The sequence below is a fragment of the Lepidochelys kempii genome, chromosome 15 (genome assembly GCF_965140285.1).
Source record: "Lepidochelys kempii isolate rLepKem1 chromosome 15, rLepKem1.hap1, whole genome shotgun sequence".
Classification (NCBI taxonomy): Eukaryota; Metazoa; Chordata; order Testudines; family Cheloniidae; genus Lepidochelys; species Lepidochelys kempii.
This window is the reverse complement of record NC_136394.1, coordinates 29,275,527-29,480,788: the sequence shown is the minus strand read 5'-3', so window position 1 is coordinate 29,480,788 and position 205,262 is coordinate 29,275,527. Positions and strand designations below refer to the sequence as shown.

Below are 205,262 nucleotides of genomic sequence, written 5' to 3'. Positions count from 1 at the left end.
AGAAAGGGACACAGTCATGTTGGATGGGAAAAATATAAAATCACATTTGTCCCTGAAAACTGGGAGTCCCCTAGTCACTAGCGCCATCCAAGATCACTAGAACTGAAAGACGTTAGCAGAAAAATTATTTCCCTCTAGGTTTTTTTAAGCTTGTTCATTTTGTGTACTTGATAGAACCTTGTGCAAAGTCAATTTTCCCTGCAATGTCGGTTTCCTCTTGGCTGAAAAGATCCATATAAACATCAGAGGAAGAGATCGTAACTTAAAAGAAAAATCCTCTGTCACGGGACAATGGTCTCCCACTGCTGTCTAATGTCAAAGACTCTATTACGCTGAGTGTTGGGGCAAAGCTGATGTGGTTTATTTTTAAAACAGGACACACCGATCCTGTAAAAATATTCTGTGACAGCCAATGACTGGTGCCTGGTCCACCGTGCTGCTGACAAGTTAGCACACTAGGAAGGAACACAGTGTCTAGTGGACATTACAGGGATGGGCTCAGAGCTCTCTAGTCCAGCAGGACAATTTATAGTAATTACCTATTAACAAGATCTGCCCTGCAAGTTAGCATTGTTATTACTGTTAACTATCTGTACTGTGGTAGCACCTGGATGCCCCAGGTGAGATTAGAGCCCATTGTGCTGAGCACTGTACAAACACATGGAGAGAGATGGTCCCTGCCCCGAAAAGTTCACAAACCAAAAAGACAATACAGACAAAGGGTGGGAAAGAAACCAAGGGCCCAGAGAGATGAAGTGACTTGCCCAGGGTCATATAGCAGGTCAGTGGCAGCTATGGAAAAAGAAGTTGAACTCTACGTTAGGCCCAAATCCACTGGACCTTGCTGTTGCTCATCCTCGCAATTTTGCATTCACAGATGAGAAGGCAACAGACAAGGGTTAATCCTGGAAATACTTATTTCAATAGGACAGCAAGGCTCCACACAGACGTCACCACACGAAAGGACTAAAATCTGTATATTAAAGTGCTTATTGGCAGGTTATTCTGTTATGGAGTTTCTGGTAACATCCTCTGCAGCATTTGGTGTTGCCCCTGGAGGAGGAGACCAGACTCCGGACTAGATGAACTACTGCTCTGATCTGGGAAGGCTACTCCTATGTTTCTATCAAACCAGGAGGTTTTCTGTAAAGGGTAATCAAACTAAAATGGAAAAATCCAGACACAAAACAAGGGCCCTGCCAATCTCTGAAGGTTGCTGCCCCAGACCAGGATCACTTTCACATACGATGTATGCAGACGACAGAATAAGGAATCCTTGGATTTGCACCTCAAGACTAAGTAGTACATTTCCTTATCTGTGTTAGGTAGCAAAAAGACCATACCCCACAAAATACACCAGAACCCAGCTAGCTGATAGTACGGTCTCCCACAGTCTCTTCAGTTCTCCTCCTAAGCCTGCCTGGCTTGGTTTCCTGCCTGTGCTGAACGGATACCCCTCTCTTCCCATGCAAACATGCTCCTCTCTGCCTGCTGACACTAAATCCAAAAGAAAGACACATGGCACACAAGTGGCACAAAGAAAACCTCATGCCCTTATTTTATGTAAGCTTCATTCTTCATGTCCCATTCCCTTTCCCCTGCTTTTTTATCCCTGCCCCCCGCTTTTCCCATGCCCAACTAAGGGCCCAACCCCATGAGGTGCCAAGCACCCTCCAGCCCCATGGACGTCACTAAGGGAGGCAGGAGTTCAGCTCCTCCCACGATGGAGCTGTCTTGAGGCAGGGGTATCATCTCCAAAGTGTCAGGCCCACCAGGGGTGCTGCTGAAAAAGCAACAATTCCCTTGTTGCTTTACTTTTCAAAACTGAGCAGAAACAAACAGGAGTGAGGTCTGGGAGAAACGCAGGCCCTGCTCCTATCAACACATGGGCATGTGCTCAACTCTACTCTGAGAGCTCTGAAGTGTAGGATTCCACAGGGCACCATCCTGCCAGCCCTCCCATTCAACGTGTGTATGGGGCGGGTAGGAGGCCTGGGCTGCAGTGTTGTCAGTAGGCTCATGACTCCCAGCTGTCTGTCTTTACCCCATCTGCAGGGGCACTAGAACAATTTTGACAGTGAAAGCCACAACAAAACTGTAACCCTACATGTGACGGGAGCCACGCATTCAGTTGCTATTATTACTTTAAGCCACAGGTGCTGCCGCATCCCTAGCGCCCCTGCTTGTCTGACTTGGACAACGCAGTTCAGCACCTCAGCAAGCATCTACTTGAGACTGGGGGATGGATGAGGGCAAGCTGGCTGAAGCTTAACTCAGACAAAACGGAGTTAATGGTGGTGGGCTAGGGGAAGCAGCCAGAGAAGATGGCAGAGGTAATCTCAGTCCTTTAGACTGAGGGAGCATGTCCATCATGAGTTACTAGGGTTCACAACTTCGGAGTGATTTTAGACCCTGACTTGCTGTTTGATGGCCATATCACAGCAGGAATCCAACCAGCTTTTTACCACCTGGCTAGGAGGTTGTGACCTTTCCTTTTGGATACTGACCTTGCCACTGTCACCCATGCCTTTGTTACCTCAAAATTAGACTACGGCAATGCACTCTACATGGGGCTAAGCAGCATCAGAATCATTTGGACACGAAGTCAGTACAGTCTGCTCCTGTTGAGACACCACTGCATGTGTCACCAGTGCTCCTGGATCAGCACTGGCTGCCCATCCATCTTCAGATGGACTTTAAGGTGTTGTTTATGACCTATAGAGCCCTAAATGGCCTGGACAAACCTACCTGAGCAACCACCCCTCTCCCCAGGCCAGGCTGCGATAGCTATGGTCTGCAGCGTTGCTAGAGCCATATTGGTCCCGAGATACTAGAGACACAAGGTGGGCGAGATAATATCTTTTATTGGACCAGCTTCTGTTGGTGAGAGAGATAACCTTTCGACAGAACTCTTTTTCAGGGCTGGGAAAGGTACTCAAGAGTGCCACAGCTAACTACAAAGTGGAACAAATTGTTTTGCATAAGTAGTTAACACATGTAATAAGGGAACACTCACAGCTGTGGTTAGCAGGGACACTTGAGCTGGATCTCTCTCGCTCCAAAAGAGAAGGAGAAGTAGATTGCCAGCTACCCTACAAGGGCTCCAGGAGTCTGGAACTTCTCCCCCATTTGGTCCAATGTAGCCCAAATTTGGTGACCTTCTGCGCATGCTGGCTAAAGCCACCTGTTTGGTTGGTTTTTGGAGAGGGCAGCAGGCATGCTGTTCCCAACAATGAAGGGGTAGAAAGGCATTTCTATACATCAGTGGTTCCCGAACTTGTTCCGCCATTTGTGCACGGAAAGCCCCTGACGGGCTGGGCCGGTTTGTTTACCTGCCGCGTCTGCAGGTTCGGCCGATCGCAGCTCCCACTGGCTGCAGTTTGCTGCTCCAGGCCAGTGGGAGCTGCTGGAAACGGTGTGGGCCGAGGGACATACTGGCCACCGCTTCCAGCAGCTTCCATTGGCCTGGAGCAGTGAAACGCGGCCAGTGGGAGCTGCGATCAGCCGAACCTGCAGATGCGGCAGGTAAACAAACCGGCCCGGCCCGCCAGGGGCTTTCCCTGCACAAGCAGCGGAACAAGTTTGGGAATCACTGCTATACATGATTGTCTAGCTGAGTTTTTGTTGAAATCATTATTTTAATGGTGCTGAGATATTACTGGATTATTGATGATGTCTTATGGCACTTAGAGCCTTGGATTCTTTTTATCTAAAGCTAAATAAATAAATTCCATGAGTAGTCTCACTATTTCAGTAGCAACAGTAAGCATGTACACAAGCATTTGCAGGATCTGGACCTTAAGGGGCAGAAAACAAATGCACCCATTGTAACAGCTAGAAGACCATTACAATCAACAGCTGAAAAAACATACCAATGCAACATTTAGGATGTCACTTTAAAAGTAAGCAGTTTTTATATTCAGACCTGGGCTTTCAAAACTCTACATAGCATTTAAAACATTCAGTATTTGATCTTTAAACAGCTTTTGTAAGAGTTCAGAGTAACATAATCCATTTAAATAAGGTCAGGTTTCAGAGTAGCAGCCGTGTTAGTCTGTATGCGCAAAAAGAAAAGGAGGACTTGTGGCACCTTAGAGACTAACCAATTTATTTGAGCATAAGCTTTCATGAGCTACAGCATCCGATGAAGTAAGCTGTAGCTCACAAAACCTTGTGCTCAAATAAATTTGTTAGTCTCCAATGTGCCACAAGCCCTCCTTTTCTTTTTAAATAAGGTCGTAATTTATACTGCTCAGTTTAGATCCAAGTAAGGAACATCCAGCCCCATTATCAGTTCTTCTTCATGACCATAGGATTCCAAGAAGCCAGATACAACCCACACTGGCAAACAATCACATTATCTCCCTGCACAGATCTGCTTCTATTTCCACATAAGCCATATTAATTTTTAAATAGCAATATTAGTTCCATTACAATTAAGCCACTTACCATCCTATCTGGTCTCTGGATCTTCACACATGCCCTTTGTTTCATGACTGCCAGACTCTGCTTTCAGCATTACACAGTTCTTGAAGACTAAATATTTATTGTACCTTGTCAGGCTACTGAACTAGAGGTTGAGCATCGGAGACTGTATTTGGCAGTGGAGACTGTGATGAACATAAATTTTAGATTATAACCAATCCCGGCTGTACAAAAGAAGCTTATTAGCATTTAACCAACTGAAGAGAGTTAATAATCCTCTGGTAAGAATGACAGACAGTGCAGCAATATATATACTTAGGCACTTGCTATGCTTCCTAACACAAAGCTTACCTTAACGGATTCCCAATTTTCCATGGTTTGTTTGAAATTCAAAGCCAGGCTAGATATCTAAGTATCTCCAGAACTAGAATGATCTGAAAACATGCAACAGAAAACCCAAACTACTTTCGTAATGCATGGCCCACACCGAACAGCCCATCTGACCAAAGCCATATGCACATAGAGGATTATTTTGGTAACTTTCCCATGGCTGCTGGTATTTCCAATCATCAGAGGCCTTATGGGGTTAAAGACACCAAATGTCACCTGCGTTCTTTGCATGGTTTCACATTTCATACAGTTTCCCTAAATTAAATTGCTCATCTTACTTGCGACATTGATATTAAATAAAATCCCTTCAGTCGTTCTGCTTGAGAAACTTTTACCGAAACCACGTTTAAAAAAAAAAAAAAAGGCCAACAACGACTCCACATCAAGCATGTGGAGAGCAGCTACAAGTTATTCTGTCGCATACCAAAATGGGATTAGATTTATATGGGACAAAGGTCACCCAGTGATGCAAAATGAACAACTGCTTAATGCTGTGTGCTCAGCACAAACATTTTTTGTGTCAGCCTGCTCTAAAATTATATAAACAAATAAGGGGAGATTGATCCATTGTGGAAAGTTTTAATTAAAAACACACACACAAAAGTCCTGAAAATAAGTAAAACTGGCACTGTGCATAAAATCATTTGTAGCTAACCTATGGCAGAGTACAGCAGAATTAAAAGCTGAAGATATCTAATTCTTTTAATGATTAACATTTAATTAAAATTATAAGACCAAGACCTATGTTTGGTCTTATTTTTGTGTGTGCATATGGGTCTATTTACTATTGTTCCAGGAGAAGTCAGATCAGGTCATGAACTGATTTCAATTTGGATTCTGCATCGAGCCATCTAGAGTTATTGGTAGGTGTAGCATATTAAAAAGACAACATACGTGTAAAAGGTCCACTTCCAGTAAACAAAAGGAGTTTCTTTTGCATGGCTATTAACCCAAGATTTTTCTGCCTTCATTTACTCAGAGCGCTAACACTGTCCAATCCAAAAGCTCCCACCTCATTTTTTTTGTTTTATAGATTAATTGACTTCACATTAAAAAAATTATTTGATCAAAGCCCATAGTTCTGTGGGAGAAATTAGTTGGTTACTAATCATGCAAGGCTTCTACACAAATATATATACTACAATTTATAAAGCTGAAGTAGGTTTCTTATTCTTGGTATCAGCCCCTTATTTGTGGTTCCCAGTTCCTTACTCAAAGTCCAAAATTATTTAAAAATGCATTAATGTAGGATTAAATTTTTAGAAAAGGTCACCAAATTAATGATTGAATGTGATAAAAATTATAATTACAGATTACTTAATTATTTATTAAATAACCAAATAAGGAGCTGGGTTTTGACTGGCTGTTTGTGAGAAAATGAGTTTTGAATGACCCCAAGCGACACATCCTTGTGACTGACAGACTGTTCTGAAGGTGCCAGGACATGCCACTCCCCCACCCGAATCTTCATTCTTGAGCAATATGCTGCCACATGTCACACCCCCATCCCAATCGGGCAAAGGAGGAGGGTTTTGACTGACCTACTGACTGGGACAAAAGGAGTCTCAGGTCACCCTAAGTGACATGTCTCCACAACCAGTGAATAAGTCTTTCCCTGAACTAAAGCTGTGCTCCTGTGCAATCGCCTGCCAAATAGCACACCCCCACCCCACTTCCATTCTGAATAAGGAACCAGAGTTTGACAGTAGGACCATTCTGACCTAGCTGAGGCATGGAACTCCCTGACTTGAAACATTTTCTTTGTGAAAAACTGTGGTCCTTGTCACAAGTCCTTCTCACCCTCCAGATGCACAGACATCCTTTAGCGGGGCAAAAGGAGAGGTTCAGAGGATGAAGCTGTGCATCCTATGCTTGCAGGGAGAGGGACTTAGCAAGTGTTGCGTTGTTCCATCTGTTTATTCTCCACAGAATGTTGTGTGCACCCCCGGCTTTGGGCCCCTGAACTGACCAGCTGAGTCAGGTTTGTTTGTGTCTCAAAGAGAGCTTTGTTGCTGGGACCCTTCGAACAGAACCAGTGTTTGAAGTCTCTAAGTGGTTATTCCCTCCCTGTTTCCAAGGAAGGAAGCTGAGCAGTGAGGCTTGTATACAAGCCAATTGCCAGGTCAACAGGAGTGGCAGACAGGCTGTTCCTGTTGTAGGTATGGCTCTGCACCAGAGGTAGCAGATATGGATGATGAAAGAACAAACTGCTGCGACCTGCTTTGAATGTACTATGTTCTCCTTTCTGCTGGAAGACAGAATAGATTTCTAGTATAGAAAATGCAAGCTGGGAACCTTCCTGGAGGAGAAGACGTGGTCTGGAAGCATGAGTTGCCACATTGTGCAGCAGCCAAGAAAACAAAGACTTGGACAACCAGATTTGGAAATCATGGTCACAGACACCACAAGGGAAGGGATCATCAATAAGGGAATTAGTGAGAGTACAAACTAAAGAAGTGGACAGGTGATTTGAGACCAAGAAGGGAGAGAGCCAGGAGACATTCAACTCAACTAGAAGTATCACAGAATCATAGAATGTCAGGCTGGAAAGGACTACTGCATCCACTTCTGGTGTCCACATTTTAAAAAAGGATGTTGAAAAATTGGAGAGAGCACAGAAAAGAGTCACAGAAATGGTTCGAGGGCTGGAGGAAATGCTTTATAGTGACAGATTTACAGAGGTCAATCTGCGTAGCTTATCAAAAAGAAGATTTGATTAAAGTGTGTAAGTACCTTCATGTGGACAAAGAGCAGGCACCAAAGGGCTTTTCATCTAGCAGAGAAAGGCAGAACAAGAACCAATGGCTGGAAGCTGAAGCCAGACAAAGTCAAGTTAGAAATTAGGCACAAATCTTTAACAGTGAGGGTGATTAACCATTGTAACAGACTACCAAGGGGAGTGATGAATTCTTCGTCTCTTGAGGTCTCCAAATCAAGTGGATGCCATTCTAGAAGAACAATGCGGAGTCTGGTGGCACCTTAAAGACTAACAGATTTACTTGGGCATAAGCTTTCGTGGGTAAAAAAACCCCACAAAAAGTGAAGAAGTGGGTTTTTTTACCTACGAAAGCTTATGCCCAAATAATTCTGTTAGTCTTTAAGGTGCCACCGGACTCCTTGTTGTTTTTGTGGATACAGACTAACTTGGCTACCCCTCTGATACTTGGCATTATAGAAGACATATTTTAGTCAAACAGAAGCTGTTTTGAGCCCAGCAACAAGGGTAACGACTGGATGAAATTTGCTGGTAACATACAGGAAGTCAGACTAGATGGTCCCCTCTGGCCTGAAAATCTCTCAGTCTATGAAACCCCATTACTGGTCCTTTTGCACACACAACTTTGTCGAAGTTTTCCTCTCCACTTGGAAGTTTAGTGCAGTAGCTGGTTGTGTACAGACCATAAAAGCCTCCTTATGGAGAAGCAGACAGCACCACATTATGCAGCAATTCTACGCAGAAATTTATGAAGAAACTTCCCTTCTATGCAAAACAGGGTCTCAGCATGCAAATCCTTCGGAATGCTTAAATATAGGGGTCACCGGTGATCAGCACCAACAACTGCTCAGGTAAATTTTTTTTATTATATTAAATGACTTCTTTGCTTATTTTATAATTTCATAGTCAAAGTAAACAAGTGCAATGGATTGCATCAACTGAGTACATGTCATTTCATTAATCGTGATCCCTGCATCTTTCTGTGCATCACAGGAAATAAACTGAAAGAAAACAAGATGCATTTTGGTGGAATCCTCTTAAAGTAATGACCTGCCTCTTTTAACCACCACTCACTGACTATTCAGACAAAAATGACATGCCCCCAACCCCCAAAAAATCCTTCATCTGTCCTCTCTGTAGCTCTTTTACATGCAACTTGAATAAATCATTAATATTTAAAATAATGTTTTAAATATTGCTTAGTTCAACAGAAGTCATCAAAATTATTTGCATAAACAACAGAGTTTATTAAAGCAAAGCTGTTGTCATTATAGGTACAAAGTTGTTGAGATAACATACAACACCAGGAAGCATTTTGTATGTTTCCACATGCTTAATCAAATTTAAGGCTGGCATTTCTACGATGGAATTAAAAAGGAAAGGTGGTGATATTCTAGCCACCAAAAAGAGTTATCCAAATTCTGTTAAAGTGCACTAAGACACATCGGTGTTGTACAAATCTCAGAGCAATACTAAAGACACTAGCAGGTTCAGTAATTGTAGTATATAAGAATATGGTAGTATTCATTTAAGTAGTTTGTGAGCACTCTTGTGGTACTCCGTTTTCTATGTTTTAGAAGCCATCAGAAACCACTCAGAGCAGCAGTGTGCATTCAACTAGGCCTTGTATTTTTGCATAGAGTTAGTAAACATGATTATTGGGGAGTCAATGGTGCCCAAGCAGTGTCCCCCTTATTATTTTTGTTACATAATGAGCACAAGACACAACACTGACCATAAGCCATGTGTTTATATCTGTCACACAATTAAACACGGTTCTATCAGTTTAGCCAGTTTTCCTGTCCTTAACTCATGTAACAACAAACCAAAAGTTCCCATAGACTTCATTTCTAACCACCATACAATTTCTGTGAAAACATTACAACTGCATTTGCATCAAATTTGCCAAATACTGCTTTTGTTGATTTTTTTACATGCATATTGCATACTGCATTTTTCTTGTTAGTTAAGACGCAAAATAAAAATTGGGGTAATACATTTGTCAGACCAGAAATAAAAGTTCACCTCTGGGAGTGGCATATCCCCAGCTCTTCATAACAAAATAATGGTCGTAGTGATGTGTCACTTGGGTTAACCTGAAGCTTTTTTGTCACATACAATCTGTCAAAACCCAGTTCCTTATTCAAGTCCTGTGTACAAAATGGAAGTGGGGTGGGCACATCATAGCTCACTCCACACTGTTCAAGAACAAAGCTTTGGGTCAGCAAGTGAATGTCCCAGTGTTATGCTGATCCTACTACTATACAAGCTCCTTCACAACAATCTGACAGACATGGGGACACCTCACTTGGGGTGACCTGAGACACATTTTGGCACATACAGTCAGTCAAAACCCAGCTCCTTATTCAAGTCTTGTGTAAAATATAGAAGAAAGGTGGAGGCATGCTGCTCAAGAACGAAGCTTCAGGTGAACAAGTGCCATGTCCTTGCTCCTTCAGAAAAGTCTGTCGGTCACAGGGACACATTACTTCAGGTGACCCAAAACGTAGTTTGTCATTTACAGCCAATCAAAAGCCAGCTCCTTACTGGATTTTTAATCAATAAATAATTAATTAATTACAAACTGAATTTTTATCTGATTCAATCTTATTAATTTGATGAAATTGCTAAAAATTTAATCTTACACTGATGTATTTGTAAATTTTAATTTGTAATTTTGGCCTTTGAATAAGGGGCTGAACCATGGATAAGGAGCCAACTTCAGCTTCTTGTGCAATTTTTCACTGCACTTTTGGGATTCCAAACTCTCCCTCTAGTGGTTAATTTACTATGGTACCTGACAGCTGTTGCTTTCTTTTGGGACAGAAATAGCCTGCTGTCTGGAAAGAAAAGTTTGTAACACACAGCAGGGAGGTCTAATCTTCTTGGGAGCTGAATTTCCATTAATGTTTCTCTGTTTATCTCAGGATGTGATAAGGAGAAATAAATCCTCACAACGTCATTACCTTTCTAAGCAAGGAAAATAAACTGTAGCTAATCAAAGGCTTTTAACAAGGTACGAAGGACAAAATCTTGTTTTAGATCACAGAGGAGAGAGAGTCCGAAGGTATCATCCTAATCCTTGTTTAAGCCACATTATCAAAACCACAAGTCCCTGAAGAGAGGCCCAGGATTAGAGGAGCAGGACTGTGATGCAAACTAGGCCGGAGATACATTTTCAGAGCTGGAAGGGAGTACAAGCCACTGCTCCTAGGACTCTCACCACTCAGTTCACCCACCCTTCTACCAAAAAAAAAAAAAAAAAAAAAGAATAAATCAAGCTTGGTATGTCAGTGGGGAAGTTAAACAATAAACGCTCTTCCATAACCCCTAAGCGAGGAGTGACAGATCACAGTGCAAGTAACAGGCAAGAAAACCCTGAAGTTATCTTGTTCAAAGACCCGTGGCCAGGGCGGAGAGGTTCCTGCTGCCTTGCTTTCCTCTCACAAAATCAGTGCCTCACCGCTCTCTGAACTCCCCCCTTTTGTCGCGCTGCGCACTTAGGGGTTAACTCTGGACAGCCTGGCTCACAAGCCCACCGGTGACAGCGGGTTGCATATTAATCCAGCCTTGCCCCAGAAAGCCCACGGTGAAGGGAGCTCCCTGGCCTCTAGCTTCGTGCCTCCCCCGGGTGCGGTGCATTGCCCTCCCCGCGCCGGGGTCCCTCGGGGGGCTTTGGAAATAAAACTGAAACACCAGACACGTCCAGCAGCAGCAGCCACCAACCCGCCTGGTTCTCCCTGGGGCTCACCCCGCGCTGGCCATGGGGCAGGTCCCGGTTTCAAAGGAAAGGGGGAGTACGGGGGGGGGGGGGGGGGCTGGAACAGTGTGGGTAGTGGGGGGGCGGGGAGCCCCCGAGATGTAAACCCTGCATGTGATGGAAACCGCGTCAGGCCGAGGTGGGGGGGGGGGCAGCAGCAGCTCTGGGGGAGCAGCTCTGAGAAGCAGGGGGCTTGGCAGGTCCCTGGCCAACGACCGCTCGGCGGACCCCCCTCAGGCCGCGCAGGGAGGCCTTGGGCCTGGCTCACCTGCCCGGGGAAGGCGCCTGCGGCGGCGGCGGCGGCTGCGTGCCGGGGCCAGACCCGCCCCCCCGGGGTGAGGGTAGCACGGGGCGGGGGTGTAGCGGCAGCCCGCGCCCCACCCTGCCCGCGGGGCCTGGGGAGGACGCGCCGCCCGGGGGGACCCCGCAGCGGGGGCAGCGCCCCGCGCCTGGGAGGAGGCCAGGCCGCACCTCACAAGCGGCCGGCTGCCATGGCAACCGAGGCCGGGCTCCCGTGGGGGGGGGGAGCTCGGGGCTCAGCCCGCGGCTCTTGCCCGGCGGCGCCCCGGGCAGCAAAGCGGCTCCGCTCGGGCCTGGCCCGGGGCGCGGTTTTGTTTGCGGCCGGTCCCCGCGGCCGTGCGCGGAGTTCGCGTTTGCAAAGGCCCAGCGCGGAAAGGCCCGGGGCTGTGAGCGTGCCTACGGCCCCCTCGCACCTCCGGGAGATGCGGCCCCGCGTGTGCCCCGTGCGGCTCCCTGCCGGCGCTTGCCGCGTCTCCGTGAGGCCAGCACGGCGCTGGGGAGTTCAGGCACAACGGCTACCCCGGAGGTGTGAAAACAAGTCTAGACACTCGGATCCAAGTCTGTTTGCATTTCGTTTTGAGCCCAGATCACTCCGATACGCTCGGGGCTTTCCTCCTAAGGTCTCAGAGCTCTTTATAAAAGGAAAGGCAAACCTAGAGCATTGCAAGGCTACGTCTATGTTTGACACGCTAGCCCGTTTGCAGAGTAACCAGCTCCATGCCTCCTCCAAGCCTGGAGCTGCTGGAAATTCCAACCACAGTAAGAGTATATAAAACACTGGAAATAGTTCCACTGGAATTGTACAAATGCCCCTACACCAGACTTAAGGCCAGGGGGCCACGTTGTGTAGTCTAATATTCTCCAGTAGGGGCCCTAGGGAATGTTGCCTAGGGACTGCTGAATGGACTAAGAGAATGGCCTAATTATTGAAGGATACTATCGAGGCCCATTTTGGTGAAAGGTGTAAACCTTGCACATGTAAAGCGTTCTGCAGAAGGAAACAAGTGATAATGGTCTTTGACTAACAGCCGTGTTAGTCTGTATTCCCAAAAAGAAAAGGAGGACTTGTGGCACCCTAGAGACTAACCAATTTATTTGAGCATAAGCTTTCCTGAGCTACAGCTCACTGCATCCAATGTAGCTCACGAAAGCTTATGCTCAAATAAATTGGTTAGTCTCTAAGGTGCCACAAGTACTCTTTTTCTTTTTGATAATGGTCTGTACTTCAGCTGCTATGGAGGTAACCAATATTGGTAATGGGTATATTTCATACAGGTGTTTGGTTTTTGTTTTTAATTTACAGGATGCCAGCTGAGGAAACACTCTCAGAAAGTGATATGTTCTATTTGACTCTTAGAGTAGAAGGAAGATTTAGATAAGGTGAGCTACTAGGTTTTATTTTCATTTGAATTACAGAGTTTAGAAGTACAAAGGAATATTTTGAGGGGAAAAAACAGGTCTGTGAAAACTGAAAGTAGGATGGAGAAGTAGGAGTAAGAGTTCAAGTTCAAAGATTACTATGTTTAATATGAATTTTTTTTGGAAAACAGTGTGCTGTAAACCGTTTTCCAAAAAAAATTCATATTAAAACATAGTAATCTTTGAGAAAACATTTATGATAAGAGGAACTTAACACGGGGGACGCTAAGTAAATGATTCCAGCACAATAGCATAAAGAAAGTAGAATTTTTATTTAAAAAACAACACCCTGGTTAAACAATATCTATAGAAAACATAGAATCTTTTCTTTTGTACTAGTGTTACCTACTGGGACAAAGATTCAGAAATGGCTTCTCCATACATAGGTACTAGTGTAAAATGTACTAGTATAGTACAAAATAAGGATGCAGTTTCACAGAGGGGATACACTAAACTTTTTCTCTACTCAGTGACAGTTAATAGAAAAGAATCAATTAATTCAGAGCTAGATCTGAAATCCTAGAATGTCATCAAGGCCCCACCTTGCTCCCACTGACATCAGGGGGAGTTCTGTCACCAACTTTGTGGGAGCAGAGTGAGGTCTTCAATTTCTATTGGAGCCAGCCATCACGGTGGCAAACAGATCCTTTTCTCCCTGAACATTTTGCTCACTGTCACTTCCATACTGCAGTTTGCAACATACTGAAAATAAAAAAATAAAAGGCAATAATCCACTTTGAAGTAGTTGACCCAACTCCTGTAGATCTTACTCAGGCAAAACTTCTATTGTTTTCAATGGGAATCTCAACTGAGCAAATATTGCTGGATCAGTATGGCATGAGAAATAGGTTTGCACAATCTAACCAGATGCCAAACAGGGACTATGAACAAGATTGCTCCCCCTTGTGATGTGCTAAAGAACATGTATCTTTTCAGAAGAAGGAACTCCGTAACTTTAGAGATGCTAGGCACCTCCAACTTCAGACCAGCTCTGAATGAAAGCAAAACTGTAATTACTGGTGGAAGAAAGGTACACACTGGAGGAGAGGAGGTTCAAAAAAGTGAAATAAAGACAATTCTGTTCATTCATGACTATGAAATGCACAGAACCAATTCTACATCTGAGGTGTCCTGATTTTACTGTACATTCAAACATGTTGAAGAGTGACATGAAATGTTCTAATACCATCCTGAAGGATCACCTTGAAGTTCAGCTGTCATCAGCAGGTACATATGCAGGTGACAAAAGACACGTAACTAAATAACATGAGAATACGTCTTCTGGAAGTCAGGCTGTTGTGGTAGTTAGAAGGAGGTGTTATATGCCCAATGGAACTTTATGGTGAGTTTAATACGATCAAAGTACTTTGCATATGAAAGAGAGAAACATCACTAATATTGGTCACAACTTCCCCAATTGTCTGGGATATTAGCCCTGAAATCCTCAGGGAGTTCAAAGGCATGTTCAGTAACACACACATCTAGTCCAGCTGCCTGATAGAAAACAATTGATACCTGGAAAATTAAACTGGGTTAAACAGATCTTTAGCAGAACAAACAGTAACTAGCTTTTTTGCTGTAAGAGTATAAAGGTGCTTCCATTTTCCCCCCCATGTTTAAATCTAGATTTTATGTTTGGGTAAATACAGGGGAGAAAATAGCAAATAAGATGTGTTTCACTAACCATAAAAGGGTGCTCACAAAAACTGAATTTCGTATAAGTTTAACTCAATATGAGAATTCCCTATATAGTTCCATTTGAGCAAAGAACAGACATGGTTTTTGGTTTGAGAACAGGCTAAACAGATTTTAGCTTAAAATTTTTTGACAACCTAGAAGTTTCATTATTCTTTACATCAAACTCTAGTTTTCCCCTTTAACATATACAGTATGTAAAAAAGAAAGATACTTAAAAGGTAGCACTTCTGCAAAGTAGGCCATTTTGTTTTTCAGTTAGACCAAGTGTAAAGAATAATTCTCATGCCAGCCCAATTTTTCAAGAATGGGATGATCCTTGATAGAAGGGCTATTTCAGGTTACACTCCCCGGTTCATGTTTGTAGCTCAGAGTGCTTTCCAGTCAATGGGATTCTTGCCAGACTTCTTCAGCAGTTCATTGGTTTTAGAGAAATGCCGACAACCGAAGAACCCTCTGTGCACAGAGAGAGGCGAGGGATGGACAGTCTGTAGAATATGGTGACGTTTCTGGAAGAAGTTAGAGATAAGAATGAGAAATTTTGCAGGTTTTCAGATCCTAGATGGAGGTTGCTCATCTGTGCTATTATCAAATACAGAAATGAAATTGCAAGTATCTTTTCATTATTCGAGTTAAAAACAAGAGCACATAGGTTTGCTATGAAGCCCAGGCTTTCTGCACTCAATAAATGGCTGCATTTCTAACAAACAGCAACAAAGAGTGTAAGATGTTCTGGGAAGTTTCCTAGGAGAGATGAACTACACATCGTAATGTTGAGGCTCTTCACACAACAGTATCTTAACTTCTTCCACACTGATTGTTCTTGTTCCTAGAGGATAAGCATTGTTGGAACAAAAAGAGGTGACAGAAGTGGACACGCACAGTGGACAGTGAACTTGAGACCCTTAACTGTCTACTTGCCTTTTTAGTTTAATAGTAGGCAGCAGCAACCAGTTTTTCCACTTATGACCAAAAGCCCCCTGTGGATGGCATCCTACCAAAATGTCCCAAGTGAAGCAAGAAGCAATAGGACTTCTAGAAAGATGGAATAATTAAACCATACCCTATCAATAGAGCTGCCTTTCTTCTGTGCATACGCTCCCCACAACATGAAGACAAGTCCATCCAAATGATTGTTTAGCCAGGACACCACTGCATCAGTGAATTGTTCCCAGCCTTTGTCCTTGTGTGAATTAGGTTGGTGTGCTCGGACTGTGAGGACAGCATTGAGCAAAAGTACTCCTAATCACAAACAAGACATGAACATATCAGTGTGGACAGAGAATACATGAATTAGTTTACAAAGTAGTAAGCTCTCTTCCAGTCTTTTGCTGGATCTGCAATGGTAAAAAAAATCATTTAATCTTTTGTTCACGGGAAACTATCAATAAGAGATACCAGTACAAAGTTTTCAAACAATCCATTTGTCGAAGCAGGGAGAAAATAAGTCACTAAGAAACCCATTTAAGAAACAGACCCATTTAGGGGCTAAATATAGTTCCTGTAAGTTAATAGTGCTTTAATGGAGTTTTCCTTTAAAATTACAGCATGCCCGCATAAACAGATTTACCACTATAATGCTGAGTCAGTAGCATTAAATCATAGGACTGGAAGGGACCTCGAGAGGTCATCTAGTCCAGTCCTCTGCACTCATGGCAGGACTAAGTATTATCTAGACCAGCCCTGGCAGGTGTTGGTCCAATCTGCTCTTAAAAATCCCCAATGATGGAGATTCCACCACCTCCCTCGGCAACTACACAGCAGCCAAGCCCAATTAAAAAAAAACAAAAAACCAAAAACTGAAATTAAATAAATAAATAAAAAGGATGCTATTTCACTCACTCCTCAAAGCTATTCGCCAGGCAAATAGAATTTTGCCAGAGTTATTACAGAGAATATACCCCAAGAAAAATTTTAAACTCTTATCTTTGTTAAAAAGGCCAGCACATTGCACATGTGCTTTGTCGGGAGAACATGAAGACAATTATTTGGTGTAAGGCCAAGGCTGACATGGTTAAGCACACGCTCACTTTTTACATGCTTCGACTCAGTATTATTTACCCGCTTTACGAACATTAAAAGGCTGGGGTTTTTAAATGGCTCCTTTTAATAAATCTCAGCCAAGTAGTTTGGAAAGTACCAATAGATCAGGGGTGGGCAAACTACGACCCGTGGGACCCTCCTGCCCAGCCCCTGAGCTCCTGGCCTGGGAGGCTGGCCCCCGACCCTTCCCCTGTTGTTCCCCCTCCCCACACAGCCTCAGCTCACTGCTCTGCCGGCACAATGCTCCGGGCGGCAAAGCAGTGAGCTCCTGGGGCAGTGCAGCTGCAGAGCCCGGCCTGACCTGGTGCAGCTGCAACGCCAGCCGCCGGTGCTCTAGGCAGCGTGGTAAGGGGGCAGGGTTTGGATAGAAGGCAAGGGAGTTGAATGGGAGCAGGGGTCCTGGAGGGGGACAGTTAAGAGGGGGGGGGGGGTTGGATGGGGCGGCAGGGGGCAATGAGGGACAGGGGTTCCGGTGGCAGTCAGGGGACAGGGACTGGGGGGGTGGATGGGGCAGCAGGGGGCAGTCAGGAGCAGGGGTTCTGGGGGCAGTCAGGGGACAGGGAGGGGTGGATAAAGCAGGGGTCCCAGAGGGTCCACCAGGGAACAGGAAGGTTTAGATGGGGTAGGAGTCCTGTGGGGGGCCATCATGGGGGTGGATAGGGGGTGGGGACCAGGCCACGCCCCCCTCCTCTAACAGGCCCTCCATACAACTTCCAAAACCCGATGCAGCCCTGAGGACAAAAAGTTTGCCCCGCCCCTGAACTCGATTAGCATTGCTACTACAACCTACTCACTGAGGAGGAAGATCCCCACTTAGGCCACGTCTACACTTAAAAGCTTACAGCGGCACAGCTGTGCTGATAGAGCTGTGTTGCTGTAAGAGCACTCAGAGCCGCGTTATGCTGACAGGAGAGAGCTCTCCCTTCGAAATAATGAAACCAGCTCAACGAGCGACGGTAGCTATGTCAACAGCAGAGCATCTCCCGCAGACAGAACCCTGTGCACAAGAGCGCTTATGCCAGCACTACTTATGCTGCTCCGAGGGGTGGTTTTTTACACCCCTGAGCGACAAAAGTTTTGCCAACGTAAGTGCTAGTACAGACACAGTCTAAATGAAGAGCCCAGGAAGGATGAACGGATTGATTACCTTGCTTGGCCCACCCAGTTAGATCTCCATGACCGGGATGGGTGAAATCTTCTATGTCTGCAGACAGCTCTTTGAAAATATTTTCTAAACTGCAAACAAAAATAATGGAAGCGATTTTTAGAATATTTCTGTGAAATTATCAAACAGACAAGTTAATGATTGTGTATATTACAATTGAAACTTTTACCAAGAACTAAAAAACTGAACTCCCATTTAGGAAAGTTATACTCATCTGATGTGTATGACAGGTCCTTTTCTTCACCTCTCCCTTTAATTTATACCAAGTCCCTGATCCTGCTAACTTTTATGCAAATGCTTACTGAAGGCAATGGGACCACACTTCTGCTTAAAGGTAAGCATCTGTTTAAAGATTTGCAGGATGGAGGCCTGAGTAAATAACTGGATCTGGTAAAAAACTGGATCGGCATGGAAACCCAATTTCATAGGTTTGGAGCCCAAATCTGTGGAATACATCACCACCTTGGAGGAGCCAGAAGTCTATCTAGAATTCATCCATTTATTTTTGCAGTAATTCTTTCCCAGAAAGCTCTGGGTGCGGTGGTACGTGCCTGTAATCCCAGCTACTTGGGAGGCTGAGACTGGCAGATCGCTCAGAGGTTCTGGGCTGTGGTGCACTATGCCAATTGGGTGTCTGGTGCCACAGACAGCCTGTTTAGCGGGTGGCTGAAGGACTGGCTAGAACAACACGAATGATGTGTTGTGATTAGCGCTCTCTCTGTGAGGACTGATGGACCCATTGATCAAGGTGATCTTTCCCACAAAGCATACACCTTAAAATTCAATACAAGTCACTCTTCTGATACCTTTCTGCTCCCCAACAAGTAAAAATACTGGGTCATATGTTATAAAGTTAATTTTTCAGCAAATCACAAAACAATTACCTCAAAGGTAGTCAGAAAGGCAAAGTCACAAACAGCTGTATGTTTTTAGATAACCTACCTAGTAAACAGTGGCAGATTTTTAAACAGATAAAGCATAACCATACCTAGGTGGAGGTGGAACAGGTCTCTGGACGCTAAAGCAGAGTCCATGAGCTTGACTGGGTCCATGATAAGGATCTTGTCCCAAGATGACAACCTTTACCTGAACACAGACACAAATTAGTACTGATATGCCAGCAATATTTCTTAATATTTAGTACTTAATATATTGCTACAAAGCAAAAATTTGTAGATCAGAGCCAAGCTGCATCTGAAAGAAAGCAGTGCAGAAACGGGGAAGGCCTGGGGAAAAGCGGCCAAGAAAACAGCTAAAGTTTTTAAGAATATTATGTTGTAGTTATGGATGGAAATAACCAATGTATAAATCCGTATTTCAGTATCTAGATGAGAAAACAGGGGCAAAGTATACAAACGCTACAGGAGACAAAGCAGGGTTCACATCCTAAAGCACATCCTAAACCTTCCAGGGAGAAAACCATGAAGAGTGGAACACATGCGTGGCAGCCTGGAGCCTGACTGCAAATGCAGCTTTCATCCTATTATCAAAAACAACAAAAGGCGGCAAATCCCGACTCTCTCCCCGGCACTGCAGGGGTCGCCCCAGGGACACTTACCTCTCGGATGTCGCACATCTGCGTCCAGGTGAAGACTTGCTGCGGCGGTGGGTAGACGGTGTGACGTTTTCGCTCGTCTGCTACAAATGCCGTTAGCTAGAGGAAGCAGGGGTGGTGCGCGGTCAGTACAGGCAAGGGAGAGCGGCGGGCACCGGCCACCTACAGAGGAGCTGCCGCAGCAAGACGCTCCTCCCCCGGGCAAAGCCTCCCGCGCTCACCTGGGAGAAGTAGGGCTTAGTGAACTCCCCCGCCAGCGGCCGCCTCCAGCCCTCTCCGAACCCCGCGGGGACGCTCCGCGAAGCGAGTCTCTGCAGAGCCGCCTCCTTGTTCCTGCGGATCCGCTCCAGCTGCTCGGGGCTCAGCGGAGGGGAGCAGGGCGAGGCCTTCCCCGATTCATCTTCCACCGGCTTCTGCTTTTTGGCGAAGTTGGCCTGGCGGTCGCGACACAAGAGACTGCTGCAGGGGAGGCGCAGCACGCGGCGGCCCTGCCCCGCGCGGAGAAACCAGGTGCAGGCCCGCCCCATAGTGGAGGGAGGGGCGCGCCGGGCCGGGAGGGCGCAGCTCGCTCCCAGCCACCCCGGGGTACCGCAGGCGAGCTACTGTGGCCGGAGCGTCCGGGCTCGGGCGCAGTGGAGGCCGCTTGGGGCCCCCAGCCTAGGCGGGGCTAAGTCACAGCTGCTCCCTGCGCCGCGCAAACACGTGGCTGCTTCGCGGGAAAACAGCGCGTGTTTCCCCCATGGGAGCGCCCTTCCTATTGGACGTTCAGTCACAGAAAGCGCTCCTGGCACTCTAGCCGCGCCCTCCCGTTCCTCATTGGGCGCTGGCAGGGCCACCGCTCCCCTTATTGGCCCCTTGCTATGAAGGCCCGCCGACTGACCTCCCCGCGTTATCAACCCCGCCCAGTCACACTCCTCCGATTGGACACGGAGAATAGAAAACAGCTCCCTACCGGCCAGTGACTACCGAAGTCCCGCCCAGTTGTCTGGCCCCACCCCTCTCCCAGCTCTGCGCTCCCATTGGACCGTGGGTCACGGAGAGCCCTCCTATTGGTCAATCCCCCAAAGCGGCGCCGCTTTGATCGGCGGGACTTTTAAATGAATTGTGCTCCGGGCTCGCCGCCTCGCCTGCCCGGATTGCCCCCGGGTCCCGCCCGGCCCCTCGGTACCTCAGCGTCCCCGCCCTGCTCCGGGGAGCGCTCCCGCTTCCTCGGCGGCGGCGGCGCCGCGCGGAAGAACGAGTGCAGCGTCTTCTGGCCGATCATGCCGGCGGCGGGTGGGCTCCGCGGGTCCGGCCACACACGGGACCCGGCGGCGGTCCGGCCAGCCGAAGACAGGCGGCCTCTTCCCCACACGGGAGCCGGCAGTGGCAGTGGCAGGCGGCTGCCTGGCTGAAGGACTGCCCGAAATTGGCGCCAAGCGAGTGCGCATGCGCGGGGAGGGGGGCATGGGCGTAGCACGTGCAGGAGAGGGACCCTAGACGCAGTCAGCGCGTGCGCATTAGGGCAGTCTCCTCCCCCGCCCCTCAGAGCCCTCACGCGCGTGGGTAGAATCCTAGAATCTCAGGGTTGGAAGGGACCTCAGGAGGTCATCTCGTCCAACCCCCTGCTCAAAGCAGGACCAATCCCCAATTTTTGCCCCAGATCCCCAAATGGCCCCCTCAAGGATTGAACTCACAACCCTGGGTTTAGCAGGCCAATGCTCCAACCACTGAGCTATCAGGCTTTGGTTTTCATTCCCAGTTCCCGTGTGGATCTAACCCCCCTGCCCACGCTCAGTGACTCACCCCGCCCACCTTTGGGTCTGTCCTGCTCCCCCCTGCTGTGTGTATCCCACCTGCCCCCCACACTCCCCTCTGGCACTCCCATGCATCCCCCTCCCCCTGTTCTCCTGAGGGGTTCACCCCCGCTTCACTCTAATCCAGGTGCTGTGTGGCCTGCAGGCAGATGGGGTGGAAGCAGCAGTGAGGGGGGCAATGACAGAGCATCGGGGAGAGGCGGGCTGCACGGCCCGTAGAGTGCCCAGCCCCATGGGGCCCTGACCCTGACAGCTCTTTGGGTGCTGCTGTGATAGAAACGGAAGAACTGGGCCTGAATAAAGCAGGGGGATGACACCAGGAGGGGACACGAGCCTCAACTCCAAAGGTACTGCCCAAGTAGTGGAGAAGCTAGTTCTGCCCGTTGAAAGCTTTGGCTGTGCTTGTGTGGTTTGTCGTCCCAAGAAGGCAGAGCGAACATGCACACTTCTCCCCTCTGTTCTTGCAGTCAGCCTTTGTCCATTCCCAGCCTGCCCTGATCTTGTTTTCAAACTCAGAAATTGGCACTTTGAGGCTGGCCACCACATCTCTCTGGAGCTTCAGTGCAGTGCAACACAGGTGGGTTTTGATGGATCAGAACAAGGGCTATTTGGCAAGCAAAATAAAATAACTGAACTCTTACATGACAGGTTCCTCAGAGCTCTTTACAAATGCTAAGTAACTCATCCTATCATCCTGTCAGAGGAAGCTGAAAAAAATCAACAGGGACTTGTGTGCATTACAATTAAAGTTAATTATTATTGTTTATATGACTGCACCTGGTTAGTAACCTCAACACATTAGGGCCTCATTGTGCTAAGTATTATACAGATGCTGACCCTGCTAACCCTGAGTTTACACTCTAAATAGAGGAAAGTGACTTACCCAAGGTCATCCAGCAAGTCAGTGGCAGAGCCAAGACTAGGACCTACATCTTCTGAGTCCCAGCCTATCTCCTTATGCAGTAAACCAGGCTGCCTCTTAAGTTGTGCCAACGACACTAGGGGTCCAGAACACCATGGCCCTGTCAGTACAACTGTGAATAGCACTTGCACCTCAGTTTCATTCCATGCATGCCCCTCTTCTGCCCTGTCTCCGTCCCCTTTGCATTTAACTGATCCCCTCCTAAGTACACCTACGCCATAAATAAATAAATAAATAACATAAATTTAAATATGGTACTAACATGGCATTTGCCACAACCCATCATTCACTCCGCTGGTGTGTTCTACCCCTGTTCCCACCCTGGATCTATCTGGTCTGTTTAGATTGTTAGGTCTTTGGCATAGAGACTGTTTACTATTCTGTGTTTGTACAGCACCTGACTATGGGCCCCATTCTTGATTGGCCGTCAGGCACAACTTTAATAAAAATGATTAATAATATAACTGATGTGGGATAAATCCCTCATTTGGTCATTTTGTTAGCAAAGGAGTGAACACACACGTGACATGGATCCTGGAATGCATGCATGAAATGCAGCCTTAAATTTTCTAGGCCAGAACACTAGGAGCTGTGCTATAATGAGTGTTTACTAAGCTATACACATTACAATAAAAGTAGGTTTCAGAGTAGCAGCCGTGTTAGTCTGTATTCGCAAAAAGAACAGGAGGACTTGTGGCACCTTAGAGACGAACCAATTTATTTGAGCAGGAGCTTTCGTGAGCTACAGCTACAGCTCACTTCATCGGATGCATACTGTGGATGCATCTGATGCAGTGAGCTGTAGCTCACAAAAGCTCATGCTCAAATAAACTGATTAGTCTCTAAGGTGCCACAAGTCCTCCTGTTCTTTTTACAATAAAAGTGACATTGAGTTTTGTAAAGCCTTATATGAAGCCCTCAAAGCCATACAAAATAAATAACATTGTTCGGCCCAGTCACCTGTTAAACAGGGCTGTGTACACTTATGATGCATATATATGACATCTTCATCATCTGGACCCATGGAAAAGAAGCCCTTGAGGAATTCCACCATGATTTCAACAATTTCCATCCCACCACCAACCTCAGCCTGGTCCAGTCCACACAAGAGATCCACTTCCTGGACACTACAGTGCTAATAAACAATGGCCACATAAACACCACCCTATACCGTAAACCTACTGACCGCTATTCCTACCTGCATGCCTCCAGCTTTCACCCTGACCACACCACACGATCCATCGTCTACAGCCAAGCTCTGCGATACAACCGCATTTGCTCCAACCCCTCAGACAGAGACAAACACCTACAAGATCTCTGTCAAGCTTTCTTACAACTACAATACCCACCTGCAGAAGTAAAGAAACAGATTGATAGAGCCAGAAGAGTTCCCAGAAGTTACCTACTACAGGACAGGCCTAACAAAGAAAATAACAGAACGCCACTAGCCGTCACCTTCAGCCCCCAACTAAAACCCCTCCAACGCATTATTAAGGATCTACAACCTATCCTAAAGGATGACCCAACACTCTCACAAGTCTTGGGAGACAGGCCAGTCCTTGCCTACAGACAGCCCCGCAACCTGAAGCAAATACTCACCAACAACCACATACCACACAACAGAACCACTAACCCAGGAACTTATCCTTGCAACAAAGCCCATTGCCAATTGTGCCCACATATCTATTCAGGGGACACCATCACAGGGCCTAATAACATCAGCCACACCATCAGAGGCTCGTTCACCTGCACATCCACCAATGTGATCTATGCCATCATGTGCCAGCAATGCCCCTCTGCCATGTACATTGGTCAAACTGGACAGTCTCTACGTAAAAGAATAAATGGACACAAATCAGATGTCAAGAATTATAACATTCATAAACCAGTCGGAGAACACTTCAATCTCTCTGGTCACGCAATCACAGACATGAAGGTCGCTATCTTAAAACAAAAAAACTTCAAATCCAGACTCCAGCGAGAAACTGCTGAATTGGAATTCATTTGCAAATTGGATACTATTAATTTAGGCTTAAATAGAGACTGGGAGTGGCTAAGTCATTATGCAAGGTAGCCTGTTTCCTCTTGTTTTTTCCTACCCCCCCCCCCAGATGTTCTGGTTTAACTTGGATTTAAACCTGGAGAATGGTCAGTTTAGATGAGCTATTACCAGCAGGAGAGTGAGTTTGTGTGTGTATGGGGGTGGGGGGGATGTGAGAAAACCTTGATCTATGCAGGAAATAGCCCGACTTGATTATGTAAAGAGTTGTCACTTTGGATGGGCTAGCACCAGCAGGAGAGTGAATTTGTGTGGGGGGGTGGAGGGTGAGAAAACCTGGATTTGTGCTGGAAATGGCCCACCTGTTGATCACTTTAGATAAGCTATTACCAGCAGGACAGTGGGGTGGGAGGAGGTATTGTTTCATGATTTCTGTGTGTATATAAAGTCTGCTGCAGTTTCCACGGTAAACATCTGATGAAGTGAGCTGTAGCTCACGAAAGCTCATGCTCAAATAAATTGGTTAGTCTCTAAGGTGCCACAAGTACTCCTTTTCTTTTTGCGAATACAGACTAACACGGCTGTTCCTCTGAAACCGGTCATAAATAATGTGGTGGATTCAGTAAGCAGGCAGATAGTGGTTTCTAATCATTTATAAATGATTCTAAGAAGATCCAGTAGGTGGTGCCAGGGGACCTTGCTGCAAGCCTTGCAGAGCACAACAAGCGCTTGGCTGGGAGAGCTGAGCAAGGGTGGAACGTTTGGCTCGCTGTCTCAGACAGGAAGTAGTGGGAGGGAAGTAGGTATTGCTGCTGGAAATGAGGCCTGCCAGAGCTGTCTCTGTAGCCTAGATGCCTTTAGCGAGCTGACTGCCCGGCCAGTTTCAGTGGAGTCCTCGGTAATGATCTGTCTGACCCTAGGAGCATTGCCCAGACTGAGGATTACCCTGGAATAACTGAGTGCAGTGGAGCTGGCCCTCCATTCCGCAGAGGTACAGCGATCCCCCCTCTCAGTTAGGATTCACATTAAGGTATTTTTAAGTCTCTGTTACTTGGGAGCAAGGATTTTACATGTGTGTTTCAACGAAGCATTTAAAATTTCCCAGGACACTGTAGTTCCACGCAGCCCAGAATCTAACAGAGTGAAATCCCATCAGGCCCTTTAGTTGCAGGCTGATGGCTGTTTCTTAGGGGCAGCTAGGAATGGATAAATTCTTGGTCAAAAGGCCTTCCCCAGGCAAGAACAAACAAGAGCCCTTAGAGATGAAGGGAGGAGAGCTGGACTGTATGAGAGATGGGGGAGAGAAGAAAAGGCCCCGGTCAGAAATGCCAGGTGCAGATGAGTTCTTGGTGCATTCTCCATGGAAGCAAATCCGGGCTGAGGGTCTGAACTGCGATTACAAGATCCTGTTCGGCAAAACTGAGGCTGACAAGATTTTCCAGGAGCTGGAAAAGGAAGTGGAATATTTTGAAGGTAAACAGACTAACGGACCTAATGTCTCTTCCATCTCTAATTGCCATGACAAATTCTGCCTTATGACTTCAGTGCAGGATTGGATAGGTGGGAGGAAGTTTTTACGCATAAGGCCCAAGCCTGCATGCAGTCTGCACACTCAGACTCTTACTTCTAAGTGGATTCCCATTGGCTTTAGTGGGATTAAAGATCCCAATGGGTAGATGTGTTTGCATGATCAGGTAAGTGGCAAACGTAGGCTCTGATCCTTCAAATATACATATGCTTAACATTAAGCACATAAATGCAGCGAGCTCACTCACATTCTTAAGTTTATGCGTGATCAAGGCCACAACATGAAACATACAAAACACATGAAAGGTGAAAGGATTCAAGTTTTTAGCTCTGTTATTTTACAGTTATTCCCTCTCATTCAACAACAGGGAGTGACGTGGGAGAAGCTCAGACCACTGTGCTATTTCCATCCCTCATAAGGAGTCTCATACATGTAGATCTCTAGTCTTAGTCAGCTTCCCGTCATTTTCCTGGACAGCAACATTTAAAAATTGAGAGGTTTTTAAGCTAAGATGTGCAGTACCACTTAGTTGCATTGTCATTCTAAGTCACACTCAGAGCAGCTGCACAGCAAGGAATATGTTGTACTCTGCTCTGCAGAGGGAATGATTGATAGTTGCACTTGACCTAACTCTAAACTTTAAAAAAAACACTGCTACTTAGCTATCTAAAAGGAGGGCAAATTGGTCTTGACTTTCTCAAACTCTTATTCAAACAGGTGATCTTACCAAAGTGCAAGTGTTTGGCAAATGGCACAACATCCCAAGGAAGCAGGTGACATATGGAGATCCTGAGTTAACATACACTTACTCAGGTGTTACCTTTTCTCCTAAGCTATGGATCCCAGTTCTCAACCGTATCAGAGAGCGCATCACCCTGGCCACTGGACACACTTTTAATTTTGTTCTTATTAACAGGTAACATTTGATTTCTGATGGCAGTAAGCATCTCTCTGTTCAAGCAACAGTTTGATTGTAGGACATTTTACTAATCAGGTATCATTAAGCAGTTATTCGCCACTTCATTTTACCCTCGAAAAGGAATTTGTGGATATGCAACTTCCAATTTAGCGTTAACTAGCTAATAGAGTACTTGAAAGCATTCAAAAAGCTAAGCTCTTTCTTTAGTGTCTGCATTGTAGTATCTAAATGGAGATAGTTCTGTTACAGCTGCATGATTAAACACCAGGGACCCAATCCTATGTTCCTTGCACACCTGTTGAGACAAGGAGTAGGCTCAGCCGAGTGGCATCCCAGTGACCGCAAACCAAGCAAAGAATTGGTGTTTGAACTGGGTCATTTTCGAGGAGGAAAGAGAGAAGTGAGGGAGGGAACCTCTCTCCAAGATATGCGCTTGCCTGGAACACACTGTAGCACATTTTCAATGTGTTCTGCAGAAGCATAACCAAGTCACGGGAAACTCTCTTCCATTCAAGCCCTGCACAGAATGCAGATTTGTCTGTGAGGCTAAGGCAGTTACGTTTCAAGGGAGCCCCTCAGTCTTTCCCATCCAAATAACCAACTCGCAAGTGTGTGGGTCAGTTTTGTGTGGTAGAAAAGCATCCAGGAGGGTGAGAATGCTAGACTCATTTGTGACTAAATTAAGATTTGAACTGTGGTTTCCAGGAACAGTCTCCATGTGTGGGAATAAAAAATAAATATGCTGAAGTAAAGCAGTGTCTTGGCATACGCTTGTACAGTTGATGGAAGAACTAATTTAATCTTCCCCCTCACAGATATAAAGATGGCTGTGATCACATAGGCGAACATCGAGATGATGAGAGAGAATTGGTTCCACAGAGTCCCATCGCGTCAGTGTCCTTTGGAGCCTGCAGAGACTTTTTCTTCAGGCATGGTGCTTCCCGTGGGAAAAACGCCTCATGCCACATTGAGCCAATCAAGCTGCAGCTGGCCCATGGCAGTTTACTAATGATGAACTACCCCACCAACGTGCACTGGTATCATAGCCTGCCCCCCCGCAAGAAGGTGCTCGCCCCAAGAATCAACCTGACATTTCGGAAAGTGATGGCTTTAGCAAAAAAATGAAGTTATTTAACAACCTGACGTCTAGCTTTAAATAGCCCCTTTTACCTCTGAAAATGAGAACTTTCTTTCCATGTCATAAATCAATTTCTCTTTCAAACACTGCCTTTTCCTTTGCATATATAGCAAGAGATAGGAACCTTGCTGTGGTGCAAGCTTTGTCACATGAGTGTATTTAAATTAGGAAAGCAAACAGGGGGAATAACATGCAGTTGTTTAGCTACAAATATGGCAACCACTTGATCTTGGATGTCAAGATTATATTCCTACAGCCAAGTACTACTGTAGACTGATAGTATATTTTTCAAATGCTATTCTCCTTGGTTCAGAAGGGAGGTTTATTTTTAAGCCCATGGTAGTCCTATCAGTGAGTATGCCTTGTTTTTTGTTTTTAAGTCTCAAGTGTGTACAGCTGCCTACTAAATACTAATGTACTATAGAATGTAATAATTCCCAGTAAGTCTGAAATGTATGGGAGCGCATGACTGCTCTACAACTGAGTCATGTATATTTTTTAAATAAAAATAAAAGATTCTTCTACAAGAAGGGAATGCTGATTGTTTAAATGACAAACTTCCCCTTTACAATTTGATTGTAACTGGTGCAGGTTTGGAAACAGGACTGCACAGTTCTGGAGCTTCTGAAGATATATACCAACAAACCAACAAGAACTGTTACTTATCTTACAGTAACTATGGTTCTTGGAGATGTATTGTCCAGATGGATTCCACTTTTGTTGCGTATGTGCCTGAGATAGAATTCTTTTAACCAGCAGTGTCCCCTGGGATTGCACCTACTCCATAGATAACCTCACACACCGACCTCCCGAGGGCAGAAAGGGATAAGCAGGCCTTCCTCAGTTCCTTTGCCAATACAAATCCAGGAGGTATAAGACATCATCATGAAGCCCTGCACATCAGTGGCAGTAGTCATTGAATATGCTGCCATATTAGATGGGTCTAGAGCTGCCTGCAGAGATGTTTGGCCCACTAACTACCCCTCAGACAGTAGGGGACTGCTGAGGAAGCTTCTCTATGAATTGTGACACCTTGTCCCAGTTCAGATAGTTGTATTTTGAGAGCAGTGCCTGATAACTGGAAATTTGCTTCTGGAGACTAACTGAGGAGTTAGAATAAATCAAGCTTCGTAGGATTCTTGTTCCTACATCGTGTCTTTGGATGCCCCTGTTGCTTAGATCTTTCATCTATCGCCGCCACCACCACTAGTGATCCAGGGGCGGGGGTGGGGTGATATTGTAAACATATTCTAATCTCAGAGGGTAACTGATAGCACTTGTCAGCTCTTTTGGAAGTAGATGCCACTGATGCTAGGATCTGTCACAACTCCTTAGCTGGTTCTAACAAGTAATGTACATGACAAACCTACCAGGCATGAAGGAGTGCAGGAGGCCTAGTAATGTGTGACTTTTCTTGTACAACCTCCACTAGAATCTCTGAATTATCTGCCATGCATTTTGGAAGGCCTTGAAGTTAGCTGGCTGGCTAGGAGTAGGAGTGACTGCCTCATCTGGTGAGGAGGAAGAAATTTCTGTTGGAAACAGCTGATCTTTCACCTCCTGATGCTATTCTTCCTCACTGCTCTCTTCTTGTTGTAGGATGTGGGTTTGCACCAGCTAACCCTGTTGAGTAGATCTCTCTTGTCTTGGAGGGAGATTAATTCTAGAGGGGGTAGTAGAAGGTGATCCTAGGTTACATATGCTAGGGAGCCCAAAATGGCCAAGATTGCATGCTGTTATAATACAAGGCTGGACACCACATGGGTGGAAACCATAAGGAATGTTCTCTATGAGATCCCGGAGTCCTGTGCTTATTAGGGTGACCTATGACTTTCTATCAGACCAGTGATGCTCAAAAGTGTGAAACTGAGGTGCAGAGGAAGACCATCTTCCTTACTATGTGAAGGAGAGAAAGAAAATGAATATTCTTCCTCATGCAGGGGAGCTACCCTGTTAGGTATCATAGGATCCTCCTGCAACGCAGACTTAACAGGTGAGTTTATAGGTACTGTGGTAGATTAGAAGTTGGTACCAAGACAGAAGCACCTCTGTTGGCTGATGAGGATAGTAGGGGTGAGTCTCGTTGCTTGGTTACCATAAGATCACTCGGTACTGAGAGTGTCTTCAGAGCCAAGTAAATCTGTACTGGAAACATCTGCACCATGGAGTCTGGTGTCAAAATCATGGGCACCAAGGTTATCCATACTGAGGATTTGGTAGCTGGGAAAGTGCAGACCAGAGTTTCAAGTGGCATCTCTAGTACCTGGTGTTCAGCTAGTTCTGAGGTGTCAGAAGGACCTGGTCTGGGCTGTGAACTGCCTTTTGGCTGAAGGCATGAGCTGATTCAAAACCATGGTGGGTTTTGTCTTACTGCGTACGAGGGTGGGTGACCCTTGCCTGTGGTCGTCCTTGGAGCAATGCTTCTTCCCACCCGTTTCAGACAACGGCTGGGTGAAGGAATGCTTGTCTGCTCTGCCATACCCAGTAGCAGAGGGGTACTGTCTCTTCGACAAAGAATGTGCCTGGGAACTCAACAGGGCACTTAGAATCATAGAATCATAGAATATCAGGGTTGGAAGGGACCCCAGAAGGTCATCTAGTCCAACCCCCTGCTCGAAGCAGGACCAATTCCCAGTTAAATCATCCCAGCCAGGGCTTTGTCAAGCCTGACCTTAAAAACCTCTAAGGAAGGAGATTCTACCACCTCCCTAGGTAACGCATTCCAGTGTTTCACCACCCTCTTAGTGAAAAAGTTTTTCCTAATATCCAATCTAAACCTCCCCCACTGCAACTTGATAAGTAGGGGCATAGCGAGCAGATCGAGGGACGTGATCGTTCCCCTCTATTCGACATTGGTGAGGCCTCATCTGGAGTACTGTGTGCAGTTTTGGGCCCCACACTTCAAGAAGGATGTGGATAAATTGGAGAGAGTCCAGCGAAGGGCAACAAAAATGATTAGGGGTCTGGAACACATGAGTTATGAGGAGAGGCTGAGGGAGCTGGGATTGTTTAGCCTGCAGAAGAGAAGAATGAGGGGGGATTTGATAGCTGCTTTCAACTACCTGAAAGGGGGTTCCAAAGAGGATGGCTCTAGACTGTTCTCAATGGTAGCTTCTCAAAAGAGACAGAGGCAGCTTAAGAGGATTTTTAGGTCCAGGCTCTGAAGAGGCCCTCATTGAGCAGTCTAAAAGGAAGAGCTAGGAGGCTTCCCTGGGTTTGTTATACTCTTGGGAAAAGAGCGGCAGACTGAACCTTTATCAGGGCTATATACCCGAGACAGAATAGTCTTCAAGAATGTCAATCATTGAGCTGTACAGCAGCTTCACAAGAGGGACAAGTTTTAAATCCTGAGGATTTAGTCTCAGCCACAGTAGCTATGTACCATGGTAGCCCCTAAACATATAGATGTACTGCCAAAAGGTGTAACAAAAACAACTATTAACTACACTAACTAATGAATTATACTAACCTAACAACCATTGCTTAGTGTGCAGAGTATGTGGATACTACAGGGGTTCTGTTCCACTGCCGTGGGCGGTAAGGAACTGGTTGGGCCCTATATGCCCTCAGGTTGTAGCTGCAGGCATGTCCCCAAGAGACAATGCTGGCCAAAAGAATCCAAACTCATGGTTAGGGGCTCCATACACACAAACACTCCAAGAACTGGTTGCCTATGCATGTGTGCTGGTGTAGCCCTCACGTTGATATTTTACTATGTGTATACAAGATTTGTTACACTAACTAAAAACTCGTACTTTGGGTACTACAGACTTGTCAGTGTCTTGTGTTCAACCACGGAACAGAGCAAATCAGGAGCTCACACTGGCCGGTATTGCAGGCCACTGCATTAGAAAAGGAAAAGACATCGCTGCTGCCTCTCACTAGTCTTTTGTTTCAATCCATCACCACCTGTATCCAGATACCTTTTCTAATAAGTTGGTTCTTTTATTGCTACTGTACAGGACAGGTACAAAAACTCCCATAAGGCAATAGGAAGTTCGAAGACAGCAGTGTTGGAAATGAAGTGCAGTGGTTTGGACTCTTAACATCATACCTTTTATTAACATTTGCATTAAAACAAGAATAATTCAATTAAAGAGCTGTTTTCTTAGTTCTACCAGAGTAAGCAGAGGTCAGTTTTCTATATGGTTAATGTGTCATAACATTCCTTTATTCCATTCATAAGCACCTTTTCAACAACTCTAGCCTTTGAGAAATTAAAATACTGTTATTGGCTGGCAGAGACTAGCCCCACAATCCTACAAGCTGAGCCATTTGGGTGTACCCCTCCCCCTGAACAGAGACATATTGCTTTCAAAAGGTATCTGCCCAGGAGGCTCAGCTGGCCAGACTGCGTCCAGGGTCTGACTGTGAGGGGTGCCAACCATCTGCAAGTCTCTAAAGCCAATGTAAGTTGTGGTTTCTCAGCATCCTGACCAAGATGCTGACACTTCTCCACAACCAGTGCTAAGAAAAGAACTCCTGTTCCTTTCTTGCAATGAAGATAAGAGATTCTGCCCAACACTCATTCCTATTGCCCAAATGAAACTTCCAGTTCAGTGGAAGTATGGCAAACTAGTAGCTTAGTGATGTGTGACAGCGAGGAGCCTTTCACTCACCCCAAACTGGCACAGAGAAATGTTGCTAGTGAAGAGCAGGTGTATACAAAAGGAAGTTTTCAGAAAACATTACACATACACACCCAACTTGCAGCAGTGTGTGGCTTCACACAATCATATTGAGGCTGCTGAGTCCTAAAGCCTACAGTCCTCCCAGTGGGTAGTATCTGACACACCACACATTACTGCATAATAAAGTGACTTGTTCAAATACTATCAATGAGCAGACACTCCCACAAAATCAAAGGAGTTACAATTTCAAAGCAGACCCTGTTGAGCCTCGCTATGGCAGCATATACACTGTCAGATGGAAATGTTTTGAAGGTCAGAGGTACAACTGGCAGGATTTCTGTAGACAGATGCTTTGCATGCGTTTCTTGCCCCGCTGACAACCAGCACTGCTTTGCAAAGCCCATAGTGCTCACTTCTATCTATCTGCAATAGAGAAGCATCAGCCTCAGGTATTCTTTTTTTGCTTTTGTGGGTCACACGCTGAGGTTAGGTCTTATTTCAATAGTCACAAAGTTCATTGGTATTACATATTTTTTTAAATAGTAATAAAATTAGTAAGGTAAAAAAAGTGCTTCTAACACAGAAGCCAAGATTTCTTTGGACCGGATAGGTCAATGGATTTATACAGACTTCTCTGGGTTATGAGCATTATTCTGAGTAGAGATTATGATCCCCACTCTGGAATGACTTCAGTTAAGTGTTATATACATTCATAGCCTCTGATCTTGTGGCTGTTTTTCTCAGTCTTCTATTAAAAAGCTCCGAATGCATATGAACAACATTGGGCTGTTGAATTATATGGATCCAAAATATACAAAATTACAGTAAAAAACTTTTTGGAAAAAAAAGCTACTTTAGAGAGGCAGTAGATATTGTCTGAAAAGTCAGTCAATGTTTTACACTGAAAACATCTAGTCTGACTTCCTCCCTCACACGCACACACCCAAAGTACATAAATAGAAAAGAACTCCCATGTCTGTCCATTTTATCCCCATTAATTTAAAAACAGCCAAAAGGATTTCTTGCCTCTGTCCCCATCTCTCTTTTTTTTTTTTACACACCAAAGAGCACAGAGCAGCAATATACGGTTAATATCAAACTCTTTAAAAACAGCAATATCTAATGCAGTGATACCAACCTGTTCAGGCTACTGTACTATTTTACTGGACTAAGTGCCAACCACTGCCCATGCAATTGTGTGTATTCTATCCCACCATGACACATGTTGCTTTAAATCCCAGGCTCACAATCACAACCGGTTCAAGCGCCATTGCAGATCAGAAGGCATTCATTAGGAGGGATGATAGGGAATGGCAGTGTTCACCATTAAGATAAGAAAGGTGAGTTTAGAGTACCAATCAGTCACCTTTAAGATTAGCACTGAGAAGCACAGTCTACCTGATGCTCTAAAGCAACAGTATCGAATTGTTTTACAGAGACAGAAGACATTACCATAGTGATTGCTAGCAGACACTGCTCTCTCTTCACATCTTTTAACAGTATGAGGATATGGAACAACAAATCAGTGTCTCAGTTCTAATTGATCAACAATTTGAGTATTTCCCTGAAACAGAAAACTGCAGTTTGGATTGACATAAGTACTTCTATGATGTACAAAGAAATGAAATATTAGGGGAAAAAGATACAAATAGGAAAGGGTTTTTTTGGATCAAGCATGTTTGGTAGAGACAACTTGTTTAGTTGCTTAGCTGGGGTTATGACAAGAAATGTGATTCAGTTAATAGTTCTTCATATCACTTTGATATCAATGTTTACCAGAATGTAGACAATGGTAATGTAACCATTTAAATAATCTCAAGGCACTTCATTTTTTAAATCATTGCCTTTGATAACAGTAATTTCTCATCAATCACTTCTCGGGCTCCCCTGCTAAGAAATATCTTAAGGAGACACTAAGCAGCTCCACCTGAAAACATGCATACAGGTCAGAATAAAAAGATGTGGCCCTGGAAAGTCCTTGTTTTAAATTCCATGTTTCAAATCTGTGGTGCAGAGAGAATATTATCTGAACAGCAAATATGCTTCTCTAATGCAGACACACTCTGGAGTGCCCAGCACCAGCAGACCAACTTTGGGCAGCGTCGTTTTGGTATCAGACACTAGCTCCCTGCAGTAGCCAGGCTCCATTGCCAGGCAGGTGTGGACTATCGAAGGGCATCCAGTGGGCTATTTGCACAACAGTCAGGAGGTGCAATGTACACCTCACAAGAGCAGTTTTCTCACGTTTTATCCTTCTCCAGAGGTCCAAGTTATTCTTCAGCCCTGAACTCCTGAGTTTGGTGCTGCACTCTTGAGGGAACACGCTCATAAAAGAGCAGGTAAGCACTAGACGAAAGCACTTCTTGCAAACTAGCTTTGCGCACAGTGTCATCTGAAATCCACAACCACTGGTTACTAACAGAGAGTGCGGACTTGGCAGAAGGCGGAGAGCGGCGATATGTCACAAAGTGTCCAGAATGCATGTCCCCATGATGAACTACAACAGCCATCAGACGGTAGAGGTACACTGGGGAACTGAAGGGCAAATGAGACAAAGGAAGAGGTCAGCGGCACTTGTGTATCAAACACGTACCTGGAGAATCACCAGTCACTTTAATTTTCAGTAGCAAGTTCATTTTAAAGCATGTTTTTCATTCCATGGACCCCCTTCATAAGAGATGCACTCTCACACCAACACATTCCCTCATAACAGCCGAGGCCTTCACTGTGATTGTCAAAATGCTTCACTCTTCTCCATCCGGGAGAACAGAACTGCTGCTTTGAGGACTAACGAAAACAGTCTCTGGAACGTCTTCTAGAGAGGGCCACTGCATACTGTGCAGCACACTGGCTCTGAATTTTGCAGGGAGGCCTCCCACCTGTTTCCTTTAGTGTGTGACTGCTAAGTTCTGCAGCAGTGTCAATGGTAAAAGTTATCCCAGGACATGTGATTTTAACAGAAAAAACATAAAACTACACGACACTATCCCTATATAATAATGGAAGCCTCTCAAGTACTTGCTCCATGCACCTGTTTTTCTAACCTATGAATCTCACCATACCCTTCCTGAAACAAGTCATGGGTGCAAGCAAAGGCAAGGAATACCTTAAGTCAGTATATACCCCAGGGAAAAGATACATGATTACAGATAAGAACAGACGTTATAGGAGCTATATATCAGCCACATGGGAAAAGTGAATATTCTCAGAAACTAGGAGAGCTCTGGGAAAAATATTTAACAGGACGAATATTAGGCCTGATCATCACAAGAGCAGGGTGCCCACAGCTCTAACAGAAGCTGCAGGGAGCAGCAAGCACACAGCTCCTCTGAAAAACAGGCTCCTTAAATACAAGATTTTTTTTTTTTTTTAAGTCTACACGAAATGACAAACACTTATTTGTTCTCAAAAGTCAAGAGAAAAGAAAAGGGAGATATCAGGGAAGAGGCAGCAGTTAAAAGATGACGGCTCTGCAGTAAGAAGCTTGCTGCACTCGCGATTTTTTCTCCATCAGAGCAAAAGCAACCAGAGAAAGGAGATTTTGAACTCTTCACTTATAATTCACACAACTCCTTTTACTAGCTGGGGACACAGGGAGCAGAGTAGAACTGCCAAATCACCCAAACAGAAAGGGGTAGAAATCCCTTGCTAACGAGGAGGACACTTGCAGTAGCTGGGATAAATGGTAAATTATGTGACTACCAAATCACAGTAAAGATGGAATAAAGGAAATTATTAACCTACATCAGTTTTAAGCACAGGTAGAAATTATGAAATAACTTCAAAAGTCTGTCTTACCTGCAGTCTGGAACTACTGCAAGTGGGAAAGTTATCGGGGACGTTAATAATGAAGAAGAGCAGGCACCATTCATAAAGAATGATTTAGTGCTACATGTCTGCTCCAGATCTGCCAGAGAAATGATACATTCAGTGATTTAACTGATCTGCAGCTTAACTATTAATATTACAAATAGCCCTGTGCTCTCTATGGCACCTTTCATTAGAGAATTTGAAAGCACTTTACCATTAATTAATTAAACCTCACGATTCCCTAATGAGGAAGGGGAACATTATATCCAAGGACACTGTTAACAGCTCATAGTACAATTGGCTGCAAGAGACCTGCTCTTTTTGGGTTATTTGAAGTAGTAGTTAGCCTTCGATTCAAGACTTGGGACCAGCAGCAACAAGGGAATTAAGCTCTAATGATGTGATACAATATAGTCATAGAAATTTGAGCAAACTGTTTCCAGTTTGTGACTATTTTCTTTATTTCTTTAAGCAAAAAGTTGTGGCATTATCAAGCAAGGGCACAGTCTGCATGCCTAACGCCTCCTCAATGGCTGTTCCTGCCAACAAAAGACTTCTTTAGAGCTGAATTCTGACTTTAACGGGCACCCTGCACACTGAAGGCTGACTGGATCCAGGGCCATTTTTCAAATGCACAGTTTTTGACACAGGATCCTATAAACTTTCCTATGTGAACAGGCCCCATGAACTCTATGGGGTTCCTCACATGAACAACGGTTTGTAGGATCAGGCCCCTTTCATTAAACACTGTATAATTTACACCTTGAACTGCCCTGCAATTTCAACATTAGTTTTGACACAGGGTCTGATTGTGACCACATTATATGAAAGCTCCAGGGTCTGCACTCCCCCTGCAATACAGTCATAGTTGGAGCTCCCTTGGTTTAAAAGTGGTGGTCTACGAACAAGACATTCTCTGTGAGGACCTATCGACTTTGGAACTCACTCATCCTTTGGGGCTAAAGCAGCACAGTTCTCCACAGCCCACCTATACTCCAAGTATTTTGGAATGGGAGTAAACAGTAAATTTGTAAGAATTGTATTTTAAATATATGTCAAGGGGCCAAAGCCTGCTGGGAAAGGGGATCTTTCTAGGTTTTAGTAAAATCAAAATAAATATATTTTTTCTTATACACTGATAAACTACCTGATATTTTTTATTTTCAGATCAAATACCTGAGGCTTTTACTGCTGACCCATCCTTTGTTTCAGACGACATCCATGGATTGCCTTTCTGGTTTAGATCATGCTGGCTTGATTTATGGACAGGGAGGTGGTATTTGTAGATGTCCATGATCAGGAACTCGTTGAACTGCACATGTTCATGACGTTTCAGAGGCATACCTTGGTCTGACCAGCTCAGCCTTTGCAGATGGATACATAGACACTGAGGGAGCTTCAAGCACATTCCACAGAAATATGTCAACAGACATATTAAAAATAAGAAGGAACGACTGCTTGATTTAAAACTATATTCTTGGAACTAGAATTAAAGTCCAAGAGAGTAAATGGTGAAGTGGATTACTAAACTGGTTTCTCATCTGCTACTATATCTGTATGTAAGCTCATTAGAAGTAATACCTATAATACAAAGTATAAAGCCTGACAGTCAGAAGAGAGGTTTCTAATAACACTATCATAATTTATTAGATAGGATGACGGACAAAATTAACAGGGTTTGCTACATGTGGGAAAAGTCAATAAAAACACATGCATGTTTAAACTTGTCCAGCGCAGACCAAAGATTCTGATCAATATAATCCCTTGAGGACAGAGGATCCGGGTCCCTTGCAGTTAGTGCATTCTACTGTACCCAGAGCTAAGTTTTCACGTGCAATGTTTCTGTGCCTGGTCACAGCAAAACGAGCAAGCGCCGTGGAAAACAGAATCAAACAGTTACATTGTTTTACATCCAAAATGCAGCACAGGGTTTTACTGCCTCTTTCAATTAGGTTATTAGTATTACCGTCGTGCCTAGGGGCTCTAGTAGTAGATCCAGACCCAATTTGCTGTGGGCTGCACAAACACAGAACAATCTAAGTTGTTTCAGCTGTTTATTACCATGTTCGCCCACCCAATCACCGGGACGCAGAATGGGGCTTATTTATTTATTTTAAGAACATGCAATTGCTTAGGGAAGGCAAAGTGTTTAACAAAATATACATAGGAATTATTTCATTCACCACTGAAATACAGAATCACATATTTTTATTGCTGAATCTCAAGGGACATATAAGCCACAACTCAGCAATACATATGTTTACACACACTGTAGAATTAAGGTGAGATTATTCATGTGTTTAATGTTAAGCATAGGCTTAAGTGCTTTGCTGAGTCAAGGTGTTATGGCATACAAAACTGCCAAATGAGCTCACATTTAAGCGCAAAATAGAATATGAATGGGCTCCAAGCTCAATGCCAAGAAGTGGGTATCAAAATAACAGACTGAAGAGATAAGTCACTGGATTGTTTTAGAAGACACTTCTGTAAAGGCTTTAAAAAATAAATTTGCCAGATCAATTTGTCTCACCTTCCCTAGCTTTAATTGTTTAACAAACGTTGTTCTCTGGTTTTCTGTGGTTTGCCCATTCAGTGTCTCTTCTGCCTGAATCTGAAATCAAAGGAAACACAATTACAGCCATTTAATTATCCATAATATTAAATTACACAAACCAATATTGGGGGTGTGCATATGCCGAAAAATAGTAGTTTCTGATCTAGGGCTATGCTCAGGTTTAAACAGTTTGTTTTGATTTAACCATTTGCCAGCTATTTGTAACTTCAGAAGTGCAGAACTATACCAGTGCATGAGAATTAAGAAGTGAAACTAAATAGAAACATTTATAGAAAGTGCCCATGAACACAGAAGTTCTGGGTTAAAGTCTAACCTTTAGCCATTCTCTGTCTGATCTTAGACACGTTACTCTTGCTCCCTGTGCTACAGTCATGTTACAAGTATTTGTAAAACAATGTTTAAAGATCAGAAAAAAAACATCCCACCCAGGATATTATAAAATTTAATAGTTGGCAATCTCTGAGTATTCCAGGATCTGTAAAGTGCTTTACAAACTACTAATAATTTAAGACTCCTAACAGCCTGTGAGGTAGTATCCACACTTCAGAGGTGACGAAACTGAGGGAGTAGTGCAAGGAGTAGAACCTAGGAGTCCTGACTCTGAGTCACTTGATCTAGAAACTGAGCTGGAAGAGTATATAAATTAAAATTACATACTTTAGTGCAATTGTCACATACAACATCCTTTACTGATTCAGAAGAGATGAAATGGTGGAGGCAGTGGTCCAGTGTCATAGGACGACCCTGAGTGCGAGAAAAAATAACTTTGCACTGATTTTATGATGTACACAATTAAATTCTGTTAAAGGATTTTAGTCATCTATTTAATAGGAATTAATACATTCTGAGCTAAATCCTGGCTCCTCCACAAAGCTAGAGTAGAAGGGCTTTGAGCAGAGAACATACACAAGGTTGGTGGGGGAAATGGAAGCCTCCTCCTTCCTCCCAGTTTATCCTTATAGTCTATGTGCAGGAGTAGTAGCCATAGGATCGTAAGACTAGAAGAGACCTCAAGAGGTCATTTAGTCCAGTCCCCTGCACTAAGGCAGGATTAAGTATTATCTAGACCATCCCTGACAGGTTTGTCTAACCTGTTCTTAAAAACCTCCAGTGACAGAGATTCCATTACCTCCCTCGGTAATTTGTTCCATAACACTTCCTGTGTCACCTTCTTAGCGGGGTTTTGAACCAGTGGATCCCTGGCCCTCTTACAATACTTCCCTCCACAATTACACAGTGCCCCATGAAACACCTTCTGCAGCCCGACCCTTTGCCCAGCAGGAATGTGGCCTTCTGGCTGTATTTTACGTCTCATGCATTAATTGCTTTCTTGCTATTTTTAGCTGTCTTTTCGATGGCAAAAATCTATACTGCTGGTGAGCTGGGGTCATCTTCTACTTGGGTATACAAGTAGGAAACTAGCACAGACAAAGTGTCAAAAGCCTGGTTCTGTTCTCCCCTAGGCATTGGCACAAAACTCCTATGAATGCAAATGGCTGTTCCATGAACACACTAAGGGGATAATGGACCTCTTGTCTGGAGACACAAACTTGTAGCACACAGTATATAAGGGGCCCAAACTTTGCAATACCAAGGACCACACAAATTTTGAATACAAGTGGACTATTGGTAATCTAATAATAACTTTGCACACAACAATAATATTTGTCCAGACTTGTATCTCCTTTAGAGCAGTGTTTCTCGATGACCGGTATGTGGACCAGTACTGGTCCCTGAGATCTATGAGACACAGTTTAGAAAGGCAGCAAGCTGGTCCCTTGTATCAAAAAGGTTGAGAAACACTGCTTTAGAGATTAACAGAAATGGCTTCTTCCTTGAAATTACCAGCTCTAACAGCCTACAGTTTGGCAGCTTTGTCCTCACTCTACTCATAGGGAGAAAGCAAGCAGAGGCACATTCTAGGACTTTGCAGGAAACACACAGCCCTCGGTTGCACTTTGGTATCTCTAGATATGCAGACAGGGCCAAATTTATCACTGGTGTAGGCAGACAACTCCATTGGTATCAGTGAAGTTACACTTGGTTACCTCAGCTAGAAATTTGCCCCACTACGTTCAGAGTAAGATACTGAATCAGAAAAATCTACTAAAACAACAACAAAAATTAATAAAATTTAATAAAATTAATTCTAAATTATTGATTTACAATTTCACCCCATCATCTTAAATTCAGACATAGGACTAGAGTCTAGAATAAAGCTTTGACTATAAGGCAGCGTGTAATACAGAATGGATCATGCTTCAGCAGAAAGCACATACCCACATGGCTGCTGGAATACTCAGCGAAAGACTGTCAAATGTATCACACCTCACAGGACTCTGAAAGAAAACATTTCACATGTCCACAGGGTTACAATCCACCTTCAGCCTAATGAAAACAGGCCCAAGCACTCTCTACTTCTATGGACCTAAGTGGTAGTTAAGGGTACTAACACCTCACAGGACTGGACTCTAACTAGATATAATCTGATCTGGATTTGTATTTCTACAGCAAATACAGCAAAATTAGTTACAAACAATTCAAAGATCGGGTAAAAATATCTTCTGGTTAGATCAGTGGAGGGCAGGTTCATTTTTTTCTGCAAAGAAAGAGTTTTGGAAATTGTTTTGTAAATATTTGAGTAGAATTTTTCAATGGCAGCAGAAGATATTCTGTAAGCATTAGGTACTGTTTCCTCTGTCCAGCACAGAAGTCAACACTCCCGGCTCAATCCCACATTTACTGCACAAGAATCAACAGGAACACTGGCTGTTTGAAGACTGAATGATCAAGTCTTAAAATGCTACCTGTGCTACCGGATGTCTCTTATAACACAAATGTGTCTGCAACGGAAGGGCAAATACTAAAAGCAATATTTAAGTTACAATCACCACACTTATAAAACAAAGCATGGTCACAATTTTGTTTTTTTCATTATTATTACATATTTGTACGCACCAATGCTGTCCTAGGCACTTTACAGACAAATACGAAAACAAAGTCCTTGCCCTGGTGTGGTTACAATGTAAGTCCCCAATCCTGCAAATTTTCAGGATTGCACAAAATAAAACAAAAGATGGTAGTTGTCACTAAAGAATCCACTAGAATGTACTTTGATTAAGCTTTCCTTTTTTATTTATAATTATATTAATTTTATTAATTTTAATATTATTATTTATTTTATTTATAATTAATATCAAACACACAAATTCTTGTACCTGGTGTTTGCAGTGTTTGCAAAGCATGTTACTTGTCAACCTTCCATGAAAAGGATGTTGAGACTTCCAGTGACTTGACATGGGGTGAAGTGACCCTGAATACAAAGTTGTAACTGTCTTTAATATTTAGTACTTCCATGTTCATCATGATCATTATAATACCTGGATTTTTTATTTCTTTGGGGTTGGTTTTTTTACAGCTGTTAAAACCCAGGTTTTTTAAAAACACTTTACTTTCGGTTTACAAATCTTTAATTAACGTTGTCTTTGGAGACACTTAAAGATGCATTCCAGGTCACTAGAAACAGATCAAATAATTGTTGTCATAACCATACAGCTAAGGGTAGCCTAGAATTCCTCTTACCTGTAAGGGGTTAAGAAGCTCAAATAACCTGTTTCAGAGTAGCAGCCGTGTTAGTCTGTATCCGCAAAAAGAAAAGGAGTACTTGTGGCACCTTAGAGACTAACAAATTTATTTGAGAATAAGCTTCGTGAGCTACAGCTCACTTCATTGGATGCATTCCCGATGAAGTGAGCTGTAGCTCACGAAACCTTATGGTCAAATAAATTTGTTAGTCTCTAAGGTGCCACAAGTACTCCTTCAAATAACCTGGTTGGCACCTGACCAAAAGGACCAATGGGGAAAGAAAATACTTTCAAATCTTGGGGTGGGAGGAGAGGCTTTGTTTTTGGTGTGTTCTCTTGGGAAGCAGAGAAGCATCTATTCAGAAAACTTCTTCTCCTATAAACCATCCTAAAAGTCTCTCATATTACAAATTGTAAGTAAAAGCCAGGCAAGGCGTGTTAGATGATCTTTTGTTCTGCTTGTTAATTTTTCCTTTGCTGGAAGGAGGTTTATTCCTGTTTTTTGTAACTTTGAAATTAAGCCTAGAGGAAGTTCTGCTGTGTTTTTGAATCTTTTGTTACTCTGTAAAGTTATTTTCCATCCTGATTTTACAGAGGTGATTTTTACCTTTTTTTAAAATAAAATCCTTCTTTTAAGAACCTGACTGATTTCTCTATTGTCCTAAGACCCAGGGGTTTCGGTCTGTGATCCCTTTGTAACCAATTGGTTAGGATATTATTCTCAAGTCTCGCCAGGAAAGGGGGTGTAAGGGCTTGGGGGGATATTTTGGGGGAACAGGAACTCTAAGTGGTCCTTTTCCTGTTTCTTTGTTAAATCACTTGGTGGTGGCAGCCTACCGTCCAAGGGCAAAGAATTTGTGCCTTGGGGAAGTTTTAACCTAAGCTGGTAGAAATAAGCTTAGGGGTTCCTTCATGCGGGTCCCCATATCTGTACCCTAGAGTTCAGAGTGGGGAGGGAACCCTGACAATAGTAATATTACTTCAATAAGTAAAACAACTACTGTTGCCATGTCTATAAGCAAATGGAAACATTTAACATTTTTTCAAGGGAGAAAATGTTACCTCTTGTCCTGCAGCTTATTTGCTTTTGGGTTATTTCTGGCTGCTACAGAGGAGGAAAAAATATTGTATTAAATCTCACCTTACAAAATCTTAAATATGCTCTCATTTTAGTCTAACAATTGTACCTTTAAAAAATAATATTCAGGGACAACCAATGAAACTGAAAAGCAATTAATTTAAAATGGATAAAAGAAGTGTTTCTTATATAATGCACCATGAACACTGGAACTTGTAGCAACAAGATACTGAGAGCTTACAACTGCTTACAACAATTGCTAAAAGCTGAACAGATGGAATAAAATTGCTAATTGTGGAAGATTAGGAAGAAACTTCTCCTCTGAGTAGTTTATTCCATAATTGTCCATTATAGTTTCTTGTATCTCCCTCTAAAGCACTTGGTGTATTGACAACTATTAGAGATAGGATATCTGATTAGATGGACTAATGGTCTTGGCCATTATGGCAATTCCTATTGTCCATCCATACAGTATACTGAGATTCTCAAATGGATGGTGCTGTGGGCCCAATCCCATGTGATGCTGAGTGCCCTCAACTCCCACAGCTCTTTGCATGACTGGGTCAATATAAATGCAAAGTACTAAAATTAATATATTGCTTTGAAAAGTTTTTTTTTTCAATTTGCTAGCTTTATTAATTCATTTTTATCCAAAGATGGAAGAACAGCATTGCATATTTAGTATCTAAACAGGCTCTATCACTTTAAAGGAAAAGGAAATAACATTTTTATACAGTTTTACCTGTAATGAATGCACATCAAACAAGTGTGTGATCCGGGGCTGACGATCTCGCTCATCTTCCAATGAAGATGTAAGGACATGGAATAGTTCATGAGCATCCTATTAAAGGGTGATATACAACTTAGAGGGAAATCAAACAAGACAGCATCAACAAACATACCAAGAATGTGTGTGCACATAGGAATCTGTAATGGCAAAATGGGGTGTTAATTTTTCCTTTAAGAAGAAATGATTACACTTTTAGGACCCAGTTAATTTAATAATAACCACTTAGGCTGAGAGGAGATATGATTGCTCTCTCTAAATACATTTGGGAGTAAACACAAGAGAGGAAGAAGAGATATTTAAGCAAAAGGACAATGCTGGCACAAGAACAAATGAGTACAAATTGGCCATGAATACATTCAAGCAGGAAATGAGAAGGTTTTCTAACCATTTGAGGAGTAAGGTTCTAGAACAGCCTCCCAATACGAGTAGTGGGAGCAAACAACCTTGCTTATTTTAAGATGGAGCTTTATAAATTTATCAACAGGATTATATGATGGTGTTCCCTGCAATAACAAGGGACTGGACTTGATCATCCACGAGGACCCTTCCAGTCCTATATCCCTATGCATGTGCTACAATTTTGCTAACAATCTTTTCTGCAAAGCTAGGCCCACAACAGTGTACAAAATATTTTTTAAATGTATTTGTGGCATATAACACTGAAAGAATACCGAAGAGTACACACGCAAAAAATATACTCACAATAATGACCCAAAAGCCTGCTTTCCACTGAGGTCAGTGGTGAAATTGACTAACTTCAATGAGAGCAAAATTGAACTCTTACATCATTTGTTTTGGATATGAAGTATAAAATATACAACGATATTTATAGAAGAGCAACTGAACCTATTTACTGACCCCAACCAACTTCACACACTTAGGAGCAGAAAATATTTTTCAAATACAATAGATTCTACTTATTCTCCTCAGTTTCCAGGAAAAAGTTGCCTTTATCCGGCAGTTGCTAACAAGGAGAAGGCAGGTTTGCGAGGCTGCAGCGAGAAAAGGAAATGCTGGGATGTGCCTTCCCTGGCTGCACCCCTGCAAACCAGCAGGATGATGGAGTTTCTATTGGGAGCTGGGGGCTCATATCCCTCTCTGTGCTCTCTGGGGGTCAGAGCTTAGCATGTGCCAGCACATCCTTCCCTGGATGCAGCCCCCGAGCAGGGTACAGCCTGGAGAGTGCAGGGAGAGGTGCCATGCAGCTCTGGCATGTGGGCTGCAGCCTCCCTACCCACTACTGCCCCGTCCACAGCCTCTTACCTTCTGTGCCATCCCTGTGCGGCAGCATGTTTGTTGGCCTGCAACCCCAGAAGGAAGCATTGGGATGGGCTGAGCACCAGCCACAGGCAGGTTTGTAGGGCTGCAGCCAGGGTAGGCAATCCTTAGCACTTCCTTCCCTGGCTGCATCCTTGCAAATCTGCTGACAGCTGGGACCTTTCTTCCAAGAATCAAAGGAATGGTGTTACTAAGCAGCATGCTGTTGCCAATATCTGCATCCTGTGAACATTAAAGTCAATGTAATGGGATTGGTTCCTGGCAAAATGCTACTATTAACCGGAAGTTGTCAATACACATGTTGCTATTAAGTAGAATCTACTGTATTGGGTGTCTCTGCACAACTTGCAGACATATGCACTGTGTACAAGATCTAGAAGCCCCGTTGGTTATGTGTAACTAAATCTGGGAGCCTTAAGAAAACAGAGGGAACTTCCTTAGAAACAGAAACCAGGTTATTTTATCATGGCCCTGTTGAAGTCAATGGCAAAACTTGCATTGACTTTAATGGGGCCAGGATTTTACCCCCTGGAATCTTGTCACTCACTACTGGCAGCATCATACCAAACACTGACAGTTGAAAGGCATTAGAGTCTGAATCAGGCGTCTCTAAAACAAACTGAAGATGTCATGTATTAATCACATTGCTGCTTACTTTTAGTTACTAAAGACAACTTTTCACCATGCTGAAGAGGATTCAGATTTGATACTCAGATCTATAAATACCATATATTACATAAGGCACCTATCATCACAGTATCTAACATATACTATAATCTAGTTTGAAATTTGTAATCACCTGCTCTTCAAATGACGAGATCTGCCACCTGTACAGCCTTAACACTTCTAACAAACAGCTTGCATCCAGGACATCATCTTCTGTGACCTCTTGGCAGGATAAAGCTGGAGGTATTAAATTCGAAATGATAAATGGAGCCACTAAGATTGGTTAGATCACAAAACCTGGATACAGTGGGCCTAATTTCTTTTCACTTACAACAGTGGAATGATTTAACACATGCTTAAGTACAAGGAGCTGCCCCAGCCACTGATCCACAGCTGCGCAGTTATTTCTTAGTTATGTCTGAGAGGAATGATTTGCAGAATGCCTTTTTTTCCCTTCCTCAACAACTGTAAATGATTGTAAATCCTTGTTCTCCAGTTATATTTATTTTAAAACCTCGCCCTCTGCTCTCTCCTTCAGATTCCATAACAACAATGCAGGTGGGGGCAGGGAAAGGGGCAAGACCCTGGCACCTCATTCAACTTTACAACAACTTTGAATGGAAAAATCCTTTTTCAAGGAAAGAGGAGAGTAGAGGGGACTTGGAAAATGAAATATTACTTATTGTGGAGCTAATCCTTCCTTCAGAAGTAGAGGTTTGCGAGATTCCTTGGTGGGACTTAGGAAGGAACTAATAACCTGAGGACAGGGTGGATAAAAATCAATTATTTATTTTTTTAAATCAAAAAAATCAATCAGATTTTTTTGATAAAATGCTTTTTGAGGAAAAAACCTATCTAAAAGGTAGTTTTAATTAAAATACATTCCAGCTCAAAGATATCTCATCATGGAATAGGGATTATAAATTCTAATTCTATAGTATGAGACAATATATTCATGTAATGTCAAAGAAAAATTTTGTAAATGAGTTCCAATAGTTCATGGATTAGGAACCCAATTTTATGGGGTTCCAGGGGCTTCTGTATAGATTATTTAGGTTAATCTTTCTATCTACCCAATGGGACTCAGTGCTCAGCCTAGAAGATACCCTCATAGATGCTTAGTTTTGCAGTTCTCAGACTGTGGATTTGTGTCCCCAGAGATAACAGGCTTGTTAACAGCAACAATGTTTTAAAATAAATAAATAAATATATAGAGGTGAGACATAACAGACCTCAACCTTATTGTCCCTCTGCAGATTTGTGTACACACAATCCCTTACCTCTCTCTAAAAGTGCAAAGTTTCAAAAAGTTCAATGAATAGAAGACTACTGCGGGAGGAATAGATCTGGACAAGGAGAAGAAGTCTGGAGATAAATGTGAGAAGGGAGGGACAGGCAATAGAAAAAAAGTGAAACTGTTTGAGCAGCATATTCCAGAAGTCTTGAGGTCTTTCTGAGTGTAGCCTTCATTGATTTGAGATCTACCATATCATTCTCTCACTAGAAGGGAAAACCTATAATGGCAGCAGGCAGTAAAAGAGACCCAGTTTGGGAATATTTTAATGAAGTTCCTCTACCTGCGAAGAATATGTATTACGGTTATAATAAACAACAAGAACGCACTTTTATGTAGAAATCCATGACTAAATCGAGTCTTCCTGATTTAAATCACCCTACCTCAGGGAGCTGCATTGACTCAATAGTAATGAAAATCTGGGCAAATAAAAAAATCTGAGCTTTCAACAGAGTTAATGGACCCCAAGATACAGTCATTTCTTTGTACATAGAGAACACCATCAAGTCAGCTAATTAAATTTGCCTATTAAATCCCACAATCTTCATTAAAGTATAAGAAATTTAGTTTTCTGATCTTTTTATCCAACATCACATATGCTCTTTCATGTATTTATCTGAGAAATTTCCTTCTCTCTAGGAAATGTTTACATTAAATTATAGTAAATGAAAGTACTTTCTGATTGAATTCTGAGCATGACAACTGTTGTGAGACACCTCTGTGATATTAAAAATTAAAGATTTCTTACTTTCTGCACCGTGCAAATTAGTTTCTTAAAAACAGTAACATATTAGGTTTTATCAATTATTTTCTTGTTAATGTAACCTAATCCCTTAAAAGTTTAACAACATGATACCTTTCAGGAGGCACAGCAAAGTAAGGGACAAATATTGGTGCTCCGATGATTCATTCTGATCAGTCTTGTATTGGGCTGTAAAGTCCTCCAGCCACTTGATGAAAGATGGACAAGCAGATAAGCCTTGCAGCAAAGAGTTCATGAAACAGGTGTTTCCTAAGTTGAGAAGGCCAGGCACAAGCCCTGGAAATATGCATTAACAATTTACATTCTAGAGTCTAGGACAGTTTTTTTTAATGGAAAGTGACATGGTGCATGTGATCTTTTATTTGGTATTTACAACTGTTATTTAAGAAATCAGAAGACACTCAAACATACAATAGTGTTATGGTCTCTAAGAATCATGCCATTGTAAAAAAAAAATTTAAACTTTCTCTGAAAAATGTTCTTGACTGAATTTTAGAAAGCAGTACTTTAACACTATCAAGCATGGATTACTGTAGGATTATCTGAAAATTACCATATAAATTGGAATTAACAACTGTAATGTATTTAATTTTCAATTTGTGACTTGTTATACTATCTGCAAGGTCAAAGGCCCTGATCCTGGGGTCCTGCCTCATGACTGCGGCTCCTAAGTGTTAAAATAATACATAAAATAATTAGTAATAATAAATAATAAAAATAATAATAATCCTGCTAACATTTACATATGTGCTTAATTTTTTACACATGTGAATAGCTTGTATGAGACTATTCAGATGTGTGAAGTTAAACACATTCATAAGTGTTTCCAGGATGGGGGCCTAAACTATGTGCCTTTGCACACCTCATCTCAATTTAGTGAGATCTCCTTCCCTATGAGATTAGTATTGTATTAGGGATGCTCTCCAGTTCTCAAAGATCTGTGTAAAATATTTCTTTACTCTAGCTATTTGTAGTATGAATATTTACTTTCCAAAGCAGAAGACATTAACTTATCCTGTGCTTATGTTCAATCAAAAGGTGTTTATTTTGTGTATTTGTTTAAATTTTATTGAATTTCCGTAGGTAATACAAACATATTACAAAACACAAACAAAGCATGCCTAATATGTATCATCATAATTTTTAAAATTTTAAACTTACATAGAAAATAAAAATCTTTTATTGATACAGACTAATTCAGATAGGAGGCAACATGATCCACTGACCAAAATTTAAATTTTGCTATATAACAAAAGGTTTTACAAAATATGATTAAAAGAAAAGGAAAAACATTTCTAACATCCAAAGTCTCAGCTCAAAAGAAATTTAAACCCACAATAAAATGAAAAATTTACTATTCTCTCCTCCTTTCTAGAGAATATTATGAGAATTTATTAATCATTAGCACACATTTTTCTGTTACTGGATATGGATAATTTTGATCAATTTAGAACTTTCCCCACCTTTCCTGCGTTTCTTTCTTTCTGTGATGGGACCCCAGAGAACATATATGCCTGCTGCCAGAGCAGCAGCAATTCCACCAACAACACCCCAGTTCTTCATTACTTTATGCCTAAAAAAGTAAGGGGGAAAGTCTGCTTGCTGTCTTCTACTGGAAAATCAGTAACAACATTAACACATCATGTAGGAATTATAGGCAAGGACACGGTAATACACAGAACACTGTTATTTTTCTCCGGTACAATCCTATTTTTGTGTGTTTTTACCCCCAGTCATGTCTTTGGTAATTGTTACACCATCAGTACATCTCTCCTGTAATCAAAGGATCCAAAGTTTGCAAATCAGAGGACTAGCTTTCAGCACAAGTTGCTAATATATGGTCCCTCTGAGATGGGGTGCTGCGCTCAATCCAGTCGCCCTTAGGCTGGCAGTATTACAGACACAAGTGCCTGCTGTTCCCTGGGGGAGGATCTCTCTATCTACACGCTTCAGAGTAGCAGCCGTGTTAGTCTGTATACCTAAGAAAAGGAGGACTTGTGGCGCCTTAAAGACTAACCAATTTATTTGAGCAGAAGCTTTCGTGATCACTGCATCGGATCCGATGAAGCGCGCTGTAGCTCACGAAAGCTTACGCCCAAATAAACCGGGTAGTCTCTAAGGCGCCACAAGTCCTCCTGTTCTTTCTACAGGCACGGTAACACACAAGAAATAAATCCTGGCTCACGGCTGAATGAAACCGGCCACAGGACAAGTCAGTAAACTGAAGTTCAGAATAACGCCAGGCAGTCGGAGTCCACGTGCCAACACCGCCCCCTCCTCGGCTCTGAGGTAAATTATTTTCTGGATGTGTAACAACGGAAAGTGAAACGGGGGGCGGGCGGGGGCAAAGATCTTCAGTGAATTCACAACCCAGGAAGGGTTTCAAAATACGAAGTCCCCGCTGGCCGGCCGCCTTCCCGCTGGGGCGAACCGCACGTGTATCGACCCCCCGGCGCCGCGACATGCCCCGGGCGGGCGCCGCGACCCGAGCGTGCCCCCGGGCAGCAGTGAAACCCCCGCGCACGCTGCCGCCCGGGGCGGCGCTCCGGCCTCTCGGGCAGGGCGGGACGCCCGCTGCGGTCACCCCCCTGGGGCGAGGAGGCTGCAGCCGGTGGCCTGGCTGGGCCCCGTCACTCAACGGCCTCCCTGCGAGCCGGCGCCAAGCTGCCCCCTCCCGGGGTGTCAGATACGGACCCGGCCCACCTGGGTGCTCCGGCCTCCGCCGCGCCGCGCCGGCCTCCATGGAGGGGCCCCACACGCTGCCCCCCTCAGGGCCTACTCTCCCCTTCGCACCCGCCCCCACTCTCCTCCTACCCAACCCCATGTTTCCTTCTCGCCCCTCCCCCCTCGGAGGCGGCGGCGGCTGTAGCGGCCCTCCCCCGCACCCGGTTCCCGCCGTTCCTGACCTGACCGCGCCTCCGGCCCGCAGGAGCCGCCTGACCGCTCTGCCCGTCTCCCCGGCCAGCATGCCCCGAGCCCTTCCTGCTGCCGCCGGCCGGAACCAAAGACACCGAGAGGCGCGGGGTCCAGGGGGCGGAAGATGGAGCGGACCGGAAGCGGCCGGGTCGGACCTTGTTAGCGCGCGGATCCCCTAGCAACGGGCTCCTGGGGAGCGGCTGGTTGCTACGGCCTGGAGACTGGCGGCAGGATTCCTCCCCTTCCCGCCACCCCAGCTGCGCTCGGCGGGGCCGGGTCGATCTGGCCGGGCAGCTCAGCAGAGCAACCAGCTGCCCTCGATGTGTTGCCACTGAGCCAGTGGGAGGTTTGCTCCTGGGGTCAGCTCCTTGTGCGACAATCCCAGCTGGCCCTAAACGAAGAGCGAAGTTTGGCGCTGGGTGCAGAAGAGCTGGAAAGCACAACCCCTGACGCCCCAGCCCGGGAGGCCACGAAGGAGCCAGTAGTCCCTGTTGTTGTAATGGAAATCTCACCATTTTTCAGTTACTCACACCATTTTAGGGGCCCCCGAATCATGCTTTTTGAACGCTTGGGGTTACTTCCAACAACACCGCAGCCGCCACTCACAACATCATTTTGCAGCATCGCGAAATGTCGCCAGAAAAGGTTTCTGCCTTGCCACAAAGTGTCACCAGGAAATGTCACTGTGGTGCCTCAGCGTCTTGCCCCGAAATATCTCGGGGGCACTGCAAATGTCTCTGCATTGCCACAAAGAGTTCTGCGGCCACCTCTCCTCTCGGACAGCGGCAAGACTGTGGTGGCGCTGGCGTGGCCCTGCTTGTGTTCCCCAAGCTGGTGGGTGGATTTCGCTCTGAATAAATTTCAGAGCCAACTGACTTAATTTACAAGTTAACAGGTGAGTTTTCTAGCTGCCATTGCTGCAAGCGACTCAACTGGGATCTAAAGACAAGCTGAGTTCTATCTGTCTCATGCATCTCTGCTCGTAGTAAAGATGTTGCAGTTGGAAATTAGCTGTCCATGTTGATTAATGGCCTCCAGAATAGAGGCTCCAGCTCATTCTCCTATAATTGGATTGGCTCCGAAGAGCTGACAAGAGGAAAAATTAAAAGTCAGATCTGCTCACCTTCCTCTTATGAGTAGTCCCACTGATTTTAAGAGTGCGTGCCGTTAACTTGAACAGTTACTCATGTGAGTAAAGTGAACATGATTTGGCTTTTGGTTTTATCGATAATGTAAGTGGATGTGACAAAATATAGGCCAATTTAATGAGTAAATGTTTTTTTAAACTAAATCTTGAAAAACAGACTGTAATATTAATAGAATACTTTGGAACAGTTAAAAATCACAGATTATAAAGATGAACAGAAGGGCTTTCACTTGTTCACAGACTTCTGTGTTTGTCTTGCAAGTCAGGGATGTCAGATGTCTAAAGCAGGGCAGGAGTTACTTTCCTTAGGCTGCTTTAGGGGTACATGATGTTTATCATCCACTCTAGCAAAGGTAAAATAGAACTCTGGGCTTAACAAGTCAGCCAGATAGAAACTGATACGGAACACTTTTCTTTCAATAAATATTTATGAATAATTTTGAAATCTTCACGTGTATTCAGTTTAAAGTTGCCAATTTTGGTTGGATGTATTCCTGGAGATTTCATCACATGATATAGTATTTAATTAAAGATTAATCTTTAATTCCTGGAGACTGCAGGACAATCCTGGAGGGTTGGCAACCCTAATTCAGTTAGGCCCAAATCCTCTCTGCTGTGCAAAGCCAGAATAAACAGGCATGCATGGCACAGCAGCCATTGGAGAGAAGATAGAGGAAGAATCCTCCCAGACTGTGGAAAGGCAGTGGATCTGTTCAGGAAATGCTACTGAGACTTTTGAGAGCACCTCAAGATGGCAGCTGCCACTCATTATTAGGGGCCTTGGCAGTTAACAGTCATTTTCATTTTCAACTAATTACTAAATTGATTCTAAGGGCTTTTGTTAGCCAAATGTCTGGCATATTAGATGTCTTTCAGACCAAGCTCCTATTTGCCTGAGATCATTCAGTGCATGGCAGAATGACAGGGGAGCAGCTGTTAGAGAGAAGGAGAGCAGCTGGAAGGGTAGGGGGAATAGACAGCAGGGGGTTGATAGAACCAGGGGAGCATTAGAGAGAAGATGAGAAAGAAATTTTAAAAAAGAAACAAACCTAGGCCTGGCAACTGTAGGATGCACATTGAATGTATCATTCTCATAAATGTCTAATGCCTATTAAATGCTTAGTGCAGGAGGAGAGGGACAGTGTATGGCAGTGCTTCTCAAGCTATCTGATGTGGGGGACCGGCAATTTTTTTTTCCAGTGTGCGCGCAGACCGGCAGCCGATGGCTCGCGGACCGCCATCGGTCCGCGGACCACCACTTTGAGTAGCACTGGTGTCGGGAACCTTATATTGCTATTTTAGACCTTTAATTAGTGCATAAATTGTCTTATCCAGAGGCACCTGGCTTAGTAAAGGAGTAGGGTAGTCACTGTATTGTTTAAAAAAAAAGTTCTCTCTGCTACAGAATGACCTTTTTCAAATAGGACATTAATTTAAAATGCCATTTACTACCAAGATTTTGGAAGAAGCTGTAGCTACATACAGTTGCTGTGATCTCATCTTGTCAGAGACAATTTTGTGGATAAATTTCACTCTGGGATTAGGTCAGTCTGCCCTGCTGAGCCAATTCTGGTTAAGGGCTGTAATGACGGCTTTCCCTTAGCAGTTTCAGTTCAATAACTCCCCTCATTGTAGTGGATTTATCTGCAGCATTTTATTCTGTGGAACATAGCAGCCTTCTTGGATCATTTAATGAATTGAACTGTGTTTGCCTTAACCTGGATTTTCCGAAGAGAAGACACAAATCTTCTTGAAATTTATGATTAAATTTTGTCGGGTGGTCAATCCTGTCTGCTGAAGACTCTTTAACTCTGTATGTTCTGTCTTGAACTATTATCTTCTTTTATTAAAATAAATGTATTGCCTTAAAAAACATTGAGAATCTTTCTATTCCAGGGTTATGGACCTCTTTCATCTCTCTGTGCTGAATCAGTCACTGCCTCTGAATGTTTCCAGTATTCAAGTGACATGACAGGGGTGTGTGGAGGGATGCTGGTTTATTTTAATAGTCCCTCAGAATAATTCCTTGCTCCTCCTTTGTTGGCCATTATTTTTTCATCTTGTCTCTATAGCCAGGACTTAAGAACCAGTTGGCTTGTCAAGAATTACTGCCAACTCTACTTTCTTAATATGAGAAAGCAGCAAATCTAAAATCTTAGCCAGTGATCAAGAATTAATCAGTACTGGGTTAAACTATTAGCCAGCAAACACTAACAGGAAATATTGTCTGGCTCTAGCAATATCTTTTGTTGCTGATTCCTTTGTTCTTTTGGCCTTTGTCTTATGAGTCTTTAAGGGAAGCACTGCAGCACATTCCCTACCAGATGGCCAACAACAATGCTGGCCAGCACAGAGATTGGGGAGAACCACTGGTTCCACCTACTCTTTGTTCCTCCTTTCCTCTTAGGGGAGCTGTTACTAATTAGGGAGCAGTCCCTGCACTCCGTTCAGCACAGGGACTGCAATTCTACCTGGCCCTTGTATGGACTGCACAAGGAGAGAGGAAGCTCCTCACTCCTACTTGCCAGTGCACACCCACATAGGAGTTAGCTGGAATCTAGCCCATAGTGTGGGTGGTTGGGTGGGCACAGATGAACCAACTATTGTGAACTAGGATGTATCTTTCAAAACTCTAGGAGAGGTCTCTGCTGGAGTACTGTGTCCATTTTTGGGAGCCACTTTTTAGCAAAGATGTGGACAAATTGGAGTGAGTCTAGAGGAGAGTAACAAATATAAAAGGTTTAGAAAACCTATGAGAAAAAGTTAAAAAAACGGCATGTTTAGTCTTGAGAAAAAAAAGACTGAGGGAGGACATAACTATTTTCAAATATATTAAGAGCTGTTATAAAGAGGACTATGATCAGTTATTCTCCATGTCCACTTTAGGGAAATCAAGAAGTAATAGGCTTAATTTGAAGAAGGGGAGATTTAAGTTAGATATTAGGAAATATTTTCTAACTATGAGGGTAGTTAAGCTCTGGAATAGGCTTCCAAGGGAGGTTGTGGAATCCCCATCATTGTAGGTTTTTAAGAACAGGTTGGACAAACACCTGTCAGGGATAGTGTAGGTTTACTTGGTCTTGCTTCAGGGTGAGGGGCTGTACTTGATGACCTCTCAAGGCCGCTTTCAGTCCTACATTTTTGAGATTCTGTCTCTTGCCGTGACCTTTTTATGCCATAAAGGAGACAGAGTGGCCCCTAGGGAATTTCCATAGCACAACAGTGGTGTAGGGCTCATGTAAGTAGCCTTATGACATGCTCCTGTGCAGCTGTTAGCATAGGATCATGCCAGGGGCAAGAGGAGAAGTGCCTAGAATACTCTGTGCTCTGGCTATTCTAGGCTATGGAAAAGCCCATAGATAGCTATGCAAGCCTGCCTCAAATTACAGTGGCTCCTGGGCTTGCTTTACCTAATGCTAGGGGTGGCATCAGACCTTGGAGCTGCCCAGAATTATGGAGATGGGTTTAAAGTCACCTTCACACTTTTTCCACCTAGGCTCTGACTCCTGTGCTGCATCTTGTCGGACATGCAGGCTAGAATCTAGCCCATTGTTTCCCGTGGAGGAGAGGGGAAGTCCCAAATTGTTTCAGTGCACAGTATGCAAATTTGCCAATTCTGGTTATAGGGAAACCCCTCAAGTTATTTTGTAGGAATAAGTGACTTCACAGTAACAAAGTCCCGCGGTGAATTAGGGAGCAACTGTGTCATCCCTAGAGAAGATGGGAAATGTATCTCCTGCTATATAACTCCTGGCAGCCCTTCTGTATCAGCAATGCACTTGTTAAAGTATGTGCATGGTTGGAGGGACTGGCTGGCCAAAGAGCAGCAGTTAGGGGGCAGCTGCTACCCATAGGATTCTCTCACCACAGCCACAGCTGTTCCTTGCAGTATTAGCACCCCGCCCCTGGCTTTCACCGCACTTGAAACATGAAGTTCCAAACAGGCATAGAAGGGGAGTCAGGAGCAACATGGCCACTGAACCAGCCATCCGAGGGGTGGGAGGCTGGTCAGTACACAGAAGGCAGGCATTCAACCTGGATGTTCCTACATATGCAGCGTTGGGGCTGGGATTCTCCATAGATCCTCAGAGTCAGCATTGTTCAGTGATCATGCCCTTGCTTCTTCTGCCTACACAAACCCTGCCAAGGGGAGAAAGCAATACTGTTTCTTCATCATCCTCCTAGAACATTTTTCCTGTAATTTTTTCTGTTGTGTCTTTCTGTGGAAAGGAATAATAGAAATATCCAGTCACACACAGCTAAATTACCCTTTCCATCTATAGGAAAATCCTGTAGAAGGAGAATATCAACAGGAAAAGGTGTGCTAGGTTGATGGTGCATTCTCTCAGATAATGAAGTTACATATTTTGCACAACTTCACTCAAGTACAGGTGCACACACAAGTAAACATTGTGAGACCTCTACAACAGATCACCTTTACTAGGCAATATCTTGCCTTAAGAGACTGCTCCAATGTATCTCCAAACTAAGGGCCTGAGCCTGCAAGCTTCATTCATGTGAACAGCATGCAGTGAGTTCACACACATAAATGTTTGCAATCTCAAGGCCTTAGGGTGGAATTTTAAAAAGTGCCTAAGTGAGTTAGGCACCTAACTGCCATTGATTTTCAGTGAGGGTCAAGCACCCAACTCCCAGGGTCACACAAAATAGGTTTTACTCTATCTACCATCATAAGTATGTGTGTAGGTGTTGTCTGTCATTTATCTAAATTAATTTCATTTTCTGAGAAACCCCCATTAAAGGAAGCAGCTGGACAGCTCAGCCAGTTAATAGCTAGTCATTTTAAGGACCCTCTGCTGCCCCTTTTGAGTAGATTCACCCCAGATAACTTTGAACCTCCTTCTATTTGTGACTCCTCATTAGAATGTTAACTGCATTTTCCTGTAGTGTTTAATATTCCCTGAGACTACATCTTCCTAATAAGCAGATGTTTTCACACTAAATATTGATCACAGGGACTGCACCCTCATAGAATCCGGTAAAATACTAAAGCAAAAATACAGCAGCCACCCTGCTAAAATAATAGTAAGGAATCTGTGAGCTTCTGTGGCCAGAGCAACCTCCTGCCCTGGACTTCCATCAGCAGCAGCTTCTCTCTCTCTTCCCCAGGTCTTCTCTTTCTTTCCCCTCCCTTCCTCCACTCCCTCTTGGCTGCCGCTTTGTTTCAGTGGCTGCTGGTGCAGCTGCTGCTGCTGTAGCGGAGGGAGCTGTCCAGCAGCCAGCACTCCTGAAATCCCAGCCTCTCTCCATTAACCACAATGTAAGAGCAATGAGAACAGCTCTACCAAACCCAGCCTGGCAATGGAGGATGATTTATTCCAGCTAAGACAGCTGCCGTAAGTAGCAGGGGGAGACAGAGACACACAGGGATTTTTTTTTTTAAACAAACTGCAGGATGTGAATCCCAGTGATTTTTTTCAATTGAAACTATTCCTGGGAAATGGCTCAGGCCACAGGAAGCAGGCCATTTTCCTAGTCTGTCTGCCCAGGTTCAGCATCCTTGATCCCTGGATCTGCTGTAGGGAGCTGTTTGCTTTATTAAGTCACTCAATTTTTATTTTTACTTGAACTTCGGGTGGGTGGGTGTGCATGTGGGAGGTGGTTATATAATCTCGGAGGGTGCAAAGCGTTCTAGTGAGAGGAAACATTAGCAATGCATTTGCAATGTGGATTGCATCTGTAAATAACATCGTGCCAAGGTAGGCATCTTCCCTAGCCTTCTACTTCATGCAGCCAACTGATTGCAGATCACAACGTTTCATCAAAGGGTATGTTTGCAGCGAGGGCCACTGGTGTTTGTAAACTGTGTGGTTTGAAGATGCAGACATTGCTGTACAAGGAATGCTTGTGCATGACAAACTCCTTGCTGTTTGTACCTAAATGATAGATCTGTGCGAAGAGCTGATAACAACCTGATTGCTGGCTTTGTCATTTTGAAATGGTTTCACTTCTTCTGAATGTGAGAGGTATCCTTTAATAATTACATTTTCTCCATGCTTTGTTGCCTTGCTGCTTAAAACACATCCATATTTATAAAACATTGACTCATGGAGGCAGAGAATAAAGGATTGAACTGAATTAAAAATAACATTGAGATGATGTAAATTAAATAATTTAGTTAAATGTTTAATCAGTTAGGCTTATACAATGACATGAACTTCAGGCTGTGTTGAAAACCATTTGTTATGGTGCAATTCTGCTTTTCAGAAGAGAAATGATGCATGTTTTCATTAGGCCATCTTTTTTCTATTCTGTTATTTTAATGTACTTAATAATTATCTACAGTGCCTTACAGTGTAGGAATAATTGGATTTATTCAGTATTGTGGGGTCTTGCACAAAAATGCAGCTCTACAAGGTTCTTCATTAGTGAAGAATTTCCGAGGTATGCATCAGTAAACTCATCACTGTGTTTTTCTTCTGTTTCAAATAGTTTCACAAGTTCTTTGTTCAAGAGCTGTGTTTTATTCCTTACAATGAGGTTTGGAGCCAGGTTCTTCAGTCTTTACTCAGGCAAAACTCCCATTGAAGTCAATAGGATTTGTTGATCATTTACAATATGTTTGTACAGCATCTAGCACCATGATGCCCCAAACTGGTCACTCTTTAGGTACTACCTCAATATACTTATTAATAGGTGGGGTTCAAGATGAGGCCCTTTATTAAGAGACAGGTATTCATTAGCACATATTTTGTATGAAACCTAATAATACACTGTAAAATAGTGATATATGTTGTATGAACAATTTTCAGTTATAACCTCAAAGAGAAATTGGGTATGACAGGCCCGATCCAAAGCCCACTGAAGTCAATAGAAGTATGACCATTGACTTCAGAGGACTTGGGGTCATGCCCTGGGAGTGCTGAAATTCTAGCGTGTGGATTTACTATACAGATAATGGTGCTGCTAAAAATAGCAAAAATACAACAGAAAACAAGTCAATTCACATCCCACATAATTAAGTCTGGTGCTCATAAAGCTTTTGTACATAAAATATGAATGGAACATTCATATTAATTGCCTTTTGATAATAAAAATCTTACTGAAGTACAACTTTCAGTATGTATTTGCGAGCATACATGCTTTGTAGATCATATGATGACTAAATATGCATTCTGTTGACAAGCTGACATTGTTATAATGACAATTCTCAAGAGAATGTAAGAAAGTAGTAAATTATTTCATTCATGTTTTAGGTCCAGCAAAGGAAAATTCAAAGCAATTCTGGTTTTACTGAGGTAAAAATACATTTGGGAGAATTTAGAATTAAATTTGCAAATGGAGTTGAGCATAAACCTGAACTGAGAACCTTTTTTATTTCCACTGAATGCAAAAATCCTTTACATATCCCACATCATTAACAGAACATGGGCTAACTCCTAGTTCCACTGAAGTCAATGGGGCTTTTGCCATTAACTTCAACAGGACCAGGATTTGGTCTTATATAATTAGATTTCAAATTTACAAATGCATGTATTTTAAAACAAAAATTGATGAACATCTGTTCTTCCTTTGCTTACCTGCCAAGGCCTAAATCCTTTAGACCAAATGCTCTGTTTGTCCTGTTGCAGCTGTTAGCATTACTAAAGAAGTATAAAGAATGCAAGGAATTAATGCAAGGGATGCATTATTATGCAGTGGATCAAATCCTGGGATACCCTGAGTACCCGAAGAAGACCCAAAACTTCTTAAAATGTTTTGCAAGTCAGTTGTTCAAGGGAGCAATAGCAGTGATATTCCCACACAGGTGGATGCTGGACCTTTCCACTACCCATATGCAGCACAGATTTTAGTGATGAATGACTACAGGTCTTCAAGTGGGGTGTAGTGGGAGAAATAATGCATGTGCCAGGATGGGTCAGCAATATGGTGTGATCTATGTACTGCCTGATTCCACTAAACCAAAACTCTGCACTATAGGGAAACAGCAGGCCACGTTCACTACTCCTCTCCATGGCCTGTATTAGTGGCTGTGGCCTAGTTGCACAGACACTCTGGTGGGATGGAGCTGAGGCTCAGCCCCTGATGTTTTTTTCATGGATCAAAGTCCTTTTACCTGAGCTTTGCTGATTCCCCAGCACTTTGCCCTATTTTAGGTCTAGTGGTGTCATCAGCTTTTGCAGAAGAAATACAGAACTCATGTGTCAGGGTTCCTTCCCCACTCTGAACTCTAGGGTACAGATGTGGGGACCCGCATGAAAGACCCCCTAAGCTTATTTCCACCAGCTTCGGTTAAAACTTCCCCAAGGCACAAAGTCTTTGCACTTGGATTAGGTAAATGCTGCCACCACCAAGTGATTTAACAAACAATCAGGGAAAGGACCACTTGGAGTTCCTATTTCTCCAAAATATCCCCCCAAGCCCTTACACCCCCTTTCCTGGGGAGGCTTGAGAATAAACAAGATGAGCACAAACCAGCCTTGGATTTTTAAGACTCAAAAAACCCAGTCAGATTCTTAAAAAATGGAGCTTTATTAGAAGAATAAAAAAAGATAAGAGAATAACTCTGTAAGATCAGAATGGAAGATAATCTTACAGGCAGCCAGATTCAAAACATAGAGAATCCCTCTAGGCAAAACCTTAAGTTACAAAAAGACACAAAAACAGGAATACACATTTCCTCGAGCACAGCAAATTTCACAAGCCAAAACAAAGAAAACCTAATACATTTTCTAGTTAGATTACTTACTAACTTTACAGGAGTTGGAGGGCTTGCATGCTTGATCTGTTCCCGGCAAACGTATCACACAGACAGACAAAAGCCTTTTCCCCCTCTCCAGATTTGAAAGTATCTTGTCCCCTCATTGGTCATTTTGGATCAGGGGCCAGCCAGGTAACCTGAGCTTCTTAACCCTTTACAGGTAAAAGGACTTTGCCTCTGGCCAGGAGGGATTTTATAGCACTGTATACAGAAAGGTGGTTACCCTTCCCTTTATATTTATGACATCAGGCTTGCCAAGTATAAAGTCTTTCACTTCACCTTTTAAAACTGTCATATGTGCATGTCTGACTGCAGCAGCTGCAGCATGTAAGGATAATTGGTGGGTATTTGATGTTGTTGTCCCTTAAAGAGAAGGAAAATGAAATTAAATAAGATAAAGACCATCACAGCTAATCTTTATTCTAGGCTAAAAATATTAAGTTACTGAAGACCAGAAGAGACACAATCAAGGCTAAGATAGTTTCTCCAAAAAACAAAACAAAAAAAACAAAAAACCCGTATTACACTGAAAACACCGTATTACACAGCAGGATGTGCACGTTTTTTGAACGATGTGCTCGCTGCTCCTTCAGCCTCTCTTCTACTGCTAGGCAGGAGTCGTTTGGCAGTTGGGCAGCAGCACTTTCATTAATGCGGGATTGGGTTCCCCTGTACTCCCTACTCATCGCTTGATACCGTGTGCTTATTCTGCACTTGTGCTGTGCAGGGCCAAACTCTTAATGACTAGAGTTGGGAAGTGATTATTGCACGTTAGATAATAACCTTGTACATTGAAATAAGAAATAAGTGCTGTAGCGTTATGTTTTCTTTCAAAAGACTCAACGAATATCTATTCCCCAGGATAATAAGTCCAAAATAATTTCCAAGAAGGGTGCAAAAAAAGTCTTTTTGATTTCCAGTGGCTTTTGCCTACATGATTATGTAAATAAGGAACTTTAGTAAACGTTTCCTTCCGTTTTTTATAAACAGCATGTAAATCACAAATCTGTAAATCTGGAGATAGCACATTTATTCTTCATTTGCTTTACTACAGTCATGTGTACCTCCATTTTGTTGTATGTTGTGAATATTTATAGTCCTGAGCAAGTCTCCTTTCTGAAAGCAGCTTTATCCCAATGGGATCTATTTCTAAAATAATTGTACATGAATAAAAATGGCCAAATCTTGACTACCTTTCTTTGGGGAAAACTTGAAGAGGCTAAAGTTCAAAATGGCAGGCAATTACAGTAGTTTCTCACTGCTATATTTCTCAGTTGCGAATTTATCTTTTCTGGGGCGGTCTATAGGAATCATCTAAGATTATGGATCAAGAATTCAAAGGTTTTGCTATGCATATAATAACAGCAAAAGAAGCTACCATATATTTACAATGTCAAACTTTCTAGAAATGAAGTATTTGTTTGTATGCAAGAAAAGTAAAATACTGCTTAATATCTGTTAACATGCAGAGACTTTCACTGTGGTTCTTTGCTCTGCTGGCTAGTCTCACAAATGGGGTTACTTTTTAGGGAGCCAGGATGAGAGGAAACAGAGGGACAACTGCATGCAAAACTTTCTGGACCTGTTTCTTTGCTGGTTGTTGGTGTGATCAGAATGCCCAGTAAACCTTTAGGGCAGTGTTGTAGCAGCCTGTACAAGCAGTCTTAATCCCTAGAACTCTCTTAAGCTCTGGGTTGCAATCTTGTCCTGCTGCTGCATCAAGTAGAAGAGGCTCTCTTCCCCCCACAAGTGATACCTGCACAACACAGGGCAGATTTTGTCCCATCAACTCAGCTCAGGGCCAAATACTCAAGTCCTTACTTGGTTTTTACTCATTCCTTACTCAGGCAAATCCCTGGAAGTATGCCAAAGTAAGGAGTGAATAAAGACTGAGTGAAAACCAAGTAAGGACATCTTGATTTGGTAAGTAATGTTTGATGTTTTCAGCCTAACTGTTTACATTGATTATAACCATACTATCCACATAAATTAAGATTAAGAAAATGACTGGCCAATATAAGTGTGCCCTGAATCCTCTGGGGTGCTGAGATCTCATACACTTCAATGGGAGTTGAAGATTCCCCACACCTTGAGGGAGGTAACCAGCCACAAGATTGGACCTCCATTCCATATACATGGTCTAACTTAATAAAATCAAATATATTAAAATATATTAAAATAGTTTGCTCCCTGTCACAATATCAGAAGATGGATCTGCAGAGCAACCAAATTAATAAGCAACCAAATAATAACTTTACATATAGTTGTTCATGTTAACAGCACAGAATTGTAAGTTATTTTTTGCCAGGGATTTTCTTTCTGACTACTTGTCTGTCTGTCTACATGCGTACAGGCACATGGATTAAATAAAGTTGTGTCATTTAGTTTCAAATGCTTTGTCCTTGTTGTAGAAATGGACTGTATTTAATTTTCTGCATTGTTTTCAGAAGACTGATTTGTGTCCCAGAGGACAATTAGAAATCTTGAAATTTGGCAGGTAGCTAAATATTACATAATGAAGCAGGATTCATAAAATAATTCAATATTAGAAAACAACTGGCTATCTGCACTAAATTGACTTTCTTTTTTCTAGATGGTCACTGTGATAGATCTGTGACTACAAATCTGATTGCTTTTACATGCTACTGTCTTAAACTGAGCTTGTGTCTTTAGCATTATGGAATTGTCTAAATATATTTATTCAAATAAATAATCTGAATTAAAGTAGTTGTGTTATCTGTGTGTTTCTGGAACCTCAATATAGTAGGTGAAGTGATGAATGATAATATTTAAAAATGAACCAAGGGATGCTAAATGGCTAGCGAGACTGGTAATGTGACAGCCTTTTACATTTGGTCACTACCTCATGTTCATCCCAAGTCAGTTGTGAAAGTGAATGGATATTGTTACTCTCTGATGGCTGTAAGGTACCCTATGTGAAATAATTTGGTGATTCTCATTTTGGTTCCCAGTAGTCAAGTGTCTGTATTTGCCATCATAATCCTTTCTAACTGGGCCGTGCCTTGCTGGTAATCTCAGCAGCAAGGCTGAGGATTGAATGAGTCCTGAAAATTGAACTTCCTTCTCACTTTCAGAAGGTGGTCCTTCCAGTTCAGGGTTGAGATAAATTTATAGGAGACTGTGGGGATACTTTCCCTTAAGTAAAAAGAAAAGGAGTACTTGTAGCACCTTAGAGACTAACCAATTTATTTGAGCATAAGCTTTCGTGAGCTACAGCTCACTTCATTGGATGCATACTGCATACTAACCAAATAAACTGGTTAGTCTCTAAGGTGCCACAAGTCCTCCTTTTCTTTTTGCGAATACAGACTAACACGGCTGTTACTCTGAAACCTTTCCCTTATGTGACGCATGTTACACCTACTCTGTGAACAGAGCACTTCAGTCTCCAGTGCTGTCAAACTGGCACTTTTCTGCCTGCACTAAATTCATACACTCGTTTTTTTTTTTTTGTCAAAAAGTGATTTTATGCAGTGTTAACTGTATATGCAGCAGCCCTATCCTTTGAGTCAATTGGCATTAAGAAAACTTTGCTGTCAAAAAGATTAAACCTTGTAAATTGTTAATACAAACATTGAATTCAAGGCATCACTAATGGTCTTTAAAGCCTTGAATGATATGCGACTTGGATATCTGATAGCTCACCTCTTGTTTTAAGATAGGCTAGGAAACATCCACTTTCAGAACCTAAATATGAATGCTTAACATTTCAATGGCCAACTATGTGATTTCAATCAGGTGGTTAGATATCCAAATGCTCATCCATTGTAGATGCAAATGGTAGGGAGAAAACAGGAGGTTAGTTTTAAAATTAAGATCTTCCATATCTAGTGGCTGGGCTTAAGATCTTCCGTAAGATCTGCGGTGTAAGCCCATCTAGTGGCTGGGCTTACACCGCAAAGCATGATACAAGACACATTTGTTTTGCTTAGTATTTGGTTAAATGGTTTTGGTTTGTGCTTTAATCTCAAAGGGTCCTGCTACCACAGCAACAGGCACTATAGAAGTTAGTAAAATAATAGTTAATAAAACATAACTAAATGAAGCTTCAGCAAATCATATTACTATCCAAGAAAAGACCCACAGGAGAATTTACTCTCATTTCTATATTCTTAGGGTGGTCAAGTTTCGCCGAACAGGGGAAAGTTCCAGGTCAGATGAAGATGCCATTTCAGGAGAGCATGAAATTCAGATTGAAGGTGTTCGGACAGAGCTAGAGGCTATAGAGCTAGAGGATGGAGCTGCAGTGCCAAAGGAATTTGCCAATCCAACTGATGGTAAGCAGGACTTTGGTTCTCCTCTTAGAAAAGGGATGTGGCTTCTACATTTCACTCAAACTGCAGCCAAGCCTGAGCCTACTGGTTTTAGAGAACTAGAAAACCTGCAGGTCAAAGTGATAAATAACAATATGGATTAATTATGATGCAGCTGATACGTCACCATTTAACTAAACCGTCTTCTGAGGGGGTTGGATTGTTTCCTTGTTTTGATGTTATCAGAACTGGAGCCAAAGCAATTCTCAGATCAAAACACACCTGAATTTAGGGGATGGTCAAAGTATGAATCCAGAACTGGTTCCATATTTTCCAAATCCTTCCTGTCTTCATAGCTTGCCAAACCAAAACTCTGGATCCAAACACTCCAAAATTATGGAATGTTCAAGATCTGGATCTGAATTTGGGATCTTAAACCCATATCTAGATATTGTAGATTATAGGGCAATACAACTGACATACTGATCAGTTCAGATGAGTCAAAAGGTCAAATAAAAGCATATTTAGGATTTATTGCTTGATCCTGATCAGTGGGTTTGGACTGAGCCCTTGCAGCACTATTTCAGGAAGATGGAGGATAGTTAACTTGGTATGTTAATTTTGTAGTATACGTTCAATTACATGATGGTTGAAAGCTGATGGCATCTGACAGTTGTTTGGTAGCCTGCATGACACGAGTTGATGCAGATAGTTGAGTACTTAGTGGAATTTCTCCTAGCTTCTTTGTTTGGGGCATTTCAGCACTGAATACTAAATGTGCACATTTTTCTTTAGGTACTTGATTGTTACCTTTGGATAACACAATATAAATGTGACTAATTTAATTCAAAATGTTCTGTTGACCTAGTATTAACAATCACAGTGTATCTGGATATTTTTTGTTCATCCACTTCTGTTCAGTATTTTTCCTTACCGTTTTCCACCACATCTCTCTCCATATCCATAATGAGAAGAACACACCACCAGTCAGGAACACCATGGCCTCCAGGAGGGGAAAGATGGGAGAATTACCTGTTTGCTACCAAAAAAGCACTTTTACTGCCTTTGTAACCCTCCATCCTCCTTGGAACTGGGTCTTGGGTCACCACATCTTTCCTCTGTTTGAGAGGGCTGGATAACTTCCCTTTAGAACTGATCACTGCTGCTCCTAAATCATCTTGCAGGGCTCACTAGAGCAGTAACACATGGCCTGAGGATGAAGCCTCTGCAGTGTTGCTGGCTCCCACTTGTCCAGGGGGAGAAACTGAGCTGAGCATTCCAGCTTTTGTCTGCTGGGACAATTGCCAGCCAAGGGAGCTTATTTACTTAAGAGGTTGATGTAATTTGAATGCACTGTAGCACTTGGAGTGACTTGTAGACTGATTGCATAGTATGGGCTGTGTTTCTTTTCCCTTTTCTGTTTCTTCTCATTCAGTTATGGTGGAAGAAGTGGGATGGAATTATAATGTGATAATACTTATTATAATAATTATAATACTTCTTTAGAGTATTTTATTTGGGGTTTTCTGGCTCACTGTGCATTTTCTCTGTTGCACAGTTGTGCCTTTCTATTTATTTATTTTACTCTAAGTTTCCCAAAATAATATTCAAACCTGGGTGAATCTCTCCAAAGAGCTCAGTGTACCAGGGAAGGTCTGGACTGCATTAATATGAAGAGAATTTCTGTTTGCGATCCGCCCTAAAGGAAAGCTCAAAAGCATTGAAGAGACATACAACCTACGGCAACACTGTGTCTCTCAGACACATGGATGTGAAACCACATACAGACTTTCTGAAAAATCTCAGCACTGGTTTATTTGGGACCTGACTTCCAGCAGTGTATTACAAGACTAGCTGAAGTTTTACTTTTTCTTCAATGAGGGCATTTTAATGGAGAAGTTGACTTTATATTTACTGATAGTTGGTATTGGTAAAACTTTGAGACTTAAACTGATTTCAACCACTACAAAAATAAAAATGCATTTATACTGACATCTTTTTATTCTAAATTTTAGACAGATGTGGTTTGTAATGTCCAAGATAGTAAACTGGAGATGTTTGATAGTCTTCAGATGAGACATAAAACTGTGGTCCAAAGCATGACCATTTGCAAGATTCAAAACCCTGGGGGCATTTTTAGAAACAGTATCAGTGATTGTCCACGTGTCCTGGCCAAAGTATCAACTCAAACCATTACATTCTACCTTCTTAGATTCCCTCTGTAATTTTAATTGGATAAAATATCCTTCACTTCCTGTCCTCTTGTATAGTATTGCTGTGTGCTGTTAAACAGCTGCTGTGCTTCACTCCAAAGAATGCTGCATTTCAGTGGTGGGTGAAGTGTCCCCGTTAAACTTAGCGTCAAGTCTTCAGCTTTTACAAATCATTGGAGCTCCTCCAAAGTCATTGGGACTACACTGATTTATATAAAAGTGCTGTATAAATGTAAGACATTATATTAATATTTAGAATTATTGTATTTGGGAAAATCCTTGAAGAGAATGAAAGTTTGCCTGAGTAAGAATTGAATAAAAACTAAATAAAGCCCTAAGGATTTAGCCTGTTATTAAATTATTATTATTAATTAGATGTATTATTAGAAGCTCTGTCTTAGAGTATGGCTCTTGTAGGAGGGAAAGGAATGCAGCGCTGAACCAGAATTGTTGATTCTTTTCTAGATACTTTTATGGTGGAAGATGCGGTGGAAGCCATCGGGTTTGGGAAATTCCAGTGGAAGCTCTCTGTTCTTACTGGATTAGCATGGGCAAGTAATTGTTGCCAAGGGCAATGGCATATCAGCCCCTCAAGGAATCCATGTAATACACTAATATCCACATGATGTATTCATGCTCGGGGACAAACACAAACAAACAAACAAAAATGTAACGAACAAGGACTTGAAATGTTAATAACTACCAGAATGAGACCTGGTTAGGCTTTTTCTGTATGTCTTATAAGACAGGGCTGGAAGGAACCATTTGGATCCTGTACTCCAAAACTTTGCTTCAGGTAGGAAGGGTCCCAAATTACACGTACAGTAAATTAATCTCACTTTTCTTTAAAAACAAGCTAGAGATTTTTCCATATTTATCACATTAGGCAAAGTGTTCTATATTCTCTGTGAATTCATCATCAACATGGTTTTCCTGATAGCTGAATATATCCCTGTTGCACATCAGCCCAGTGCTTTTAGGGGTTGGTATCCAGGGCAAATGATTCTGTTTTCTATTCTTTAATTGTCAATATTTTACTTATAAAGAGCTATAATGCCCCTCCTCTGTAATATTTTTTGGCTAAACATGTCTAGATCCTTCATTTTCTAATTATTGTCTATATATAGGATTACAGTCTGCCCTGATGTATATCCCTGTGGGTAACTGAGGTAGATTTTGGCCCACAGATGATTTCTCAAAGTATTTGGACCAAAACCAGCGGTGATTATAAGTTATCGAGGTTATAAGTTATATGGCAATAAGTAGGTCTAACTCAGTCTGCTTTTAGGGGAGTCTAAAGCTAATACAAATCTTGCTAAGTAACCAGAAAAAGGAGTTAAAATAACGTAGACTCCCTGAGACTCACACCACCTTATGCACCACTTCTGAATTTGGCTCTTTGAATCCTACCTACTAAAAATTCTGATATCTCATAGGCTTAACTACTTTAACATAGCAGACCATTCCAAGGCTATGGGGGCAAAGAGAAATGAGTTTTGAAGTGCTCATATCCCAGTGTAAAGCTAATGCTCAGAAAATATAGTGCTTATTTCACTGCACTGTGCAAATCTGCAATACAATATCTGTCTTTCAAACTGCACTGCCATGTTATACCTCCACAGCAGGAATGGCTTCAGCAGGGAGGTGTTAACTTAAAAGAGGAATATAATTGGTTGTTATAATGATACTATTCAGGCAGTCATTATTTTTTCTTTATTGCCCTTCTAGATGGCAGATGCAATGGAAATGATGATTCTAAGTATCCTAGCTCCTCAGCTTCATTGTGAGTGGCGATTACCAAGCTGGCAGGTTGCATTGCTTACATCGGTAGGAAAAATAGCTGACAGCTCCTGTATTCTGTAAGGTTTTTATACTCATTGCTGTTCAGACATTATAGTTTATATCACAATGTAAAATCTGTTCATGGCCTTTGCAAAGGGGAGGAGACTAGACTAGTATGGATCTCTCTGACTTTGGCTCACTGGTGTTGTAGGAGCCTTTCTTTTTAAGAGACAGAATTTGAAAATATGAAACTCAGCCAGAACCGCAGATTTTGCCTTATGTGGGTTTCCCATTAAATGTAATTTCCAGCCAAACTTATAAATTGACCCAGGCTTATCCCAAAAAAACTCAGACGCCCCACCTTGACTCACAGAAAGGGTTTGTAAATTTTGGTCATCTTTTCAGAGGACCTGCTTTCTCACCCTGTTGGGAAAGTCTAAGCTCCTTTGTACATGGAAGGAGTGGGAGCCCTGGGGTAGAGTGGGATTTTCTGTTTGAGCTGGGCTCTCTAATAATCCTGAAAGTAGAGCCCTCAGAGAATGGTGCAACAGTGCTGGAAATGCAGATGGGCTTTAGGGATGAGAAAACCAGAGTGTAGGACATGGATGAGTGTGAATACCTTCTACTTACAATTATTGCTTCTTTGTGGCCTACAGCTTAACTCTCAAATTCCCATAACATTTTTCTCTCCCATGGCCTTTGATGGCATTTTTGAACTATACCGATATTGCACAAATTTGTAAATATGCTAAATACATTTAAATCAAATAGCCAGTGTAAACATCATGCCTTTCACCTAACTGACCTCAAACCAGCCCAGCTAAAGGAGGACCTTAGCCAGTGTTTCAGCATAGCACAGTTTTGATCTCAGTGTGTAAAAGGTCAAAAGGATGGAGTATCATCAAATGTGACATGAAAGCTGGTAAATGTATAACTTTTAGAAATGGACCCTTCCTTGCACCACATATTGCTTGAGGCTGCAGTTCTTTCTTAGATAAAACTCCCATTGACTTCAGTGGGATTTTTGGCCATGTAAAGACTGCAGGATCTCACCCGTGGGTGAAACCTGGTAGTTTTTGTCATTAACTTCAATGGGACAGGATTTTACCCTTATGTTTATTTGTGGAGTATGCTATATTTCCTGTAGTATCACTATTACTGAAGGTACATTTTTTTCTTTAACTTTATAATCTTTTTAATTGACTTCTCTGAAGTTGTAAAATCTAATTATGTCTCCATTCAAGGACGGTTATATAACCTGTGAGACCAAACCTCACACAAATTGCTGGTGAAACTGTCAGAGGTTAGAGAGGAGCTGAGTGAGACATACCTAGTGTCACCAGGCATCCGGAGGAGCTCAAAGCTGCAAGGTGTTGAGCACTCTAGCCTGATTCTGTAAAAAGCTTAAGGCCATGTTTACTTTTAAACATGAGTAGCCCCACTGAAGTCAACAGGACTGCACATGCACGTATGCTTCAGTGCTTTACAGGATCTGAGCCAAAATGCTTAGCATCTTGCAGAATCGAGCCTCAGATGAGTAGGATACCAGCATGCACACTGTAATGTCGGTCGCAGATTATCTCTGTGGACAGGGCCTTAATGACCTTTCATTTATTGGCAACTTACACTAACTAGTCGTTATCTCATAATTCATTATCACTTTGTTTATCAAAAATATATGCGTTGGGTTTTCAGAAATACTCAGCATCAGTCTAACTGGTCCCATTGAAATCAATAGTAAAACTTCCATTGCCATCAGTGGGCGTGGAGTTAGTCCATTGTTGAGTGGTTTTGAAAATCCTACTTTGTATATGTAAATCTCCTTTAATGGAAACTGGACCCACAGCACCTTAACATAACAGTAGTGACAATGAATGTTTGAATTTTCCGGTTTGATGGTAAAGTTGTGCAGCTTTCTCTTCTGAGCTCTTCTCTGGAAATTTATACGTGCTGTTAAGAGGAAGACTATTTCTGATTTTCCACAGGTGGTGTTTGTGGGAATGATGTGCAGCTCTACACTCTGGGGAAACATTTCAGACCAGTATGGCAGAAAAACTGTAAGCCTCCAACTTTTACTGAAATAGGTGCCATTATAACACAGTTACAGTGCACTTCACTTCAGTGCATAACATTGCTGAATTGCATAATCCACATACTTGTACAAGAATCAAGCAGGCCAAAGCCAACCTAATTCCTGCTTCCAGTGAGGGCAACAGGGTTGTAACAGTAAATGAGAGCTGACAAAAAATAAAGAATGAAGTAAATAACTGTCTGACTGTGTTATGAAATGAAGCATGTTTTCTTTAAAGAGAGTCTTTATGATATTCTGGGCTCAGGTTCAGCAATGCATTAAAGCACATGGTAATTGTCCATGTTGCACACAGTATACTTATTTGCTTGTGCAAACTACAGGGATTTTTGCCTAATGAGGGCCACAGGCACGCAACATTTGCACATACAGTTCTGAAGTCTCCTTTAACTATTTTGGGCCTAGCTTTATGAAACCCTTGGCTCCCAGCTTCACAAAACTATTCTCCTAGAGTACTTTCTATGCTTCCTGATTTAGGAGATCTGGGCATTAGTCTATAATTTTCTAATTTGTGTTACAGCATCATCCTTTTTCTGTTGTTTGTTAAATGCAGGGGCTAAAGATCAGTGTGTTCTGGACCCTGTACTATGGGATCCTCAGTGGTTTTGCACCAGTATACAGTTGGATCCTTGTGCTCAGGGGACTGGTGGGCTTTGGGATTGGAGGGGTACCTCAGTCGTAAGTAAATATTCACGTTTCAAAGTATTCTCTTTCCCGTTTTTCTTAACACTGAAATCAATGCTCCTGTGGAATTGTGTATGTCACTCTGTGTAGAGGCCTTCTGAAACTAAGTTCCTCTAAAGGTGTTGACACGAATGTATTAAACTCTAGGAAGGCTTTTGAAATGCACAGTATTTCTGTGAGGAGGAGATTAGACCCCTGATGACTAACACATCCTTCTGAACAAACTGGGTGTCTGAATTTAATATGGTCAGAAGCGTTACATACTTGTAAGTTCTATTGGATTTTCCTGTACTAAACTAAGGCAATTAGTCATTGATGTTCAGTTTGCAGATCTAGAGCAGGTTTCAGAGTAACAGCTGTGTTAGTCTGTATCCGCAAAAAGAAAAGGAGTACTTGTGGCATCTTAGAGATGAGACTTTAAAGCAGTCAGTGAGTTAGATCAGCCGCTTATTTTGGTGCTTTTACACAGAGCAAGTGGAGTGATAATCATTGGAGTTCTGCCTCCTACAAGCAGACAGAGCAGAACAGACTGGATCCTTCTCTGTCCCTTCAAGTGTCTAGGAAGTGGGGTGAAGGCAAAAGGCACTAGCATCCCACTCTTGCAGCAGCAGGGAAGAGAGAACAGATAGTGTGAAACTCTCAAAGAGAAGTAAAAAAACCCAATAGCAATGGCTTGACATTGCATTTCCATGTTTGTATGATAAAATTGAGCCAATAAGTGATGATGCTGAATTGTGACAGTACCAGATCATGACATGAACACTACTAGTTAGAAGTAGGGCCAACCTGGAGCCCCCTTGAACTTTGTGAAACTTTGGATTCCTATCCAAATCTGAGCCTAAACTTTGAGCCTCAGGCCCATCTGTGTAATGGATCCAAACTGGAATTCCAAATCCAAACAGCGTCCAACTTGGAACAGTTTGAATAGCTTCATGGATGAGGCCCATCTCTGGTCAGAACAGAGAATCAGGACATAACTCCATGACTTTGAGGCTCCCCTCACTTTGGAAGAGGCTTTCCAGATTTTCAGGGGGAAGACCCCTGCTGTAGCCTTTTAGTTGTAAATGGAAGGGAATGAGTGTAGCTGTTTACTCTCCCCTTCCCATTTACTGTATTCTCATTAATAATTGATGTGTTGCACCGCGAGAGGTGCTATTTCAGTGCCAGAGGAGCCTGACTTAGATTGATGGCTCATGGATTTGTTTACGAGATGAGTCAATATCCTGCGATGGCTGCAGCTTTTCTAGTGCCATTCCCACAAATCCAAATAAAGGAACCACTGCTCTGAGAGGCTTCTGTAATACTATTAGTATATTTCCATTGCTCTTTAGCCTCCCTCCAGTAAGACTGCTAATGACAGCAGTATGTGTGTAAACTAGGAAAGTCATTAATCTGCCACATGTTTATTAAGTGTGAGCCAGATTCCGCCACACAGCTCCCAATATGCATTACTAGAATGGGGCAGAAGAGCAAAAGAGGCAGAGCATCAGAGTTAATGCTTTGCATGGCAAACACTTATGCAGAGATAAGTCCCAATTAATGCCATTTTGCAGAAGAAGAAAGTAAAGCACATGACTTTCCCAGGGTCACAAAGTGAGCCAGTTACAGAGGTCAGAATAGAACTCAGATCTCGTGAGCCCCTGGCCCGGACTCTAATTCTGAATGGTCTGATTGGCAAATGGAGAAATGTACTCACGGCGGCAGAAAGAGCTGGGGTTTGTTTTTTTTAATAGTCTTAGACAAGCTACAATATTGCATATGAGAGGCAGAATTTCTATAGAGTGATTTAGTCCGTAGAGTCACATGGTTGTATTATTGCATTCTGTAATGCATTTTGGGATAGAGTTTTTATGAAAGATGCTGTTTAAAATAATGCTTTGTACAATTAGAAATTAACATATTACATGTAGGAGCACATTTATCTGCATATGCATGAGCTGTATATAGGAATCAGTGGCCTCCCAAAGAATCTTACTATGAGATACTATGTGACACTGAGTAGGACATAATTATTAGCATTCACAGCATCCCATAGATACAAAAGTAGGAGATGCAGAGCATTCCCCTGAAAAGAACAACCCACACACAACTGTAATCACTGTACTCTATTACATTATATGGGGAATGCTCTGTATTTTATTACACTTGACTCTATTTCCTTCTGTTTTTTAATCACTGATTTAATATTTGATATTTGCAGTGTTATCCACTGATTAACTGAGCTCTGCAAAGTCACTGAGAGCTCAGACCTGCACCTCTGAAATCAGTAGGAGTTTTGCCATTGACTTCAAAGGTGGCAGTATTGGACCCTAAAGGTGTTTCAGCAACAGATACAGGGCCTGGCAAGTCAATGGAATACAAATATGGTAGGAGCAGAGAAATACAAGTCCTAACAGACTGTTTAAAACAGACAGGACAAACCTTTGATTGGCTTCTGCCCCTTGCATTAATCCTCAGGAAACACTCACACAACAACTGTGCAATTCAAATGTATTGCCCTTTGGCACAGTGGGGTACAAAGGCATTGCAGAGAATCAAGTCAATTTTTTGAAATTCCCGCTTAATAAAGGAATGCAAATTATTTTATACGAGCAATAACAATCACAGCCTCAGGGTTTTCATCTCCTGGAGGACTGAAACCTAGCAAAGATGAATGACCAGCAGTGAAATTCTCCTAACCAATTTAATTAAGCCCTGGGGAACTACCTTGCCCAGCAACTGTAGGAGTTATGCATTGAATCCCACTGTGTGAATGCCTGGCCAGACCAGAGCTCTCAGCAAATACACATCAAGGTCTGCTAGATCTAGCAGGTTTGAGTCCGAGGTTACGAAGACACAGAGAGGATCAAATTCTGTCCTCCATTACATTGCTGCAATCCATATTAAAGTAAATGAGATTGTGCTGGTGTAAATGAGAGAAGACTCTCATCCAGTGTCTGTAGTACTGCTGGCTGTGTGGGCTGGGAAGGGTTTTTATGTTGTCACTGTGGTTTGGCAGTTTTAATAGGAAACAAATCAAACGCCTGAATATAGCTCAGTGTGATAACATGACATTTTTCTCAATGTTTATCTTTACAGAGTAACCTTATATGCTGAATTCCTTCCAATGAAAGCTAGAGCAAAATGCATTTTATTAATAGAGGTAAGTGGTGTAGCAAGCTGTACTTGCTCCTTAGACTTGGAGGCCCAAATTCTGCTTTCAGTTGTGTCGATTCAATCCCACTGACCTTAGAAAATTCAAAACCGGCTACAACACATAGATGGCTGAATTCAGCTCTCTATGCCAGCGTCAGAGAGAGCTGAATTTAGCCCATAAAGTGTTAAAATGGAAAAAAGTATAACTGCTTCATGGATGTTTGAAGGCAGCCAGGTGTTACTGTTGAGAGAGCTGTTACTTGATCTGCACTCAGCAGCTTTGAAAGGGCTGTCCCTGTGAAATCTTGTCCTCCCTGAATTCAAATAGCCTTTTAACAAAATTAATCTTCCAATATAATTGCTGCCTAGAATTAGTTTTCGTTGCCTGACCTTCACTAAATAGAGTTCAGTAGATGAGCAACTCTCTTTCATGGTGCTGGTATTCTTTTACCCTCTTCTTGGTCTGGCTAGTTCTGAGCATTCTGGATCCATGTAGTCACCCAGTGGAATCAGAAATTTATCCTAAGCATTGACTAGTTAGTTAACAGGAAAAGGAAATTAGTCCCTGAGGGAACTAAAAATCAAAGGGAAGAAAATATCAGATGGACCTGGTGGCTTTCATGACAGAGTGTCCCAGCTCTGGCCTTACTAATAAGGGTCTCAATTCCTTCCTTTCCTTTGCAGGCAAAACTCCTGTTGGTTTTGATAGTTTTACCTATGTAAGGAGAACAGGACTCTAGATCTCACAGCAGTTTATAAGAATTATACTTAGAGATAGATTATTATTATCCTAAGCTACTTTATTATGTCCGGGTATCAACTGAAGGGGATCTAGAATCATGTCTTAATCATTCACACCATAAGGAAGTTGCAGCTGTTTTGAGGAAACTGTAGGCGATGTGAAGTATATGTGGCCAAAATCTACTGTCAAGTGACATAATTGAGGCAGCCCCTGTAAATTGGAGCAGAATTTGGCCCATCAACCACAAATTAAGTGTTGACTCATTATTTACCTGTCTGCAGTTCTGCTGTAATAAATGAATACAGCACATTGATCTTGCTGAAGGTGAAATTTAACTGTTTGAAACCACCAACATGAGTAGCAGAAAATGTCCCATCATATGAAACCTTTTTTTTTCCTTACTCAAAGTTTTCAGTAACCTGAGTTTTAGAATGGAATATGGATTTACGAAATGCTTGGAACATAGGGAGAGTTATGGACAAAGTCTGAAGACAAAAGGTATACAAATATAGAAAAGCCCTCCCATATATGAAATATGAGGCTATTTTATATAAGAAGCTGCCTCTGATACCAGTTTATTCGTCTACATTTAAACATGGCTTTCCAGAGAACATTGGTAATAAGTTTTCAGAGCTGAGCTCGTGGAACATGAGAGAAAATCCCATTCACAAATGGCAAGATTTCTCTTGGCTTACATCTGTGCACATTTTACATGTCTCATCCCTGATTCACCACCAATCTCTACGGTACAGAGTTTACAACAACAAATGCTGTATCTTGGCAGGGGATTAGACTGGATGACCCTTGCAGTCCCTTCTAACCCTATGATTCTCTGATTGTAGAACTTCCGGTTGAAGAGGGCATTAATAGAGATGGTCCTTCTCCTTTTTAGTTACTGTGCTGTTATCAGTCATGCATCTCAGAATTCTTTTATCCCCCTTTGTGACCATTTCCTTTTTGCTTTTGCAGGTCTTTTGGGCCATTGGGACTGTATTTGAAGTCCTCCTTGCAGTGTTTGTGATGCCCACTCTTGGCTGGCGTTGGCTGCTCATTCTTTCTGCTGTTCCACTCTTGCTGTTCGCCATCTTATGTTTTGTAGGTATTCTTTACTGGAGAGATGTTTGTGCAGCAAATCTAACATTTCACAATAAAAATATAGTTAATATGGAGCCTGATTGAGTGGAATGTGACAGCAATGAGTTTCCTGATGGTATCCTGTTAATAAATCTGAAATTATGATGTAAATGATACTGCTTCAAATCATGCTGTTTCAACAGCTAGTAATAGTAGGCTTCTCAATGAGAGTTGTTCAGATGATGTAATGCTTGTAATCTGATGCCTTACTATAGAACGCTGGTAGTTTGGAGTTCTGTGAAATCAGTCAGAACTGGGATTCTCTCTCTAATTTACTCATGTAGTTTCAGTCAAATTCAGTGGAATCAACCTCTTACTCTTATTAAAATCAGTTATTTTCTGATTCATCTTGGGACCCTTAAATAATTTTACTGCAAGTCACAGCTTCCATCTAATCTGTTGTCAATTAAAAACTCTCAGAGCGCATGGCAATCTCAGCATGATATGCTATTTATATATTACAGGTCAGATTCTTAAACAGATTCACATGTTAGTGACACTTGAACTTGTCTACCCTGTTTGATGAAAGTATATGTGATAGCAACCCATTCCCTTACAAGCTATATATACACTCCTGTCTGAGTAATAATTTGACTGTTTGGCTGCTGTTATTTTTTAGCCATTGTCATTGGTTTTTCAGGAATCTCTCCAGAAAATTACACAGATGTTTTAAAATCTTATGTATTAAAAAAAAACTTTTAAAATGGACAATTTTGAATATCTTTAGACTCCTGCTAACTAATTGACTGTTTTGCCATTCCTGCTGTGAATGTAATACCAAAAAATTCCAAAGATATAGTCAAATCTTTCAAGAATAAAAAGCAACTAATGGAGGAGACCTCTTGTGGAATAGATTTAGGGATGGATGCCTGATGATATGATGAAAGTGATATCTGGAATTTCTTAAAGCCTGTTGCAGAAAGACAAATCTGTAATTCATCAAGGGCTGGTTCTGCAAGCCTTCACATCTCATTGCAGTTAATGGGACTACTCACATCTGCCCCAGTCAGTTTATTGTCCTGTCGTTGACAATATTGTGTCTGATCTGATCTGCTGTGCTTTGCTTTCATAGTGGCTGCCAGAAAGTGCAAGATATGATGTGTTATCTGGAAACCAGGAGAAGGCTATTGCCACTTTGAAGCGGATAGCAGCAGAAAATGGAGCTCCAATGCCTCTGGGAAAATTAATCATTTCCAGACAGGTGAGTACAGGAAACAGACATATTAACAATACTGGATATAAGAGAAACTGTGCTACTTTCACAAGTAATCAGTGTTAAGATTAATTTTCACATCTTTACCAGTAATAAACACTAATGAGAAGTGATCACATATGCTAAATTAATGGGGAATTACACCAAGGGCCTCATTCTGATTTATACTAAAAATGGTGGCAGTGTAAAGGGGCCTTTAAAATGGGCATAAATTACATTTACGCTCACTTTTAGGCTTCTTTATACTGAGACTCAGACCATGAGAATACTGAAGGGCCCAAATCAGAACCCCAGATCTAAACACCTCAGAACTATATGTGGAATTTTGGATCCCAAGTTGAATCTGAATTTTGCAGATATCCCCCATCTCTATAATGAGACAACCCCAAATCCCAGAGCACCCCCAAACTTTGGGGAAGTTCTGCACAGGATGGCTTGCCTCTTTGTCCTTCAGAAATTCTTGGGCCAGCCAAAATTCTCCTGCTGAGAAGTGAAGAAATGCTTTGCTTGCTTTGGAGGTTTGGTTATTAGGGTTGGATTGCAAAATGTTTTTTCTAAACCACAAAACTATGGATCAGATGCTCTCCTGTTCCAAGATCCATCCTGCACAGGAGATGGGGAGGGGGAGGAGAGTCATCAAGGAGTTGCTTACAGCCCCTTGACTCTCAAACTGCCTTGGCCTCAGCCCCAACCTAAATTAGAGCTATCTAGAGGCTGTTCTAATTTACAGCAGCTACTAGCTGTCATCCCTAAGAGATCATACACCACCTGTGAATTGGCATAATAGAGCTGTGTCCCTCTCTACATGCGGACACTCTCTCTTCCTCCCCGTGTGCTAGGGTGGTATGAGCCAGCTCTGATGACTTTACACCAGCTGAGAATTTCTTCTGGCAGGGGAATTCTTAACTTGGCAGCTGCGACCAGATTGTGTCTCCTTTATACTGCTCGTGTGCATGAAGGGACCTGAACAGGGACTGAATATCTGGCCGTAAGCTGTGTAATATATATCAGATGGCCCGACATAAGAGTGGAAGCATGTGATTCCATGCAATCAAGTTTCCTCTGACTCTTTATGACCCGAACTCAATTTTAAATAGAAACCAAATCAAACAGCTGTATTTTTGCTTGTTTCAAAACAGGAAGACCGGGGGAAAATGAGGGACCTTTTCACACCCCAGTTTAGATGGACAACATTGTTGCTTTGGTTTATATGGTAAGAGGAGATATAAACTGTTCAATGCCAGCATGCTTATGTATGTTTTTCAATGAGTGCATTTACAATATCGCTAAAATGGAGAAAATCTCACTCCCCTCAAACCTACATGACACTGTAATTTCTTAAACCACCAAATAACATTCACTCAGGATCCAGTGGCCTATTCATTTTCTGGGTGGAAGTAGGAACCATACTTTAAGAAAGTATTTAATGGAAGTCCTCACTTCCGTTAGGTTCCATTTTGATTCACATTGCTCATTATATTATATGTCTGACCATCTCAGACTTCCTCTCTCATTTCCTTCCTCGCAGGTTTTCCAATGCCTTTTCTTATTATGGGTTAGTTTTATTAACGACAGAGCTCTTTCAAGCAGGGGATGTCTGCAGCAGTGAGTATTAGCTCTTCTCTTCTTTCTAAATATGCCCTGTAGATGAGAAAAAAAAGGTGGGATTCCTTTTATTGGACCAGCTTTTGCTGAAGGCTTGGAAAGGGTCACAATTTCTAGCGCACACTTTAGGAAACCTTGTTAAGAGTTTGTTAATTTTGAACATAAGTCAGCTCCTGTATCATGCTTGCTGCTTGATGCATAGGGGTTCTGTGGTGGCCACAGGAAGGATTCCCCATATCCAAGTTGTGAAATAGCAGTGGAGCCTGCAAAGGAGACAAGTATCTATTCTTGTTGAGTAAAGTGTGATTCCATAAATGTGACTTTCCAGATTTGCCACTCCCAGGCCTAATTAGGTCTGAAATAGAGAAAATTGCCAGTTGCCATAGGGCTTCTGGGTGCTTGAAATGTAAAGAACTGCTGGGGGAAAAGATTTGCATAGAAATTCGGCATCTTTTCTGTTGCTTGTTGTGTTATTGTCAGTGTTTTAACTGTATAAAGAAGATCTTTAAAACTCCTTGAAAATTAGATTCCCCTGGGGAGAGTGTTACTGTGTTCTGAACACACTAAATTAGGGAACACACCCTGGTGGTTGGGAAATTATACAAAGGGGACGGGTATTGCTGTGAGAAGGTATCAATTCAGGGTTTGCCTAGCAGCCTGGGAATAGAATGAGAAATCTAACTTTGGATACTAGAAAAATGTGGGTAGTTATTGGGAGGCAGTGTGGTCTGGTGATTAAAATGCAGGTCTAGGAAACAAGACTACTGGTTCTTTTCCTAGCTCTGTCACTAACTTGCTGTAAGGCATTGGACAAGTCACTTCACCATTTAAGCCTCAGTTTCCCCACTTGTAATTTTGACCTACCTGGCAAAGTAGAGGAGTCTGTACTGGTAGAGCACACCTGCTTGTGCTACAGAGAATCACTCACATCCTGTGCTAGAAGGCGCTATACAAGTATGATGTGTTGTATGCTTTGGGTGAATGTGAGGAAGGTTAAAGACCTTTGGAAAGGGAATACAAAACACTGTAGACAACTGACATTGACCTTGTATTTTAAAAGGAAGGATCATGAGAGAGGGTTTGGCAATAAGAACCAGGAAGAGGAGAGGAGTTTGGGTTAAAGGGGCAAACAGGAGTCCTGGTCTGTGGATCTCAGAATCATAGAACCATATGGTTAGAAGGGACCGCAAGGATGTAGTCTAACCCCCTGCCAAGATCTTGTTTCAAGCAATAGAATAAATAATCATAATACTTTGCTTTTCTGTAGCACCTTCTATCCAAGCTTCTTGAATCTCTTTATGAATCCTAATGAGTTAACCCTCACAACCCTCCTGTGGTGTAGGTAAAATATTATCATCCCCATTTTACAATTGGGATTACTGACATCACTAGCCTGAGGTAACAGAAGCCTGTTCTGATTTAAAAAATAGTGTAAATCATCAGTCTGCAGGTCAGGGTTGCGTCCTACTAGAAGCAAGACTGCTTAGGAACGGTTTGGTTTTGGCTCAGTGTTCCGCATAGTCCGGTAAAGTGCACCTGCTGTGCTGCTGAATTCCAGCCACATCCACTCCACTGGTTTCAGCAGCAAGTTTACAGAATCACAAAAGCACAGCAGGCGTATGGGAGGGTCAGCAGAGAAGAGATTACTTAAAATATCACAAGTGCTTCTTCTTTCTCCTCCCACAGTTTCCAGTAGAAGGAAAGCAGTTAAGGCAAAATGCAGCCTGGCCTGTGAGTATCTGACAGAGGAAGACTACACTGATCTGCTCTGGACCACTTTGTCGGAGTTCCCAGGTAAGTGACCGTATAAGTGCCGATGTATCCCTGAATGGAGGCTTACTGCAGAAGCAGTCTCTGGAAAGTGTCTTGAGAAGCCACAGTGGCCAGTCTGGTTATGGCTCCAAATCCAAACTGCGTGCCATGTATTCTGAGGCAGAGTAACAATTCAATAGGATTTTATCATCCAATTAATTTCTGTTGAAGCAGCAGAATCATATAAACTTTCTTCCAGATGTTGGCTTTCCAGAATTATTTTTAAAGGATCCTGGGTATGGTTACTCAGTGTTGGACCTGCTTCCTTCAACCCCTTCTGTGCACAGCCTTGCACACCATCAGAGCCATGACTTTTAAAGTCACCATTATTTAAATGAGCAGTGTGACGATAGAGTAAGAAAGATAGGTGACATATGGTAGCAATATGAATATTGTTCCATTAGGCTTATAACTATATCCCTAGGTATTAATCGGCTTGAGATGGCATATCACAAGGCAGTGATTCAGCATATTATCACTGCTCTGGATTAAAATCTCAGCTCAGAGAAATCCAGCTCTGGTGTGAGTGCAGTTCCACTGCCTGTGTTATACACGTTTTGTCCATGGAGAACCCCCTTCCCTTGGATCGCCAGTCTGACTCCTTTCCTTGCAACAGGTTCACACAAAAAGGAAATAAATTACAAAGCCAAATAACATTGTGTGGTAATTGCTGGATGCTGCAGCTCAATCTGAACTCATTCCACAGATGTGGGCCAATCAATTTCTCTTCCCATACAGGTGTCCTGGTGACCCTATGGATTATTGATCGGATAGGCCGTAAAAAAACCATGGCGCTGTCCTTTTTTGTCTTCTCGTTTTGTAGTCTTCTGTTATTTCTCTGCGTTGGAAGGTACGCAACACAAAGTGAAAACTAAACCCTGATTCATTTACTCTTCCCTATGGGACAATAGGTTGAAGGTGATGGTTTTAAGAGTCAAGAACTGACCAAGTTAATTTGTGAAAAGATTTCAAAGGAAAGTTAGGCTTTTCTCTACAGAGTGTTTAGAAGAAAAATAAAAGAGGCAGATGGGGGGAAAGCCTGTCTTCTCCAAAGTCCGGTGTTCAGAATATGCCAAAGGGGGTAATAGTTGACATCAAAGTAGGAAATAGCTCTCTGAAAAAAGTTCTAAATCAAGTCTTGTGCAGTGGGTCTCAACTACCGTTACATGTAGTGATGCTGGTATCTCTAGTTTTGCAGTTAGTTATCTAGGTTTCCCCCTTGCCAAATGAATGATGTACCTCTGGGCTGGAATCCACTGCTGTGTACCTGCCTCCCATTCAGTTACTCGTGCCAATTCGCAGCAGAGCTTGGCCTTTAATTGTAAGACTGGGGTTCAGAGCAGTCTAAGCCGTGTTATGGATTAGAATGTGCAATTATAGGGCAAGCGATAGGCACTGACTAGTGAAGTTGAGGTGTTGGTCTGGAAAACTGGTACATTTGACCTAAGAATTTAGAAATTACTGCACTGCTGGAAGGAACCTGTATTTTGGCATTGCAGCCAGTTTGGGCCCACTTTTCCAAAGAGCTCAGGGCTAAATTTTTGACTGCTCAGAACCCACAAATGAGGCCAGATTTTCCAAAGTTCACAGCACCCAGCGTCTTCCATTGTGACACTTATGGCCAGATTTTCACAAGAGCTGAGCACCCACCATTGACTCAGGGCGCTGAGCTCTTTGGAAAATCTGCCTCTGATTATGAGTGTTGGGCCTTCTGGAATATTTTGGCCTTCCTGTCACTTGTGCACAGTTCTTTCTCTACTCTGGGGCTGAGGGTGGGGGGCACAGAAATGGCATCTTAGTTGTTGCTGGACTGTTTTGTGTAGAGAGAGCTCCTAGAACACTTTCAGGCACTGTATAAATAATAATAATAAATCCTAACAATATGAATACATAACCAAGTGTGTCCAATTTCACACCTTTACACAGGAAGCCCACAGCCTGATTCTGATCTCATTTACTCCAATTGTGCTCCAGTTGAGTTATCCCAGTGTCAGACTAATGTAAGGTCAATCATTTAGTGCATATTTTCCTCATCCAAATATCTTTAGGCTGGGACTAGTACATGTAATTTACTTCACTGGTCACTGGCTGTTGATAGTGCTCTGTCGAAATGCAGACTCTTAGAAAAGCCCAGGTGTCTGTAGTGATAACAGATTTTTTTGAACCATCCTTGCATTAAAGGTCCAGAAAAATGGAGGAGGGTCAATAAAAAATAAAATGGATCTAGCTAATAAAATTTAGCATCTTTTTTTAATTGCTACTTGTCTCTAAATTCAAATAAAGACTGAACTGAACAACCCAACCCCTGCTCTCCTTATTCTCACAGAAATGTTCTTACTGTGCTGCTCTTCATCGCAAGGGCTTTCATTTCAGGAGGATTTCAGGCTGCTTATGTTTACACTCCTGAGGTGAGTATGGTCATTTTTGTAACAAAAAGGTTTAATGGGAATGAGGCCCTGGTGGGACAGCTGAATTTTATGATCTTCTCATATTAGGCCTTATACAGGCTACAATTTCTTAAGCCATTATGTTGTCTGAGAGTTATAGACCTGACAGAACTTACATTTAGTATCACTCTTTGATAAAGAGATGTAAGGTAGGAAGAGAGCTGTATCCTAGGGTTAATGTGCTGATGCTTTGTCTACAGGTTTATCCAACAGCTACTCGTGCTCTGGGCCTAGGAACATGCAGTGGAATGGCCAGAGTGGGAGCCTTAATAACTCCATTTATTGCACAGGTAAAAATCCCTCTCTTCCAAACATTTTAGTAGCACAGGAATGCGATGGAGAAAACAGTCTTTCTGTATTAAGGGCCAGTTGATGGCAGTCCTCACCCAAGTATGTTGGAGTGGAGGAAGTACATTGGTGCCTGTCAGAGGGTGAGCTAGCCCTTTAAGGGAGAGCTGGACTCAGCCTCTCCTGTGACTGATTTACCTTTCAATCCAGGGGTCACATGATGGGAGCATGTGAGTAGGAATCAGGCCTGCTGGGGGATATAAGGACAGTCTGAGGTCAGTTGTGGGAGAGTCTCAAAGCAGGTAAAGGGGCTTTGTGAGTGGTTCCATGCAGGTGGCTTGCAGAGTGCAAACCTGCAGGGAGCAGGAGCCAGCTAGGAAAGGCTGGGGTGGGAACAAGCCTCAGCAGGGATAGGACTAAGAACCCTGCACCAAGGGCTGTGCCCTCACAGAAGGCTGCATGGAAGACTTGTGGTGTTTTGAACTTCATGTAAATAAATCAGACTGCTAAAGGGGAGGGTTATTGTGAAAATACCCACAGGGAGAGGTCTGACTAACTGGGGAGGAAGGGAAACTGAGGCAGTGGGGGCACCTGAAGCCAAACGAGGTTAGCCCCTAATGTAGTGCCCTTTTCCCACCATTGCTCCCACACAGTAGAGACCCATACATGACAGTATAGGGTGCCATTAACACTGCTCATAGTGATCAGTATCTCAGGAGGACATAGGCTAGAAGGGTAGGGCCTGGCCATTGCCCCATTATCTCTACACATTGGGAATTGACTGGAGACCTGTGCTTCATCTGAGCTAGATGTCTGCTCTCCCCACCGCATACCAGGAGCACTGTACCTTCTTGAGTCTCCACAGGCATAATGCACTCAAAAACCCACAGTTGGGTGGCCTACCTCTTCCCATGCTATCCCAAGGGATGCGGATTCTGAGAGTGTCACTGAGCCTGAAGTGGATTCCATCTGTAGTAGTAGTCACCACACCACTGAAAGGGGATTATTGCACTGGAGAGGGTGTGTGCAGGGCAACCAAGATGGTAACAGGTCTCCACGTTTTTCTGATCTTTGAACCTTGAGAGAGATGATCCATTTCTCATAAGAACATAGGAACAGCCAGACTGGGTCAGACCAGTGGCCCATCTAGCCCAGTATCCTGTCTTCTGACAGTGACCATTGCCAGATGCTTCAGAGAGAATGAACAGAACAGGGCAATTTCAAGTGATCCATCCCCTGTCATCCAGTCTCAGCGTCTGGCAGTTGAAGGTTTAGGGACACCAAGGGCATGGGGTTGCATCCTTGACTTTCTTGGCTAATAGCCATTGATGTACCTATTTTCCATTAACTTATTTAATTCTTTTATGAACCCAATTATACTTTTGGCCTTCACAACATCCCCCTGGCAAGGAGTTCCACAACTTGACTGTGCGTTGTGTGAAGAAGTACTTCCTTTTGTTGTATTAAACTTGCCACCTATTGATTTCATTGGGAGACCCCTCGTTCTTATGTTATGGGAAGGGATAAACAACACTTCCCTATTCACTTTCTCCGCCCTCTTCATAATTTTATAGACCTCTATTATTTCCCCCTTAGTTGTCTCTTTTCTAAGCTGAACTGGAATATAGGAGACTTTAAAGTGATATAATATTAAAGTCAATAAAGAGGCATTTTTCACACTAGCCAGAGGATCAGGATTAGTGTATACAATCTTAAGAATAAGAAAATCAGAATAAGCAGGGAGCTCAGGCAAGATTTTTTCATTCAAAGGGCAATAACAAAAACAAATGGAATAAGCAGGCACAGAGAATGGTTGAAGTAGGGACTATTGATGAGTTCCAGACACTGACATATATTTCTGTTAGCAATGGATCTGAGCCACGTAGTTCAGAGCTGAACCTTCCCAAAGCAGGTATTGTTCAGATATGGGGTTTTCATTCCAGTCCATCAGGACTTGCTGGAGAAGAAAAAGACTGAAGGACCCATTCAAAAGGGAGGGAGACAGTAAAAATGACACAACTGACAAGTGGGTCAGTACGTGAAGTCTGAGAAGCTATTTTCTGTTCCTTATTTTATTTGCATGGTTGCAAATCACTTTCATGAGACTCCTAAGAGAGAGGGTAGCCTAGTGGTCTGACTACAGGACTGGGAGCCAGGAAGTCCTAGCTCTGACACTGGCCTTGGGCAAGTCAGTTAATTTCTCTGCCATGGTTTCCCTATCTATGAAGTCAGAATAACATTAGCCTATCTCAGATGGGTGATGTGAATCTTAATCCAAGGTATTCTGTGTGTATTTAAGGGATAAGTATTATCTTAAAAAGAAAGAAAAGTATGTAATAGTGGCTTTTAAAAAGTGATGTTTTCCCCTAAAGGAAATTTCTACCCCAGTCTTGTTTTCTTTAGCAATGGATTCAGTTCGTCCTTTCTTACCCTTTCACTGACTTTCCCATAGGTGATGCTGGAATCTTCAGTCTATTTAACTCTGGTGGTTTACAGTGGATGCTGCCTGTTGGCAGCCTTGGCTTCCTGTTTTTTGCCCATTGAAACCAAAGGGCGTGGTCTGCAGGAGTCCAGCCACAGAGAATGGGGACAAGAGATGGTTGGGAGAGGATGCCACAACATGGGAGTCACCAGGTCAAATTCTGGATCACAGGAATGATAGGACATGAGCCCCCCCGCCCCCTTGCAAGGAAGGGTGAAACAAGCAAGAATTGTCTTTTTAAAAACCAAGCGTATAAAGCCGACCGTGCTGTCACTGCCAATGTCATGTGTCAAAAAGCAGGAACTTTTGATTTGGACCTAAGCAAATTGTGTTTTTCCTACTCTTTGCTCACACTCATAAAAATTAACTTGTGTAATGAGAGACATTTGATCAGGATGTCATTTGAAGTTCAGAGAGAAGGGGATTTTTAATAGTCTGTTGTGCTTGCATGGTCAGATACTGAGCTTAAAATGTCCTGTGTCAAGCAAATAGCTAACTGAATGCAATTCAGTATCAGCTGTAATTTTAAAAAAAAACTACTTTTGATGCCTAAACGCAAAAGATTAATATTTACTGTGTACCTGGCATAGCACACGGTGGGTTCCATACACTACAGAATAGGGTTTTTAAATTAGATGCCTGCCTTGCACTTTTTAGTCATCAACAACAACATGTTGTAACAGCAAACCAACCAATGCTTTCCAGTTCCCTTGCCTATAAGTTCTGTTCCTTGGAAATTACCAGGCACTGAGAAGGTTGTTTGGAACGTATCTTGAGTGTTTGCTTTCCTCAAGGCAGAGTAGTTTGAGTCTGTGAAGAGTGCTGTTGGATGTAGAGATGGGACATTATATAAGAAATGTAAATTCTAGCGGTTTGGAACAGAATTTACCTTTTGCCAGAAGCATTGAGCCCTCTGTCTGTTGCATTGGTGAAGACTGCTTCAGCTGTCCTGATGTCTCTGTGTGTGTGGAGATGCATGCTGTGGTTTACTGCATGGGTCCAGATTGTTTCTGTTCAATTTGCGTAAGTACATTCCCATAGTGGTGTAGCCAATGCCTATGACACAAATGTCTTAATCTGAACAGCTGCTTGTAGCACTTTCGATGGAACTGCCTTCATGTGTCTCCCAACAGGAGCAGGTTCTCTGTCAGCTGGGTAGAGCTCTAGGGTAGCTGCCAGTTGTACATGGAATGTAATGGCAAGTTATGAAGGAATGTAACTGGCGTCATATCTTAAATGAGAAGAAGTCCTGGGAAGAGCTATACCAGTGTCATCAGCAGAAGATTGACTCTCCCCTAGCAATTTTGGTGTAGTTGATACAGTTCTTTCTCTCACCACAGGGAGTGGTATAGTTCAGGTGAGGACAACTCAATTCATATGTACTATCTGTGTAGCCTTTTGGTTTGTAAGGAATCTGTCTGAGAATGGGGATTCAGATTTCAAAACTTGATGGATGTAAAGCAAAGAAAGGTGTAACAAAATCAGACAGTTATCATCCATGGGTCTTGGTATTTTTCCAGAAATCCAGCCTATGGAATACACCATCAGATGTAACTGAGAGGTACTTAATTCTAGTCGCTAGGCTGTGGGAAGCCATGTGTTTTCCATAGTATGTCTGGTCAGTCATTTCACAGAAATATAGGGTTGTGCATGCTATGGATTTTGCACAAGACCATATTTAACTACATGGTGGATCAAGCCATTCCCTACAAAGGCCTTTTCTCTGGGGCTGAAATAGTTCACTGAGTATGCCGATGGGTGCAAAATAAGAGAACACGATCTACATGTGATATATGCCATCATGTGCCAGCAATGCCCCTCTGCCATGTACATTGGTCAGACTGGACAGTCTCTACGTAAAAGAATAAATGGACACAAATCAGACGTCAAGAATTATAACATTTATAAACTAGTTGAACACTTCAGTCTCTCTGGTCACTCGATTACAGACCTAAAAGTGGCAATACTTCAACAAAAAAACTTCAAAAATAGACTCCAACGAGAGACTGCTGAATTGAAATTAATTTGCAAACTGGATACAATTAACTTAGGCTTGAATAAAGACTGGGAGTGGATGGATCATTACACAAAGTAAAACTATTTCTCCATGATTCCCCCCCCCCCCCCCACCTCCCACTGTTCCTCAGATGTTCTTGTCAACTGCTGGAAATGGCCCACCTTGATTATCACTACAAAAGGTCCCCCCCACCCCGGCTCTCCTGCTGGTAATAGCTCACCTTAAGTGATCACTCTTGTTACAGTGCGTATGGTAACACCCATTGTTTCATGTTCTCTATGTATATAAATCTCCCCACTGTATTTTCCACTGAATGCATCCGATGAAGTGAGCTGTAGCTCACGAAAGCTTATGCTCAAATAAATTTGTTAGTCTCTAAGGTGCCACAAGTACTCCTAGGCTGTTTAACTTATACCATTATATGAAATTACACATGGGAAATTCCTTAAAGGAATTTGAAGATCTCCAAATTACCAGGAAAGGCCAAGTCAATTGTTGGCATTCTGCCTGGAGGTGTCTTATGGTGCAGGAGGTGTAAGACTGACAAGGGACCCAAAGTCTAAATATTCACCTAGCATTAAATGATGGTGGTTACAATGAAGTACTCCAGAAATAGCTGGCTGATCTGAACAGGTTAATGTTACATTTTCGTATTAATGTTAATATGAAAATGTAATTCACTTCAGAGATATCCAGCTTTATATGTGTTTGATGTCATAGGAGAATGTTGTCCATTTCTAATACTAACACTTTACATTGGTATGAGTATCTCTGCCTGTCTATTAGTTCGGTATTCAGTGTTGACTCTCCAATATGCTAAAAGTTCCAATCAATCTAAAGGAGGGGTTCTCAAACGACCTTGCACCATGACCCCCTTCTGACAACAAAAATTACAACAAGACCCCAGGACGGGGGACCGATGCCTGAGCCCGCCTGAGCCCCAGCACTCCGGGCGGGGTGCCAAGCTGAAGCCCAAGGGCTACATCCCCAGGCAGGGGGCCTGTAACTTGAACCCTGCCACCAAGGGCTGAAGCCCTTGTGCTTTGGCTTTGGCCCTGGGCGGTAGGGCTCGGGATTCAGCCCCAGGCCCCAGCAAATCTAAGTCAGCCCTGGCCACCCCATTAAAATGATGTTACAACCCACTGTGGGGTTCCGACCTACAGTTTGAGAACCGCTGATCTAAAGCGTTCTTAATCAGAAGACAATGGGAGTAGTTCTTTCTTATCTCCTCACCATTCAGATTCTAACTGGATATCCCTCCCTCATGTATTATGCAACTAGAGTGGCTCAGTGCTGCCCTCAAATTCATGTGGCACACCTGCTTGTTTACCTGGGGCTCTCATGGTAATGTACACAAAATATACAGCATGTTTCTGAGGGGAGAAACAAGCCCTGAATGGGTTTAAATTGCATATTGCAACATTCAGATAGCCAGAGTGCAACTCCTATTAGCTTTTGGATTCATGAGCACAGCTGTGTAAGGTGGTCCCTGAACCTTGCAATGAAAACACTATATAGGGCCTAAGCCTGGTCTGTAATTTGGCACCTGTAACCAGTTGCAAGCACAAATGATAGAATTTAGATCGTTACCTGATGGTAAGCATGGTTAGACACCCAACTTCTATCATTTGTGCTTGCAGTGAGTTGCACTGGCAGTTAGTTGGATGCCCAGAATTGGAGACTCTTTTGAAAACTCGATTCATTGTAAGTGTGTTAGAGGAGAGAACATATGCATGAGACCTACAACCTCACAGGACTGCTGTGTTAACAGGCTAGCTAATGAGCCTTTTAGCTTGCTATTGAGCTCCCCCTCTACTTAAAAATCTACTTCTGCCTTTCAAATGGTCATATGCACACACTGCTTTGATTTTTGAGTCAGCATTCAACAGTTTGAAGATATGATATTGCAATGGCCTTCAAAATGTGCATTCAGAGAGTTTTATGTGAAGTGTATGTGTGTGTGTGTATATATATATGTGTGTGTTTATATACACACACTTCCAATAAAATATTTCATTTTAATAGATATTTATAGGCTATGTAAAGGCTTTTAATCCTGTTGAGAAGCTGGTACCTGTTTAACCTATGACATTTACAATATTACAAAAAGCCATTTAGAGGCATTTTTGATTTTCATTTTATATAAATGCTGCATTGAAAAATGTACCTTGCTATAAAAATACCAGGATCAGCCCTGCTGAAGTAACTATAATTCATAGGCCTTCAGTCAAGAGCAGTGGTCCCTACCTGAGGCCTGATGGAAAGCCCATTAAAGTCCATAGGAGTGTTTCCACTGACTCCCATGCCCTTTGAATCAGACTCCAGGTAAAAGGGGACAGGATTGGGCCCTTAAGAGCTGATTCTGTGTCACTGAAGTCAATAGGAGTTTTGCTGCTGACTTGAGTGGGAGCAGGATCTGGCCTTTAAGCAGCTCAAGTGAGTGTCCCTGAATGTTGTTAATAATGGAGGAGGATGTTCCAGCATGTCCATTGAGAAAAGCTGAAGAACATTTCAGTTGATGCACTATAGCCTATAAATAGTCACGTCATATTTTGTTAATATGGCAACATTATTAATGTAGATAATTAAGCTTCCAAAGATTTTGTTTTAAACACTGTTGTGTATTTTTCACTGGGGAAGGAATTAATATAGCTAGTTCATTTTAAAAAATAAAATAAAATGAGATCATTTTGAATTAAACTTAGGAGCAAACAGAATTGTGGGGTTCACAGATACGTTAACTGTCCAATTAATTAATGTGCAGAGCTGTTGTGGGGAACGTAATTCTCCCAGCATGCTCTGACAAGTGATTTAGTATCCCTAAATGCTTGCTGAGAGAACACTGGATGTTATCTTGGGTTTGAATGTACAGTTTCTAAGCTGGATACATTTTAATGTTTAAAAACCTTTGTGTATATTGAGCTTGTTGTACAATATTCTTTTTGTTCCTCTGTTAATAATGCAGCATTGGATAGTTTGAGTCCACACTTGATATTTTATGTTGAATAAATTAATAGTTTTTACAGTAATGATGCTTTTGCTGCCCTAGATGTGTAATCCATTATGGGACCTTGATAACTGCAGGTGTTATGAAGGGTCAGTAGTTTCACAGGATATTTGTGTCCTGATTTTTAGATATCCTAGACATCTGAAACTCCCACTGATTTCAGTTGGATCTGTAGGTTCTAAAAATTAGACCCTTAATTGTGTATTTGTTTTACACTTGAAGGGATACTGTAAGGTGAAAAATTACACATTTTCTTAACTCCTTTATAAATAACCCATAGCTTATGAAAACTGAATGGGCTTTAAAGACTTGATTTACTTTTCATTATTTAAGATCTTTGTTTACTTTTTGAAATGCACATAGCTTGTGCATTAGAATAGACTGTCCGTCTGTAGTAACTTTCTAGTAGATTCCACTCTCATGTCCTCAGTGCTGCATACACTGCAAAGGAATGTTTATTTGTTAAACCTTCCCATTCAGACTGTATTTGATGGAAACATACTGGCTTTAGATTTTGCAAATGATTATTTTTATAAAATTTCAGGCCATATTTGACCTGACAATGTCCCTGTAACCCTCAAATGATTTATTCTCCTTCTGCTGTCCGGTAATTCACGGATGGAATTTCCTTCATATCTGGGTCAAAATGACCAATGGGCTTCAAGCACTCTGTAACCTGAGGTTGTACATTCTTAATGTGCAGCTACAGTAGAAGCCACAACCCATCTGGACGGAGACACCTATCTGCTGGGGTAGGAGTAAGCAATAGCTACAGAATGGGACTGGGTTGTGATAGTAGTGTCTGGGAGTGGACTGGAGGGTTAAGCTTTTGGAGGTTTCTCTGAACTTACTGGACTCTCAGGCCATTTCTGAGGCTCTCTCATCACTTCTTCCAGCGCAAGACCCTCCTTTGTTTCCAGGGAACATATTTATTGACATTTGACCTACTTTTGGCTTTGCTTCATGACAGTGTGTAATTGTTGTGGAGAACTGAGAGGCAAACAGTGCTGACTGGCAGCCCCTGGAGATTGGGATCTTTCGTCTACAGAGCAGGTACAAGGTGGACCACGGCAGTGCAAGCTTCCACCCCGCTTTCCCTGCTTATGTGCCTCAACCCTGAAGTAGGAAGGAAAATCTCCAGTTCTGTTCATCCTGGGAATCTCTGTTGAGACTGTTAGCAGAGCCTAGAGCTTACCTATAGCTTGTATACACTGAAATGAACAAATTATCTCAATTACACAGGGTTCCCAACAGTGCCAGCTGTGATTGTGTTTTTAATGGTCACTTGCCCACTAGCAATGAGATTTAGCCAACTAGGTAATTTCACGTTATACAGTTTCAGAACCTTCTGTTTGTCCAGGCCCTAGAATTGTGGCAATTCATCAAATGTTAGTTACAAATTGATAGAGCTAAAATACTGGAAACATGTAATGAAGATCTGGAGTGTTTCTGTTAAATTAGCACTTCAGACCTTGTCAATCCCATCACTAACAGGAGAAGTATCATGCATGGGCACATTTAGATCTAACCTTTAGCAGGCACAAATATTAGAATCTGGCCTTTAAGCTGTTAGACTGCAAATAGAATCACACACCTAATCAGCTCTGTTAATATTTTTTAATAGCCAACTTAGGAGCACATTTGTCATCTCAAGCAATGAAGAGTAATAGCTCCCATGTGCTTTAAGCTCTGATGAACCCAACATTTATTTAGGGCTATATGATGATTTGTTATTGCAGATTTACACTGATGTAATCTTCTGAAGTCAACTGAGTTGTTACAGAATTACACCAGTCTGAGGAAGAGCAGAATCTGGTCCTTAATATCTCATATTGACACTAAGCGAAATTGAGTAGATGACTATTTCATTTGGTGGTTTCTGTTGAAGTGCCATCACAAATCATTAGGATTCACATTAACCAGTTTCATTTTTTTTTAACTCTCTTGATCTTACCCTTTTGATTGTGATTGACAGTCAGTTGAGTTGGGCACCTAAAGTCCATTTGTGCCTTTGAAAATCTCTCCCCTATGAATTATAGCTCACAACCACCCTGTACTGTACAAAATGGGGCACTTGAGACAAGTAAAATGACTTGTCCAGAGGGATGGAGGGAGTTAGTGTCAGAGCTGAAGTTCCTAGCTCCCAGGCCTATGTTCAGACCTCCTCCCTCTCCAAAGGGAGTGCTCCATCAAAGGCATCTTTTATTACATCCAGCTGCTCTCTACCACCTGGGATGTGTGACTCTGTCATGCATAGGCCTTTAAAAGAGGCAGAGAAAGAGAAAGGAGGCAGAGCTGTAGACACATGCCTTTCAAACGTTCTGGTGCCTCTGCCTTAAAGCAACCAGCCCTGCATTTGTCAAGTGGCACAAGCCTAACCGGCATCCTGAACAAGCTGTGTTGCGTGGGATGGGAGCTGGTGGCTCTCAGATTTTTTACTGTTAAGTTAAAGGAGGTAAACGGTGACCCACGAGACCCTGGTCCACACTGTGAAGATGTATATGAAAAATGAAACCCAATGGGCTAGGCTTGGCAGTATGCAGCCTGACAGCATTACAGTGAGAAGAGCCCCACACCCCTAATGGGGTTACCCATTACCATGGCAACCACTGGGAATAGTCTTGAAGATGGGAAGGGCCCCATATTTGTAGACAAGGCAGCAGACCTGGGTTCTGAGGGGACTTCGTGCTGTGATTCTGAATGCTGGACACAGCCTTCTTGGGGAGTGCTCTCCTTTGAGCACTCTCTGGTCTTTTGAGTTGGGGGCATGTTCTCTTGACCACTAAGAGACCAAAAGGTACCTTTCCTGCTTCTTATGCTTCCTGATCTGGACCCTGACCAGACCAAACTGAGGGAGGAGAGACCAGGCCAGAGCAAGCCAACTCATTGCACAACACCTTGCTGATGACAGCCCTAGTTCCTGCACAGGATATACCCCACCCCAAGGCCTTGTAACTTCCTGGCAGCCCATATGCAATTTGTACAGCAGGTGCAAGCTAACAAGAGTCAGACCTTTTCACAAGCTAATGTTTCCAGCGATGTACCAAGGTGAAAGGAAATGAGAGACTGAAGTGCCAACGTCTATTTTAGATGCAGGTGCAGCTATTCTGCCTATCGTCTCTGCTATATGTAGAATTTGGCAAACACAGCCTGAGTTCCCTTAGGATGTTCCCTTTGGTGCTGTATAAATTATGTGAAAACCCCGTCTTTGGGAACATGTCTAGCAGTAGAATGTGTACAATAGCCAAACGCTTTAGCCCCAACTTCAATGTAAGAAAAACTTCTCTGCCTTCAGCTTGTATCTTAGACCCGCTGCTACTTTCGCAGGAGTTCAAGAGCCTCTTTCTATTAAGGAGCTTTTTTCCCTTGGGCAAGGCTTACAAATCTAACTGTGTGCTGGCTGGCTGAACAGCAAGCTAAGACCTCAACTGACATTGGATCAGCTTCCGGTCCTGTCCAGCAATGCTACACATCTCAGAGATGAACTGCAGGCCAGCGAAGAGTTAACTGAACTCCGTCTGCCCTTTGGAGACCGACCTAGCAGCGTCTGGGTGCTTCACTAGAGACCATTTACAATAACACAGTATTTATGTGTATTTCCATGATGTAGTTATATGAGAACAGAGCAAGGATGAGCCAGCCACCTGGCAAACAATAGCAACAGGGAGTTAATTGGTAACAATCCGAAACCTGTACCCTAGAGACCCGTCTTGGAGCTGCTGAGGGCATCAAACAGCAAACATGCATCACTGAGTTATTTCTTTTTGCCTTTGTCCGTGACGTCTGAGCTACTGGTGCTATTGTAGGACGGGTGATTCCTGCGCACAACCCAGTTTCTCCCCATCCACCCTCCAGTATTGCTGTGGGCTATCACAGATTTGCCATGGAAGAAATGTGGCTGATCATTAGAGTATTTCTGTTAAATCAAAGGTGGGACTGTGGTGGTCGGGCCAGCTTCTTTTCTTCTAGAATCCTTCCGAAGATCCTGGCAGCTTCCATGGCACATCCCCAGTGGATGGTGAGTCCGAAACCACCATGGCCATAGTTGTGTATCACCTAAAAGAGACGGAAATGTGGATGTGGAAAAGCCCTGGCAACTAAACACTTGGGTTCAGATGCCACAGTGTAACCCTGCAAAACAGTGACCTGTCCAAGAGGAGTCAAATCAGCAGTTATAGTTTTGAGGCCAAGAGAGCTTCACAGCAGGAGGACGACAGCACATGACAGGGTCTGGACTGCATCAGTATGCACCAGAATTGGATACTAGGTAAAAGCACATCTCGGTTAGTTGTTTTTCTCTTTCTCCTGTCATCACCTGAAAGTGATTAAGCCCCCAAGTGCTGCAAGCTGGCCCTATGGCCTAGCGCAGGGATGCCTTTGTGTAGCTGAGAGCTACTGTGGCAGCTTGCCAGGAGCCTGGGGGCTGTACCCAATTTACATAAAATGGAGCAGCTTGCAGCTGCCCTTGTTTTTACTCTGGAGAGATGTCCCGCATAGGTGAGAGCCCAGCCTCACCCCAGGGCCTGCATCTACCATAGAGCCCTCATGTCAGAATCACCTTCCTGACTACAACCGCTCTTTAAATCTGGAAGCCTTGGGATGCATAGTGAATTCACTCATTGCAAGTTCCCTCCCTCCCCATGTATTGGGCCAGCATCTGGTTTTGGGCAGGGGAACAACTGATCTTTGAGTGGTTCACAACATGTAGCTCTGGTTTCAGTTTTATTCAGCAATCTCCTGGTTGAAGTCACAATAGCCTTGGCCACAGACAACTGGAGCCTGATCCAAAGCCTACTGAAGACGAGAGAGTCCTATTGAGGGCTCTGGATCAGGTCCTTACCAGCTACCTTCAGTGCAGCTCTTCACCAGTTAGAATCACAACAGCAGCCACGGCACTTACAGTCATGTTCCTGCAAGTACAAACTGTGATACCCAACTTCTTATTTGTGCCTGCCAAGGTAAATTACTTTGTTTCAGCAGGAGAATGACTCAGGGTCAGGATCGATAGCCAAACGTCTGTCTTCTATCAAGATGATGTAGAGAGGATGTGATGATAAAAGAACAGAGAGATCTATAAATTAATTTTAATACTGCACTGCTTTGCGCCATGCTAAGGGTCTCAATTAATATGCTGGTTTCTTTCCAAGAATCCTAACTTGGAATAATCTCCAGCTAAATTGAATATATTTTAATCAAATTTAATTACATTTCACAGTTGCCGTCTCTATTAGAACTTTAATCTCTTCTGCAGAGCTTTACACACATACACACCCAATCAAATCACAGAGTCCTAATACAGACCTACCAACGAAAATTAAAATGAAATCACTGAGGAGTGATTGGGGCATAAACAAAATGGGGCTGCACAGAGGGCCCTAAGAACAGATGGCACATATAAACTTGGATTCCTAGAGCTCCTTTATCACGAGATGCAGATAAGCAGGTACATTTCAAGGGATGTTATCCTGGTGAACTTTTAACACACAGGCCAAATTTTAGAAACTAGAGTGCCCAAAATTAGACACCTAACTCCACATTTAGGCACTTAAAGTGGTATGATTTCAGAGGTGCTAAGTAACTACAACTCTCATTCATTTATTTTTACAATTCTGTGCCACATTTCGAGTAAACTGGGTCCCTGTCCACTCAGCCACTAGATGTGTTTTAAACTGGGAATCACTGGAAGAAATCTGAAGGTGGCCAATAATTCTTACAACAGACGTTTCATGGCATTTAAGTTGGTAATATGGATAATGATCCTTGAGACCCTGAGCAGCTGGGTTAGGGTCAGATTTTTATGACGGGAGACATAAGGTCCACATGCAAAAATGCCACAGGCTTTGAGCTCCAATTTTGTAAAATCAGCCCCTGAGTATACACACCCACTTTCAGCATTAAGGGACTAGATTCAACACAAAAATATAAACAACCCTGCATGTTTTAAAGCGGAGCTGACCTCTGTAGTCTGCATGAAAACAAAGCAATGTGAGTGGAATGTTGATGCTTCATTACCATCATCAGAATGAAAGCTGCTAAATTAGTTTTGCACTAACTGGTTATTCTGTAGAGGAGCTGCATGATTGATCTGACAAAAGATATTGCTTCAAGTGCCATTACTCAGGACTCCAGCGGATTTCTATGTACAGAATACTGTGTACCTCTGATTTTAAAGGTCCATGACGAACTGCCTCCCTCTCCAACCGAACTGTGTCACGCACAGGGCGGAAGCCACTCCATTCATCCACAATCTTTGCCTTCTGGAGATGATAACATGTCACTGGTTTTAGCAGTTAAATGTCAGTAACACAACTGCATTAAACAACCAATTGGAGTGAGGAATTTTGTGGACTCTTGTCCACTGGGAACAGAACTGAATCTTACCTGCTAACTCAGTGCACGTAGTCCAGCCAAGGGCCATCAGACAGGAATAACTTTTGATCAGGACCAGTCTTGGCTACCTGAGAGCCAGTTTCACAGACGCAAAAGGCTCTTGGTTCTGTTACCAATTGTGTGAGCCAGCCAGTGCCCTGAGCTGTTTTTCATGCTGTCCCAAGGTAATTTGGCAGCATTACTGTGAGTCGATGCAAACTGCCACATCTAAACTTCAGACTTTCCTTAACACAGCACCGCAAAGGGGCATGGGGGATTGAAACACAGCCATCATCGTGTAATATCAGAGATGGGCCTTGCATATCAGTTTAAGTCTGTGAAGTGCTTCAGAGCTCTGTGATGAAAGGGGCCTGTAGCAGGGCATATTACCCCTTTAAGGGCCAGACAGGAGCCGATAGCCAAGACAGCCTGGGTCCAATCAAGGAGCAACCTGTCCTGCCTCTGGGGCTGGGCTATATAAACAGGAAAAGGAAGCTGAGCAATTAGAGAGCAGAAGCCATGCAGGCTGCTATGGGTAGCATGTCCCAGATCACTGGGCTGACCAGAGCCTTAAAGTCTTTGGGTTTTGACCATATGTTTGGTTGCTCTGACTCAAGGCTCTGCAGAAAGGGCCTTATGAACAGGGTTAAGCTACTCCCCAGAGCTGATGCTTAAGGGAAAGGAAGAAAGCCTGCATGCCTCCTAGAGCACTAAGAGAACCAAGATCTCCACCTACTAGAGTTGATTTGGAAGCCTTCTTAAAGGGGACATATTTTTTTGTTAGCTTGGTTTTGGCCTCCTGCTTCTCAGATCCTGTACAATCCCATATACGTGTATAATATTATGATATGCCCTCATGCAATATCAGACACTGACCCAGGGTCTCCACAGTACTATGACACTGTACTGATGAGTTTGAAAGTAAGATGGCCAGTACTTTATAAGGGGAGATCACCTGAACAAATCCATTCAGTCCATCCAGTTTGCTGAAGCTGGATCTCTGATAATTTGCATTACTGAGATAACAATTATACTGAGAGGTTCATCTTCAAAACACTTTCCCAGGGGATTCAGCTTAGCCATGGGGGGAAGTTCTCCTTGGCCCATTGTCTAATACTTACATTATCCCCATATGCCACAACACACAAATCAGCTTTCTAAGGCAACAGCTGTTCTATCAGCATTGGACGATATAACGTACCTGGAGACTTGGGAGCAACCTACAGCAATTTTCCCAAATTGTTTTGTGATCCTGGGGGCTGTTCTCTTTGTTCCAGTTTCCCAGCTGAAATGTCCCTCCCAGGGTCACAAGCTTGCTCCTGGAACAAGGGCAGAGGGAAAGGGTTTACAGTGAGGGCTCAGCAGTGGCCTGGTACCACAGACAAGGATGCCATCCATATTACTAGCAACTGCCCTGCTCAGCTTCTACAGCTGGTGCAAGGGAAACCAGACTGTCCACACTAGGACCAGATACTGAGGACGGTTTAACACAAATGGTTAGTCAGACCTAGTTCTCCTCCAGAATCCCTTCGTCAGTATGATAGCACTTAGTCCCAGGTACTCTCAGAAACAGAGGCACTGTTCTTTCGCGACTGTGTAAACTGTGTCCCCTCCCTGGAACCTGCACCTGCCGTTCAGAGCTCCACAGTTTGCAGTTACTCTTAGTTTTTAAACCTTTGCTGTTTCCCTTGGAACCCTGCCTTGTCCCCCAGCTATCATGGCTGAGAGCTGAAATAAACCCACTAGAAGGAATTACATCTGCAGCTGATGATAAGACACCCCTTGGAACACTTTTCTTGGGAGCCACAATTGTTCAAAGTTCATATTTACACAGAGGTTTTATGGCTAATCTTGAAATATTAGAGCAAAAGAAAGGGCCCAGAAATGTAACATTCAGATTACAGCTAAGAAAGCTCTCCTCTCCCAGAGTGGAGCCAGGTCTCTGTTTTCCAGCAGAAGTGGAGACCATGCAACAAGCATGTGTTTGTTTATCCTGAGGCTTAGTTCTCTCCGTGCGTGCAGCTTCCAGACTCATGAAATTAGCTTCCAAATCCACATGAACACTCCGCTTCCGGAGCCACTTAGGAAGTGCAAGTTACATGCACAAAACTAAGATTTTAGATGTATAATGAGGCCAACGCCTGCCAGTCACTGAATTCAGCACCTTGGCTGAGTGGCGACTGCAGGATCAGGCGAAGATTTCAGAACTTCACACTGATGTGGAGACGATGACACAAGCGGGGTTTGTCCCAAGGGCTCATTTCTGCTCCTGCTGGTAGTGAACAGGGAAGCCAGTTACGTAAGCTAAGCAAATCTCTGCCAGTGGTGGAGACCCTTAATCATAGAACAAATGGCCAAAGCTGCAATTTAAATGTTGCGAAGTAGACTGGTGTGGAATGGACGACATTTCTCTCATTGTAGTTGGAATGCAAAATTCTAGGGAAGTCAATTTATTAACCAGTTAAAGGCCCAAACCTGCTCCCACTGAAGTCAGGGGAATGCTGCCAATCCTGCCCTTGATGTTAATGGGTATGTGACTGCTCGAAGCGCTGTACAGAAAACGAGGACCCAGAGCATAAGTGTTGAATGGAGTGTGGAAAAAGAACAGGCTCCACACAAAAGTGCCTGGGCTTCAATGGGAGGTGGGCGTGCTCAGCACCTCTCAGGATCTGGCAGAATTCTGCTGAAGTAAGGACTATGGACGGCAGGGTTTGCCTATTGGCAAAGAGCTGTGCAGGTGCAATGAATGCTTCTTGGTGTCCCCAGCTCCTACCAGCCCAGGAAGCTCCAGAGCCAAACCTGAACCTTGCTAGACCGAGGGGAGTTTAACTGTGAACTTGTGCAAGCAGCCCTCTAAGTCAGTGCAGACACTGGGAATTGCCTTGCTTTTTCCATGCATGCCCACTGCTCTCCTCCCACACACCTAATAAAAGGAACATCAGGCAGGGTACAAATCTAAGCCCTGGTTTAATATTTAAAGTGTTCTTCTCAGAGGCTTGCTCTTGCAGGATTTCTGCATTATAGATGTCAGTGGGGAGCCATTTTAGAGTCTTTGTTCTATAAGCAACGTTGGTAGAAACATTACTGATACCTGATGGATCCCAGGACAGTCTGTTAACTGTTACTTACCCAGGTATAATGTATGGTGAGTTATAGATTCCAGATTCATGATCATGAGTCAGGACAAAATGCTTCACCCAAGGGGCCAGGACCTAAGAGATGAAGAAAACAGAGCAATATAGATCCACAGATATTGGAATTGAACATCTAGGGATTTCTTTGCCCAGGTGGATGGAAAATTGAACAGGCCAAAGAAAGTCAACCCCTGGCCCAGACACACAAAAGGAAGAAATGTTCACTCATCAGTAAACACCAGGAGCAGGGGTCCTGCCACGCAATTTCTTTTGTTACATTTATATTATATTTACGCCACGTCATCAGCATTTCTTATAATGCAGCGTTAAGACAGAGGGGCAGATGGATGGTAGGTAGGTGGGAAGATGAGTACAAGTGCTTCCCACCTCATATTACTGTGTTTTTTCAGAATAATAATAATAATAACTCTTCAAGACTTTGGCCAAGGATTTCACAGCATGTTACATATATGAACAACTGAGCCTTAAATCCACCACCCACACATTACAGTTGGGGAAAGAGGTTTAGGGACCAGCCCTTGGTGGCATTTGAGTCCACAGCAGAACCAGGACTCTTAGTCCTGTGCTTTGGCCACCAGACCACACACATTCATACATCCCATGAGCTGGGCCTCGTGAGTCCAATCATCCAGCAAAAGAAACAAAATCTGGCACCCGCCCCCCCAGTACCATCCTCACCTTTATGATTTGTCCTCGGCCTGGCATTAACCCTGGGTCTGGTTGCAGTTCCCCTGCATGGACCCCGGTACAGTTTATTATAACATCCACGCCCTTGGCAACCATCTAACAAGGGAGAGATGCACAGCCATGAGCAGGACACGCAATCTGGGGAGGCAGAGGAACTCATAGACCCACTTGGGGAGCACCTACCATTGGTTCTGCAGTTCTCTTCCAGGTGGCAAAGCCAAGCCAAGCACCTGAACTGCTACCCTCAGCTAGTAATGAATGCGCTAGTCCATAAAGCAGAGAGGACAAATCCGGCACTCAGATCCTCAGGCACAGCTCTCACTGAAATCCCATGTGTGCACATGAGGTCGGGATCTGTCAAAGCCTCCCCTGAAGGGGAGACCGGGATGGCTATGGTAACTGAATTCCTATCCACAGGTAAAGGGATAAGGAGATTCCAGCACAGCCAGAGCACTCGGCTCATTTGATATTCTCCTGCGTGCTGTGCCAGCCCCTCCTTGCAATGCACATAGCACAGCCCAATGATCGAAGGGAGTAGGGTCTGCCTGAAAGAGGCTCCCGCTCAGGGATAGTTAAGACTGCTTCTCTACCCTGACTGCTGCATTCTAGTGAAGGCAAGTACTTCCCCACAGCATCTTGGAGCGCCTGGCAGATTACACGCCAGATAGAACTGTTGCCTCCCCAACAGCTGTGGGAACCATGGTTGCTGTTAATAAGGCATTCATGCAGTGTGGTGTCTCCCCTGCCCTGCCCCTGCACAAGGCAAATGCTCTTCCTCTCCTCCCGCCACAACTCAGGAGTCTCGGACTTGTCTTTCTAAATGTCCAGCCAGCCCTTCCCCGGCAGATTGTCTCCAATTAAATTCCAGGCCAACCTCCTGGAAGGATTCAATCTTCTTATGAAAAAACTTGACTCCTCTCTGCTGTAACCTGTAAGAACAAAGTTCATTTGTTAATGACAACTAACAGCAACAGAACAATTCAAACCAGCCACCAGGGAAGGGTTATTACTCTTCACGTACTACCATATACCCCAGTCTTTCTCAATGGCTCTTAAATGGTCTCCAGTCATTACCTCATTTCTTTAATGCACTGGGATACCACTAATTGACAATCATACTAATCATGCTAAACCATACAGCATATTCCAGACTTTCACATGTATTGTAAATGGCTCATTCATTACACATTTTAAAACAAACAAAACCCTTTTCTGCAACGATGCACCATTTGCAATCTTGCATTGTTAACTTACTCCATTTTATTTCTTTTCATATACAAAATACAAAGTTAAATCCTAGTAAGGAAAATAGAAAGGAGCATAAACTCTGGCAAATGAAATGTAAAAATATAATTAGGAAGGCCAAAAAAGAATTTGAAGAACAGCTAGCCAAAGACTCAAAAAGTAATAGCAAAAAAATATTTAAGTACATCAGCAGCAGGAAGCCTACTAAACAACTGGACAATCAAGGTGCTAAAGGAGCACTCAAGGATGATAAGGCCATTGCAGGGAAACTAAATGAATTCTTTGCATCCGTCTTCACGGTTGAGGATATGAGGGAGATTCCCAAACCTGAGCCATTCTTTTTAGGTGACGAATCCGAGGAACTGTCCCAGATTGAGGTGTCATTAGAGGAGGTTTTGGAACAAATTGATAAACTAAACAGCAATAAGTATTCACCCAAGAGTTCTGAAGGAACTCAAATGTGAAATTGCAGGACTACTAACTGTCATCTGTAACCTATCATTTAAAGCAGCTTCCGTACCAAATGCCTGGAGGATAGCTAATGTGATGCCAATTTTTAAAAAGGGCTCCAGAGGTGACCCCAGCAATTACAGGCTGGCAAGCCTAACTTCAATACTGGGCAAACTGGTTGAAATGATAGTAAAGAACAAAATTGTCAGACACATAGATGAACATAATTTGTTAGGGAATAGTCAACATGGTTTTTGTAAAGGGAAGTCATGCTTCACCAATCTACTAGACTTCTTTGAGGGGGTCAACAAGCATGTGGACAAGGTGGATCCAGTGGATGTAGTGTATTTAGATTTTCAGAAAGTCTTTGACAAGGACCCTCACCAAAGGCTCTTAAGCAAAGTAAGCTGTCATGGGATAAGAGGGAAGGTTCTCTCATGGATTGGTAACCAGTTAAAAGATAGGAAACAAAAGGTAGGAATAAATGGTCAGTTTTCAGAATGGAGAGAGGTAAATAGTGGTGTCCCTGAGGGGTCTGTACTGAGTCCAGTCCTATTTAACATATTCATAAATGGTCTGGAAAAAGGGGTAAACAGTGAGGTGGCAAAATCTGAAGATGATACAAAAAAGTACTCAAGATAGTTAAGTCCCAGGCAGACTGGGAAGAGCTACAAAAGGAGCTCTCAAAATTGGGTGACTGGGCAACAAAACGGCAGATGAAATTCAATATTGATAAAAGAAAAATAATGCACATTGGGGAAAAATAATCCCAACTATACATATAAAATGATGGGGTCTAAATTAGCTGTTACCACTCAAGATAGTTCTTGGAGTCACTGTGGATCGTTCTCTGAAAACATCCAATCAATGTGCAGTGGCAGTCAAAAAAGCGAACAAGATGTTGGGAATGATTAGAAAAGGGCTAGTTAAAAAGACAGAAAATATCAGATTGCCTCTATATAAGTCCATGGCACGCCCACATCTTGAATACTGCGTATAGATCATAGAATCATAGAATAACAGGGTTGGAAGGGACCTCAGGAGGTCATCTAGTCCAACCCCCTGCTCAAAGCAGGACCAATCCCCAATTAAATCATCCCAGCCAGGGCTTTGTCAAGCCTGACCTTAAAAACTTCTAAGGAAGGAGATTCTACCACCTCCCTAGGTAACGCATTCCAGTGTTTCACCACCCTCCTAGTGAAAATTTTTTTCCTAATATCCAACCTAAACCTCCCCCACTGCAACTTGAGACCATTACTCCTTGTCCTGTCCTCTTCTACCACTGAGAATAGTCTAGAACCATCCTCTCTGGAACCACTTCTCAGGCAGTTGAAAGCAGCTATCAAATCCCCCCTCATTCTTCTCTTCTGCAGACTAAACAATCCCAGTTCCCTCAGCCTCTCCTCATAAGTCATGTGTTCCAGACCCCTAATCATTTTTGTTGCCCTTCGCTGGACTCTCTCCAATTTATCCACATCCTTCTTGTAGTGTGGGGCCCAAAACTGGACACAGTACTCCAGATGAGGCCTCACCAATGTCGAATAGAGGGGGATGATCACATCTCTCGATCTGCTCGCTATGCCCCTACTTATACATCCCAAAATACCATTGGCCTTCTTGGCAACAAGGGCACACTGCTGACTCATATCCAGCTTCTCGTCCACTGTCACCCCTAGGTCCTTTTCCGCAGAACTGCTGCCTAGCCATTCGGTCCCTAGTCTGTAGCGGTGCATTGGGTTCTTCTGTCCTAAGTGCAGGACCCTGCACTTATCCTTGTTGAACCTCATCAGATTTCTTTTGGCCCAATCCTCCAATTTGTCTAGGTCCCTCTGTATCCTATCCCTGCCCTCCAGCGTATCTACCACTCCTCCTAGTTTAGTATCATCTGCAAATTTGCAGAGGGTGCAATCCACACCATCCTCCAGATCATTTATGAAAATATTGAACAAAACCGGCCCCAGGACTGACCCCTGGGGCACTCCACTTGACACCGGCTGCCAAGTAGACATGGAGCCATTGATCACTACCCGTTGAGCCCGACAATCTAGCCAACTTTCTACCCACCTTATAGTGCATTCATCCAGCCCATACTTCTTTAACTTGCTGACAAGAATACTGTGGGAGACCGTGTCAAAAGCTTTGCTAAAGTCAAGAAACAACACATCCACTGCTTTCCCTTCATCCACAGAACCAGTAATCTCATCATAGATTATATCTCATCATAGCTCACTTCATCGGATGCACTCAAATAAATTGGTTAGTCTCTAAGGTGCCACAAGTACTCCTTTTCTTTTTGCGAATACAGACTAACACGGCTGCTACTCTGAAACCTTCCCTTTATATTTATGACACCGCTCTTATGTTCTTATGACCTTTAAGAAAGCTCCATTAAAAGAACATTGTGAAAGCTGCAAAGTTAAGCACTTCAAAGTTAAGAAATGCCAGAATTAAGGTTCCCGATGCAACCTTAATTCAGCCCCCCCAGAAGCTGCATTATGATATAGTCTTTAATTTCATGATCACATACTATTTTCTTAATTTTTTTAAGGAACAAACTGGAAAAAAGAAAAGAAAAAGAAGTTGATCATTTGGACCCTAATATGTATGCATTTTTTAAACATAGGCAAAGCAACATGTTTTTCCCTAATTTCATCCTTAGAAATGGCTGAACTGTTTTTGCTAAAATGTTCCCAAAATATTCAGCCTGAGGCAGACACCCCAGCATGGAAAATTTCATCCCAAACAATTAAAGTCGGGCAAAGTTACAAGCAACTGTAACAAGGTCTTATAATGAACAGTGTCAGCCAACATTAACCATTGGCAGTACTACCATCTAAAATACATCCAGCAACTTCGGGTTAAAGGAGAATCTTGAATAATATTTGGTGTTTTTCCCCCTTTTGTCTGAATGAAAATGGAATTTTCAAAATTATTTATAAGTAGGCTGATGGGTGAACTGAGTAAAGAAAGCTGTTTTTTATTCACCCTTAAATCTACAGATTACTGCACACGTCTGAAAATGGGGGCATAATCCACTCATAGCAGAACAGAAGAAAGATAATAGGCTGGCACTCACCTCTTGGTCAGCCAAGGCAAATAGCTCTTGCCCTCTAAGATTAGTGCTGTGTTAAACCAACCATAGCTGAAACCAGAGGAAGAGAAAAATGGACGTGCAACGTCACGTGATCTCGTCTTATTGGCACAGAATTTGCTTTCACGTCTACTCTTTTTAGGGCATCTCCTGAAATATTTTTAGCAGAGGAAGGAGCTGAAAAACTCCACATGTCCCTCTCCTGTCTTATCTGAGTTGATTCCACCTTCTTATTTATGGAAAAGAGCTACAGCTCCATAATAACTCAATAATGCTTCGCACTTACCTATTAACATCCACTTGAACCCGTTCACAGAATCATAGAATATCAGGGGTGGAAGGGACCTCAGGAGGTATCTAGTGCAACCCTCTGCTCAAAGCAGGACCAACCCCAACTAAATCATGCCAGCCACGGCTCTGTCACTTTAATCCTCATGAAATCCCTGGGAGATAGGTAATATGACTATCCTCGGGGCGGGAAGTGATGCATGGAAAAATTAAGTCACATAGTGGGACAGTAGTAAAGGCAGGAATGGAACCCAGGAGTCCTGGGTCTTGGTCACCTGTTTTTTGCTCTAGATCATGCTGCTTCTCACTGTCTTTATGTCTAGTACACTATACCTATTGTATGGTGCAGTGCATGGGATTCCTGGAGGTGTAGGTATATTTATGCATTGTATAATACCTGTAACCAGGGAAGAGTTCAAGCTCTTTTGGTGTCAGATTCCTAAATCCCAGGACAATGTCCTTCCAAGGTGGATTCTGCAGAGGGGAAAATGTTCCAGGCTCGTTAACGTTATTTAATCACTATAACACATTCCTAGAGTCCATGTAGCTGAACATGGGAAGGATGACATGGGACACCAGCGCATGGCTCAGTCCAGAGGAATGGAGGGCCAGACCCTCTGCTGGTGGAAACTGTCATTGCTCCATTGAAGTCAACAGAGCTACTTCGGTTTACACCAGATGATGGCTAGCCCGGCATTTACATTTACATATCACTGGAGAACCAGCAAGTGCACAGTCCAGACAAACTGGTGACAAGATGAACTGTCAGCTGATCTGGTAAAGCTGTATACACCAGTAAACAAAAACCACAGGTTTGCCCCGCAAGACTTGAGCCATTGACCCTTGGTCCCTTTCGTCTCTATCTGCTTACCGGAACTGGCTGTGTGAAGAGATTGTAGCCAGAAAGTAGGAAGAGTCCCATTTCCTCTGCTTCCAGTGAGTTCAGGTGTCCACACAGGTAATCAAATGTCTCTTTGTTCCAGAGCCTAAAATATAATATCACACAGATTTATCTTTCAGAAGGCATCCTAATAACATACCAGCTTCAGTGCGTGTACCGGCACTCCCTTCCTCCCAGGTCCCTTCGACTGATGGCAGTCTACTCACCTGAGTAGGGGTTGCAGGGCTAGACCATCACACCTTTAATATGGATTTACAGTTCCAGAGTCATCATTAAATCATAGCAGAGGGAGAGAGAAATGAAGAGGCCCAGCCAGGGGGATGGGAGGTGGGGAAGAGATGAACTCCTCTGGGATTGTAAATGAGCAAGGAGGCAGGTGGTGGGAGCTGCAGAGAGGCAAGCTCTCGCCTACGGCTGGTGAGGTTAGGTGAAGGGGCAGGGAAGAGGCTGGTGCTAGCCAAATGCAGGAAGAGAGGCAGGAGGCAGACAAGGTCCCTGAAGGTGGCAGAGGCAAGTCCACAAAAGGCTTTATTAAAACAACTGGCAAGCTGACCCCAACTCCTGGTGGAGTTTAGGAGCCATTGAGTCAGACTGGAGGGCGGGGGAGATGCCTCCTGTATATGGAGCAGCAGCATCCTGCCTGGGCTGGAGTCTGGAGAGCTGGGGCTAGGGGAGGCTATTGGGACTCCAGACAAAGGAAGTTCTGCTCCATCGATGCCCTGACCTCAATTTGAGTAACTAACTGCTGTGGGATTGTCTGTCTGCAACGTGCCCCCTTTCAGAGCTCATGTCTGAGCTCTGGAGCACTTTTGTTCATGAGGCAGAGCGCTGGCGGAAGGTGGGATTTCTATTTTCAGCTCCTCCAGGCAAATTTCTTGCAGGGGACTGCCATCAGTGCAGTGGCAATGATGAGGCACGTGGCCTTGTTTACACTAGGGATCTGCACTGATGCAGCTAAGCTGCGGGCTGAAACCCCAGCGCAAGCAAGGCCTTAGAAACTTTCCGGAGACTGGTTTCACACTTAGTTTGCCAGCCCCTCCCAATCAGTGAAGAGCTGGCAGAATGTAGAGGAGCTAGGTTTCCTTCCAACCGTTGATCAGGTTTGTACCAAGCGTGTCCCACATTGTGTGGGGGCATATCAGATTCTCAACAGCACCGTGCCAGGAGAGAGCACCTGCAGAAGGCAGAGCTGATGATCTTGATTACACAGCAGTGCTTTCGTCAGGGCCACTCAATAGCCATCAAGCTGAATAGCAAGGAGATGAAATGAATGACCCTCCAGGCAGACTGGACCCAACTGATTACGAGATCTGGAAGCGACCCAGAACATATTTGCCTTTAAAAGCATTTCAGCCTGAGCGGACAGTGGTTTGCAAATGATGAGGGGAATTGATTTGGGATGTAATAATTATACAATTGCCATCACTAGGGCACCTGAACACACTGGTCAGTATCACCCACATCCTTGCTTGCCAGGCACTGACAGAACAACATTACAACCGTATGAGAGCCAAAGCCGCCTCTCTTACGTTTCTTGAGCGTTTCTCTTATCGTCCAGGTAGGGCTGCCAGAGCCCTGCTGCTCCATCGCTGGTGGTGAGCGGCGTATACTGGTCAGCGTAGACCTCAATTTCCAGGGGTTGGACAACCGAGTGATACTGATCGTAGATGCACAAGGCTGTGGATAGCCCGATCACCCCCGCCCCGATCACCACTACGTGCATGGCAGCCAGGTCCCTCCTGCAGGGGCAAGACAAATTAAACCAAACCCCTAAGACTGTGCCCAGGAAGGAAATAAAGTCAGAGTGCCGGGGAGCTGCTTGAATGGGCCTGGTGCATCCCCGAGAAGGCCTGCCCCTACAAGGCTGTCCTGAAAGTCCTCTGATGACAATGGGACAGAGCCAGTCTGCAAGGGCAACAGGCCCAGCAGCAAAGGGGCTAAGCCACATCTCAGTGTTTATATTTAACCCCATTTCTCCAACAGTAAAAGCAGCTGCTGACTCACCTCTCTGGCCCAAGGGAGGAGGAGTGCACCACAGACTTGGTAAGGGAGCGTCGTGGAAGCTTTTCCCACTCTTAGCCTTGCAGGACTTGTGTAGACTGGATCGCATCCTCAGCTATCCCCACCCCTAGCTAGGTTGCTACACCAGGCTGATGAGCCCGAGCACATTATTCCTGAGACACTGCCCGGAGTCAACACACTTTGCTTCTCTTTTAAAAGCTATTTGCGACCACCCTGGCCATTGCAATTCTGAAGCAGAATGGGCATTTGGCGAGCTCCTTTACATCTCAATACCCAGGATGCTCGCTCTTCCAGCTCCCATGGCATTGCTGGCTCGGACCTCTGGCAGTAGGCAGAGACTTGGGCACACAGGCATCTCTTTCCTCAGAGGGGAAGAACCGGGGGCTGGTGCTTTCTGGGCCAGCGTGTCGCACTCACCACGTCCCACTTGAAGGCTTCAGCCTGCTTTACAAACCCAGCAATTCCTCCAGCCACTCAAGCTAGCATCTAACAAGAGAACTCTCTGTGCTCTGGAATGGCTCAACCCACCTCCCGCGCCTGTGTTCTCTAAACTCTGCTCCCGCCTGCCAGCACTCTTGGCACCCCAACGGCTGGGCTCTGAATCTTTGTCCTAGCACAGCAGAGTCTTTTGTAGAAAGACACCCTGGAAACGGCCGACATTTACCCAGCAAAACCAACGCCAGAAACAACAAATGGAAGAAAGGTTTTATTGTACTGGCTTTGCAAACTTCCCCACTCAGCTCTGCAAATGTACCTGCAGCCTGATCTGCGTATCCCAACACTGGGGAAGCCCCCAGAGCTACACTGATACCCTGTAGCTCAGAACTACAGCCTCAGAAAGGCAGGATCAAACCAGTCATTCCTAAAATTTGTGCCTCTTCCCCTGTATAAGCCTTGAGCCTCACCCATCCCTTAAAATGCTGCATTGATGACAGCTCAGGGATCAAAGGGTTAAAGTGCATGGCTTTCAATTCACTGTTGACTGGCACAATGTTCCTCTGCTTCTCATGGCCAACATGCAGCTGCAGCTCTTCCCATGGGCTTACCAGAGCAGCTGTTGCTGCTAAATGCATCCTGGCCAACAAACCCCTCTCTGGGGTCCTGTCTGGCTAGCTCCCTTAGCAGCTGCTGCTCCCCAACCTGGTACTAGTGAGCATTCCAGCACAGGTGTGTGAGCAGGTAAGTGCTCAGGTGTGCTTGTGCGGATCTTTGCCTGCACACACACCTGAGAGCTCCGCTTCACCCTTTTGAAGATCGGCCTCATATTTTTAAAATAAATGTTAATTTACTCTGTTACCAACCCACATTCCTAGAACTCCCTTAGCACGCATGGAGAATTAAACTCTTGCATAGAGTCCTGCTCCTTCCATTACTGTGACTAATGATCTGATCAGATAACAGAAATTACAGTCAGAAAAGGCCTATGTGCCCTGCCCAGACCCGTCCCCAGAGCCAGGACAGACTGCCCCGACTGTGCAAATTGAACAGACGGCTTTCTCACCAGTTCTCCAGCTGGTCAATAAACCAAAGACAAACACATTCCCCAGACTAACCTGCAGAGTGACAAGTCCCCAAGAACGTTCCTAGACCCTCCGCACAGAGCCTTCTGCACACAAGCTGTTTATCGCTAAGCACGAACTGTACAGTCTGAAGGTCATTCACCAGCGGCAGAAAGAGCAGCATCAGCAACTCGCTCTTCCTAACAGCTGGGCAGTAGGTCAAAGTCTCCCAGACAAAGTGACACTGGGCAGGGAGATGGCGTTTCACAGTCCTGGTGGACTCACTCTGCCCAGAGAGCATGACTGGGATCTTCCCCAGCGCAGGGCAGAGCTCCACCCTCATTACTGCCATTGAGCTGCCTTGCCTGAAATTAGGGAAGGAAATGGAGTGACAGGGCCTCCCAGGACTCCTGAAAGGGGTGATCACTGCCACTGGTCACCATGGAAATTTTTCGTTCCTCTGACCCCAGAGAAAGGGAGAGGTGACTAGTGGGTAGAAGCAGAGGAATGGGAGTCAGGACTCTTGCGTTCTCTTCCTGGTTCGGCCATAGGCTTCCTGCAAGACCCTGGGTGTGTCATTTACCTTCCATGCCTCAGTTTCCCCTTCTGTAAATGGGAATAACTCTTCCCTGCCTCACACGGGGGCTGTGTTTACAAAGTGTTCTGGGATCCCAGCTGGAACAGGGAATGCCCTGTAGCGGCATCCCAAGCGTTAGTAGCTGAAGGAGCTCTCACACCACTGGGGTCTTTGTGCCTGGCTGTCCCCTGGCAATAGGCTGACAGCCCTGCAGATGGTTTACTCCATCTCCATCCCTCCTATTCATAGCTGTGCCTGGAGCTGGAATAACTCTCCTATGCAGCAGTGACTTCTTTACCTCAGGGAAGCAGCTGGGAGTATTTACTTAGCCATGGACCTCCACTGTGCGGAGCAGACCCCTCCTCCTAACACATCCGCTTCCCATGAAAGAGCCAGGACCCCTCAGCTTCTAGGGCAATGGTTCTCAACCTATTTACCATTGTGGGCTGCATATATGTGGCTCTCCATGTGTTATGTGGGCTGCATCCACACTGCATGGCCCTGATGATGTCACATGGGCCACAGCTGTGTACTGATTGGGCTGCAAGCAGCCCATGGCCTGAGAAACGCTGTTCTAGAGTTTGTGCAGCCTGGAAAGCTACACTCATCTGCATATTCAAATCCATCCTGTTTAACCTCTAGACACCTACAGATATAGTAAAATCTGCCCTAAGCAACCACACAAAGCAACCAAACAAGACAATTGCCTAGTAAGAGTGAGTCCTTATGTAACAGTCAAAGAAAATTGTCCTGGAAATCTTGGGGAGATTTCCAAGTGGCTTCTAACAACAGGAAGTTGCCTATAGGAAAGGGATCAACCCTTAGGGCTGGTGACACATATTTATGGCATTTGTATATTTCTGTGGGTTTATCCTATCCAAAAGGTCATGTGAACAGCCACCAGTAGTAATGTGAGCTGGGCAAACAGCAGAAGCATATTGTGTTTACAGAAGGCCATGCTACAAGCTAATCCCTTGTGTAGCCAGTTTCTAGCAGTCCTGGCGTGAACTCTGGATTACAGCAGATGGGACAATCTTACCTTAGAGTGGCTGTACTGCTATCTATGTTTCCCATGTAATACTTTAAAGAAGGGAAGCTCTGTTGCAGTGAGGCTCATTCCCCAGTGTAATAATACCCCAAAAGGCCTCCACATCTCTTTCTAGAAACTGGTGAGATAGAATCACCAGTTCTCCACGCAGATTTGAAATGGTGCGGAAAAGTGCCTCTTTGACTTCTAGAGCATGTTTCATCTAAGGATCTCAATGCTTTAAAAATGTCAGTTAATTAGCTAACCCTTGTGAGATAGGTTAGCATTAGCACTCCCATTTTATAAATGGGGAAACCCCAAGGCACAGAGATTTGCACCTGAGATCAGACAGTGAGTCAGTAGCAGTGTGGGAATAGAACCCAGGAGCTCTGACTCCTGGTCCCCTGCTCTAAGTGACAGACACACTCTTTCTCAATCCTCCTCTAGCTGGAGAAACCCATAATTTCATCCCCTGCCTCAAAGACAGGTTTCTTTGAGATTGTGTCTCTGTGTAGATACCCATAATGTTGAAGAATGAGGGAAGCATACAGTGCATGGGCAGGATGGTTACAGACCAAATTTTTGGTGAGTATTCCAGGAGCTGTCAGTAGCTTTTTAAAAATAAGTACAGAGGAAACAGAAATGTGGACTGTTCTCCTAAGTAATGAAACTTAACATATGTATATGGACTTCTGGGCCAAGGATTTCACTCTGAGTGGGTGGATGAATTTTTTTTTCTCAACGCAAGGGGCTGATCATTTATTTATTGGCTAATGTACAAAGAAGCCATCTCGCAAAAGTATCTGGGATGCTGTGCACAAACTAAAATGAAATCAAGATTGGCTTGGGGCCCGGAGGAATCCACCTCCAAACAATGTGAACAAAGGAAAGAATCCAAGAAAGGACAGAGGTGATTAAAAGAAAAGGTGCAAGGGGGTCAGAGGCAGCTGGCAGGAACAGAAAGGCCTTGCACTTCGCAAGGAAGGAGGCATGCAGCCATGTGTATATGCTCAGTCAGAGGGAATGACAGAGAGAGAGTCAAACCTCCAAGCTTCTATGTCTTGATCCCCGTGCAGCCATTGATGCTGTTGACGATCAGGTGCTGTTGTTCCTTGTGGGCCCTGGCGCAGCACTGATGGGGCCAGCCGTGCCTGACAAATGTTCCTGTCTACCAAGAGCCTCCATGTGGAGTGACACAGAGGTCCCTGCTGTCTGCCCTTCTCTCCAGCATCCACATGAGACAGCTAGTGGGTACTCCGCGATCTAGAGCATGCTGACAACACAGCTCTATGCACCTCCTCCGTTGTTATACCAATAAAATAAAAACCAGCAGGATCTTATTAAAGGGGAAAAGGCAAAATGCCACATTTATTGTGAATACAGAAAGAATCATAGTAAGCAGTTAGTTATAGCTATAACATTCCATTCAATTTCATATTTATTCACACATTCATTCATACACACACAGGTTCTACAAGGTTGTTATCATAGTTACCAGCCTTAGAGTTGCTCATGCCAAGCCACTGGCCAGGTGGCCTGGACATGAGGAGGGAGCAGGGCCTTGTCAGATGCTCATCGGATGCTCCTGGAAGTTGGTTTGCAGAATCAGACCCCAAAGTTCTCACTTTCTAGAGTCCATTTTTATAGGAATTTCTTCCTATGCCAGTCTATGGGAATTGCTTCATCATACTGTTGCTGAATCAATCAGCAGATACCACATTCCTGACAGCTCTGTGCTGCCAGATGTTATCTTGTTCTTTGGTTCTCCCATCCTTGAGGCTGTTGGGTGGATTCCAGTCTGCCCTCTGGGGGTCCTCTGGTTATTTCCACTTGACGCCTTCTTCAGCCGATGGACACTGGATTCTTAGGCTGGCACCTCCCTGAACATTCAGTTATTATCCACACCAAGCATCCATCCACATACATCCTCTATCTCTATTTTAATCACAATTGTTAATAAAGCGAGATGAATACAACAAAAGGGCGGGGAGTCTCTGGGTGCTGTTTCTGTTGTTACAGAGTATTGCTTTGAGTCTCTCTCTGTGTGAGTAGTTGTTGTTACAAAGAATTGCTTTGAGAACAGACTCTGTCTTAGAATGTACTAACACAATTAGCAGCTTGCACGTTTCACACATGGAGGGAGAGAAACAGTACCAAAAACCAAGAGACCTCTTAATTAGTAATACCCTGGAATTTAAACTATGGGGAATCAAACTCATTTGTGATTTTAATACAGAACTTCTTTAATATGATCCAACACCGTGAGTGCACCCCTGCCATCACCCAGGAGCACCAGTTGGCATATGGATGGATGACAAACATTTGGTACAGGTTTGATCCAGGGAAGTCAGAACTGATGATGGAGGCAGGGAAACACTAGGAGGAACTGAGGACACTCTCCAGCTCCCAATCATCCAGGCAGGACAGAGCCTTGGGGCCATGCTTAGGGTCCTCACTGCGCCTGGACGCATAGCCCACACCAGTGCTGAGGGGTGTTCTCCACCAGCTGCAGCTGCCCGAAGGCAGGGAAGCACCTAGCTGCTGCCTTTGCTCATTGCTTAGGTATCTTAGATATGACATCAGACACACTGATCAGGGCCCTGAGACAAGAAGGCCTGATTTGTATGAACCCCTAAGCTTCAGATGCCTTGGAGAGATCTAGGGGGAGAGGCAGTTGCTCAAGAGCCTAAATTATTAAGGGCTTTCTATACAATCAGTAAAGCCTATTATACTAATTACCCTATTACTTGTCTGCCTCTTGCTTTTGGCACTGCTGACCCCTCACACTTTCTCCTGTCTGGCAATTAGACTTTTTCCTTGCATGGTGCCATGCCTTTGATGCTGTCAAAATGCTTTACAGACAAGATCTGTAAAGGCCCTAGACAAATTAGAGGATTGGGCCAAAAGAAATCTGATAAGGTTCAACAAGGACAAGTGCAGAATCCTGCACTTAGGACGGAAGAATCCCATGCACTGCTACAGACTAGGGGTCAAATGGCTAGGCAGCAGTTCTGCAGAAAAGGACCTAGTGGACGAGAAGCTGGATATGAGTCAACAGTGTGCCCTTGTTGCCAAGAAGGCCAATGGCATTTTGGGATGTATATGTAGGGGCATTGCCAGCAGATCGAGGGACGTGATCGTTCCCCTCTATTCGACATTGGTGAGGCCTCATCTGGAGTTCTGTGTCCAGTTTTGGGCCCCACACTACAAGAAGGATGTGGAAAAATTGGAAAGAGTCCAGCGGAGGGCAACAAAAATGATTAGGGGACTGGAACACATGACTTATGAGGAGAGGCTGAGGGAACTGGGATTGTTTAGTCTGCGGAAGAGAAGAATGAGGGGGGATTTGATAGCTGCTTTCAACTACCTGAAAGGGGGTTCCAGAGAGGATGGATCTAGACTGTTCTCAGTGGTAGCAGATGACAGAATGAGGAGTAATGGTCTCAAGTTGCAGTGGGGGAGGTTTAGGTTGGATATTAGGAAAAACTTTTTCACTAGGAGGGTGGTGAAACACTGGAATGCGTTACCTAGGGAGGTGGTGGAATCTCCTTCCTTAGATATTTTTAAGGTCAGGCTTGACAAATCCCTGTCTGGGATGATTTAGTTGGGGATTGGTCCTGCTTTGAGCAGGGGGTTGGACTAGATGACCTCCTGAGGTCCCTTCCAACCCTGATATTCTATGATTCTATGATCTAACTTGAACAGCAGCTGCACCCGTGGGGGGGGGGGGGGGGTGCGTGTCAGAATTATTACCCCCATTTCACAGATAGGGAGGCAGAGGCTCAGGGAGATGGAATGATCTGCCCCAGGTCACACGGTGAGTCAATAGCAGGGCTGGAAACAGAGACACCCCCTCCAAACTGCTAGACTGCACCCTCCTCCTGCCAGGTTGGGTCTTCAGTCAGGAAGGACTGCGCTGTGTAAAAGAAACCAGCATATGACAGTACTTGGCTAATGGCAGCTCCTGCTGCCACCACTTCTGCTCTGAGAACATGGGAAGCTTCTCCTTGACCGGATTATGTAGCTGTTTAAATATTTCATGCAACATCTTTGTAGCAATGCTCTGTTTGATCAGTTACCTCTGACTGCCCACCTAGCGCTCCAGAGGCAGCTGTGACTCAGGTCTCATTAGGAAAAGGCTAATAGTGACACATGTGAAAGGGAATAATTTTCATGCCTGTCTAACATGGTCAGATGCTTTAAAATACCTTCTGTACACTCGGTCTGTACGGATTGCAGGGTGCAAAATTTGCACACAAGAGTCCATCTCCTACAAAGCAGGGCAGTTCAGGGTCTGCTTGTTTCACTTTTATAAGCATCTGTGATTATTACTGCAGATCTGTATAACTATGACTATTAGCTGTAGGCAGACTGAGCTCTTACAAATTCATCCACTAATAATATAAATAATAACAACAAATAAAAACACCTCTCTCTTGTACAGTGCTTTTCATCCATAGCTCTCAAAGCACTCTACAAAGGAGGTCAGTAGCATTATCCCCATTTTACAGATAGGGAAATTGAGGCACAAAGAGTGGAAGTGACTTTCCCACGGTCGCTCAGCACAACAGCGACAGAGTTGGGAACTAAACACAGGTCTCCTAAGTCCCAGACCAGCACCCTATCCATTAGGACACACTGCCTCCCCATTAGTCTACACTGTTTAGTGAAAACAATGAGGAGTCCTTCCTTGTTGTTTTTGCTGTACAGACTAACATGGCTACCACTCTGAAACTGTTTAGTGAGTGGCTGATGCGAACGTACTTCAGCCTACAGGCTCCATTTGCCAGGGTTGTTATAATTCACTATCCATGCTATGTGCTGGTCGCCTGAGTCACATGGTATGGTTTGTGCTCCATTATTGGATGACTCCATGAAACGTTTCAAGATGGCGGTCAGGTGTTTCCAGAAAGGCACGTTCCCATGAGCATCTGTGACGCTTTCTCATTCCACAAACAAATTGCTCATGCAAATATTCACAGGAAATGAGTAAAAGGGGCCGTGAATACTGTCCAGATACATTCACAGGGCTTACCTGAATGAATGTTTGTGGGTGCTTTGGCACAGTATTTATCCAGCTCTAGCTAGCACCGGGAAGGTTTTCTTCCTGAAAAGGGCCCTCATTTGGAATTAGTGGCTCAAATTCAATCCTGGTTTAACAAAATCCCCTGAATCATAGGGAGTTGCATCTGTATCTATGGGCTCAATCCTGCAGTTCTTACTCAGGCCAAGCTCCTACCGAGGTCAGTGGGTGGGAGTATTGCCTGAATAAGTCCCATGTGTAGATCTTAAGTTGTGCCACTCCATGTTTGCCCTGTCCTTTCCTGAGAGAGAGGCCCCAGCCTCACCCTTTATGCTTATTCTAGAAATTGATTCACTCTTAAAAATAAATAAAACGCATATTGGTCCCACAGGCCTGTAGAACTGACCTGGTCCTGGTGCAGGACAGAAACCGTAACGAGTTACTGCGAGGGACAGAGTGAGAGTCTGGAACTAAAGCCAATGTAAAGGCAGAAAAACAAAGGGAGCGTCTCCAATGTTTACAGTATGCAGCACTGATTGTCAGGAGTGGTGAGGGCTACTCTCAAGAGAGCATAGCTAATATCCTTCCATCTGGACAGGAATTTGGTCCAGCTTAGTGGATTCTGAGAGTGAGGGCTTGTTTGCCAGTCCCTTTATTCTAGAAGGAAGGTCTCTCTGCAGGACACTCCCTGGAGGCCTGGGGCACACACAAAGAGGAGCCCCTTTGCCTTGTCTTTGCTGAGAGTCAGGGGAGCCAGCCCTCCTTTGTTCAGTGCTTCCACACAGTTAAGGGGAGTAGAACTGTTCAAACACTATTAGAGAGGACACATCAGTGAGGTACGTGTCTCCAAGACAGACAGATGTAATAGGCTCCCAGAGGGACTGCGAAACACTCTTTGGTCTAGTGTGATTTTAATAAATGCCCCTGGCCATAATTACTCCAGATGACAATCCTGAGTATTCACATTAGCAACAATGTAGAAGGAGAGATCTAATAAGCCACGCTCCCCTATTCCCCAAGTATCATTATTCTCCTCACTGACATGGAGCATCTTTATAAGACGAGACAGATTATGCCCATAAAATTGTAATTGACTTTTATCTCCTTAAAATTCCTTGGCTCTTTCATTTGTGAACTAACAAGCCTTCAGTGCCTTTGTTCTATACAAACGGAATCACAAGTATCCTCCCCCTCCCTTTCTGCCCCATTTGCTTCTACAATAAACCACAAGAGTGAACCCCTTGTTTGCACCCGTGCAATGGCACTGAAGGAGGTCAATAGAATGGGTAGGATTTGCTCCATTACTTGGGAGATTCTAATAATTCCCTTTGTTTTCACAGTCATGGTTGCATCCGATGAAGTGAGCTGTAGCTCACGAAAGCTTATGCTCAGATAAATTTGTTAGTCTGTAAGGTGCCACAAGTCCTCCTTTTCTTTTTGCGACGTTTCTGACAAGGAGCAGAGATGTAAAATGACCCACATTTCATTCACTGAAGAAATCCCCTGTAATTTATTTTGCAAACAACACCGTTAAAGAAATCAGTATTGCACTTGTCAATGAAAAGGATTCTAAGCAGTACCTGTTTTCTAGCACAGCCTCCAAGGGACAGACAGAAGGTTGCCAAGTGCCCGTCAGCTGAGCTGGATCCTCCCTCACCAGGTGTCACACAGGTCAACAGAACATGAGAAAACGGTTTTGATTTGCACTGAGAACAGTGCACCTGATGCTCCTCTCCTGTGCTCCAGTCACCCTCAGTGGGGATTAACGCCAGTGCAGTCCAGGCAGTCGCCCCAGTGACCAAACCAGACCCAACTCTGCTGCCAAGAGGCCCCCTCCTGTGCAGATATCCCCGCAGCCCTGCCAAGCTTCCTTTGCAGCTTCCCCCGCCCACACATACACCCCTGCCAGAACGCACTGCTCACCTGCTGCTGCCCCCCCTCCACCCCCAGCCTGCCCCCACCTCCCCTGCTGCCCCCTCCCCACCCTCAGCCTGAACCCCAGCCCCCCGCTGCCCCCACCCCTGCCTGCACCCCAGCCCGGTGCTGCCCCTTTCTACGTCCAGCCCCCCACCCTGCCCCCCACCTCCCCTGCTGCCCCCTCCCCACCCTCAGCCTGAACCCCAGCCCCCCGCTGCCCCCACCCCTGCCTGCACCCCAGCCCGGTGCTGCCCCTTTCTACGTCCAGCCCCCCACCTCCCCTGCTGCCCCCTTCCCGCCCTCAGCCTGCACCCCAGCCCCCCGCTGCCCCCTACCCCTGCCTGCACCCCAGCCCCCCGCTGCCCCCACCCCTGCCTGCACCCCAGCCCGGTGCTGCCCCTTTCTACGTCCAGCCCCCCACCCTGCCCCCCACCTCCCCTGCTGCCCCCTCCCCACCCTCAGCCTGAACCCCAGCCCCCCGCTGCCCCCACCCCTGCCTGCACCCCAGCCCGGTGCTGCCCCTTTCTACGTCCAGCCCCCCACCTCCCCTGCTGCCCCCTTCCCGCCCTCAGCCTGCACCCCAGCCCCCCGCTGCCCCCTACCCCTGCCTGCACCCCAGCCCCCCGCTGCCCCCCACCCCTGCCTGCACCCCAGCCCGGTGCTGCCCCTTTCTACGTCCAGCCCCCCACCCTGCCCTCCTGCGCCCCCCCCCGCTCCCAGCCTGCCCCCACCTCCCCTACTGCCCCCTTCCTGCCCCCAGCCTGCCCCCCACCTCCCCTCCTGCGGCCCCCCCACCCCCAGCCTGCCCCCTGCCCCTTACCTGCACCCCAGCCCTGTGCTGCCCCTCCCTACTTCCAGCCCCCCTGCTGCCCCTTACCTGCCCCCCTGCGGCCCCCCCCCCCGCGGCCCCCCCCCGCCCTCTCCCGGCGCCGCAGCCCGCTCGCCCCCCCCGGCCGGAGGCTGCGCAGCAGCAGCGGATGGAGGCGGCCGGAGGCCGGGAGCCGCCGTCGCTGTAGCCGGGCCCCGCGCTCCGCCCCGGCCCGGAGCCGGCAGCCCCGCGCCCCAGCCATGGCCCTGGTCACCCTGCAGCGCTCGCCGACCCCCAGCGCCGCCTCCTCGGCCAGCGCCAGCGAGGTGAGCCGGGGGCGCCGGGCCGGGCCGGGCCGGGCCGAGGGGGAGGCCGCGCCAGGCCCCGGGCGGGGAGCGGGGTCCGGGGTCCGGGCCGCCCCGAGGGCTGCGGGCAAAGGGGGGTGGACCGGTCCTGACCCCCGCCCCCGCTGTACCCCCCGGTGTACCCCCCCCCGTGCCCCCCGCGCCCGCTGTACCCCCCCGTGCCCCCCGCTGTACCCCCAACCCCCCCCGTGCCCCCCGCTGTACCCCCCCGTGCCCCCAACCCCCCCCGTGCCCCCCGCGCCCGCTGTACCCCCACCGTGCCCCCCGCTGTACCCCCCGTACCCCCAACCCCCACCGTGCCCCCCGCGCCCGCTGCACCCCCCACCGTACCCCCAACCCCCGCTGTATCCCACCGTGCCCCCCGCTGTACCCCCGTACCCCCAACCCCCACCGTGCCCCCCGCGCCCGCCGTACCCCCCACCGTGCCCCCCGCTGCACCCCCGTACCCCCAACCCCCGCTGCACCCCCCACCGTGCCCCCCGCGCCCGCTGCACCCCCCACCGTACCCCCAACCCCCGCTGTATCCCACCGTGCCCCCCGCTGTACCCCCGTACCCCCAACCCCCACCGTGCCCCCCGCGCCCGCCGTACCCCCCACCGTGCCCCCCGCTGCACCCCCGTACCCCCAACCCCCGCTGCACCCCCCACCGTGCCCCCCGCGCCCGCTGCACCCCCCACCGTACCCCCAACCCCCGCTGTATCCCACCGTGCCCCCCGCTGTACCCCCGTACCCCCAACCCCCACCGTGCCCCCCGCGCCCGCCGTACCCCCCACCGTGCCCCCCGCTGCACCCCCGTACCCCCAACCCCCGCTGCACCCCCCACCGTGCCCCCTGCGCCCGCTGCACCCCCCACCGTGCCCCCCGCCCCCGCTGTACCCCCATACCCCCTGCCCCCGCTGTACCCCCCACCGTACCCCCAACCCCCGCTGTATCCCACCGTGCCCCCCGCTGTACCCCCGTACCCCCAACCCCCACTGCACCCCCCACCGTGCCCCCCGCGCCCGCTGCACCCCCCACCGTGCCCCCAACCCCCGCTGCACCCCCCACCGTGCCCCCAACCCCCGCTGCACCCCCCGTACCCCCGCTGCACCCCCCCCGTGCCCCCAACCCCCGCTGTACCCCCCACCGTGCCCCCCGCCCCCGGTGTACCCCCCACCGTGCCTCCCGCCCCCGCTGTACCCCCGTACCCCCTGCCCCAAACCCCCGCTGTACCCCCCACCATGCCCCCGACCCCACACCCTGCTGTCCCCCCCACGCCCGCTGTCCCCCCACTCTCCGCAATACACTCACCCCCCGCAAATACTCCCTGCCCCCCACTGTGTCCCCACCCCCTGCCCACCACTGTATTTCCACCGAGCCCCCTGCCCCCACAACACCCCACTATAATTCCTGCCCCCCACTGTACTCCCTGCCCCCCACCCTCTGCAATACACCCACTATGACCCCCGCATTCCACTGTACCCCCTGCCCTCATCATCTCTCTGTCCCCCCTGCCCCCATTATACCCCCACCTCCACCATAACCCCTGCCCCCCACTCCCTGCTATATCCCCACTATGCCCCTTCCCTCACCCCCACTGTGCCCCCTGCCCCTGATATAACCCCACCCCCCACTGTGTCCCTTGTCCCCCCTCTGCTATATCCCCACCTTACCCCCACCCAGCACTATACTGTCTGCCCCCCACACCCTGCTATACCCCCACCATGCCCCCTGCCTTCACAACAGCCTGGTATACCCCCAGTCCCGCACAGCCCCACTGAGCCCCCTGCCCCATACATCTTGCTATATAGCCCTTCCTTTACAGAGCCAATACCCTGCTATATCCCTCTGGCCCATGCCCCTGCTGTACAACTCTGCCCCATTCTGTCCCTTGCCTCTATACATCCCACACCTGCTATACCCTCTCTGCCCTATTCACTCCACTATACCTCCTCTCTCTGCACCAGGCCCCACACCTTAGTATACTTCTCTGCCTTATTACCACCCCCATAGGCCCCCACTTCTGTTATCTCCTCTGCCCTGTTCCTCTTCTCCTGCCCTATACGCTCCTGTGTCCTTCCCCTGCCTTATAAACCCCAAAGACAGGCTCTGTGTTCCCCTACCCTAACTCCTCGCTCTCCTGTGTCCTTCCCTACACCCCCATGCCCTCCCTTTACACAGCATCCCACTTGCCTGGGCCTCCCTCCCATATACTTCCCCCTGTGTCCGTTCTCCTATCAGGTTAACAGTCCTATTTGTCACCTGTCAAATCCCTGTCACTAACCTTCTCCCACTGATGATCTCAGCTGAGTATGGGAGGTGGTGGGGAATGGCTGGTAAAAATCTCATTGACTGTCCCCAGCTCAGGGATGCTCTTTGTTTACTTTGTTCATTCCAAACTGTGGGCCTTGGACTCAGCCTTTAATTCCCTAGTGGCTCTGCCCTCGCTCCAGGTTGTGGGTTTGAGTTTACCAAGCCACAGAGACACGGTTTATTTTCTAACTGTGTTCACTGAAAAATATGGAATGCAGTGTTGTTGTCGCCATGTGGGTCCTAGGATGTTCGAGAGACGAGGTGGGTGAGGTAACATCTTTCATCGGACCAGCTTCTGTTGGTGAGAGAAACGACCTTTCAAGCTACACAGTGGTCTTCTTCCTGTCAGAAGAAGAAGACCAGAAGAAGAGCTCTGTGTAAGCTCAAAAACTTCTCTCACCAATGGAAGATGGTCCAATAAAAGATATTACCTTGCCCGTCTTGTTTCACTGAAAATGTTATGAAATCATGAAGATATTTCTGTTTCCATAAGGGTTTTTAAAATCTTTACTTTGTTTAAAAAAAAGGTATAAAACCTAAATTTTGAACATAAACCATTGATCGTCCTGTGAACCCGTGAAAGAGAGAGACCTGATTCTCATCTCATTTACACAGTTGTAAACCAGGAGTATTCCCACTGAAGTCAGTGGGGTTACACGGGTTTTAATCTAGTGTATATGAGAGATGAATCAAGCTTTTGGTGTGTCTGTCTTGTCTTTGGAGTGTTTCTGCATTATGTCTGTTCAGTATCATGTTCTGTAAGGGTATAAAGCCGTTGGTTTTTTTTTCCAAGGAAATAGGGGTCTCCTTCCATGAGGATTGGCTCATGCCTGCCATTGGATGCAGTACTGGCTCATGCCTGCCAGTGGATGCAGTAGAGTAGTGATTCCCAAACTTGTTCCGCCGCTTGTGCAGGGAAAGCCCCTGGTTGGCCGGGCCGGTTTGTTTACCTGCCGCGTCCACAGGTTTGGCCGATCGCGGCTCCCAGTGGCCGCGGTTCGCTGCTCCAGGCCAATGGGAGCTGCTGGAAGCAGCGGGCAGTACGTCCCTTGGCCCGCACCGCTTCCAGCAGCTCCCATTGGCCTGGAGCAGCGAACCGCAGCCACTGGGAGCCGCGATCGGCCGAACCTGCGGACGTGGCAGGTAAACAAACAGGCCCGGCCTGCCAGGGGCTTTCCCTGTGCAAACAGTGGAATGAGTTTGGGACCCACTGCAATAGAGTGTACTCCAAAGGCAGGGCAATTCCTTTTCAGAAGCACCTTTATGAGCCAGGAATAGAGATGCTTTAAGGGGTACCCAGAGAGGCTGAGGTAGGATATCTCCCCCTACTCTCCGTCCTAATGGTCCCTTCTGATCTAAAAGTCCATGAATATATGAATCACCCCTGGAAATTTAAACATTGATTTTTGTATAATGTTAATAAAAAACAAAGAATTTCTAGCCAAACTGTGTCTGTGTTTTCCCTGATCTGTTACGCTCTTTCTTGTGTGAAGATGGATTTACAGGCTGAGTCTGTAGCAAATATGTATTTAGAGACTTTTTAAAAAGGGAATTATTGACCCAAAAGTTCTTACTATGAAAGAGCTCTTACAGCCTGCTTCTTAACAACACATAAACCAGTATGGATTTATAAAATGGATGCTAATGTTGTCTTCAGGGGAATTGTGATAGTGTCAATATGGCATGCTAGAAACCCTTATGAATTTTTTTCTGAGCAGAAAACCAGTTTGCACAGTCGCTAATTTTTTATAAATTCAAATAGCTCCCTTGCCCTATCAGATCTCCAGCATCTTTTCTGCTGTAGGCAAAGCCCCAGTCCAGCATTGCAAGTTGTACAGGCTCAGCTGTCTGCTTGGGCAGGTCACGGGCAGAATCAGGGCCTAAAGATGGATCTATCCCTCCACGATGCAGATTTCAGGATGCTCTCACCTGAAGAGCCATGGCTTGACATCACTCAGAGTGCCTGGGACAAACTGGGGGATGAGTGGATGGTTGAATGGCACTGCCAGTGATGGGTCCAGTACAAGATAATTATATTTGTATATAACCCAGCAAATACCCAGTCAAGTTGCCAGCCTTGTCAGTTCAGATAAATGTTCTGCCCAAAGAACTAAAGCTAGTTAAGAAGGTTTCTGTCCTCTGTAATATTGAGCCCTTAATTCTTCCTGTTGTGCCTATTTTTGTTTATTTTTTAAAAAGGTCAACTTGAAATCGAGTCAGTTTGAAAAGATGAGTGTAAAGTAGCTTCAAGTTCTGAAGCTCCGTGATGATATCTGTGGTTTCATACATATTTTTACAATCACAATTAAAAAAAAATATTTGTATGTTCCCCCATTGCTGTGTAACAGACCCAGACAAATGGGGGAGCTCACTAGGTCCCCAACACTGCAACTGAATCCAGGCAGGTGGACCCTGTGTCCAATGATTTCAGTGGATTTCTTGAAATCACTGATTTATTTGGGCATAAGCTTCGTGGGTAAAAAACCATTTCTTCAGGTGCATCTGAAGAAGTGGTTGTTTACCCACGAAAGCTTATGCCCAAATAAATCTGTTAGTCTTGAAGGTGCCACGAGGCTCCTTGCTGTTTTTGTGAATGCGGACTAACAGGGCTACCCCCTGATACTTGAAATCACTGGGACTCCACATGGGCCCAGGGGGGGTTCTGCAGGAGTCTGACCTCAGGATAAGGGCTCAACTGATAGTACGCTAAGTGGTGGTAAATGCACAAAGTAAACAAACTATAAAAATAGAGGAAATATATTTTTCTTCAAAGCTCTGTCAGTCACAGTAATCTTGCATTGCTTTTTAATATCTCCTTTCCACTGAATAGATACGTCTAATATACAGATTATGCAAAGCTGTAATAGAACTTGTGTGTCATCATTTTAATGTCCAATAACAAATTAAGAACCATAACTACTAGCTATGAGCAGCAAATTCCTTTACATCATTTAACTCTGACCTTTTGAAGTCTTAATATTAAAAACCCCATCTAACCTTGAAAATGTTATGTTAACCTCTTTTTTTTTAGTTGAGGTCCACAAAAAACATTTCAGAGCATTGTTTGTACATTGTACAGCAGAAAGGGGCTCCAACTGGCCTTTGCACTACTGCAGTAGAACTGTTCATAAAAACCAGTAGGACTCTTACACTTTTTTAAGTTTAAAGGCCAAATTAACTTCTGCTGATTTGTGTAAAAGCTGCATTTGTGTGGAGGCTCACCAGCTGTGTTAGGTTTTACTCGTGCTTGTAATGGCTGGGTTACCTTCTCTTGGTAGGTTAAGGTACTTGCAAAAAAATCAGAAAAACAAATCCATGGCCGTTTAGGAACATGACATTTGTCAGTAGGCTACACGCTTTGAACTGGGGATTGAGCTCAGATCTTCCTGGCCTAAACGCATAGGCACCTCCCAGAGATCAGCAGCATACGGCTTATAAAACCGAGTTGGACAGTTTTGATTGCATCCATCATATTGACACACTACCCCATTCATTGAAGGATTTCTTTGTGCCCCGCTCTTTGCTAACATTCTGATGCTCTATTCAGCTCCTGTTGATTTCAATGGGAGGGCTGTGTGCACATCCCTTGTGATGTCTAGGCATTCCATCCGCCAGCTGATCTGCCCTCCAGCTTGCAGGATTGGTGTTTAATGGTTTTAAACTCTCTGTGAGCCCCTTTGACATCCTGTACCGGGGGAAATGGTGGGAGGGGATATTTTATGTGGCTGTATAGTACTATTTTTCTGTGGACATTGAAAAAAAATCATTGTTTTAAAAAGTGTGAGGAATTTTTGACAATAAGGTAGAAACAGCCAGTGCATAACACATTCTCTATCCCTCTTTTCCCTCCTTAGCTGGAGGTTGGCAGTGATGAAGATCGCAAATTAAACCTGAGGTGAGCAGAACCGTTTAATTCATGCTGTTCTAAACATTGTTTCCAGCACTGTTGAACTTCTGCCATGTGATTTTCTACGCCCTGATCCCACAATGAGCTTTGGACGGGCAGATTCTTGCTCCTGCGCAGACCCCAGGACCTCTAGTGAGCTGAGGCCAGATCACTGACCTCTCTCATTCAGTTATTTTATTTTTGATCTTGGAATTTAACATTTAAAAACTAAAATGAGGTTTAATTTTCTTGTCAGGAAAAAAGTGGAACATTGTTTATAAAATTCATCCACAACGCTTATTAATTATCTTAATGTGTCTTGTCTCTAATAGCTTGGGCTTCTTTTGTGGGGCGGGGAGCCTATACCCTAGTTGGAGGTGGCTGGAGAAATGGTGGAAATAGAGCCATCCTCTGTTCACTTTTGACCGTTTAATGGTCAAGGATTGAATTCATTTCATGTTGGAAATAATAAGTTGCTGTTATGAAGTGAGGAGGGGGAAAAGGAAAGGAACAAAAGAAATAAGTGTGGAGAGGGCTGAGGTAAGTAACCCAGAGGAGATGGGAGCGGGCTTTCATGTGCAGAATCAATTGTTGCCCCACAATCTCCAAACGTAGCTGTCTGAAAGGTAAGGCTTAGAAACTCTGCAGTATCTCAACAGGCTTGTTCTTGCCATTTGCTCTTCTCCTAGGTCCTACTCCCCAGTTTTAATGTCCGTTTAGGCAGTTTATTGGTTTTGTTTTCTGTTTGCCATTTGTCATTGCTTTTTTTATACCTTCAGGCACACTGAGTTCATGGGATATTGCATGATGTGTCTCTGTTACACACTACTGGAAGTTTGATTCCCTTTACACCCTAATACACCAGCGGATTCCAGCAGATGCATAGATATGTTTTGGGGCTGGGATAGAACCTGTTTTAATTTGGAACCTGTATAATTTTCTAATTTTGGCAGTGGGTGGGGTTTTGAGGAATGGACTCTTTTTATTCTGCATAAATTGACGTTAGAAAGCCGAGTCGTCTTCTCTGTAAACAGGTGAGGTAAGCTGCAAGCGGCTGTATTACAGCCTCTGTTGTTTGGCTCAGCAGTGATCTGGCTTGAGTTACAAATCACTCTAACAAGCCTGACTATACAGCAGAGGCACTGTGCATTTGATTTTGCTCAGCAGGACTCTCTGGTTTGTAAGTTCTGATTACAGGTTTTAGTTTTTATTTCTCAGTCCTTATTCTGTAGTGGCAGTGGTGTCTAGAAGTTCAAGGAGAATTAAGTACTCCTGGTTCTACTCCCAGCTCTGCTACTTATTCACTATGTCAGTGGTTCCCAACCAGGGGTCCGGGGCCCCTTAGGGGGCCATGAGCAGGTTTCTGGGGGTCCATCAAAATAAACCAGAGAGCAGGGCTGGCATTAGACTCACTGGAGACCAGAACAGAAAGCCAAAACCCAAGCCTGCCGCCCGGGGCAGAAAGCCGAAGCCTGAGTAACTTAGCTTCGTGGGGCCCCCGGAGGCATGGGGCCCTGGGCAGTTGCCCGGCTTGCTACCCCCTAATGCCAGCCGGGAGGCTTTTAATCTGCTGCATATGCAGAACACCAGTTGTTGTGACACAGGTGGGCCATGGAATTTTTATAGCATGTTGGGGGGGGGGGGGGGGCTCAGAAATTAAAAGGTTGAGAACCCCTGCACTATGTGACTTGGGGCCACATTTAGCACCCCTGAAGTCAATGGAAAGATTGTCATTGATTTACCATGGCCCTGGGCCCATGCCTTAATCTTGCTGTGCTTTTGTTTACCCTTTTGTAAAACAAATAATAATATGTAACCTATTAGGAGGGTCATGAGAACTAATTAGTGTCTATAAAATGTTCCTTTGCTGAAAGCTGCTGCAGAAGTGCAGATTGTTGTTGTTCTTTATAAAGGGGCAAAGTGATGGTGCAATCCATAAGTCCCCGGTCTACGTAGACACAAGGCAGCAGAGTTCTAAGGAAGGTGTGTCAAACGGCGGGTTTCAGCCTGCTTGGTGTATCATCTGGTCGTTATGACAGATATCGATTCTGTAGAATGCCGGATTTCATTTGCAGAAAAGTATCAAGTATCTAACCAATATGGTCACAAAGAACCCTCTGAATGTAGCCTGACGTAATGCTGCCTCAGGGTATGTCTGTGCTGGATCTGGAAGGTTTAAATTAGGTGTTCAGCTGATCACCTGCGTAACTTAAAAATATAGCCATAAAGCCTCTTCATTAGGTTTTGAGCTGAACGAGATGGCGTATCCTTCTCAGAGTCATTTCAGGCTTAGGATCGGTAGAGTTAGAAGGCGTAAATTCCAGCTCCAGGAGTCACCCCTGTGCTAGCTCCGATGGAGCAATTGCACCAAAATAGAAATGTAGCTGTGGTGGGCATGTGGCAGGAGAGGCTAACCGTCCTGGGTATGTACCTAGGGTATTGGACAGCATCGTACTGGGGTCGGCTAGCTCCTCCCACTGCTCGCACTGCCATGGCTACACTTCTGTTTTTACTATGGTAGCTTGATTAGAGCTAGTGTGGGTATGTCTCCTTGAGTTGGAATTTACACCTTCCAGCTGCAGTGTAACCAAACCCTAAGGCAGCCTGAAGCAGCTCTGAGAAGTGTGCACGGTCTCATTAAACTCAGGTTAGCTCTGAAACTTAACGAGAGGAGGCTTTATGGCTAGTTAACATAGGCAAACAGCTGCGCCCATAGTTTGAATGCCCAGCCTCTGGATATATATGCACAAGTCAGGCATTTGGACTCACCAGTGGCCAAATAAACAAAAGGGGAGATTAATACCAGTCTTAAAAGGGGTTTTGCGTAATCTTACTCACTGAGCGATGCTGCGAACAGCAGTAACTTTACGAACTAAGGTCTGATTCCCTGACCACTCAGAGCGTAATGTATGTATATTTGCAGGACTGAGGCCTAATAATTAGTTGCTACCCTTGATCTTTGTCTAACCCTCTTGCTGTGATGAGTGGAAGCTGTGCAAAAGATTGATGGGAATTTATGTGGCACCATGGCCTATGAAATAAAATTTAAAAATGGATTGTAACCATCTGCACAGAAGGAGTTTGTCTCCCCTTTCATAAGGTGCTTTCTGTAGAGTGACTTACTGAGACTCCACCTTGTGCCCATAGGGTGGCAGAGTTGTTCAACTTCATTGTTCTTTTGCTGCAAAAGCAGTCTAAAGCCGGGGTTGTGTTTGCTGCAGGAAATGAAGGCCCTGATTGGTGTGGCAGTGAGATATTTTTGTCTTAACTTTGAGATCCTAGACCGAGAGAGACTGACATGAGAGCAGTTCTCTGTCACGTGTGGTGGGCAGAGGGTTTGGCAGTGCGTGACTTAAAAGACCTCATAGGATCCTAGCAGTCAGAAAAAGGAAGAGCGGTTGGAACATAAAGTCCATCTGTCTGCCAGTGCTGGGTGAATTTCCCTGATACAGGATTTATCAGATATTACACATTTACAGCTTTTTCATAAACTTGCTGAACAGATTTCTCATTCACTGCAGAAAGTCCCAGAATTTTCATTTGTGATAGGACAGTTGGCTCAGTGTGTTCATACCATCAGGTTCCTTCTATAATTGCTGAAGGTTCTCTTCTTCCCCCCACGGCCCCTGTCACAAAGGGCTAGCTGCCGCACCTCTTAACTCCTCTTTGGAATTACAGACAGCCCCATGTATGCAGTGTTGTTGTAGCCGTCTTGGTCCCAGGATATTAGAGAGACAAGGTGGGTGAGGTAATATATTTTATTGAACCAACTTCTGTCACAGCTAAATACAAGATGGAACAGATTGTTTAGCATAGATAGTTAGCACATATTGTAAGGGATCATTCACGGTGGAGAGGCCCATTAACACCTCAGCAGCCATAGGACAAAAAATGGGGAGGTTAGTGGGTTACAGATTGCTGTAATAAAGCATAAATCCAGTGTCTCTGTTCAGTCCATGATTTTTAGTGCCTAGCAGAGTAATGAATTTAAGTTCCCAGCTCGTCTTTTGAAAGTGTTGTGCAGGTTTCCTTTGAGGATGAGGACTGAGAGGTCAGCTGTAGAGTGATCGCTTTGTGAAAGGTGTTCGTTCACCCACAGGGGATAGGTTGTTTTTGTCTTTTATCATTTTCCTGCGTGCGTTCATTTTAGAGTGCAGTGATTGTCTGGTTTCACCCACTTAGTTGTTATTGGGGCATTTAGTGCTCTGGATGAGGTACACCACATGTTGTAATAAGCATGTCTAGGACCCATGGATCTTGGAGGGTGTACGGGGTTGAGGGTTTGATCATTGTAGCAATGGAGATACGCTAGGATACTCACGTTGTCCTGGGTGTATTCCTGTAAGCCATTTTTTGCCACCAGATATGTAAAGACAAGCCCCACTGCAGGCAGAGGAAATTGCTGGCCCTTATATGAATTTGATTCATTGCCTATGATACTTTGGTAAAGTTTCAAATTGCTGTGTGTAATTCTGTCTTTAGGGTTGCCATAGCTGCTGAATGCTTGTTTCTTGTATCTATCCTCGTCACAGTGCATTTGTGGTTTGATTTTTTTCAGAGATGCTGTACACCCACAGGATCCTGAAAAAACTTGTGTGCTCACCTTTAACCACGAGTGATTTCACTGAGTTAATGGGACTACTGAGATGCTTAGAGTTTTTGCATAAGATTTTCCAGGACCAGGCCAGTTGACTTCAATGGCCAAGTAATGTGTGCTCAGCATCTCTGAAAGTCAGGTGGCTTTAGACCCCGATTCCTCTCCGTTACACTGAGGCACCCTCAGTGAAGTTAAGAGTGTTGCACAGGAAGAACCCATCTGTGTTAAGCTGTTCTGGAGGACACGGGTAGTTTTTTCTTTGTACAACTCATCTAACTTCAAAACCAGAATTTACCCTGTTGTGACGTGAGAACTGGGAGAGTTTGTCACTTGGAGAGTCATAAAGCGAATCCTGTAATGTAGAAAATTCATCTAATTACACTTTGCCTGTTCCCTTTTATCATCCATGACAATAGGTTGTCTTGTCCTAAGTCAAGGAGAATGTTTCCCACCTAGCCAGTCCCATTCTGAATATTGGCTATTGCTCAAATACACTCGGCCAATACATCCAGATAAGCACTGTCTTAATTACAAATATTCAGTAAGTTTGTTTATCCAGTCATTCCATAATGCTCACAATTATAGGGTTTTCAGTCACATTCTGAATGTGGTTGAAGAGAGACAATGTGTGGGTGCCTTCAGACACTGATTGCCTGCACAGAGGATGACGTTAGAGCCATGATGCGTTGAGGTCTGTCTGGGGGATACCTATCCAGATCTCTGATCTGGTCTGAAGGTCTCTCTTGAAAGAATTGGTTTTGTTTGACAACATTAACTACAGCTCTAGGAGGTAGCTCCACTCTGCATTGAGTGAGCTAGGGTCATTGTGGGGCACCTCAGCCTTGGAGGAGCCAGAAGGAAACCCCGCTACCCACTAGCACAGTAACGTGGTCATGCGCATGTGCGTTAGACTGCCACAGTTTAACTCACCCCATGCTAAGCGTGCAGCAAACCAAAGGCTGAGAAGGGACCTTGTTGCTCTCTATTAATACATCAGGTGGTAAACACCAGGGAAGGAGACGATCTATTTAAGCTGAAGGACTGTGGTGATACAGGAGCCAATGGGTATAAACTGGCCATGAATGAATTTAGGCTGGAAATGAGCAGAAAGTTCAGAGGAGGGAGGTTTTGGACCAGCCTCCCAATAGGAGGAGTTGGGTGCAAACAACCTAAGTTGTTTTCAGAGGGTGCTTGATAAGGTTTTGAATGGCATTGTGTCCCTGCTGTAGTAGGGACTGGACTTGATGACCCAGGAGGTCCCTTCCAGGCCTAAGTGCACGTGTTCCTGCAGCGTCTAGTCTCATAGCAGTCTCTGCATTGTGTCTTTGCTTCTTCACAGACTGAGGGGTAGGAGCCATGTCTGAAATGGTTACGCAATGCTTCTGCAGCCCCACAACTCCTTTTGAGAGCCATGCGGCTGTTGGAGTCTCCACCGAGCCTGATGGCTACATACAGGAATTGTGTTGGGGCAGCACTGGGCCTGGGAAGTAAAGGTAGACCAAAGACAAGTCTCTCGGTGAAACAGACCTGTAAATGGGCCTGGATCCTCTGCCCGCCTCCCGTTCCAGTTATCCTGAGCACACCTGGGCACCTCTCACTTCTTTACCAAACAGTAAACTGTAGGCGGTGCTTTTATGGAGCGTCCTTGGAAGAAGGGGTAAAGCTGCATGGGTCTCTGCTCTCTTTGTTGTCTGTGTGCCTGATGGAGCTCTGAGGCTAGCCGCTCTACTTTGGTAGAGGCAGAAGATTAGAAAGCTAAAGCAATAACAATGCAAATTAAATTTGTCCACAGCATGGCAGAGGATTCTGACTGGAAGAATGTGCCTTTGGGGGAAGATAGCTCTGAAGTTGTAAACACTGAGAAACTGGTGCTTCTGGGAGCGGGGAGCAGGGCAGGCCAGGAAATATGCTGCTGATTTTGAAAAAGAACATTATATGAAACAATTATGGCCCAGTCCTGCATTTCCGAGCCTGCAGGACTGGGTTCTTAGAGCTTTTTAAAATAACAGTTAAGGAGCAGATCCTTCAAATGGGGTTTGATGTGTAAATAAAGGTTTGCAGGATTGGGCCCTTATCTACCCATGAAGGCTTTGACGAACTCCTGTAGACCTTGTGCTGTTCAGGATGACTTCAGTTGAGTGTGCAATACAGTATCTATACCAGTGAAATGCTACACATTGCTGGCAGTGTGATCCAGTTGATAGAGAACAGGACAGGGACTAGAAAGAGTTCTTTCCTCCCCTATCCCTGCTCTGCTACTGACTCACTCTGTGACCTTGGCCAAGTCACCTAACCTATCCTGAGACTCATTTTACCCATCTGTAAAATGGGAGATAATACTTTGTCATCTTTGTAAAACGCTCTGAGATGCAAAGTGATGTGTATGTGTTAAGAATTATTGCTTTCATTCAATACCTTTCAGCTGTCTCATATATAGGACTTTTTATCACCTCTGAAGCTACCATAAGTTGATCTAGCTTTAAAAATGTAATGAGGAAGTAGCATTGTTTCCCCTGTCTTCGACTTTCAATGATTTACATGGCTGAGTACTCAACTATTCCAGTGGGTTACCTGGTCAGAAATGAACATGCTCTGCTTTAAGAGACCATACTGGTTAATAACTAGCCGAACACTCGCTTTTGTTGTTGTTTAATAAAAGAAAGTTATTTTCTGATGGTAAATTGGTTAGTCTCTAAGGTGCCACAAGTACTCCTTTTCTTTTTGCAAATACAGACTAACACGGCTGTTACTCTGAAACCTATTTTCTGATTGTGGTTTGGAAACCATTGAAGGCATTGGAGTTACACCAGGGTGAATTTGTACCCTTCTGTACTTTGGCTTTGTGTGTCTGATGGAATCTTTGGATTTAGAGAAGTCACCAAACTGCTCTGTAATCGACAGCAGAAAAACTTGCTGCAAGCAAGTTCCTTCCAAGCATATTCTCATGCTTGTGTATAAACAGGGAGGTGATTAAACTAAAATCATATTTAAAAAATTCTTCCCCGTGATACCAATAGTACCTTAAGTAATTGAAACTCAAAGAACTTTAAAAATCCAATTTACTGTTCTCCATTCTGCTACTTGTTTACTTTTTGCACTTCACTTAGCTCTGGTTGTGAAAAAAGACTGCTTCGTTTCAGCTTGTTGTTTTCCCCTGCTAGTCTTGTGCTGTGTTTACGATCCCAGCGCAGCACAGGGATGTTTATATACTTTAGTGAATACACATGTATCTTTAAATATTTTTATAACCCCCGCACACACACACACTCACACACCTTTTTTAATGTAATTGTTTTGTCCAAACTGCCTGACAAACGTCCCTTTAAGTGTATAAGGAATTGTGTACATGCAGTGAGGGAAGAATAGACTAGTTGTATTTTAACAACAGACCAGACTGACTCTGAGCCTTTGGGCTGGGGAGGATGTTGGGGCTTGGGGAAGTCAGAGTGGCTATCTTGAGCATTTATTTGGTAAGACAGTAGCCTCACTGTGTACTTGTCTAGCTACTTCGCTCCACTATTTGTTGCCTTAAAGTGAGTCGGTGGGAGATCCAGAGGCAGAAGTTGAAGAGTGTATTAAATGTTCAAAACAGGATGCTGAATCATATCCTGACAAGGCTGCTGCAGCCTGCCTTAGCGTGCACTGTACAATGGGGAAATGAGTTCTCAGGCCCCTGACCATTTGTAACCGTCTGCCCTGTGGGTGTGGCCTTGGAAAATGGCAAAGTTATAATTAGGGTTTCACATTCCACGCTGTCTGGTGCAGGAACATTTGAAAAAAGTGGAGTAGGAAAAAGCCCCGGCTTAAACAACGGCTGGGAAGGTGGCGTCTCCATCGGTCGCCTGCTCGCAGCTGAGCAACACTGTGTGGTTATACAGACGCGGGCAGAGTCTCAGCAGGAGGCTCCAGGCGGCCACTCCATTGCCAGTCCAGAGACCTGCTATTCAGACATCAGGTGTGGCGTGTGCAGGGAAGGTGATGGGTGGCTTCAGACTCCTCCTACAAGCTCACTTCTTTCACGAAGGCCGTCCCTGCAACAAAAAATACGGTCACCATTTTTTAAAAAAGGTTTTTCTTTTTCTAGGCTTGGTCGGCATGTTTCTCTAACAAATATTGTTCTAAAAACCAGTTGTAAAAAACCTAATACAGGCAGGGCGTCTTCATGGATTTTGTTTCATTTCAATGGAAAGGGCTTTGTGGTTGTTTTTTTCTTTAGACAAGATTTAAAAATCCCTCTGCTGCCTCTGAAGCGGCAAAGCAACAGCACCATGCTAGTGCGAATGAAATGCTAAAAGGAAGCAAACTGCAGCCATTATTTAACCCACGTAAATACAAAAAAGGCACCTCCCTGCTGCTCTCGCACCCCCTCCCCCCAGGTCATTGGAATCAAATCCACACAGACATCCATTACTGTGCTCCCATTCAACACAACTACATCAGTGCAAACGACCTATAATTTGGAGCAGAAAGTACGCCCTGACCCCTCACACTCAAACCCTGTGTCTTCCCCCAGAGTCTTAGCAAATAGTGACAGGTTTCAGAGTTTCCACGGTATGCATCCGATGAAGTGAGCTGTAGCTCACGAAAGCTCATGCTCAAATAAATTGGTTAGTCTCTAAGGTGCCACAAGTACTCCTTTTCTTTTAGCAAATAGTGTTTGCAGCAAGACCAGGGGGTGAACAGATTCTGGCAGTTCATATTGGCTGGCTGGTTCCAGAGGCAGAGAGACCTCGTAGACAATGCCCTTCCTGTAGCTGATTCTCTCTTTTAGGGCTTGATCTTGAAGATGCTGTATGTATTGTTCAGTGGGGTGTGGAGTGCTCGACCCCCTTGTAGGACTGAGGCCACGGTCAGGGGCAACAGTCAAAGCGAGTGTGCTGACCAGCTCTGTGGAACACAGGGAGCGACTGAGTGGTGAATTAAATTAGAGTGGGGATGGATAAAGCTAGACTGGCTTAATGGTAGATAGTGCAGAACTCAGGTGGTGGTGGTAGGAAAGAACTTTCCTTTTGAGTAGGTGATACCGTAAGCCTGGTTGTACCCCTTTACGGGAGCTGGTGGGCAGCTTGAGAAGCTCCAGCTGCGTTGGTTTGGAGGGTTATGAGCAGCCACATTCAGTCGGAAGAAGAACACCCTGTTACGGTTGCTGTTTACTGTCCATCCTACGTTGACAGAACTGCTACAATCACAGCAGCTCCTCTTTGCTTTTTTCCTGTAGAAATCCACATTGTAAAGATCACTAGCAAAGGCACCTGCTATGGGATTAGGGGTCTGTGTGAGTGACAGAAAATAGCCCCGCTCTCGCCAATGGGCAGACGGCTGCAGGGTCTCAGCATCTCCAAAAACGCAGCCAATTTGCCACGATGTTCTAGCCAGATCATTCCTGGAACGCTGCCAGCGTGTGTGTTTGCCTCTCCCCAGTCCAAGTGGCCACTTCCAAAGCAAGCATCCAAGCATTGCCCACTTCCTTTGGGGCTGCTCAGAGCATACCTGGTGTGTGGGCATTTCCCGCTTCCAGCCCACCACAACTTTGTAACAATGCTCTCTTGGTTCTTTCAAGTTGGCGGCCCTTGCTCTGGTCTTAAAAGATAGGTGGTTGGGGGGTGGCCCCAAGATTTCCACCCACCTCCACTACATCATGGGCTGGCTTTGTCACAGGCTATTGTTTTCTTGGGCTTTCCTCGTTACCTAGCATGGGGGCTGTACTCTCCCTGCTGCTGGGAAGGCAGGCAGCCTGGGACGCTTCAGTGCTGCTCTGCAGTGCGCCACTAGGGAAAGTGCTGGCCTGGGCTGATCTAGATGAGAGGGTTTTTGGCTTTTGCTCAGTTACTCTGCCTGGTTTTGCTGGGTTTATTTTGTACACATCTCTGATGTGTCAGATATGCCCTGGCCTCTGCTGCCTTTTTTGGAATCGTTCTAAAACCCATCAGCTCTGCATTTTCTGGGCAGATGCACTGCTGTGTTGCTGGGGTTTTCCATCACTCTCTGCACTGTTGTCTGTCTGTTAGTGGCTGACCACTGCTCATTCCATTTGTGGTCTTGTTTCTTAATCCTGGAAACTATTATTCACCTTCCTGTGCTTGGCCACCCAGCCTCACCTTCCCCTTCTCAGTGGCTATGGGGGCATGAGGTTGGGAGCCGCTGGCAAAGGGCAGGTGACGAATAAAATAGTTTAAAGGTTTAAAATAATGAGTTTGGGAACGGAATGGAGGCAGATTGGTCAGTGTGCTGGCTGCTTGGCTGAGAGAGGAGCAGATTTCGCTCCTGCCTGAGAAGCAGCATTCCTGACCCTCACTCTCTGAGGCACTAATGCACAGCACTGTCTGCTAGGCCAAGCGTTCCAAACTGTTCTCTAGCAGGGAGCAGTGTAACAGAGTTTTTCTCATGGACACCTCCCCTACCATTCCCGGTTGTGTGGTCTCCCTCCCCTCACACAACCCCGCTGCATCTATAGCAATTGTTTACATGGCAAAACACTCGGAAAGCATTGACTGTTTTTTCAGTTCTTTTAATACAGTCTGGAGCTGGAAATAAGGAGGCAAGCCAGCACCATGTGCCTAGCTGGCTCGCTACAGACCACCAGGGCATTGGGGAGCAAAGTCTGCCCTAGGCTACAAAGCTGCCCCACTGTGTCTTTGCTTTGTTTTGTTGAACTTACTGATAGTCCCCTTCCCATAGCTGTTCTGCCACGTTGTAGCCAGGATCTCTTCAGATCAGTCTGGACTGTGATACTGTGCAAGGGACAGCACTGGGGGGTGTTTTGCCCCTGTGTACCTAGCAATATAAGCAGGTGTGTGGCGGTTGAGACAGCTGCAAGAAGCAAAACCATACAGGTCTATTCTGAATTGTTAGGTGGTTAGGAAAGGATGGATGATCTTGTGGCTGAAACCTTGGACACGGGACTCTGGAGTCCCCTTTCCCCATTCTGTGCTCACGCCCATGCTAGAATGCTGGCGCTTTGCAGACGGCCAGACAAGTGAATGCTTTGGTGTTTGTGGTCATAGGGTGAAATGTCATCTTAAGGGTTAATGTATAAAAAAGGAAAAGCACCGCTTGTTTATTATTGTTCAATGAGCACTAATGCAAGCAGAGAGGCTTTTAAAATATCTGACACTGGACTCTGAGGCAGCTGGTGTCACAAATGATGTCATTTTTCAGCGGGAAGCTCAGAAATGGTAATTGCAATTAAAAACATTCGTTCCAAGTCTGTTGCATACTTGCCTGATGCTGTGATGGGCCTCTTGCCTTTTTGAACTGTGTTATTAATGGGATGGGCACAATGCGTAGTTTTTCTTTTCTTGTAAAACAGTCTGTAGTTTTGTTTGGCTTTTCACCCGCCAAAGTACTGGGGATTCTTAGAATTTTCTCTTCTCTAGCCATTTGTAGTCGCTCTGCTAGCTTGTTTTTGTGTCCGTCTTGGAATCCCAAAGGTTTTTCCACCTTCCCTTCCCTGCATTCAGATACAATTCTAGCTTGAGGGGCTTACCAAAGCTGCTCCTTCATTGCCTGGGGGAGCAACCCAGGCTGCCCCTTCCTGCTAGGAGCTGATTGTGCCAGCTTTGCTGAGCTCGCCGCTCCACTGGAAGTAAAAGGGACAGAGCTGGAGCACAGAGCTCTGGCTTGCTGATGAGCCTGGGAGCTGGATTTTTGGAGTCACTTCTCTAATCCCTCTGAGCGTGCTGGCATTGCACCTGGCCCGCAACGCTTTTCCCTGCGAACAATTCAGCGTGAGGTTTTCCTGTCAAGCAGGAGGAGAGTGATGTGTGCCATTGAGGCTGAGAAGGAGGCTAGTCAGGTCTGCCTGCAGGACGGTTATTGTTTATTCCTGACATAGCGCTATAAATGTGCGTTCTGTACAGTACAGGTGAGGGCAGAGACCGTGCCCCAGAGAGCTTACACCCAGCGAGTTAAGACAAGAACAGTGGGAAGGGATGACAAACCCAGGGAGAGGTCTGGAGGAAGGCTGAGAGTGAGGCCAGTAAGACTATGCCACTACCTGTTGACCTCCTGGAAGAAATGTGTTTTGAGGGGTGGAAGCCTGGCAGAGGGCAGCATAAAGGCAAGTATGGGGGGAGGACACAAGTGGGGTGCAGTTTGTTGAGGGGCTGGGAATGTGGAGGAAGTGGAAGGAGGGAAGTTGTGGAGGGTCTTGGAGGCAAGAGTGATGAGCCCTGAATATGGCGCAGAAGGCAATGGGAGACCAGTGAGGGGATATCCCAAGGGGCTGAATGTGCATGGCAGAGCAGTGCCGGATGTATGGCCTTAGACAAGCCAAGGTGTTGCATACTAATATAGGGACATGGTGTCTCCTGGGTTCACTTCCTGGCTCTGTAACTGACTCACTGAATGATCCTGGCTAATTTACTAAATTGCCAGTGTGCCTTGCTTGACTCCTCTATGGAAGGTCTGTGACCCCATCTCCTGGCAGGATTATGGGGCTTAGTTAATATGGGTGAATCCTGTTGTCATCTGAAGGTGAAGGGTGCTGTGTAGCTGCAAGGTATTGTGAGCATCTTAACACACTGGGTCAGCATGAGCTCTGCCAAGGTCACTTGTTTACCAAGGAGTGGAGGGAGGCTGCCTCAAAGAAGAAGGTGATGAAGAACTTCCAGAGAGCTCCAGGTCAGCGGGCAGCACACATGAAAGAGCATTCTCCAGCTATGGAGTCCAGAGGAGAGCCGGGAGGGTAACACCGGAGACTGAGGCAGGTAGGGCAGAAGGAGCAGCTAGGGGAGTATGTTGCCAGGGAGGTCTAGGGAAACCAATCTGGGCAGAATTTGGTGGTGGTGGTTGGGGGGAGGAGCCAGGAAGATGTTCCTGAAATAATACACTATGCAGCTGGTTCATAAGCTTCTTGCCAGCCATTTTAAAAACACAGAGTAAAATTTTCAAAAGTGCCTAAGTCCAATTTTCAGAAGAGGTTGAGGTGCCATAGGGTGTGTTTACACTGCAATTAGACACCCTGACTTGAGCTCACGGGGCTGTTTAATTGCGGTGTAGTCCTTCAAGCTCTGGGACCCTCCAACCTCGCAGGGTCCTAGAGCCTGCTGTCTTGCCCGAGTCTGAACGTCTACTCTACGATATAGTTAAATAGCCCCTTAGCCCCAGCCCCATGAGCCTGAGTCAGCTGGCACAGGCCAGCTGTGGGTGTCTAATTGAAGCGCAGACATACCCTAAGTCTCAGTGGAAGTCAGGCTCCTAAGTGCCTAAGTCATTTCTGAAAATGGGATGTTGGTGCTTTTGAAAATATAACCCCTGTTCCTTTGGGTCCATAATGGACGGGCAGACAGCGTGCATGAGACACACTAATGTGCTCCAAATGGGGGCGCTTTAGCACTGTGGTAAACGTGTGTTTCCTTGCCCTTCCCCCTCCAGTGCTCTGGCATCCACGGTTGAACTTGGGGTGAATATGTGAAGCGTGATGTAGCAATCTCGAGGTACACTGGACTGACTCGAAGCATGTCACTGTAGGTCCATTTATGCTGGGGAATAAGCTTTGGTGGGTTTAATGATTGGTTTCATTTTTCTTTTTCCTTTTTGTTCTGAAAGAGAGTTTGTATCTGGTGCTGTGAATGGCCTACAGTGTCTGAAATGCTTCTTAGCATTCTTGTGCTGTGAATGCAGCCTACGCCTTTCAGCCAAACAATACAGGCTCAGAAACTCCTTTTGTTGCTGGAGTGTTAAAAACATTTAGAGTGAAGATTGCCAGGATTTCTTGCTCACTAGCCCCCTTTTTGACTTGAAATGCACCAGAGGGCTGGAATTTTCTTGCATTATCTGATGTGAGTTGCTGATGGGGGTGCTGGGGAAGCCCTGCTGTTCCCCGCACACACTGGATCTTGGGGTACAGGATTGTCTGTCTCTTGGAAAGAGAACATTTGCTATTGTGGCCAGATTGGTGCATGTAAGAGTGTATTTCCAGTTCCACTTCCTTTTAGTAAGGTGAGGGGGTTCTTTCTGAGGCAGGGCTTCCGTTGGTTTGGAGCACCTCTCACACCTAAGGCCCCTTCATTGTAGTAACCTGTTTTCAGCTTAGGCAGTCTGGGTAGGGCTTGCTTTAGCAATCTCTAGTTCAGCCAAAGAGATGGGAAGAGCTTTACCATCTCAGGAGCGGGTAATGAAATGCACAAAGACAAAATATTTTAAAAATATCCCCTAATTTCAAGTGCCTGATTTGAGACGTACGTTCTGGGGGGGTTTAGAGGTGCTGAGCACCGGCAGCTCCCACTGACTGCAGAGGGAGTGTGGGTGCTCAGTGGCTCTGAAAATCAGGCCTTAGATGTGTCACATTGGGCATCCAAGATATGGCCCACTCTTCAAAATGTAGGTCTGAGTGCTCTGAATGTCCTCTAAAGGGAGCTCTATTGAGAGTGCTTCTGTGTGCTGGAAATAGCCCTTTGTAGTGCACTGTTCACAGCAGGAGGTCAGGTGTGCCCATATTTGGAGAGTGAAAACAAACCATGGTGGATTTTTAGCACCTCTTGCAGTGTCCATATTTCTATAGTAGAATCTCACTTGTGAAGGGTAAAAAACAGATTGAGATTGGTCCCTTGAGCATTTCCTTTTCTTCTGGTCCAAGAAATTTAACCAAGTCTTTTGCATGGCAATGCAGATCATTAGGTACTGGGTTGTTCCATAACACATTGTGTTTAAGCAGAAAATGGGAACTACAGTGCTATCAATTAGCTTTATAAAGGAGACTCCATTGTATTTTATTTGCTGGGGCATGCCAGGCTTTCTGTACTACTGAGACGATAGTATGTGTTACACAGAGCAAATAAACATTTTAAATATATGATGCACTTTGTTAAAGTAGGAAAAGTGGAGAAATAAGCTGCTGTTGCTTTAAAGGGTTCTAATTTCTATTTCACAGATTTTACAGGAACATGTAAATGAGTAGCTATAAAGTTAATTTTCCACCAGCTCTACTGTGTCACATAAAACCCCTTCCAAAGGCCCCTATCTTGGCCAGGAAGTGTTCGCTGATTATCTCATATCAAGCCAAAGCAAGCAGTCAGTGCACTTTAATTGTCCTCTTGGCTGAAGAAGCAGGAAATGTATTGCTACACGTTTATCTTCCTGATACTTGGTTCCCTGAATCACCCCTTATATTTTGTTTGCATTTCAATGTTTCAAGAAGTCTGCAAGTTTGCTCCTTAACTGGCTTCGCTAATGGGTCAGACTTCACTAAGAGACTAACTTGTGAGGTGGTTCAGCCATTTGGAAACAGCCCTGTGAATGTGCTGTGAAGGGGGCCTGGGTGGTATCTCACACTTCTAGGAGTGCAACTGGGGAAACTAAGCAAAGGGCTCCATTACATTTTGCTGCAGAATTGCCTTGAGATATTTTGGCTTTTCTGAGCCAATGACTGGACTGAACAGAAAAGGAAAGATAGCTGGAGCCTCCTTTGCCAAAGGCATAGTTACAAAGCAAGTGTTTTTAACAGCGGAGCTTGGAAACTGATTTCCCCTGAACTAATTAGCTTGGGAATGGGGAGCAGAAGATCATGTGAAGATAGGCAGCTGTTATTCTGTGGGGTGTTCTCAAGTGTAACAAGGTAGGGGGTGGGATTGGTAGAAATGTGTATTTGTTTCATCTAAAGATGATGGGGTGGATTCTGCCATGGCACACAGAGGCACAACGCCCATGCCGTGAACGAGTGAATGCTAAGGTTGGATTTGGCCAGATATTGTCAAATATACCATGTAAAGTCCTCCTTTTGTTGGAAACCTTTTAATTCTCCTGGAGCCAGACTCTCTTTTAGATGAATCTGCCCCCTCTTGTATTTTGGAATGAGGAGGCAGACGTTCTGTGTGGTGTTTGGCAGCTCTAGGCTAGTGATGGTCACTGCTAGATGAGATCAGGTGCGAGCTCGCTGATCCACAGGTAACGGGGTAGGGGGGAGCAATGGGGGGCAGAGCCTGTTGGAGAACATGGAGAAAGTGCTCATTATTCTCCATGCTGGATGGGAGCAGCCTAGGGATTGCAGCATCAATGGTTGTTGAAAATGCTTTTGACCATGTGGAGGTCACATGCCTGATCAAATTGCTGAGGTTAGGGGACTTGTCTGTTCAATGGATTAAGGCTGTGTGCTTCGCTGCTGGGCTGTGGGCTAGCACTAAAGGACTCATGTCCTTCTCCCCCATCCTACACGTACACATCTTTAAATTGACCAGGAGGTAGTTATGAATCTTGATTTTGACAGAGTGCATTGGAAATAAGGCGTGGCTTTGTGCCTGTGGAAGGCCTGGTTACCAAGTTTCTGGAGGGCAAAAGGCTGTCCAAGCTATACAAGTACATGCCAGAGGCTATAGAGGAACCATTGCCCATGATTAAAGTTTAACTGAAATAGAAAAAGAGCATCCTGGGAGTATTTCTCTGGGCTCAAATTTGGGAGGAGGCCCTGAAACTGTTCGGGACATCCAGAATACAGGCTTCTTCACAGAAGCTGACACCCTAAATATGATAGCCAATTATCCGTCATTTACAGACCTTAACTTGAAGGAGGCTCAATGAGCACAGTTCCTTCAGTGGTGCTGCAGCCAAGACACAGAACAATGGGAGAGAATTGCTGACCGGGTGAGCAAGGAGCTGGAAGGTTAGTTATGTGTGATTTCTCCCCTGCAGTTTCCTATCCAGTGGAACAAAGATCCTCTATCACCATTTCCTGTGGCCAGAGTATGCAGTCTCTGCGGGGAGGTTGATGGTAATGCTTAGCCAGAAGGTGTGGAAGTCTGCCGCAATAGTTCAGAAATTGGGAAAATAAAGTTTGAGACTCAGAATTTCCGTTATTCTTTTAGAGACTAGTTGGACCACAATTCTAAGTAATTGAATCTGAACTCCAGCTGCCCTCAGTGTACTTCATCAGATGTGATCAGCCGCAAATGCAGTGATAATCAGCTCATCATGCCCTAGGAGGCTCTGTGATGCTAAAGATGCTTTATTGCAGTGAAACTTAAAAACAAAGTCCCTGACCATTATGTTCATTAAAGATCCCATGACAGTTTTAGTAAGAGTCAGAGTATTCTGGGCAAACATAAACTCTGGTGATTAAGTTCTGCCATCTTAAATTCCTCGTGCAGTTTCAGTTAGATATGTTTTTCTACTTCCTGTCCTAAACTGTTAAGGAGCTGCTGCTTTCTACCCTGGAGGTGCCTCTCCCTTGTGAATGAAATGACCTCTGTGCTGAGTATGGACATTTACTCCGAGATGAAGGGAGTTGGATAAATGTGAGTTGAAGATACAGTGTTGTGCTGTATCCTGTAATGCACAGTCATTACCAATATGCGATCTTTCCCTAAAATACCCTAAGCGTGCAAGTTTTGTGCCCACTGTGCACCACTGCCTAAGGCATGATGTCAAAATGAGCCTGTCAGGGAACGTTATGTAATTGGGTTATGCTGCCAGCTGTGAGCATCCGTTCAATGACATGCGTTTTGTCTTGAGGTCAAAGACGAAGTATTTTTAAAAGACTTAAACTGCTTTTTTTTATATTTGGGGCCATAAGGAGACAGGTTTTGAAATGATCAGAAAGTGCCGCAAATTGTCTCTTTAAACAATTGAAATGTAATTGCAGTGTGTCTGCAGCCTTGTCCTTGTGAGTAACTTTTTGAAACAGCAGTAAATATTTTTCTTTAAAATGTGAATGGCCGTGTGGGTCAGTGGTTAGAGCCGAGGACTGTAAGTCAGGAGAAACTGGGGTAAAAGTACTGAGTTGCTGTGTTTCTGTAGTTTAAGCAACTGGCCCTCTGTGCCTCAGTTTCCCCACCTGCAATGTGGGCGGGGGGGTCCTATTTACCCAGTTTGTAAAATACTTTGAGATGTACGGATAAAGGCCCTATACGAGGAGGGCAAAGTAGCATAAATATCAGAGGAACTACAGAACTTGGACCCGCAGGTCCTCACACTTGTAAACAATGGGACACATACTGCTCGCCCTCTGGTGTAGATCTGAAATAGCTCCGCTGACTTGAACTTGCTGGAATTTTCCTGGATTTGCCCTGTTGTGACTTTAGAGAGGATGCCAGCCACCATGTCACAAGGTTCTTTGCCATGAGGGTTGGAGAACCCCTGCTTTCCTGACAGAGAAGGTTATCAATTGTAATACATGACATGGCAACATCTTCACAGCGGGGCTCTCAAAGCATTTTACAGATGCTAGTGAATATCGCCTCACACCTCTGAGGGCAGGGTCATATTCTTGTCCCCCAATAACAGACTGGGAAGCTGGGACACAGAGAGATGAGTGAATTTCCTGAGGCTGGAGGTCCGTGACAGAGCTGGGTATAGAACCCAAATTTCCTGACACCCTCAAAACCCTCCCTGCCCCTCAAATGTCACTTAGACTCTGAGCATTGTATTTAGTCCAGAGCCTGAAGTGACTCCTCTTGGAAAGGGACAGAACTGGTGAGAATTTGGTGTGTGTGGGTGGGTGGTTTTGTTTTCTGCCTGGTGTGTTTCCTAGTTGAGAGGGGCAGGCAGGGCAAAAAACGTACAGAAGCAGCTTCTTCCTTTGGTTAACCCAGTGGTACTTGCTTGATGTAAGCATGTGATGATGGTTCATGCCTGTAAAAAAACCCTTGACAATTAGTCAAGGATTTGTAAGATGCCTTCTTCAGCGACTTTGTTTGTGACCAGCTGCGAACAAACAACAATACTAAACTGTCTGAAAGGCTTCATTTTACGAGTATCTCAGTTACTCATGCTTCACCCTGTAAAAGAACGAAGCAAACTTTGGTAGCCATACTGTAAGCAAGGAAAGACTTAAATTGATGCTTTTCTTATAGCTACATTGCTGTATTGGTATGCAGTGTATGGTTATGAAAAACAAATCGTCATCAGTCAATGTGACACTTTTTATCTAGTGATGTCCGAATGAATTTGGCGTTTATTTGGAGCCCCGTTGTTTGGCTTTGCATTTTCTGATCTGTGCTGTGTTGCTTCCAGAGTGTGCAAAGGAAAAAAAAAGTCTGTAGGAGGGGAAATGATTAAACAAGCTTCAGCTGTTTTTTCCCCCTTTGAATAGCCCTCTTTCATCAGGATATGTTAGGACAAGTGCTTTTTCAAGCCAGGATATCAGTGGAAGACAGTGTTCTCTAAAAGTCATCCAGTTCCTGGGTAGCATCAACGGACAAGAGATTTCTCTGCTCCTCACAGAATATGCGGTCTATCTTTCTTTTCTTTTTTTTTTCTAAGGGTTTAGAAGCAAAAGGATGTGAGTTTAACAGTTGGTTATGAATCTTTTTGGTTTTATTGACTTCTGCCTGTCTCTTGGGCCAGCACAGTGCTTCTGCTGTTCAAAGAAATCCAGTCCAAATTAGTATGTACATGCCACTTGTTTTTATTCTGCTACCAAATGTCGCTCACTTGAGCATTGCCAGGGCTGCTCAGGCTCAGCAGGTTAGGGTTTGTTGTGTAGTGGGGGGTGGGATATTGGTTTTTGTTTTTTTTTAAAGACATATTTTACTGAAACACCTGAAAAATCCTCTGTCTCTTGCAGAGATAATGGTAACTGAGATCTGGAAATGAGTTCTGTTGCTTTTATCAAAATAACATGATTTAGAAATGTGCTCCTTTTTAAGAACCAATGTAGAAATGAGTTGGAATATTCTTTTTTTTTTCTTTTGTTTTCATTTGTTAGCTGTATTCCGGAACAGTTGCTTGAAATGTTAGAAAGTACAGAAAAATCTCTTTTGCAGGAAGCCCATGTTCTTAGAGTGTATCTTTGGGATAGTGTTGGGCAGCATTCGCATTATAATAAAATTTCTAAAATAAGAGCTTTCACAAAGGGGAGCTTTGACATGTTGATGTATTGGATCGCTGGATATTTGAAATCCACTATCAAAAAGGGTTATGTGGGGACATGAGAGCAGTTAGTGGTAGGGAAATATGAACTGTGTGCTTTTCAGAGAGCTGTCTTTTGTGAGGCTGGGGCCATGTCCGATAAATGTGCATGAATTTTTTTTTTTAACTTCTTGTGTTCAGTGAGTTGTTTGACTTCTCCACCTTCATTTTCATGTAGATGAATACATGGCCACAAAAATCATCTCAGGCGAGTTGCCCTTTTACTATGATTTCACACTGGTCCCGAAATGTGGGATGATCTCATAAACATTAGATAATGCAACATTCTCATTTCCCTGCAACTGGAAATTCTCCTCTTTATTGTAAGAGATGTATTGACTGCCATCACTACAGCAGAGGGAAATATCAGACAAAGATGACCCACCCGAGCTATGGTTACTAGTGTGGGGACAGAATCCTGTCTTCATCAGTTTATCTTTGTCTCAAATAGAGATTTCACAGTCATTGTTTTATCAGGGGTAAATATATTGTACTGTGTACATTTCCCATTTTCCAAAGGGAAATGTAAAGGAATTTGATTTGGAGACTGTTTCCCAAGTTTCTCGAGACAGGGCTGCCGCTAAGTATTTAGCTGTGGGTTATTTTAACTGTTCTTTCCTCTTATGTACAACTGGAGGAGGATGAGTTACAGTCAGAAGCATGACTATAAAGGTGGTACGTTCCTTAGCAGATCTGCTCCCAGAACGTATTCAGAGTCAGAGCTGTTCATGTTAGTGATGCTATTCTTATATAACTCTCTACCCTTTTGACTACTTTACTCTCCCATTAGTGCAGCAGAACCAACGCAGTTATGGGAGAGAGAGCTGGATTCTTCTGTGGTGCACACATGATGAATGGAATTAACTAAATTCCAGTTGCAGAGCCTCTTCCTGGTGGTGTACAAGTCAAAAAGATCACAGCTTGAGTTTCAGATCCTAGGCACAATTTACATGTCTCCCAGTTAGAAAAAACTTTGTTTTACTAGTAAACTGAACTAGTGTGATATAGAGTCACTGTAAGAGAGTAAATGTAGAAATGCTGTTTTCAGTCACTTCTCAGAGTATGACCATGCCGTAAGGCTCTCACTTACTGTTCTAAGAAACATAACCTTGGAAACCTTGAGTGACAGAATTTTCACTAACTTTCAAACCAATCAAAAATTAAGATTTAAACCTGATTGAACTAGCCTGGGCAGCCCCAATGCACCTGGAAAGAAGGGATGGAGACACCACTGTATTCCCAGAGAGGGGAGAAGCGGAATGCCGTAATTCCATGTCTTTCACTTGGAAGTCCTCGCTTAGAATTGAGCAACAGAGTGTGAGCTCCTCCCCGGGACAAAGACCCAAAATAAGGCCAAGGAAAAAGATAGGGCAGATAGTTCAGGGAGCTTTGACCTGCATAGGGTTGATTTCTGTAGCATAAATAATTTCCTCCAGTCATAGTCTCACAATGCAGTGTTTTAGCTTCGTAGATAATTGACAATAATAAAGAAAGATGAGAACCCCAGGTTCTGTGGTATGCGATGGAGGCAAATTTGGGTCTAAAATGAGGGACCTGCCTTGTAAAGATCATTACTTGATGTCTCGATCCTTAGAAGAAATGCAATGTAAGCAGTAACATCGGTAACCAAAAACTAGCTTTGTAGATGCTGATTTTCAGTGTTGTGGGAAATGCTAACTTTAGAAATGGACACTGACACAAATGGCAAATGCTCACCAGTACATCATGATAACATGTAATTAGACTTGAGCTGACCCTTACTGTAACTACTGATTTTGTTAGTTATGTTCTCAGATCCATGTTCCTCTCAGTCTTGGGGAAATAGCCTCGCACCTTTGCACATATCGGAGCCTGGCCTGCTGTCAGTGGAAGCTTTACGTGCATGAGGACTGTAGGATCAGGCTCCCAGGAAGCAAAAAGTCATTCTTTACTCGTTGCACAGATTGTGAGGGTTCCAAGCAGTTTTGTTTGACTTGTACGGTTTTCATGTAAAAAGGATTTTTTTTTTGCCTTCTTGTAACTTAAAAAAATGATGTATAATTTCAGTTTCTTGATTTTTTTTTTTTCCATTCCTAAGAAATGTGTGCCGTGGAAACAATGACTGGTTCAGCACTTTACATAGTACCACTTTACATTAGTACCACACCATCTTAGTGGCAGAGTTCTTGCAATTGCTGTTTTTAATTTGTAGAGTTTCATAATCAAATGATGTTGTATAATTACTTGGAAATTTACTTCCAGCTCTGTAAGAGCGCATGCAAATAACTCCTTTAGTGACCAAGCATTGTAATCCTGTTGAAAAATGACATACCCTCCAGATGTAACTCCTAAGTTTTGTAATGTTGGACGTTATACCCCGTAATGTCTGAAGCTTGGGACTTTCCATCTAAATGTATCCTGACCTTGAGAGTGTTTTGCTGATCTTTTTCTTAGGTTGATTTCCTGTGTCTTTTGTTTTCCAGCTTAAGTGAGAGCTTTTTCATGGTGAAAGGAGCAGCGCTTTTCTTACAACAGGGAAACAGTCCACAAGGCCAGCGGAGTCTGCAGCATCCTCACAAGAATGCAGGTTATTGATTAAATCCCTTATTGAAATACTTTCTTGCATTTGCTTATGTTGTGCACAGTGACAGCCGAATAGCGCGAGCACGAAAGTGGGGGTCTCCCCCTCGGCATTAGAGTGTGGGCCATTGTGTAAACCACTGAGTACAACTAGATTTCCACCCCACTTACGATGAAAGAAGTTGAATTGGAACATATGAATGCCGTGTCCCTGTTTAAATTTCTGTAATTCTCTTGTAATTGTCACTCACTGAAGTAAAAAGTGGTCCTCTATGAACATCATGAAAAGAAAAGGAGTACTTGTGGCACCTTAGAGACTAACCAATTTATTTGAGCATAAGCTTTCGTGAGCTACAGCTCACTTCATCGGATGCATCGGAAGTGAGCTGTAGCTCACGAAAGCTTATGCTCAGATAAATTGGTTAGTCTCTAAGGTGCCACAAGTACTCCTTTTCTTTTTGCGAATACAGACTAACACGGCTACAACTCTGAAACCTATGAACATCATAATATTCAGCACCGTGTCTAGGGCCTTTGAGGAAAATCTGCTGAGCCATATGATGCTCTTTTGAATGCCATTCATGTTTTCTGCCTTCTTGTGAGAAGAAATGTCTATTTTTTCCACTTTACTAATTTGACTAAACCTGCTTTGCGTTCCCCTCTCTTTGTATAGCAAAAAGATTAACCCATTGCACTGGGCTGTTCCCTTTTCTTGATCAATGGTTTTATCATCTGTTCTGTGGGCACTGAAGCCTTGGTTCAGTAAGGTCTTGTCAGCTGACCAGTACGAGGGCGCTGTAGCCTAGTGGCCAGAGCGGGAGACAGGCATAGTGGCTGGAGTCAGAGCCGTAGTCAGTCGCCGGAGTCAGAATCAAAACTGGAGATCAGGCACTGGATACCGGAGATCAGGAACTGGATACCGGAGCCAGGTGGTTGAGTCAGAGTCCCTAGTCAGGAGCCAGAGCCAGGGGTTAGAACCAGAGATCAGGAACTCGAGAGAGCGGGGAGGGGCTCAAGGCAGGGACAGGACAGAGACAAGGCTGGATGCAAGGCAGGAGCAGCAGGAACAAGCTAGGATAGGAGCAGGCACAGCGGCAGGCCTGAGCGTTGAGAAGCCAGGGAGCTGCTGCTGTGGTTGGCTTAAGAACCAGGCTATCAGGCAGCTGCTGCAGGCCAGCTGTATTGATGAGGGTGCCTGGAGACTAGCTCTGTTGCAGGCCCTGATTCCTGACAGGTCCGTAAGCACGGGCCTAATTTTAAGTGCATGAGTAATCCTTTTGAAATCGAATATAGTGCTTAAAATTAGACACAAGCCTTGCTGAATCAGGGCCTGAGATGGAAATCCTGTTGATTCTATTATTAAATTTTTGTATACCAGGTAAGAGATTTTATCCCATCCAAACATCCTAACCCAAATAAATCCGTAGTTATTATGTTTAAAGAAGTAATTTTTAGTTAAATCAATTAATTTTGTTGTTCCTACCTTGAAAAAATAGCTCATCAGTAATGGTTTGTATATTTTTATGCTATGTTATAACCTTGACTTTTAATAAGAACTATAACCAGAGTGCTAGAGGGAATGCATGATAGATGTATAATAAAAAGCAACAACAACAAAACAACCCCACTCCCTTCTGCCGATTTGTCCACTCTAGTGTTTGTCACTGGGCTGTTGAAAATAGCCAGTTTTAACAAATACCCTTTGAAATAAAAATAATTGACTCTGTTGTTGTAGATGGAAAATGGAAAAAAAGCTAATTGCAGAATTATGTCATGCAAGTGAAAATGGGTCATGGGCAAGGATTACCAGAACTGCATTTTACTCTCTCTTTACTGTCTTTGATGTGTAACCAATCTGAGCCAGGCGCAGGGACCAACTCACATAAGGGTTTGAGTAGGCAGAATGAAGGCTTTTCCACAGCGCATACAGTCTCCAAATGAACCATGGGGGTAACACAGTACTGAATGGAATTGTGGAGCTTCATTTGCAGATCCGCATGCTGCCTTTGGCATTGCGTCCTTAGGATTCAACCTAAAAGGATCATAGCATTTACCAGCGGCTCAGACTAACCAATCCAGTGGCCAATGCCTGATGTTTCAGGGGATGGCAGCCCCTTTACCCTGTTAATTCAGCTGGCCAGTTTTGGAGGGCGGGAGAAGAATGGCTTCTGGCCCCATTTACATCATATTTATTCAATGGAGACTAAGAAAATGCAAGGTTACTGCTTAGTGAGGTTCATACCACAAAAGACAGGTGACTAGCCCGCTTCAAGCTGCTTTAGTGTGAAGCAGTCTGTAGTGCTTTCGGCTAAGGAATAATTGTTGAAATCGAGAAATAGACCAGGAATAGTTAGCAGAAATCCCCACACCTCAGGGTTCTTTTGAAGCCTTCACTTAATATTTTGGTTATTGTAGCCTTACATAAACCCCATTTTCCTGTGATGTCCAGCTTAATCAAGACAGACACAAGAACAGTCTAAAGAACACAGTTCAGGCCCCACTCTTGCAAAGATCTCCAAGTGAGTGCAGAGGTGAGGAGCTCCTTGTGGGATCAGGGCCTAGGATGTACATGACCCAAAGCCCTTGCCTCTTAGCTCCATATATTTCATTTCTTGGCTTTAGGCAGGAAATTCTAATTTAGATGCTACATCTAGACATTGTTCTTAAAATGTTATACATGTTTATGAGTTTATATAGATTCTGGTTGTTTCCAGTGTGCTAAAAGGGAGAGAAGAGACAGCAGAGAATTTAAATTAAAAGTATATTAAGACTGATAAGAATACACAGGGTTAAAGAGAATGAGCCCCACTCGCCCTGTATTTTTATGCCTTCTGTCTTTGACAGCTTTGGAATAAGTGGTTAGCTTAAAAAAAAAATCGCCATCAGGGCGCGTTGCGTGAAGGAGCATGTGGGAAAGGCACAGTGTGGTACTGTATGTCTGCTGCTTAGTAAACACTCCAGAATAACAAAGAGCATGTTTGAATGCCAACCCTGGCTTTTGGTTTCTCAGACCGTCAGCAATTCATATGCCCTGCAAGTATCCTATGGGAGGAACTGTATCTTGTATAGAAAGTTATGCTTGCGTTATCACATTATTAGACAGAGTCTCATTGTATTTTCACATGTATGACTTAATCCTATAACCCAGTGGTTCTCAAACTTTTGCAGTGGTGACCCCTTTCATACAGCAAGCCTCTGAGTGTGACCCCCTAATAAATTAAAAAATCCTTTTTTATATATTTAACACCATTATAAATGCTGGAGGCAAAGTGGGGTGGAGGCTGACAGCTCACAACCCCCCAGGTAATAACCTGGTAACCCCCTCGGGGTCCCGACCCCCTGTTTGAGAACCCCTGCTATAACCCATTTGTACCAAACAGGAATGTGTCTGCTTCTGTAGATTCCAAGTATGCTGTTGCATGAATGACAGGTTTCAGAGGAGCAGCCGTGTGAGTCTGTATTCACAAAAGAAAAGGAGGACTTGTGGCACCTTAGAGACTAACCAATTTATTTGAGCATGAGCTTTCGTGAGCTACAGCTCACTTCATCGGATGCATTCAGTGGAAAATACAGTGAGGAGATTTATATACAGAGAGAACATGAAACAATGGGTGTTACCATACACACTATAACAAGAGTGATCACTTAAGGTGAGCTATTACCAGCAGGAGAGCGGAGGGAGGGGAGGGGGGGAGACACCTTTTGTAGTGATGGTCAAGGTGGGCCATTTCCAGCAGTTGACAAGAACATCTGAGGAACAGTGGGGGGTGGAGGAGGGGGAAATTAACATGGGGAAATAGTTTTACTTTGTGTAATGACCCATCCACTCCCAGTCTCTATTCAAGCCTAAGTTAATTTTATCCAGTTTGCAAATTAATTCCAATTCAGCAGTCTCTCGTTGGAGTCTGTTTCTGAAGTTTTTTGTTGAAGAATTGCCATTTTTAGGTCTATAATCGAGTGACCAGAGAGATTGAAGTGTTCTCCAACTGGTTTTTGAATGTTAATTTTCTTGACGTCTGATTTGTGTCCATTTACTCTTTTACGTAGAGACTGTCCAGTTTGACCAGTGTACATGGCAGAGGGGCATTGCTGGCACATGATGGCATATATCACATTGGTAGATGTGCAGGTGAACGAAATGGACTTTACAAAAACTAGACAAGCCATTTACAACACATACTTTGCTTCTCTACAAAAGAAAAAGGACACTAAACTGTCTAAACTACTACATGCCACAAGGGGCCACAACAGTGGTTCCCTTAACCTGCCCAGCAATATTGTTAATCTATCCAACTATACTCTTAGCCCAGCAGAAGAATCTGTCCTATCTCGGGGCCTCTCCTTCTGCCCCTCTACCCCCATGAACATGATACAGTTCTGTGGTGATCTAGAATCCCATTTTCGACATCTCCGACTCAAGGAATATTTCCAACACACCTCTGAACAACATACTAACCCACAGAGAGCTTCCTACCAAGACTACAAAAAGAAGGATTCTGGGTGGACTCCTCCTGAAGGTCGAAACAACAGACTGGACTTCTACATAGAGTGCTTCCACCGACGTGCACGGGCTGAAATTGTGGAAAAGCAGCATCACTTGCCCCATAACCTCAGCCGTGCAGAACAAAATGCCATCCACAGCCTCAGAAACAACTCTGACATCATAATCAAAAAGGCTGACAAAGGAGGTGCTGTTGTCATCATGAATAGGTTGGAATATGAACAAGGGGCTGCTAGGCAGCTCTCCAACACCACTTTCTACAAGCCATTACGCTCTGATCCCACTGAGGGTTACCAAAAGAAACTACACCATTTGCTCAAGAGACTCCCTGAAAAAGCATAAGAACAAATCCGCACAGACACACCCCTGGAACCCTGACCTGGGGTATTCTATCTGCTACCCAAGATCCATAAACCTGGAAATCCTGGATGCCCCATCATCTCAGGGATTGGCACCCTGACAGCAGGATTGTCTGGCTATGTAGACTCCCTCCTCAGGCCCTACAATACCAGCTCTCCCAGCTATCTTTGAGACACCACTGACTTCCTGAGGAAATTACAATCCATCGGTGATCTTCCTGAAAACACCATCCTGGCCACTATGGATGTAGAAGCCCTCTACGCCAACATTCCACACAAAGATGGATACGAGCCGTCAGGAACAGTATTCCCGATAACGTCACGGCAAACCTGGTGGCTGAACTTTGTGACTTTGTTCTCACTCATAACTATTTCACATTTGGGGACAATGTATACCTTCAAATCAGCAGCACTGCTATGGGTACCCGCATGGCCCCACAGTATGCCAACATTTTTATGGCTGACTTAGAACAACGCTTCCTCAGCTCTTGTCCCATAATGCCCCTACTCTACTTGCGCTACATTGATGACATCTTCATCATCTGGACCCATGGAAGCAAAGCCATTGGGGAATTCCACCACGATTTCAACAATTTCCATCCCACCATCAACCTCAGGCTGGACCAGTCCACACAAGAGATCCACTTCCTGGACACTACTGTGCTAATAAGCGATGGTCACATAAACACCACCCTATTACCAGAAACCTACTGACCTCTATTCTACCTACATGCCTCCAGCTTTCACCCAGACCACACCACACAATCCATTGTCTACAGCCAAGCTCTACGATACAACAGCATTTGCTCCAACCCCTCAGACAGAGACAAACGCCTACAAGATCTCTATCAAGCATTCTTACAACTACAATACCCACCTACTGAAGTGAAGAAAGAGATTGACAGAGCCAGAAGAGTACCCAGAAGTCACCTACTACAGGACAGGCCCAACAAAGAAAATAACAGAACACCACTAGCCGTCACCTTCAGCCCCCAACTAAAACCTCTCCAACGCATCATCAAGGACCTATCCTGAAGGACGACCCATCACTCTCACAGATCTTGGGAGTCAGACCAGTCCTTGCCTACAGACAGCCCCCCAATCTGAAGCAAATACTCACCAGCAACCACACAACAGAACCACTAACCCAGGAGCCTATCCTTGGAACAAAGCCCGTTGCCAACTGTGTCCACATATCTATTCGGGTGACACCATCATAGGGCCTAATCACATCAGCCACACTATCAGAGGCTCGTTCACCTGCACATCTACCAATGTGATATATGCCATCATGTGCCAGCAATGCCCCTCTGCCATGTACATTGGTCAAACTGGACAGTCTCTACGTAAAAGAATAAATGGACACAAATCAGATGTCAAGAATTATAACATTCAAAAACCAGTCGGAGAACACTTCAATCTCTCTGGTCACTCGATTACAGACCTAAAAGTGGCAATTCTTCAACAAAAAAACTTCAAAAACAGACTCCAACGAGAGACTGCTGAATTGGAATTAATTTGCAAACTGGATACAATTAACTTAGGCTTAAATAGAGACTGGGAGTGGGTGGGTCATTACACAAAGTAAAACTATTTCCCCATGTTTATTTCCCCCTCCTCCACCCCACACTGTTCCTCAGATGTTCTTGTCAACTGCTGGAAATGGCCCACCTTGACCATCACTACAAAAGGTGTGTCCCTCCCTCCCCCCCTCCGCTCTCCTGCTGGTAATAGCTCACCTTAAGTGATCACTCTTGTTATAGTGTGTATGGTAACACCCATTGTTTCATGTTCTCTATGTATATAAATCTCTGCACTGTATTTTTCACTGAATGCATCCGATGAAGCGAGCTGCAGCTCATGAAAGCTTATGCTCAAATAAATTTGTTAGTCTCTAAGGTGCCACAAGTCCTCCTTTTCTTATTGCATGAATGGTACTAACTGCGTTAGGGTAAAATGTTACTGTAACCTCAGCTGGGTCAAGTCCTGCAGCCTTCACACATGCAAAACTCCTATTGTGTTCAAAAGGAAAATGGCCTGAGTTAGGCCCACAGACTCAGGCCCATTGTCTTGTATGAAATTCACAAATTTATTTATTTTTTTATAGCCTTAATCTTTCAGGAATCTCTTGTTTCCCCATTATCCCCTCCCTCCCAATCCCTTGCCCACAAATCTTACTGTTCAGTGCAGGATGTGGTAGCTATGAGACAAATCTTGTTGGTTATAATTTGAACCAGTGGCAGAGGCATTCCTTATGTATCTAATGCCTGCCAAATGCCAAAATGTCCAGGTCCCATGACAGACTAATTAGTCTGGTATCCAGGGAAACTCAATTCTGTCGTTATCATCTTAAGAATGCTCTGAGAGTCTGAGGCTTGAATGGCTTCCCAAATTTTCTCTAGTTACAGGAATTTAAGTTTCTCTATACATCAGGAGGACATGCAGAGCTTAGTGCACTAAGTAGGGACCATGGCAACATCTGTTGATTATTTCCCAATCATCTCTGTAGGTGACTTGCCCCAGCACCTTCAAGTGATGATCAACCTTCTGCGCTGTGAGGACAGAATCAAATTGGTAAGAGGGTCTGCCGTTTCTGCCCTTCTTTCAGCCGGAGGAGTCTGAAATAGCTCTGTAAAATAGCACCATGATCACTGGTATTTCTAACAGGGCCACGCTTCCCTTTTAAAGAAGGTAAAGAATCTTTTATTAAAACCCTGCCTGTTTGAGTAATGCAGACAGCCACACATGTAGAGGATATGAAATGTCACATCAGAAGGGAAAGGCCTCGTGAATTACCCGAGGTAGGGTCACTGCGACACTGCAGTGTAAAAATCATAAAAGGTAACGATGGAAGAGCCCTCTTAGTACCTTCCTATACCCCAGTCCAATGCAAGATTGGTACTTTTATCAACTTTCCTACTTAACCTACATTTTTAAAAAATCCCAGTTTATTTTCCCCTCAGACTTCATCTTTTAACAAGTTTCAGAATGGACACTGGTAATCTAGGCAAAGAAACTGCACTTCCACTGTGCCCCTTCCCTCCCCTCCCCTCCCCTCCTATAGGCTTTTGGTTAAACTAGTGGCTAAATGTGTGCAGAGAGCGGATGGACTGTGTCTTCCTATGTGTTTCTGCAGCAGCTAACACCACAGAGCCCTATGCTGACTGGGGCCTTTGGGCCTGACTGCAACACAAATAATGAACTCTAACATTAATGGCAATAATGGTCATTGACAGCAGGTTTGCAGAGCTGTGTTGCCCTGTTTTAGGCTGTACGCTTGGAAAGCATGTGGACAGACCGAGTCAGATACATGGTGGTCGTGTATAGCAGTGGGCGGCAAGACACAGAAGAAAACATTTTACTGGGAGTGGACTTTTCCAGCAAAGAAAGGTACGTCTGGGAGACTTCTTGTGTGCCACGGTGTTGCTTGAACAGGACATTCTCTCTGTTGTACTATAAAGTCACCTGATTCCCATAAAGTTGAAGGACCTGATGTTGTAAAGGCCTTCAACTCTTCGGCTGCATTGCAGCCCTGCAAACAGTTCAGGGCAAAGTACTGTGTGCACAGTCCTTTCATAGCACTGTGGCATCTGACTGATCTGCAGCCAGTTAAGGTAGCTAGATGTCTAATGGCCCCAAAATGTGTCTGCAGCTACTTAGAGCTGCAAAACTGAAGGCCACTTTTTCAAATCAGGCCCAAAATGTTGTTAATGTCCTGGAGCTGGACAGTGATGGATCTGCTTTAATTTCTAAATAGCATAAAGCTCCTGCAAAGAATAAACAAACCCAAAGTGCTGAGAGATTAGGGATTTATGTCTAGCTTTTCCCAAATTTGAGTTCTGTGTTCTGTCTGGGATACAGACCCATCTCCTGATAAGAGTGTTTACTATTTCCAAAGCCCCATAAAATATTAAGTAACCCTCAGAATCCTTGTGTTCTCCTCATTTTATAGATGAAGAAACAGAGGCAGAGAAGTCATTACTTGCCCAAGGACACAGGCGGAATGTGTGGTAGAGAGTCAGGACTTCTAGGCTCCTAGTTCTGTATTCAGACCACTAGCCCTCTGTCATATTACACTTGACTATACTCAAGGAATAGCCAAAATGTAGGGTTTTTTTAAACGTTTTCCCTTGTCTTCTAATAAATCAGAGTGGATTTTTCTGTACTATAAGTGAAGAGGGTAGATATGTGTTAGGAGGGAGTATATATACTAATATAATATACAGTAAGAAAATGTTTTCATTGACAGTAAACCCACTGGCTGTTCCTGGCTATGAAGTTCGTTCTTACTTGCTTTGGTGCTATACTTCCCACTGTTGTTAAGTGCTGTCAGAGGGGTAGAGGAGCTCCTAACCCAGCACTACAGAATGGAACATTAGTCTGCATTATAGAAAGTCTAGGAATGTTTGCTACATCTTGTCCAAAACTAAGATGGACTGATTTTGAAATAATTTCTACTGGTGGTTACTAGTGCAAAATGAGGGGGTAACCTGGGAAATAGCCCTGGCAGATATCCCAGAGCAGCCCAGAACTCTGGGTAGGGCATTCTCTTCATTTACAATGATCCCTGCGAGACTAAGGAAGCTGACAGAGCTGCACATGTAGAAAAGATCATCAAAGAAAGAAGGCTCACGAGGCAGGGACATGTATATCGTATGAGAGATGGGAGCCATGCTCCGCAAGCATTGCATTGGGTGCCCAAGAGAGGGAAGAGAAAGCGAGGAAGGCCAAAGGAGAACTGGCAGAAGACAGTGACAAGATGGTATTGAATGTGTTGGCATCACGTGGGAAGAAGTACCACAGCTAATGAGTGACCATCCTCAGTGGAGGAACTGGTGTGCCCCATGTGTCAAAGGCACAGGAGGGACTCAGGACCTTATGTCTTTGTAGATTAGATTAAAGAAAACCTTTCAGTACAAACCAGTGTCCATCAGTAATGGCAGTTTTACCCAAGCAGCCCTGGATCCTGTGTTGAGGCTGGAATGAGAGTCCTTGGCTATCGCCATTCTGAGTTACTAGCGTGGGGCTTTTGTACTGATACACACGTTTTCTTGGAAGGCTCTGAAGTGCGCACTGCCCACATGTGCCCTGAAATTAGCCGGTTGGCTAATTTGGTCTGTTGTATCAATGGTTATGATTTTAAAAAAATAATCATTCTGAATTCTTTACAGACTGGCTGATGCATACATGCTCATTTCCTTTAAAAGTTTAATATCTTGGCAGCTTAATTATTTACTAGTTGAAAGCGTCTGGTCCGCATCGTGGTCTAGTTTTCTTGACAGATTTCTTCTCTCGTACAGAAGTACTTTTTTGGATTAGATAAACTCATAAAACCCCCTTCACCCCTTACTCCAGTCAAAGTGATTCAATGAAAACCCCACAAACAGCCCATTAACTTCCCCAAGGTACAAACTTTGCCTTGTCCTTGAACCCCATGCTGCCACCACCAAGTGTCTTACACAAAGACCAGGGAAAGAGCCCACTTGGAGACGTCTTCCCCCAAAATATCCCCCCAAGCCCTACACCCCCTTTCCTTGGGAAGGCTTGATAAGAATCCTCACCAATTTATACAGGTGAACACAGACCCAACCATTGGATCTTAAGAACAATGAAAAATCAATCAGGTTCTTAAAAGAAGAATTTTAATTAAAGAAAAGGTAAAAGAATCACCTCTGTAAAATCAGGATGGAAAATACTTTACAGGGTATCCAGATTCAAAACACAGAGGATCCCTCTCTGGGCAAAACCTTAAAGTTACAGAAAACAGGAATAAACCTCCCTCTTAACACAGGGAAAATTCACATAAAACAAAAGAGAAACTAATCCGCCTTCCCTGGTTTACCTATACTGGTTGCAATATTGGAGACTTGGATTAGGATGGGGTGGAGAACATGGATTTCTGTCTGGCCTCTCTCAGTCCCAAGAGAGAACAACCACGTAAACAAAGAGCACAAACAAGCCCCCCCCTCCCCCCCAAGATTTGAAAGTATCTTGTTCCCTTATTGGTCCTTTGGGTCAGGTGCCAGCCAGGTTAGCTGAGCTTCTTAACCCTTTACAGGTAACGGGACGTTGCCTCTGGCCAGGAGGGATTTTATAGCACTGTATACAGAAAGGTGTTTACCCTTCCCTTTATATTTATGACAATAGTATTCAAAATCTACTCGGAATTAACAGTAGAAAGTAACCTTATTGTGTCCTGCATTTGAACTTCTTATACCAATAGCATTGAATGCTGTCACTTCTTTCCTTTTCCATGGTAGTAAAAGCTGCACTATTGGGATGGTCCTGCGCCTGTGGAGTGATACCAAGATACATCTTGATGGAGATGGGTACGAAACAAAAACATTTTAATGTCTAGAAGGATGAATTTGAGTGTCAGAGAGCGCAAGAGCCTAATAGCTCAGGTTAGAGCTCAGAGGATATTAGGGTTGATTTATTTTGCCCTGTTAGAGGGCTGTTTTAAGAGTCTCTTTCATTTTTACACTTAAGGAGAATTCAAATTTAGGTTCTTTCACCCAGTCTATTTAATTGATCATTTATTTTTGCTTATTGCTATCCTTGTGCTATCTGATAGAATGTGTTAGATCTTATTAGTGATTTCTTAAAGTAAACAAATATGCAATATTTTAATTAATTGCAGTGCGCTTGGGCAAACTTTTCCCTTCACAGTCTTGTTTGCAAGGACATTAAGAGCTGTGTTAGACAATCAGGTTGCATAAATTCCCATTTCTGATTCTAGTGAACTGTCAATGCCAGCCCACACGTACTGCAATGGCCATGATTTGTTTTGCCTTGCAGCATGGGCGTTACTGTCTTAGCAGGAAAACAGTGGTGGTTTGCTGAATGGAGCATCTAACGCAAAAGGGGGCATTGTATGACTTTTTCTTCTCTCTCTGTTAGTGGATTTAGCGTGAGCACTGCAGGGAAGATGCATATCTTCAAACCAGTTTCCGTACAAGCTATGTGGTGCGTATGTTGCTGATTTAGTTTTACTAAAAAAAAAAAAAAAGATGATCATTTATGTTAGCTTTTTTTAAAAACAAACCAACCTGCATTTAGCGTTTTGCATAGCTGTTATTTAGTACCTTTAGAAAAAAATTCCATTTGTGGAAAGCAGGTTGTCTCAGCAGGTAAATATGCTGAAAGGAGTAATGAGCGAGCTGTACCATTTTCCTGACGGGAAATTACATGCTGCTGTTCTAGTGTAAGCACTGAGAGAAATTCCATGAATAAGATGATTAAATATGAGAACTGAGTTGAACGTGGAATTAATCAGGCTGCAGACCCCATACTGGCTCTCTGTATTCTTGTAACTATCTTAAGAGGGCATCTCAGGAGCTCTTGCCAGTCTCACGGAAATTCCAGTGCTCTTTGTTGCTGCAGTGTTGCCCTGGAGTTCCTGCTGCCTGATAACTTTCCATGAAGCCCAGGGTTTCACTTTGCAGCTTTTGATTATGTTGGCTGAGCTTTTATAATCACACCCACCCGTGTACAGACATCCCAAAACAGCAAAATGGGGATATTTGAATATCGTGAAATCCCTGACTGCTATGACCACAGATTGCCTTTAATGGTGGTGATTTTTAAGGGACTTGTTCTGATATGTAACAAATTGCATATATTTTAGCACATACTTTATGTGGGCTGCACTGAAGTTTATGAAATCTGAGCTCTTGTAACATTTAATAGGGAAATGATGTGGATATGGAAAAAGATGTAATTTTAGGGATTATTTGGTACACAAACAAACAAACCCCTTGTTACTGCCATTTTAAAACTCTGCCCCTCCGGTTAGCAGCTTCAGATGTGGTTAATGTGTTCAGTGTAATAACATCTACAGAACTGAGAGATTTTTTTTTAAAGTTAAATGCTATAATTTGCAAAAACAAATTACCCAATCTGGGCTCTGTTCTCGGTGTGTGCCAGGGGCTAGGAATGCTGTTAAATGTGCTTTTCGACTCCTTGGTAGAGGTGGTTTGAAGTGTCCACATTCTTACATTTTTTGTCTGAGTTTTTAAGTTAGCTAATGATTAAGACCCAGCAGGACCCAAGTGGTGCATAGTCCTTGTGCTGGTCTCTTGCATGGGGTGAATTTCGTCGTATGTTCAGTTGGTTACCAGATCACAAGAGGGCATCCAAACCATACTGTTTAGAGTTTTGTGACTCTATCTGAAATCGGAAAAAGCAAACCTTCTGCTGTCAAAAAACCAAACCAAACCAAAGTTGGAACAAAGTTGAAAATAAGTCTCCGCTGAAAATCTCTAGGGCCCTGGCTTCTGTGTGCTCCTACTCCCCATGATGCTCACATTCTCCCCTTCTTTGCTTTTGAAATTTGCAGGTCTGCCCTGCAGATCCTCCACAAAGCTTGTGAGGTCGCACGGAGGTACAATTACTTCCCAGGTGGAATGGCCCTGGTCTGGGCCACATACTATGAAAGCTGCATCAGTTCGGACCAGAGTTGCATCAATGAGTGGAACACGATGCAGGACCTGGAGTCGACACGCCCTGATTCTCCAGCATTGTTTGTTGACAAGTCAGTTCTGAGTTTTATTTTTAATGTCTTCGTTCACTTCATAAATCCCACATTTTCCCTTTCATTTCTCCAATAGTTTGATCTCCTTTTGGTTCATACATATTTTTGTGAAGTTTTCCTCTGTCATCAGTGTCAGTTTAACTTGAGTCTTTCCCATCCCTTCTCCATGTAAGAGTATCATTATACAGAGAGAGCATCGCTGAGGCCTTCTGCCCCAGTGGATAGTTCTGCCTGTCTGGATAGTTCCTTTAATTTTCCTTTGCAGGCCAACTGAGGGGGAAAGAACAGAGCGGTTCATTAAAGCCAAACTCCGAAGTATCATGATGAGCAAAGACCTGGAAAATGTGACCTCCAAGGAAGTAAGCAAAACCGACCATTTGCTGGCCTGTGACCACTCGGTTCCTGTTGTTGTCCAGAGTATGGGAGGTAGCACTGGATAAGGGTCAGAGAGGACTGGGAGTCAGGACCCTCAGGATATATATTTCCACTGTGCTTACAAGATTCACTCCATGTCCTGGGATAAGATTTCTGTTCTCTGCCCCTCAGTTTTCCCATCTGTAAAATAGGATATCATCAACCTCACAGTGGGCTTTTAGAGTCCTTACAACAAGTGATTGAAATACTCCGATGGGAGATCCTATCGGAGCCCAAGGTATAAGGAAACCTGGAAACTGACCCACAATGTACCCTGAGTGTGAACTTGCCTGGAGCTTTGTGCAGTGGTAAAAGCCATACAAACTGGTTGCCAACATTTCTTCTTAGGCTGCCCGGAAAATGCTCAGATTCTTCTGTTTTATTAGAGTTACTCACATGCAGTGTTATAATGTAGAAAGCTGTGGTAGGTTTGGCTTTTAAAGGGAGGGGATAAAGAGGAAAATCTATACACCTTAAAAATGTTCTTACCTTCCAACTTAAAAGTGAGAAACTTTAAAAGATCTAATTCCCTTTTCACAATGATGCTGCTGTTTTTCACTTCTTGTTTCTAGGGGGGTTTGCTTTTGTTTCTTCAGAGCTAGCACAGTGCAGGGTGTTGAGCACTTCAGGGGAATGCTTCATAGTGAAAAATACCAGAACAGTTTTTTGTTCATATTGGGTTTTGCATGAAGCTTTATTTACAAAGCCTGAATCTGGGGCCTCACGTGACCTTTTACTGAGGTTATTTGTCTCTGAAAGCATTTACATACTTCTCTGTGGACTGTAGTCTCTCTCTTTCTCTAATGCATGTATGTATAATTTATTGGCACTCTCCTTTTAAAAGTGGACAATCATTCTGCACAGCCCACTATCTAGGTGGTATGCTATCATTTGCTAAGTGGCATACTTTGTCATTTTCTGCCCCACAGATACGAAATGAACTGGAGAAGCAGATGAATTGCAACTTGAAAGAATTCAAGGAATTTATAGACAATGAAATGCTGCTTATCCTGGGGCAGATGGACAAACCATCTCTAATTTTTGATCATCTGTATCTGGTAAGCCACGGAGTCAGAAGCTATGCTATCTGAGCCTTCATTCTGAACACACAGGGCTGCACTGATGGGCTGGCAAGAGGGACAGGGTGCCTTCCTGATCCTTTCTCTCCCTGTGAGTGAATGTGCTGCATCAGTGGTCCTCTCCTGGCCAGCTCAGCTCAGGAGCAGCACACATCATGGGCCTGGCGTGGTGGAGGGTCCTGTATGTGGTGACGTGCTGTGGGGGGATGTTTGTTTCACCTGGCCTTTGAAGAGAAGTAAAGGAGCTGAGGAGCAGACTGACGTACGGGGGCGCACATAACACATGTAATGTTGGATGAGGACCTGCTTCTAGGCAGGAGGGTGATTTGGCTGAATGACATTTTGCTTTTGTAATTGTAGATAAATGGCAGGGGCTAGAGTCTTAGTATGGGAGCTTCTTATTCTAATGAATAAAAGAAAATAAATAAGAGGTTGCCAGTGGTTGATACAGTACATGGGAAAACAGCCTTCCCCCACGTCCTGAGAACTGCTCTGAGGAAGTGCTTCGTCTTTCCCTTTTCACCATTTCTTCCCACTGCTGTGACTTTGCCATGTGCACAATAACCTGTTACCCTGCTTTGGAAGGAAGTAGATTTAATAAGATGGTGTTCCTGCCCTGATGTTGGTGCTCCTGCTTGTAGGGTGCACTGTGCACAGGAAAGGCTGCCTTTTATGGATTTCTTTCACATTTCTAGGAATAGGAGTCATTTTTCGTTAAGACGGGATAAGGACCTAGATCATGACACAGTCCAAATGTACCAGTTATGTGCCCTCTATTTTTGCCTTGCTGAATCAAAGGTAATGATAATACACTAAGAGAGTCAAAGTGCCTACCATGTAGATAATCAATGGCTCCATGTCTAGTTGATCAATGGCTCCATGTCTAGTTGGCAGCCGGTATCAAGTGGAGTGCCCCAAGGGTCGGTCCTGGGGCCGGTTTTGTTCAATATCTTCATTAATGATCTGGAGGATGGTGTGGATTGCACCCTCAGCAAGTTTGCGGATGACACTAAACTGGGAGGAGTGGTAGATACGCTGGAGGGTAGGGATAGGATACAGAGGGACCTAGACAAATTGGAGGATTGGGCCAAAAGAAATCTGATGAGGTTCAACAAGGACAAGTGCAGAGTCCTGCACTTAGGACGGAAGAATCCAATGCACCGCTACAGACTAGGGACCGAATGGCTAGGCAGCAGTTCTGCAGAGAAGGACCTAGGGGTGACAGTGGACGAGAAGCTGGATATGAGTCAGCAGTGTGCCCTTGTTGCCAAGAAGGCCAATGGCATTTTGGGGTGTATAAGTAGGGGCATTGCCAGCAGATTGAGGGACGTGATCGTTCCCCTCTATTCTACATTGGTGAGGCCTCATCTGGAGTACTGTGTCCAGTTTTGGGCCCCACACTACAAGAAGGATGTGGATAAATTGGAGAGAGTCCAGCAAAGGGCAACAAAAATGATTAGGGGACTGGAACACATGACTTATGAGGAGAGGCTGAGGGAACTGGGATTGTTCAGTCTACGGAAGAGAAGAATGAGCGGGGATTTGATAGCTGCTTTTAACTACCTGAAAGGTGGATCCAAAGAGGATGGATCTAGACTATTCTCAGTGATAGCAGATGACAGGACAAGGAGTAATGGTCTCAAGTTGCAGTGGGGGAGATTTAGGTTGGATATTAGGAAAAACTTTTTCACTAGGAGGGTGGTGAAACACAGGAATGCGTTACCTAGGGAGGTGGTGGAATCCCCTTCCTTAGAAGTTTTTAAGATCAGGCTTGACAAAGCCCTGGCTGGGATGATTTAGTTGGGATTGGTCCTGCTCTGGGCAGGGGGTTGGACTAGATGGCCTCCAGAGGTCCCTTCCAACTCTGTTATTCTATGATTCTATGTGGCTGGCTTTATATAAATCATCAGTTTGGAAGGTGATTTGCTTGTTCAGCCTATGAACAGGCTCAGAGCGGGGATGAGTCTCTTGTAATCTCTTGCCACTGGGTGGTACTCCAAACAAAACTGGAAGTTGCCATCCAGAACAAAGATTTAATTGAGACGGGAGCAATTCTGCACTTTGTAGCAGTGTCATCTTTTCCACGATAGACTCAGAGGAAATAGGCCTCTGAGGGTGAATCATATTTTAAAATCCTCTTTGTTCTCCAGGCAATGTGTTGTACATGTACCTCTGCAGTAATTTCTCCCATGGCTTTTAGGGGCCATCTCACCCACTCATCCCCAGAGCCCACACCCCCAGCCAGAGCCCTCATCCCCCACACTCCAACCATCTACCCCAGCCCTGAGCCCCCTCCCACACGCCAAACGCCTCGGCCCCACCCCCACCACATGAACTGTGTTATGTGCACCGATATGCATCACTTCCATATCGGTGCACATCACAAAATTCATTCCGCACATGGACTTAAAAAATTAGAGAGAACTCTGATAACGACCACTTTATTTTGCAGAATGTCTGATTGGTTTTCCTATGCAATTTATGATCTTGAAAAGAGGGAATGTTCATTTGTGGTGGGTTTTGTGATGTGCTAGGAACCACCCTGAGACTGTCTAACTCACTTCGTGCAAGTAAGCGAGCAGATCCAGTGGTGCTCACTACCAGCTGAGATTGGATCTGAACAGGCAACCTGGAGATGCATCCTTAGTGTCCCACATCCCATCTTCTTTTCCATTCGGTCCCCTTCATAGGATCGCTCTTTGTGAACTTTCTTGATTGAAATCCTGCTTATTATTACTTTGTAATCTGGGAACGTTCCCACTGTGCTCCTAACACACTGCACGCATGTTGTCCAAACGTGCCATCTCTGTCGTTTTCTTTAAGTAATAGGCCTAACGCTTCCTCAGTTTAGAGGAGGGATGGTTTTGTGGCTAAGGCACAGCTTTGGGACTCAGGAGATCTGGGTTCTTTCCCTGGATCTGTGAAAGCTCCACTCTGTGACCTTGGGCAAGTTACTTAATCTTGTGCTTCAGTTTTAGGGATCTGTAGAATAGGAATAATAATATTCTCTGTCTCTTGCCCTTTGTCTGTCTGGCCTGTTTAGGCCTGTTCAGCCAACAATATGATGTGGTTGCAAAAAAGGCTAATATCGTTCTGGGGCATGTTAACAGGAGTGTCGTATGTAAGACCTGGGAGGTCATTGTCCCGCTCTGCTCAGCCCTGGTGAGGCCTCAGCTGGAGAACTGTGTCCAATTCTGGGTGCCGCACTCTAGGAAACGTGGACAAACTGGAGAGAGTCCAGAGGAGAGCAACAAAAATAATCAAAGGTTTAGAAACCCCGACTTGTGTGGGAAGGTTAAACAAACTGGGCCCGGTTAGTCTTGAGAAAAGAAGACTGTCAGGGAGGAGGGCCTGAGAACAATCTTCAGATATATTAAGGACTGTTGTAAAGAGGAGTGTGATCTGTTGTTCTCCAGGCTAATAGTAATGGGCTTAATCTGCAGCAAGGGAGATTTAGGTTAGATATTAGGAAGAAAATTCTGCCTATAATGGTAGTTAAGCTGCTTCCAAGGGAAGTTGTAGAATCCCCATCGCTGGAGGTTGCTTAGATCAGGTTGGACAGTGCAGCCTGAAATTACCTGAGGTGCAAAGTGCCCCGGTCACAGTTAACAGGTTCTTTCCCTTCGTGGCTACGTAAATTATGTAACAGGTGGGATTGATGAATCACGGGAATATGAACATAAAAGTTGTATTTATCATCCAGATAAACCAAAGCATTAATGCTACTGAACAAAAAACAGATACATATAATAAGAAAGTCAGTAGTGCGGTCATACTCTCAAACTCTTGGGACCCATGAAAAATACTGCTAGAAGAAGGTAGTCAGTGGAGTACACTGTAAGTGGGAGTGACAGTACAGTTTACACCAGCCTCTAATCCTGATGTGCCCACCTAGGGTCGGGCACACACTTTTTACTCTTTCCTGTTAAAACCACGTGCTAATATATATTAGCCCAAAAGCTTCCTATGTCATAAGTCAGGTCAAGAGCCATAGCTTAACAAGGAACACCTGTCAGGGATGGTCTAAGTTTATTTGGTCCTGCCTCATCACAGGGGGCTGGACTGGATGACTTCTTGAGGTCCCTTCCAGGCCTCATTTCTATAATTCTATGGTTGTAAGCTGTTCAGGGCAGGGACTCTTTCTAGGTGTATTTTGTTTGGGACCTGTATGTGCTCTGTAATATAAATAATAAACCTCAGCCTGAGCTTCCTAGGGTTTCTTCCTGCAGACTGACCCCTCTCTCTCCCCCCCTACCTTCCTCTTGCCTCAGAGAGACTCTCAACATTTTATACTCTTGGGTTGTAGCTAATAGGACCAGTCTGGCCCCATTGCTAGGATGAGTCAGCAGAATACCTCTGCATTGTTATACAAGGCCCTAGACCCTCATGTCCTGTTATACTCTTTTCAGAAACCATTGCCTATGTTTTAGTTTAGTGCTCCTGAGAAAATACTGCCCAGATTGCAAAGAGCACAGTGTTTGATCAGTGACTGTACAGTGCCCAGCAGAACCAAGGCTTACTCTGTGTGTGTGTGACTTGTATCCTAGGGGTCTGAGTGGAATGCCTCCAACCTGGAAGAGCTTCAAGGCTCGGGGTGAGTACTGGCCCTTTCCGCTACTTAATGTCGGCTGTTACACATTAGACTCTTAAATCCTCAAATCACTTGTTTTCAGTTGCATGTTCGGGTGTCCTGTGAAATGAAATATGATACGTGCAGGCCATACTTCAGTGGATAGGGCACAGGATTGGGACACTTGCCTTCTGTTCTCAGTAGTGACCTTGGACCAGATGGTTCCTCTCTTTCTATCTCAGTTTTCCCACCTGTACAATGGAGATAATATTTATCCTCATTTGTAAAGTGCCTTGAGATCTAGGGAAGACAAATCCTCTATAGGAGTCTAGTTAATACTGAGCAAGCTTATTGTTGTCTGAGGTGTGAATTCCCAAATACTTCAGAAGATTACGCATTACAGTATTTGGGGTAAAGCTCTTATCCAAATGGTGAAAAACTGCCTGGAGATGAGCAGAGTTGTGTGAATTGTTCTCCATTCCACTAGTGCAGACAGGTGGCTGCAGTCGTATGTGTCAGTGAACTCTCATCACGACATCACTTCTTGGCTTTATTTGCTTTACGTGTTTTAGGCCAATGGGAATTTTGTGTATAAATACTTGCTGCTTGCCCAGGACACATGTCAGCCCCTATAATGAGACTCTGAAAAGTTATTGCTCAACAGCAGGAATAAAGATGTTTAAATGGTAGTCCTTGGGAACAGATGTCTGAACACTTTTGAATAAGTAAAACAACTAGCACATTAATCCTTTGATCTGTAGTGATGGTATCCTTGAAATCTATTTTTAAAAGTCAAAGCTGGACAAATCCTTGAATAAATATCATGTGCTATTGATTTGTCTGAATTATATGAAATAATAACTTAATATGGGCATGCATTCTCTCCCAGTATACGCCAATTGTATTATAAAAATCCTGCTGTTATATCCTGCAGAAGTAGAGTAAAATGATGCAACTTTCATTTCATATTTCTGGTTGGAAGAAGGAAGAAAGGATGAGCTTGTTACGAAAGCACAAGTTTGAGAATCAGGACTCCCGGGTTCTTTTCCTAGCACTGCCGTTGATTCATTGAGAGACTTGGATCAAGTTTCGGCACCTCTCTCTCCCTCAGCTTCCCCATTGGTAGAGTGGGCAAGTCATTTTTCCTCTGTTCTCCATCTTTACATGGGACCATAATAGTAGAGAGAGATGAGCTGGGGGCTCGATTCAGCTAGTCCCTCACATGTAGAACTCCAGCTGATTTAATCGGAAGCGGAGGGCTTAGAGCTGATCTAAGGGCTGCTGATAGTCCCATGCAGTAAGAGCACCCATGTTACACTGGGTTGTGTATGGTTTATCACATGAATTCCAGTTCCCCTTCCAGGGCTGTGATAAGTAAACTCTCTGCCTTTGTTTCCTTTTGCATCCTGCAGCGTCTACTACATTTTAAATGTCACCAGGGAGATCGATAATTTTTTTCCTGGTCTGTTCGCGTATCATAATATCCGGGTGTATGACGAGGAGACGACAGACCTCCTGGCTCACTGGAATGAGGCATATCATTTCATAAATAAAGCCAAGTAAGTGGATGGAGATGAGCGAGTCAGTGCTTGGGGACATCGGAGGTCGGGATAAGAACCTGTCATTGGAATCTGTGGAGTGATGTCGAGTCCTTGCATGACACTGAGGCGCTTTCTCCAGCAGGGGGCGAGGGAGCTCCCTCACCAGTACCGTGGCTATTGTAAGGATAGTGTTGTGCCCTCGGTATGCTGCTGAATAGCATTTCAGCAAACGATATGGAACCATTTGCAGAAGCTTTTTGAAACCTGCCTCCCTCTGAATTCCCTGTTTGTCACAGAGCTGTGGTTCCCATTTCAGGGCAAGTGCAATGAGAAGTGTATTCAATAGGGAAGTAACCACCCTGCTGTCTAGTACTGGAAACTCATTGCTTTCGGAGAAGTCCTGAACAGTGTCCATGCATCTGTTCTGGCTTTGACTCTATCCTCAGCAGCCAGTTCCACTGGACTCCTTCGCGCTCCCAGCTCGCTGTCCCTAGGTTTGGCACAATAACTCATTCAGTGCCTTTACTGCCATGTCAGTTAAGTAGCTCTACCAAGCCAATTAAGTAGCTGTCCCTTTGCTGCTTAATTGCTGGGCTCTTTGTGAGGCGCTGAAGAGGTTTCTGGGATCCCTGCTCTGGCAAAGGCCTTTGAAAAGGGAGTTCCCTCCGGCCCCTGGAATGCCCAAATACCACGTCTGTTCCCGTCAGTGGTTAATCATTAACCCCTTCACAACCAGTCACAATCGTGCTGAGATTTTATCTTCGGCGCCTTGTTCAACTTGCTTTTTTGTTTCCCTTTTTAAAAACAGAATGTTTGTTTGTTTCCAGTAATGAAGCTACATTCTGTTTGTGTTTGCACCTAATGCCCTAAAAGATTCAAGAGCCCCTAAGGGTCCTTCTGATGAAGTAAAACATTTTGAAATCCTTGAATTTTGTCTGTGATAGAATAAGCAGAGCAATGGCTCCCAGCAACAGTTAGTGACATGAACCACTCACATTCTGCTGAGGTTTCAGCGTGTGGCTTGTAACTTGATGGGCTTTTCTTCATTCGGATCTGCATGGGGTAGCTGGACAGTGACACCTGGTTAATTTGGCGTCTTTCATTAATCGGCCAAATCCTGCCCTAAGTAAGGACCAAATCATTAGGGTTGCAGGGGTGTAACTAGTGATTGAATTTGATTTTGTCCATCAGCCACAATGCCAGGATTAATAATGGGCTCAAAAAGTAAGGAACTGCATCTGAAGCTGTGGAGGTCCCATCCCTGACAGATTGTGGCACAATTCTGTCAGGTGATGTAATAGGCGTTGAGGTTCATAAATACATAGCAGGAGACATTTATTCCCATGTGTGATCCATCATTCAGTTGCCTTGCCTCCACCTTTGAAGATGGGGACCTGGCATAAGGGCCTTCTTGCCAGGCCCCGCTGGGCCTCCAACCCTGTTACTTGCTCTTCGGATTGCACCAACCTCTCTGAGGAAGCCTCTTTATTTGTGAGACTTCTTGCTCTGTGATTTTCATTCAGTCACTCCACCCTCCAGGGCATAGGTGATACAGAAGCCCTAATGTGCAGTGAACAGTGCAGGGGGGTTTGGTAGGGAACCCACCACGCCTGTTCGGTCCACATCTCCAAAGACAGGGACATGCAGATAAAGGGAGCTTTGGATAGTATCTGAAATAGCAGTGTGGTTGGCGTGAGAGGAGAGTGGTTAGGGGGTGTCACACTTCTCCAAATTCTAACTTTCCTTGAGAGTTTATTTTCTTGGACCATTTAACCCAAACCAATTAACTCCCTCTGAGCTGTGACGTTGGCTCGGTAAGGTGAACAAATGACCATCCATGCACCATATAAACCTGTGATAGTAAAACTTAATAAACAAAAGGATTTGAGATATAGTTTTTCTTATTTTTTGCCTTCCTCTCTAGGAAAAATCACTCTAAGTGTCTGGTACACTGCAAAATGGGTGTTAGCCGGTCTGCCTCTACAGTTATAGCCTATGCAATGAAGGAATTTGGCTGGTCTTTGGAAAAAGCCTATAATTACGTGAAGCAAAAACGCAGCATTGCAAGACCAAATGCAGGCTTCATGAAACAGCTGCTGGAATATGAAGGGATTTTAGATGCAAGGTAAGGTGATGGGTGGAATGAGAAGGTGACTTGCAAGGAAACGAAAAGAGCTCATCTGTTGCAGAGTAGGATGTCTCACAAAGCAGGATTAGCAATTTGCAGTTGTGTGTACGCGCATGTGGGGCCTATGCTGGGCAAATAAGTTAAAAATTATCAGAGTTGCTTGGAAAGGGGGGACACAATTTTGTGAAAAACGGGAAGAGAAGGCAGTTTTTGGTCAATGTTTTAGTAGCTGTTTCAGGCGCGGGTTGCAGCCAGGGCTGCTACAGGAAGCGGTCTGGCGCAGCTGCTGCCATGGAACAAACACATCGAGGTGCCACTGTGCTACTGTTGCTACAAGGCTTAAATGGTGATCTGTTGGCTCTTCTGTCCACTCAAGGAGCACAATGACTGAGTAAGGGGTATTGGGCCCAGCGAGCTCATTGGGTGGCTGGGCTCCCATGCCTGGAGCTGGCTGAGTTCCTGAGGCTGCATAGACATACATAGGACAAAGTCCTGAAGTTGAGGAAGTCTTTCTGAGCGAGAACAACTGGATTCGGCCCTTAGTTGGTTGTTGCTGAGCATCTTGTTTAAGTTATACTCGAGTGACTCTGGTACATGTTTTGTGTGCACTTGATCCGGATGCTTTCAGCTGCTGCATAATTTCTGGGGGACTTTGTTTCTGTTTCTTCATTATGTGCATATCGCCTTCATTTCCATCACAGCTAACTACGGATGTGATCAATGCCATTTAAATCACAGTTACCTGATTCTTGAGGACTTTGGTTGCTGTTGTTTTTCTTCCCTTGAATCTTACATAATGACCCAGCCATTTGTTCCCTTGTTTAGACCAGAGCCTGACTGCTTCATACATCCTGCTCCTCTGCCCTGTGTTGCCACTGTCCTCTGTAGTGGGTGATCTGCTGGGATTGCATGTTTCCTCCAAAGGTTTCTGAGGGGCGTGACTTGTATGGGGCAGGGCACTGTGATGCATTTACATACAACAGCTGCTGAGTGTTTGATTGTAGTAATTTGTGCCTTTTATTTTTCTCCCCAGCAAACAGCGTCATAACAAGCTGTGGAAGCAGCAAGCAAAGAGCAATCTACCCCAGAATGCAGATGATTCTACGGGGCCCAGTGACTTCCTGCTCGATAGCTTAGACATCGATCTAGAAAACCGCCTATCTGACCTGGACGCACCTTCACAGTCCACGTACTTGGACAACAGAGCCAATATGGAGGCCGGGGGGTTTCACTACTGCTTCCGACGCCTGTCTGACTCGCTGCTGGAGAACAAGCTGCCTGGTGACAGGGAAATATTTTTCCAGGTGGAGGATCTGGAGCGAGACGTACTTTCGGAGCAGGCCAATTTGCTGGTGGATCAGCCTCCCCCAATCCCTCCTGAGGCTGTGGCAGAGACAATGAAGGCTAAGGACAAAGTGGAACCATTGGCAGAGCTGAGAAGTTTCTGTGAGAAGGAAGTGAAGAAGTTGGAGTCCAGCATGCCAAAGGGGAGGAGTGTGCCCAGCCAGACGGATCCGGGAAAGGAAAGCATCAGGGAGGAAAATCCCGTGGAGAGGTGGAAGCGGCGCTTGTCTGTGCACAAGGAGGAGAACTTACTGAACAGAGAGAACTTGAATAACAACAACAGCAAGAGGAGCTGCCCAGAGGAGTTCGAGGTGCGTATGGGCTTAAACGTAGATGATTAGTAACACCCGACACCGTGTGCATGAGACAACTCTCCACGTCCTAAGAGTATGATGTAATTTGGTTTGGAAGTGAAGGCTCCTGTAGTAGCACCTGTCTCCATGCTGAGCCTTTCCTTGTAGAAGTGCTTCTGAACATCGCTTTGCTTGTGTGGAGCCAGCCACCAAAGAGAGCATGCAGCTACGTGAACATGCTATAAACCTCTCAGGGGAGCCGCCTTTCTTGACCATCACTTGAAATGGTTGGTTTCCTCCAACACTGTCAGCTGGGAATCCTCGTGGCTTGACTCCCACTGCTGAGACCAGACTTCAGCAGTAATGGAGAGGGGCTTCCTTTAAAGTCCCTTGGAGTCCTTATAAATAAAATGTTTCCTATTGTTCTGTGTCTTCCCTTTCAATCTGCAAATTTGTCTTGTTTTAAACTAACCTGACTCTGCTATTCTGCATCCACACCAAATTGTTTGTCTGACTTCTTATTGCCTATTCTTTCCTTTTATAGCGCGATGCCATATTTGGAATCCTCAGTAAGGTCAAGCCTTCCTACCAGTCATGCACTGACTGCATGTATTCCTCAGCCAGTGCATCCGCTGAAGCCTCTGGGGAGCAGTGTGAAACGCTGAATCCAGCTGCCGCATGCTGCAGTTCTACAATCTGCACTCAGCCTTCGCTCCTCTCCCATGTGACTTCTAACTTGTTGGACCAAATGCCTAGCAAGTCGCAGGCTGAGGAAGTAATCAGGGCTAAAAATGATGTCTTGCCTCCATTGCTGCAGGGAACTAGTGTTTTGGAAGGTGGCACCTGCAAATCCGTGGTGGATCAGCATTGCAATATTTCTGAAAAGCCAAAAGATGCACCAAAAACATCTGTCAAAGCACTGCTTGCCAGGAGAAATTCCCACTGTGAGAAGAGCCCTCTGAATACAGAAGCGATGAAGGAAGAGTCTCCATCCAGAAAAGATGTCAAACCAACGAAGGACCTGAAGTACTTGCTGTTTAGTAAAGATCTGGAAAAGCCAACCACAAACAGTTATTTGATGCAGCATCAAGAATCTCTTATTCAGCTTCAAAAAGCTGGTTTAGTTAGGAAGCATACCAAAGAACTGGAGCGTCTGAAGAGTGTGCCATCAGAATCCTCGTCACTGGTAAGAGAGAGCTCCCTGAGCAGAATTGATGTTAGTATACCAGAGGAAAACCAAGATTTGGCTTTGCACCGAGGCCCAGTATCTCTTCTGGGTCCAGCACCTTTAATATCCAGAGAGAATGATGTGGAGAAGTTAGAGGCCAAAAACCCCTTACAGGGACTCTCTCAGAAAACCTCCACACCTGTCCTGTGCAGGCTAGAACACATGAGCAGTTACACAAAGGACTTTCTGAAGACCATATGCTATACGCCATCATCTTCCAGGAGTTCCAACTTGACACGCAGTTCTAGTAGCGACAGCATACACAGTGTGCATGGGAAACCTGGCCTGGTAAAACAACGTACTCAGGAAATCGAAACCAGGCTACGACTTGCTGGTTTGACTGTTTCTTCCCCTCTGAAGAGATCCAATTCTCTTGCCAAGCTAGGGTGTCTTAACTTGTCCTCCGAGGACTTATCGAGTGACATGGACGTGTCAACAGTAATGAACTCAAAAGAGGCCAAATTGAGTGAGTCTTCCATGCTTTGTGAGTCACAATCCTCTCTGAGGAGTGTGGACGTAAGCTCCAAACTGCTAGCAAATTCAGCCACAGGAAACTTGAAGAGCACACTTTGGAAGGGCAAAAGTTGACACGTTCTGGTGTATGTGTTGTTTTTTTAAAATCAGCATTTATTGCCTGAACCCAATGCCATTTTATCATCTGAAACAAAATAGTTCAGCTGATGCCACGTCTTTACCCCCTTCCTTGTGCAGTAAGTGGGGAGAAAGAGGGACATAACTGACATGGGTGAATGGCACAGTGAAAAAAAACATTGCATGGCTTGGAAGAGGACGTGGTGTGTGAACTGCCTACTGTTCCTATAGGACAATATTCCCAGTACTGTTTGCCAAGTATAGTTGTGTTAAAATATATATAGTGTAAAAAAATGCTGAAAATATTGTTTCAAAGTCTCAACAAAAGTCATGGCATTTTAAATTTTTTTTTATTTTGCAAAACAAACATAGCACAAGTCTCTAGTTTAAACAGCCACTTGTGGAAAAACCTGTAGATGGCAACATAAACTCTACCTCTGTTCTTGCTGATTTCTGTGTTGATTTTTTTAAGGCTTATTCCAGGATATTTAAAGTTTTTTGAAAAGCATTCCTACGACATCAACTGTAAAGATCCAAAAGAGTGTTGAGGTGTAGGCTTTACTGTACTGAGTAACTCTAACTATGAAGTCAAGTGAAAAAGTGTAGAGCTGTTGTTTTATTGACTGCGTGATCTGCTGACCCGATAGTTCCTCTTTACTGTATAATCAGGGTTAGCTGTCACAGTGTCTTGTGTTAATAACAGAATGTCATCTAGGTTGTGTGTTTTCAAGGTTTCTGTTAAAGTGGAGAAATGTCTTGTTCTTCAGGTATTGTTGCTCTTGTTGTGGTTTTATAGTTATCCCAGTAATAATGACAAGCCTGGCCAGTAGGTGACCATGAACCATTGTGAAATGTGTGTGATGCTGGAGTCAGTGGTGTAGCACTTGTGTTTTGGAAGCCCTGCTTTATCAGACTGTTGATGGCATGCATTGCAGATGAAAAGACGACTGACCTGTCTCATCCTACGGAGGGCAGGCTTTATTGTCATTCTGTACGTTTGAAACCTGGGGAGATGATAAGTTAGTTTATTTGGTAGAACATTTCTTGCATCCTGGAGTTTGCAGCAGAAATGCAAAGCAGCAGCAGGTTATCTCAGGAAGGTGTATGGTTGTCACTGAGCTCTGAAGCTTTTTAGAAGTCCCCACATTGAGTAACATCCAAAGGGTTTATTTTTTCATCATCCGGAAGCAGTGCGGGAGGATGAGTATTCCTGCTCTTGTTCGTTTATAGTACATATTGTCTGGGATGCACAGGTTAATTTCAGTGATGGTCTCCTCCTGATGACAACAGAAGTGCAAATTCTGCTCTCGGGTGAACGTGTGGTGCTCCCCTGGGCTTCCCTGATCTTACACACCCATCCAAGGGCAGAGTTTGGGGCCAGTGCAAGGAGGAGGCAGTAGTTTCACTAGCCTAGCCTAAATGGAATATTGCAATATCTCAGAAAGGAAGGAAAAGTGGAGAGCTAGGTTAGTTTCCATAGTGTTAAACAATCATTAAGTCTTCTACATGGTACTGCTAGCTAGATTTCTGATATGGTAAGGCATTTAGGGCTCAGTCCTATACCCTCTGAAGTCAGTGGCTTCAGTTGTGCAGGATTACCTCTTAGAGCAGAGCCATTGGCTGTATAGGCCGTTCTTTTTTCATCAGCTGCTTGGTACTAGTTTCTGTTGGAGGTTTATGGCCAACTCAGAAACACTCCATTTCCACTTAGTTCTCATTCAGGCGAGGGGGCGGGGGCTGTATAATCTTGGGCACAGACCTCAGGATTCAGCCCTTGATGATGAAACAGAATTCAAGTAAAAATGGGGATGATCAAAATGAATGAGTGAGATTATAAGAAATCTGCTTGAGCCACTTCCAGAGATAGGCCGGTTGGACACACAGATAACCCAGGTTAGCCCTAAAATGCTGTCCCTCAACAAAGGAGCACTCCCAGCATCATGGTAACCAGCCCCATATTCATTTGTGGGTCGTTGTCGTCACACCCAGTGACCGTTTATTACAGAACGATTTCAGATAAACACTGTTGTACCATTGACTTCCCGCCCCTGCCAGGTGCAACGTGCCTCAAAGGAGGCCCTTTGCCTCTGGGGTGTGTAACACATTGTGGTAGAATGCATTTGCCAGCCTGGTAGAAAAAACACATTTAAAAAAACCTCCAAAACTCTGGGAGATACATTTTTGCCAAATTAAGGATATAATTTTCAAAAGTGCCTCAGTCACTGAGGAGTCTGAGTCCCATTGCGTATCAGTTGGATTTAGACTTAAGTGACTTAAGCGCTTTTAAAAATGGGACTTAGGCTCCTAAATTTTCAAAAATGCCTGAATTCCATGTGTTAGACTAACTTTGGTGTCACAGTGAAATTTAAAGTGTGGTGACAACAAATTATGGATTTGTTGTGGTCCGTGGTTTTAACAACCAGGTCCATGTGAGTCTGAGCTGTTTTTAAAAATCTGCGTTTGCAGAGCCGTTGCTGGATAAAGTCTTTCAGATGGGGATGGAAAGTGAAGAGTGCAACTTTGAACAGCAGATCCTACAACCTGCCATTTAAAATGTTTGAGTACCCATTTGGGAAGTGTCCCTTGGTTTCCACCGTTTAGAATACCAAGGATTCCTTTTTTTTTTTTTTTTCAGTAACTCCCCCAATTTTGTACTAAAAACAGGAGAAATATGGGCTGGGAAGCAGTAGATAAATATTTATCTTTTGATAGAGGGGTCAAAAATATATATACATCTTGAGCATATGGCAAATTTGCCATTTCATGTGCGAAAGAAGCAAAAGCTTCTTAAGCAAGGCACACAACGGCAATATCTCAGAGGACGTGAAATATTTTGTAATCCACGTTTTCTAGTGTCGGGAAACTGATGTCATTGTTAGAGTTGGACCTTCCCTTAGCTGCAATGTTTGTGTTATTGTCTGGCTATAAACCTTCAGAAGTGGATTTAGCATGGACACTTCCTTTGATGCTGTGATTGTCGTTGGTTCTTGGTGTGGTTCTTTTCACTGAACCCACCCTTTTGTGCATCTTGGAAATCAATACTGACTAGATCACTTCAATACACTGTGAATTCACTGACGCATGCCCCCCTTCCCTCCCCAGTTGTGACATTTCAGTTTCGCTGTATCTGGGGTGTGGTGGTATATCTAAAATATTAATGTTGTTATTATGTGCCTAATGTCAAAGCATCATGGGTGCGTTTCCAGGTCCATATCTACTGTAGTGTATTCCATATATTTTTATTACTTGTCTTTTAGTTGTTCTTACTTAGGTTTTATTTGTAAAAGATGGATTGGGAAGGAGGGGTGGTTGTGAGCATGGCTAAAGCCATAGCACTGTGCTTGATTATTGCATGGCGGCAAAGGGTTTCTTCAGAGCCTATTAGCCCATGCTGAAATTATCAGCTAAGGTATTTTTGAAAGCTGTTAATCTGTTCACCAACTCCATCCAAACCACAACATTGTGCTAAAGCCAGTTGCACAGTTGTTTGGATTCTTCCTGTCTGCAAATTTGTGCACCTGTTCACACTGACAGTCTTCTTTCCCGAGGAGAGGCCCTTTCCCATCTGACACAGTTGGACAAAGACTGCCCTTATTTACACCCATGCTGTTCCATTGAAGCTGGATCTGCAAGGCAGAATTTGACCTAGTTATTTTATTTAATTTCTATTTTCCTGTGGATTTTTGCTAGCCCTCTTTATCCAGATAACCCTAAAGGATCCCTAATAGTGTCACTGTAGGATAAAGCAGATAGTTAACTCCTCATGGCTAGGACTCCACATGTTATTAAGCAAGATCTTGTGCTTCTCTTGTGGAGAGATGGTCACTTAGGTCCAAATTTTGCATGCAAAAAGAAGTGAGTGTGGTGATATTTGTAATTCTCCCAGTTGTGTGTGCAGATCACGCATGTGTGCATACAACACATGGGCTAGGTTAGACGAGGATTGTTAAAAGTGCCGATCTCTGGTCTAATTGCTCCCACTGAAGTCAATGGGAGTCTTAACTGTTGATTTCAATGGGCGTAGAGGCAGGCCAATGATGAGTGCTTCTGAAAATCCCCTGTGTAATTGCCTGTTTCCAAGAATGGCAGGAGTGACACACACAGATGTGGCCATTTGTTTCTGCAGGTTGTTTTGCACCTGTGAGTTGGCTGCTGCCTTGTGAGGCCTTAACACCTACTGTTCCCATCCCCACTGCCAGTGAGCTGCAATTCTATCTATTTTCTTGGGGTGGGGACATGCACTTTTCACAGCACTAACTGCCAGTAGGGAACCAACCCCAGGCAGTAAGACACTGCAGTATATTAATACACATTGCCTTTGTTCACAAGGTCATTGCCACGTATGCCCAATTTGACATTTGTTGGCCAACCCATTGTAGCTTGTACTAAGAGAGAAGCTTAACAGGTGCTTAGACTTGAAGAACTTCTGAAAATGTCCAAGTTGTTTTAACAATACAAGTGAACAAACCTATTTCCTTCCTGTTTTCTTCTTCTATGACCTGCCAAACTCTGCTACATACAAACTACTGCTGTGGTAGTTTAGTTTTCAGTTGACTACAATGCCCATATTGTGATTGGAAAAAAAAATCACACAGACTCCGTTATTTTGTGGAACATAACTGTGTCACCACACACATAATGTAGCTTATCAAACTTGAAGATCCATTGCTGCTTAGTGCAACACAATACTGTTGATACATGTAGTTTATTTTTAATTTTTTTTAAGTCAATATATGCGTAGAGGCTATAGCATGCCAATTCAAAGTTTTTGTAGCCAAAAACTGCAGTGCTTGCAGGGTTGTTAGTCTCGATGCATGAAAATATAGTTGTTTTCTTTCTCTCCTATGTATTGTAATTGTTCTTTTACAATTGAGTGCCTTAATAATAGTTTACAAATACTGTGTATTTATGCTGAGCTGGTAAACGCTGCTGTTTTGCTGTTTTGTCTTGGTGCTTTGATGTTTCAGTGTAAGTAAGACCATTACTATTTGCGTGTATGATTCCTGTATAACTCTGATGGTCCCTGATCTCAGAACTGCTAATCAGTTTTCCTTTGTTATGTGTATGGGTAAAACGATGGGCTTTGTAAATGGATCCCACATAAATTCCAGCTTCCGTTGCCCTGGCCTCATCGCTTATGATTTATCTCTGCATTGCTGCAGACAGTGCAGGCAAGGGAGGGCTTGACAAGACATTCCAAAGATGGAAGGCCATCGTTACACTTGGAAGAGTTACAGGCATGATCTAAGCCAAGGAACACTCCAACATCAAATCTGAAATGCACAGACTGGCACCTTATTTCCAGCGTATGCTTTTTTTGTTCCTTGTTTTAGAAATAGCACCATTTTGGTCATCATTTCTCAGTGTGTTCTTTAACTAAATAATATGCCCCTTCATGTCACAGACTTTGGTCTGCTCTCCTTGCCTGAGACTTGACCTAGGGCCCATGAATAGTTACCACCCTTGTTAGATAAGCTGCGGACATGAATGAATGGGTGAATAACCAGTCGCTGTTTCAGTACATTGCTGTACTCTTATGATAACAGTGTTCTTTTTATTTCATTGTATTTCTTGATTCTGGTTTTTATATTTAAATATGCAGTATCTTTTGTACTGTACATTTGCAGTAGGGGATGCATAATGCACTTTTTTTTTTTTTTTTTACTTTTGTTGGTAAAAGTGTACTGTATGTTACATGTGCTTCTTGTGAGGAAAATAAACATTTTTTTCTTTACAAGTGAGGTTTCCACTATCTCTTGAGTAACGTCCATACGCATAGTCAGCTTGTGATCAGCATTTCAAAGCAGATGACTGGCCAGTGCAAGCCTCCGAACGTTGTGTACAGTATATTACAGGGGAGTCAATGTCAGTAAACAGCTGTCGCTGAGAAGGGGGTACTGACCTATAGGGCTTTGCGGCTGACCTATAGGGCCAGACTCGGTGATGATGAATGTGGGGATGTATGTCACAAGCCAGATTCTTATGTAAGTGGCCACCACTGCATTGCCAGCCCACCAAAGCCTGTGGAGTGGCGTTGGCGAAACTGAGATCAGAATCTGACCCCAGGAGTAAGTGGGCATGAACAGTCAGGGAGGGTAACTAGCACCAATCTCTCTGGTATTCGGTAAGGGTGCAAATGCATGAAATGTTTTGTGTCAAGTGATAGGAGTGGTGTGGGAAGCAGGAAAGAGGAAAAAGGAACCAGCAGGTGGTGGTGAGATCAAGCAGCTTCCCTCTCTCCCCTCACAAGTTTTATCTCCTCCACACCTCCTTTTTGTTACATGCCCTCTTTCTCCCCACACTGTGTAAGCCAGGCTTGTGTTGTACAATCACCGAGATCAGACTGGAGCGTGCTTACACCCCTTTCCACCTGCAGCTGTTGTCACAGTACCACTGCTGAGTGAACTGTGCCTATTTGGCCCCAGTAAGGTCTTGTTACACCAGTGACTTGCTTTCTTCCTGAAACACCTGACCCAGGGAGTGCAGAGTCCAGGGGTAATGAGGAAGGAGATACAAAAATGGGGACTGGGTTAGAGAGGCAGCAGACCCCAGAGATCCAAAAGAATTTGGTCCTTGAGATGACCTAGCAACGCTGAGGTAACTGATTCATGCTGCAGCTTCTCCAAGCTCATGGTGCAGTTTTGCTAGCATTCTTCACTGTGAAGAGATTTTAGCATCAGCATTTGACTCTCATCTCCCAGTGACTTTGCTGTCTTTTAACTTTGAGAATGTTTACCCCTTTGTTTGCTGGGTTTATTTAATCCCATTTACTTAATTTTTGGAAATAAAGTCTGAATATGGGCTGCAAGTCTTTTTTAGTTTCTTTTGGCGGGGAGGGGGCTGTTTGAAATAAAAATAGAAATCCATTTAATGGAGGAGGAACAGGAATTAAATATACAATGCCAGTAGATTTTTTTAAGAGACTGGAGTTTGGCTTTAAGGAAACTCTTTCAGACTCTGAGCATCTCAAAGCATCTTTCCCAGTAATGAGTCAAATGCCAATAGCATGGTGTCTGTGCAGGCAAATGCAGCAGCTATTACATGCGAAGCAATATTTTGTCCACAGCACAGGAGAATTTATTTTATTTGAGAGGATACATGGCATTATCTGACAGTGCCATGGGTTCTTTAACTCCCAGCAGATGTAGTGAGTGGAAACCTGCGTTTTAATGTCTCCTTCAAAGAACAAATAGCTAGCATTAAAGCAGATTAATTGTAAGTTACAAGATGTAACTGGGAAAATGAAGCCTTTTTGTGATGAGTCAACTCTGCTCCAGACCAAAGTTCCATAGGACGTAGGATCAGCCCTTCCAGTGTATTCACCAAATTTTGCCTTTAAAGGCAAACAGCGAGCATCTGTCTCTTGTGCCTTTAAGGAGTCTTGTTACTGCCTGGAATTGTTCTTGCTCTCTAAGCTGCTTCAGGGAAGAAAATGTCAGTGTTTACCTTGGCAGAGTAACAAAGCACAGGCTGAGGATGTTCTTCAGCTTTGGCATACTTGCTAATTGTCTGGGAGAAAGTCATTAACCCCAAGAAGTATTGTTTTAAAATTACATTTTAAAAATTGATTCAGCTCCGATTTGGCAGGAGATTGGCATCTGTCATTTAACCATTGGTCAGGAAGAACATGGGCAGTGCCAGCCCAGGCCTGAACCCCATATTGCACTGCCAGTTGGTTTCACTGATCTCTGGGAGAGCTTCAGAGAGGAGCTCGTCTCCATAACCCATTGGGTCCTTCAGCAGAGGCTGCCATGCAAGCCCCAGTTAGTGCTAAGATGCTGTGAGGCTGCTGGGAAATAATTGACACTTCCACACGTATTTTAATCTCTTGCCAACATTAATTTGCCAACTTCTCAAAATACTAAGTGTGAAAAGTGTAGGCCGGAAAGTCATTGAAATGAGTCAGGTATCCAACACCTTTAAGCCTCTCTGGAGCTTGGTGTCATGTGAGCTATGGTTTGGTCCAAATATTAACACACACAGCTATTCTCTGCAGAGAGATTAGGGACAGGAGGGGATGCAGGGAATATTTCAAACCTGTTCTCACTTTATGGGTTTATAAAGTATCATCCTGGAACCACAGCTCTGCGTACAGCCCCATGGATTTGGCTTCTTTGTTTAGCCAAATGGCATGCTTTTGAACTATGCTAGTGACCTTATAGAAAGTCATTTGTGGGGGAAAGATGAGCCCATGGAGAGGAATTCACCACCTGGGTGAGCAGTGCCTGTATGGAAAGGTAGCATAGCCAAGCTCTGGAATCTGTAGAAAGAACTGTGGCCAGTTCTTGGGAGCCTGGAGGAGAGACAGAGTTTACAAGTTGTACGTGAGTGAGAGAGAGTGCTATGGATTTTTATTACACTTCTCGGGGTGAGACTGTGTGTTCATTTTGCTTAAGAATTGTCCCCCTGTTCTTCCCCATTCTCTCTTTCACCACCGTGCCTGACAGAATTGTCAGTCCTTGTAGGTTTCATGCTGATTACAACCCTAGTACCACATTCCATTCTCACTAAAGCCTGCATCAATCTAGACTGGCTCCATTGACTTTGGTGGCATTACTTCAGATTTACACTGATGTAAATGAAAAGGGAATTTGGCCTTGGATCATTTGACACCAGTCCCAGGCCCCTACAGCCTAGTATAGTTTCAGTTTAAATGGAGGAGGAAGAAAGTCCGCTTTTGGTTATAACTGGACAGTGAAGAAAACAATGCCTCAAAAGCTGAGCCCTTCCCAGGGATGTTTTAACAAGAGGTGGGAGCTCTCTGTCAATTAAACAGGACTAAAGGCAGCTCTCCACGTGAATGAGCCCCAGCACTGGTGTCATTATGAGCTAAATTCTGCTCTCAGTCAGCAAATGAAGATGGCTCCAAAGTGGGCCACTGAACTTACCCAAGACATTGCTGAAGGGTTGTGCAAAGGTGGGCATCTAGGCAATGTGTACCCCACAAATAACTCCTAGTTCAATTGTGGTCTGATATGGACTGTATTTAAACAGGGATAGGACACATTTCAGGATGCTGTCAAGACTGATGGCCCATAAAACTGGGTCACCTTTTGAGAATTATACCATGTGTGGATCCTTATTTTCAGCTGCCCTTTGTATAATTTTTTCTTACCAGTCAATTGTTCCTAGTTAGGTAGTGACATAAGATCAAGGAATGCACTGAACACATCTTTTCTTGGATCTGCAATAGCTCTGCTACCACATATGTGACCAGCCAGTTGTTGGTTACCCATAGCCACTCTATGCATATGCAGGTAATGAGGACAATAATTCAGACTCTTGGTGCCTCATCCTTAGTCAGTGTTATGAAAGGAGAGGAAAATATTCAGTCTTGGAGAAGGCCATATGGCATGCTCGGAGAGCAGCCACTGAGGTAAATTCCCATTCTTGTCTGAATGTGCCAGTTTAAGGTCAAATGTCTTAGAGCTGATGGGAAATGACTGCCTAGGCCAGATTGAGGATCTCTGAATCTGCAATAATGAGAAGTGTATTTGAATTTGTCATTCAGACTATCCAAATCTCAGTTATGCTCAGAACAGTCTCCAGAGAGCTGGTTTCAAAGTGCAGGGTGGCACCAATTTATTTTGTATTCTGAACTGTTGATATCCACACCTACCCTTGTGAAACTTGTGTTCCTTTTATGGCTGGTTCCTTTTCCTATTTGTTGCTTTTGAAACTCTTTGCACAGGGCCCCGTGGTTGCTTCTTGATATTTGTCTGAATTGTGCTCACCCCAGATTACTGGGGAAACACAAGGAAAAGGTACACACATGAAGGCACTGTGATTGCTGTAGAATTAAACAGAGCAGAAATTGGCTGCTTTCATATTTAGCAATGGGGAAACATACACCACCCAGGAAAACATCTTGATTTGAAATTCTCTAATGATCCAAGCCTTTTATTTATTTTAGATGTTTGAATTAAATTAGATAATCTTTCTGTCTTTGTGGGTGGTTGAATGGCTCATGACTAGTAACAAAACATGAAGACTGTCCTGTCTAGGTCATGGATTTGATCCCGGCCCAGGTCAATGGGGGCTGAAAGTCACTGCCACATGACAGCTGCTCAGCAGCTTATGTGAAAAGACTTGGTGGTCTCAGGTCAGTTCCTAGTGGCCATGTCTGCATCACAAGAACTACTATCACAACCTGCACAGAGCATGGGTGTGGTGGTGAGACTACTTTGTTGGTCCAAACTGCAGCAGAGCAGAGCGGGCGACCTAGCTCTATCAGCATTTGCTGCTGACTTGACGGACTAAATGAAATTGCAGTACAAACAGAATTAGAGCTAGAGCCCTGCCAGGAAGACCTGAGTGGAAATTCCTGCAGCCATGAAAACAGGGCCTTCAGAGACTAACTGTTTTCTCATAAACATTCGGCTCACAGGAAGAGAGAGCCATGGAATAGCTAGATGAAAAATGAGGGTTTAATGCCGAGCAGGGAACACCTCGTAATGAAAATCTGAGAAGGCAATTGTCACAGGCTGGCTGGCCCTTTAAGGAGAGTAGGGCTTAGCTGGGCCTGGGATGAGCAGCACCACCACCCTGCCCCCTGAACTTATCTTGATGGCCTGGGGATCAGGTGGCTCATAAAGGGCTGGGGAGGGGAGCTGCAGGAGGGTGGTTGTTTCCTGGGCCTGGCCATGAATAGAGAGAGCGGCAGGGGAGAAGGAGGCTGCTGGGGCAGGCCTGGGAACAGTCCACCTCCCCAGGCAGACGGGCTTAGTGGCAGACTGGGAGACCCAGACTCGGGGAAGGAGTCCAGGGAGGAAGCCCCGAGGCTCAGCAGCTCGGATCAGAGCTGGGCCTCCAGGGAGAAAGTCCCTCCACCAGTGAGCAGGGCTGAAGAGTAGCCTGTGAGGGGCAGCAGACCCTGTTGTTTTTGTTGTCTTGGGACTAGAGACCACAATGTGACAAAGCCTCCTAAAAGAAGGGATAGGCCTGTTGGAGGGACTAGGAGGGAAGGCAGAGCCCCGCAAGAGGGTGGAGGGAGGGTGTGCTACACAGGCATAAAACCCTGCATGGGTGCTGGGAAGGGCAGAGCAGCAGAAAGCTGATCCCAAGGAAGAGACACAACTCAGTACAACACAGTCTTGCCTGCTGCACTGCTCTGCACTCCCGAAACTGCCCTGTGCTGACTGGCTGTGTGCTCCATCCTGCCCCCAGTCTCTTCTCCCTGCCCTGTCTCCCTTCAGCCTGTTCCCTTCAGAGTCCCTCTCCCTTGCCTCTAGCTGATCCCCTCCTAACCAAACTCTTCTCCACCCAAGAAAACTGGTGGCACTAACCTGACATTTGCCACCGTTCCATAATTCACTCTGCTGGTGTGTTCTACCCGTCCACCACCCGGGGTCTGCTGGGTCTGTTTAGATTGCAGGCTCCCAGGACAGGGGATGTCAACTACTCTGTGTTTTTACAGCGCCTGGCACCATGGATGGCTCTGGGTTGGCCCTTAGCCACTACCATAATACATGTGATTGATAATAAAGGAAACAGAATTCTCTGAACCAAAGTCCTGAGATTGAGGTTATCTGTAAATCAGGTTTTTACAGCCCTGCCAAAGTTCCTGACCATCCTGATATTTTTGCATTTCTCTTTAGATCAGAATAAAATATTTCATCCTGTGGAAGTACAATCCTCCACCCTAATCCCCCTGTCCTCTGTCTACCCCGTGAGTCTGGCTTGTACCATAGCTCTGGATATGGTACAAGCTGGATATGAGTCAGCAGTGTGCCCTTGTTGCCAAGAAGGCCAATGGCATTTTGGGATGTATAAGTAGGGGCATAGCGAGCAGATCGAGAGATGTGATCATCCCCCTCTATTCAACATTGGTGAGGCCTCATCTGGAGTACTGTGTCCAGTTTTGGGCCCCACACTACAAGAAGGATGTGGATAAATTGGAGAGAGTCCAGCGAAGGGCAACAAAAATGATTAGGGGTCTGGAACACATGACTTATGAGGAGAGGCTGAGGGAGCTGGGATTGTTTAGCCTGCAGAAGAGAAGAATGAGGGGGGATTTGATAGCTGCTTTCAACTACCTGAAAGGGGGTTCCAAAGAGGATGGCTCTAGACTGTTCTCAATGGTAGCAGATGACAGAACGAGGAGTAATGGTATCAAGTTGCAGTGGGGGAGGTTTAGATTGGATATTAGGAAAAACTTTTTCACTAAGAGGGTGGTGAAACACTGGAATGCGTTACCTAGGGAGGTGGTAGAATCTCCTTCCTTACTGGCTGGGATGATTTAACTGGGAATTGGTCCTGCTTCGAGCAGGGGGTTGGACTAGATGACCTTCAGGGGTCCCTTCCAACCCTGATATTCTATGATTCTATGATTCTCTGTGTGTTGCGGCTGTCAAGTCTGCTTCCGGCCCTCGCAGAGCAGTGCATGTGTGAGTATATTTAATGAGACCCACATCTGTCTGTAAACTGTCCCCTTATCGTAAGCAAGAATCCTCCCATGACACGGTAGATGTCCAGTTTTAGGGATGAAGACAGACACTGTACAGTGTGTGCTCGGTGGGGAGTTCTTAGCTTTCTGTCAAGGCCTTTTATGATTTGCCCAAACATACTCACATGATGACACTCGTAGGAAAACTAATGCTCCAGGTAACATGCACTTGTGTTCAGTTTTTACGGCCTGACTCTCAGGTGCAGAGAATTCACTTTGAGTTGGGAGTGTTGGGTCTTCTGAAAATCAGCCCTGCAGTTCTGAAAAACAACAGCTTTCCCTGTGTTATGTGCTTCTAGGTCCCCAGCCCTGACCTCCATCTCTCAGCAAAACTATGTGGAAGCAGGTGTCTGTATGTGAAGGAGCTCTGAGTTGTTGGTTATTTACTGATTAACCCAAATGTTCTCATTAAATTAATCCTGGTTATTTACTGATTAACCCAAACATTCTCATTAAATTAATTCCCTTGCTCCTCTCTGGTCTCCAAAGATGTGCTGAATGCCTCAATTCAGAAGCTGCTTGAAGGTTTGCCTCTTTAGGTTTTTGCACATAAAAATAATTTCTAAGCAGCCATTATGAGACAGGACTAGAAACCTGATGAAAGTCCTTGCTACTATTGCCGGTAAGTTAATATTTTTTTCTTGTTATGATTGAAAGTTATATCCTGTTATGATGTTGCCATGGCAAAACCAGACAACATCTGGAGCAACACAAATTCTGTCTGTTTTTGATGACTGGCATGGAATTTATTTCTAGGCTTGTTCCCAAACTGTGCTGCTTGAACATAAAACACCGAAGGAGTCCAATACCCAGTGTGTGACCAGGGCTCAATATGTAAGGTGGCCTGAATGGAACATTCCCCTAACTTCCCTCTCGGTGTGATACCTGGAAGAATATGAAACAACATTAGGACAGAACAACATAAAGTGAAGTCTTCTCCACTTACTGTGTGTCCCTGGTGGTCCATTAGTCTTCATCGACCAAATGCTATCATCAAGCATAGCCCATTTCCCACCACCCTGACCTCAGGCACCGCAGGATTGTTTGTTCCTTGTGGCATGTTTTCTCGGGATCTGTCCAGTTTAGTTTTAAAGGATTCGGGTGATTGGGGCTTTCTATCACTTCCCTCAGGAGGCTATTACACAATGGAAATGGGTCTGACGAGTTAGCACTTTTTTTCCTGATGTTCAGCCAATATTTTCCTTTGCTTAATTCAATCCCATTACTCCTAGTTGTAAACCATTTTGTGTCACCCTGGATATGTTGACATCTGTGATATGGTGACAGCCATGAAAGCAAAGCCAGTAACTGTTTTAATAAACTTGAATGTGGTGAACACACTGATATATTAGGACCAAGCAAGGGCAGGGGAATGACTAGATTCCAAGGCCAGAAAGAACCACTGGCCTCATCTCATCAGACCTCCTGTATAGCGCAGGCCAGAGACTTGCCCCATAATAATTCCTAGAGCAGAATTGTCAGCGCTGGGGAATCCACCACCACCCTTGGTAAATTGTTCCAATGCATAATTACTCTCACCGTTAAAAAGTTACACCTTATTTCCAGTCTGAATTTGTCTAGCTTCAACTTCCAGCCATCGAACCTTGTTAGACCTTCCTCTGCTTGACTGAGGTGATTAGAAGACCACGTGGTGATGTCTGGGCCTGTTTGGCATGATTTTGTTACTGTTCTAATGAGGGCATTGCACATAAGGGGAAACAAGCTGCTGGTGTTGATTTAGCTTTCACGGGGTGTTAAGATTTGTCTTGGTTTTGATTGCCCCTGCTCCTGGAAGCAGTAAATGGAATGAGTAAATAAACGCTCTGGGATGTGATTAGTTCTGGTGGGTGAGCAATGGTGGAGGGGAGAGAAGAGGGAGTAAAAATGTAGCCACAGTCCCAGTCCCTGTGTTCCCTGAGCCAAACCGGTCATGGATGGGTGGGGGCGAGGTTCCACACCTTCCCTTTGGGGAACAGACTGCAGCTGACATTGGGGGAAGGGGAGCGCATGCTACACCTTTTGACCGTGTGTGGCGGAGGCCATGGCAGATTGCTGTGGAGTGGTGCCAGATTGGAAGTCCTCTATCCATGACTGAGTAAAGCATGGGTAGCAGCAGGGCAAGTTTTCCTCGCATGCTGACCCCTGCCAACATGCCTGAGTCCTGATTTGTAAACATCACAGCTGGCAAGAGGCAGGTTCAGTTCCCAAGGGCTGTTCCATCCTTGGCTCATCTGCTGAGTATCCCTCATGTGGTGTTACTTAAATTCACTTTATTTCACTGGGCCCATAGATTTTCCATTTTTGCCACAAGTCACGTTATTTGTATTTTTGTAAGATATTTATGGTGCCAATCACCACAGTATCTGAGCACCTCATAACCTTTACAGTTTTGTCCTCAGACAAATCTGTGCCAGCCTCACCCCGTTAGACAGGGACTTGCTTTTATCCCCTTTTTATAGATGGAGAAATTGACACATGGAGAGATTAAGTGATCTGCCCAAGGTCACACAGGAAATTTGTGGCAGAGCAGGGAATTGAACCTGGGTCTCTGAAGTCCTAAGCTAGTGCCCTAACCACTTCCTCAATGCACAGTGGTTTTGTAGACGTTGTCAAGGAGAAGCTGGAGGCTCTGGCAGCTGCATAGATGGGCACTTGAAGCTTTTGGAACCTGTAGAAAAATGGGAAGGTGGTATGGGATTGTGGGATAAAGATGAGGCAGAATATATAGTAGTGAAATAGCTAACTGTATCGATATGGCAATGACCAGAATTAAGTTTCTGGGTTAACAACCCATTGCGATGAACAGGTCAGCCTCCTCCTCTTTGCTGATTACTAGTTTCAAGCTGTCTGCAGACTCATGAAGACAGCTTTGTATCAATTTACACTCCGGTCACATTTAGACAGCTTCCTTGGCAGCCATAAGGGCTAGACATGTAAATGTTAGCTTAGATTTGGCATCAGAGTTCTGAGGCAAGCGGTGGGTTTCTGCAGCAAATTGCAAGGTCATGAAATCTCAGGATACACTGGGCCCTGTTTATGGTGATCAGCAAGCTGATCTTGTTCTTTATGGAGTCTTTTATGAGCCTGTCACTTGCATTCACTGACTGCCCAATGTGTGTTACTGATTACACTGCGGGCAGAATGGGGGTGGAAGAGCCCTGGCCAGCATGTGGATACAGATCTCAAATTGCTAACTCTGCTTACTGCTCCAGCTTTGGGAAGCTAGTTGGGTAAGCAAGTGCTCTGACAGCCGATGGCCAATCTGTGCCAGCCTCAGCCCTCGCCTGGCGTTTAGCATAGTCCCTAAAAGTATTTCACTGCTGCCCTGTGCGCTACAGTGAATTTTCCAACCATGTGGAGGCAAAGTCACTGCAATAACAATTTCCTTTTATGCCTAGATTTAACTGGCAGCCACCAGCTCAAATCACAGAAGCCCTTGTCAGAGTCTGCCAGGTGCTTGATAAAGAACTCTTTGAAATAAAACACTTGATGTGAAAGGCCCTCAACTGGGGAAGCTTGAAGTTATGTCATGATGTCACTTGGCTTGTGACACATTGACCATAAGGCTTTAGGGCAATGGGGTTCTTCTTGCAGGAAGTTGCTTTGCAAATTCAGCTGGAAATGTTTGGTTTTTGTAAACTTCCCGTCATCCCTAGAAGGCTGCAGACAACACTAGTCCTTCTTCCCTGATTTTAAAGCATCAAGCTGTATTTACCTTATTGTGCAGATCTGAAATCAGTTCTAGGGGTAATAAAATAACTGTGCAGATCTAGCCAAAAAATGGATATGTTATCTCCTGTTTATGGTAGGAAGAGATATAAAACCCCACTTCCCAAGCAGCATTTATTATTCTACTGGGAGCTCTATGGCTTTAGTACTTTTGAGAAATTGAGGACAGGAAAAGGAAAGGGCTTGCAAATGTTTTAGGGATGGAGCATGCATGGCTAGGTGGAAAACAGTCAGCACCACAGGCATGGCCCTTCAGATGTAGGTACCTGTCATGACAAAGGCAAACGCATATGAATCTGATGTCCTTATGTTGATAGGAAGTGGCCTGGCTTTAAGGCTTGTCACCCCACCACCTACTTTCTCCAAATATTGCTCCAAAAGTGAAGATGGGGTGGGAATGGGGGAGAGGAAGGCTATTCAAACCAACTGAGAGACCTGTTTAAAGCCCCTGCTCAGGAAAGGGCTGACAGCAGCTCCTGCACCTGAAGGGATGGTGACACAGTGTTGTTCAAAGCGTGTAGATGGAAAACACTGCTGCAGACTTTTTTGCAGCACTCAGCGTGTGACCCCAAAGTAGGGCAGTTGTTTGTTTTGGGCAGCCTTGCTGTGGATGTAGAATTCCCAGTGTTATGCTGTGTTTTGCCTCGCTGTGTGCTGATGCTGTTCCCCACAGTGGGGCTAGCTGGCGCAAGGGGCTGATGATGATGATGTGGATAATGGAGCCTTTCACTTCTAGGTCACTGGTTCAGATCTGGCTCTGGATGGTGGCGGCAAGAAGTTATTACTTTTGATGGCTGTCGGGTGGCTTGTGTGAAGGGGGTGGGACATCTCTGTTTCAGGTCCTACTGCACAAGTGGCCACCTAGCAGAAATCACTGGCACTAACTGGCCCTCTCATTGGCAGTTTCAGCTCAGAGGCCAAAGATTAAAAGGGACATGGAGAACTAGCTGTGCTTCCACTTCTAGAACTGATCTTTACAGGCGAGGAGCAAGGTTGGTGGCAGGTGGCCATGTGGGAGAAGCTTTCCCTGACCTGTGCCTGATCTGTGGATAAGCTCAGGATTTCAGCCTCCAGACCTGTCAATCTGGCACCTTTTGCCAGCAATCAAATCATTTAAAAAAATTCCCCTGAACTTCCACTGTTAAATAAACAGATCTTGGGGCCCTATTTCCAGACCACATGTGCTTTGCATTTGGCCAGCTTTCAGAGGTACCTCTACTCTGCTCTTCAGCTTAGCCTCCAACAGTAAATAGGCAGAGACAAGGAGGACAGAACATATAAGTTTCAGCCTTGCCGAGCCATAGACTGAGTATACCACGTCGGCAAGTAACTGTTGAGGGATATGGAGAGAGTTCTGTATGCATAATGCACAGTTGCTCACACAGCTAAGGGACTGATGTATTTCTACAGCTTTTTTTTAATATTCCCACTTGCGATTCTGAGTGAGATACAAATAGGGAAGCCCGACACCTAGCACACCCTAAAAGGCAAAGAGCTGGGGAGAGCCTATGGGACGGAAGTAGGTCATTGGTGGGATGCCATGTTCACCATTAGTGAAAATGTCAGGCATTTGGGACTGTATATAAATGGATTAGGACTCTTTAAAAATCTCTCCTTCCCCGCCTTCTGCCTCATTCTCAAGAGAGTTTACAGGCACTTATTTGGCAGAACTGTAATCTGGAGAGAGGAATTTTCTGCATGAAGGTTTGTTTAGCAATGCCCAAAACTTTAGTAAGGGTTTTTTGATAATTTGTGTGTGTTTTTAGTGTCTTAATGGAATCTTATTTCTGAGGCTGGTGTTGGGCTTCTCTGTTTATCTCTGGAATACTTTGATGTCACAGTAATTCACTTAACAATAACATATTCCTGCAGATAATTCCAGCCAATCTGTCTCTGCCCTAAATACTTTGCGTATATAGTATCTTTCCCAAGTACGCTGCGATCCAGACCAAGGTCCCAGCATCAGTGTGAACTGCACACAGCTTCCAAGGAAGAAGCGTTTGGGGAGAAGGGGTTTGTGACAGAGGCTCATGTTAAAGCACTAGTAAATGAACCAGGGGTGTGGACATATATTTCCAAGATCTCTATAAAAACCACAGAACAGTTGACAGAAGATGATCCATCGCAGATGAACTACAACAAATTATGTGACTGTAAATAACCATGAAAACAGCTGTGGGGATTGCAGCAAGATCAGTCACCAAAGGGAAACCATAGGGAATCGGCAGAAATTACTCTCACAGTTGGGGAAAGGAAGGAGATTAACTGGAGGAGAACACAGATATATAGCAAATCCTGCATGTCAAGTGTTATGCACCAACAGATTAGAAGCCAGTGGACTTTGGATGTAGTTTTGCCTGCTCAGGTAGGATAAGTCTGGCGAGCATCAAGTGTAATATCAATCCTGACCCCCTCTATTGTGAGGAGACGACATCCTGCCCTGCCACAGAGAATGGACTCCATCGTTCCAATATGTGTTTTCCACCTCTAGTGTCTGTGATTCTGAATAATCACAGTTGTGGTTCCCATAACCTAGTAACGGAGGTTTCCAAGCTGTGTCCGGTCTCACTGAGGAGTGAAATAAAGAGAAGGTGGTGGTGAAAACTCTGTGGAGACCCAAAGTGGGGAGAGAGCTCAGTTTGTCAGTTTCAAAGCATTTGGATAAGTGATTAAAGCACTGAGCTGCTAGTGATGGAAGCCTCTACCTGGCACCACTCTGGATATTTACTTGATGACAAAAGTAAGATGAGAAGGAGAGACTCTCCTCTCTCCAACAAAACGTCCAAAATGAAGTGCGAAGATTATGTTTTGCTGAGTAAGAAGCAAGTTGGCTATGAGGGCCTGGGACTCCGAACAGAGAGAGGTGAGCCCAAGGGCACTGATTATGATGTGCATGTTTCCACCAAGAAGTTACAAATAAGCAGAGGAGTGTGTGAGAGACGGACCCAGGGGCTGATGGCAGAGGAGTCATGCTCTGAAAAGCGAACTGTGACCAAAGCAGGTGGGAAAGGTATGGAAGGTGAAGTCTCTTCAGAGGTGTTTGAAATGCAGTTTGGACAACAGTGTTTGGGAGACAAGGCTGAAAGCAGGAAGGTGAATGCTGTTGTTTATAGGCTGGAGGAAGCTGAAATCAATATCTCCAGCCAAGAGGGAGAAATTCATCCATTTGTTCACATGGAACCTGAAGGGAAAAAGGAAATGACAGAGTACAAGTTGCCTCTGATCCAGAGAAATGCCAGCCACCAGGAAAGTTATCAAGGGGCAGAGCAGGCTGCAACTGAAAGTGCAAATATGATCAACACTTTTCAAGGAACACTGAAGAAGCAGATAAGCCGGTCGGACTCAGAAAGTAGCATAGAGAGCAGACAAGTTAACAAGCTGACATTGAACTCTCCCTCAGAGGAAAATAAACCCAGCATCCAGAGCAGGTCAGATAGCAGGGAGCGAAAAGCCATGGTGATGGATTATACATTGCAAAGCAAAGAGGACAGAACAGTGCAATCTGCTTCACATACTCTTTGGGAAAGCAGCAATCCAGGTGGAAACTTTAGGCAGACAGTCAATTTTTCCTCTCTGACTGAAAGCTCTGCAGACCATTGCCCAAATGGTCGGACTGGTGAAAAGGATCCTGCAGGAAAGCTTGATAAAGATAAGCAGGTAGTGAAGAGCCTTGAGATAATGGTCTCAGCAATTTCAAATTGTGCTCTGGTTGCTGGAGATTCAAGAGAGAACGACAGCCAGGTCCTTCACCCTGACAGTGGAGAAAACCTCATAAGTGAGGCAGATTCAGTGGTATCTGATTCAAACAGCCAGCAAAACTCCTCGAAAGCCCCTTCAACCAGGTTACAAATGGAAGGTTTAGCAGTGAGTTTCAGTGAGACTGTAACAATGTCAGAGGTGCTACAGAAACCACACAATAAGACTACTTCTAACAAAAACAAGCCAGAAGCTACATTTCCAGATAGTGCAACTAAAATCACCGGAGAAAGGATCCCAAAAGAAGGCTCAGCTCAGCAGGAGCAAAAGGGGGAGAAAAATCAAGAGGATGAAAAAGTGCTTAAAGTTGCAGATGTGAAGAAAACTTTTGAAAGACAGAAGTCTGCAGAAGGCAAAGCGTCAGCACCTCCGCACAGTACAGCCAGAAAAGGTGAGCCATGGCAACTCTGCTGGGGGGCAGGATTTCAGAATACTTCTCTGCATTTATAGCTTTGGATTGCAGTGCTCAGTTTAAAATAAACCACAGGTGGTGGTTCCGGGCTGAGATGAGTCTGATGAAATGTGTTGGTGACTCTCTTCAAGAAATAGCTATCTGATTAATATTGAGCAACACATGGGGTCCATTCATAGCAAACTGGGATCTAGCAGACCTCTACAGTAAGGTAGAGTGAAAATCCTAGATTGTTTCAATGCAGAGTTTAGTAAAACTGCCACTTATAGTTAAGTTGTTTTGTGAAAAGGGGGCTTTATTATACAAAAGTTTCACTGAATAATAATACCTAGCTCTTGTATAGTGCTTTTTATCAACAACATGCTCTTTGATGCTGTTCTTTCACTCATTTCCCCATGTTCACACTTGCTACTGTCTCTCTGGACCAATATTTTGATTAATTTACTCCTGTTGATATAAGATGCAGTTTTTTCCCTTAGTTTCTTTTACTCTTGTGGTGTGACTTGGCTGTATTACTCTCTTGAGGAGTAAGACTATACTAGCCTGAAGCTGTGCCAAGCTGTGGGCAAGCTTACATTGTTAAAATGAAACCAGTAAAACTGTAAAAACAGACATGGGTCAGACAGACATCAAACTAAAAGTAAAGACGTATGTTTGTAGGTGTGTTGTAGACCTATGCTGACTACTGATGATCTGGTAGGTTATTATACATTTTTCTTTGGGGAAAAGTCACATTTTAAGACACTGGAAATCTATGTTAACCTTGAATATTTTCCAATTAATAAAAGCTTAATTTAAAAATAGGCCTGGATCCCCCGCCCCTTCCCCCCGCCTTGCACGTTACGTTGTCACTTAAACCAATGCAAAGAAGGTGGAAACCTGAATCAGAATGGGAACAAGGTGCAAAGCAGGGGAGAACAAGTGCATACTCTTGAGAAGTAATGGTTTAATGTTTATAGCCACATCAAGTCAGGTTCCAGGGAAAATATCAAACAGGTGCAAAATGAAATGTGTATGCAACTGCAAATTATCAACAACCCGAAAGACTTGGGTTACGTACACCAAACATCCCTGATACTGATCCCTGGGTTTAAAGACCCAGACCACTACTCCGTGGGAGTTTTATCTGACTAAGGAGTATGGAGCATCTGGCTCTTAAAGTCATTCTGAAATAATGTTTACATCAGCAAAGAGGCACGCAGCATTTTGGGGAACAGAAACTGCTGGTAGATGCAATAAGTTTTCTTACAGGAACATTAGTTTTAGCTATGGATATGGAATAGTGGCCCTCCATTGTGCCATGTTCATGATCTAACTGTTCCAAAACCAAACAAACACACAGAGGAATTAATGTTTAAAAGAAATGCACCCACCTGACCCAGACAGTCCGTGGCTGATGGCAAGGATTTGGCTGCATTCGTCTCCTTTTTCTGACTCTCTTGCAGCTTTTGTAATGGGACCTTTTACAGAAGTGAGTAAAAAGGGAGGAGATGACAAAAGAATTCAAAATAGATTGAATAATCAGGATGTAGATTTCAAATGTGATAAATGTAACAAGAAATGCTACATGAATAAGGCTGTTAAATCCACACATTACTGCTCATTTCCAAAAGCCTGTGTTTACAATGCAGAGCCTGGCTGAATTCTTTTTACTATTCAACACAAGAGGAAATAGTGGTCCCAAATTATTCATTGCATAGCTAGAATTCTGCTTTTTCTTCTCTCTCTCTCTCTTTTTTTGGGGGTGGGGGGTGGGTTCTTCTTTCTGGCCTGCCTCTTTATAGTTAATCATCTGCTATGTCTGAGACAGGCAACAAAGAAAACCCCATCTGTTGCAATTAATTGCAGCTTTTTTATTTAGTGTCCTAACATTTTAATTAGGAATTAGGACTGAAACATTAAAAAAAGGAAAAAGAAATCTTAAACAAACCACTACAGTGGAGAAGGTGAAACAAAAATATACTGAATATATATGTATCTCTCTCTCTCTATATCTGTTGATAAGTATTGTGTGTAATATATTGCACAATTGTGTGTGTACATAATATAAAAGCCTTTTTATATAATGTACTTGTATATGATTTGGAACAATAGTTTTTCATTAATAACTACCCTGGACACAATTACTAATACTCTGTTTATTGGTCCTTTGCACTCTACAGTACTTTCCATCCAAGTATTTCCCGTTACAAACAATGCATTAATTATATCACTCCATTCACCGCAACAGACTGTCACAACACCCTTGTAAGGCAGGTCAGTATTATTATCTCCACTTTACACCTGGAAAACTAAGTCACAGAGATGTGAAGGGACATGCCCAAGGCCATGCAGCAGGGCAGTAGCAGAGCTGGGAATAAAACCCAGCACTCACGATTCCCAGTCCTGTGCTTTAACCCACACATTCATCCTCATTCCCTGTCCTGACGACACACGCTATTGAGCATGCTCCTGAATCCCTTTTTTTTATCAGATCAGACTCTTATATTGCACTAGTTATCGTCATTGCATAATTCTATAGCTCCCCTTTCTGGCCAAGAACTGCATGAATCATAAGGCCAAACAAAAGTGGTTTCTCTCTCTCTGTCTCTCACTGAACAAATGCTTAGCTAGGTCTGGGGAAGAGATCACCACAGGCCAGTGTTTCATTGAGATGCATAATTGTTCTACCACATTCAAGAGCTGTTGTATACTGTTTTATCTTCGCTGCTCTTGAACATAGGACAAGAACTGAAATGCCCCCTCAAAATAAGGCTGTTTAATCACTTTAATGAAGCTATCCTCACCATTTGCTATAACATATCTACTGTATACTAAAGACCATAGTGTATGAAGAGAAATCTAATGCTGCTACACAGAGTGAGAATGATCTTGTTTCCTAAATTACAACCATTTCATGTTTCTCTGTATTAAAGACAAAAAATGACCCCTGCATTTAAATAACTTTAAAGGGTAACATAAAGGGTAACATAAAGGGTAACATTTCCCCTAAAATATAGGGAAATATAAAGTTGTATCATTTATTTCAATGAGAGTGGCACCCAATTGCGCCAGTGCTGAATTTGTCCATGTGTATGTAAATCATGCTGTTTTGAGGAAGGACGAGGTATAACAGCGTGAGATAAAGGTGAAACGGCCTGATGTGTCCTGCAATCTGAGCCTTCATGTTGTTGAAATGTAATTTTGTTTGTACTGAATTAACATGCTTTAAAACAGTAATTCTCAACCCGGGGTACACACAACCCTTGTAGGGGGTATGTCAACTCATCTAGATCAGTGTTTCTCAACCTGGGAAATTGCGAATCTCACAGGGGTCACAGGACAGGGTGGTCACAAGTGCAGAGTCGGCATTAGGGGGTGGCAATCAGGGCTATTGCCTTGGGCTTTACGCCACAGGGGGTCCTGCGTAGCTAAGTTACATGCTTCAGCCCCGGGCAGGGGGCTCGGGCTTCAGACTCCTCAAAGGGGTACAGTATTCTGGAAAGGTTGAGAACCACTGCTTTAAAAAATAAATAAATAAATCATTGCAAATGTCCTGGAAAGATGTATAACCTGGGACATCTGTAATCAGGAAGTGCTCAAGCTAAACTATCATGTCTGGCATATTTTGTGTGACTCAGAAGTTAAGCTACAAAATAACAGGACTTTAAATTGCTGAGCTCCCTAAACCCCCTGCAAAGCAGTTTGCTTAATTTAGAACATACTTAGCAGTGAGAAAATTCAGCCCATGAGGTCTAAGCATATTGAAGTGTTTGTGCCAAATTCATCCTTGATGTATAACGCTACCAGTTCTGAACTACTGGATTGATATGTTGGTCATCTGTCCAAGAGCACATGCAGACACCAGTCCATCCTTCCCACCAGTGGGCAAGCCCAAGTATACTGTTACTCTCAGCAAGGTCAAAAGGCCAAAGAAAAGCTCTCCTCAGCTGGAGATGCAGTGGGGCATTGCAGCAGTTCTGCCACTACCTGCCCCCTTGGAACACTGTACATGCAGTATACACCTGAGAAAAATGGGACCTAGTTATGTCCCTCCAGGAAGTAATCTGTACTGTATAGTTTTCCTTTAAGGGTTGGTTTTCCCCATTTTTCCCCTTAAAACACCAACACACACATACCCTTTTTAGGATGGAGTAGATAGAATGGTTATAGCAGGGACTGGGAGTCAAAACTCCTGGGATCTGTTCCTGGTTCTGCCATTGACCTTGGCCCAGGTCACTTATGGTTTGATTTTTTTCAGAAGTATTGAGCACCATATTTAGTGAAGTGTGGACCCTTCCATGCTTCACTTTCTCCACCTGTAAAGCAGTGAGGCATAGCAAATTAGTTACTTGTAAAGCACTCTGAGATATTCACATGATCAAAATAGCATGATTATTGTGCTGGTAGAATAGATACCTATTTGCAAGTTAGCTAAATTTAGCTACTGACATGGCTTTCAGAGTCAGGGGTTAGTGTGGGGATTGATGGTTCACTCTGCTCCCTTTCCTCAAAGAAATTACATTATCATTTGGAGCATGTGTGGGAGGTGGGGGGGGGGGTAGATAAAACTGTGAACAGCTCAACTTGAAGGAATTCTACACCTCCATTTTGTCACGTGCCAGCATGTAAAATTAAATTTCTAGTCATCCTGGTAGTGGTGAGATGTTTGAGGAATATAAACTCTGTTGTGTAATTCTTTTAGCTACATTAATTAACTAGGTTTCAGAGTAGCAGCCGTGTTAGTCTGTATCCGCAAAAAGAAAAGGAGTACTTGTGGCACCTTAGAGACTAACCAATTTATTTGAACACAAGCTTTCGTGAGCTACAGCTCACTTCATCGGATGCATGCAGTAGAAAATACAGACTGTATTTTCTACTGCATGCATCCGATGAAGTGAGCTGTAGTTCACGAAAGCTTATGCTCAAATAAATTGGTTAGTCTCTAAGGTGCCACAAATACTCCTTTTCTTTTTATTAATTTACTAATAAAACATAAACTTCATTGGGAGAAAAATCAGCCTTTAATGTGATGTTTTAAAAATATTTTTGATAGATATAGGCTAATATTGATATGCTTTGTAATTGTAAGCAACACGCTAGTTAGAATAGTGTTAGCCTACAAATAGTGAAGATGACTGCCCTGAAGGGAATTGAAGAATTTATATAATCTTATACTTATTTTTCTATACTTCAATGAAGACGATCTATAAAGGTTTATGATGTCTCTGCATGTCTGCCGCCATACCAAGCCCTAACCAGCTCATTGTCCCAGGTCAGAATTTGGGCGATATTTGGCCCTTTCTCATCTAGATGCTGGAGGAAATGGTGCTGAGGATTGATAGGTGGCTTCCTTCCTTCAAGTCAGTACTGAGTGAATGTTCCAGCATGGTTTCAGGGAGGAACTGTGCTACAGTGTCTTTTGGTTGCAATGTAAAACAGGCCCTGTTAGTTGTGGTCATTGAAGATACCATGGCAGTTTTTGAAAAGACAGGGTGACCAAATTTCAGCTGGGTTCATTACATCCTCCTTATCTGAAATGTCCCACTGAAAACTACAGGGATGCAAAATTCTTATTCACTTCCTGTGCTGCCTACCTTGTTGTGTAGTGTAGTGTGCTATAACCATAGCTGTTATAAACCAGTGATTGGCAAAGCAACTCAGGTGTATGCTTCCTAGCAGATTTACAGCAAGGGGACTGGCAGTCAAGATGCCCAGGTTCTAGACCCATCTCTATCACTGACTCACTGTGTTTGCCCTTCACCAAGTCACGTGAGTGTGTGGAAAATATGAATCACAATTCAAGTCTGCTAAGATAAAAACTTTAGCTGCACTATTACTTAGGTAGTGCTAAATTTCTTTTTTAGTGTTTCTTATTTTTGATGATGAAGGGATTTTTGTGGATGAGGGTGGAGGGGAAATGTGCTAGGCTGGATTTCAGAAGCAAGATCTTGTTCCAAAATGGTTAAGACACTGAAGGCAGCTCACAGCAGGGATGCACCCAATTTTAAACCTAATTTTTCGGTGGAGTAGCTATTAGCAGTGTGGTGTTGTTTACAATGAGGGAGACCCTTCCACTTACTGAAGCTGTGGTTAAACTTTTGTCAGGTTTTATATGTTTGTTTGCTTGACTTGGAGCTACTGTATCCCATGCGGTTTCTGCCAACTGTGACCCAGCCAAGCCAGCAGGAGCTGTGATAAATTTGTCTCTGCTGAGACTCTCTTTGCATGTCTTACACCTTTATCTGTCATGTACCATGTATATCGTTAACAAGTAAAACCCCTGGGGTCTGTAATATGTGGCACAAAATGGACCACTTTATTTTAGTGTTCTGATCCCAATGCATCAGTGAATTGGGGGACATTTTTCAAACTTGAGTGACGTTAATGGGAACTGTGGGTGGTCAGCCCTTCTGAAAACCAAATAACTTATTTAAGTGTCTAATTGTAAGCAGCCAAATTTGGTCAACATCTTCCAACGATATAAGGAGCCCAAATTGGTCTTTTGTTTTGGAAGCATTGTGAGCAATGTGAGCACCATAATTTGTCTACACATAGTGTGCCTTGCAGGAACAGGAAAATAAAACCTTGCAAGTTACATTATGTTGGGTGCCCTGACATTCATTGTATGTCTGTACTGAAGTCAGTAGTGTTGATCTATTATATAAATCTCTATTCTAGGTTATTTAATTGAACAAGAGAGAAAAGTTCTGTACCTAAGTGATGCCAACATTCAAAAAAATGTGGATGTATTTTTAAGGCCAGGAGGAGGAAATCTTTGGGTTTTAAGACAGCTGGCTTCCTTGTTTCTCACTGCAAAGTGTTATCCAATAGTCATTTGGGGTCTGAGAGCATCTCTCAGATCAGTTTTTTTTTACTTGATTTGATAGAAGGCTACTTCCTCAGCCACCATATGAAGAATCTAACATGCTTGGGCAAAACCAAATAGAATTACTAATGGCTCTGGAGTTAAATTTTCTTTTAATGTAGAATAAGTCAATTATTTTCATCTTTCACTTTGCTGGGTGTGTGTGTGCTGGATTCAAAGCACTGGTCTGTGCAGGTTTTGATAGTTACAGGCATGGGTCCAGTTCTGGGGGTTATTCCATGCAAATATGGCAGCAGCTGGAGAGTGGCATGGGTGCACAGTGATGCCCCGAAAAGTCAGAAGATGCCAGCAGGACTGGGGCCCATGTGCCCCTTTAATGGTGCTCCTGTGCATGTGTGTTCATTGCTCTTATAGGCACGTATCCATCGCTTCTGTGTGCGCGCATCTACTGCCATGGGCTGCACGACCATCAGTCCCGGGTGCCCGTCCGTCCCTCCTCTGGGGTGCGTGGCCGTGGCCGTGTCCGTCCCTCCTCTGGGGTGCGTGGCCGTGTCCGTGTCCGTCCCTCCTCTGGGGTGCGTGGCCGTGTCCGTCCCTCCTCTGGGGTGCATGGCCATGGCCGTGTCCGTCCCTCCTCTGGGGTGCGTGGCCGTGGCCGTGTCCGTCCCTCCTCTGGGGTGCGTGGCCGTGTCCGTCCCTCCTCTGGGGTGCGTGGCCGTGGCCGTGTCCGTGTCCCTCCTCTGGGGTGCGTGGCCGTGGCCGTGTCCGTCCCTCCTCTGGGGTGCGTGGCCGTGGCTCCCGGGGTGCCCGTCCATCGCCCCGGGGTGCCCGTCCATCGCCCCGGGGTGCCCGTCCATCGCCCCGGGGTGCGCCTCTCTTGCGGAGGGGCACCTGCCAGCTACTCTGTCTGTTGCTGTCGTGACCGGCCCCTGCCCTCAGGGCAGCCCCTGGCCCGGGGGGCATGGAGAGCAGGCCCAGCACG

General features: G+C 44.3%; 6 protein-coding genes across 16 annotated transcripts; 3 read left to right on the top strand and 3 right to left on the bottom strand.

The window, feature by feature from the left end:
- Positions 1–13,263: 13,263 nt before the first annotated feature.
- UNG (uracil DNA glycosylase) lies at positions 13,264–20,732 on the bottom strand. Its single transcript, XM_073312932.1, has 7 exons — positions 20,637–20,732; positions 19,690–19,902; positions 19,472–19,567; positions 18,902–18,999; positions 17,896–17,984; positions 15,769–15,947; positions 13,264–15,214 (listed from the first exon to the last, which is right to left on the bottom strand). The coding sequence occupies exons 1-7, from the start codon at positions 20,730–20,732 to the stop codon at positions 15,074–15,076; spliced, it is 912 nt and encodes a 303-aa protein (XP_073169033.1). The 3' UTR covers positions 13,264–15,073.
- Positions 20,733–24,962: 4,230 nt separating this feature from the next.
- On the top strand, positions 24,963–28,276 carry ALKBH2 (alkB homolog 2, alpha-ketoglutarate dependent dioxygenase). The gene is made up of 3 exons (XM_073312485.2): positions 24,963–25,658; positions 26,431–26,629; positions 27,448–28,276. Exons 1-3 carry the CDS (start codon positions 25,388–25,390, stop codon positions 27,755–27,757), a joined length of 780 nt encoding a protein of 259 aa, XP_073168586.2. The 5' UTR covers positions 24,963–25,387; the 3' UTR covers positions 27,758–28,276.
- Positions 28,277–31,697: 3,421 nt separating this feature from the next.
- On the bottom strand, positions 31,698–51,245 carry USP30 (ubiquitin specific peptidase 30). Of its 3 annotated transcripts, XM_073313529.2 has the most exons (13): positions 51,146–51,245; positions 49,703–49,812; positions 48,333–48,515; positions 46,316–46,419; positions 44,191–44,289; positions 43,433–43,475; positions 42,005–42,099; positions 41,066–41,125; positions 39,444–39,530; positions 38,742–38,822; positions 37,388–37,607; positions 36,200–36,308; positions 31,698–34,936 (listed from the first exon to the last, which is right to left on the bottom strand). In XM_073313529.2, the coding sequence occupies exons 1-13, from the start codon at positions 51,205–51,207 to the stop codon at positions 34,672–34,674; spliced, it is 1,518 nt and encodes a 505-aa protein (XP_073169630.1). In that variant the 5' UTR covers positions 51,208–51,245; the 3' UTR covers positions 31,698–34,671. The 3 variants fall into 3 exon arrangements, with proteins under 3 accessions (XP_073169630.1, XP_073169631.1, XP_073169632.1); XM_073313530.2 differs by lacking the exon at positions 48,333–48,515; XM_073313531.2 differs by lacking the exons at positions 46,316–46,419; positions 48,333–48,515; positions 49,703–49,812; positions 51,146–51,245 and adding an exon at positions 45,502–46,295.
- On the top strand, positions 50,387–91,970 carry SVOP (SV2 related protein). 4 transcript variants are annotated; one of them, XM_073313526.2, is made up of 16 exons: positions 50,388–50,528; positions 65,162–65,322; positions 67,977–68,062; positions 69,240–69,338; positions 71,279–71,350; positions 71,936–72,060; positions 75,145–75,208; positions 76,913–77,038; positions 78,150–78,278; positions 79,430–79,503; positions 79,819–79,895; positions 81,582–81,689; positions 82,446–82,557; positions 84,034–84,115; positions 84,355–84,444; positions 86,895–91,970. In XM_073313526.2, exons 1-16 carry the CDS (start codon positions 50,431–50,433, stop codon positions 87,099–87,101), a joined length of 1,710 nt encoding a protein of 569 aa, XP_073169627.1. In that variant the 5' UTR covers positions 50,388–50,430; the 3' UTR covers positions 87,102–91,970. The 4 variants fall into 4 exon arrangements, 3 of the variants coding, with proteins under 3 accessions (XP_073169627.1, XP_073169628.1, XP_073169629.1); XM_073313527.2 differs by lacking the exon at positions 50,388–50,528 and adding an exon at positions 57,470–57,659; XR_012155140.2 differs by lacking the exon at positions 82,446–82,557 and having other exon boundaries at positions 50,387–50,528; positions 86,895–86,980.
- A 1,576-nt stretch (positions 91,971–93,546) lies between these two features.
- On the bottom strand, positions 93,547–120,012 carry DAO (D-amino acid oxidase). Of its 5 annotated transcripts, none has more exons than XM_073313534.2 (11): positions 119,863–120,012; positions 109,664–109,873; positions 108,105–108,219; positions 107,631–107,707; positions 106,931–106,996; positions 103,034–103,088; positions 102,151–102,255; positions 101,447–101,529; positions 99,519–99,636; positions 98,107–98,205; positions 93,547–96,004 (listed from the first exon to the last, which is right to left on the bottom strand). In XM_073313534.2, exons 2-11 carry the CDS (start codon positions 109,855–109,857, stop codon positions 95,873–95,875), a joined length of 1,044 nt encoding a protein of 347 aa, XP_073169635.1. In that variant the 5' UTR covers positions 109,858–109,873; positions 119,863–120,012; the 3' UTR covers positions 93,547–95,872. The 5 variants fall into 5 exon arrangements, with proteins under 5 accessions (XP_073169635.1, XP_073169633.1, XP_078705101.1 ...); XM_073313532.2 differs by lacking the exon at positions 119,863–120,012 and adding an exon at positions 111,710–111,820; XM_078848975.1 differs by lacking the exon at positions 119,863–120,012 and adding an exon at positions 111,658–111,679.
- A 1,148-nt stretch (positions 120,013–121,160) lies between these two features.
- SSH1 (slingshot protein phosphatase 1) lies at positions 121,161–182,861 on the top strand. Of its 2 annotated transcripts, XM_073312365.2 has the most exons (15): positions 121,161–121,333; positions 127,519–127,559; positions 150,453–150,556; positions 157,919–157,983; positions 158,678–158,799; positions 161,670–161,738; positions 162,310–162,375; positions 163,748–163,942; positions 164,208–164,301; positions 165,286–165,414; positions 169,983–170,029; positions 171,418–171,564; positions 173,471–173,671; positions 174,708–175,329; positions 175,856–182,861. In XM_073312365.2, exons 1-15 carry the CDS (start codon positions 121,268–121,270, stop codon positions 177,125–177,127), a joined length of 3,240 nt encoding a protein of 1,079 aa, XP_073168466.1. In that variant the 5' UTR covers positions 121,161–121,267; the 3' UTR covers positions 177,128–182,861. The 2 variants fall into 2 exon arrangements, with proteins under 2 accessions (XP_073168466.1, XP_073168468.1); XM_073312367.2 differs by lacking the exons at positions 121,161–121,333; positions 127,519–127,559; positions 150,453–150,556 and having other exon boundaries at positions 157,965–157,983; positions 158,646–158,799.
- The last annotated feature ends 22,401 nt before the right edge of the window (positions 182,862–205,262 follow it).

Excerpts from the sequence above, each read along its gene's own strand:
- UNG (XM_073312932.1), bottom strand. The coding sequence starts at position 20,732 with ATGATCGGCCAGAAGACGCTGCACTCGTTCTTCCGCGCGGCGCCGCCG. Across the intron at positions 19,568-19,689 it reads CTAAGCCCTACTTCTCCCAG|CTAACGGCATTTGTAGCAGA; the intron begins GTGAGCGCGGGA and ends TGCTTCCTCTAG. Across the intron at positions 15,215-15,768 it reads AAGGCAGCTCTATTGATAGG|AAACGTCACCATATTCTACA; the intron begins GTATGGTTTAAT and ends AACTTCTTCCAG.
- ALKBH2 (XM_073312485.2), top strand. The coding sequence starts at position 25,388 with ATGGATAAATTCTTGGTCAAAAGGCCTTCCCCAGGCAAGAACAAACAA. Across the intron at positions 25,659-26,430 it reads GGAAGTGGAATATTTTGAAG|GTGATCTTACCAAAGTGCAA; the intron begins GTAAACAGACTA and ends TTATTCAAACAG. Across the intron at positions 26,630-27,447 it reads AATTTTGTTCTTATTAACAG|ATATAAAGATGGCTGTGATC; the intron begins GTAACATTTGAT and ends TCCCCCTCACAG.
- SVOP (XM_073313526.2), top strand. The coding sequence starts at position 50,431 with ATGAAACCGGCCACAGGACAAGTCAGTAAACTGAAGTTCAGAATAACG. Across the intron at positions 50,529-65,161 it reads GCCCCCTCCTCGGCTCTGAG|GGTGGTCAAGTTTCGCCGAA; the intron begins GTAAATTATTTT and ends CTATATTCTTAG. Across the intron at positions 65,323-67,976 it reads ATTTGCCAATCCAACTGATG|ATACTTTTATGGTGGAAGAT; the intron begins GTAAGCAGGACT and ends ATTCTTTTCTAG.
- USP30 (XM_073313529.2), bottom strand. The coding sequence starts at position 51,207 with ATGCTGGCCGGGGAGACGGGCAGAGCGGTCAGGCGGCTCCTGCGGGCC. Across the intron at positions 43,476-44,190 it reads TTGATGTGCATTCATTACAG|CAGCCAGAAATAACCCAAAA; the intron begins GTAAAACTGTAT and ends CCTCCTCTGTAG. Across the intron at positions 34,937-36,199 it reads GCAGTAGTTCCAGACTGCAG|TTCCCCAGTGTACCTCTACC; the intron begins GTAAGACAGACT and ends TTTGCCCTTCAG.
- DAO (XM_073313534.2), bottom strand. The coding sequence starts at position 109,857 with ATGCACGTAGTGGTGATCGGGGCGGGGGTGATCGGGCTATCCACAGCC. Across the intron at positions 108,220-109,663 it reads AAGAGAAACGCTCAAGAAAC|GCTCTGGAACAAAGAGACAT; the intron begins GTAAGAGAGGCG and ends ATTATATTTTAG. Across the intron at positions 103,089-106,930 it reads TTGCCTTGGCTGACCAAGAG|GTTACAGCAGAGAGGAGTCA; the intron begins GTGAGTGCCAGC and ends TTGTTCTTACAG.
- SSH1 (XM_073312365.2), top strand. The coding sequence starts at position 121,268 with ATGGCCCTGGTCACCCTGCAGCGCTCGCCGACCCCCAGCGCCGCCTCC. Across the intron at positions 127,560-150,452 it reads GATCGCAAATTAAACCTGAG|CTTAAGTGAGAGCTTTTTCA; the intron begins GTGAGCAGAACC and ends TTTGTTTTCCAG. Across the intron at positions 162,376-163,747 it reads GTTTCCGTACAAGCTATGTG|GTCTGCCCTGCAGATCCTCC; the intron begins GTGCGTATGTTG and ends TGAAATTTGCAG.